The 252,022-nt window shown below is 46.2% G+C and overlaps 1 protein-coding gene across 4 annotated transcripts; it reads left to right on the plus strand.

Annotated features, from left to right (window-relative positions):
• The first annotated feature begins 22,414 nt into the window (after nucleotides 1–22,414).
• On the plus strand, nucleotides 22,415–221,080 carry luzp1 (leucine zipper protein 1). Of its 4 annotated transcripts, none has more exons than XR_011883569.1 (6): nucleotides 22,415–22,604; nucleotides 89,617–89,664; nucleotides 166,362–169,539; nucleotides 193,964–194,185; nucleotides 212,606–213,119; nucleotides 213,266–221,080. XR_011883569.1 is itself a non-coding variant. In XM_072246820.1 (5 exons), the coding sequence occupies exons 3-5, from the start codon at nucleotides 166,603–166,605 to the stop codon at nucleotides 212,642–212,644; spliced, it is 3,198 nt and encodes a 1,065-aa protein (XP_072102921.1). In that variant the 5' UTR covers nucleotides 22,415–22,604; nucleotides 89,617–89,664; nucleotides 166,362–166,602; the 3' UTR covers nucleotides 212,645–221,080. The 4 variants fall into 4 exon arrangements, 2 of the variants coding, with proteins under 2 accessions (XP_072102921.1, XP_072102922.1); XR_011883570.1 differs by having other exon boundaries at nucleotides 212,606–213,025; XM_072246820.1 differs by having other exon boundaries at nucleotides 212,606–221,080.
• The last annotated feature ends 30,942 nt before the right edge of the window (nucleotides 221,081–252,022 follow it).

Genomic DNA, 252,022 nt, shown 5'->3' on the forward strand with positions numbered 1-252,022 from the left:
TGGACAGCTAACATTAACTGAGGGATCTATGGACCCCAGGTTGGGAAACCCTGCTCTAGAGACTGTTGTGCGTGAAAATCCCAGAGATCAGGAGCTTCTGAGATACTCAAACCACCCCATCTGGCACCAACAATCACTCCACAGTCAGAGTCACTTAAATCACATTTCTTCCCCATTATGATGTTAGGCCTGAACAACAACTGAACCTCTTGACCATGTCTGTATGCTTTTAGGCATTGAGTTGCTTCCGCATGATTGGCTGGTTAGATATTTGCATTAACGAGCAGGTACGCGGTTGTACCTAATAAAGTGGCCACTGAGTATATATGCTACATCAGTTACCTGTCAGCCAGCTGCTCACCCTGTCATACAGAGTAATACTTGGCATCAGGCGGCCAAGTATGTGTCTGTTTAATAGGGTGAGTGACAGGCTGAGATTTAATTGGGTTTATGAATACAGGCTAGACGTTTGAGGGCCAAGGCTCCATACCTGGACAATTTAACAGCCCTCCCTGCCCTGACAACTCTAGCCCAACATGAGTGAGGCCTCCGTCGGTCAGGGTCGACCATGGATATTGTATCCTAGTTGTCTAGATACGCAAGTCAGGGCAGTACGATATGGAGAGCAAGCTGTTGCCCAGGTAGCAAGCTCCCCCTCTCCACGCATCTGATGAGCCTAAAGGAACAGCAGGGACTGATACAGTTTGGTACCAGTTGTGTTGCAGGAGTTTCCAGTAAGTTTTGAACTCAACATAGGACTGCCTTAGGGACTCCAGCTCTGGACTTTTCCCTCGGGGTTCACTCCCGAAGCCTTCTCCATGAGTAGGTGTAGCCGCAAGGCAGCAGAGGTCTGAGATCAGAGTTTTCCTTCTCCTAAGTGAGCTGCCAACCAGGCTGGTGAGCCCCATCTGCCCAAAGCGACTGGGTTTAAGGTGCCAGTAACCCACCTTTGCCTTCTTTCCTGTCAGGAGAAACAGTTCCGTCGGACTTAGTAGCTAAGCCACACATGAAGGTTAGGAGCTGGACTTGGTTGTCAGAGGAGATCTGAGACTCTTGGCTTTGGGAGCATTAAATAGGTGGTGGGAGCTTGTCCCCATTACCACCCCCAGCTAAAACAAACTTAAGGAACGTTACTTACTGTCCGTTACGCCGCTGGTATATAGGGCAGCAATGAATGTCTTCCATCTCTGATGGTGTTCCGGGCTTCCTCTATCATGTCAGTAGTTTCCTCATTGTTTTCACTCCTGTCAGTCATGCAAGTCCTGGGTGGAGACTCAGGAATACCGTTGCACTCAGATGGGAGGAGAAGATGGCGGCGCGCCTGCGTGTGCGCAGCCCTCTGGTGAAAAATGATATCGTATCTGTTAAATAGGGGCTGTGGACAATTCTGATTTGATGGAGAATGGACGTGAAAGCACAGAGGAACACCTGGAGAAATTTCTGAAACGCCCGTTTACTGCTGTTGTTACTGCGCGGTTGGGAATCTTTCGGAGGGTAGGCCTCAAAATCCCCAGCCTTGCCTGCCTTTGGCGACTGAGAAGGGGGTCGAATCATTCAGACAGAGATGGCGCTCAGTACTCGGTGTCGAAGAGCTGATCAGAGCTCGAAGTTTTCAGATGACTCAGAGTCGGATTGTGGTCGGGCATGGCAGGGAAAGTTTTTCTTCCTTCTCCCGTCTGCGTGAGATGTGGGACATTTGAGAAACTTTGAACTTTACTGTGCTCACGAACTTCTTCATCACGTTATGGTATTGTTACACTGTTGTAACTATATGTTATAATTATGTGGTTTTATGAGTTTTTTTAGTCTTGGTTTGTCCTGTGTTTTGTGATATCACACCGGAGGAAATAATGTATCATTTCTTAATGCATGCATTACTAAATGACAATAAAAGAGGACTACATGTCTTCATAACCGTATCATATATATATAGAAGGATCCTTCATTGCTGTTCCCATAATAACTTTGTTTTACTAGTTTGGGTTGTTAGTCCCAAGCTGAACCCCTAAACCTCAAGGACCACCCGGTGGACCACATTCAATCTGGCCTCTACCCTTTGACCTGTTCGGCAAGGGTGACCCTACCAAGAGCCAAAGCACAAAGACCTGACTCCAGCCAACATAGCTCTCCAGGTCATTGAGGCACACAAGCCTTCAAACCCTACAACAAGGTTGTGGTCCTCTTGTAGGATTAAGCTCAGCGCAAGTTGGGACTTTCAGCAGAAGAAGTGATAACAGAGGGGAAAACAGATGGTAAGGGATTAAGTAAATGGGTCTTTAGGTAAGAAAATTAATGAACCCATTATACTGACCAAAATTAATATATCTGGCAGAAGTGATGGGATTAGACTGCACAATCTGTTATATGTTAAATTTGTGCGGCCTCGTGACAGACTTTTAAAAAAATACACGATGACCTTCAATGGATTTTCCATTTTCCTCTGACTTTAAGTAGTGAATAAACTTATCAACCTGGAGAAATACATACAATACGTGAGCTTTTCTTGTCAAGTACCACCTTAAAGTGTTGTTTCAAAGGATTTAAAGTCCATCTATTATCAAAGTATGCATGCAGTATACAACCCTGAGATTCATCTTCTCCATAGACAGCCATGGGACCTGTTCAGAGGAAAAAAATATCAACCTTCTCCACACGTAAAAAAAAAACAAATCATGCAAATGGCAACAAAAACGAGTGAGAAACACAGAATATAAGGCACAAAATCAAAAGGCATATTTCTATTCAGCTCGGAGTTCATTATCTTCAGACTGCCCCAGCTAGCAAGAAACACATCGTACGTGAATTAGATCACAAACCACCTTGCTCCAGCACCATCCTCCGACAGCGTCGAGGAGAGAGAGGTCACTCGAACGCAAGGACCTTCCCTCGGGAGCTTTGAGGGAGAAGAAACCATTAAGCGCAGACGCCTTCCTCTGGTAGCAGCGAGCGAGAGGCTGGTAGACGGCGCTGCACTCACCCTCCACACCCGCCTCGATGATTTAAATCTTCCTCGGCACTTTAATCTGCGAGATCAAAGAGATATGGAGTCGACCGTGGGTTTGCGCTCCATCTCCAGGCCGCACGCTTTGCTCCCGGCCTCGTGGTGACCCTCTCGGAGGCAGCGAAGCGCCAGATCGCCCGATCGGCCCAAAAACACTCCACCATAACGTAGATCACAGACTCCAACAATAGCAGAAGCACATCTGAAATAAAAAGGAGTGAAAGGAGTGGGTTTGTGACCTGCTTTGAGAATGTCACCCTTGGTAGTGTTATTCACTGGCGCTGTCTTCTTCCGAGGTTGAAGTACTAGTCACAGAACAGGAACAGGCCCTTCAGCCTGTGACGTCTCTACCGACCGTGATGCAAGTTGCAGGAGCCATGTATTTGTTTTCCATCTTCTTTGTATTCTGTGTTTATTATGGTAACTAATTACGTGGGTGGGAGCGTGGTAAAAGTGTTGGGTTTGGTTACCTATCTGTACTTTGTTCTCAACAGTTTTGTTTAGTACTGGGGGCTGACAGATGTCGTATCTTTTGTTTATCCCCCAATTACGCTTAATTTCACTTGAGTTTCATCGGTTCAAGGTTGTATGTTTTCTAATTGCTAATAAAGGGCCGAATACATAGCTTCGACTTTTGTAAAAGTCATCACTGGAGCTGAGGGCGCATCGTACAAGTATAACAAACCCGTGGGGGTCGTCAGCAGTGGCAATTGGTTAGGCTAGAATTGGCCGCTATACCAATCCAAACCAATCCCATCAGCCTGTGGGTTCTACATTCCTCCAATCCCCACCTGTCCACATATCGTTGCAAATAACACTTATCTGTGCGTTCCTTTGTCTGCACTGTTGTTGAAAGCTTGATCAAAGTCTTTTCTTTAACTCCTTTCTTTAAACGGGATACCCACGGACAATGGACAGAATAACTTCGGATTTATTGTCACTGATACAGTCACGAAATTCGTTGAGCAGACCAGCAATGGTGATGTTATGATTAGGTTGTCACCAGCACCATTATGGACGTCATCATTATGTGCCATGTTGTATGACTCATCATTATGTGCTGTTTGGTATGAAGAAGGCGATCGCGGTCTTTATGACCATGATAGTGCTTGGCAAATTTTTCTACAGAATCGGTTTGCCGTTGGCTTCTTCTGGGCAGTGTCTATACAAGGTGGGTGACCCCCAGCCATTATCAATACACTTCAGGAAGATTGTCTGCCTGGCATCAGTGCTCACAGAACCAGGACACGTGATATACACCAGCTGCTCATATGACCATCCACCACCTGCTTCCATGGCTTCACTTGACTCTGATCGGGGGGCTAAGGAGGTGCTACACCTCGCCCAAGGGTGACCTACACGCTAGCGGCGGGAAGGAGCACCTTACACCTCCCTTGGTAGAGACGGTTCTCCGCCCCACCACCAGTATGATGATGTACTGGGCTATTATCCGGAAGCCAAGATCATTGATTCATAAACATGAGTCAAGTTCCTACCACAAGAGAAGGGGAATTTAAATTTGAGGCTATTAAGTAAGCCTGGAATTTTTTTTTTCTTCAGACAAAAGTGATAACAATAATGGTGGGTGTTGAGGCAACTGAATTGTTATTAAAATCAAAATGGTTCCTCATATACTTCAGGAACGAGAATCTATAATCCATAACTTAACTATCCTAAATGTATGTATTTCGACAAAAAATTTACTTTAAAATTTGAAGGGCAATTCAGGAAAGAGGAAGAACATGGACTTCATTCCCTGGAATGCAGAAGAATGAGAGGAGATCTTATAGGTCAGGGGTTTCCCACCTTTTTTCTGCCATGGAGCCTTACTGTGGACCTCAGGTTGGGAACCCCTGTAATAGAGGTATAAAAAATTATCAGTATAGACAGGGTGAATGCAAAGAGGCTCTTTTTCTCCTTAGGTCGGGTGAGATTACAATAGAGGTCTTAGGTTTAGGGTGAAAGGTGAAGTACTTAAGATGGATCCGCGGGGAAACTTCTCCACTCAGAGGGTGGTGAGATTGTGGAACGAGCTGCCAGCAGAAGTGGTAAATGTGGGTCAATTGTCACAATTAAAAGGAGTTTGCTGAGGTACGTGGACGGGAGGGGTTTGTTAGGATACGGTCTGGGTGCAGGTGGATGGGGCTAAGCAGAGGCTCAGGTCAGCATGGACTAGATGGGCCAAAGGGCCTGTTTCTGTGCTGTAGTACTCTATGATACTAACTATTAAATGGGTTAGCGTAGTAAATGAGGTATTATTAAAGGAAGTCCTCCAAAGGATTTGGAGGCCTGTGTGCCTCAGTGACCCGGAGAGCCATGTTGCTGGAGTCAGGGCCTTATGCTTTGGTGGGGTCACCCATGCCGAACAGGTCAAAGGGTAGAGGCCAGACTGAGAGTGGCCCACACCTCCTTCAGGATTTGGGGGGCGTTCAGAGCTCAGGGCTTACTGACTGGTCAAAAAAAATTGTTATGGAAACAGCAATAAAGATGGAGGACCTTCATCACTGCTCTAAGCACCAGCGGCGTAATGAGAAGTAAGCATCGGAGGATGTAGCATTTTTGAAATTGGACCAGACAACAGGTCTATTTTAAATATATCCCAGGCTGTAAATCAAGACATGAAATTGCAAGGACTTTGACCTATCACTTGTCAATCCTCCCTCCCCTTAGGAGTGATGATGGAGGATTCGAGAGTTGTAAATATTATTTTATTTATTATTTATTGGGATACGGCACAGAACAGGCCCTCCTAGCCCCTTGAGCCGTGTCACCTGGCAACCCTGATTTAATCCTTGCCTAATCCTTGCCTCGGCTTGAAAGGTTGCAGGAAGAAGGCAGGAGAATGGGGTTGAGCGGGAAAATAAAGCAGCCAGGATGGAATGGCAGAGTAGACTTGATGGGCTGAATGGCCTAATTCTGCTCCTATATCTTTTGGTCTGAAAGGATTTAATCCAGAGAAGTGTAAGATTAGACATTTGAGGATTGCAACAAAGCAAGAGAAAACACAACAAATGTGTGGATATTAGGTGCTCCGAGGAATGGAGTAGTAGTCAGGTTGTTAAAGACTACAGAACAAGTGGAAAAGATGGTTGCAAAACCATCTTGAATTGCTGAAGGACAAAAAAAAACAGCAGGGAAGCTATAGAAGAATTACATATGGTTATGTCAATGGTTCAATTTAATGTCAGAGAATGTAAACAATATACAACCTGAAATTCTTACTCTTCACAGACATCCACACGACAGACAAAACCCCAAAGAGTGAATGAAAGAAAAATATTAGAACCCCAAAGCCACCCTCCCCCTCCCACGCACAATCAGCAGCAAAACTATCAATACTCCCCCCTCCCCACCACCACCCACCATGCAAGCCCACAGAGACCATGATCGAGAGTCCATCAAAAATACCGTCTAACCCAAAACTCTGACGTCTCAAAAGGCTCTCTCTCTCTCTCTCTCTCTCTCACTAACAAGAAAAGAGAGATATCACGCAGACATCCCACCTCTCCCAGAAGTTCCAGGAGTCTCCCGCATATTAATAGCGGCTCCCTGATGCCCGCAAATTATATACAATATCCCGGAAATCATTTTTTTGAGAGCGAACGCAAGAGAGAGAGCAATAGAGCTAGCCAGTGCGAGAGCGAGAGCAAGAGAGCGCGCGCACGAGAGAGAGAGCAAGAGAGAGAGCACGCCATGGCAGAGTGTTCCAAAAAAAGAAAATATAAAATGTACGTCACCCCAGACTACCCTAAAGTGTACCCCTGCCTAATAGGGGTCAAGAATAATGACAGTGTTGCTCGCTGCACTGTTTGCAACAGTGACTTTTCTATTGCCCATGGTGGGTTAAGACTAAAAGACATGTTGAGGTGAGTTTAACAGGTGTCATTCGTTCATCAGCATAGCTAATGTTATTTAAACTAGCTGGCTAGCTGCTAAGGAGCTACTCTATTGCAGACATCCCACCTCTCCTGGAAGTTCCGGGAGTCTCCCGCAAATTGATGGTGCTACCTCCCTAAAATGAGTTTTTGCAGGGTGGGATGTCTGTATCACGGAAAGAGGGCAGACCAACAGCTCGTTGTTTCAATGTTACAATCTGCGGTGCTGCTTATCCGAGTTCCCCTGACTCGAGAATCAGCAAACTGTCTCTTGGAAGAGAGAGGAAGACAGAGAGTGCAGAAGTCTCTGATAACCGCAACCATTGTCTCAATATTTTGACCTCCCACGATGCTTCAGTTGGCCACATTGGCAAGGATTCGGGTTGTCTTCAGGGCCGCACCCAGAAGGCGCACGTCTTCTCAGCCTTCTGAGATGTTTGATGTTGAGATGTTTGCCGAGCTTGGCAATTAGCTTGCAGGCGTTTCATCGCCAGTTGAGGTGACATCCTCAGTGCACGGTTGTTAGTGTTTCTCTCTGGGAGTGCTCACGCTTTTATAGCCGCCCTCATTCGTTCGCCTCGGTCCTGATTGGCTACCCCTTCAGTTGACCTTTGAATTCTATTGGCTCAAATTTCTTTGGCCGTTAGTGGCTAAGCACATCGCTACGCAAGCTCTCGTGGAGAAAATACTGTTGCTCTGGCGTGGAAACGTCACGACAGGTGGAGGTCTCCCAGTGTCGAGCCTCTTTGAGCGTTGCTCGCCCGAAAGTAGTTTAGGATAGGGAGATGTGTCTGAACAACGATGAATATACTGCATTAATCCAGTGAAAATGATCCTGGATTGATCTGTGCAGCCTTAATCCTGCGTGCAAACCAATTTGTTTTGAAATGAAAGCACGCTGCCTCTTCATCCTATTGAATGGGAGAGATTTGGAATCCGAGGTTTTGGAATGCTCTCTGTTGACAGCCATGAGGAATTTATCTGCACACAGTATTACTGTTTAGACTGATTGTCCATGCTGACAGTTTAAGAACTTGGTATGGAGCTCATTGATTGATGGGCCTACCCGTGAGCATGCCCACTCGATTATGGCATTTTGAAAGAAATGTTTGCATTTCTAAAGCAAATTTGATGTCCCTTTCAGAATATCCTGAAGTATCTCGCATGAAATGGGATGCTTTTGAAACGTGGTCACTGTTGTAATGGAGAAAACACAGCGGGCGATTTGAACACACTGAGTGTCACAAACAATGGGGTCACAACGACCAGTGTAATGACGAGTGGGGGATAATCGTTGCCGGTGATAACTCTGTGTTTTTCTAATCTATCATTCCCCACTGTAGTTGGGGAGTTGCTTAACATCACATCCGAAAGACAAGCACCTTTTCCTAGTACAGCACAGAAATGGGCCATTACAATATTGTGCTGAACCAGCTAAAATACAAATCAAAAACACCCAAACACTAATCCCTCCTACCTACACCATGTCCACATCCCTCCATCTTCCTTCTATCAATGTGCCTATCTAAACATCTGTTAAAACTCTCAAATGTTACTTGTCTCTACTGCCATACCAGGTAGTGCATTCCAAGTACCCACCCTCTTTGAGTAACCTACTCTTTGAGTAACCCTCACACACCCCCTTGATCCTACCCCTCTCACCTTCAATGGATGCCCTCTGGTTTCTGGGAAACAGATACTCTCTGTCTACTCTATCTATGCCTCTCATGATCTTATAAGCTTCTATCACATCTCCCCTCAGCCTCCGGTGCTCCAGAGGAAACAACCCAAGTTAATCCAGCCTCTTGTGATAGCACATGTCCTCTAAACCAGGTAAACCCCTTCCAGTAAGCCCAGGTCATTGTGCTGAAGTGTCAGGTATGGGACCTGGTTCCATGATCTTCTGACTCAGAGATAGAATCATAGAGTCACAGAAAAGTTCAGCACAGAAACCGGCCCTTCGGCCCATCTAGTCCATGCCACAAACAATTAATCTACCTACTCCCATCGACCTGCACCCTTCATACCCCTACCATCCAAGTGCCTATACAAACTTCTCATAAACGTTGAAACCATGCTCTCATGCACTACTTGTGCTGGCAGCTTGTTCCACACGCTCACCACCCTCTGAGTGAAGACATTTCTCCTCAAGTTCCCTTTAAACTCTTCACTGCTCACCCTTCACCCATGACCTCTGGTTGTAGTCCGACCCAACCTCAGTGAAAAAAGCCTACACGCATTTACTTGATCTGTACTCCTCATAATTTTGTATAGCTCTATCAAATCTCCTCTCGATCTCCCATGTTCCAAGGAAAAAATCCTAACCTATTCGATCTTTCCATATAACCCAGCTCTTGCGTACCCAGCAGCATCGCTGTGAAGTTTCTCTATACCCTTTCAACCTCATTTACATCTTTCCTGTATGTAGGCGACCAAAACTGCACACACCAACTCATTAACATCTTATACAGCTTCAACATAACATTACCTTTCCTGTACTCACAACTTTGATTTCTGAAGGCCAATGTGCCAAAAGCTTTCTTTACAACCCTATCTACCTGTGACGCCATTTTCAATGAATTATGCACCTGTATTCCCTGATCCCTTTGTTCTACCACACTCCTCAGTGCCCTAGTGTTAGGGTTGGTCCTGCCAAAGTGCAACGAGTCTCACTTGCCTGCGTTAAATTCCATCTATTGTCATTTTTCAGCCCATTTTTCCAACTGGTCCAGATCCCACTCCAAGCCAGGATACATGAGAGAGCCCTGAACCAAACCATGATTAACACTCTGTTCTCTAATCAGTAATGATATCTTCTTACACCAATCGCAACAAAAACAACCCTCAATTCCCTCGCACTGTTGAATTGGAAGATATCCCGGACATTTCACCAAAGTATTAACAAACAAAACCGACTAGGCTTGATGGAAGAGGTCAGTTTTAAGCAGGGCCTGAAGGGAGGACTGAGAGGCCAAGAGGCTTTGAGTGGGGAATTCATTGGTTGAATATACAGCTGTTGATGGTGAATGCTTTTCTGAGGCATTGCGCCTTGAAGATGTCCTGGATACTACGGAGGCGAGTGCCCATGATGGAACTGACTAAGTTTACAAATCTCTGCAGCTTACTTTGATCCTGTGCAGTAGCTTCTGCATACCAGATGGTGATGCAGCCAGTTAGAATGCTCTTCACGGTACATCGGTAGAAGTTTGTGAGTGCTTTTGGTGACGTACCAAAACTCCTCAAACTCCTAACGATAAATAGCCACTGGTTTGCCTTCTTTATAGTTACATCAATATATTGGACCCAGGTTAGATGCTCAGAGATACTGACACCCAGGAACATGAAATTGCTCACTCTCTCCACTTCTGGTCTCTCTTCCCGTTAAGTGTTTATTTCTAAGCAGGAAGGGGTGTAGAAAAGATTCACAATGATTCAAAGATTCGATTGAAGATTCAAAACTTTATTGTCATTCTAACCATACATCAGCTCTGCAGGGCAGAATGAGACAGCGTATCTCAGGAGCAGTGCAATCATAACCTAACAAATGCAACACTAAATAATAAACATAACAATAAGTAGTAAAATACAACAGCCACAAGTTAGTTAAAATCAGTTATAAGTGTCCAGTGCAAGTTAAAAGTGTCCAAAGCAGAGTCAGGTAGAGCAGCTATTTAGCAGTCTGACTGTCTGTGGGAGGAAGCTGTTTAGTAGCCTTGTGGTTTTAGTTTTGATGCTCCTGTAACGTTTGCCTGATGGCAGAAGAACAAACAGTTCATGGAGAGGGTGTGAGGGGTCTTTAGTGATGTACCGTGTCTTCTGGAGGCATCAACTCTGAAAGAGGTCTTGGACAGGAGTTAGGGAGACCCCAATAACCTTCTCTGCTCCCCTAACCACCCTCTGCAAGGCTTTTTTGTCGACAGCACTGCAGCTGGAGTACCAGGTTGTGATGCAAAAGGTCAGCACACTCTCAACCACGCCTCTGTAGAATGTAGTTAAGATGTTAGTGGGGAGTGATGCTTGTTTAAGCTTCCTCAGAAAGTGCAATCTCTGCTGGGCCCGTTTCACAATCCCAGTGGTGTTCCTGGACCAGGTGAGATTGTCCGAGATCTGCACCCCAAGGAGCTTGATGTTTTCCACTCTCTCCACTATGTCGCCTATACCGATCACTATCTGGTATGGGAGTAGCTAAGCATCAGGCTGGAAGCCCCTGGAAAGAACTGTGAGAACAGTTGAGAGAATCATAGGGTCTGCCTATTATCCATCAGGGACATTAATCAGGAGCACTGCATACTTTATACTTTATACTTTATTGTTGCCAAACAATTGATACTAGAACGTACAATCATCACAGCGATATTTGATTCTGCGCTTCCCGCTCCCTGGATTACAAATCAATAGTAAATATTAAAAATTTAAATTATAAATCATAAATAGAAAATAGAAAAGGGAAAGTAAAGTAGTGCAAAAAAACCGAGATGCAGGTCTGAATATTTGGAGGGTAGGGCCCAGATCCGGGTCAGGATCCGTTCAGCAGTCTTATCACAGTTGGAAAGAAGCTGTTCCCAAATCTGGCCATACGAGTCTTCAAGCTCCTGAGCCTTCTCCCAGAGGGAGGAGGGATGAAAAGTGTGTTGGCTGGGTGGGTCGTGTCCTTGATTATCCTGGCAGCACTGCTCCGACAGCGTGTGGTGTAAAGTGAGTCCAAGGGCGGAAGATTGGTTTGTGTGATGTGCTGCGCCGTGTTCACGATCTTCTGCAGCTTCTTCTGGTCTTGGACAGGGCAACTTCCATACCAGGTTGTGATGCTCCCCAGAAGAATGCTTTCTACGGTGCATCTATAAAAATTAGTGAGGGTTTTAGGGGACAGGCCAAATTTCTTTAGCTTCCTCAGGAAGTAATGGCGCTGGTGGACCTTCTTGGCAGTGAATTCTGCTTGGTTGAACCAAGTCAGGTCACTTATGATATTGACCCCAAGGAATTTAAAGCTTTTGACCTGCTCCACTTGCGCACCACCGATGTAAATGGGGTCGTGTGGTCCGCTATTCCTTCTGAAGTCAACAACCAATTCCTTCGTCTTGCTGACGTTGAGGGATAGGTTATTGTCTTCGCACTATGCCACCAGATTCTTAATTTCCTCTCTGTACTCAAACTCATCATTACCCGAGATACGGCCTACAATTGCGGTGTCATCAGCAAACTTATATATTGAGTTCGATGGAAACTTGGCTACACAATCATGGGTGTACAGTGAGTACAGCAGGGGGCCCTTAGTATTATCAAGGATCCCACCCATCCACCCAGCATCGTCTTTGGCTGTCAGGAGACTCTGATGCGTAAAGACAAGAACAAAGGTCGGGTAACAGCTTCTACCCTCAGGCTGTTAGGGTTCTGATCTCCCTGTCGCATCGCATTCAAAGTGTTCTGTACCTTACAATATTTAATCTATGCTCTTTAGTCTGTTTATTTATGTGTAATCCATCTGTAGATTTTATCCTTACTTTCATAAGTTATTGTGTATTATATGTGTGATATGTAGTATTACACCCTGGTCTGGAAAAATGTTGCAACACACACAAAATGGTGGAAGAACTCAGCAGGTCAGGCAGCGTCCATGGAAAAAAGTCCAGTCGACACTTTGGGCCGAGACCCCTCGGCAGGGCATTTGGGCAGGAGTCCTGCCGAAGGGTCCGAGCCCGAAAGCTCGGCTGTTCACTCTTTTCCACGGATGCTGCCTGGCCTGCTGAGTTCCTCCAGCATTTTGTGCGTGTTACTCGGATCTCCGGCATCTGCAGATTTTCTCCTGTTTGTGGCCAGAGAGGTGTTGTCTTGTTTGACAGCATACATGTAAATGTCAAGAAACTTGACGTGACCGGAGGGCTTGGGTTAGAACAAGTTTGGACAGGCTGCAACGTTTTTCTGTGGAGCAAATGAGGGTGAGGGATGAGCTCAGTAACATTACGAAGGCCACAGGTGAGGTAGAGAGCCCATGTTTTTCTCAAGGCATATACGTCTAAAACGAGGTTTAAAGTCAGAGGGAAATGATTTAAAGGGGAACTGAGAGGATGGTAGGCACATGGAACAAGCTGCCAGAGGAGGTAGCAGAGGTAGGTACTTTTATAATGACCAAACAACATTTGGACAGCTTCAAGATTAAGATGGGATTGAAATGACACAGGCCAAAGCAGGCAAATGGTATCGATTTCAGTGGGCACCTTGGTCAGCAGGGATGCGTTGGGCTGAAGGATATAGGAGTAGTGTTAGGCCATTAGGCCAATCAAGCTTCTTCAATCACCTCATCATGGCTGATCCATTTCTCTCTCAACTCCATTCACTCGCCTTCTCTCCGTAACCTTTCACGCCCTGACAAATCAAGAAGCTATCAACCTCTTCCTTGCTCGATGATCCTATGAACCTGCCACTTCTAATGGGAGGCCCTTCATCCAAAGCAACCCCTTGAACTTAAAAACATTAGAAATAGGAGCAGGAGTCAGCCATCTGGCCCATCGAGTCTGCTCCAGCATTCAATAAGACCATGGCTGATCTGACCATGGACTCATCTCCATCCACCTACCTTTCCCCCATAACCCTTAATTCCTCTACTATGCAAAATTCTATCCAACCTTGTCTTAAATATATTTACTGAGGTAGCCTCCACTGCTTCCTTGGGCAGAGAATTCCACAGATTCACCAGTCTCTGGGAAAAGCAGTTCCTCCTCATCTCCGTCCTAAATCTATTCCCCCAAATCTTGAGGATATGTTCCCTAGTTCTAGTCTTGCCTATCAGTGGATACAACTTTCCTGCCTCCATCTTATCCATCCCTTTCATAATTTTATATGTTTCTGAAAGATCTCCTCTCATTCTTCAGAATTCCAGCCACTGCAGTCCGAGGCAACTCAGTCTCTCCTCATAGCCTAACCCTCTCATCTCTGGAATCAACCTAGTGAACCTCCTCTACTCCTCTGTAACTGAGATATAGAAGTTATAGAGTCATAGAAAAGTACAGCACAAAAACAGGCCCTTTGGCCCATCTTGTCCGTGCCCAGCCAGTTAAACTCCTATTGACCATACTCCTCCATACCCCTCCCATCCATGTACCTCTTCAAACTTCTCTTAAACATTGAAATTGAGCTCGCGTGCACCACTTGTGCTGGCCCCTCATTCCACACTCTCACCACCCTCTGAGTGAAGGTCCCCCCCATGTTCCCCTTAAACTTTCAGCCTTAACCCAACTTCTCTGCCATTCAGTAAGAAATTGAGCTAATCACGTAGGTGTCTCTGTCGCTCTTTCTGCCTGGCACTGGAAGCTAAGGTTCGAACCCTTGGAGACAACCAATCTTGAATATATTCAGTGATTTAGTATCCACAAAGAATTCCAAAGATGCACGGCTCTCTGAGGGAATAAATTCTTTTAATTTTTTTCATTGGGCTTCTTTTTATTCTGACACAATGATACTTAGTTCTGGTTCCTATCACCAGGGGAAACATCATCATAACATCCACTCTCTGAAACCCCTGCAGAGTCTAGTGCCACCCCTTATTTGGCTAATTCCAGACAGCATGGTCGCCCTTTCCTCATAAAACGATCACTTCAACCTGGGAAGCAGTGCTGGGAGCTGAACTGATGGGCAAGCTCAGAGTCACAGCAACAAAGATCAACGTTACTGGTAAACCTCCTACAGTACACCAGGGATTACGTTTTATTGGCTGCAAAGTGCTTGGGAACATCCTAAAAAGGATGGAATAGGTGCTATAGAAAGATAAGTCTTTCTATATAAGGGAGTTAGTGATGTGTAAGGAAGTAAAATATGAGGTTGTGATCACTTGAGTTGAGTGTGATCTCCTATTGGTGGTAAAAAGAAGCGGTCCCAATACTGATATACATACATATATTTGTGTGTGTGTGTATCAGATAGTTAAATTAAATAAGTTGTGCAAAAATAGAAATAGTGCAAACACAGAAAAAGAAGGAGGTAGTGTTCGTGGGTTCAACGTCAATTCAGAAATCAGATGACAGAGGGGAAGAAGCAGTTCCGGAATCGTTGAATGTGTGCCTTCAGGCTTCTGTACCTCCTTCCTGACGGTGGTAGTGAGAACACCCCCTTTAAGAAAGGAGGAAGGCAGCAGAAAGGAAATTATAGACCGGTTAGCCTGACCTCAGTGGTTGGGAAGATGTTGGAGTCAATTGTTAAAGATGAGGTTGTGGAGTACTTGGTGACAAAGGACAAGACAGGACAAAGTCAGCATGGTTTCCTTAAGGGGCAATCTTGCCTGACGAACCTGTTGGAATTCTCTGAGGAGATTACAAGTAGATAGATAAAGGAGATGCAGTGGATATTGTATATTTGACTTTCAGAAGGCTTTTGACAAGGTGCATCACGTGAGGCTGCTACCAAGTTAAGAGCCCATGGCATCACAGAAAGTTAATGGCATGGTTAGAGCATTGGCTGATTGGTAGGAGGCAGCGAGTGAGAATAAAAAGATCCTTTTCTGGTTGGTTGCCAGTGACTAGTGGTGTTCCACAGGGGTCAGTGTTGGGACTGCTTCTTTTTATGCTATATATCAATAGCTTAGGTGATGGAATAGGTGTCTTTGTTCTCAAGTTTGCAGATGATATGGTGGAGGGGCAGGTAGTGTTAAGGAAACAGGAAGGATGCAGAAAGACTTAGACAGATTAGGGAATGGGCAAGAAAGTGGCAAATGAAATACAATGTTGGAAAATGCATGGTCATACACTTGGGTAGAAGAAATAAATGTGCAATTTTCTAAACGGGGAGAAAATCCAAAAATATGAGATGCAAAGGGACTTGGGAGTCCCTGTGCAGAACACCCTAAAGGTTAACTTGCAGATTGAGTTGGTGGTGAGGAAAGCAAATGCAATGTTAGCATTCATTTCAAGAGGTTTAGAATACAAGAGCAGGGATGTGATGCTGAGGCTTTATTAGGCACTGGTGAGGCCTCACCTTGAGTATTGTGAACAATTTTGGCTCCTTATCTAAGAAAAGATGTGCTGGCATTGGAGAGGGTTCAGAGGAAGTTCACAAGGATGATTCTGGGATTGTAAGTGTTATCATACGGGGAATGTTTGATAGCTCTGGGTCTGTACTCACTGGAATTTAGAAGGACGAGGGGGGATCTCATTGAAACCTTTCGAATGTTGAAAGGCCTAGACAGAGTAGATGTGGAAAGAATGTTTCCCATGGTGAGGGAGTCTAGGACAAGAGAGCGCAGCCTCAAGATAGAGGAGCGTTCCTTTAAAACAGGGATGCGGAGAAATTTCTTTAGCCAAAGGGTGGTGAATTTGTGGAATTTATTACTACAGGTAGCTGTGGAAGCCAGGTTTTTGGGTGTATTTAAGGCAGAGCTTGAAAGTTTCTCGATTGGACACAGCATCAAAAGCTACGGGGAGAAGGCTGGGGAGTGAGGATGAGGAAGGAAAAAAATGGACCAGCCATACTTAAATGGTGGAGCAGACTCGATGGGCCAAATAGCCTAATTCTACTCTTATGTTTTATGGTCTTATGGTCTAACAAGTGATGACCTGGGTGACAGGTTTCTAATGATGGATGCTGCCTTTTTGAGGCATCGCTTCTTGAAGATGTCCTGGATACCATGGAGGTTAATGCCTTTGGTGGAGCTGACTAAGTTTGCAACTCTCTGCAGCTTACTTCGATCCTGTGCAGTAGCCGCCCCCTCCATACCAGACGGTGATGCAGCCGGTTAGAATGCTCTCCACGGTACATCTGTAGAAATTTTCGAGAGTTTTTGGAGACATGTCAAATCTTCTCAAGCTCCTAATGAAGTAGAGCTGCTGTTGTGTCTTCTTTGTAAGTGCATCTTAAATGGACATCTTGTAGTATAGAGATAAAGTCATAATCTCACAAGCTATCTCATCGAGGCCCTTGGTTGTTTTTGTCTAAATGCAATGTACTTTCTCTGTAACTGTAACACCGTATTTTATTTCTGCTTTTTCCCCTTTGTGCTACTTCAATGTGCTTGTGTTTTGAAATATATCTGTATGGATGATTCACTGTATCTCAGTACATTTGACAGTCACTGTTCCCTCTGAGCTGCACAGGTGTGCGACCACGCAGTAATTGAAATGCTCCCACGCACATAGCCTTTGTTGCCACGCAGCTGAAATTCTCTGTTAATATAATTTTGAAATCTATGTTAATATAATCGTGAAATACTCTGTAATTAATTGTGTTAATGAATATAATCCATAAATTTTCTAAATAATACATGTACCACAACCTTTACTTTGCAACATTTTAGAGCTTCAACATAATTAATTTGTCAGTGTTTCAAGTTACATTCCTGTTACAAATTGTAACAGTGCACACAGAATGGAAGTCAGTAGACCATTGTTAAAAACTGCTGGCCCTCTAACTGCCGATGCTGTCCAGTCAAAACGTTTTAAGGTGGAAAAACATTTAAAGTGCCATGCAGTTTTCAGGCCGTGTTAGAATTTTCTGCTCAGAGCAATGGTTAGTCTGCTCAGCTGTAAAAAAAAATTAGTGGGAATATTGATAATAAAACAATTACTGATTTTCACCATTCCTTTGCATCTTCCCATCTGTGATCCCAAACAATCAGTACTCATTAAAGGGCAAGGTCTCCATTTTAAATAATGCAGAGCCTAATGTGTGTCTTCTTCTTCTTGGTCACTTATGTATCTTTATACCCATTTCTTTGGCGAATAGCCTCACCTCAGATCTCAGAACCTTTCTCCCATCTCCAGAATTCCCAATCCACCTCGACCCCTCTTTCTGGCCTCTTACCTACTCTGGATCCACGTTTCCCTTTCCACAGATGGCTTACAATGTGTTCCCTGCATTTTCTGTTTTTATTTCCATTTTCCAAAACCCGCAATTTGGTTTTTATCCTAGCAGAGATTGCTGATTGGGTGGCACGATAGCGTAGCAGTTTGCATAATGCTTTGCAGGGCAGGTGACCCGGGTTCAATTCCCGCCGCTGCCTGTAAGGAGTTTGTATGTTCTCCTCATGATTGCATAGGTTTCCTCCGGGTGCTACGGTTTCCTCCCACAGCCCAAAGATGTACCAGTTGGTAGGTTATTTGATTATTGTAAATAGTCCTGTGATTATTAAATTGGTGAGTTGATGTGCGGCATGGCTTGAAGGGCTGTAAGGGTCTAGTCCATGCTGTATCTCAATACATAAATAAATAAATAAATAAAATCCATCTAAAGTATAAAAATGATCCCGAGCTGGATTGTTAGTCTTTCACATGGGCGGGGATGCTCACTGGAGCAAGACCTGCACAAAAGGGTTGGATCTGGTTTGCAAGTCCATGGGGAACTCATTAAATCCACCAAATATTGGAAGGCCTAGATAGAGTGGACGTGGAGAAGATGTTTCCATTAAACACACACAAAACATGCTGGTGAGCGCAGCAGGTCAGGCAGCATCTATAGGAAGAGGTACAGTCGACGTTTCGGGCCGGGACCCTTCGTCAGGATTAACTGAAAGAAGAGATAGTAAGAGATTTGAAAGTGGGGGAGGGAGGGGGAGATCTGAAATGATAGGAGAAGACAGGAGGGGGAGGGATGGAGCCAAGAGCTGGAGAAGGGAAACGATCATGGGACAGGAAGCCTGGGGAGAAAGAGAAGGGGGGAGGGGAGCCCGGAGGGTGGAAAGCAGGCAAGGAGTTATAGTAAGAGCGACAGAGGAGAAAAAAGAGAGAGAAAAAATGGGGAGGAAAATAAAAAAATATATAAAATAAATAAATAAGGGTTTGGGTATAAAGGGGAGGAGGGGCATTAATGGAAGTTAGAGAAGTCAATGTTCATGCCATCAGGTTGGAGGCTACCCAGACGGAATGTAAGGTGTTGTTCCTCCAACCTGAGTGTGTCCCTCTGTCCCTCTCACTATAACTCCTTGCCTGGTCTCCACCCTCCGGGCTCCCCTCCCCCCTTCTCTTTTTCCTCAGGCTTCCCATCCCATGATCCACTCCCTTCTCCAGCTCTTAGATCCACCCCTCCCCTCCTGTCTTCTCCTATCATTTTGGATCTCCCCCTCCCACTTTCAAATCTCTTACTATCTCTTCTTTCAGTTAGTCCTGACGAAGGGTCCCGGCCCAAAACGTCGACTGTACCTCTTCCTATAGATGCTGCCTGGCCTGCTGTGTTCACCAGCACTGTTTGTGTGTGTGTTTCTTGAATTTCCAGTATCTGCAGATTTCCTCGTGTCTGCGTTTTTAAGATGTCTCCATTAGTGGGAGATCTAGGGCCAGAGGGCACAGCCTCAGAGTAGAAAGATGACCCTATAGAACCAAGACAAGGAGAAATTTCTCTAGCCAGAGGGTGTTGAATCTGTGGAATTCATTGCCAACAGATGACTGTGGTGGTCAAGTCATTGAGTATATATAAAGCGGATGTGATAGGTTCTTGATTAGTTAGGGTGTCAAAGTTTACGGAGAGAAGGCAGGAGAATGGGGTTGAGAGGAAAAATAAATCAGCCATGATCAAATGTTGAAGGGTCTTGGGCTGAAACATTTTCTGTTTATTCCTTTCCATCAATGCTGCCTGATCTGCTGAGTTCCTCCAGCGTTTTGTGTGCATCACACAGAATATAATGTTGCAGCTACAGAGAAGGTGAAGCAGAGCTACATAAAGAAGGTGTGAGGGTCACAACAGGACAGATTGAGAGATCAAGAGTTTATCTTTATGGACAATTAATTTGATAATACCATAATGGGCACGGAGAAAGTGAATAGCCACAGTCTTTTCCAATGGAAGGAAAATCCAAAACTAGAAGCTGAGGCTGCAGAACTAACATTTAGAAGACATTTGGGCAGGTACTTGGGCAGGAAAGGTTCAGATCAAGGGTTCTCAAACCAGGGTACACGGACCCCTTGCTTAATGGTATTGACCCCTGGCATAGAAAAGGCTGGGAACCCCTGGTTTAGAGTGATTTGGGCCAAATGGTGGCACATGAGACCATCCGAGGTGAGTATGGATGAGTTGGGCCAAAGAGCTTGTTTCTGTGCTGTAGACTCTCGAGGGCACTGGTTCATTCATCCCTCCCTACTAATCTCCCTCCTGGATGTCCCTATAGAACCAACAGGAAGAGGTATTTCTCCAGCCAGAAGGTATTGAATCTGTGGAATTCAGATGACTGTGGTGGTCAAGTCATTGGGTATACATAAAGCAGGATGTGATAGGTTCTTGATTAACTAGGGTGTCAAAAGTTGACAAGCAACTTAAGTCCCACAACCTGCCCATTTACCTCCACCCTCACCTCTATTCAGGGCCCTGAGCAGTCCTTCCAGGTGAGGCAATCAGCAAATCTGTAGGGGTCATCCAGTGCAAGGTTCCCAATCTGGGGTCCATCGACCCCATGCTTAATAACCTTGGTTCTTGGTAGAAAAGAGGTTGGGTGCCCCTGGTCTAGTGCACCTGGTGCTCCCGATGCGGTTTCCTCCACATTGCTGAAACCCAACGGAGAATGGGGAAACTGCTTTGTTGAGCACCTCTGCTCCACCTGCCAAAAGCGGAATTTCCCAGTGGCCAACCATTTTAATTCCTATTCCTATTCCGACATGTTAGTTCATGGCCCCCTCTTTGGCCACAATGAGACCACTCTCAGGGTGGAGGAGCAACACCTCATCTTCCATCTATGTAGCCTCCAACCTAGTTGAATGTACATCGATTTCTCCTTCCGGTAAAAAACTCCCCCCCCCTTCTATTCCCTACTTTGGCTTCTTAGTTCTTCTCTTCACCTGCCTATCACCTCCTTCTTTCCTTCCTCCTATGGTCCACTCTCCTCTCCTTCCAGATTTCATCTTCTCCAGCCCTTTACCTTCCCCACCCACCTGGCTTCACCTATCACCTTCCAGCTAGCCACCTTCCCCTCTCTCCCACCATATTTCTAAAATTCTGGCATCTTGCCCCTTCCTTTCCAGACCCGAAGAAGGGTCTCGGCCCAAAACTTTGATTGTTCATTCATTTCCATAGATGCTACCTGACCTGCTGAGTTCCTCCAGCATTTGGTATATGTTCCAATGATTGAAAGTGAAAGGGGAAACTTTTTAAGGTGACGTGAGCGATTTTTTTCCTCCCACATTGGGTGGTGCGTATATGGAACAAGCTGCCAGAGGCAGGTACAATTGCCACATTTGAACAGGTACATGGTGCGTGTTTATGGATATGTGGACTAAACGGGACCCACAACACCCAGTCCATGCCTTGTCTCATTGCTGCCATCATGATGGATGTACAGGAGCCCGTGAAGACATATCATCAACCAAATCAGGAACAGTTTCTTCCCTTCTGCCATCCAATTTCTGAGTGGACATTGAACCCATAAACACTAGCTCGCTACTTTTTTTTTTAAATTCTGTTTTCTTTCCACTACTTAGTGAACTATTCACACTTCTCTCTATTACTATGTATTGCGTTGTAATGAACAAATGCCGGTGACATTAAACCCAATTCTGAAATGGGATTAGCTGAATTGGGCAATTTGGCTAGTATGGATGCGTTGGGCCGAGCGGGCTGATTTTTATGCGGTGTTCTATGACTCCAGTTGCCTAAATCAGCGCTGGGACTGAATTCTACAGCATCGAGGAGGAGGAGGAGAAAGTTGGGAAGCCGGTTGACACCAAGACGCTCTCGGAATGGGACCTCAGTGCTGACATTTTGTTCTAACGCTAACATTTCTACGCAGTCTGTCGGACGTGCCCGCAACACTGGCGTGCTCATTCTTTAATGCAGGTCTGCAGAGGCCGACTCAAAGTAGCTAGCGCTGAAAGGTCTGTATCCTGGCAGCGAGGCGCCTTGATCGGCCGGGGGTTGGGGGGGGGGCGGTTGTTGAGGATTTACGGCCGCTGCGTGTGATTCCTGTAGGATTAGGCAAATTCCTACGGCCGCAAGTATCTCTTTAAGTAACCCCACCCCGCCTTCCGCTGAGAAATTCTGCTGATTCCCGGGAAACGGGCGGATGACGGGGGGGGGGGCATTAACATCCACTGGGGCTAACCCGGCCTAAATCATCAGAACTAGCCGGCAGAGTTTAAGCGTCCGCCCTAACTACTTGCCGGAGCGTTAACTCAAAGCAGAGTGAGACATTTCAACGCAACGTGTAAAAAGTGACCGCAAAAAAAAATACTCTTCGCTCTGACTTCATGGAAGTAAAAAACTGGAGCAAACTCGGGAGCCCCCGCGGCTTTTATGCGGGGACCGGGAATGAATGAGATTTTCTCTTCCCTACAAGGGGGAGGGGGAGAAGCTGGGATCTACACTTAAAAGTGTTCGCGGGACAATGGCGTGAGAACTCCTTAAAACTGGGACTTGGGAATTGTTCCGCCCTCTTCCCCCCCCCCTCACCCCGACTGCTTCCTGCAGTAATTCCTGAAACCTGAACGTTGTTTCAATCCTCGTTCTGTCTGCTGAAAAGGACCTGCCCCAACCTCGAGGCCACTCACTGAAGCAAAATCCGAATTGCCTGCTCCATACATGGGCATGGGCTGACGTCAGCACCTCGGGAGGCCGGCGCTTCGCACGCATTCACCTTTCATTGTTGCAAGGCGCATTCTTTTCCAATGTTGGACGGGGGAGTGTGATGGGCGAATCCACCCCCCACACACACACTTCTTTTTACGAGCAGGGGAGGGAAGAATTGGACTCGGGGGGGGCTGACGAGCACACTACTCAAGGGAGTTTAAGGCGGCGGGACCCGCTCTGAGACTTGTTTGCAGCTTGAGAAGGTAGGAGAAGCGGCGACTTCACCGGTGCTGGAAGTTAGGAGCTCTGTGTGTTTGTGTGTGTTCCCGGCCAAAGGTACAAGAAGAACAGGTGGGGGCAGACGGAGGGAAGGGAAGTGCGGAAGCCAAGGGGAAGGGGGGGGGGAGGAGAGTGAAAAGGAGATCTGGGGTAGGGGCTGAAAACGGGGGGGGGCAGAGGCAGCTAGCTGCCCCTCTCAGGTGTCTCGGCACTTGTTGAGGAATGGTGTCTGCCACCGGTGCAGGGGTTAAAGAGCCGGCGGCCCTCCTTTTTTTCAATCTTCAGGTTCCCGGGCAAGGGATTACACCGGGGAAAAGTCTTCAGAGCAAACTCGTTCTAAAGGATTGTAACGATAGAAGAGGTCTCCCAAGGGCTGGGTAAGGATCACGACAGACTCCACCCCCCCCCCACCAAACACTCCCTCTGTCTGCCCCGGGGGGTTGTGGATGAGTGTGTTTCGAATTTGGATCTCAGTTATGTGTTCACCTTAGCCGAGAGTGCTTTCACTGGGCCCCGTTGCATCGTCGCTGTGCGCGCTGCCGCTGCGGAGAAACCGGCAGAGTCACTCCGCCTTGGGGCTCGCTTCCCGTTCCCGTGCGACCGGGGGCGGGTAAAGTCCGCATTCTGGGTGGGAGCAGCGGCGTGAGAGTGCGAGGGCTATCTCATTCCTGTGGCTGCATCGTCTGGTGTGTGTGTGTGGGAGGGGGGGGGGAGAAAGAAAGAGTAGAAACTGATCTCATTAAGTCGCATGTTTACATAACTTTAAAATATCTGGCGTTCTGCATCATTGGGTATCTTTCAATTTTACCCGTCTTGCAGATCCACTTGGTATTAAATATATTGGGCAAGGGTTTACGGGCTGACCCTGGCTCCGTTTGTGACTGGCTCTAGATCAACGCGGGTTGACAGCGTTGTGACAGTATTAAATCCTGCCTGTCCTTCGTTATGGACAGCACAGGTTCCCTTCACTAAGTGCCACCACAGTGGGGGAGATTTGCCTACCTACCTTCCGCCGTTACTTGCCAGGAACAATAAAGGTGCCGTTTTACTGACTGGTGGGTGCAGTATTCTGCAGTGAAGTGTCTCCCCGGCCCCGTTTCACAGCAGAGCTGCCGCGGTATTAATGGTGCATTGGCACAGAGTGAACAGGTAATGCAGCATTTTCCGCACCACGCATGGGTTCGGGATCAAAACTCCCGCTGAAACCTTCTCTTCCCCCCCCCCACACACACACAAAAAAACCAGCAACGTGACTTGTTTCTGGAAGACCAACTTGCCCCCGCTGTGCAGTGTCACTGAACTCATCAAGGAGTCAACACTGACAGGCAACGGGGAAGTGTTTCCTGCATCTAGACAGCTAAGAGGCTGCCAATCTGATTCATCAGCAATGGAGTACTGCCTGCGTGTACTGTCTTGTATTAGCTACCTGTATATCCTGTTCATTACGACAAAGGAATGAATTCGCCCCACAGCCTGACCTCTGACCCGAACAGCATTTACCACTAAAGCCCGCTCCAAACAATGGCCCCTTTATCGTGTGGCCTTGCGTTGAATGGCGGGCTCTGACCCTCCTGCCTTCACCAGGATCCACGTATAGCCGTTCTGTGCTTTTTCACTAGTGACGCAGAAATGCCAGCTGCTGAACTGTAGGCAGCATCGCTGCCAGACTTGACCGTACTTGTGCTAGGTGTGCACAAACATGCCCCTTTACGTAACCGCCGCGCACAGACAGGAGGAGGGTGAAAACTTTTATTTTCTTTCTTCCTCAAGCTATGACATCAGCAAAGACCTCTGGACCTCTCTACTAGAGTATAACACACTACAGCACAAAACCAGGCTCTTCAGCCCTTCCTAGTTCGTTCCAAATAACGCTGGACATCCAAATTATTGTAGAAGTGTTGCTTACTCAGAATTTTTTTTGTTTCACTTAGACGCTGAAAGATGAACACAACTATAATTTCAGACTCAAACAACAGGAATTCTGCAGATGCTGGAAATTCAAGCAACACACATCAAAGTTGCTGGTGAACGCAGCAGGCCAGGCAGCATCTGTAGGAAGAGGTGCAGTCGACGTTTCAGGAAGGGTCTCGGCCTGAAACGTCGACTGCACCTCTTCCTACAGATGCTGCCTGGCCTGCTGCGTTCACCAGCAACTTTGATGTGTGTTGCTATAATTTCAGACTACTTGTCTCATATGGGACTTTGAAGAAACAAGATATTAACTTTTATTGAATATAATGCATAATGGTGCTGGCACTTTGCAATATTTCAACTGAGCTAAAAACGTTTTGTTGATAATTTTCATTTGCACTCGGTGTCTGAGCTTTCTCACTTAAGTGTCCAACAGCAATCAGCCAATATTGAAGGATTCCAGTTGCCCTGATGCTGTTTCTCCACGACCGTGACGTCTTGGTGAAGCCTTTCACTACTGACAGTGCCAAGATTTGCAGGGAAGTCTAAATGGGAACGCAGAAAATGAATCTTTAGTGACGTGTTGCACTTCATGATTTTGAATGCTTGAAGCACATTGACAACCAGCTGTACATAGTTTGGTGCTCTGCAGTTGCCAAGAAAATTTTCAACAACATCCTTGAATGCCTTCCATGTGATTTTCTCTGGTCCTACTAGAAGTGCATCATTGGTGATCTGTTTGATTTGTGGACAAGCAAAAAATGCCTTCCTTAATCATGGCATCAGTTATTCTGACTTGAATTATGAATTGAAACAACAAATATAGGGGATTTTTTTTTTAAATGGTGCGTGGTAGGGAAATTTAATGGTGATTTTCATGACCAGCAGCCCAGAATCTTTTAAGGTACACCCAAAAGTATTCAAGAAGCAAAATCTTTGCTGTCTAGTGCTATTAATCTGTCTAGTCCTATCGACTCACACCTGGACCATGCCTGTCCATACCCCTCCCATCCATGTACTTGCCCAAACTTATAAATGTTGCAAACAAACTCACATCCACTACTTTGGCTGGTAGCTCGTTCCATACTCTCCACCCTCTGAATGAAGTTCCCCTTAAACACTTCACCTTTTACCCTTAACCTATGACCTCCAGTTCAAGCCTGACCCAAACTGAATTCAAAAGGCATGCTTGCATTTAACCTCATAATTTTGTATATCTTCCCTCATTCTCATATGGTTAAGGGAATAAACATAGAACATAGAAATTTACAGCACATTACAGGCCCTTTGGCCCACAATGTTGTACTGACCATGTAACCTACTCTAGAAACTGCCTAGAATTTCCCTAGCACATAGCCCTCTATTTTTCTAAGCTCCGGTTCTAACCTTTTCAGCCTTTCCTTGTAACTAAGTTCCTCGTCCCAGCAATGTCCTTGTAAATTTTCTCTGTACTCTTTCTATCCTGTTCATAGCTTTCCTACAGGTAGGTGATCAGAACTGTACACAATACTCCAAATGTGGCCTCCCCACGTCAGCATAAAATCCCAATCATGACCTTTGCAAATGAGTTGATTTTTGGTTTGTTGATCTGGCAGAGGTTACATGAACTATTTTCTTGTAGAGCAAAGCATTCCTGGCACTTTCTACCGCAGCTGAACAAGTTGCATACCTGAATCTCTGTAACCGTGTTAAGCACCAGGAATATACCAGTTGGGGGCAAGGCAAGTTATCTAAAATTGATCAGTGAACTATGTTAAATCTGCAAAACACAAAACGTCGGAGGAGCTCAGCGAGTCAGGTAGCGTCTATGGGCAGTGGCTGTTTTGGATTGAGTCCCTTCTTGCATTCCTCCAGAGTTTTTTTTTGCTTTATATTTCAATACCTACAGTGTCCTATGTCACTATGTCGGGTATGAACTTGGACACAGTAGTGGATCAGGGCAGAGTGAATGTACCGATGACTTCCTTGGTATTAAGAGGCAATTAATGAAGCTTATCAAGATAGATGCAGGTTGATACTTCTCTGCCTGGATGCCTAGTGCCTGGTTTCACCACTGATTCTGCAGGAGCATAAAGGCCCAAGATTATAGGAATAGAATTGGGCCATTTGGCCCATCATAGCTGATCAATTATCCCTCTCAACCCCATTCTCCTGCCTTCTCTCCGAAAGAAGCTGCAGAGAGTAGCGGGACCCAATACATCATGGGCAGCAAACCTGCCCACCGTAGATACTATCTATGTGAGGTACTATCTCAATGAAGGCAACATCCATTATCAAAGATCTCCACTATCTGGCCCAAGCCATCTTGCAGCTATCATCAGTCAGATGGTACTGAAGTCCCACACCACCGGGTTCAAGAACAGATACTTCCCTTCGACCATTCTGTTCTTGCATAAACTGGCACAACCCTAGTCACCACATCAGTATAGCAACATTATGGCCAATTATCTCCCAATTTGTACTGCAATGGACTTTGCTTTAATGTTTATTTCTTGTAAAATTTAGATTGTGAACACACGCAGTCCTCTTTTATTGTCATTTAGTAATGCATGCATTAAGAAATGATACAATATTTCCTCCGGTGTGATATCACAAAACACAGGACAGACCAAGACTGAAAAAACTAACAAAACCACATAATTATAACATATAGTTACAACAGTGCAACAATACCATAACTTGATGAAGAACAGTCCATGAGCACAGTAAAAAGTTCAAAGTCTCTCAAATGTCCCACATCTCAGGAAGAAAACTCTCCCTGCCGTGCCCGACCACAGTCCGACTCTGAGTCGTCTGAAAACTTCGAGCCCCCGACACCGAGTACCGAGCACCATCTCTATCCGAGCGATTTGACCTCAGCCTCGGTCACCAACAGCAGGCAAAGCCGGGGATTTTGGGGCCTACCTTCCGGAGATTCTCCATCGTGCAGTAACAACAGCAGCGAATGGGCGTTTCAGAAATTTCCCCAGATGTTCCTCTGTGCTTTCACGTCTGTCTCCAAATCAGAATTGTCCACGGCCCCTATTTAACGGATACAATGTGAGCACTCCCTCACTGAGGAGGTTCAAGGCAGGCCAATGGATTTTTTTTCAAGGTAGAGAGCAAAGTCAGATTAGTGCATGGAAATAGCACCAAGGTAGAAGACCAGCAATGATATTGGATGGTGGAGAAGGGGTACTGAGCTGGCTGCTTATATTCCTTTAGAACTTTACTGGTACTTTGCATTTGGCATTTGCAGAAATTGTCTTAATGGTAACAGAAAGTAAGTTTTTCTGTAGCAATTCGAATCCTCTTGAAAACAGCTCAGTGTGCAACAAACTAAAATATCATTTTGTCTAAAGGGAAACCAGCTGCTGAAAGAGCACTTTCTTATTTAGCTCTTTATGCTCCTATTTCCTTGCCAGCTGCAAATCTCCTAAAAATTTAAGCGTCCAGCATCATTGCTTTGAATTTCACACACTCAACATTTTAGGAACAGCTTCTTTCCCTCCACTATCAGATTTCTGAACGGTCCGTAAACACTATTTTGCTCTCCTTCTGCACTACTTAATTAATTAAAATATATATCATTGTAATTTATAGTATATTTTATGCTTTGCTCGGCTGCCACAAAACAAATTTCACAATGTATGTCAGTGATAAAAAAACCCAATTCCAAAATTATGCAGTCTCGCTTTAATACTAAAATAGCCAAGGCATCCCAAAATTCAAAGTAAATTTGTTATCAAGCCGTGTGTATGTCATCATACATTACCCTGAGATGCATTTTCTTGCAGGCATTCACTGTAGAGCAAAGAAATACAAAAGAATGAGTGAAAAATACAAAGATTGACAACCAGCATGCAAAAGAAGGCAAGCTATACCAATACAAAAAAATCAATAATAATAAATAAATAATACTGAGAATGTGTTGTTGAGCCCTTGAAAATGAGTTCCTAGGTTGTGGAATCAGTTTAGTGTGAGGTGAGTGAGATTATACATGCTGCTTACCAATGTATATAATCGATTCTAAAACTTGACTCTGAGGAGTTATCAGGTTACCTGGTGATCTGAGAAGAGATTATTAAGGATAATCTTTAAAGCACAGCAGCAGAGACAGAATGCCTGAGTTTAGACCTCCTGAAGGCACGACCGAAAATAATGGAGTGATTTTAGTTTGGTTGGATGTGTAAGGTTTCTGGTCTGGAAGAGCAGAGAGATAGTTGGTAGACAGAAGGGGTTAACAGATAAGGGAGGGTACTGAGGGTGTTTAAAATTGAGTTTTTGGACCAGGAGCCTATGTGAATCAGCAAGCACAGGTTAAGGGGCTTGCAGGACTTGGGACTGAGAGAGCCAGTGCGTTTGATCTCTAGCCGTTGGCAAGCAGCCCCAGCAGGACAGTTGGAATAGGATCAGTGGGTTGTCCCATTCAGCAACTTTCCGCACGGGTCTTTGCCATTCTCGTCTCCTGAATATGCAAGTTGATTTTCCACAGGAACAGATGAGCCTTCTTATGTAACCGTTCTCTTATTTACAAACGGTTTTGCACATTTTGGGCAGGGGAGAGGGTCATAACTGGCATCACAGTCTAATCCTGGCTTTGCCTGACTCTGTAACACGCACTCTACTAAATTATGGTTGGGCTTTGAGACTGGACAATTGTCGCACCAAATCCCAATCAAGAGAAAATCTGCGGATGCTGGAAATCCGAGCAACACGCACAAAATGCTGGAAGAACTCAGCAGGCCAGGCGGCATCTATGGGGGGGGTGGGGGAAGTACAGTTGAAGTTTCAAGCCAAAATGCCAAGTTCCTCCAGCATTTTGTGTGTGTTGCACCTAAGTCCATTGTCTAGCCTGTGATTATCCACCTAGCAGGAGCCAGATATCAAAGAGTAGGAATGGATATTAGACAGATCTTGGACCTTCAATATCTTTGTGGCCAGTGACTCACCAAAAAAGAATAGGAAATATTCAAGGAAACTCATCTCGTAAAACAAAATGAGCTTGGACTGTCATACAGCCCACTTGAGCACTAATGTGCTTTTGATGGAGTTTTCATTGTATCCCTGGCTTGGATGATGGTGTGAATCAAATGCTGTGGGTTCGAGTGACAGTTCAGAGAATTGCTCAGGTTGGAAGGGTAATTGTAAATTGGGGCGTTTTGGATTGAGGGCCTGTTTTTCATTCAGGCTTCCTATTAGGAGAAGCAAAAAGCCAAGGAGCTTGTTTGTCTCTGAGAAGCTGAGGGTGGACCAGTTTCTTGAACCACCACAGTCCTTCTGAGGAAAGTACACCCATGCTGCTGTTGAGCGGGATAAGTTCGAGAACCTGGGCACAGGGACGATAAAGGAACAGCGATGCATTGTCAAGTCGAGGTTATTTTGTGACTGGGAGGGGACCCCCAAGGTGATGGTTTTCAAGGAGCCCGCTGCCCTTGTCCTCTTCAGTGGCGGTGATCATAGGTTTGGGGGGTACCGTCAGAGTAAACTGGATGAGCAGTTGCATTCAGTTTCGCCGATGGCGCTGTCAGTGTGCTGGTGACGAAGAGACTGAATAGTTCAGGCAGTGCGTGGGTACCAGCTCGGAATCTGGATTAATGTCACCGGCATATGTCGTGAAACTTGTTGCTATGCAGCAGTAGTGCATTGTGATATATAATCATTACAGTGAATATATATATCAGGGTGGGTGATCGTATGAGCAGCCGGTGCATAGCACAAGTCCTGGTTATGTGACCACTGATGCCAGGCAGACAATCTCTAAAGAATCCGGTTTAATACCACCAGCATATGTCGTGAAATTTGTCGTCTTTGCAGCAGCAGTATAAAGCAATGCATAATAACAGGGGAAAAATGAGAATTACAATAAATAATTAAGTAGTACAAAGATAGAAATAAAAACAAGTAGTGAGGTAGTGTTGATGGGTTCAATGTCCATTCAGAAATCGGATGACAGAGGGGAAGAAGCTGTTCCTGAATCATTGAGTGTGTGTCTTCAGGCCTCCGTACCTCCTCCCTGACGGTAACAATAAGAACAAGGCATGTCCTGGGTGATGGGGGTCCTTAATGATGGACGCCATCTTTTTGAGGCATTGCTCCTTGAAGATGTCCTGGATATAATGGAGGCTAATTCCTACGATGGAACTGACTGAGTTCACGACTCTCTGCAGCTTACTTCGATCCTGCGCAGTAGCCACCTTTGGATGACGTTGAGATCCCTGAGTGTTGACAGGGAGCCGCTCGTTCAAGGACGTGCTGATTGTTCTGCCACCCTTTCGCCTTGTCAGCAATGGAAAAGCTTTGAGGTGTCAGGCAAATTGGTTTCTTATTGTCAAGTGAGGTATGGTGAAATGCTTTCTCTTTAAGCTTGCCTTCCACACGGGCTATGTCGTCACATCGCTGCTTTGACATAGTACAAAAGAGAAGCAATAACAGAGCGCAGAACAGCGTGTTACGGAGAATGCAGGTCAGGCAATCAATAAGGTGCAAGGCTGAAATGCAGTAAATTGTGAGGTCAAGAGTCCATCTTGTACTAGGGAACCATTCAATAGTATGGAAACAGCTGGATAGAGCCTGGTGTTACATGCTTTCAGGCTTTTGTATCTTCTGCCCAATGGATGGTGAAGAGAAGAAAGAACGTCCAGGGTGACTGGGGTCTTTGATAATATTGGCTGCAAGAAGTATAGTCGATGGAGGAAAGGCTGGTTTCCAAGATGTGCTGAGCTGTGTCCACAACATTGTGGGAGCAGCATTAAGTGACTGGGTGTGGTTGATATTTAGGCCCTAGATGTTGAGGGTGATGGGTTGACCTTGAGAAGTGTGTGTGTGTGTGTGTGTGTGTATGTGTGTGAAATTGACTGAATGTGCTTGGTTCTGAGAACAAGCATTCCTTCCATTCAGAGTGGGAGCACGTGTCGGCAGGCACCCACCACTCACAGCATCGGCACTGGGAACACCTAGGAGGGAAAGCGGGCCATCAAGGTCAACCATGATTGACCTGAAGAGTATTGTCTGCCCTCGGTCCCAATCACCCTGGGTGCCGTCTATCGAAAGTCCTAGACAGTGGACATAGTGAGGATGTTCCCTACAGAGGGAGAGGCTGGGTCCAGAGGGCACACCCTCAAAACAGAAGGACGTTCCTTGAGAACAGAGACGAGGAGGAATTTCCTTCACCAGAGGGTGGTGGCGAATCTGTAGAATTCATCGCCACAGACGGCCGTGGAGGCCAAATCATTTAAGGCAGAGGTTGATCGATCCTTGGTGAGGTTGTGGGGAGAAGGCAGGAGAATGGGTTTGAGATGGAAAATAAATTGGTCATGATCAAATGGGCTAGCAGACTCAATGGACCAAATGGCCTAATGCTGCTCCCGTCTTATAATATGCCAGCAGTTCTCTTGGCTGTGTGATGATCTGTCATCTGCAATGGAGGCAGGAAGCCAAACATTCATCGTGGGGCCACATTTGTGCGTTGCCTACCACGGCCAAGCAATTTCAAGGGATCCCAGTACTTCCCTGAACTGCACAGAGCACATAGAACAGTTGTCTCTGGGACCATTGCTTTACAAGGACCCAATAGATTATTTTTATGATGTAAAGTTCCTGGAATTTTACAAGTATTTCGGAAATCGAAGTCTAGTGTTCTATCTGTTTCTCTGCACGGACAAGTTGGGGAGCTCCTTAAATGAGAAGTCTCAACTTAACTTTCTACCCTGGTGAATACAAAATGTTCTCAGGAGAGGTGGCGGAAACTAAATGAAGTCTAGCACCACGGGCAAACGGGACGTCCCTTGTGTTCGTGCTTTCTGATAATACTTTACCATTGAGCCTCTGGTACCTGACAATGTGGCTCACGAGAGCTCTGGGTTTCTGGCAGTAATAAGTTCTAATTTGCCTGTGCAGTCAGGAGGGAGAGAAGAATAGATGCCCTCTGTCTTTCACATGGATGCCTAAGACCTTGCCAAACCTTTCCACCTCCTCTTCTATATTTCCTGACTGCATAGTAGGCTGTTTGGCCCATTGAGTCTATACTGGCTAACAGAGCAGCTCTGTTTCTCCCCCTCCCCTGCCCCACTGATTTTCATTGTAATCTGTTCTCTCCACTTTCCCATCAGCTGTCGGCCACCCGCCCGCATGCCAGGGGGCACTTAACCTAAAGTCTCTGGGAGGAATGTGAGCGAAGCAGGCAGAGGAAGCTCGTGCGGTCACAAGTGGATTGTGAGAATTGAACCCGCGTCTCAGGTCCTCTGAGGACGCGCCTCTGCTAGCTGTGGTAGTGAGCTCTTTCCCTTTGGAGGGAGGTTTTGGCTTGCTTGTGGCCACTTGCTCCACTGGGGTTTAGGGCAGCAATGAAGTTCGTCCAGCTCAAGCGGTGTTCCGGGCTTCCTTCGTCATGTCAGTAGTTTCCTCTCAGTTTTTTGTACAGTCAGTCATGCAAGTCCCGGGTGGAGAATCGGGAACACCGTCGCACTCAGATGTGGAAGGATTCCTCATTGCTGATTCCGTAACTGTTTTACCAGTCAGGGTTGTTAGCCTTGAGCTGAACCCCCTGAACCTGGAGGACCGGTACACCACTGGCCTCTACCCTTTGACCTGTTTGGCACGGGTGACCCTACCAGGAGCCAAAGCACAAAGCCCTGACTCCAGTCAACACAGCTCTCCGGGTCACTGAGGCTCGCAAGCCTCCAAGCCCTGTGAAGAGTTGTGGCCCTTTTGGAGGGGGAGGTTTTAAGGGTCATCTTGATTGGCTCTGTGTATTCATTTGTTGAGGCTCTATGATCTCCCTTTATCTCCAAGAGGTTCTATATAAATGCAGTTTTATGGAGTCGTGTGTATGTGTTGAGACTTCTAATATAAAGTTAATATAAAGTTAATATAATTTAGATTTTAAAAATTTTGTGGGGAAAGCTGCATTTTTAAAAATAATTAATCGCCAGTATTTGCAAAACAACTGAACCTTATCAGTCTTGTTTTTCTGGATACTGAAGGTTCGTGCCATGCCAGACCCAGAGCACATTTGCAAATGTGCTTCAGAAAGATACGGCCGTCACGGCTTCCTCTTGCACTTCCTTTGTTTAGCAGCGAGTTTTCAGGGTGTGGAGAGAGAAACGGGAATGTTTTCACTCTGAGCTGCTCTGCCCGTAAGTGCACTTTTGTGACACTGCCCGTGGTTGGTTGAGCCTCCCGTCCAGAGTGGTGGCTGAGGAAGGTCACGCCCTCTCTCTCTCGTCTCTCACTATTGGTTCAATATTGAAGCCGGCAGCAACCTCCAATCGGCAGTGCTGTCAGAAGGCCGGATCATCTGGGCAGCCATGTTGTTGGGCAACTCCACAATCTTCATGTGGTGTCATGGTATCATTAATACAGTCATCTAAGAAGGCATAATGGGAGAACTGAGAGAAGTTTATATCAAAGGAGGAGACTTCACTGAAGTCTATAAGATTATTGGAGACATAGATAGACAGCCAGTATCCTTATTGCAGGTTTGAACTGTCTAATACTCAGAGGGCGTACATTTGAAGTGGCGGTAAGGCGGTAAGCTCAAAGAGGATGTGAAAGGCAATTTTGTTTTTCCCTGCACTGAATGATGGGTGCCGGGAATGTTCTGCCAGGGGTGGTATTGGAGGCAAATATGACAGCGCCATAGTTCGTTCCTTCGTTATGTGCTGTGGGTAATTATGATCTCATGACCGTGGTTGTTTTTGGTAAATTTTTCTACAGGAGTGGTTTGCCATTGTCTGCTTCTGGGCAGTGCCCTTACAGGATGGGTGACCCCAGCCATTATCAATACTCCTCAGAGGTTGTCTGTCTGGCATCAGTGGTCACATATAACTAGGACTTGTGATATGTACCACCTGCTCCCATGGCTTCACGTGACCCTGATCAGGGGAGAGGGACTAAGCAGATGCTTTACCTTGCACCTCCTTTGGGCTGTTGATGCAAATGACACATTTCACTATGTTTTGATGTACGTATGACAAATAAAGCTAATCGTTAAATCTTTCTGATCTTGTACTGTACAATGTTCTGTAACCTAATTGCATATGCGATGTTAGCATTCATTCTGACATGACTAGAATACAAAAGCAAGGATATAATGTTGAGACTTTATAAAGCACTGGTGAGGCCTCACTTGGAGTATTGTCAGCAGTTTTGGTCCCCTTATCTAAGAAGGGATGTGCTGACATTGAAGAGGGTTCAAAGGTTGATGAAAGTGATTCTGGGATTGAAAGGCTTGACAACTCGCTCTAGGCCTTTACTCACTGGAGTTCAGAAGAATGATGGGGGGATGAAAATCTCTCAAATGTTGAAAGGCGTCTGGAGTGTATGTTTCCTATAGTGTGGGGGAACCTAATTCCAAAGGGTACAGCCTCAGAATAAAGGGACAAACATTTGGAACTGAGATGAAGAGGGATTTCCTTTGCCAGAGGGTGATGAATCTGTGGAATCCGTTGCTACAGGAGGCCTAGTCATTGGGTGAAAATTAAGGCAGAATTTGATAGATTCTTGATTAGTCAGGGCATGAAGGGACATGTGGAGAAGGCAGGAGATTGGGGATGAGAGGGAAATGAATCAGCCATGATGAAATGGCAGAGCAGACTTGATGGGCCAAATGGACTAATTCTTCTATGGTCTTCTGAGGAAGCAGGCATGGTGGGCTGAATGGCCTACTACTGATCCTCATCTGATGAAGATCATATCGGATGGCAATGACTTGTGTAATTACTGGGGTCAGCAGCGCTAACTGCTTTGCAAAGAGTTCAGCTTTAAAATTGGTCAAGAATTGGAATCAGTGACCAATGCCAAACGACGATGTCGTCTTCACTCTTGACAGTGTTCTGTGCTGTATCTCAATAAACAAATTAATTAAATAATGAGGTGACCAGAAGTGAACACAATATTCCAGGTGTGTTCTTCCCAGTTTGTTGGAGGATCCGTAACTTTGAAAAGACTTTTCTCACCACACTGTTTTACAATTGATGCCTGCAACTGCCTGCTAATCAATGTTGACATGATTTGCCAATTACAAGGACACGCCTGCAGTGCTAACACAACCTATTAAAAGGTTTATAGGCAGTGTGGCATGAAAAAGCAAGCCCTGGAAAATAACTTGGTGCCAAGCTAAATCTGTCCCTGGTTACATGCAGCTTCACCCCTTGATCAGTGTTAATTTCGATCAGTAGATCTGTCACAATCCCTCACAGTAAAACTAACCTCTTTTCACTTACTTTGTACATCACCACAACATCCAAACCTTTTCTGTAGCTAACGGGAGAAATTCCTGCGGCTTTCAAAATCAGATATTGTATACGATATACAACCTGAAATTCTTACTCTACATAGACATCCACGAAACAGGAAAAATAAAACCAGAAGAATGAATGACAGAAGAACATTAGACCCCAAGGCCCGCTCTCCCTGCTCCCATGCACAAGCAGTAGCAAAGCATCAATCTACCTGCTTCTCCAGCAAAAGCATCAGCCCCCACCACCCACCATGCCTCAGCAAAGCCCCCAGCGTCCATGATCTTCAGTCGATCAAAAATCGCTGTCCATCCCAATGTTTTGACATCTCGGGCAGGCTGTCGCACTCACTAGCGAGGGGGAGATTGCTCCTGCAGCAGGTGAGAGGGAGACCAGCTCGAAGTTACAATCTGCAATGTTGCTTTTTCAAGTCTCCCACCCCCCGACTCGAGGGCTGCCTTCCGGCGGCAGTGGACACTGCTGTCTCGATATTGTAACCTTCCCGCTTCAGTCGGTGACTCTGGCTGGGAATCCGCGGGGCTGTGATGCTACAGCAAATTGGTGATGGGGAAAGAAGTTTTGGGGAATTGCAGGGAGATTCATTGAAGTAAAGAGTATTGGAATTGTTTTATTATCTCACATGTACCGAGGTACAGTGAAAAGCTTGTCTTGCATACTGTTCATACGGATCACAGTGCATTGAGCTCGAACAAGGTAAAACAATAATAATGCAGAATAAAGTGCAATAGGTATGCATAGAGTGCAATGCAGGTAGTGAATGAAGTGAGGATGATAGCCTGGTAGATTGTGAGGTCATGTGCCTGACCAAGCTTCTACATTGTACAGCAGCTGATAGGAAAGCACTTCAGCGGGTCGTCTCTAGCCCGCAGAAGATCATCGGGACACAGCTCCCAGCCCTGGAGGACACTTACAGTTCTCGCTGCCTAAGGAAAGCTACAAGCATCTGTAAGGACAATACACGCCCATGCAGTCATCTGTTTGAACTTCTTCCATCTGGCAGACGTTATAAGATTTTCTATGCCCGTACTTCCAGACTAGAAAAATAGCTTTTTCCCCAGAGCTATAATTGCTCTGAACCAATTGATCAAGCATCATCCATAAATTTGTTATATTGCTACTTTAATACTGGTTTTATGGTTGCTGGTTATACTGGTTGGTTACTTGATTTTATTTATTGTTTATTTTATTTGTTGTTTTATAGCATTGAGTATGGGAGTTGCAAACTCATTTTTGCTGTATTGGTGCCTGACAAGTTGTACTATGCAATGACAATAAAGATATTTCATTTCACTTCATTTCAAGAAAGTCTGCAGACACTGGAAATCCAGAGCAACACACTCAAAACGCTGGGGGAACTCAGCAGATCGGGCAGCGTCTATAGAAATGATCAAACAGTTGACGTTTTGGGCTAAGATTCTTCTTCAGGACCGGGAAGGAAGGGGGAAGATACCAGAACAAAATGGTTGGGGGGGAAGGGGAAGGAGGCTAGCTCGAAGCTGATAAGTTAAGCCAGCCCTTTATCTTTCCTGCCCACCTGGAATAGTTTACCAAAAAGATTATCTAGCATTCTGGTTATACCCGTATTTAAAGCGTTCTGACCCTGTGGTAGATGCAGGCATATTTTAGCGTGGGGAAGGGTTGGAACAGACTACAGACCTGGAATGATAATGCAATTCAGTGGAGTCCCACCTCAGAATCTGAAAACTTCCCAAATATGGATATCTTCTATCATACTTTCCATTTATAGACTTTCAAAATAAGAACCCACATTTAATCTTTTGGATAAATTTCCTTGTTCTGATGCTCAACAGAAGCCCAGAAGCCTGGTAAACATCTCTGAGGGAGCCAATTATAAAAACAGTGCTGGCAGGGCAAGCGGGCTTTTGGAGGGTTGGTACAGTGGCGTTAAAGTGTTACGCTAATCTAACAGTGGGCTAAGCATGAGTAGGTTCTGAGTTTCACTTGATGTCACAGCAAATACTTCAGAGTGTGTTGACTGATGTACAAGTCAGGAGTACGATGGAATGCTCTCCACTTGGGTCAGCCGATTGCCAACAGCGAGTGCGAAAGAACAGCGTCCAGCTCAAAACTTGGCATTTCACTCACCATGCTTAAACATTTAGTCCTACACTAGATGCTTTCTCTAGTACCCTTGTCCATTGGGCAGAAGATAGAAAAGCCTGAAAGCATGTACCACTTGGCTCAAGGACAGCTTCTATCCCATTGTTGTAAGACTATTAAATGGGTTCTTAGGACAATAACTAGACTCTTGATCTCACAATCTACCTTGCACCTCATTGATTGCACTGGACAACAAAGCTTTTGCTTCTTAAATACTTTGGGGTGTATTTTATAGATTCTGGGCTGCTGATCATGAAAATCAGCAGGAAAGTTCCCTATCATGCACCATATTTTTGAAATGCCTATATTTATTTTAATTCATAGTTCAAGTCAGAATAACTGATGGCAAGATTAAGGAATGCATTTTTGTTGGTCCGCAAATCAAACAGGTCATCAATGACAGGCAATTCAAAGAACTTCTATTGGGACCGGAGAAAATCACATGGAAGGCATTCCAGGATGTTGTTGAAAATCTACTCATCAACTACAGAGCTGGTTCACAACATGCTTCAAGCATACAAAACCATGAAGAACAACATGTCACTAAAGATTCATTTTCTGCATTCCCATTTAGACTTCTTCCCTGCAAATCTTGTCACTGTCAGTGGCGAGCATGGTGAAAGGTTTCACCAGGACATTGCAATCATGGAGAAACGGTATCAGGGCAACCGGAATCCACCAATGCTGGCTGATTATTGTTGGACGCTTAAGCGAGAAGTCTCAGACACTGAGTACAAATGAAAATCATTATCAAAACACTTTTAGCTTAGTTGATCTATTGCAAACCGTCAGCACTGTTATGCAATTACATGCATTCTATTCAATGAAAGTTAATTTCTTATTTCAATAAATTCCTACATGGTACAAGTAGCCTGAAATTATATTTGTGTTCAGCTTCAAGCGGTTTATCTTAAGCACAAAAAAAAACAATTCTGAGGAAGCAGCACTTTCAAAAATTGTTCTTTTTTTGTCCAGTGTTACCTGCACTGTACTTTCGGTGTAGCTGTTACACTTTATTCTGCGTTCAGAATTGTGTTTATTGTGAATGACTTTAGTCGTGAAATTTGTTTTGTGGCAACAGTATAGTGCAGGCAAGTCAAATTATTTAAAGTTACAATATATAAAAAACAAGTAGTGCAAAAAGTGAAAAGTAAGCTAGTGTTCTTGAGTTCATGGACTGTTCAGAAATCTGATGGCGGAGGGGAAGAAACTGTTCTTCAAATGTTGAGCGTCTTCAGGCTCCTGTATCACCTCCCTGATGGTGGTAATGAGAAGAGGGCATGTGCTGGATGGTAACGGTATTAATGATGGATACCACCTTCAAAAGGCATTGCCTCAAAGAGGGTATCTTTGATGTTGGGGAAGTGGGGTTTGGACCCATGATGGAGCTGGCTGAGTCAACAGTGCTCTGAAGACCATGTAATGGTGCTGCCATACCAGGTGGCGATACAACCAGTCAGAATGCTCTAGGTGGTACATCTGTAGAAATTTGCTAGTTATTGTTATTATTTTACCTTGTTCCGCCTCAATGCACTGTGAAATAATTTGATCTGTATGAGTGGAATGTGAGGCTAGCTTTTCAGTAAGTCAGTACATTGTCATCATCATGTGCCGTGTTGTGTGATGTCATCATTTTGCGCCGTGTTATGTGACATAGGCAATCATGGTTCCATGATTGTTCTGGGCAAATTTTTCTTCAGAAGTGGTTTGCCATTGCCTTCTTCAGGGCAGTGCCTTTACAAGACAGGTGACCCCATCCGTTATCAATACCCTTCAGAGATTGCCTGGCATCAGTGGTTGCATAACCAGGATGACCATCCACCACCTGCTCCTTTTGCTCCATGTGATCCTGATCGAGGGGGGCTGAGGAGGTGCTACACCTTGCCCACGGGTGACCTGCAGGCTAGCAGAGGGAAGGAGCACCTTACACCTCCTTTTGGTAGAGACGTATCTCCACCCCACCACGCATCATCTGCTAACACCTCTTCCATTATAAATCTGTCTCCATAACCAGAACTTCCTCCTCAAACAGCTTGTGCTTGTTATGTTCTCCAGTCAGAGGTACAATCTCTCTGAATGACCAATCCCCTGAAAGAGAGATTTAGCATTTCTTCAAAACACAATGAAAAGTCAGTTAAAAATTTGTAGATTGAGTATAGATTTTTATTTGTATTCACCAATCTTTGCCAACAAGGCAATTATTTATTTCTCACCTCTAAATGCCCTTGAGAAAATGGTGGACAGCAGCCATCTTGAATCTTGAACTGTGGTAGATTGTCTGATGGTGGTGAAGCTAATCCCACATAACTCTCAGTCAGTGGGGTTCAGGACTTGAATGAAGTGACAAAGAGGACAATGCATTTTCAGGTCAGGGTGGTACACTACTTGGAAGCAGAGATGGGAGTAGCTGACACAATCAAGTACAAATGGTTTAAAACCAGAAGCTGTAGGAAATTTAAAAAAGACGCTACCATCTTTACCACTTTAGACCCAGAACTGCCCACAGGACCCTCTGTGAAGAGTCATCAGTTCCGATTCACATCCTTATTCATTAACAAGTCTTGTCTCTGCAAAAATTTCAGAATCAGAATCAGGTTTATTGTCACCGGTGTGTGACATGAAATTTGTTAACTTTGTAGCAGCAGTTCAATGCAATACATAATCTAGCAGATAGAAAGAAATAATAAATAAAATAAAACATAATAAATAAACAAGCAAATCAATTACATATATTGAATAGATTTTAAAAAGTGCAAAAGCAGAAACACTGGATTTTTTTTTAAAAGTGAGGTAGTGTCCAAAGCTTCAATGTCCATTTAGGAATCGGATGACAGAGGGGAAGAAGCTGTACCTGAATTGCTGAGTGTGTCCCTTCAGGCTTCTAAACCTCCTACCTGATGGTAAAGGGGCATGCCTTGGGTGCTGGAGGTCCTTAATAATGGACGCTGCCTGTCTGAGACACCGCTCCCTGAAGATGTCGTGGGTACTTTGTAGGCTAGTGCCCAAGATGGAGCTGACTAGATTTACAACCTTCTGCAGCTTCTTTCGGTCCTGTGCAGTAGCCCCTCCATACCAGACCGTGGTGCAACCTGTCAGACTGCTCTCCACGGTACAGCTATAGAAGTTTTTGAGTGTAATTGTTGACATGCCACATCTCTGCAAACTCCTCATAAAGTATAGCTGCTGTCTTGCCTTCTTTATAACTACATCAATACGTTGGGACCAGGTTAGATCCTCAGAGATCTTGACACCCAGGAACTTGAAGCTGCTCACTCTCCCCTCACTTGTCCTCAAACATTAAAATACTTCCAGGTCAGTTAAAAGTGAACGAGATGAACCCTTGATTATAAAGATGAAGTCTTGCGCACTCAAACTACTTCATCTTGGCCCCTTCACCTTATTTATCTCCCCACTCTCGACTTGCTCTGTGACTGCAATGCTATACAGCTGACAGTTACTTACTCCAGTAATGGAATAATTAGATTCAGACACTGATATTTCAGAACATGGTAAGCTCCTGAGGGATGTGGGGCTGGAAAGAATCAATTGAGTTATGAAGTCATAAAATCATAGATGTCCAAAATGTGAAAGGAAGCCATTTATCCCATCAGGTCCATGCAAGCTAATCCTGTTTTTCAGCTCTCATCAAGAGTAGTATCCATCTTGGCCTCATCATCCTTTCAAGCTGTGAATTCCAGATTCTGTGACTCAAATGTCAGCTACATCCTTCTGTTCCTTTCCTCACTGTCTCCATATCTAGCTTCTCCTTCAAAGAGTTGATGCTTCCACCAAAGCCGTACCTCTTTTACTACCACTTTATGATCCTGCTACTATTGGAACCCGTGGTTTACATTCTGGTGGTGTGTTTTTTGGGGCCGAGTGAGCGACCTGGTGCTCTGCTGTCTCTGAGGGAGCTGGGTGAGGTTTGGGGTGGAGCGTGCAGACTGGAGGCCAAGGAGACTGGGAGACCCCATTTCTCGCCGATGGAGCAAGGTTGAAATCAACAAGGAAGAGAATGGAAGGCAAGTGGGGGTTCAGCACCACCTACCCATGTCTGACCAGTCTCCCTGTCTCTCTCCCTCTCTCCCTCTCTCCCTCTCTCCCTCTCTCCCTCTCTCCCTCTCTCCCTCTCTCCCTCTCTCCCTCTCTCCCTCTCTCCCTCTCTCCCTCTCTCCCTCTCTCCCTCTCTCCCTCTCTCCCTCTCTCCCTCTCTCCCTCTCTCCCTCTCTCCCTCTCTCCCTGGACATGGGTGCCTACGTTTGACTGGTCTCTCTCTCTCTCCCTCTGACTTATAAGAAATAGGAGCAGGAGTAGGCCATCTGGCCCATCGATCCTACCCCACCATTCAATAAGATCATGGCTGATCTGGCCATGGAGTCATCTCCACCTACCAGCCTTTCCCCATAACCCTTAATCCCCCCACTATGCAAAAATCTATCCAACCTTGTCTTAAATGTATTTACTGAGGCAGCCTCCACTGCTTCATTGGGCAGAGAATTCCACAGATTCACCACTCTCTGGGAAAAGCAGTTCCTTCTCATCTCCGTCCTAAATCTACTCCCCCGAATCTTGAGTCTATGTCCCCGAGTTCTACTTTTCACTGGATGGTGTCAGGATCTTGGCAAAGTTTGATCCACGCAGTTTGTGGATTGGACTCTGTAGTTCATGTTATGACATGTTTCTGGTTTCTGGTCACTCCTTTTTTTAATTGCTATTTAGTACGATTTTGATTGGGGCGGACCAGCTCTGTGGTCTGTAGTCGACGAGCGACAGCGCTAAAATGAACTGAAATAAACTGAGCCTTCCCAACCTGTTTCAACGACTTTGTAAATTGAATTGACTTTATTTCTTGCATCCTTCACATACATGAGGAGTAGAAATCTTTACGTTACATCACTGTCTAAATGTGCAATGTACAATCATGGTAATTTATAATAAATAAAACAGTCAGTGTAACACAGAAATACACTCAAATCATTGTGAGTTAATCAGTCTGATGGCCTGGTGGAAGAAGCTGTCCCGGAGCCTGTTGGTCCTGGCTTTTATGCTGCAGTACCATTTCCCGGATGGTAGCAGCTGGAATAGATTGTGGTTGGAGGTGATTCGGGTCCTCAATGATCTGCCGGGCTCTTTTTTTTCACACCTGTCCTTGTAAACGTCCTGAATCATGGGAAGTTCACAACTACAGATGCACTGGGCTGTCCGCACCACTCCCTGCAGAATCCTGCGATTAAGGGAGGTACAGCTCACATATCGTGCCAGTCAGGATGCTCTCAATTGTGCCCCTGTAGAAAGTTTTCAGGATTTGGGAGCCCATACTAAACTTGGTTGGATGTTTTATATTCTGTTTTTCACTCGTTTTTTTTTGCCTTTTGTGCAATTTCTTTTTTTTTGGACGTTAGATGTTTGACGTTTTTGTTTGAATGGGTTCCATGGTGTTTCTTTGTTTCTGGTTGTCTGTGGGGAAGATGAATCTCAGGGTTGTGTACTGAATGCAAGCTTTGATAATAAATGTACTTTGAATCTTTGAAACCATGCCTTGTGGTAGTGTGCTCTGTGTTCTCAACAGTCTCGGCAAAAAAATTTTCTTTGGATTTCACTGACCACCCCTCCCCTTCCCTTGTAGTTATGGTTTTACCTGTAGACTTAAATCACATCTCAAGGAGATCTGTCCAAGAGTAAGTTGAGAGACTATTTGAGCACTTCCTCGGGTTGAGGATGTCTTGTTTCCACTGGATTTCTGGGGAAAGAAAAATTCCTGTGGGTGAGTTCTTTTAATGAGTCAACCATAGCACACCAGCTACCGCATGGACTTGACAGAATGGGGTCTTGGCTCAACGTGAAGGAGGTGCAAGACGACAAGAGGTCAGAATCTGCTGCTCAGAGATCGAGACTTACAGGGGCACGCTGTGTACATGCAGGTACGCGGCTCAACCCTGACTAACAGTATCCGTGTCTTTTTTAAACATCTGTCTTTGCAAACAGCTTGATATTTTTTTTTCAGGAAGGGAAACATTGGGGAATGATTTATTAACACAGCCTTTTGTTATTGTGGTCCCTAAGACAGCTTCTACTTAATCGCTCCTGAGAGGAGGGGATTTATTAGGAGAACGTTTTACTCTGATTACAGAATCAGGTTTAATATCACCGGCAGATGTCGTGAAACTTGTTTTAACTTTGCGGCAACAGTACGATGCAATACACGATAATTGAGAGGAAAAGATTGTGAATTGCAGTTTACCAGAGGGCATGCGTTGAAGGTGATAGGGGGTAGGTTCAAAGGAGATGTGAGGGGTAGATGTTTTACTCTGAGTCAAGGAGGCCTGGAATACACTGCCTGGTATGATGGTGGAGGCAAATACATTAGAGGCTTTAAAGAGATGTTTAGATAGACACGTGGATGTGAGGAAGATGGAGGGATATGGACGTGGTGTAGGTAGGAGGGATTAGTGTTTGGGTGTTTTTGATTAGATTTTTTAGCTGGGTTGGCACAATATTGTGGGCCGAATGGCCTGTTCCTGTGCTGTACTGTTCTGTATCTTCTACAGAAAAAGCTGCTTCTGAATCGCTGAGTGTGTGCCTTCAGGCTCCTGTACCTCCTCTCTGATGGTAGCAATGAGAACAAAGCATGACCCAGGTGATGGGGGTCACATGTGAGTTCCAACACTTGCCTTTTTTTCCCTAAAAGATTAAAAACTAATCTTTAAACAATTGTTGCCATGCAGAAAGCACTGGAACTCAGCAGGCGAGGTAGCAACCACACAGGGGAGTGGACAATTGACGCTTTCGGCCAAGTCCATCAGCTGTCCACTTCCGTCCCTGAATGCTGCCTGACCCACTGAGTTCCTCGTACATTTCGTGCGTGCTGCTGCCCCGGTTTTCCAGGATTTGCAGTCTTTCTAGCGCCTGTTAGTTTGTTTAGTGCCTCGATCAGCCCTTGCCAAAACCGGCAGCCTTGAAACATGCATAACTGACAATTAGATTAGGGAAGATCCAGCTGTTTGGCTTTCTAAAGAGGGGAAATTCTCAGCTGCCTTGGTGACTTTGAAAGCAGTCGTTTGAATTGTATATTTATTCTGATCAACACGCCATTGCAGTGACTCACTAGTACGTCTGAATGAATAATGTATGACGTTGCAGTGTCTTTATGGAAATGATGCTCGAACGCAGTGCAGGTCGCTGCAGACGTGGTCGAAACTGTGCTGGTAATGTTTGCTTTTTGCTTAACCCAACCGTGCGCGTGTGAGCGCGTGCCTGCACGAGCACACCTGCCTCTCGACAGGTTTTCATTGAGGGAAGCATGGTGTGAGGTCAGGGTCTAAAGGCCAGTTCAATCGCTTTACGTCACCAGCGATCGCCGACCTGGGTTCGATTCCCGCCGCCGTCTGGAAAACGTTTGTACGTTCTCCCCACGAGCGCGTGTGCTTCTGAGTTCTCCGGTTTCCTCTCGCGTTCCTAAGACGTACGGGTTAGTGAAGGTGAGATGCTATGTTAGCGCTGGAAGCCTGGTGAGGCTTGTAGGCTGCCACCCCCCGTCACTGATTTGATTTGATACGAAAGACACGCTTCACTGTATGTTTCGACATGTATGTGACAGATTAAGCTAATCTTCAGCTAAAATTAATGTACACTGAAGATATTTCTGTAATTATAAGGTAACAAAAACAAATGTTGCTGTTTCAATAACTTCAGAAATGCATTGCTAATCTGATCCTAATGTGACTTAATTTGCACTCGGTAGTAAAAGGCAGGGGGAAGACTTATTTTCTAGCCCCTCTTGGTGTCCCCAGGAGGTATAGAATAGGCATCTGTTAGTCTCGTGAGACCATGGATTTGCACCTTGGAAGGTTTCCAGGGCGCAGGCCTGGGCAAGGTTGTATCGAAGACCGGCAGTTGCCCATGCTGCAAGTCTCCCCTCTCCACGGCACTGATGTTGTCCAAGGGAAGGGCACTAGGGCCGATACAGCTTGGCACCAGTGTCGTCACAGAGCAATGTGTGGTTAAGTGCCTTGCTCAAGGACACAACACGCTGCCTCAGCTGAGGCTCGAACTAGCGACCTTCAGATCGCTAGACCGACGCCTTAACCACTTGGCCACGCTCCAACCTGTAGGTATGTGTATGTACATATATCAGCTGAGTTCTACTGCGGTAAACTTTTCCTTCATGTAGTTCCTGCCATTCATTCTGTCCAGGGTCTCATACAGGGAGGGGTACAACAGCAAATACCTTCTTGGTCGAGTTACAACATTTGAAGTCAGTCCATAGCCACTTCCATTCCATTACGAGCACCCTGGGTGGGCATGATTGTCCCACGATTGTGCGCTGGTGCAATCTGGGGGCTTATGAGGAACTCACCAGTGAAACAAGGACCAAAGATGCAATGTACCATTGGTCAGTGGGCAACAGTTATATCACATACATTCAGTGGCCACTTTACTAGGTACCTAATAAAGTGGCCATTGAGTGTATGTTCATGATCTTCTGCTGCTGTAGCCCACCACTTCAAGGTTTGATGTGTTGTGTGTTTAGAGATGCTCTTCTGCACACCACTGTTGTAACGTGTGGTTATTTGAGTTACTGTCACCATCCTGTCAGCTTGAACCAGTCTGGCCACTCTCCTCTGACCTCTCTCATTAACAAGACATTTTCACCCACAGAACTACTGCTTTTCGCACATTCCTCTGTAATCTCTAGAGACTGTTGTACATGAAAATCCCAGGAGGTCAGCAGATTCTGAGATACTCAGTCCACCCCATCTGGCACCAACAATCATTCCTCAGGTCAAAGTCACTTAGATCACATTTCTTCCCCATTTCTGATGTTTGGTGTGCACAATGAAACCTCTTGACCCTGTCTTCATGCTCCTATGCATTGAGTTGCTGCCACATGATTGGCACCCATTAGTCTCATGAGGCCATGGATTTGTGCCTTGGAAGGTTTCCAGGGCGCAGGCCCAGGCAAGGTTGTATGGAAGACCGGCAGTTGCCCATGCTGCAGGTCTCCCCTCTCCACGCCACTGATGTTGTCCAAGGGGAGGGCACTAGGGCCAATACAGCTTGGCACCGGTGTCGTCGCAGAGCAATGTTTTGGTGTGTGGCCAAGTGGTTAAGGTGTTCGTCTAGTGATCTGAAGGTCGCAAGTTCGAGCCTTGGCTGAGGCACCGTGTTGTGTCCTTGAGCAAGGCACTTAACTTCCATACAACCTTGCCCAGGCCTGTGCCCTGGAAACCTTCCAAGGCTCAAATCCATGATCTCACAAGACTAACGGATGCCTATATACACATGATTGGCTGATTCGATATTTGCATTAACGAGCAGGTGTACTTCACAAAGTGGCCACCGAGTGTACGTCAAATATCGACATAGCTCTCTTCTCAAGAATTTGAGAAATTCTTGAGGCCCGTGATTTCCCAACCAGGCCAACAACTACAGTCCCGCGCTCATTGCCAGTGGTTGCTGTTGGATACAGTGACTTGTATGCCAAGCCACTCGAGTGGACAGTTTGGAATCGACCATCTTGAGCAGGATATAGACAGCACCAGAGTAGGACTTGTTTCCAACAGTGAGAGAGTCTAGAACCAGAGTGCATAGCCTCAATACAAAGACAAGGCAGAAGTTGATTGATTCTTGATTGGTCAGGGCAGGAAGGGATACGGGGAGAAGGCAGGCGATTGGGGTTGAGAGGGAAATGGATCAGCCATGTGAAATGGAGAAGCAGACCCAATGGGCTGAATGGCCTAATTCTGCTCCTATATCTTATGGTGACATCCCTTGAGAGTCATGGAGCCCTAGAGCTCAGAAACTGGCCCTTTGGCCCATCTAGTCTGTGCCGAACTGTTATCCTACCTAGTTCCCACCGACCCGCACCTGGACCATACCCTTCCCATCCACGTGCTTATCCAAACTCCTTATCCAAGCTCCTCTTAAATGTTATCTTTGGAACAGAGACGAGGAGGAATTTCTGTAGCTGGGGCGTGGTGAATCTGTGAAATTCATTGACGCAGATGGCTGTGGAGACCAAGTCATTGGGTATCTTTAAAGTGAAGGTTGATAGATTCTTGATTGGTAAGGGCATTAAAGTTTTATGGCGAGGAGGCAGGAGAATGGGTTTGAGAGGGAAAATAAATCAGGCACGATCAAATGGCAGAGCAGACTTCATAGGCCGAATGGCCTAATTCTGCTCCTATATATTATGGTCAGAGTGTATACAGTGGCCCCTTTAGGGGAGTGGGTAATTGGTTGGGCTTCTGCTGCAATCCAAGAGTTTCTAATTCCAACCCATGTCTTTACCAAAAACACAAATTTCAAAGGTCCTTCCAACCGCCCCTCTGGATTGAGTCCGCTACCATGTCCATCCATCATGGAAAATTGGGCAGGAGGTTCAGGAGCCTGATGTCTCACAGCACCAGATTCAGGAACAGTTATTGCCAATGTTTCCTCTAATTTGTGATTACCAGTGTGCACAAAAATCTTGTGCTGTGCAATTTTGTGCCCAGTGACATTAACGTGTGCACTGAATAATTTCTTCAATAAAAACAGTATAAATAAGCCAGTTCTAAACTCCGCAGACAAATCATCGCAAGCTCCATGTTGTCAGCATTGTCTGCATCAGAAACCAGAAGGGGAATTGTGATTATGCACGATTGTGAAATATACTGAACATGCCAATGAGGTAGAGGGTTTCAACCTTTTGTGCGCAGTTTAAATTCCTTTGTGCGTTAGTAGCATGCGTGAACACCTTATAAGGAACATTGGTTATTACCCTTCAGCCATTAGGTTTGTGAGCCAGCTTGGACAAATTCACTCATCTCAATGCTAAGCTGATTCCACAACCTATGGATTCACTTTCAATGATACTACAACTCATGTTCTCAGTATCAATTAGTTAATTAACTTATTTTTATGTTATCTTTTTTCTTACTTATGCCATTACACCGCTGGCGTTTAGGGCAGCAATGAAGGTCCTCCATCTCTGGCAGTGTTCAGGGCTTCCTTCGTCGTGTCAGTAGCTTCCTCTCAGTTTCCACTACTGTCAGTCATGCAAGTCCCGGGTGGAGACTCAGGAATACCACCACACTCAGATGTAGAGGGATTCTTAATTGCTGCTTCTGTAATAATTTTGTTTGACTAGTCAGGGTTGAAATTGTTAGCCCTGAGAACCTGGAGGTCTGGATGACCACTCTTAGTCTGGCCTCTACCCTTTGACCTGTTTGGCATGGGTGACCCTACCAAGAGCCAAAGCATAAAGCCCTGACTCCAGCCAACATCGCTCTCTAGGTCATTGAGGCACGCAAGCCTCCAAACCCTACAAGGTTGTGGTCCTCTTGGAGGCTTTCTTTTAAATATTATTATTATTAATGTTTAATTGATTCATTTATATTTTATTATATTTGCATAATATGTATTCTTTTGTCCCCTGGTTGTTTGTCAGTCTGTAGTTTTTCACTGATTCTGTTTTATTTCTTTGTTCTACTGTGAATGCCCATAAGAAAATGAATCTCGGGATAATATACAGTGACACGCAGGTTTCTGATAATAAATTTATTTTGAACTTTTCACTGATTGTTGTATGTGCCAAGGTAACCGTACTGCAGCATTAACACCCTGCAGGATTTAAATGAGTTTTGCAGATTACTGTGCGGCTGTGGTTGGATCTGAGCTGGGCAGAGTTGAATAGTTAATTAAGACATCAACCGCAACAGAATTCCTCTTGCTGTTTGAAATCCTGTTTACTGTAGACAGCTCCACATTTTCAGGTTGAACCAGACATTAAAGAGAATACAGAATAAGGAAACCAGGTGGTGAAGGAAGTCCTTCAGAGTAAATAACTGTTTACCTTGCTTGGAGTTGCTTTGAATGCAGGTTGACCAGTTGATGCATTTTGTAGATCTTTTAAGCTTCTGTCAGTGTATATAACATATGACCAAGGAAACTAAAATGTCTGGTATCCACTATCAAAATCAACTTTAATATCGGGGGCTTGTGTTGTAAAATTTGTTGTTATGTAGCATCAGTGTGCTGCACCACATTAAAAAATCTGTAAATTACATTAAGAACCCAATTACATTAATTGGGTGCATTTAAGGCAGAGATAGATAGGTTCTTGATTAGCCAGGGCATCAAAGGGTATGGGGTGAAGGCAGGGGAGTGGGGATGACTGGAAGAATTGGATCAGCCCATGATTGAATGGCGGAGCAGGCTCGATGGGCCGAATGGCCGACTTCCGCTCCTGTATCTTGTGGCCTAACTATTCCTGAATCGTTGAGTGTGTGCCTTCAGGCTCGGGCATGTCCTGGGAGTTGAGGGTCCTTAATGATGGATGCTGCCTTATTGAGGCTTCGCTCCTTGTAGATGTTGGGATACTACGGCGGCTAGTGCCCATGCTAGAGCTAACTGAGTTTAGAACTTTCTGCAGCTTATTTTGATGCTGTGCAGTAGTCATTCCCTTCACCCCGCCATACCAGACATTCCCAGTGACAATAAAAACTATTGCGACATGTACAAAGTCCACAGTAAATTTATTATCAAAGTATATATGTCATGTCACCATATATGTCACCACGTACTACTCTGAGTACTCATGTACTATTCACTTTCCTACAGACATACTCAATAAATCCGTAATAGACTAATAACCATAATAGAATCAATGACCAACTTGGGTGTTCAACCAGTGTGTAAGAGATGGCAGGCTGCAAATACAAAAAAAAAGGAAATAATAATAAATAAGTAAAGAATAAATATCGAGAACATGAGATGAAGAGTCCTTTCTTTCCTCTCCTTTCTATACCTCAGATAAATATTATGTGGAGATTTGTGACAAATATGACTATATGATATATATGTACAGTATCTGAAATACATCTTGTGGACATATTTGTTTGATAATGAACTTCAATAAAAAATAAATTACAAAAAAAAAAGAAAGTGAGTCCTTAGGTTGTCTCTCGAGGATGGGGCAAGTGAAGTTGTCTGTTTTAGTTCAAGAGCCTGATGGTTCAGGGGGGAGTAACTGTTCCTGAACCTGATGGTGTGAGTCCTGAGACTCCAGTAGCTTTAGATTAATAACTATGCTAGTTTTGATTGCTACTTTAATACAACCTGTATTTATCACAACCATTAAATGGAGGTGTAGGGTATTTGTAAAGGTAAAGTTTAGCTTTATTTGTCACATGTACATCAAAACAAACTGGGAGCTGTGTAATTTGTGTCAACGGCCCTCTTACTGCCTGTTACGCCACTGGCGTTTAGGGCAGCAATGAAGGTCCTCCATCTCTGGCAGTGTTTAGGGCCTCCTTCATCACGTCAGTAGATTCTTTTTGGTTTTCACTCCTGTCAGTCATGCAATTCCCAGGCAGAGACTTGGGAATACCATCGCATTCAGATGTAGAAGGATTCTTCATTGCTGTTTCCATAACAATTTTGTCTTACCAGTCAGGGTTGTTGGCCCTGAGCTGAACCTCTGAACCTGGAGGACCAGTGGACCACTCTTAGTCTGACCTCTACCCTTTGACCTGTTTGGCGTGGGTGACCCTACCAAGAGCCAAAGCGTAAAACCCTGACTCCAGCCAACATAGCTCTCCGGGTCATTGAGGCACGCAAGCCCCCAAACAGCGACAAGGCTGTGGTGCTCTTGGAGGTTAATGACCAACATTGTCTGAACGATCTGCTGGGGGCAACCTGCGAGTGTTGCCACACGTCCAGCACCAAAATAGCACGCACGCAACGTACTAACTCTTGCTAAACCTTGCGTCTTTGGACTGTGGGAGGAAACTGGAGCACCCGGAGGAAACCCACGCAGCCACAGGGAGAGCGTACAAACTCCTTACTGGCAGCAGCGGGAATTGAGCCCTGTTTACTGGCGGTGTAAACGACCCCCATGGTCCACGTTGAGCTGCAAAAGAGTTGTGATCATCGAGAGGGGGGAAGAAAGTGGGAGGAGCTCAGCAGCTGAGGCAGCAAAGGGACGATTGAGATTTCAGGAGGAGATCCTGTGTCCAGACTGAGAGTGTATGCTGAGCCAGTATGAAGAGGAGAGGGGTGAGACACATGTGGCTAGCGATAGGTAGATCCAGGTGGGGAGGTGCTGATGGGCAGATGGCACCACATGGGGAAGAGAGGGATGGAGATAGCGACGAAGGCTGAGAGGTGTGGAGCGAAGAGGTATCTTGGATATTTAATTTCTGGTTACGTTTGATTTAGACACTTGAATCTTCAGGATTATTGCAAATGTCTCTCCAGATTATTGTCTATGATTTTCAGCCCAAGTTCAAAAAGTTCAAAGTATATTTATTATCAAAGTATGTACAGAGTACTCAACCCTGACATTCATCGTCCTCACAGGCAGCCACGAAACAAAAACACCACAGAACCCATTCAATGAAAACATCAAACACCCAACGCGCAAAGAAAAACTAATCACGCAAGGAGCAAAAAAAAAGTGAGTGAAAAACACACAGAGTATGAAATATCAAACCACAGAATCATTAAAACAGTCTAGGAATGTTCAAATTTAGTTTGAATGGTCTAGTTGAGTTCAACTTAGGGCTGTGTCATTCGCTGACCTCAGACTTCAGAGCCAGCCCGTCCCAATCAAAATCGCAGAAAATAGCAATAATAAAAAAAAAGGAGCAGATGTCCAGATGAAAGCCGTGGCTTCAGATTTTATCCAGGAGGTAGAGGTGGCCTTAAAAAGGGAACGCAAATGTAGAACCTCAACTTGCTGTGAGACCTCTCTTGGCAGACTCTAAGTAAACGGGCTTCTGAAAATTGGGCCCAGAGGGAAATTTGAGTGTAACACCAGGTTACCATTTTAGAATCAACTTCCAATGAACCTAGTGTTACTGGAATGGGTATTTTTTTAAAAAAATTCTATTTGCATTGTTTATAGATCTAGCTGACTGAATTGGCTGTTGCTTTGGACTGGATCCAACGACTGAACAAGACTTTTGAATCTTTATATTATTATTTTTACAAGGAAATGCTGTGGAGGTTCCATTTGGCTAAAGGGGAAAAAAAAATACTTGAAACCTCAGAGCTCATCTTTAACTTGCAACTGGTCTGCCAAGTCTTTTTTTTTACCAAAAGTAACTTGTCTTGTGCGCAGTGTATCTGCATGTTCGAAGCGTGTTGCATTATCAATGTTATCAGCTTCATGTACTTCGAGGGCTCGCGTTGAACAAAGGGTAATCCTGAATAATTTTGGCTCTGCTCTTCCAGCAGTGCAGATAATATCACCCAGTCACACAACTCAATTACCCTCAGTGCGTGTCAATACATAGATTGTGGATCTGTTGCAAATACCTGAACGTCAGACACAAAACACATTTAATTAGGGCATTCTGTCCAAATGAGGACTAGAATATGAAACATGGAACAACTGCCGAGGCTTGATGAGATATACTTTATACTTTATTGTCGCCAAACAATTGATACTAGAATGTACAATCACCACAGCGATATTTGATTCTGCGCTTCCCGCTCCCTGGAGTACAAATCGATAGTAAATATTAAATATTTAAATTATAAATCATATATAGAAAAATTAGAAAAATAGCAAGTAAGGTAGTACAAAAAAACTGAGATGCAGGTCTGGATATTTGGAGGGTACGGCCCAGATCCGGGTTGACAGCGAGCTATTGGCCTCCCCTCTCTCTGTGATGGGGGCGCTAACCCTTCCCCTCGCTAGGGAGGGGGCCTGTCTGAGATGTCAAAGTGTTGGGGTGGACAGTAGTTTTCGATGGACTCTAGATCACGGTCCCTTTGGGGGCTTTGCTATTGCTTGCATGGTGGGTGATGGGAGATCAGTGCTTTTGCTTGGGCAAGTGGGGAGGGGGGAGGGTTGATGAATTTTGGGGGAGGGGCTATGGGGGTTCTAATGTTTTTCTGTCATTCATTTTTTGAGTTTTTTTTCTCTGTTTCGTGGATGTCTGTGAAGAGTAAGAATTTCAGGTTGTATACTGTATACATTCTCTGATATTAAATTGAACTGTTAAATAGTGTGAGCAATATTGGGCCCGGTATCTAAGGAAAGATGTTCTAGCCATGGAGAGGGTCTGGAGGACATTCACAGGAATTATTGGGAAGGAAAAACATGAGGAGCATTTGAGAGCTCTGGGCCTATACTCGACAGGGTTCGGAAGGTAGGGAATCTCATTGAAGTCTACTTGATTCCATAAGGCCTGGATAGAGTGTTTTCATGTCAAGTCAAGTTTATTGTCATTTAACTACATACTTGTATACTGCCAAACGGGACTAGGTTGTAAAGCACAGTAGTACACATAACACACAATAACTTAGGAAAGTAAGAGTTAAATTTAGAGATGGGTTATGCATAGATAAAGTAGTGTATAAATATTGTAGGGTACAGTACAAATTATCGGATGACACTTTGAATGTGATGCAGCAAAGAGTTCAGAAGCCTAATGGCCTAAGATAAGAAGCTATTTCCTGTTCTGACCATTCTTGTCTTAATCCATCAGTCATCTCCTGCCTGATGGTCGAACATCAGAGAGGATGCTGGATGGACGAGTGGGATCTTCGATAATACTAAGGGCCCTGCGTACGCTCCTGATAAGTGTCCCCGGTGTATGGTAGGGAGACCCCTATGATCCTCTCAGCCGTTCTCCATTAGCGAAAGAGTCTAGGATCAGAGGGTACAGCCTCTGAAGAAGGGATAAACCTTTAGAACAGAGGTGAGGAGGAATTTCTTCAGCCAGAAGGTGGTGAATCTGTGGAAATTATTGCCACAGATGGCTGTGGAGACAGTTATTGAGTGTATTTAACATAAAGTTTGATTTGATTAGATTAGATTATGAGAACACTCAGTCCTCGTTTATTGTCATTTAGAAATGCATGCATGCATTAAGAAATGATACAATGTTCCTCCGGAGTAATATCACAAAAAAAATAGGACAAACCAAAGACAAGACCACATAATTATAACATATAGTTACAGCAGTGCAAAGCAATACCATAAGTTGATAAAGAGCAGACCATGGGAACGGTAAAAAAAAAGTCTCAAAGTTCCAATCGATTCCCGATAGTCCCCGATAGCAGGTGGCAGGAGGGAGAGACTCTCTCTGCCATAAACCTCCAGGCACCGACAACTGTTGATGCATTGGAAGCTCCCGACCACAGCCGACACTGAGTCCGTCCGAAAACTTTGAGCCTCCAACCAGCCCTTCGACACTGAGCACCATCTCTGCCGAACGCTTCAACCCCGCCCCGACCGCCGAGCAGCAAGCAATGCCGAGGATTCGGGGCCTTCTCCCCCCCGGAGATTCCGGATCACACAGTAACAGCGGCAGCGAAAAAGGCATTTCAGAAGTTTCTCCAGATGTTCCTCCATTCTTTCACATCTGGCTCCATCAAATCAGGATTGTGCATGGCACCCTACTTGACAGATTACAGATATCATTCACTGGAGTGGCCGCGCAAGCTGCGTCGCGCCGTCATCTTCTCCTCCTCCTCCATAGGTTCTTGATTGGTAAAGGAGTTGAAAATGTGGGTGAATGGGTTTGGGAAAAATAATCAGCCTTGATTGATCACTGGAGCAGATCAGTTGGTGCGATTCAGCACTCATGATTATTGTGTACTACTGTTGCCACATCAGACAGACACGAGAAGTCAACACGTCCAGAAACCAGACTCGAATTTACATGTTGTTTTTTGATGGCCCACCTGCTTCCTAAGTGTAATAACGTATGAAGGTTTGCTGCCCAGTGACAGACAGCACACTCCCACAACCAGCAACGTGTCAATGACTAGGTAAGCTGTTTGTCGGGTCGATTGAGGGATGAATATTGGTCAGGAGATCAGAATCTATCCCATGCCCCTTTTGGTTGAAGTGCCCCATGTGATGGCAGACACAGTCCATGGAGGAACATCTCATCTGAGAGACAGCAATGATCACTTCCTCGCCGGTGCTCCAGGAGCACATATGTCCTGATACAAGTCAGTATTTTTATCTTTGGGTCCCGAAAGTGAAGGGAGTTTCAGGCAGCACTGGTTTTACATCCTCCTGCTGCCAGATTCATTTGTCATAATTTGTTTTATTGGTGTGTAAGTATCTTGCAGTGGGCCAACGTTTCCCTCCGGGCACCTGGCAATGATTTTCAGATCACCAGTGACCCCCTAGGTAGGCAAGTCGGTGAGTCTGGAGTCAAAGGCCCGGACCATCATCGGCGAATGCTGGGGTCAATATCAAAGATCAAAGGCTAATTGGAAGTTCAGAAATCAAAGACCAATGGCCAAAAGCCTGGGTCCAAGTATCTGAGAGTTCACTGAGAAACTCGGAGGCCCATTGTCTGCAATTCTGCTGTAGTCTTGAACTGGGGTTGGAGGACTAGGAAGAAAGGTCTTGCTTTGGTGTTCACACAGAGTGCGGGCAGAACTCAGCAAGTCAGGCAGCATCTATGGAGCTGAATAAAAAAAGCCGGCATTTCGGGGAACTCCCCCCACCTTTTTATTCTGGTGTCCTCCTCATTCCCCCCTCGGTCCTGATGAAGGGTCTTGACCCGAAACGCAGACTGTTAATTCATTTCCACCGTGCTGCCTGGCCAGCTGAGTTCCTCTGGCGTTTTGTGTGTGTGTGTGTTCCTCTGGATTTCCAGCTTCTCTTGGGCTTTTTATTACCCTTTGTTCTGACGTTGTTGCTTTGTTGTTCGGCTGAACGTAGTGACCATGCTGTGTTAGCAATGGAATCGGTTGTGTTGGTTGTTAACGCAAGTGAGCATTTCACCCTATATTTTGACATACATGATAAATAATTCAATCTGAATCTGATCAGATATTAAGGCACAGATTCCTCCCATGTATGAGTGCTTTACAGCTGGTTGGAGGTGTAGCTTACTATCAAGTGCCCAAGAGTTCTCAATGAATCAAGTCATGAAAGGTGAATGAATACAGTAGTCATAGTCATACTTTATTGATCCCGGGGGAAATTAGTTTTCGTTACAGTTGCTCCATAAATAATAAATAGTAATAGAACCATAAATAGTTAAATAGTAATATGTAAATTATGAAATAAGTCCAGGACCAGCCTATTGGCTCAGGATGTCTGACCCTCCAAGGGAGGAGTTGTAAAATTTGATGGCCACAGGCAGGAATGTCTTCCTATGACGCTCAGTGCTGCATCTCGGAGGAATAGATGTAAATAGTAAATTTAATTATTAAAATACCTGCCTGTCACCATGCACAAACCTGAGATTCATTTCCTGGAGGGATCCTCAGCAAATCTATAGAATAGTAACCATATCAGGATCAATGAAAGATCAACCAGAGTGCAGAAGACAACAAACTGTGCAAATGCAAATATAAGTAAATTGCAATGAATAATAGGAACATGAGATTGTGAGGTAACGAGTCCGTAAAAGTGAGATCGTTGGTTGTGGGAACACTCTAATTGTGGACTTCAGAAGACAAGGGAACACATACCAGTCCTCAAGGAGGGATCAGAAGTGGAAAGAGTGAGCTATTTCACGTTCCTGGGTGTCGATATATCTGAGGACCTATCCTGGACCCATCATATTGATGCAGCTGCAAAGAAGGCACGACAGTGGCTATGTTTCATTTGGAGGTTGAGAAAGTTGAGTCTGGCTCCAAAACAGTTGAAAATTTCCACAAACATACTGCGGAGAGCACTCTAACCGGCTGCGTCACCATCTGGTGTGGGTACTGCACAGGATCGAAAGAAGCTGCAGAGAGTTGTAAACTTAGTCAGCTCCATCATGGGCACTAGCCTCCTTAGTGTCAGGGACATCCTTAAAAAGGCAGCGTCCATGATTGAGGACCCCCATCGCCCAGGTCATGCCTTGTTCTCATTGCTACCATCAGGGAGGAGGGACAGGAGCCTGAAGCCTCAATGATTCAGGAACAGTTTCTTCCCCTCTGCCATCAGATTTCTGAATGGGCAATGAACCCATGAACACTACCTCACTAAATTTTATTTTTATTTCTGCACCACTTATTTAACATATATTTAAGGCAATGCAATTTTTTAACCTCTACTATTTCGCCATGAAATTTGTCGACTTTGCGGCATCAGTACAATATAGTGCATAATAATAGCTCTCTCCCCCTCCACACCAGACAACGAAGCAACCAGTTAGAATGCGCTCCATGGCATAGCTGTAGAAATTTGCGAGGACATGCTGCATTAACAAGTGAAATATGATCGGTTAAACTAGACACAACTGGAATGCCTGATGTTTGCAGTAACAACAAGATGCTCCATTCCTGGCACGGAAACAGCTACAGACTCCTCAGTCTTACTGACAGTTCCATTGTATGCGGCTGTCATCGATTTCCCACACTCCCTGCCAGAAATTGATTGTACTGTTGTCACACCTTGAGGAGGTACGATAAGCATTTTCCGTGTGCCTGAGAAAAGAAGGTGAATTTTAAGAGCGGTGGAACAGTTAGCACAAACAACAGGAATTCTGCAGGTGCTGGAAATTCAAGCAACACACATCAAAGTTGCTGGTGAACGCAGCAGGCCAGGCAGCATCTCTAGGAAGAGGTACAGTCGACGTTCCTGTCTTCTCCTAGAATTTTGGATCTCCCCCTCCCCCTCCCACTTTCAAATCTCTTACTAACTCTTCCTTCAGTTAGTCCTGACGAAGGGTCTCGGCCTGAAATGTCGACTGTACCTCTTCCTAGAGAACGGTTAGCACAGCGCTTTGCAGTACAGGCGACGGGTTCAATTCCCACTGCGACCTGTGAAGAGTTTGCATGTTCTCCCCGTGACCTCTCCAATTTCCTCCCACATTCCAAGGACTTAATGGTTAGTAGGTTAATTGGTCATTGTAAATTGGCCTAATCCATGCTGTATTTCAATAAGTATTGCTTTTTGTCGTGCTGTTCAAGACATGCCAGTATTTAATCTGTCGGGCTCTTGCCTCTGTAACGCTCAGCTATATTGGCTCGTATTTATCTAGGGGAAACCCCGTAAGCCGCCCACCTTGTCTCCTGGTTACGTCGGTTGCTGTACAAATGCCACCTGATTCAGCTTCAAATGTCAATCATCAGCCAGCACACAATGTACGTTTTACCAATTACACTTTACAGATATTACTAAGTCTATGAGGTTAATAGAAGTACAATACAAAAAAGGAATAGAAAAGGCTCCAGACTTACTGAAGTTCAATTTCTTCGTGCACACATTGGAGCTCGGGGACCTCTTCGGGACCATCCGGACCCCTTCGACTCGCAGCTCGGGACCACCCGGACCCCTTCGACTCGCAGCTCGGGACCACCCGGACCCCTTCGACTCGCAGCTCGGGACCACCCGGACCCCTTCGACTCGCAGCTCGGGACCACCCGGACCCCTTCGACTCGCAGCTCGGGACCACCCGGACCCCTTCGACTCGCAGCTCGGGACCACCCGGACCCCTTCGACTCGCAGCTCGGGACCACCCGGACCCCTTCGACTCGCAGCTCGGGACCACCCGGACCCCTTCGACTCGCAGCTCGGGACCACCCGGACCCCTTCGACTCGCAGCTCGGGACCACTCGGAGTGATTAATCAGAGCTTTTCCCGCACGTCCGTCGTCTTCACGGTCTCTCTCTCTCCTCCAACTCCCCACCAAAACCCCATGGTTCCCAGCCGTATGAGACAGCATAATAAAGTAAAGGCATCCGTTAGTCTTGCGAGACCATGGATCTGCGCCCGGAAAGTCTTCACTCTCCAGGGCGCAGGCCTGGGCGAGATTGTACGGAAGACCAGCAGTTGCCCATGCTGCAAGTCTCCCCTCTCCACGACAACGATGTTGTCCAAGGGAAGGGCATACAACCTTCCCTTGCTGTCTTGATATAAGACAGCATATCACCCCAAGAAAGAATAACATGGACACCCATTGGTTCATTTACTCTGTTATCTATATTATAACCCAAGCATAGTGCTAGCTAGAGACTTTATCAGCATTTAACATAACAAAGAAGCCATGTTAATTAACATATGCAGTAACATAAAAGATTAACATAACAAAGAGGCCATTTTGATTAACATGTGCAGTAACATAAAAGAAGAAACCCCTTACACCTCCAAATCGAAGTTCTGGGTGCGAGTGACTCTCCACCCACACAGGTATAAAAATTTTTTTTTTTTGTAAATTGTGCGCCATGGTAACATAGAGATTAGCACAATGCTTTTGCAGCTCAGCGCGTCGAAGTTCAGAGTTCAATTCCACGGGCTGACTGGAAGGAGTTCGTGTGTCGTCCCCTGTGACTGCGTGGGTTTCCTCCGGGTGCTCTGGTTTCCTCCCAGAGTCCAAAGGCGTATCAGTTGGTAGGTTAATCGGTCATTGTAAATTGTCCTGTGATTAGGCTGGGATTAAATAGGTGGGTTGCTGGGTGGTGGGGCTTGTTGTACCAGAAGGTCCTGTTCCATGCTGTATCTCTAAATTAAATAAATAAATATTATCAGAGACTCAATCTTCCGGAGTTTGATGTTTCGGTGTTTGCGAGCTTGGCAATTAGCTCGCAGAGGTTTCATCACCAGTCGAGCTGCCATCCTCGCACAAAGTTCACACAGCCCATCAGCTATTGAGATTTCCTCCCCACGTGGCAAACAACGTCCAATCAGCTGATTGAAAAGTACATGAAGGCCGAGCTTTCAGAGGACACGCCGCCATCAACAGCACAATGATGATGTCTCCTCATGTGGCGATGAAACGTTTGCAAGCAAATTGCCGAGGTCAGAGATCAGCTCAACCCAAACATTACTATAGATTGCAAAATAAATAATTAGTGCAATAATGAGGTAGTGTTCTTGGGCTCATGGCCATAGATTGATTTATTATCCATGCAAGGCAGTAAATGGCCTTGGTTTGATACAGGGCAGCACAGTAGCGTAGTGGTTAGCACAACGCTTTGCAGTGCAGGTGATCCGGGTTCAATTCCCTCTGCTGCCTGTGGGGAGTTTGACCGCGTGGGTTTCCTCCGGGTGCTCTAATTTCCTCCCACAGTCCAAAGATGTACCAGTCGAGAGGTTAATTGGTCACTGTAAATTGTCCTGTGATTAGGCTCGGGTTAAATTGGGGGTCAAGCAACACACATCAAAGTTGCTGGTGAACGCAGCAGGCCAGGCAGCATCTCTAGGAAGAGGTACAGTCGACGTTTCAGGCCGAAACCCTTTGTCAGGACTAACTGAAGGAAGAGCTAGTAAGAGGTTTGAAAGTGGGAGGGGGAGGGGGAGATCCAAAATGATAGGAGAAGACAGGAGGGGGAGGGATGGAGCCAAGAGCTGGACAGGTGATTGGCAAAAGGCATATGAGAGGATCATGACGTTTCATGAGATGATCATACGAGAGGATCAGGATCAGGTTAGTTCTGACGAAGGGTCTTGGCCTGAAACGTCGACTGTACCTCTTCCTAGAAATGCTGCCTGGCCTGCTGCATTCACCAGCAACTTTGATGTGTGTTGCTTGAATTTCCAGCATCTGCAGAATTCCTCGTGTTTGCGTTAAATTGGGGGTCGATGGGTGGCGCAGTTGGAAGGGCCAGGCGGGCCTATTTTGCATTGTACCTAAATAAATAAATCTCATCTTAAAAAAAACACATCCTGTGGAGAGATGTTTTCCCAGGGTGAAAATGGCTAATACAAAGGGAAATCACTTCAAGGTGATTGGAGGAAAGTATCGGGGTTGTCAGAGATGAGTTTTTTTCCCCCACAGAGAGTGGGGAATATGTAAAACCTGCTTCCAGCAGTGGTGGTAGAAGCAGATTGTTAGTCTTTGTGTCCAGTTTTTCGTTAATTCTGTTGTATCTCCTTGTTTTACTGTGAGTGCCCGCAAGAACATGAATCTCAGAGTAGAGTATGGCGACATATAGATACTTTGAACTTTAAGACACATCGGGGGCACTCGAAACTCAAAGATAGGTGCAGGGATGATAATTAAATGGAGGGCTATGTTGGAGGGAAAGGTTAGATTGATCTTAAAGTAGGTTACAAGGACGGCACAACTTTGTGGGCTGAAGGGCCAGTACTGTGCTGTAATGTTCTACATTCTCTGTACTCCTTGGCCTGAAGAAGGGTCTTGGCCTGAAATTTTGGTGGTTTACTCTTTTCCATAGATGATGCCGGACCTGCTGGGTTCTCCCAGCATTTTGTGTGTGTGTGTGTTTCCATGGCCAGGTAAATGCTGACATCCCACTGAATCCTTCTGCTGTGATCGATAGCACAATCAGTGTGCGACCGGGTGAATCAATCTGGTTTCCAATTTATTGAAGGCAGCTCTGCGGGTCACGGAAGGGGCAGTAGCTTGGTTCAGTGCAGTAACGAGCACATTTAACCTCGGTGGTCTATTGATCCATTCGGAGCAGGGAATTTGGATGGGTTGGAGAGTGGAGGGATTAATGAAGTACTCCCGTGCAGCATCCAAGAACTGCCGGGATACCAGCGGCAAACCCTTCCCACAGCTCCTTGAGTGTGCTTTGCAAAGACTTCACACACCGGAAAAACAAAATAACAAACTATGGCTGTGGGTCTGCTCACCATCCAGGGGTTCCGGTAGCACCTGTGGAGGGTAAACCTTCCATTTTGTTACCTATATAATTAACACCGCAGCAATTCCTTACTCGTAAATCAGGACGGCACACAGTGGAGCTCGTCGCGGGGTCAGCGGTGGATAACCTGAGCAGCCCCCTCTTTCTGGGTGTCCATATCTCAGGAGACTGTCTTGCTCCCAAAATGATGCAATGGCGAAGAAGTTCGAGGAGGCTTGGTGTGTCACCACAGACCCTATGGCAGGCTTCCACGGAGAGCATTGTGACTGGGTGTGTCGCAGCCTGGTGTGGAGGCTCCAGCTCACAAGATAGCAAAAAAAAGTTGCAGAGGGTTGAAAACCCAGCCAGCTCCCTCGTACGCACAGGCCTCCCCGCTACTGAGGTTCTTTTCTTACCGTGTTTCTTTTTGTGCTGTACTGGACCTGCAGTAACGATTATTTTGTTCTTTATTCCCTTCTCCTTTACTTGTGTACTGGAAATGACATTAAGTAATTCCTGATGAATCTTGAAGAAGGGTCTCGCCCCAAAACATTGGGTATCTGTTCACTTCCGTAGATGCTGCCTGGCCTGCTGAGATCTTCCTGTGTTTCCTGTGTGTGTGTGTGTGTGTGTGTGTGTGTGTGTGTTGCTTTGAACCTTGAAATGATTTGTCCATCTCCTGCCTGGCTTTAAATCATTACTGACCCTTTTCTCTGCTCCTGAGAAAACACTCAACTGCAATGTGGTTTCCCTTGATCTACTCCCTCTAGAGAGAAACTGCTGAAAGTGTTGAATTTCATTTGCTGTCACCCATCCATTCGGTTTAAATCTTATTTTCCTCCTCTACCTTCCTACCCCGTCTTCCCTAAAAACATAGTCCTTTGCTCAGCCGCGGTGCGGTAGTGTAGCGGCCAGCGCGATGGTTTAGAGTGCCAGTGGACACCGATGGGCGTTCGATTCCTTTTGCTCTCTGTAAGGAGTTTTGTACGTTCCCCCTGTGACCACGTGGGCTTCCTACGGGTGCTGCGGTTTCCTCCCGCGTTTCAAAGCCGTTCGTGTTACGGTTAATAAGTTGTGAGCGTGTGCTAGTTCGATGCCGGAAGCGTGGCGGTACTTGCGGACTGCCCGCCGGCACAGCCTCGGACTGCGTTGGCTGTTCACGCGTGCAACGCGTTTCGCTACAAGTTTCGATCTCTCGGTGTACCTGCGACAAGTAAAGCGACGGCGCCCAGAGACGGTCCACTCCAAGGTGTCCGTCCGTGCTGAGGTGGGGTGTCCTGGGAAGCAGCATGGAATGCTTCACCACCCAACCGGAACGGTGGATACCGTCGGGGGCAATCCAGGAGCGTTGGCAATGGCTTCGAGAGGGAAACATGTGGGGTAGGTGATCAGTTCAATACCTTCGAGGTATTGAACTTGGAACAGCTGGCGATGAGCCCTCGTGTGCCCGTTTCACTATTCAGTGATCCGTTGTTGAACTCCACAGAGTCAAAGATCACTGCAGCCTGAGCCAGGCCCTTCGGCCCATCTACTCAATACCCAGCTATTGTCCTGCCTAGTCCCATTGGACCATAGTCCTAAATACTCCTCCCATCCTTGCACTCATCCAAACTTTTCTAAAGTATTGCAATGGAACCCACATCCACCACATCCACTGGCAGCTCGTTCCACCCTCTAAGTGAAGGAATTCCCCCTGAGGCAACTCTTTTTTTAAAAAAAAAGTCACCCTTAACCTGTGACCTCTAGTTCTAGTCTCACCCAACCTCAGGGGAGATGAGACTGGCCACCCACAGAGCCCGGTTTCACTCTTGTTGACTGAAAACAAACATTGTTCTCTGTGTACAGCAGGCAGCTGTTCCAATACCGCCGTCCCTCCACCTCCTCCTCACTTCCACAATCAGTCCTTGGCCGGTCCTCCAAGGATTCCTCACAGGGCCAACAACGGCGAGGTCGCCTTTCCCCCAATGCTAACTCCATCGTGCAAAGACGTTTCGGTTGCGGTCAAGTTCAAATTAATTTATCACACGCACAGCGAAATATACGGCAAAATGTGTCACTCATGTTAACAATCAGCGCATCTACGGGTCAGAGGTGAACTAATTTTCTTCGCTGAGTATTAGGAATTTGCTGTGGTGTGTTGGTCAGGATGCAACATGTAACAAAAAAATAATATTCAACAATTTTAAAGAATTATATATATAAAAATAAAGTTTGAAGTCAATAAAATGTGCAATTATATATAAATACCAGCACATACAATGTAAACAGCATTATAATGAGTGGTTTAGCGTATTTACAATACAAGACTATTACAGTAATGGGTTAAGTAGAATGGTTGATCAGATTAACTGTCTGTGGGAAGAAATTTTTAAGATGGCATTGTGTTGTTTGTCTTAATAGCCCCATATAACTTTCCAGAAGGGAGCTTTCGGGAAAGGTAGTTTGCTGGGTGAGTAGTGTCCGCAGTATTTTCCCTACCCGCTTCTTTGCCTTGGATGTGCTGGAGGTGCCCGTTCTGATTTCTTAAAAGGTGTCCTGGTTCAAAAGTATCCTGGCAAATGTCTTTTTTTCAAAGTTTAGCCGTCTCTTGCTGACTCAATCAAACCTCACTGGAGCAGGTCTGTGCAAATCTTGCTTTACCAATACTCCCGTACTCATTCCTGGAGACGGTGCTTCAAATTGACTACGTTGTCTGATGTCACTCACCGCAATCAATATCATTCAGGTGACTTATCAAAGATCCCTTTGTCCTTTATTCATTTGAAAAAGTATACAAATAAGTACTTAACTTTTTAAAACACATTTGTTCAAAGTGTTTACTCAGACTAATTTAATTTGGTTGATGCTCCTTTATTCTTGCATGCTCTCATTGCCGTGTGGCCTGCAGTGATCATTGCTGGGAGGGAGAGGAGATGGGAGGGGGTCCCGGTGATCTGTACATATGCAGCGGAAACCGGGAGGGAAGAGGGATTTCAAATATCAAAGTAAATTTATTATCAAAGTGAGCATATTTCAATAAAGTGCACATCCTGATGTATGGGTCAGGAAAGCAGCATCCATCATCAGAGATCCCCACCACCCAGGACAAGCTCTCTTCTCGCTGCCGCCATCAAGAAGGTGGTACAGGAGCCACGGGGCTCTCACCACCAGGTTCAGGGATGGGTACTACCCCTCAAACGTCAGGCTTTTGAACCAAAGGGGATAACTTCACTTGCCCCATCATTGAAATGTTCCCACAACCTATGGGCTCACTTTCAAGGACTCTTCACCTCATGCTCCTGATATTTATTGCTTATTTATTTATTATTATTAATATTAATACATTTTTTTTGTATTTGCACAGTTTGTTGTCTTTTGCACACTGGTTAAACACCCAAGTTGGTGCGGTCTTTCATTGATTCTGTTATGGTTATTCCTCAATAAATCCGTAATAGAGTGTGTCCAGAAGAAGAAGAATCTCAGGGTTGTATGTGGTGACATAGATCAAAGTTGAAAGTAAATCTATTATCAAGGTATATATATGTCACCATCTACAACTCCCGAGATTCACTTTTTTGTAGGAAATTCACAATGGACCAAAGAAATGCAATGGAATCCATGAAAAACTACAAAGACTGATAAACATCCAATGTGCAAAAGATAAACAGTGCAACTACAATAAAAATAATAATAATAACTAAATAATACTGAGAACATGAGTTGTAGAGTCTTTGAAAGTGAGTCCGTAGGTTGTGGAATGAGTTTGGGGTTCAGGTAAGTGAAGTTGCCCATGGCGGTTCAGGAGCCTGATGGTTGACGGGTAATAACTGTTCCTGACCCTGTTGATGGGGCACCTGAGGCTCCTGTACCTCCTTCCCGACGGCAGCAGCGAGAAGAGAGCATGGCCTTGGATGGTGGGGGGTCCTTGAGGAAGGTTGCGTTCTCGTGTCAGCACTCCTCGTAAATGTGCTCAATGACGGGGAGGGCTTCCCCTGTGAACACACCAGTCCTCATAGAGGGGTCAGAAGTGGAGAGAGTAAGCTATTTGAAGTTCCTGGGTGTCAATATTTCTGAGGGTCTAATCTGGACCTAACAGATCGATGCAGCCATAAAGAAGGCAAGGCAGCGGCTAGATTTCATTAGGAGCTTGAGGAGATTTGGTGTGTCAACAAAAACACCAGCAATTGTATGGTCTGACACCAGTAGAGAAGTGGTTATCGGTGAACTCACAGTCCCCTGGGAAGACAACATCGATGAAGCCCATGAGCGCAGGTTAACCGACTATGCAGAATTAAGATCAGAGTGCAGAGACAGAGGGTGGAAGGTCTCATGCTATCCATTCGAAGTAGGCTGCCGTAGGTTTATTGCGTTCACTCTCCAGAAGTGGCTGCGTGATCTTGGCTTCACTAGAAGAGAGATCAAGTCAACCAGCAGGGCTGCAGCTGAGGCAGCAGAGAAAGGATCAGCATGGGTGTGGACCAAGTACGTCCAGAGGGGCAGATAGTTGGACAGTGTATGCATATCTTGCAAACCTTTCCGTAGTTGCATAGACACCTGAAGATCAGACTATCTGTTGGATGGAAGTGACTGATAGAGGCAGATGCCAAGTTTTTAAGCTCACCAGTGAGAGGTGGTGCTTTAGCACTGCTGGCCCACCACCTTGAGGGAGTCTTGATCATAAGCGGGCCGAAACTCCTGAAGACAGGTGGCAGATCAACTGATGATCCCACTGGTGATAGCACAGGACAGTTAACATCTTAGTCCACTTGTATTTTTAATTATAATAATTCAGATGTACCCTGGAAAGATGTCCAGGACATCTTCAAAGAGCGATGCCTCAAAAAGATGGCATCCATCATTAAGGACCCCCATCACCCAGGACATACCCTCTTCTCATTGCTACCATCAGGAAGGAGATACAGGAGCCTGAAGGCGTACAGTCAATGATTCAGGATACGTGGGCACGTGGTCAAGTGGTTAAGGCATTGGACTAGCTACCTGAAGGTCGTGAGTTCGAGCCCCAGCCAAGGGAACGTGTTGTGTCCTTGAGCAAGGCACAGTGCTCTGAGACGACACTGGTGCCAAGCTGTATGGGTCCTAGTGCCCTCTCCTTGGACAACATCGGTGGCGTGGAGAGGGGAGACTTGCAGCATGAGCAACTGCTGGTCTTCCGCACAATCTTGCCCAGGCCTGCACCCTGGAGAGTGAAGACTTTCCAGGCGCAGATCCATGGTCTCGCAAGACTAACGGATGCCTTTAATGATTTCAGGAACAGCTTCTTCCCCTCTGCCAGCCGATTTCTGAATGGACATTGAACCCATGAACACCACCTCACTACTTTTTTCTTGCTCTATTTATTTAACTACTTAATACATTAATTCAGTCATTTTTCTCTACTATTATGTATTAAATTGTACTGCTGCCACAAAGTTAGCAAATTAGCGATATTAAACATGATTGTGATTCTGAAGCACTGGGCTGTGTCCACCACTTTTTGTAGGTGACTGAAGTACCTCCAGACCTGGCTGTAAAAGTGCTTATTCTGGAGAGCTGCAGGCTTGTAAAGGGTGCGGTGAAATCGCCCTGCAGGAGGAGGAATAACTGGTGAATTTGCCTGGTGTAGACCAGAAGGAGAGGAATCTGTTTGCACAAGATTTACAAACAAGATAGAACGTATAATTTTGAGGGTGGTGCCTAGTTAGACATAGACTACAGCACGCCTGACCTTTTAATCTCAAAGTGATCCTTCTTCAAGCAAGCCATCGAGCCGTGCCATAAACTCTGAATGCGCCACAAATTAATGCGATTATAACAGACTCCAGCTCACATCATCCGGCATCCTGTAATCAGGAGTTTATTTCAGATTGCCGCAAGCTCTCAGATTTCCTGTTAGCCACCCCCCACTCCTCCCTGACGCTGGGTAGTTACCGGGGTACAATCTGAAAGTCCTTTGGTATCGCACCGGTCCCTGGCTTTCCGCCCCTTTAGCGGCCGGTTGGCCATGCCGTCCCATCCCACTGCGGTTCTCCTACAGACACGAGGTTGGAGAGGTCCCGTTGCCTGTGGCAGGGGACGCCGGCCGGCCACTCCTTGGCCGTGGGTGGAGAGCAGCCTTCGGGTGCAGTCACCTCCTGGGGCAGCTCGACACACCCGAGCGTCTCCCCTCCCTTTCGTTGCAGGTGAAATCAGGAAGTGAACGGACGATGGAGTTCATGTGTGAGGGCCGCCATGGATGTGGTGCTCCAGCAGGATTGTGCAAGAGCACAGTCTGGTCCAGCTACCCTGTCAGGCACCAGACATAGAACATAGAAATCTACAGCACGTTACAGGCCCTTTGGCCCACAATGTTGTGCCGACCATGTAACCTACTCTAGAAATGGTCTAGAGTTTCCCTATCTCTATTTTTCTAAGCTCCATGTACCTAAGAGTCTCTTAAAACAGTGGTCCCCAACCACCGGGCTGCGGGCCGCGGACCGGTACCGGGCCACAAAGCATGTGCTACCGGGCCGCGAGGAAACGATATGAGTCAGCTGCACCTTTCCTCATTCCCTGTCACGCACTGTTGAACCTGAACATAGGGTTGCCAATGTCCCGTATTTGCCAGGACATCCCGTATATTGGGCTAAATTGATTTGTCTCATATGGGACCGCCCTTGTCCCGTATTTCCCTTGCTAAGGTACAGCGTTCCTATGAAACCTTTCGTGCCGAAATGGCGTGAAGCGAAGAAGCAATTACTATTAATTTATATGGGAAAAATTTTTGAGCATTCCCAGACCCAAAAAGTAACCTAGCAAATAACACATAAAACCTAAAATAACACTAACATATAGTAAAAGCAGGAATGATATAAAGTAGAAATAATGTATGTACAGTATAGTCGGGAAGATTAAGCCAAAACCGATCTGTGGGGAAAAAAAAAATCGGCATGTACACGCATGCGCACACAAGTGCCCACGCAAGGCTTCATGGTCATGGTAGTCTTTCTCGGGGTAAACACAAGTGGCCCGTATTTGACTGCTACTTTTGTCGCTTATTTGGGAGTGAGCAAGTTGGCAACCCTAAATGTAAAAGAGTAAAAGACATGTTGAGGTGAATTTAAACCTACCTGAAACCCCCCCCTGGTCAGCCGATCCACAAGAATATTGTCAATATTAAACCAGTTAAAAGACCCTATTGTATCCGCCTCCACCACTGTCGCTGGCAATGTATTCCACACACCCACCACTCTCTGTGTGAAAAACTTACTTCTGACATCCCCTTGTACTTACTTCTGAGCACCTTAAAACCATGTCCCTTCGTGTTAGCCATTTCAGTCCTGGGAAAAAGCCTCTGGCTATCCACATGATTGACGCCTTTTATCATCTTACACACCTCTATCAGGTCACCTCTCATCCTCCGTCGCTCCAAGGAGAAAAGGCCAAGTTCACTCAGCTTGTTCTCATAAGGCACGCTCTCCAATCCAGGCAACATCCTCGTAAATCTCCTCTGCACCCTCTCTATAGTATCCACATCCTTCCTGTAGTGAGGTGACCAGAACTGAACACAGTACTCCCAAGTGGGGTCTGACCAATGTCTTGTGTAGCAGAGGCCATTTCGTGCTCCAAATCCCTGAGCAGCAAGCTATGCTGTCCCACTTCCCGTGTCCTTTCTTCATTGCTTCCAGCTACTCACCCAGGACCTTTTGAAAGCCCTGATTGGGAGCTTGTCATTAAAGAAAGCCCTTTCTTTAAATTTTTGCCCACCGTCTAAAATTTGAGTCCATGAGACACAGGAGTAGAATTAGACCAGTTGGCCTGCTCCACCATTCAATCATGGCTGATTTATTGTCCCTATCAACCCCATTCTCCTGCCTTTTCCCTATAGCCTCTGACACCCTTACTAATCAAGAGCATGTCGAACTCCACTTTAAATATACTCACTGATCTGGTCTCCAATCATATTCAACAATGAATTCCAAAGATTCACCCCGCCCCCTGGCTAATAAGGACGGCATGGTAGCATAGTGCTTTACAACGCTTTACAGTACCAGCGACCCGGGTTCAAGTCCTGCCATTGCCTGTAAGGAGTTTGTATGTTCTCCCCAAGACCGCGTGGGTTTCCTCTGGGTGCTCCTGGTTCCTCCCACAGTCTAAAGACATACCAGTTGGTAGGTTAATTGGTCATTGTAAATTGCCATTAAAGAAAGACCTTCCCTCCTAATTTTCACGATTTTGAGCCCATAAGATACAGGAGCAGAATTAGGCCAATTGGCCCATCAAGTTTGCTCTGCCATTCGATCATGGCTGATTTGTTATCCCTCTTCTCCTGCCTTCTCCCCGTAACCATTGACACCCTGACCAATCAAGAAAATGTTAGACGCCACCTGGCTTGGCCCCCACAGATTTCACCACCCTCTGGCTGTCCTTCGATTCCGACGACCATAGGAAACCTGTGCAGGAAAGTTTTTAAGGTGCTCGCCGAAGTAGGGGAGTCTTAAAACTCGAGGGCATAGGATTTTGGTTGGGGGGGGAGGTTAATGGGAGTTCTGAGGGGCAACACCTTCACATAGAAGGATGGTGGGTACATGGAACAAGGTACCAGGCAAATGGGTAGAGATGGGGACAATTAAAATGTTGGAAAGACATTTGAACAGAGGAATTGAAAAAGTTTTAAGGGATATGGGCCAATGTAGGCAAGTAGAACTAACTCAGAAAGACATTGGTCAGCATGGAGATGTTGGGCCAATGGGTCCTGTTTAGGTGCAGTTAAACTATGTGACCATACAACTCTGTAACCAGGCCAATTGCTTTGCTATCCTATTATAAGATTAAAGATTGCCTCGATTTTTTATGTGTACATCAAAACATGCAGTGTCTTTTGAGTCAATGACCAACCTAGTCTGAGGATTTGCCGGGAGCTGCAATGCTACAGTGTTTTTACCCAGACTATGGTCCCACACAGCAGCTTCACTCAGTAGGCCTCAGGCCTGGGAACTTGGGCGACTGAACTCTGCAGCTATGGCCCAACGCCTGAAATGGCCGTTCGCAAACTGCTTCTGTAACCGTCTTGAACACTTCTCGAGGTGTATCAGGACTAGTGTCGTCAACCCGCCTCGGGATTCCTTAGCCTCCGCGGCCTGCGGGCGGTGAGGAAGAAACTTCCGCACCTTGTCGCTGTTTTTGTGAAATCGGGAAGCAAGTGTACATGGCAAGATCCCACGATTGCAATTCTGCCTTTCGCCGTGCGGAGCCGACTCAATGAAAGGAGCAGGAAGGAGAATGGCGCTTCCTGGCCGTGAATGTGAATGAATCTGAAGTGCTTTGGACCAAGTGTGAATGAAAGGAATCCGCCCGCTGCTTGGTCTGATTGAAGCGGTATCCAATGTCAGCAGATGGCGGTCGTTTGCAGACAAGACGTGTGTGGCTCTGATTCCATTTGCATGTCCCAGGCAATCTTGTGTGGCAAGCACCACCGTCCAGAGCCACCCCAGCTGAGCAAAAGAAACCTCTTTTCCATAATTGTGGTAATATTTACTTATTTATTGCGACACAGGTGGAGTAGGCCCTTCTGGTCCTCCGACTTAACCCTAGCCTAATCGTGGGGCAATTTGCAATGACCAAGTAACCTAGCAACCATCACGTCTTTGGACTGAGAGAGGAAACCAGAGCACCTAGAGGAAACCGCTTCGCCATGCGTCTGTGCTCCGTCCGCTAAACGAGTGGGATCCCCCAGTGGCCACCCATTTTAATTCCTTCCATTCCCATTCTGATATGAGGCCGCAGGGGTTGGAAGAACAACAGCTTATATTCCACTTGGGTAGCCTCCAACCTGATGTCATGAACATAGATTTCTCAAACTTCCAGTAGTGCCCTCCCCCATTTCCCATCCCCTTTTCCCCCCTCACCTTGTCTCCTTGCCTGCCCAACACCTCCCTCTGGTGCTCCTTCCCCCTATTTCGTTCTTCCATGGCCTCCTGTCTCTTTCATCAATCAACCTCCCAGCTCTTTACTTCATCCTTCCCCCTCCAGGTTCCACCCCTCACCTCAAATTTCTCCCTCCCCTCCCCTCAGCTTTAAAATCTACTCCTTAGCTTTTTCTTCTCTCTCCAGTCCTGCCGAAGGGGTTCGGCCCGAAACATCGACTGTACTCATTTCCTTGATGCTGCCTGGCCCACTGAGTTCCCGCGGCGTTTTGTGTGTGTCGCAGCAAGACCCTTGCTGATTGGATTTGGCGCAGTAGAGCACGTTTTCTTGTCCGTTTCAACAGACGTGCTGCTTTTTTAAAAATTCAATGTTACAACTTGGGCAAGGAAGTGCCTATATTGTGCACAGCAAGATTCCACAAATGACCATTCAATCTTCTGAGTGAGGCGGGGAACATTGTGACTGGCTGCATCCACCTACCGTCTGGTGTAGTGGGGGTTGGGGGGGGGGGGAGGGAGGCTACAGCACAGAATCGAAGTCAGCTGCAGAGAGTTGTAAAAGTAGTCAGCTCCATCATTTGGCCTGCATTGATCAAGATCTCCAGCATCTGCAGAATCTCAGTATTCTTGCTTTTCCCAGTGTTCCTCACTGCGCATCTGCACCCCTCCCTCACTTCATCCACCCGTCTCCTTTGTTGTGAGGGTGGGGTTTTTAGTCACCCCCTTCACTTCCAGAGAAAAATAAGCAGGCTGCTTTCTATTTTCTCTAAACCTGAGATTTTCCATCGCTCTGGGGGGTCAGAGCCGCAATGTTTTTGTATATCTGGCCAACAGCTGCTAAGTAAGTGGGACTCCCACTTAACCCAGTGTTAAAAAACATCCTGTTCAAAGTTCAAAAGTCAAAGGTTCATTTCTACTCTGAGATGCTGCTTCTCTAGATAGCCACGAATCCAAGGGGGAAAAAAAAGAACGTCAACCCCCAAAACCCCCTCCCTCCCACACGAACATTGGCCCCCAAAATACCCCTCTCCCTGCTCAAAAAAAAGGAACAAAAATGCGACAATGAGTCGTCGTCTTTTTCTTGGGCCCTTAGCACTCAGTGGGGCACAGGCGCTCGGTGACCTCCCATCTCCATCGTCCAAAGTCGGCAGTACAGTTGGAGTTCATCAATTTTTCTGCAATCGATTGTACACAGCTTCAGCAGAGCCCTGATGGCCAGCCCTCCCCGTTTCACCTCTCACGGGGACTTTGAGAGGTTGTACAATGAGTAGGAAAGGAAAGGTACATGGCACCCGGAGTTTCTGCGGTTAGCAGACGATTTCCCTCCACGCCTCTCTGACCTAGTGGGGAACCGCGTACGAGGCCAGTTACAGCCGTTGCTATTGCCTTCTGCCGGGTGAGTTTCCAAAGAGATCACCAGCTCGTAACCCAGCACGGATGGAAAGCGTGCAGGGGAGCCGGCTGGATTCGAACTCGGGACCTTTTGTCCCAAAGTCCAGCGCTGATGCCACAACGCTACCAGCCGGGTCGTACAATGAGTACCCTAGGGTAAAACGGGATCTTCTCATCAGCATCGGAAGCCACAGTTCATCCAGTTACCCTGCGCAATGTGTAATGTGAACAGGTATATTTAATTAACAGGCTCTTCAAACCACATATTTAATTACTAGGGATTAAAATATGTAATTATGAATTGATATAAATATTCGTGTTACCTGGGTGAAGTATAAATTCATCCTGGATTCCAGAGAGCTTAATAAATTTTTTTTTAAGTTGTTTTTCCCCACTTTGAAGCATGTCTGGCTTCCCTCCCTCGTTCCTGCTCAGAAGCCTTTCTGAGAGAAGCGGGTCGTGTTGAAAGACATCCAGACTCTGAAGCTGCTTCTGCAAACGCCCCAGATGTGGAGATTGCTAAATCCCAATCGGCCCGGCCTTGAAGAACTGCAAAGCTGTCTGTAGGGCAACTCCCTGTAGTGTAGAGTTAATAACTCTGAGCCTCCTAAACCACACACGTCACACAAAGGCTTTAAAATACCTCATAGATGGAAATCAAGTATAACAGGCGACAAGGGTAATACCAGGTACTCTTCAGAAGGCAGGGATAACACAGACTGAAAATCAAGAAGTACGGATGTTGGAAATCTGAAATAATAACTTAAAATTTCATGTTGCGTTCATCGAGCTTGGAAATTAGCTTGCAGGCATTTCATCATCAGTCGAGTGTTTCTGTCTGGGAGTGCTCACATTTATATAGGCCCCCATTCATTTGCATGCCTCGGTCCTGATTGGCTACCTCTTCAGTTGACCTTTGAACTCTATTGGCTCCTGTTTCTTTGGCTTTTAGGGTTTCAGAGATGGGATCAATTTTGATATGTTTGTTTATGGAGTTATCAGAAGAGAACCACACTTCGTGCCTGCCTCATGTTTGCCTATGCCAGAAGCTCCACTGTGTCCCATTTAAAGTGTAGTCCTTCTTGGACTTCATGTATTGAGATCTGCAATCAAAACTTAAAATGCTAGCTTCAGCAGGCCAGGCAGTATCTGCAGAACAGACATAGAACAGTACAGCACAGGCCTGATGTTGTGCCAAACCTTTAACCCACTAATAAAGAAAAACATTCTCATATGCTTCCTTAACCACCCTGACGACTGGTACTGCCATATTAGGTACAACCTCCTATACCTAAAAAAGTGGTCTCTGAGTATATGTTCATGGTCTTCTGCTGCTGTAGCCCATCCACTTCAAGGTTTGATGTGTTGTGTGTTCAGAGATGCTCTTCTGCACACCACTGTTGTAACGTGTGGTTATTTTTGTGCAGGAGATCAAAGGTTTCTGAGGTACTCAAACCACCCTGCATGGCACCGACAATCATTTCACCATCGAAGGGGTGGCATGGTAGCCTAGTGGTAGCACAACACTTTACAGTACCAGAGGCCTGGGTTCAAGTCCTGTCACTTGCCTGTAAGGAGTTTGGCACGTTCTCCCCATGACCGCGTGGGTTTCCTCCGGGTGCTCCGGTTTCCTCCCACAGTCCAAAGACGTATCGGTCGGTAGGTTAACTGGTCATTGTAAATTATCCCGTGATTAGACTAGGGTTAAATCAGGAGATTACTGGGCAGCATGGGTTGAAAGTCCAGGGGGGGCCTATTCTGCACGGTATCTCAATCAAGTACAGGGTGAAAGAAAAATGGAGGGTTATGTGGAAGGGAAGAGTTAAATTAATTTTGAAATAGATTGCAATGTAATGGGCTAAATGGCTGTACTCTGCTGTACCATTCTGTGTTTTATTATGGTTACAATCCATTCTGAAATTCACAGTAATTTATTATTGAAGTTCATACAGTTTTATGTATGTGCCTCAGACTTTTGCACAGGACTGTATTTGTCAACAGGAGCGGCGAGTGAGTTTGTAAATCTGGTGGGAGCAGAGGATGTTGGGAATGGCGAGGGTGGTGCACCGCAGGAGGGGTGTGGGACAGGTGGCAGAGAAGCACGCCAGCCCTGAGTCAACAGACAAGTTCATTTGATTCCAAGTGAAAGGTATATTGATCATAACAGAATGTCTCTCTGGTGCTTCCCATTCCCCCCCGCCCTTCCCCTTTTCCCACCCATGATTCCCCTCTCCCTGGTCTCCTTCCCATTGTCAGTCCACAACAGAGACCCATATCAGAATCAGGTTTATCATCACTCACGTATGTCAAGAAATTTGTTTTTTTTGTGGTAGCTGACAGTGTAATACATAAAATTACCACAGTACTGTACTTGGGCGCCCTAGCTATATATATGTTTGTGTATGTATATATGTATGTGCATACATGGATATATCTGTATATATGTAATCGCCATAAACAACATTGAGATTTATTTTCTTGTGGGCATTCTCAAAGAACTATTGTCCGCAGCCCAGGCAACATCCAACGGTCACCAGCACCATCTTAATCACCCAAAGGCGTAGAGCGGCTGCCGTGAGCTTCTGAACTTGCTGGCTGTCTCCACCCTTGCTCCATCGTCATCTTGTGTTTGTCTGCCTCCGTTTGCCATCCACCCGCCTCGCTCTCTCAGCTCCGTGCCCCCCCCCCCACAGCCTGGAGCCATTGTTCTATGACTGATCTCTCAGTCCATCAATCACCTCAGATACCTGTCTTGCCACTTCCCTCATGTTGTGCACAATGTAGGATTTAGACCCTGAAATCTTTTTTTTAATTTAATGAGGTACAGCACAGAATTGGCCCTTCTGGGCCCTCCCAGCTGTGCAGCCCAGCAACCCCTGATTTACTTACTTCTCAGCGTTTAGAGCAGGAGTGAAGGTCCTCCATTTCTGTCCAGGAGGATTCTTCTTTTGCTGTTTCCATAACAACTGTTTTTGACCAGTCAGGGTTGTTCACCCTGAGCTGAAACCATCCTCCACCCTGACCCTGGAGGACCAGTGGACCAATCTTAGTCTGACCTCTACCCTTTGACCTGCTTGGCATGGGTGACCCTACCAATAGCCAAAGCTCAAGGCCCTGACTCCAGCCAACATAGCTCTCCCAGTCATTGAGGCACGCAAGCCTCTAAACCCTACGACAAGGTTGTGGTCCTCTCGGAAGAGCCCCCGGCCGATTAAACCCTAGCTTAACCACCAGACTATTTACAATAACCAACTAACCTACTGACCAGTACAGCTTTGGATTGGGGGAGGAAACTGGAGCACCCAGAGGAAAACCCACGCAGTCACGAGGAGAATGTCTCTTACGGGCAGCGGCGGGAATTAAACCCAGGTCACTGGTACTCTAAAGCATTGTGCTGACCTCTACACTACCGTGGAAATGTCAACTTTTCCTTCCCCCACCCCCCCCCCCCCCCCCCCCACACACTCAGTTCGTCCAGCATCTGGTTGTTGTACCGGCTGACCAAAATCATTCAGTAGCCTCTGGCTATCTTCCTCACTGTCAGCACCAACTGCCAGGTCTAAATTCTGGAATGTCCTTACTACTAGCACCTTTCCCAGACAGACTACAGTAGTTAAGGAACTCCCAACCATCACCTTCTTAAGATCTCTAGGGAAAGGCCATAAATACTGCCTTTCTAATGTGGCCCGCATCCTGAAAAGTCAATGAGTGAAAAAATGATAAAAATGTGCCATTCTTATGGTAAGTTACTGTAACTTGTTGCACATTCTACTGGAATGTAATGCACTGTAGCGTAACGATTGGATTAACTCAATAACAGCGTCTGCAACCCTAAGTTTAATTCCTGCTGTTCTTTCCGAGGAGTTTGTACGTTCTCCCCATGTCCGCATGGGTTTCCTCCGGGGTGCTCTAGTTTCCTCCCACAGTTCAAAGACGGCACGACTCTAGGTGTAATTGGGTGGCCCTTCCGGCCTGATACCTTGCTGTATCTGTTGGGTGGCGGGGTGGAGATGCGCCTCCGCCAAAGGAGGTGTGAGGCACTGCTTCCCTCTGCTAGCCTGCGGGTCACCCTTGGGCAAGGTGTAGCACCTGCTCAGCCACCCAATCAGGATCACGTGAAGCAAAGGGAGCAGGTGGTGGATGGTCGTATGAGCAGATGGTGCATATCACAAGTCCTTGTTATGCGACCACTGACGCCACGCAGACAATCTGTGAAGAGTATTGATAATGGTGGGGAGGGGGGGGGCACCCATCTTGTAAAGACACTGCCCAGAAGAAGGCAATGGCAAACCACTTCTGTAGAAAAATTTTCCCAGAACAATCATGGTCAACAGATGGAATACCACAATCACCTGTTATATGATAACGGCACATAATGATGATGTAATACGATGTGGCACATAATGATGACATCATATGACATGGCACAAAATGATGATGGTGGTCTCTAAGTAAATAAAATTAATTAATTAATCATTTATGTAGACTAACTGGTGTGTGTTTTGGCTCCTAATACTGAAGTAAATGACTAAGATCTTACAAGGATCAGGTCACAGCATCTGAGGACTGTCTGTCTAATTGAATCGATCACAGCCCTCTTATCCTCCGTTGAACTAGCCAAATCTAACATCTCGGATATCACCACCTGCTCTTGCACCTGACACCGAGAAGCAAGTGGTCTTCCGGCTAGTAAAAATGTGCTCTGCTTATGCCCGTGGTATGCAGTCTGTCCAGCACCTGCAGGAAGCTCAAGTGATGGATTTGGACATTTTAATTTGCATACTTTTGTTTTCTCTTGACTACTGCGGCCTCCGTTAGCCTCGCTCCTGGAGACAAGTGAGCAGTCTCACCATCCCCTGTGCTTTCCCACCCACGTGGCTCTGAAAGGAAGTCCAAGTGTTGTTAAACACTTGTATAGCTGTTTGCGCATCCCATTTAAAACCTTCTGAGCCTTTCTGAAGAAAATTTCAAAAGTTCAAAGTAAATTTTATTATCAAAGTACATCTGTCACCACATACAGGGCTGAGATTCATTTTCTTGTGGGCGTACTCAACGAATCTATAGAATAGTAACTCTAACAGGATCAGTGAAAGATCAACCAGAGTGCAGAAGACAACAAACTGTCCAAATGTTTGTATAAATGAATAGCAATAAATAACGAGAACATGAGATAAAGAGTCCTTAAAGTGAGATCACTGGTTGTGGGAACATTTCAATGATAGGGCAAGTGAGTGTAGTTATCCCCTTTTATTCAACAGCCTGATGGTTGAGGGGTAGTAACTGTTCCTGAACCTGGTGGTGCAAGTCCTGAGTCTCTTGTACCTTCATCCTGATGACAGCATGGCTTGGGTGTTGAGGATCTCTGATGGGCTCTGCTTTTCTATGGCAATGTCTCATGCTGGTTGGGAGGGCTTTACCTGTGACGTACTGGACCAAATCCACTACCTTTTGTAGGATTTCCATTTCAAAGGACGTGCTGGCATTAGAAAGTGTCAAGTCAAGTCACTTTTTATTGTCATTTTGACCATAACTGCTGGTACAGTACACAGTAAAAACGAGACAATGTTTTTCAGGACCATGGTGCTACATGAACAATACAAAAACTACACTGAACTACATAAAACAACACAAAAACTACACTAGACTACAGACCTACCCAGGTCTGCATAAAGTGCACAAAACAGTGCAGGCATTACAATAAATAATAAACAAGACAATAGGTACAGTAGAGGGCAGTAGGTTGGTGTCAGTCCAGGCTCTGGGTATTGAGGAGTCTGATGGCTTGGAAGAAACTGTTACATAGTCTGGTGGTGAAAGCCCGAATGCTTCGGTGCCTTTTGCCAGATGGCAGGAGGGAGAAGAGTTTGTATGAGGGGTGCATGGTGTCCTTCATAATGCTCTTTGCTTGACGGATGCAGCGTGTGGTGTAAATGTCTGTACTGGCGGGAAGAGAGACCCCCGATGATCTTTTCAGCTGACCTCACTACTATCCAGAGGAGGTTTGAGAAGCTGGATAGCTCAGGAAAGAAGCTTCGGAGATGACGTGTAGACCTGTTGGTGATGGACTTGTAGCGTCTCCCTGATGGAAATTTGGTGAATAGGTGACTACTAGGGTGGGTGGAGTCAACAGTTTCTTTCTCACCTGTTCTATTTATTTATTGAGACAAGGCACAGAATAGGCCTTTCTAGCCTTTCGAGCCGCACTGCCCAGTGACCCCCTGGCTTAACCCAAGCCTAATGAAGGGACGATTCACGATGACCAATTAACCTACCAACGGGTTCGTCTTTGGACTGTGGGAGGAAACCCACGCAGTCGGGGGCGGGGGGGGGGGGAGAACGTACAAACTTGCAGGCGGTGGCGGGAAATGAACCCAGATCACCAGTACTGTGAAACGTGGTGCTAACCACTGCCCCACAGACGCTTTTCTTCGCTCTGGCGATGAACAGGTCTTATAACGTCAGTAGCTGACAGGCAATCATTTTCTCCGTTTTCACTGTAACCTGGATTTGGGCAGGGAGGAGGCGGCGGGAACCAAATCGGTGAGAACTTAAACCTAAACGTTTGTCGCACTCTGTCAGTGAGGGCTGTTTGATGTTCTCCCAGACCGTGCTGTAATTCTGGCAATTTCCGATCAATGAACTAGATAGTTATTTTTAATTTAACAAAGTGCAGCTGTGCTTGCATTTCCCAGTGTCATGTTGTGACAGTTGAGGTTCTAGTTTTCGCCAAATTCTTCAAAGGCACCCTCCGAGAAGCAAATGCTAACTTCACAACAGCTGCTGGGAAACCGCTGATTGTCTGCAATCCAGTCTAAAATGGATTTCTGCTTGTTTACGTTGTAAAATCTGGTGGGCTAGAACTCTAGCCAGTGGTCAGCATACTGCCTCAATGGGTGGGCTTGTCTCGATGCCGGGGAAAGTGGCTTTTCATACAACATGGAAGAGTACAGCAGAGGAACAGGCTGTTTGGTCCACAGTGTTGTGCCAAACCAGCTAAAAAGCAGATCAAAAACACTCAAACACTAATCCCTCCTACCGACACCATGTCCATACCCCTCCATCTTCCTTACATCCATGTGCCTATCCAAACTTCCCTTAAAAACCTCTAATGTATTTGCCTCTACCACCAGACCAGGCAGCACATTCCAGGCATCCACCACTCTCTGGGTGAAAAAACTTACCCCTGGCATCCCCCATAAACCTACCCCCTCTCACTTTCAATGTATGCCCTCCAGTACTAAACCTTTTAACCCTGGGAAGTAGATACTGCCTGTTCACTCTATCTATGCCTCTCATAATCTTAGAAACATAGAAAACCTACAGCACAATACAGGCCCTTCAGCCCACAAAGCTGTGCCGAACATGTACTTATTTTAGAAATGACCACGGGTTACCCATAGCCCTCTATTTTTCTAAGCTCCATGTACTTATCCAGGAGCCTCTTAAAAGACCCTGTTGTATCGGCGAACCTCTTGTAGATCTTGCAAACCTCTACCAGATCTCCCCTCAGCCTCCGACACTGCAGAGAAAACAACCCAAGTTGATCCAGATGATCGCGCAAGCCTTGTAAACCAGGCAGCATCCTGGTGAATCTCATCTGCCCCTTCTACTAGAACTGTACGCAGTACTCCAGATGGTGATCAACCAGAGCTTTATAAAGTTGCAACACAACCTCCTGACTTTTGAAGTCAATGCCTCGACTAATAAAAGCAAGAGCTTTTTTTCACAAGCGGTTTAAACGTCCTTTGACTGTTGTACCTTCTGGGTCACAGCTTCATTCTTTAGTCGCAATTGAGGGTGCGGTGGTGAGCGAGTGAAGATGCTGCTGAGGAGGGACTCTAGGACTTAGAGCATGCGACACGGGTCAACTGCCAGAACATTTTCCACTTGGATGAAAGAAACTTAGAGGTGGCGGTGTCCTTTGCCTTTATAAAACAAAATTAAGATGAGCTTTATTTTGTAGCATACATCAAAACGTGTCGCACGCAGGTCAGGCCGCATCTATGGAAGTTGGCGTTTTGGGCCGACCATCCTTCAGGACTGGAAAGGGAGGGGGAAGACGTCAGAATCAAAAGGTTGTGGGGAGCGGAAGGTGGTGGTTGAAGCCAGATGGGTGGGAAAGGTCGAGGGCTGGAGAGGAAGGAATCTGATAGGAGTGGACTTATAGGAGAAAGGGAAGGAGGAGAGGACTCGGGAGGGAGGGGGGTGATAGGCAGGTGAGAAGAGGTAAGGGGCCTGAGTGGGGAATAGGGGACAGGGAGGGAATACCGGAAGCAGAAATCAATATTGCAGGCCGCCCAGACGGAATATAAGGTGTTTGTGTCAACGACCAGCACAGTCTGAATGTGAGCTGGGGGCAGCCCGCAAGCGTTGTCTTTCTCCCGGCGCCAACAGAGCGTGCCCACGACTTACTAACCCTTAAGGCTGATTTACACTTCTGCATTAACTCGACGCGGTAACCTACGCAAGTGACTTACGCGCATTGTGAGCATTTATACTTGTGCGTTGGTGTGTCTGCGTCGCTCTGCAATTCGCGCACGTCACGCATGTGCACACGCCTGCCTGTGCAAGGCTTTATGGTCATGGTAGTCTTTCAGGGGGTTAACAAGAAGCGAGCGTCTTTTATCAGTAAGAGTGAAATATGTCCTCTATAATTTCGGAGGTCTGTAAAGCTTTATTGAAAGCATTGCAGCCAGAGTTCCTTCCCTGCCCTTCAGTCGCCCAATGGGAAGCTATTGCAGTGTAGGAGGAAATGTGATGCTACCAAGCGGACCAATCACTATTGTTGCGGTCTGCGTTGCCGCGACGCATAGTTACATTTTGGGAGAAGTGCGCGTCAGGCTACGGTGTAGGGATCTGCGTAGTGTTCGCGATGACGCCGTACCTATGGCGTTGAGTTGACGCACAAGTGTAAATCAGCCTTTACTGACCCCTCTGCCTTTGGAGTGTGAGAGGAAACCCACACGGTCACAGGGAGAATGTACAAAGTCCTCACAGGCAGCGGCGGGAATCGAACCTGGATCACTGGCGCTGTAACAAACTGCACTAACTGCTGCACTGCCATGAAGCCCTAAGAGGGTGGGGGTGGTATTAAAGAGTCTGCACTAGAATGTGCAGTGCTTCAGGATCTTAAGTAGTCATTGGCCAAGGCAGGGCTGGCAATGCCTGGTTTGGCCTTGAAGGACAGTTGGTGAAACATTTGTATTCTTTGTATGGGTGCTTTGCACAACACTTCATGGGGCCTTGGCTCCCGGTGGAGCACAGGCCATAGATGACCTCCCGTCTCCATCGCCCAATGTTTATGGTGTGGTTGGAGTTCATCAATGTTTCTACAATCCATTGTATCCACCGTACAGGGGATTGGCCCGTACAGCTTCACCAGAGCCCTACTGGCTAGCCTTGCCCGTATCCACCTCTCAGGGCGGGGACGTAGGGCTGGACTTTGAGAGGCCTTTGCACAACACACCATGACCAAAACTACTTTGCTCTTATTGCAGTTAAGCCCATCTCCCCTACTGGCGCATAGACCACCGACGGCAACCCACCAGATTTCTCGGCCCCAGACAAGTCTTTCAAGCTGTCCCTAGGTAGGGCCCATCGAGGATCCTTCCTCTCCCAGGGATGAGGTCTCCAGAGATTATGTTGGCATTCCTGCAGCTATTTGTATAACGGGATGGGGTTGCTCGCCCCATGCCCGGCCTTCCTCCGTTGGCAGCCGGGCTTCGGAGCATTCCATGGCGGAGTTGTGTTGCTCAGGGTGTGTTATCGGCTGGCTCCAAGCGCCAAGGCAGTTCTCCAGTCCAGGTCTTAAGTGAACAGGGCACTAGGAGAAGAAATTGAAATCATCCGTGTGCAGTTTAGGTCACCCACCTGCAGGAAAGATGTAAGTAAGGTTGATAGGGTACAGAGAAGATTTACAAGGATGTTGCCAGATCTGGAGGTACAAGGAAAGATCGAAAAGGTTAGGACCTTATTCCTTGGAACGTAGAAGATTGAGAGGAGATTTGATAGAGGTATGCCAAATTATGAGGGGCATAAATAGGGTAAATGCAAGCAGGCTGTTTCCACTAGGACTACAAGCAAAGGTCATGGGTTAAAGGTGAAAGGTGAAAAGTTTAAGGGGAGCATGAGGGGAAACTTCTTCACTCAGAGGGTTGTGAGAGTGTGGAGTGAGCTGCCAGCACAAGTGGTGCGTGCGAGCTTGATTTCAATGTTTAAGAGAAGTCTGGATAGGTACGTGGATGGTAGGGGTTTGGAGGGCTCTGGTTCCAGTGCAGGTTGATGGGAGTGGGCAGTTTAAGTGGTTCAGCATGAAGTAGATGGGTTGAAGGGCCTGTTTCTGTGCTGTACTTTACTTCTTTTCCAAATAGATCGCTCTATTAGGAATCCATGATGCACTGAATGGCTTTAGCTTGTTCCATAAAATGCTTTGGTTCTAAATGTTACAACAATTTTCAGTTCAGTACTGCAATGCTAGCTCACCAACTAGTGGTCAGGTTTAGTAAGCCCTTTGCTTCCATCGTATGAAATTCCTCTCGTCCTGGGTCATCTTCCCAAGAATAACGTCAGTCCACTTGGGATCCTCCCTTTTCCTAGGTTTTGGTGAGTGCCAACCCTATTGTATCTTGAGTAGGATGTGATGATATACTTATGGTGCTGACTCACAGTTGTCTGTACCACATGCATTGCAGAAAAAAAATTAACGGGACTTTTAGTTCTGGTGCAGCCCACTTCTGATCACTCCAAGATACCAAGACAATGAATGTGTGACAACTAGTGCAGAACTTGCCTGCAGTTTTTATCGGCTGTGTCACAGATCATTCGGTCTGTACGTGGTAACAAAATGCAGCAATATGGCCACCCAGGTTCTCAAAGTGTAAGCATCCCATTTTGTAGGTGCGGTGCGGAGGATTGTTCTGCTTCTAGGTGTGTTTATCTGTCGGTCAGGGTCGACCACTGGCGTTGCACCCTAGCTGTCTGGATAGGCAACCCAGAGTGGAGAGCAAGCTGTTGCCCACGTAGGAAGCCTCCCCTCTCCACCCATCCGACGGACCCAAAGGAACGGCAGAGACCGATACAGTTTGACACCAGCAGCGTCGCAGGAGTGGCCAGTCAGTGTTGAACTCAACGTAGGAGCGTCTTGTGGCCTCCAACCAGGGTTGACCAGGCCCAGCTTGTGGACCATGATAATGAAACGTGTGTCGTAGGGTGTTTTAGACCTCGTTATTTGGTTTCATTTTGACCATTTGGGGAGTAGGATGTTTTGAGGCCTGTGTATAATGAATACGCTGTAAGCTACTGTGCACATTCATTGCGTTAACTACATTATACCCAGTCGCTTCGCTTAGCCCTGTAAAATAGATATAGTCTCCTCTACAGTCATGAGATTGTATTCTCTATGTGACCATTTGTGGGAGTTAATAGAATTCCCATCTGAATGGTTCTCTTCCATCACCTACTGTAGGGGGGAGCTAACTGCTTTCCCTGCTAAATAATGTTTGTTATTAATGGGACAAGAGCAAGAGGCGGGACTATCCAAGGGCTCATAATACATTTTAGATTTAGTACAGTTACTGTGCAGATGTGTGTGACTTGCCATTAATGTGCCGAGTTACCTGCAACAGGGTCGGGAGGTTGTCGGAGCTCGTCGGAAATGCTTGCATGATCAGTGAGTGTAGTCAGGAGCTACTTATTCAGTCCACGTGTGAGGACCAGTGAGACGTTTGTGCTGACGGTCCTGGACTGCTGCCTTCCCACCGTTTCGGGGGAGCCAAGTTTGATCCCGATCTGGGGTGTTTATGGTGCAGAATTTGTGGGTTCCCCTTTGCATGCGTTTCCCTTGTTACGCTCCTTATCAGGGTGAATGCGTTTCAGGTCCACGGTCAGTTGGTCTCTCCGTTAGTAGGTGACCCTTTGTCCCTTGTTGGTGAGGCTCTGTCAGCACAGTGGTACATTTGAAAAGATGCAACAGCCAAGCATCACTGGCAGAGTGGACTGTACGCTCACTGGCCTCTTTGTTAGGTATCTCTGTATCTAATAAAGTTCCCACTGAGTGTATGACCATGGTCTTCCTTTGCTGTAGCCCAGCCAGTTCAAGGGTCGATGTGTTGGGCGTTCAGAGATGCTCTTCTGCACACCACTGCTGTAATGCGCGATTGTTTGAATTGCCGCCACCTTCCTTTCAGCGCAAACCAGTCTGGCTGTTCTCCTCTGAACCCTCTCATTAACAAGGTCTTTTTCCCCACTGGAGGTTTTTGTTCTTTTGCACCAGTCTCTGTAAATTCTAGAGGCTGTTGTGCGTGAAAATTCTAGCAGTTTCCGAGATGTTAAGACCACCCCATCGGGCACCAATAATTATTCCACGGTCACAGTCGCTTGGGTGACATTTCTTCCCCCTTCTGAAGTTTGGTCTGAACAGCAAATGAGCCTCTTGACCATGCCTGCATGCTTTTATACGTTGAGTTGCTGCCACATGATTGGCTGATCAGATATTTGCATTAATGAGCAGGTGTAGCTAATGAAGTGTTTGCCTTTCCCCCCAATCTGTGTGTGACAGTTGCTCCTCAAGGGGTCGTTCAAGATTCGGACCTGGTGTCAAGGGAACAATTTTCACATTCAAGCCAGGATGGTGTATTTCCCAAGAACCTGATGCCCTTGACCTTGGTGGTAGAGATGGAATGTTTGTTAGGTTCATTTATTTATTTATCACAGAACAGGCTCTTCTGGCCCTTCGAGCCATCACGCCCAATTTGATCCTGGCCCAATTTCAGGACAATTTACAATAACCATTAGCCTACCAACCGGTACGTCTTTGGACTGTTGGAGGAAACCGGAGCACCCGGAGGAAACCCACGCAGCCACAGGGAGAACCTACAAACTTGTTCCAGGCGGCAGATGTTGACGGTACACACCGCAAACCAGGATGCAGGTTGGTGGGTGGAAAAGCTGTGGAAGAACAGACTCCTGCTCTAGTTGGGCTGTCCCTTGGAGCAAATTTTGGGAGTAAAAAATGTTACTCCGGGAAGCTACTGCAATGATGAAGGAAGCCCTGAACACCACCAGAGATGGAGGACCTTCATTGCTGCCCTAAACGCCAGCGACGCAATTGGCACCAATCCATCAGCCCACCAGCAACTGAGCCAGAGAGATAAGAAATCCTTCTGCTAGGATTCTCACATGTCAGCATCTTTCAGTGATGTTCAGTTAGTAGTGAATAACAATTCTTTTTTTAGGTAATATCTGCAGGTCAATAATGTACCAATGTTCGATTTGAATGCAAGTGCAATGTAAACGCTCCCAACAGATTTCTAGCATCGGCTAGACATGCAGACATGCAGAAAGGATGGTTTGTGTGTGCTCTCTCCGTGATTCCCTTGTCCATTCGTCCCTCCCCACTGATCTCTCTCTGGGCATTTTTCCTCGTAAGCCGTCTAAGTGCCCACTCGCCTCCATTCCGGGCCCCAAGCAGTCCTCCCAGGTGAGACAACACTTCGCTCGTGAATCTGCTGGGGTCATCTCCCGCGCCCGGCGCTCCCGATGTGGCCTCCTCGACGTTGGTGAGACCCGCCGCAAATGGTGGGGCCGCTTCATCGAGCACCTCGGCTCCATCCAACAAAAGCGTGGCTTCCCGGTGGCTGACCGCCTTAATTCCGATTCCCATTCCCATTCTGACGTGTCGGTCTGTGACCCCCTCTGGTGCCGAGATGAGGCCACGCTCAGGGTGGGGGAACAACACCTTATATTCTGTCTGGGTAGCCTCCAACCAGATGACATGAATATCGATTTCTCCTCCCGGGTTTTAAAAAAAAAACCCTCCCCTCCCTCTCTTCTGAGAATTTACTGGGAGGGAGCAGCCTGCAAATGTCGCCAGGCGTCCAGCGCTAACATAACGTGCCCACAACTCACTACCTCTGACCCGTATGTATATCTTTGGAATGTGGGAGGAAACTGAGAGACCCACAGGAAACCCACGTGGTCACAACATGCTAACTCTTCATAGGCAGCGACGGTACTGAACTCTGGTCGCTAACGCTGTACTAGCACGGCGGTAACCGTTACGCCACCTCAGTGTGGTTACGGCTGGAATGTTAAGATATTTCCTCCAGCCGTTAGGAGAAAGCTCGAAGGGCTTCACTGGTGATTCATGAAGGACCGTTGTTGTTGTTGTTCCTCACTGCACCTTGTGGCATTTCGGGCGGCGACCTTGCGCATTTTGTCTGTTTTTTTACGAGTTGCTCGCTCGATGCTCAACCCAGCACGGATGGACAGCGTGCAAGGAGCCAGCTGGATTCAAACCTGGGACCGCTCGCCTTGAAATCCAGTGCTGATGCCAGTGCACCAGCAGCCGGTAAATAAGGGGCCATAACCAAGACCAAGGCGACCATTATCCATCCTTGCAGGAAACTGTCAAGAGAAGTAGAAATAAAGGGAAAAGGAAGAAAGTATAAAGACATCTTTAACAGATGTTTTTGAAGAGGTACTGAGATTATTCTAGGGTCAATGGAATAGAATCGTACATTTAGCAAAGCAAACAGAAGGTGATCTCGGGAATTAAAGGGTTAATGTATGAGGAGCGTTTGTTGTCTCTGGGCCTGTTCTCACTGGAGTTTAGAAGAATGAAGTGGTGATCTCATTGAAACCTATTGAACAGTGAAAGGCCAAGGTAGAATGGATGTGGAGTGGATGTTTCCTGTAGTGGAGGAGTCTAGGATCAGGAGCCACAGCTTCAGAATAGAAGGACTTCCCTTTAGAACAGAAGATGAGGAGGAATTTCATTAGCCAGAGTGGTGGTGAATCTGTGGAACTTATTGCCACAGACGGCTGTGGAGGCCAAGTCATGGGTATTTTTAAGGTGGAGGTTGATAGGTTCCTGATTAGTCAGGGTGTGAAAGGTAACGGGGAGAAGCAATGAGATTGGCGGTGAGAGGAATAATAAATCAGCCATGATGGAATGACGGAGCAACCTCGATAGGCTGAATGGCCTAATTCTGCTCCTTTGTCTTATGGAGTCACGTGTTCAGTCAGTTACTGGAGGCTTCTTATCACAGGAATAGGCAGAGATCTTTTAAAATGGGTTTCAACTGAATTTGATGGCGGCACTGGCTGGGAGATTTAATATCCTGCCAATGAGCTATGATCAATTGGCGTAGCTGAACGTGTGATTGGCACAGTGACCCACCTTAACCGATGCCACCAACCAGGCAGCCAGGTATGGGTATGAGGTAAGAGTTTCCGTCAACTGTGTGGCAACAATCTCATTCAGATCTGCCACCACTCGCTGAGTTGGGTGGTGGTGCGAAGGAAATATGGGACAGGTGCCAACCTGGGAGTGCAAGAGAACTTGTCTCTGAACTACAGGGAGGCAAAGGTTAGTGTATTTAAGTGAAACTTGGGAAACGGTGCTCGATTCCACTTGCAGTAAAAATGGTTCTCCCGGCTTTGAAATGACTAATACCAGATGGCATGCATTTAAGGTGAGAGGTATAAGTTCAAAGGAGATGTGCGGGGCAAGTTTCTTTTAATATAGAGTGGAATATGCTTCCAGGGGTGGTAGGGAGGGAAAACATGATAGAAGCATTTATGAGGCTCTGAGATAGGCACATGACTGTTCGAAGTTCAAAGCTCAAAGTAAACTTTGTTATGAAAGTGCATGTATGTCACCCTACACAACCCTGAGGTTCATTTTCCTTTGGTTTAATAGCAAATATCACAGGATCAATGAAAGATCAACCAGTGCAGAAGATGACATAGCGTGAAAATGCAAACATAAATAGGAATGTTCATGAGAGGATGGGGTGATGAGGTGAAGAGTCCTTAAAGTGAGATCATTGGCGGTAGGAACATTTCAATGATGGGGTGAGTGGGTGTAGTTACCCCTTTTGTTCAAAAGCCCGATGGTCGAGGGGTACTAAATGCTCTTGAACCCGGTGGTGTGACTGATGAGGCTTTTTTGCCCCCTTTTACAGAGAAAGCACGACAGCGCCTCTACTTCCTTAAGAATCTGCGGAGATTTGGTAAGTCATCAAAATTCTTGACAAACTTCTACAGATGTGCGGTAGAAAGTGTATTGACTGGTTGTATCACAGAAGCACCAATGTCCTTGAGTGGAAATTTCTAGAAAAGTTGGTGGATGCGGCCCAGTACATCATGGGTAAAGCCCTCCCTACCATTGCTTTCCTACGAAGGGGTTTCATGTTGATGTGCTCAACATCCTGAGAATGGAGGGATATGAATCCTTTGTAGGGCAAAAGGATTAGTTTAGTTAAGTGCTTAATTAGTTTGACACAGCTTCATAAAGTAGTAGAGCAATACAGCATGGAACTATTCCGTGAACCGATCCAAGTGCTTCTCAGATTATACTCGCATCAACCATTTCCTGGGCGAACCCATTCTAGGAACCCACTGTCCTCTATGTAGATAAGTTATCTCTCAGTTCTTTGTCTAATATCTTCCCTCTTGTATTCGTGCCCTCTGGATTTGACCTCCCCAACCCCAGGGGTAAAACTGTGACCATCCATCTTATCCCTACCCCTCATGGTTCTGTAAACTTCCGTGAGGTCATAAATCATTTTCTTGAACTGCGGGAACTAAAGATCCAGCGTGGCCACCCTCTCCCAAAAATTCTAGCCCTCTTGTCCATCCAGTATCCTCATCAATCTCTTTTGTACCCTCTCTGGTTTGTCAATGCCCTGACTCAGGGGGTTCCCAGCCCTTTTATGCCACGGACCAATACCATAAAGCAAGGGGCCTGTAGACGCCAGGTTGGGAACTGCTGCCCTAACTGATGAAGGCCAGTACGCCAGATGTCTTTTTCACCACCCTGTCCACCTGCTGCTTTCAGCAAACTGTGTGCTTACACTCCCAGTCCCTTTGTTTCACAATGCATTTATCAACGTTGAACTGCATTGGCCTCTCCTCTGCCCATTTCTCTGAAATCTCTTTGCAATTCATTGCGACCTGCTTGGCTGTCAACATCTTCATCATCATCGTTATGTGTGCCGTGGGCCATGATTATTTTTGGTGAATATTTCTACAGAAGTGGTTTGCCATTTCCTTCTTCTGGGCAGTGTCTTTACAAGACGGGCGACCCCGGCCATGATCAATACTCTTCTCAGAGGTTGTCTGCCTAGCGTCAGTGGTGGCATAACCAGGGCTTGTGATGTGCACCAGCTGCTCATACGACCATCCACCACCTGCTCCCATGGTCACATCGTGACTCGGATCGGGGTTGCTAAGCAGGTGCTACACCTTGCCCGAGGGTGACCTGCAGGTTAGCGGAGGGAAGGATTGCCTTACACCTCCTTGGGTAGGGACATCAATGAAGCCCTCTAATTAATATCGTGCACTGTACTGTGTTCCTTGTGAAAGGTAGAGTATTTATGAGGTACTAGAAATTGGGATTATTTTTTCCCCGCTGGCTGTATTACAATACTTCCATTTCCATTGAAAGGATGCACTTGTTGGCAATCGCACTGTCGTTTGCTTACCAAGGGACCACTGTTAATACAAGGTCTCGATTGGAACTCTACTGCAGTGTCAGCAACAGGGGTTCAATTCTGCCACGGTCTGTAAGGAGTTTGTACATGACCATAAGATATAGGAGCAGAAGTAGGCCATTTGGCCCATCAAGTCTGCTGTGCCATTCGATCATGGGCTGATCCAATTCTTCCAGTCCTCCCCACTCCCCTGCCTTCACCCCATGCCCTTTGATGCCCTGGCTGATCAAGAATCTATCTATCTCTGCCTTAAATGCACCCAATGACTTGGCCTCCACAGCCGCTCGTGACTTACCACCCTCTGTTGAAAGTAATTTTCTCCGCTTCTCAGTTCTCAATGGACGTCCTTCAATCCTGAAGTCGTGCCCTCTTGTCCTAGACTCCCCTACCATGGGAAGTAACTTTGCCATATCTAATCTGTTCAGGTGTGACCCCTGTGACCATCTGGGTTTTATCCAATGCTCGTTACCTCCCGCATTCCAAATATGTACGGGTTAATTGATTAATTGGTCACAGGGACCCCTAAAGGAAGAATGTCAAGTAACAAGCAGTACCTTCTGAGAAAACTGGCTGTTCCTTTCCACGCCTTGCAGTGCATTGGGCGGTAACCTTGCTGCTACTTTATCATTTTTTTGTTTGTTTTTTTTTAATGAAGCTGAGTTACTAGCTTGACGCCCAGCCCAGCACAGATAGAAAGCGGGCAGGGAAGGAGCCGGCCGGATCCGAATCTGGGACTACTACGGATGCCACTATGCCACCAGGTGGCGAAGCGCTTGGCGGAAACCCAAATGGTCACAGGGAGTATGTACAACTCCTTATAGGCGGTGGTAGAATTGAACCCAGGCTAGAAGCTATCGCGCTGTACCTTGAAATAAAATACAGTCGGCCCTCCTTATCCACGAGGAATTGGTTCCGGGACCCCCTGTGGATACCAAAAAACGCGGATGCTCAAGTCCCTTATTTAACCTGTCTCAGTGCGGTGGACTTTAGGACCCGGCGCAGCTCTGAATCCGTAGTGTTTCTGTTCACGAAAATAATCACGATCACGATTGAAAATAAAATGGAAGTAATAAAGCGATTGGAAAGAGGTGAAACACCCATCGGTCATTGGAAAAGCGTTAGGCTACAGTCGGTCAACGATCGGAACAATTTTAATGATGCATGTGAAAGGCCCTGCCCCGATTAAAGCTACAATTATTACTAAGCAACGCAGTGGTTTAATTATTGAAATACATACATTTCTTAAGTGTTTTATATGCATAGAAAGATAAAATATAAACTGTATACTAAGACAAACGTTTGACTAACTGACACTAAGTAATACCGAATGTACCCGTTCTGACTTCAAATCCAACTTAAAGATGGACTCAGGAACGGAACTCGTTCATAACCCAGGGACTGCCTGTACTTTTAAATCATCTCTAAATTACTTATAATACCCAATACAATGTAAATGCTATGTAAATAGTTGTTATACTGTTGTTTAGGGAATAATGACAAGAAAAAGTGTCTGTGCATGCTCAAACAACGAGTGCTAGAGAGAGAACTTCCGGGTTTTCCTGATCCACGGTTGGTTGAATCCGTGCATGCAGAACCCTCGGATAAGGAGGGCCGACTGTAACTAAATAAAAGATTGTGTAGCTCCTGAAGTGCAAATGGAAACTTTCCAGCACGATTTATGCTTCGGATGCCCATCGAGTGTGGCCACTCACTCTGTAGTGTTTCATTTCGAGCAGGGGGTTCCCAACTTTATTTATAGCACAGACCCTGACCATTAACTGAGGGGTCTGTGGAGCCCAGGTTGGGAACCCCTGGTTTAGAGCGGTGCTAGGGGGTTACTCCATGTTTTCCCAGGACAGGCTGTATTAAGTTATTCCATCCAAACCACAAAGGGTTATGGCCTGGAACTTGCCATTCCTCCTGTCCACTTGCCGATCTGTCCCATCGGTCATTAACCCTAACTGTTAATGTGCAGGTTGAGTCTGTGATGAGGAAGACAAATGCGAGGTGAGCATTAATTTCAAAAGGACCAGAATATGAAAGCATGGATGTAATTTTGAGGCTTTATAAAGCACTGGTGAGGGCCTCACTTGGAGTATTGTGAGCAGTTTCGGGCCTCTTAGAAAGGATGTGCTGACACTGGAGAGAGTTCAAAGGAGATTCACAAAAATGGTTCCAGGATTGAACCACTTGTCATATGACGTGCGTTTGATGGCTCTGGGCCCGTATTCACTTGAATTCAGAAGAATAAGGAGTGACCTCATAGAAACCTATCAAATGTTGAAAGGTCTTGATAGAGTAGATGTGGAGAGGATGTTTCCATGGTGAGGGAGTCTAAGACCAGAGAATACAGCCTCAGAATAAAGAGGTGTCCTTTTAGAGCGGAGATGAGGAGGAATTTCTTTAGCCAGAGAGTGGTGAGTCTGTGGAATTCATTGCCACAGGCAGCTGTGGAAGCCAGGTCTTTATGTATGTTTAAGACAGAGGTTGATAGATTCTTGATTTGGTCAGGGCGTGAAGGGATACAGGGACAAGGCCGGAGATTGGGGCTGAGAGGGAAATGGATCAGCCCTAATGAAATAGTGGAGCAGACTGGATGGGCCAAATGGCCTACTAATTATCTTATAATCTTTACAGTCTTATGTCCTTCCTATCACCCGGATATTCTCTCTCCTCCTCCCTCCCATCGGGCAGACGATACAAAAACCCGAAAACTCACATCACCAAGTTCAAGAGCAGCTCCTATCCCACTGTTATAATTCTATTGATTGTCTTCCTTTACATTAACGGCGAATCCTTGACCCTGCAATCGATCTCACCTTATTGTCTACCTGCACTGTTCTCTCGGTAACTGAAGCTCCACATTCTGTATATTATTAACAGCATTTCCTGTGTACTACCTCAAAGTACTTGTGTTTTGATATTATCTGTATAAATGATTTGCAAAGCAAAGTTTTTTTCCACTGCGTTTGAGTACATGTGACAGTAATAAACCAAAACTGTGCAACCGCACTGTACAAAAGTCTTGGGCACATGAGTATAGCTAGAGTGCCTCGGACTTCTGCACAGCACTGTATTTGTCAACGTGGAGCGGCGAGCGCGTTTGCAAATCTGACGAGAGCACAGGATGTCAGGAATGGCGAGGCGGAGGGGTGCGGGGCAGGTGGCAGAGGAGGTGGGGGAAAAATTCCGGGAAGGAGAAATCGATGTCCGTGCCATCAGGTTGGAAGCTCTGGAATATGAGGTGTTGCTCCTCCATCCTGACAGCGGCCGCATCGGGGCAAGGGAGGAGGCCCTGTCGGAGCAGAGTCAGAATCAGGTTTAAAATCACCAGCATAGGCTGCGACACACATAGAAAATGCTGGTGGAATGCAGCAGGCCAGGCAGCATCTCTAGGAAGAGGTACAGTCGACATTTCGGGCAGAATTCCTTCGTCAGGAATAACTGAAAGAAGAGATAGTAAGAGATTTAAAAGGGGAAGGGGGAGATCTGAGATGATAGGAGAAGACAGGAGGGAGAGGGATGGAGCTAAGAGCTGGACAGTTGATTGGTCCAGCTCTTAGCTCCATCCGTCCCCCTCCTGTCTTCTCCTATCATTTTGTGTCCCTTTTGCCAATCAACTTTCCAGCTCTTGGCTCCATCCCTCCCCCTCCTGTCTTCTCCTATCATTTCGGATCTCCCCCTCCCACTTTCAAATCTCTTACTATCTCTTCTTTCAGTTAGTCCTGACGAAGGGTCTCGGCCCGAAACGTCGACTGTACCTCTTCCTATAGATGCTGTCTGGCCTGCTGCGTTCACCAGCAACTTTTATGTGTTGCTTGAATTTCCAGCACCTGCAGAATTCCTCGTGTTAGCATATGCTGTGAAATCTGTTGACTTTTATGCTTAGCGGTCACTTTATTCGGTACGAGAGTACAACCTGTGCAGTTTCGCGGCCCGTAGCCCATCCACTTTAAGTTTCGACGTGTTGTGCACGCAGGGATGCTCTTCTGCACACCGCTGTCGTAGCATGTGGTCATTTCAGCTACTGTCAGCTTGGCCACTCTCTCATTAACAAGGCAGTTTGACCCACAGAACTGCCACTCACTCGATTCTTGTGTTTCTCGCACCGTTCACAGCCTCGCAGTTGTAGCCATGAGATAAAGCTTTGAACACCCAGACAGAGGTGCGTTATTGAATAACTCTGAGGAGGAATGATGTTTTTTTTCCCACTCGAGTTCAATGGCAAACACTTTCTACGCACAGATAATGTGTACACTCCCTGCACTATTGACTTGCACAGGGACGTTGACGCAGGTGTTACCATGCCGACCTGGGTGAGGTCACCCGCACGCTGGTTGGCTGGAGTTGGATGAGTCATTTGCATGGAGTCAATCAAGTCACTGTGCTCCAGCTTTTGAACGGGGCGGGCAAAGGTCCACTCTCACCTGGGGCTGCAGCCCAGCCTGACGGAAGGAAGGCGGAAGCGCCTTCTGGAAGTCGACAGGAGTGTGGGAAGAGGCGAGGCGAGACACTCTATAGGATAGGCAGCAAGTGAAAGTGTTCCCTTAATCTCAGGAGGGAGTCCTTACAGCTGAGGATTGGACCTCAGTGGAAAGGGAGGGGTCGGATTGGGAGAGGAAGCCCTCAATAAAGATGGTAGTATACCGCCTCGGGGCTGGGGGGGTGGGGGGTCACTCGAGAGGGAGCAGTGCTATTGATGTGTAAGAAGGTAATAGAACAGAACTGAAAGCATTGCCTGCAAGTGTAAAGAACGAAAAGGCTTTATTCTTGAAGGATCTTTAGTGTGAATAAACCTAATTTTGATCATTTTTTTTAAAAAAAAATGTACTTGTAGCTGTAACTAGCACTGACGAAGCACTGTACTGGCCCAGGATGTTGTGACTGTGATTATAGCACCCAAGCTGTGGAGAGTGGCTGTCATCACTGTGTAAGAGTGCCTGCGGTCTCTGTGTGTGTTGAAATAGCAATCCAGTCTTCACTGTCCAAATCCGAATCAGGTTTAATATCACCAGCATACGTTGTGAAACTTGTTGACTTTGCAACAGCAGCACAATGAAATACATAATAATAGAAAAAAAACTGAATTACAGTGTGCACGTGCGTGTGTGTGTGTGTGTATGCACGTGTGTGTGTGTGTATGTGTATGCATATATGCATGTATATGTATGTATATATGTGTGTGTGTGTATGTATATATGCATGTGTGTGTGTATATATGTATGTATATCGTGTGTGCATATGTGTGTAGTGAAAAGATAGATATTAAAAAGTAATGAGTTAGTGTTCATGGATTGAACGTCCATTCAGAATTTAGGTGACAAAGGGGAAGAAGCAGTTCCTACCTCACTTTTTTTAATATACAGTATTTCTGTTTTTACACTTTTTTTAGTCTATTCAATATATGTAATTGATTTACTTTATTTATTATTATTTTTATTTTTTTTTCTCTGCTAGATTATGTATTGCATTGAACTGCTGCTAAGTTAACAAATTTCACGTCACATGCCAGTGATAATAAACCTGATTCTGATTCTGAATCGCTGAGAGTGTGCCTTCAGGCTCCTATACTACCACCTTGATGATAGCAGTGAGAATAAGGCATGTCCTGGGTGATGGGGGTCCATAATGATGGACACTGCCATACAAAACCAAGAAGTGCAACATGTCACTAAAGATTCATTTTCTGCATTCCCATTTAGACTCCTCTGCAAATCTTGGCGCTGTCAGTGACGAGCACGGTGAAAGGTTTCACCAGGACATTGCAGTTAGGGAGAAACGGTATCAGGGGAACTGGAGTCTATCAATGTTGGCTGATTATTGTTGGACACTTAATTGAGAAGCTTCATACACTGAGTACAAATGAAAATCATCAAAACACTTTTTGCTTAGTTGAACTATTGCAAAGCACTGTTATGCAATTAAATGCATTACATTCAATAAAAGTTCATTTCTTCTCCAAATTCCTACATGACTCACGTGGTCTGAAATTATATTTGTGTTCAGCTTCAAACGGTCCATCAGAAACAAAAAAAAATCTGAGGAAGCAACACTTTTGAAAAAAATATTGTTGTCCAGTGTTATCGGATGTGGAAAGGCCAGCAGGGTGCAGGACTCCAGGGTAGAATGGCTTTCATTCTGGCTCTTTCCAGAGGAAGACACAGAGGCTGAATCGTTACCAAGAGCAACGCCAACTGCCTTTGATTTATGAACTTCTGTTTGTAGAGGAAACACGCAGCACACAGGGCTGGGAATATAATCTGCTGTTGGCACCAGTAGAAGGAATCCCCGGCAGCTTGTTGTCATTTCTGCACAGCAGTGCTTGGGATTAAACTCTCTTTAAACAATACTTCCCACCTTCATTCTCCGTGAGCCCACCCTGAAGGCAGAGCTTCCTGCTGGGATGTCCTCTCTTAGAGAGCAAGTGGCCCGAGCTCCAATGTGCCAAATCCAGAAGGTGAAAGTCAGTCGGCTATTTAACGAGAAAGTTGCAGCCTATCATAAGATTGTATGATTCAAATGAGGCAGGTACAATTTAGCTGCGGGTGGTGGGGTGAAGATACGTCTCTACCAAAGGAGGTGTAAGGTGTTCCTTTCCTCCGTGAGTCTGGGCAAGGTGTAGCACGTGCTTAACACCCCCGACCAGGGTCATATGAAGCCGTGGGAGCAGCTGGTGGATGGTCGTACGAGCAACTGGTGCACATCACAAGTCCTGGTTATGTGACCACTGAAGCCAGGCAGACAATCTATGAAGAGTACTGATAATGGCTGGGGTCGCCCATCTTGTAAAGACACTGCCCAGAAGAAGACAATGGCAAACCACTTCTGTAGAAAAATTTGCCAAGGACTCTCATCGGTCATGAGACCATGATCACCTATATCATATGACACAGCGCATAGTGATGATGTCATACAACACAGCACATAATGATGATGTCATATGACACAGGACATAATGATGACAATTTCATAATAACATTTCTGTGGAATTGGGCTCATGAGACAAGGATGTTCTCAATCGTCTTAGACTCTCTGGCTAGAGTAAAGTTTAATTGAAGGATAGCAGGCAAATTATTTAAGACTGAGATGAGAATTTTCCTATTTTTTAATGGCTTATTTTTGTCACATGACAAGAGGCATAGATAGAATGGACAACCAGAAACATCTTAGCAAGTTGGAAATGGCTAATAGGAGGGGGAATAATTTTAAGTTGATTGGAGGAAAGTATGTGGGGGGGGGGATGTAGCGTGGTGCATGGCCAAGTGGTTAGGACGTTGGGCTCATGATCAGAAGGTCGTGGGTTTGAGTTTCGGCCGGGGCAGCGAGTTGTGTTTTTGAGCAAGGCACTTAACCACACACTGCTTCAGTCCACCCGGCTGAGAATGGGTACCGGCAAATGTTGGGGGTTAACCTCGCGATAGACTGGCGTCCTATCCGGGGGGGGGGGGGGGGGGAGTCTCGTACTCTCAGTCGCTTCACGCCACAGAAACTGGCCTGATGGGCCACAAAGGCTCAGGACAGACTTTAACTTTAATGGGGGGGATGTAAAAAGTTACGTCTTTACACAGAGAGAGCAGAGTGTGTGGAATGCCCTGCCGGGGTTGGTGGGTGGAAGCAGACACATGAGAGGCATTAAGAGACTCTTAGATAGACACATGGATACATACAATTGATTAAATTTAGAGTATGTTAAAATAGCACAGCAATGTGGACTGAAGGGCCTGTACTGTGCAGTAATGTTCTCTATGCAGAGATACAGTGAAAAGCTTTCTTTTGGATGCTATCCACACACATTATTTCATTAGATATAGGAGCAGAGTTAGGCCATTTGGCCCATCGTCTGTTCTGCCATTTCATAATGGCTGATTCATTCCCTCTTGATATGTTCTTGATATTTATTGCTTAATTATTTATACTGGCATTTGCGCAGTTTGTTGTCTTTTGCACTCTGGTTAAACGCCCTAGGTGGACGGTCTTTCATTGATGCTGTTATAGTTACTGTTCTGTAGATTTATTGAGTATGCCCACAAGAAAATGAACCTCAGGGTTGGATATGGTGACATAAGACAAAGGAGCAGGACTAGGCCATTCAGCCCATCAAGTCTGCTCCACCATTCCATCATGGCTGATCCCAGATCCCACTCAACTCCACACACCTGCCTTCTTGCCATATCCTTTGATGCCCTGACCGATCAAGAAACGATCAACTATCACCTTAAATATACGCACGGACTTGGCCTCCACCGCAGTCTATGGCAGAGCATTCCCCACAGATTCTCTACTCTCTGGCTAAAAAATTCCTCCTCACCTCTGTTCTAAAAGGTCGCCCCTCCATTTTGAGGCTGTGCCCTCTAGTTCTGGATATTCCCACCATAGGAAACCTCCTCTCCATAGGAAACACATTTGTACTTTGATGATAAAGTTTACTTTGAATTTTGAACTTTAAATAGGCACAGACTCTCACGAGCTGAAGACCCTGATTCTATGCTAAACTTTAAGCTTTCTGTTTAGAGTCTTGTTCAGTCAATGTGTGTGCCATTGTTTATAAAACGGACGGATCACCAAATCTTCCAGCAACAGCGTCCGACACTTTGTTTCTCCCAGCTTCCAAGAAGTTTAATGCTGTTGCCATGGTTCGCTTTGATGTCTTAGAAGAGGCTCATGTCGCACTCTTGGCGAGCAGTCAGTGCTTTGTGGTTTCGAGAGCCACCTCAAAGACTTGAGCAAGCCATATTGAAGAGGGCGGCAGTGATCTTTGAGGTGGATGTTACCCTGGGGGTGTGACTACCCTCAGATCAGAATCAGGCTTATTATCACTGACATAAGTTCTGAGATTTGTTGTTTTGTGGCAGCAGTATAGTGCAGTACATAAAATGCAGAAATAGAGAGGGAATGTTCATGGCTCATGGTCCGTTCAAAAAAATTGATGGCGGAAGGGAAGGAGATGTTCCTAAAACATTGAGTGTGTGTCTTCAGGCTCGCCAATGAGTATAATATTTTATTGGCTGTGAAGTGTTCTGGGGATATTGTAGTAGGAAAGGACAAAGCTATAAATATGTGATTTTCACACGTCATCGTGCTACCAGGTAATCCATGCCTAAGGTAAACACAATGTTAGGCCCTCATTTTGGGCTCCCGTGTCTTCCTTTGAATTAGTTTAATGTTTTGAAGTTACAAAACATAAGAGCCTGCAGACAAGGCCTTGGAGATGCTTCTTCAGTTCCCAACGACTATAGGAGGGTTGACTTTGATCGCCTCAATTCTTACCGTCGCAAATATCCTGTATACTTTCAGCTCGCGGCTCCAGTGGAGCAACATCTGCCTTCCCTCCGAAGCCGGGTGATGCAGGCTCCAGGCTGTGAAACTTTATGGGCTCTCTCTAGTGCAGTGCCGAAGGATGCACTGTGACATTACAGCTTCCAGTACAGAGCTGCTCTGCCTTCCAGTTTCTAAAGTGCTTAATTGACTTTTGAAATGTCAGGAGGTTCTTAATATAAACGCATGGGCTCCTTTGAAATTAGTCGGTGTGTTTAATGCACAGCTCAGCTGTGATTAGAAACATCTCGAGCGTTTCTCACTCTCCATAGCGAGCTTCTAACATCCATTTAAGTAAAGCTTACCTTACCTCTCACAGTATTGAAGCTTTGGCCTCTCCTTTTGCTGGCGATGGTTATGTTGAACATAGAAAGCCACAGCACGGTACAGGCCCTGCGGCCTACGACGTTGTGCCGACCTTTTAACCTACTCCAAGGCCAATCTAACCCTTCACTCCTACATAGCATACATTGTGGGCCGAATGGCCTGCACTGTGCTGTACTATTCTGTGTTCTCTGTTCTAGTACAGCTAGCATCTGCCAAGAGAGAAATGGTTAATGCTGCAGGTGGATGAGGTTTATTCATAACTGTGCCTGCCATTTTATTTACAAATGTTCGGTGAGATCACATTATCACACTGGGAACTTTCTTGTTGGAAGAAATGGCTGCCTTTAGTAGCAAGGAATAGTGAGGCGGCAGATAGTTCTGTTACCTCAGCACCAGAGGCCGGTGTTCAGTCCTTGGCCGCTGTCTCACAGAGTCAGACAGCATTGAACAGATCCTTTGGCTCAATATTGTCCATGCTGACTGTGTTGCTCGGCAACCTAGTCCCATCTGACCATATTTGGCCCATAGCCCTCTAAACCTTTCCTATCTATGCACTTATCTTTTAAATGTTGGCAGTGTGCCTGTCCATCCAAGAGGACCACAACCTTGTAGGGTTTGGAGGTTTGCGTGCCTCAATGACACGGAGAGCTATGTTGGCTGGAGTCAGGGCTTTATGCTTTGACTCTTGGTAGGGTCACCCATGCCAAACAGGTCAAAGGCTAGAGGCCAGACTAAGAGTGGTCCTCTGGACCTCCAGGTCTCGTAGTTCGGTTCAGGGCTGACCACCCCGACTGGTCAGACAAAATCGTTATGGAAACAGTATCGTTTATCCTTCTACATCTGGGTGTGGTGGTATTCCTGAGTCCCCACCCGGGACTTGCATGACTGACAGTAGTGAAAACTGAGAAGAAGCTACCGACACGACGAAGGAAGCCCTGAACTACACCAGAGATGGAGGACATTCATTGCTGCTCTAAACGCCAGCGGCGTGATGGGCAAAGAAAAAATGTGCCTTTCTGGCAGCTCATTCCAAATTCACACCTCCATCTATGTGAAGAAACTGCCCCTGATGTCCCCTTTAAATAGCTTGTCTCTGATCTTAAATCTCGGGCCTCTTGTTTTAACAATCCCTCCCTGGGAAAAGAGGGTGCCTTCACCCTGTCTATGCCCCTCATGGTCTTATACCTCTATCAGCTCACCCCTCGATCTCCTACATTGCAGGGAATTAAAGTTCTAGTTGATGCAACCTCTCCTTGTACCTCAGGTCCCCACAAGTCCAGGCAAAATCATGGTAAATCTTTTCTGCACTCTTTCTCGGTTAATAACACCTTTCCTATAACGGTGACAAAAACTGTATGCAACACCCCCAAATGCGGCTGGTCCAATGTCCTAAATTGTTGTTCCCTTTCATGCCTTGTGGCTGATTGGGTCCATTTTGCTTTTGCCATTTCCGTAGCCATTTTGACTTCTTTTTTCACTAGGTTGAGTTGCTAGCTCAACACTCAACCCAGCACGGACGGAAAGTGTGCAAGGGGTTGGCCGGATTCAAACTCGGGACCATTGGCCTCGAAGCCCAGAGGCGATGCCATTACACAGACGTCCCACCTCTCCCGGAAGTTCCGGGAGTCTCCCACATATTAATAGTGGCTCCCTGATGCCCGCAAATTATATACAATGTCCTGGAAATCAATTCTTTTGAGAGCGAGCAAGAGAGCGCGAGAGTGACCAAGAGAGAGAGAGAGAGAGAGAGAGATAGTGCCAGCGCGACCACGAGAGAGCGAGAGAGAGAGAGAGCGAGAGTGCATGCGAGAGCCATGGCAGAGTGTTCCAAAAAAAGAAAATATAAACCGTACGTCACCCCAGACTACACTAAAGTGTACCCCTGCCTAATAGGGGGTCAAAAATAATGACAGTGTTGCTCGCTGCACTGTTTGCAACAGTGATTTTTCTATTGCCCATAGTGGGTTAAGATTGTAAAAGACATGTTGAGGTGAGTTTAACAGGTGTCATTCGTTCATTAGCGTAGCTAACGTTATTTAAACTAGCTGGCCAGCTGCTAAGGAGCTACTCTATTGCAGACATCCCACCTCTCCCGGAAGTTCCGGGAGTCTCCCGCAACTTGATGGTGCTACCTCCCCGAAATGAGTTTTTGCAGGGTGGGATGTCTGCATTACACCACCGGCTGGCAACATCTTGTATAACTGCAGCGTAACTTCCCAACTCCTGCAGTCAGTGGCTTGACTGGTGAAGCCCAGTGTGCCAAATGCCTTCTTCACCACTCTATCTACCCATGGCACTCTTTTCAGTGAGCTATACACTTGCACTCCTAGGCCTCTGCTGCATAACCCTGCCCAGGCCCCACCATTCAGCGTACAAGGCCTACCCTGGTTTGATCGCCCAGAATGCAATGCTTCACAAAGAGCGCCATCAGTGTGCTCCCAAACTGGAAAACCATGGATTAAAGCTACATTGATGTAACCTGCTGTTACCTCGAATAATTAGTATCTGTAGCAACACACACACACGAAGTGCTGGAGGAACTCAGCGGGTCAGGCAGCATGTACGGAAAAGAGTAAACCGTCAACGGTTCAGGCCGAGACCCTTCATCAGTTAGTATCTATGTTTGCCAAGAAATACTGTAAACCTTTCCCTTGGTGCTTACATTGAGAGAGAATAGGAGAGACTCTCGCTAACTAACTGAAAGCCTTTTGCCAGCCCTGTGAGGATATTTGCGCATTCCCCCCACCTCTAATTGTATGGGTTTGCCCCAGTTCCTGTTTCCTCCCAGGCCCCAAAGGCAAGCCAGTTGGTTAATTAGCCTGATGAAGGATCTCCGCATGAAACATCGACTGTCTATGCCCCTCCCGTAGATGCTGCCTGATTTGCTGAGTTCTCTGAGCATGTGTTGCTCAAGGTCCTCAGCGTCTCTTGAGTTCATGATAAATTAGCCCTATAATTGGCCCATTAATATTGGTAAATATCACAGGACAAGCGGGAGTTCGGCTCTGACCCTAAATGCTACTTACCTACCACACTGAATCATCTGGTTCCCCCCTCTCTGTGTTTTATTTATCAGTCAGGGAACGAAATGGTTACTATATGAGGTGTGTTTGATGGTTCTGGGCCTGTACTCGCCGGAGTTTTAAAGAATGAGGGGTGATCTCATTGAAACCTACTGAATATTTAAAGGCCTAGATAAGGTGGATGTACAGAGGCTGCTTCCAAAAATGGGAGAGTCTAGGAGCAGAGGGTACGGCCTCAAAATAGAAGAATGTCCCTTTAGAACAGAGATGAAGAGCAGGGGCTCCCAAACTGGGGCCCACGGACCCCCTTGCTTAATGATATTGGTCCATGGCATAAAAAATGTTTGGGAACCCCTGGAGGAGAGGAATTTATTTAGCCAGACAGTGGTGAGTCTGTGGAATTCATTGCCACAGATGGCTATGGAGGCCAGGTCATTGGGTATATTTAAAATGGAGGTTGATAGGTAGTTAATTAGTAAGGCTGTCCAAGGTTTCGGGAAAAAACAGGAGAACAGGGTTTAGAGGGAAAATAAATCAGTTATGATCGAGTGGCAGAAAAGCCTCGATGGGCCGAATGGCCTGATATCTTATGGGGGAGAGAGAATAAACTTGCAGCACTGCTGCCAAGTAAGGAGAGTTGGATGGGAAATAAGAGAAAATGGAGCTGGATAGATGGAGTTGGTTTTCTGGGAGCGGCCGTGGACCTAATGGATCAATTGCCTGTCTCCTGTGGCCGTAATAAAGAACTGAAATGTAAACAATAATAAGCTTTCTTAAAAATAAGTGCATGAGAAGGCTTTCCGGTGCCTTATGAGGAATTCATTCACGTCAGAGTGGCGTTGAGTGAAGTGAGGTGTGGCATTTTAATGAGCAGATATTTCACACGGTCCCAATCACTTCCGAGCCATCTAAGCAGTGCCATACTGCTGTTATTTTTCAATCAACCGTTGAACTGGGCGAGGCAGGGCTGTGTTCTCATGATGCCACCATGCAAACGTACCTTTGTGTGAGTTGGCTGCAAAGTGCCCCGAAAGTGAAAATAAAAGTTTTAAAGTGGTGGCCACTTAGTTCTCTGATAAAGAGCATTCGGGAAAACTTTGTACAATTCAAAGGACATTTATTATCAAAGTATGTATACAATATACAACCCTGAGATAAGTCTTCCCCCACAGACAGCCCTGAAACAAAGAAATCCTTGGAACCTGTTCAGAGGAAAACATCAAACCCCTCCCCCTCCCCACGCAAAGTAAAACAAGTTGCACAAATGGCAACAGAAAAAGGACGAGCAAAAAGCGCAGAATACAAAGCACAAAATCAAGAGAGTCCACATTTCAGTCCAGCCCAGTGTTCATTTAACTGCAGGCCGCCCCGATTCAAAAGTTGCCCAAAGTAGCAGCAGGAAAAGGAGTGGCCAGAAGCTACAGACGCGTCATAATGTGAACCACAGTCCCAATCCACAAATCGTGTCGACTGAACTTCGCCCAAGACACGGAAACACGGGGAAATCTGCAGATGCTGGAATTTCAAGCAACGCACATAAAAAATGCTGGTGGTGAACGCAGCAGGCCAGGCAGCGTCGATAGGAAGAGGTACAGTTGACGTTTCGGGCCGAGACCCCTCGTCAGGACACGGAACTCTGGCACCGTCCTTTTTGACACCTGCCCTCAGGAGCAGCGAGTGAGAGGGAGAGAGAGAGACTCTCACATGCAGGCACCTTCCTCTGGCTGCAGCGAGTATCACAAGGAGGATGGATGTTATGTGAAATTAGATTAGATTACTTACGTTATTTAAACAGGCAGCAAGCTAATAGGCCCTTCCAGCCCAACGAGCCCGGGCTGGCCTAGTGACAGCCATGTGAACAATTGACCTACTGACCCGTACATCTTTGGAATGTGGGAGGAGCCCTGCGTGGTCATTGGGAGAATGAACAAACACCTTATGGATCGTGTCAGGAATTGAACCCTGTTTGCTGGTGCTGAAAAGCGTTGCACTACCCCGCTGGCCGCCATGCTACTATTCCGCTTAAAGCAGGGGTTCTCAACCTTTTTTGAGCCATGGACCCCGGGCCGGGAATTTCTGGCTTAAAAGTATAGTTTAGATTAGATTATGAGGACACGCAGTCCTCTTTTATTGTCATTTAGTAATGCATGCATTAAGAAATGATACAATATTCCTCCGGTGTGATATCACAGAAACACAGGACAGACCAAGACTGAAAAACTGACAAAAACCACATAATTATAACATATAGTTACAACAGTGAAATCAATACCGTAACTTGATGAAGAACAGGCCATGAGCAGGGTAAAAAAAAGTTCAAAGTCTCTCGAAAGTCCCACATCTCACGCAGACAGGAGAAGGAAGAAAACTCTCCCTGCCATGCCCGACCACAGTTCGACTCTGAGTCGTCCGAAAACTTCAAGCTTTGACACCGAGCACCGAGCACCATCTCTGCTGAACGCTTTGATCCCAGCCCCGGTTGCCAGCAGCAGGCAAAGCCGGGGATTTTGGGGCCTTCCCTCCGGAGATTCTCGATCGCACAGTAGCAGCGGCAGCGAACCGGGCATTTCAGAAGTTTCTCCAGATGTTCCTCCGTGCTTCTCACAGCTGTCTCCATCAAATCAGAATTGTGCACGGCCCCTATTTAACAAATACGGTATCATTTCACCGGAGAGGCTATGCACGCTGCGTCACACCGCCATCTTCTCCTCCTCCTGCAGCAGATTAATGCATTTGAGTTTACATTTACATTTCAGTAAAAACATGTATTTCGGATATGGAAACACTGTGTGCACTGCTTCCCAGAATCATGGTTAGGTCACATCTGGAGTATTGCACACAGTTCTGGTCACCCCACTATAGGAAGGATGTTGAGGCTTCGGAGAGGGTGCAGAAGAGGTTCACCAGGATGCTGCCTGGTTTAGAGGGCAAGTGCTATCACGAGAGGCTGGACAAACTTGGGTTGTTTTCTCTGAAGCGCCAGGGGAGATCTGATAGAGGTTTACAAGACTTTAAGAGGCATAGATAGAGTGGACAGAGAGTACCTGTTACCCAGAGTTGAAATGCCTAATACCAGAGGGCATGCATTGAAGGTGTGAGAGGGTAGGGTCAAAGGAGGATGTGAGGGGCAAGTTTTTTACTCGAGAGTGGTGGATGCCTGTAATGCGCTGTCTGGTATGGTGTCCAAAGCAAATACATTAGAGGATTTTAAGATACGTTTGGATAGGCACATCAGAAGGAAGGAAGATGGAGGGATCTGTGTTTGGGTGTTTTTAATTTGCTTTCTAGCTGGGTCAGCACCACATTGTGGGCTGAAGGGCCTTTCCCGGTGCTGTATTGTTCTATGTTCTATCCTTCTATGTGCTGCTAAGGTTCGTCATAAAATGGAACATCTAAGTGTTCGCTCATCAGTGGCACATTTGTCTGAGAGGCATGATGGCCCCACCCGATGTCATACCAAGGGAGTGCTGCGTTGTCTGAGGGGACGGCCGGGGGATGAGGTCCTGCTCAGTGGGCCTGCAAATCCCACGACACCATGTGAAGAAAATCTAGGGAATTCGCTCTTGCATCTAGATCACCAACATCTTTGAGCTCTTTTCCGATCTTCTGCGTTGGCCCCTCCGCACCAGACAGTGATGCAACCATTCAGAATGCCCTCCCACCATACATCTGTGAAAACTTGCTGGAGTCTTTGGTGACTCATCAAATCTCATGAAACTCCTAACACAGCTGCTGGCGTGCCTCCTTCATAATTGCATCAATATGTTGGTCCCAAGACATATCTCCAGAGATGCTGATGCTCAGGAACTTGAAGTCGCTCCCCCTTATCCCAGTCAGGCTCATGTGAAGCCATGGGAGCAGGGGGTGGATGGTCCTATGAGCAGCTGGTACAGATCACCAGTCCTGGTTACGTGGCCACTGGCGCCAGGCAGACAATCTCTGCAGAGCAGCGCACACACAAAATTCCGGAGGTGCTCAGCAGATCAGGCAGCATCTGTGGAAGAGAGTAAGCAGTCGAGACCCTTCCTCAGGACTGAGAGGGAAGCGGGGAGATATTGTTCACGGCTGCGGTCACCCATCTTATAAAGACACTGCCCAGAAGAAGACAATGGCAACTCACTTCTATGAAAAAATTTGCCGATAACAATCGTGGTCATGGAAAGACCATGATCATCCACATCATATGATATGGCGCCTAACCAATGAGGCCTTATCGCTGCTGATCCCTCGGTAAGGACACGTAAGTGTTCTCCCAACTTTCCTATCCTGAATTCCACAATCAGTTCCTGATCTAACTGGCACAGGTGCCAAGGTTGTTGTTGCGACACCACTCAACCAAAGCTTGCAATTGTCTTAGAACATAGAAATCTGCAGCACATTACAGGCCCTTTGGCCCACAATGTTGTGCCAATCCTTGTAACCTACTCTAGAAACTGCCTAGAATTTCCCTATCGCATAGCCCTCTATTTTTCTAAGCTCCATGTACCTATCCAAGAGTCTCTTAAAAGACCCTTTTGTATCTGCCTCCACCACTGTCGCTGGCAGTGCGTTCCCACACACCCACCACTCTCTGTGTGAAAAACTTACCTCCAACATCCCCCTTGTACCTACTTCCAAACACCTTAAAACTGTGCCCCCTCGTGTTAGCCATTTCAGCCCTGGGAAAAACGGATGGTGCAATCCGGGGTATATTATGATCGAGGAACGTATTTGCAGATTGGATACTGAACTTTTTACTGTTGGACTTCGGCCACGTTCCACCGTGATACAACACTTGGCGGCACGGGAGGTCGTTCCTGCCTGTGGCCATCGAACGTGCAGCTCCTCCCGTGGAGGGTCAGACACCCTGAGCCAACAGACTGGTCCTGGACTTATTTTCCATCTGGCATAGTTTGCATTTTGTTGTTCGATTGATGGGGTTTTTTGTATTGCTATATTTACGCTCTATTCTTGGTTGGTGCGGCTGTAACGAAACCCAATTTCCCTTGGGATTAATAAAGTATATCTATCTATCTGTCTATCTAAAAAGCATCTGGCTACCCACACCATCAATGTTTCTCATCATCTTATACACCTGTATCAGGTCACCTCTCATCCTCTGTCAGGCCAAGTTCACTCAATCTATTCTCATGAGACACACTCTCCAATCCAGTCTCCGGTGTCCTTTTGAAACAACAAACTACCGGAAGAGAATTATACAAACGCCAGCAGCCCACAGTAATTTTTGCCAAGTGCCCTTGGACCTGAGCTCTTGCTTTTGGCTGGGAAATATTGAGGCTGTGGTAGAACAATGGACCCTACGGGAAATCCTGGCAATTCTGGACAACGTTCCTCACCCTCTACGTGCCACCTTGGCTGAACAGGGGAGCACTTTTAGTAAAAGACTAAGACAACCGTGCTGCTCCAAAGAGCACTATAGGAGGTCATTCTTACCCTCGGCCATTAGGCTCTATAATGAGTCAACCTATAGCTGGGGAAATGATGACCCCCCCACTCCTGTTAGACTGTTTGATGTAACTTCTTTTTATTCTTTCTATTTCTCTTATAATATTTATATCTGCGCACTTGTAATGCTACTGTGACACTGTAATTTCCTTTGGGAATAGACCATAAGACCATAAGACAAAGGAGCAGAAGTAGGCCATTCGGCCCATCGAGTCTGCTCTGCCATTTTATCATGAGCTGATCCATTTTATCCTATTTAGTCCCACTGCCCCGCCTTCTCACCATAACCTTTGATGCCCTGGCTACTCAGATACCTATCAATCTCTGCCTTAAAGACACCCAATGACTTGGCCTCCACTGCTGCCCGTGGCAACAAATTGCATAGATTCACCACCCTCTGACTAAAAAAATTTTTTCGCATTTCTGTTCTGAAAGGGCGCCCTTCAATCCTGAAGTCATGCCCTCTCGTACTAGACTCCCCCATCATGGGAAACAACTTTGCCACATCCACTCTGTCCATGCTTTTTAACATTCGAAATGTTTCTATGAGGTCTCCCCTCATTCTTCTAAACTCCAAGGAATACAGTCCAAGAGCAGACAAACGTTCCTCATATGTTAACCCTCTCATTCCCAGAATCATTCTAGTGAATCTTCTCTGTAAAGTATTTGTCTGTGTTTCCTGCTGCTCAGTCAGCAGTGCACACCAGAAAGCAGCAGATCAAAGCCTTTCCCAGGACTGGATAGCTTACATAGGTGATGTGCCTGGCCTGCGATGTGTCCGGGAACTTATCTGCTTTAATGGTAAGTGGTGTTATTAGGTTTAGTGAAAATGGTATTATTTCAGTAGCTGGGGAAAATGTTTCCTCAACTTCAGCTGTGAAACTTTAGGAAGTTGTTTACAGTGGGCAAGTGTTCAGCACATTCAAACAATATGTACATTTTTAAAACATGCATTTCTGTAGCACCTTTCACACCCTTTTCAGTGTGTTTGCATTGAATGAAGAAGTTTTGCCTTTGAAGCTGCTGGTGGTACAGTACTGTGCAAAAGTCTTTACAATATATATATAGCAAGGGTGGCCAAGACTTTCGCACAGGACTGTATTTGTCAACGTGGAGCCAAGAGCAAGCTTGTAAACCTGGCAGGAGCAAAGGGTGTTGGGAATGGCGAGGGTGGAGAGCCGCAGGAGGGGTGTGGTGTGGGAATGTGGGACAGGTGGCAGAGAAGGAGTGCCAGAGCCGGGTGCAGACACACCCAGCTCTGACACACCAGGCAAGATCATTTGATTCCAAACAATCAGTTTATTGATCGTTACAGAATGTCTCTCTGGTGCTTCCCACTCCCTCCCCTCTCCCTTCCCCTTTTCCCGACCATGATTCCCCTCTCCCTGCCCCCTTCCCCCTTCCCACTCTCAGTCCACAGTAGAGACCCGTATCAGGTTTATCATCACTCATGTATGTCACGAAATTTGTTTTTTTAATTTCCGGCAGCAGTACAATGCGATACATAAAATTACTACAGTACTGTGCAAACGTCCTAGGCACCCTATCAATCTATCTATCTTGCCCGGACAACTGGATGACACTACCATTCTTCAAAATTTTTGCACAAGGTTTTTGTTCACCCATCTCTGAGAAAAACAGGGGGAAAAAATTCTGGTAGACAGAAGTTCTGTGGACAAAGTGCCTTGTTCATGAGAGAGGTCGGGAGAATGGCCAGACTGGTTCAAGCTGATAAGAAAGCAAAATGGAACGGTTGTTGATTTGAGTGTCTCAGAATATGCTGACCTCCTGGGATTGTCACGCACGATGGTGTCTCATTTATAGAGAACAGTGTGAAAAACAGAAAAGGAAAGATCCGGTGAGTGGTGGTTCTGTGGGCAAAAATGCCTTGTTAATGAGACAGGTCAGAGGAGAATGGCCAGACTGGTTCAAGCCGACTGGAAGGTTACAGTAACTCAAACAACCGTATGTTACTGGTGTGCAGAAGAACATCTTGGAATGCACAACACGTTGAACCTTGGAACGGACGGGCTTACAGCAGCAGAAGACCATAGCTGTAAAGTGGTCACTGAGTCCATGGGTCTCGATCGATCCCCACCCTCCACCCATGTTCCACTCCTGATGCTACAGATGTTGTGGTACGTCAGCTTCTTCCTTAAACAAGTCAGGCAGTGAGTTTAACTAATGAAAGGGTATTTTCAGCATCGTATGGCAGAGAGAATTTCAGCCTCTCGGGAAAAGACTCTGATATGAACGTGAGGATGAGTAACTTCTGCACCCGGGGTCATTTCTTCTCTTTTAATCTTCGCCTGCCTCCACCCTGCAAGGTTTTCAACCTCTTAGTAATTCAGCTTGTGGCAAGGCCATTCAGCCCATTAAAGGGGTGTGCACCACTCTTGGCTCTTGTCTTCTAACCTCAGTGTAACCGTCTTCTTTATGCTTCATTGGGTCATCTGGTGTCAGACCAAAGATAAAGCAGATAAGTGTGAGGTGTTGCACTTTGGTAGGACCAGTCCAGGTAGGTCTTATACAGGGGGCTGTAGAGCACTGAGCAGTGCTCTAGAACAAAGGGATCTGCACCTCTACTCCATCGGCCAAAAGCAGAACTTCCGGGTGACCAAGCATTTTAATTCCCATTCCCATTCCAACATGTTGGCCCATGGCCTCCTGTTGTGCCACGGTTAGGCCACCCTCAGAGTGGAGGAGCAACACCTTCTATTGTGTCTGGGTAGCCTCCAACCTGAATATCAAATTCTCTTTCTGGTAAAAAAAAAAGCCCTCCCCATCCCCTCTTCTTCTCTTCCCCACTCTGGCCTTTTACCTCTTCTCACCTGCCCCTGGGTCCCCTCCTCCTTCCCTTTCCCCTATGGCCCACTCTGCTCTCCAATCAGATTCCTTCCTCTCCAGACCCTTTACCTTTCCCACCCACCTGTCCTCACCTATCACGTTCTAGCTATCCTCCTTCCCCCCCCTCACCTTTTTATTCTGACATCTTCCCCTTTCCTTTCCTGTCCTGACGAAGGGCTCCCGGCCCGAAACGTTGACTGTTTATTCCTTTCCACAGATGCTGCCTGACCTGCTGAGTTCCTCCAGCATTTTGGTTGTGTTGCTTTCTATTCAGATGTTTGGGGATGGGGGGTGACTGCTTGCATCTTCCTCGTCCTCTTGTTGTTGTGATTATCAATTCCAAAGGGAATATCCCAGACACGAGTGATCTGGTTTCCTTTTGGCTTTGGTGTTTGCTTCTCATTTTCGAGTTTCTTTAACATCTTCACTCTGGTCATCTCTCCACATCCTTGACTGTTGACCTCGTCTCTGCGTAGTCAGACTCCACGGCGGAGGGACTCCCTAGCCGCTGGGATCCAGACCAACCATGTGTTTTCGCTTTGGCTAACCTTTGAACCTGAGTACACTGGGAAACGGTTAATGCAGAGAGCAAGAGTGTGAAGGTCAATAGAGGTGGCCCAGTAATAACACACACCCTATGGAAGGGGAACAAGGAGAAGCTGGTGGGAAAAGGACTCGGATTAGCTTAATTTGTCACTTGTACATTCAAAGTTCAAAGTACATTTATTATCAAAGTATGTATAAATGATACAACCTTGAGATTCGTCTCCTTGCCGGCAGCTGCAAGACAAGAAACCCAAAAGAATTCAATTTTTAAAAAAAGACCAACACCCAATGCGCAGAGAAAGGAAAAAAAAACTAATTGTGCAAACAATTAAAAGCAAGCGACAGCACTGGGAACGAAAGTGAGTCCATAGACCCGGAGCAGGCCCACAGCCTCAGTTCATCACACGGCAGACCAAAACAACACGGAGCGAGCGGATATTCACTCCGGAGCAGCCGGCGCAGGGCGCAGTCCCAGCCTCTGTGCCGCGGAGAGTGGAGTAAACGTCACTAAGCGAGCAGGGCCAGCCCAACCACAGCGCACTTACAATTCAGATCTTCAAAAAGGCGGCATCCATCGTTAAGGACCCTCACCACCCAGGGCACTCTTCTCCTTGCTACTTTTTAGGAACAGCTTCTTCTCTCCATCATCGGATTTCTGAATGGACGAGGAACCCATGAACACTACCTCACTATCTTTGCCCTACTTATACAGCAGTTCATAAAATTTTTAGTATATTTTAATACTGTACTGTTGACGCAAAGCACTACATTTCATGATGTGGAGGAAGTCCCCTGCGGTTGAATGGTCTCCCTCTTTTCCTCTATGTTGTCAGAGGACGGTGTTGGAGTCCTGGGTCTTGGGCAAGGTTTAATTGATGCGGTTTGTGGATCGGACTCTGTGGTTCACGTTATTATCTGTTTCTGGTTACTCCTTTTACTTGTTGCTATTTTGTGTGATTTTAATCCGGGCAGCCTGCAGATTACGGAACGACACAGCGCTAGATTGAACTGAATATGCCTGCACTCTTGGTGTTTCATACTCTGCGTTTTTCGCTCGTTTTTTTTGCTGCTTGCGTGATTTTTTTTTGCACGTTGATTGGAGGGTGGGGGGGGTTGATGTTTTTCTTCGAATGGGTTCCATGGTGTTTCTTTCTTTCGTGGCTGCCTGCGGGAAGACAGATCTCAGGGTTGTACACTGCATACATAACCCTTTGATATGCCAATGATAATAAGTCTGATTCTAACCCTAACCATACATGTTTGGGATGTGGGAGGAAGCCCATGTGGTCAGGGGAAGAACGTAGAAACCTCGTTCTGGACGGTGGCAGGGATCGAACCACAATCAGTAATCGCCAGCGCTGCAAAACAATTGCGCTATCCGCCACGAAACCGCGCTGCCCCAGCTTCGGTTTTTTGGCTTTAGCTACATTTCCCACAGACTCCCTGTCTGTTGGCTAAGGCCAGTCTAAACATTAACACAGCTACAAGGGGGGGGCGACTGCTGCTGTTCAAAAAGACAAGACATTGCATTCACCGATCTGAAAGGGTGCAGTTTGCTCACTGGTGGACAGTTCACCACACTTCAACCGAAAGAATGAAAGCATTGTGCATTCTCAAAGTCTCCTTCCTCCGCGCATGGGGAGATGTGGGCGGTCCTGATGCGTTACCGATTTTTCTTCTTATTATGCGAGATTAAATCTGGGTTGTTTTTGAAGGAAATGCGATGACAGGCCCGCCACAAAGTGCGACGCCTCACGGTGCGCAGGTTCAGCTGTAGATCCAGCATCGCCCCTCTGTGCGGTGACAAGGCAAAGCAAGGAGGGAGGAAAGGAAATTGAGGGAGACTTTGGTCAGTTGGTAGTGGAATTGGCTATTATTGTCACAGTTGGAGCTTGTCTTGCTTACCGTTTATACAGATCAAATCATTACACGGTGAGCTAGAACACTGAGGGGTCCGCAGACCCCTCGGTTAATGGTAGGGATCCTTGGCGTAAAAAGGATTGGGAGTTCCTGAGGTAAATAAAAGTGTAAAAGCTACCAAAAAGTGCAGTGTAGGCAAATGATAAAGTGCAAGATCGTAACGAGATGGACTGTGAGGCCAGGAGCCCAACTCATTGTACCAGAGATCCGTTCAAGAGTCTGATAACAGCGGGGTAGAAGCTGTCCTTCAGCCTGGTGATGTGTGCTTTTGGGCTTTTGTAGGATTGTTGACCCGCTTCAGGACTCCTCCTTGGTCCTGAAGAAGAGTCTCGGCCTGAAAAGTCGACTGTTTATTCTTTTCCACGGATGCTGTCCAGCCTGCTGAGTTCCTCCAGCATGTTTGTGTGTGTTGCTTTGGATTTCCAGCATCTGCAGACCTTTCTTGTCTTTAGGCTTTTGTGTCTTCTGCCTGATGGGAGAGGCATAATAGACATCCGTTAGTCTCGTGAGACCATGGATTTACGCCTTGGAAGGTTTCCAGGGCGCAGGCCTGGGCAAGGTTGTATGGAAGACCAGCAGTTGCCCATGCTGCAAGTCTCCCTTCTCCATGCCACTGATGTTGTCCAGGGGAAGGGCATTAGAACCCATACAGCTTGGCACTGGTGTCGTCGCAGAGCAATGTGTGGTTAAGTGCCTTGCTCAAGGACACACACGCTGCCTCAGCCAAGGCTCGAACTAGCGACCTTCAAATCACTGGACGAACGCCTTAACCACTTGGCCACACGCCAACACAAGGATGGCGAGGGGGAGAAGAGGGAATGTCCAGGGTAGGCAGAGACTTTGACTATGCTGGCTGCTTTACTGAAGCAGAAAGAAGTATTGACTGAGTCTCCAAAAGAGAGGCTGGTTCCTGTGATGTGTTCTGCTGGATCAGAAGCAGAGGGAGATGGTTATATTTCCCAATTGCTGTACAGACATTAAATGATCTGTACCACCTACAACGTCCTTGACCCTAATAATTTTCACTACAAATAATCCATCTGTCTGGGGTTTTAAAATGATTAATTGACTCTTAACCTCAACAGGCCAGGGGTCACTTACAGCATGTGATCACGCTGGAAGGTCTGCAGAGAAATATAATTAGAACTGGTTTATTACTGCCACATGTACTGAGGTGCTGTTTATACAGATCAAGTCATTACCCAGCAGTACAAGGTAAACCAATAACAGAATGCAGAATAAAGTGTTAACAGCCACAGAGAAAGTGCACTCCGGATAAACACTAAGATGCAAAATCACAATGAGGTTGATTGTGAGATTGCCTGGACTGGGGAATTTATTTATGGGGAGAAATTGTCTAAGCTGAGTTCGTTTTAAGAGCAGAATTAGGCCATTCGGTCCATCAAGTCTGCTTCACCATTCGATTTATGTCTTCATTTATTTTCCCTCTCAACCCCATTCTCCTGCCTTCTCCCTGTAACCTGTGACGTCCTACTAATCAGGAGTGATCAACCTATTGGTTTTAAATATACCCAATAACATGGCCTCCACCATCGTCCGTGGCAATGAATTCCACAGATTCACCACTCTCTGGCTCAAGAAATTCCTCCTCGTCCCTGTTCTAAAGTGCCATCCTTGTATCCTGAGAGTGTCCTCTGGTCGTAGACATGACCACTATTGAAAGCATCTTCTCCATGTCCACTCTATCTAGGTTTCGATGAGATATCGTCTCCCCTCCCCCTAATCTTCTAAACTGCATTGAGCACAGGCCCAGGGCCATCAAACGCTCCTTATACATTAACCCTTTTATTCCCCAGAGCAAAGGAGACTGGGGGTTAACATGATATATAGGAAATGCAGGTGGTGTAGATAGTTAGAATATTATTTCGATATTAGGGGTGTCAAGGGGGGGAACGTCGACTCAGACCATGAGAGGCCTGCGTCAGGCATTTTCATGCCTTAGAAGGCGCAGATTGGAAGTCTGTGTGGGGCGCCACTCCTCGCACAGACACTAGAGCAATGTGTGATTAAGTGCCTTACTCAAGGGCACAAACACGCTGCCACAGCTGAGGCTCGAACTAGCGACCTTGAGGTAACTAGACGAATGCCTTAACCACTTAGCCATGTGCCCAACACAATGTCAAGAGGGCATATGTTTAACTCCTTAATACCCAGAGTCTAGACTGACATCTACATCATTTATTATTATATTGTAATTTGTCCTCTACTGTGCCTATTGTCTTATTTATTATTTATTGTACACTGTTTTGTGCACTTTATGTCACCCTGTGTAGGTCTGTAGTCTAGTGTAGTTTTTGTGTTGTCTTGCATAGTCTAGTGTAGTTTTGTGTTGTTTCATGTAGCACCATGGTCCTGGAGGAATGTTGTTTCGTTTTTACTGTGTACTGTTCCCAACAGCTTATGGTCGAAATGACAATAAAAAGGACTTGACTTGACTTGAACAGCACAGACTCTTTGTCCACAATGTTATGTTGACAATTTAATCTGATATCCATCTAACCCTTCCCTCCCACTTGGCTCTCGATTTTTCTTTCATCCACGTGCCTATCTAATCTCTGACATGGATGATCCCAAGGTCGGTTTGGGAAAGGAGGTGGTTTAGGCCCTGGGGCTGGCGACCACATCCCGTAAAAACCCAGAACTACAGAAACGCCAAAGACGGGAGAGGAAGGATCTTCGCCTGGAAGATGCAAGAAGCTGTGTGGTGAAAGTGGAAGCCACCTTCCATCGGCCCATGAGGGGTGGGGGGGGCATGGCAGCTTAGCAGATAGTGTAACACTATCACAGCGTCAGCAATCTGGGTTCGATTCCCACCTCTGTCTGCAAAGAGTACGTTCTCCCGCATGACCGTGTGGATTTCCTCCAGGTGCTCCGGTTTCCTCCCACATTCCTGCTTGGAATGTGTGTACAGGTTAATTGATCAGACGGGTACTGAAGAGACATTTGTCCAGGCACTTGGAGAGACAAGGCTGAGAGGGATGTAGATCTACTGTGGTCAAATGTAATTAGAGTAGATGGGTAAAAATGTTGGCATCAATACGGTTTGCCATAGGATCTGTTTCTGTGCCATTCACCTTCTTGAAAGCTCTCTGTTACAAAGACTACTCCCCTCTGGAGAAGACAGTACTGTGTAAAAGTCTTAGCAACATATATATAGCTAGGGCACCCCAAGGCATTTGCACAGTACTGTAGTAATTTTATGTATTGCACTGTACTATTGGTGCAGAAAAAAACAAATTTCATGACATATGTGAGTGATGATAAACCTGATTCTGATCTGGGTCTCTATTGTGGACTGAGAGTGGGAAGGGGGCAGGGAGAGGGGAATCATAGTTGGAAAAGGGTAAGGGAGAGGGGAGGGAGCGGGAAGCACCAGGAACACATTCTGTAATGATCAATAAACCAATTGTTTGGAATCAAATGACCTTGCCTGGTGTCTCAGGGCTGGATGTGTCTGCGTCCATGCTGCCCCTCCCCAATGTTCCCACTAACTTGTCATGACCAGTGTGTGCAAAAATCTTGTGCTGTGCAATTTTTTGCCCAGTGACAATAACGTGCCCATTGAATAATTTTTTTTCAATAAAAACAGTGTAAATAATCCCGTTCTAAAATCTGCAGACAAATCATCACAAATGCCACGTTGTCAACCCCGTCCACATCAGAAACTGGAAAAAGAAATGTGATTCTTTGTGTACAACTGTGAAACATACTGAACATGCCAACGAGGTAGAGGGTGACAACCTTGTGCGCGCAGTTCAAATTCCCTTGTGCCCCAGTAGCGAACGATGTGTGCACGCGCACACACACCTTAGAGGCAACATTGCCCCCACCACCCCTGACATTCCTCCTCTGCCACCCCTCCCACAGCACCCCACCCTCACCATTCCCTCGCTATGTTTATGTGAAGACTTTTACACATTACTGTGGGTGCTCTCAATATCACCCAAAATGCTAGGCACCAAGTTGAAAGTCACGTTTGCTTGTTCTGAACTCCACACAGATGTAGTATATTTTTTCTATCCCATCAAATCTTTTAATTAACTTGAATGCACAACCAGGTCACTCGAGGGGTTCTGGCTAAGTTGTTGCAGTCTCTCCTCCACAAAGTTAATCCTTTAACTCCTGAATTAAATGAGATCGATTCTCACTACCCTGCACTGAACCTTCTAATTTAAGAAATGCATTTTAAGACCTTCACGATGTGAATTCAGTGCTGAAAGAGAGCAGTGGCTGGAAATCAGTCTGAGCTGCAGTTAAGTCCGCTCGCCGGCATCCGGGTAGCTATGCAGGTTTGGCAGAAATGCTGGTGCCACTCAAACATCCGACCATCATAATGAATAAAAAACTCTGTTGTCTGACTCTCTACAAAGCTTCTGCCAACGCTAACCCACTGTTAGCAGCAGAGCTGGAGGGCAAGTTCTAAGTTGCCTCAGAAAGTAGCGTTCCATCTGCACGCAAAGCAAATAATTATCCAGGTACCTGTCGGTACAGGCATTGTACCAGTTTTCTGAGAATCTCTGTTCCCTGGTTTTAAGCTCGATTTGCTTCACATCTGAGGAACTACTTGGTTCAAGAATTATTCCAGCAGAACACAGAAATATAGTTTTGTTTCCTGCCATTGCTGGCGAAGAATAATTGTGCAGATTCAACGCGCAGAGTGTTCTACACTTGCTCAGTCTGCAAAAGCAATTAAATTGATTCAAAGTACATTTAATATCAAGGTATGTATTCAGTATACAACCAGCCACAAAACAAAGAAACACCATGGAACCCAGTCAAAGAAAACATCAAACTCCTGAAGACCAAAAAAAAAAGGAACAAATTAAACAAATGACAAAAAAAAAGAGTGAAAAACACAATATAAAACATCTTCATCACATGGCTGTGTGTTTCACTCAGTGCTTGTCAGGATAAATTCAAGTTCAAAGTACATTTATTATTGAAGTATGTATGCAATATTCAACCCTGAGATTTGTCTTCTCCACAGACGGCCATGAAACAATGAAAACCATGGGACCCGTTCAAAGGAAAATATCAAACTCCCCCTCCCCCATGCACAAACAGCAACAAAAAAAAAGTGAAAATTAAAGGGTAAATTGAAAATTTTCCTGACATTTACTAATGGTAGAGCAGCTTTTTGTGTTTTAAGTAGAAAAGGAATCAAGCAGAGATAAGAAAGTTAAGATATAGCGTGAAGGTATTACAGCTTGGGCTTTATGGAATTCAGAGTTCAATCCTGCCGTTGTCTAGGAGGAGTTTATATGTTCTCCCCGTGACTGCGTGGATTTCCTCCGGGTGCATGCCACGGGGAGGCTGAACAGAGACTCCTTACGGAATGGCACCAGAATTGAATTCCGGAACGCCCCGAGCTGCGATAGCGTCACGCTAACCGCGCAGCCCAATCACCGGAGTGTTGCCCAGTGCTTTCGTGTGCGGGTGCCAGCGACCGGGGATCGGGTCCGTCATAACGGAGTGGTGCTCAGTCACTGCAGATGCGCGCAAGGTAAAAGGCTGCGTGGGCGAAGCCCAAAAGAGCAAGCTACTGCTTGGAAATTTACTGTGATCTGAGCTGCGGACAGACGAAACCGAAATTGGCTGACAAGTGGAACAAGACCTGATGCACAGTATTCATGTGTTCAAAACCAATCAATAATGAATATAACACACATCAAAGTTGCTGGTGAACGCAGCAGGCCAGGCAGCATCTCTAGGAAGAGGTACAGTCGACGTTTCAGGCCGAGACCCTTCGTCAGGACTAACTGAAGGAAGAGCTAGTAAGAGATTTGAAACTGGGAGGGGGAGGGGGAGGGATGGGGCCAAGAGCTGGACAGGTGATTGGCAAAGGGGATACGAGAGGATCATGGGACAGGAGGTCCGGGAAGAAAGACAAGGAGGGGGGACCCAGAGGATGGGCAATAGGTATATTCAGAGGGGCAGAGGGAGAAAAAGGAGAGTGAGAGAAAGAATGTGTGCATAAAAATAAGTAACAGATGGGGTATGAGGGGGAGGTGGGGCCTAGCGGAAGTTAGAGAAGTCGATGTTCATGCCATCAGGTTGGAGGCTACCCAGACGGAATATAAGGTATTGTTCCTCCAACCTGAGTGTGGCTTCATCTTTACAGTAGAGTAGGCTGTGGATAGACATGTCAGAATGGGAATGGGATGTGGAATTAAAGTGTGTGGCCACTGGGAGATCCTGCTTTCTCTGGCGGACAGGGCGTAGATGTTCAGCAAAGCGGTCTCCCAGTCTGCGTCGGGTCTCGCCAATATATAAAAGGCCACATCGGGAGCACCGGACGCAGTATATCACCCCAGTCGACTCACAGGTGAAGTGTTGCCTCACCTGGAAGGACTGTTTGGGGCCCTGAATGGTGGTAAGGGAGGAAGTGTAAGGGCATGTGTAGCACTTGTTCCGCTTACACGGATAAGTGCCAGGAGGGAGATCAGTGGGGAGGGATGGGGGGGACGAATGGACAAGGGAGTTGTGTAGGGAGCAATCCCTGCGGAATGCAGAATGCTCGGTCCTCAGTAAGGGCCTCACCTTTGTCCCCCTTCGCCCACACCTCAGCGAGTTCCGTGTTCGCCACGATGCGGAACTTTTCTTCCGCCGTCTCCGTCTCCAAGCCTACTTCTTCGGCAAGGACTCTTCCACCCCCACCGATGACCCCTTCTCCCGTCTTCGACCCTCCTCTTCTTCATGGACACCCCGCTCTGGTCTTCTGCCTGCTCTGGATCTCTTTATCGCTAATTGCCGACGGGACATCAACCGTCTCGACTTCACCTTGTCCCCATTCCAACCTCACTCCTTCCGAACGCTCTGCTCTCCACTCCCTCCGCACTAATCCTAACCTTATTATTAAACCCGCCGATAAGGGGGGTGCTGTTGTAGTCTGGCGTACTGACCTCTACCTTGCCGAGGCACAGCGACAACTCGCGGATACCTCCTCTTATTTACCCCTCGATCGTGACCCCACTAAGGAGCACCAGACCATTGTCTCCCACACCATCACCGACTTTATCCGCTCAGGGGATCTCCCATCCACTGCTACCAACCTTATAGTTCCCACACCCCGCACTTCCCGTTTCTACCTCCTACCCAAGATCCATAAACCTGCCTGTCCTGGCCGAGCTATTGTCTCAGCTTGCTCCTGCCCCACCGAACTCATTTCTGCATACCTCGACACGGTTTTATCACCCCTTGTTCAATCCCTTCCGACCTATGTTCGTGACACTTCTCACGCTCTTAAACTTTTCGATGATTTTAAGTTCCCTGGCCCTCACCGCTTTATTTTCACCATGGATGTCCAGTCCCTATATACTTCCATCCTCCATCAGGAAGGTCCCAAAGCTCTACGCTTCTTTTTGGATTCCAGACCTAATCAGTTCCCCTCTACCACCACTCTGCTCCGTCTAGCGGAGTTAGTCCTTACTCTTAATAATTTCTCCTTTGGCTCCTCCCACTTTCTCCAAACTAAAGGTGTAGCTATGGGCACCCGTATGGGTCCTAGCTATGCCTGCCTTTTTGTTGGGTTTGTGGAACAATCTATGTTCCGTGCCTATTCTGGTATCTGTCCCCCACTTTTCCTTCACTACATCGACGACTGCATTGGCGCTGCTTCCTGCACGCATGCAGAACTCGTTGACTTTATTAACTTTGCCTCCAACTTTCACCCTGCCCTCAAGTTTACCTGGTCCATTTCCGACACCTCCCTCCCCTTTCTAGATCGTTCTGTCTCTGTCTCTGGAGACAGCTTATCCACTGATGTCTACTATAAGCCTACTGACTCTCACAGCTATCTGGACTATTCCTCTTCTCACCCTGTCTCTTGCAAAAACGCCATCCCCTTCTCGCAATTCCTCCATCTCCGCCGCATCTGCTCTCAGGATGAGGCTTTTCATTCTAGGACGAGGGAGATGTCTTCATTTTTTAAAGAAAGGGGCTTCCCTTCCTCCACTATCAACTCTGCTCTTAAACGCATCTCCCTCATTTCACGTACATCTGCTCTCACTCCATCCTCCCGCCACCCCACTAGGAATAGGGTTCCCCTGGTCCTCACCTACCACCCCACCAGCCTCCAGGTCCAACATATTATTCTCCGTAACTTCCGCCACCTCCAACGGGATCCCACCACTAAGCACATCTTTCCCTCCCCCCCCCCTGCATTCCGCAGGGATCGCTCCCTACACAACTCCCTTGTCCATTCGTCCCCCCCATCCCTCCCCACTGATCTCCCTTCTGGCACTTATCCATGTAAGCGGAACAAGTGCTACACATGCCCTTACACTTCCTCCCTTACCACCATTCAGGGCCCCAAACAGTCCTTCCAGGTGAGGCAACACTTCACCTGTGAGTCGACTGGGGTGACATACTGCATCCGGTGCTCCCGATGTGGCCTTTTATATATTGGCGAGACCCGACGCAGACTGGGAGACCGCTTTGCTGAACACCTACGCTCTGTCCGCCAGAGAAAGCAGGATCTCCCAGTGGCCACACACTCTAATTCCACATCCCATTCCCATTCTGACATGTCTATCCACGGTCTCCTCTACTGTAAAGATGAAGCCACACTCAGGTTGGAGGAACAACACCTTATATTCCGTCTGGGTAGCCTCCAACCTGATGGCATGAACATCGACTTCTCTAACTTCCGCTAGGCCCCATCTGTTACTTATCTTTATGCACACATTCTTTCTTTCACTCTCCTTTTTCTCCCTCTGTCCCTCTGAATATACCTCTTGCCCATCCTCTGGGATCCCCCCCCCTTGTCTTTCTTCCCGGACCTCCTGTCCCATGATCCTCTCGTATCCCCTTTTGCCAATCACCTGTCCAGCTCTTGGCTCCATCCCTCCCCTTCCTGTCTTCTCCTATCATTTTGGATCTCCCCCTCCCCCTCCAACTTTCAAATCCCTTACTCACTCTTCCTTCAGTTAGTCCTGACGAAGGGTCTCGGCCTGAAACGTCGACTGTACCTCTTCCTAGAGATGCTGCCTGGCCTGCTGCGTTCACCAGCAACTTTGATGTGTGTTGCTTGAGTTTCCAGCATCTGCAGAATTCCTGTTGTTTGCAATAATGAATGTAAAGCACAGCGATATTTCCACTGTTAACAGTGTCACTGATGTTCCAGTCTCTGAACTGGAGCTCTGCATCCAGCTATACAGTTACCCCAAACCGAGGCACTCTGAGCAGCTGTCATCTTCCAGAGAGGTTGACAGCCACCGGAAAATGGAAGAGAGCGCTGCTGTGTGTTTCAGTGTCGGCCGCCGGGTGTGGCTTGCCACCACTGAGTGCGTCTACAAGGAGCGCTACCCCAGGAAAAGCAGCACCCATCGTCAATGACCTCCAGGGCCTCCACCATCCAGGTCATGCTCCCTTCTCGCTGACGCCATCGGGGAAGGAGATGCAACAAGCCTCAGGTCCCACACTGCCAGGTTCAGGTGCAGTTATGACCCCTCAACCGTCAGGCTCCTGAACCAGCATGGATAATTTCACTCACCTCACCACAGAACTAAGGACTCATTTTCAAGGACTCTATAACTCATGTTCTCAATATTATTTATGACTTTTTTTTGTATTTGCACACAGTTTGTCTTTTGCACACTGGTTGCTTGGCAGCCCTTGTGTGTAGTTTTTCATAGTCATAGTCATACTTTATTGATTCCGGGAGAAACTGGTTTTCGTTACAGTTACACCATAAATAATTAAATAGTAATAAAACCATAAATAGTTAAATAGTAATATGTAAATTAAGCCAGGAAATAAGTCCAGGACCAGCCTATTGGCTCAGGGTGTCTGACCCTCCAAGGGAGGAGTTGTAAAGTTTGATGGCCACAGGCAGGGATGACTTCCTATGATGCTCTGTGTTGGATCTCGGTGGAATGAGTCTCTGGCTGAATGTACTCCTGTGCCCAACCAGTACATTATGTAGTGGATGGGAGACATTGTCCAAGATGGCATGCAACTTGGACAGCATCCTCTTTTCAGACACCACCGTCAGAGAGTCCAGTTCCATCCCCACAACGTCACTGGCCTTAAGAATGAGTTTGTTGTTTCTGTTGGTGTCTGCTACCCTGAGCCTGCTGCCCCAGCACACAACAGCAAACATGATCGCACTGGCCACCAGGGACTCGTAGAACATCCTCAGCATTCATCGATTCCGTTGTATTTCTCTTTTCTACTGTGAGTGCCTGCAAGAAAATGAATCTCAAGGTAGCATACATATGGACACTGACAATAAATTTACTTCGAATCGCACGATTGTGGGATTAATCCTTACTCTAGAAACCATAGTGCAGATTTCCGGTTGTATTGCGTGTTAAGTTGGACTAACATGAGACATAAGAAGGTGCTGCAGAAAGACAAAGCTTTCTTGTGTTACCCGCCCATCCTAATTTTCCTGCTGCTAAAATCGTAATTGTACTTTAAGCTTCCTAGTCCATTTCTATGGATACTCACCGTCAAAAATACCCTCTCCCCCACCCTTCCAACCTGCCCAACACCTCCCCCTATTTCCCCACCTCCTTCCATTAATTTCATGGTCTTCTGTCCTCTCCTATCAGATTCCTCCTTCTTTAGCCCATTGTCTCTTCCCACCTATCACCTCCCAGCTTCTTACTTATCTCTGCACCAATCACCCACTTTACCCCTCACCTGGCTTTACCTAACATTCCTTCGTTAAGTGCCGTGTTGTATGACGCGGGCGATCATGGACTTCCATGACCATGATCGTTCTTGGCAAATTTTTTTTCTACAGAAGTGGTTTGCCATCGCCTTCTTCTGGTCAGTGTCTTTAAGAGACGGGTGACCCCAGCCATTATCAATACTCTGCAGAGGTTGTCTGCCTTGCGCCAGTGGTCGCTTAACCAGAGTTTGTGATATGTACTGGCTGCTCATATGACCATCTGCCACCTGCTCCCTTGACCTCACATGACCCTGATCAGAGTGGGGGGGGGTGCTAAACAGGTGCTACACCTTGCCCAAGGGTGACCTGCAGGCTAGCGGAGGGAAGGAGCGCCTTACACCTCCTTTGGTAGAGACGTATCTCCACCCTGCCCTACAGGGTTCCGCCTAACACCTGTACTCTTTCTCTTCCCTTCCCCTCACCTTTTTTATTGTGGCTCCATCCCTCCTCCTTTCCAGTCCTGATGAAGGGTCTCAACCCAAAAAGTCAATTGCTTATTCCCCTCCACAGGCGCTGCCTGATCTGCTGAGTTCCTCCAGCATTTTGTGCGCGTTTACAAATATCAAACTGGAAGCAACTGGTACTTTTTCATAAACCAAAAAAATACACAGATGATGGAAATTTGAGATGACTATGGAAAATACCCCATGCTCAGCAGGTTGGGGAGGAGAGTGAACAGATCTCTTGTTGTTGGCCATTGAAGGTAAATTTTATTATCAAGGTACATATATGTCACCATATTCAACCCCAAGATTCATTTTCCTGTGGGCGTACTCAGCAAATCTTTAGAATAGTAACTTTAACAGGATCAATGAAAGATCAACCAGAGTGCAGAAGACAACAAACTGTGCAAATGCAAAAGGAAGAAAAAATAATATAAGTAAGTAAGGAATTGATCAGATTACTTTTATTAACTCTCTGTCTCTCTGTACGTACTTGTCGCATTTACTGTTGCGGCCTCCCAGGACAAGCTGGCTCTCGTACCAATGGCATCTGAGGAGATCAGTAGACCAGAGATAAAGAGTAGAGGTATTAGGATGTAAAAAGAGTGCGAGTGACTGCTTTAACATTTGGAGATGAGGGTACATTATTGGGGAATTGGATTCATAGTGTGCTAGAGAATCAAAACCAGGTTTAGTCTAATCACCGGCATATGTCAAGAAATTTGTTGTCTTTGCAGCAGCAGTACAATGCAATACATAATAATAGGAAAAAAACCATGAATTGCGGTAAGTATATATATTAAATAGTAAAATTAAATAAGTAGTGCAAAAATAGAAATAGAAAAGTAGTGAGGTAGTGTTGAGGCATTGATCGTGTGGATAGCCAGAGGATTTTTCCCAGGGTTGAAATGGCTAACACGAGGGGACATAGATTTAAGGTGCTTGGAAGTAGGTACAGAGGGGATGTCAGGGGTAAGTTTTTTTACACAGAGAGTGGTGGGTGTGTGGAACGCACTGCCAGTGACAGTGGTAGAGGTGGATGCAATAAGGTCTTTTAAGAGTCTCTTAGATAGGTACGTGGGGCCTTAGTAAAATAGCAGGCTATGCGGTAGGGTAATTCTAGGCAGTATCTAGAGTAGGTTACATGGTCGGCACAACACTGTGGGCCGAAGGGCCTGTAATGTGCTGTAGATGTCTATGGTCTATGTTTCATGGTTTGAATGTCCATTCAGAAATTGGATGGTAGAAGGGAAGAAGCTGTTCCTGAATCGTTGGGTGTGTGCCTTCAGGCTTCTGTACCTCTTTCTTGATTGTAACAAGAGCAAGGCATGACCTGGGGCATGGGTGTCCTCAGTGATGGATGCCGCCTTTTCTGAGGCCTCAGTCCTTGAAGATGTCCTGGATACTGTAGAGGCTAGAGCCCATGATGGAGCTGTCGGAGTTTACGATTCTCTGCAGCTTATTTCGATCCTACGCAGTTGTCCCCCCCTCCCAATACCAGATGGTAATGCAGTCAGTTAGAACGGTACATACAGCCTGGAAACACCTCTACTGCCCACAGTGTACAAGATTGGCTATCAATTATTATTACACTGATCCCATCTCCCAGCATTTGACCTGTGGCCTTTTATACCATGGAGTGTCAAGTGCTGAACCATCTCCAGTGCAATCCTTCCCAAGGTATGGGGGACTGGAACTGCGCACAATACTCCAGCCACGGTTTAACAAATATTTAATGGCATTGTACTGTAACCTCCCTGTACTGATATTTGGTCTCCTGGCTAATGGAAATGAATATCCCACGTGTATTCATCTCCGTCAATGATTCTTGGACTTGTTCCTGCCACTCACTGTGTATATGCCGGTTCAGGAAGAGTTGGGAGAGGGGGGTAAAAAGAAATTGCCTTGCAGCCACCAGCAGTGGTTTTTAATTCTACCAATTTCCTCGGCGGGGGGGGTTCCATTTGGATTCATCCAACAGGCTGCTCCAGTAACCAGAACCGCTTGGAGTGCACGCTCCACTGCGTTCAATCTGGAATTGGTAACAGGACCCAGAGCTGCGCTCACGAGTGCCTGATGAGTTGGCACTGGGGGACGATATTTCCTGCCTTTGGCTTCTGGCCTTCCAAGAAAGAAAATGTTGTTTGCTTCTGGGAGTGGGATAGGAACTCACACCCCACTTTCAGGACAGTATTCTCCTTTCATTAATCTTTAATCTCTCCCTTTTACCAGAACTAAGCAGGTCCTGACATAAGTCATACCCACGTTTTTTTTTCTTTCTTACCCTCTCTCTCTCACCCCCACACCACTCCCTCGTACCATTCCCCCTCCCTCTTTCGTACCACTACCCCTCCCTCTCCTCCACCATTCCCCCTCCCTCTCTCCCGCACCTCTCTCTCTCTCTCTCTCTGCCTGTCTCTGTGGTAGAAGCCCAAGTCCTGCAGAGGAATCCCTGGCTTCTGGTGTTCCTGTTGAGACTCTGTCCAGTAATCCTGCCTGCGCCACACTTTAATGCGTTACAGCAGTGAAGGTTTGCAGATAGAACTGCTCGTGAAGTCAGCAGCCCTTGGTGAAGGCCAAGGCACACAGTGAAATAACTCCTGGTGCTTGCCCAGTGCTGCATGCTGTTCATCATACTGTGTGTGTGTGTGTGTGTGTGTGTGTGTGTCTGTATACACGGCACGGTAGCATAGCAATAGCACAATGCTTCACAGCACCAGCATTTGTGATCGGGGTTCAATTCCCGCGGTTGCCTGTAAGAAGTTCGTACGTTCTCCCCGTGACTGTGTGAGTTTCCTGTGGGTCCCACAGTCCAAAGGTGTATGGGTTAGGGCTGGTGTTGGTAAGTTGCGGGCAATCACCGCTGGCGTTGGAAGCATGGCGACACCTTGGGGCTGCCCTCTGCACCATCCTCGGACTGTGTTGGTCACTGGCGCAGTGACTTATTGCACGGTACGTTTTGATGTTCCGATGCGCCTGTGGCAAATCGAGATCGTCTTCAGTCTTTATGTCATGAGTGTGTGTAGAGAGAGGGCTGTGGCTTCAGCTTCCATTCTTTTTTTTGGGGTGTGCGTCTGCGTGTCCGTGATGATGGATTTTTCATGGCTTTTACAAGGAAAGAGAGAGACTGTGTGGCGCACCACTCCTCACACAGACATTTTCGTGGTATTTTCCCTTTATTTTTACGAGGTCGAGTTGCGATCTCGACACTCAACCCGGCACGGATGGAAAGCGTACTCGGGAGCGGACCCGACTGGTTTCGAACCCGGGAACCTCCGCTCCCAGGTCCAGCGCCGATGTCGTTGCGCCACCAGCTGGCCCATGGCTTCAGCTTCCATTCCGGGTTTTTGACTGCCGGTCTGGCATGGGACGCCGCAGCTGTCATTAAGTGAGACCTGAACCACGTCCCTGGCAGATCTCTCAACTGGAAGCAAATAATCCGATTACATCACGTCGAAGGAGAAAAGGGAAGTCTTTCTCAGGGTCCTGGCCAGGCAGCAGAGCTGTGCTAGAAGGTGGCTCTTACTGACTGCCTGTTATGCAGCTGACATTTAGGGCAGCAATGAAGGTCCTCCATCTCTGGTGATGTTCAGGCCTTCTTTCATCGTGTCAGCAGCTTCCTCTCAGTTTCCACTACCGTCAGCCATGCAAGTCCCGGGTGGAGACTCAGGAATACCGTCACACTCAGATGTAGAAGGTTTCTTCATTGCTGTTTCCGTAACAGTTTTGTTTTACCAGTGAGGGTTGTTAGCCCTGAGCTGAACCCCCAAACTTGGAGGACCACTGTTGGTCTGGCCTCTACCCTTTGACCTGTTTGGCATGGGTGACCCCAGCAAGCATAAAGCCCGGACTCCAGCCAACGGAGCTCTCCGGGTCATTGAGGCACGCAAGCCTCCAAACCCTACGACAAGGTTGCGGTCCTTGCAATGTATAAATTGGCACACCGTTCCCAACTTTAGTCCACACGGCGACAAAGTGTGAATGATACGCATAGGCTTTTCTTCCCATTCGTATTTATAGCAATTTGCGTTTCCTAATCCCTATTTATGTAAAAGTAGCCAACAGAGGAAATTCCCCAACACCACCCTTCCCCTGGCAAGGTCCTAAACTGTACCAGGACGATTTGGCTCCCAGTATGTTGCTTTACCTGACGTCAGCCAGGGTGGTGATGACAGATGTGGTCCTTCTAATCTCTGTGCTGTCAGTGTTGGACCCTGCTGTTCTTGCAAGTTTGAAGGTCAGGAATGAAATGTTTAAAATTGGTGGTTACAGCTGTTCCAAGGAGAAAGAACTAAGAAATGCAGAATTTACCTCCCCCCTCACCTTCACTCAGGGCCCAAAACTGCCCTTCCAGGTGAGGTCACAGTTCACCTGCGAATCTGCTGGGGCCGCCTGTCATGGCCGGCGCTCCTGAGGCAGCCTCCTCTACGTTGGTGAGACCCGTCGTAAATTGGAGGGAACACTTCATCGAGCACCTTTGCTCCATCCCCCAAAAGCGGATCTTCCTGCTGGCCAAACATTTTAATTCCCATTCCCATTCTGACATGTTGGTCCATGACCTCCTCTTGTGCCAAGATGAGGCCACCAGGGTGGAGGAGCAACACCTTATATTCTGTCTGGGTAGCCTCCAACCTGATGGCTTGAATATCAATTTCTCCTTCCAGTAATTTTTTCCCCTTCCCCTCCTCGCTTCTATTTCCCACACTGACCTCCTACCACTTTTCCTTGCCTGCCTGTCACCTCCCCCGGGTCCCCTCCTCCTTCCTTTCTCCTATGGTCCACTCTCCTCTCCTATCAGATTCCTTCCTCCCCAGCCCTTGACCTTTCCCACCCACCTGGCTCCACCTCTCACCTTCCAGCTATCCTCCTCCCCAACTTTTAACTCTGGCATCTTCCCCCTTCCTCTGCAGTCCTGAAGAAAGTTCTCAGCTTGAAATGTCGACTGTTTATTCATTTCCATGGATGCTACCTGACCTGCTGAGTTCCTCCAGCGCTTTGTGTGTGTTGCTTTAGAGCAAACAAGTCGTCAACTTCGAGAAAAAAAAACTCACTCTGACTAACATTCCAGTGCTAGCAACTAACCCATAAAATAGCCACGTTCAAGAGGCCTGTCAACTGCTGCAGTAAAACAAAGAAACATCCAGAAAAATTCAGAAACAGCTGTACAATTCCTGGAAAATTCTCTCAGCAATTACGCGTATATAGGTGATTATATAAAAATGCAAGCAAACATAGAAAAGTTAAACCACACAAAAAAAGAAACAATTCTATGCCCTAATCCAACAGTAGGAAGGGGTGTGGTGGATTAAAGCACTTGGAAATGCAGTTGACAAGAGCGTGTTCACTGGGACAGGAGAAGAGACGGGCTTTGGACACAGTGTCAGTGCCTAACTTTTGTCACAGGCATTCCACTTGGCTGCTCACTTTGGGAGGGTATTGTAAGTTTGGAGTCTGATGTTCTTGTTGCAGTTTGGCGCGATCTGTTAGTTATTTGGTGCGAGGGGGTGGGCTGGGGGTTTGGGGCCTGATGTTCTTGCCATTTGGTGCAGTCGTGTTTTTTTTTGTGTATGAGGGAGGGTGTTAGAGGTTTGGCGTTCAATGTGATTTGGCTTTTATTTTGCATGGGTTGGGTGGTTGATCTTTTTGTCGTTTGTGAGATTTGTCTTTTTTTTCTGCTGGGATGGGGGTTTATGTTTTTCTTTGAACAACTCCATGGTTTTCTTTGTTTCATGGCTATCTGGAGAAGACAAATCTTGGAGTTGTATACTTCATACACTGATAATAAAGGAACCTTTGAACCTTTTGAGGCAATGGAGGCTAAGGACTCCAGCAAAATCTCACTTCAGTGATTAGATATAGAGCAGATTAATGAGATGAAGTTGCAAGATTTTGGTTGTTGTTTTTTTTTTTGACTACTTAATTTTCCTGTGACAGAGAAGGAAGCTATTTGGCCCATCGAGTCCATGCTGACTCACAGAACAATCCTTTTCCTTTGCTATCTATCATCATTCTTCCCACACACTCATTAATTCCCCATCCTCTCAGATTCTATCACTCTCTGGACATGATGTCCAATTCAAGCCAGACAGTTACTCCGGACAACAAATTTTTTTGTAAACGTTGCTTCCTCAGAAATTTTTCTGTGTTATGATAGCTTGAAGCTGAATACAACTGTAGGAATTTGGAGAAACAAGAAAATAACTTTTATTGAATATAATGTGTTTTAATTGCATAACAGTGCTGACACTTTGCAATAGTTCAAGTAAGCTAAAAAAGTTTTGTTGATGATTTTCATTTGTACTCAGTGTCTGAGGCTTCTTACCTAAGTGTCCAACAATATGCAGCCAGCAATGATGGATTTCAGTTGCCCTGATACCGTTTCTCCATAGCCACAATGTCTTAGTGAAACCTTTCACCACAGACAGTGTCAAGATTTGCAGGAAAGAAATCTAAATAGGAATATAGAAAATGAATCTTTAGTGACATGTTGTACTTCATGGTTTTATATGCTTGAAGCATGTTGTTAACCAGCTGCACATAGTTTGGTGCTCCGTAGTTGCCAACATCCTTGAATACCTTCCATGCAATTTTCTCCAGTCCCACTAGGATTGTCTGTCATTGACCTGTTTGATTTGTGGAAAATAAATGCCTTCCTTAATCTTGGCATCGGTTATTCTGACTTGAATTATGAATTGAGATAGCAAATATGGATGTTTAAAAAGAAGTGGTGCATGATGGGTAAATTTCATGGTGATTTTCATGATCAGCAGCCCAAAATCCATAAAATACACTCAAAAGTATTCAGGGAGCAAAATCTTTGTTGTTTAGTGTAATTTGGAGATACAGTACAGTAACAGGCTTTTACAGCCCAATGAACCCACACCGCCCACTTACGTCCACGTGACCAATTAACGGTCTTTGGAATGTGGGAGGAAATTGGAGCACCACCCGGAGAAAACCCACATAGCCACAGGGAGAAAGTGCAAATTCCAAACAGTTTGCACCCAATGTCAGGATTGAACTGGGGATGCTGGAGGTCTGAAGCTCAACAAGCTGCGATAGGTTTGTCATTTATCTGAAATTCAGACCCCAGATTTATGTCAAGCTTGAAAGGGAGCTGGAAAACTCTGCACAATGTTAGTTGCTGAGACTTGCTGGCTCTGGAGGACCTGCGTTATAAGGAAAGCTTGAAAAAGTTAGGATTTTATTCCTTGGAATGTAGAAGATTAAGGAGAGATTTGGCAGGGGTGTACAAAATTATGAGGGGTGTAGGTAGGGTAAATGCAAGCAGGCTTTTTCCACTGAGGCTGGATGGGACTACAACTAGAGATCATGGGTTAAGGGTGAAAGGTGAAAAGTTTAAGGGGAACACGAGGGGGAAACTTCTTTGCTCAGGGTTGTGAGAGTGGAACGAGCTGCCAGTGCAAGGATTCCATGCAACTCAATTTCAATGTTTAAGAGAAGTTTGGATAGATACGTGGATGGTCGGGGTATGGTCCCGATGTAAATTGATGGGAGTAGGCAGTTTAAATGGTTCGGCATGGACTAGATGGGCTGAAGGGCCTGTTTCTGTGCTGTACTTTTCTATGACTGTATGACTTTAAGTTGTATAAACATCTTTTAGTGCAACAGAACCACAAGGAACATTCCAATCAAGATATTGGCATCAATGTTAGGCATCATCATCATTATGTGCTGTGTCATATGACATCATCATTATGTGCCATGTCCTATGACATCATCATGTGCCATATCCTATGATGTGAGAGATCATGGTCTTCGGCCATGATTGTTCTTGGCAAAAATTTTCTACGGAAGTAGTTTGCCATTGCCACCTTCTGGGCAATGACTTTACCAGACTGGTGACCCCAGCCATTATCAATACTCTTCAGAGATTGTCAGTGGTCATATAAGCAGGACTTGTGATATGCACCAGCTGCTCATACGACCATCCACGAATGCTCCCATGACTTCACGTGATCCTGATCGGGGGCTAAGCAGGTGCCACACCTTGCCCAAGGGTGACCTGCAGCCTAGCAGAGGGGAGGAGCATCTTACATCTCCTTTGGTAGAGACGTATCTCTACCCTGCCGCACAAATATTAGACAGGTAACTAAAATCCAGGGCAAGAGAAGTTTCTAAGGAGCAAATGGAGGAGAGAAAGAGAGAGAGGTGGAGAGATTTGGGGAGGGCATTCCAGAGCCGAAAGCCTGGTAAGGGAACTCTTGTGTTATTATAAACACAAGAGGTTGTGCAGATGCTAGAATCTTGAGCATGGTACATGCATGTTCTTTCTCTCTCTCTCTCTCTCTCTCACACACACACACACTCAGTCTCTCTCTTCTCTCCTCTCTCTCTCTCTCCCCCCACTCTCACTCGGAGGAATTCAGCGAGCCAGGCAGCATCTATGAAAGGGAATAAACATTCTTGATACAGGGTTTGGACGAAAAACGCTTTCTCCCCTGACTTACTGAGTTCCTGTCGTTGAGTGTGTTGCCTGAGATATCAGAACCTGGTCAGTGAGGAATGGGGACATCCTGCATTGTAAGCCATTGACACAAATTGACGTTGAATCTTAAAGGCCCACTGCCAGTGGTAGCGAACCTGGCTAGTGGGAACTGAGCATAGGACAAAAAGGTGCAAGGTCATAATGAGGTAGATTGCGAGGTTGTGTAGATTAGAGAACTTATTTTATTTAGTGAGCTGCACCGCTCAGCAACCCCCGATTTAACCCGAGCCCGATCACCGGACAATTTACAATGACCAATTAACCTACACCTTTGGATTGTGTGAGGAAACCAGAGCAACCATGTGGTCAAACTCCTCACGGGTAGCGTCGGGCATGGAACTGGGGTCGACTGTACTGTAAAGCGTTGTGCCAGCCACTACGCTGATGTGCTGCTGGTAGCATTGTGACTTTAGTTATTGGGAGAGATTGACCCAGCTGGGTTTGTTTTAAGACCATACGACACAGTCGCAGAATTAGGCCATTTGGCCCATCAAGTCTGCTTCTGGATTCCATCAAGGCTGATTTATTATCTCTCTTGCCTTCTCCCGCTAACCTATTGACACCTTGCTAATCAATAACCCCCGCTTTAAATGTACCCAATGACTTGGCCTCCACAGCCGACGGTGGCAATGAATTCCACAGATTCACCGCCTTCTGGCTAAACTGGTGAGTCTGTGGAGGAATGTGAGATTAGTGCCTTTAGGCGCTGAGGAAATTCCTCCTCATCTCCCGTATTCACCTACACATCCTAAACCATCTGACACTAAATATTGTTGAATTTTAAAGCTCCCGGAGCCGGTGATAATGTTGTCGTCATCCATCTGACGTTGAAGCAGCGGTTCTTTTATTTTTTTGGGGGGCGGGGGGTAGAGTGGGGGTCAGATGTTGATGAGACGAGAGCCGCTAACCCAGCTGAGGATTGTTAATGAGATTTTATTGAAGTGTGTGGGGTTTTATTTCGCGGGCGGTTCATCGATCCTGTGTTAATGGAGGGGTTGTGTGTCAGAAGGGCGCGGGACGGCAGGGAAGAAGGCGGAAAGCCGGTCAAACCTGCGCCCTTCGCGGTGTTTGCAAGCGCCCCCGGTCCGCAGGCGACAAAGGGTCTGTCTCCACGGAATCCCGGTGCTATGAACGGCGGCACTCGGGTAAGTGAGAACGATGCCCCAAGAAGCGGGACGCGTTTGATTTGAAACGGCATTAACGCTGCAGGGGGAGGCTGTGAGAGTGAGTGAGTGAGTGTGTTTTAAGTTGCAGCTCTGCACCAAATTGCATGTCGACGCCCGCCGCTGATCTGCGAGGCGACTGAGGAACGGAGAGGTGTGTATTAGCGGACGAACCAGTCCTCGGTCGGAAGTTCGGAACCAGTCTCTTGCCCCCGCACCCATCCCGGAGAGATGCGGGCGTTTGCCTGGCGAGGCGCAGGAAAACCGGGAGCGACTGCGGTCTCCGCAGGACGGGGGGTGACCTTGCGGGTTCCGGGAGGAGATGGAGAGCGGTGCAGCCGAGGGACCGCCTCCAAACACCACATGGCGAGCGGCTGTAATCCTTAATAATTCAGCCGCTGACACGCCGTGTACCTTCACTGCCGTCGAGATTTTAAAATTTAACCCACTGCGCGGAAAGGAACTGGACGGCGCTGGGGCACATCGGCGTCTTGGTGCAGGAGTCGACAGTTCCCTACCTCCCGTGGGCGCTGCTCGGCTTGCCGAGTTCCTTCAACAGATTACTTGTGGGGAAAAAGCAAGAATGTTGGCGGGATTAGGAGAAATAGTTATACTTGGAGTGGCGGGGATGGAAATCGGGATGAATTGCCGTCCTCAGCTGGCACAGATATGAGGTGTCCCGTGGCACAGGCGGAGGCCATATCTTTTTCATTCAAACTCCTGGTTGGAAAAGTGGGGAGGGGGGGTGAATATGATTACAAATGCATGGTTGAATAAGAAGGAAATGCATTCCATACAGGGGGCACGGGTAGCATAGCGGTTGGAACAACAGGTGACAAGGGTTCAATTCCCGCAGCTGCCGGTAAGGAGTTTGTACTTTCTTCCGGTGACAGCCTGGTTCTTCTCCCACAGTCCAAAGACCTACCGGTTGGCGACACACACAAAGTGCTGGAGGATCGCAACAGGCCAGGCAGCATCTGTGGAAAAGAGTAAACAGTCGATGCTTCGGGCCAAAGCCCTTCTGCAGGGCGTACCAGTTGGTAGGTTAATTGGTCATTGTAAATTGTCCGGTGATGAGGCTCAGATTAGATCTGGGGTTGCGGGGCCGCGTGGTTCTAAAGCTACTCCACGCTGTAACTCAATAAATAAAAAAAATATATATAAAAAAGCTTGTGCTGAAAATGGATAATAGATGCTGGAGGAACTCAGCAGCCAGGCAGCATCTGTAGAGAGAAATAAACTGGCCATGTTTAGGGGTGAGACTCTTGGGCAGGACTGGAGGGGAAAAAAAAAGCTGAGGAGTAGATTTATAAGATGGGGGAGGGGAGAGGGAAACACAAGGTGAGAGGTGAAACTGGGAGGGAGAGGAATGAAGTAAAGAGCTGGGAGGTGGATTGGTGAAAGAGATACAGGGCTGGAGAAGGGGGAGTCTGATAGAAGGGAACAGAAGGCCATGGAAGGAAGAAAAGGGGGGGGGAGCACCAGATGGAGGTGATGGGTAGGCAAGGAGATGAGGTGAGAGGGGAATGGGAAATGGTGAAGGAGTTGGGCGGCGCATTACTGGAAGTTTGAGAAATCGATGTTCATGCCATCAGGTTGGAGGCTGATTTGTCACATATACATATAAACGTACAGGTGAAATGTGTCATCCGCCTTAACGGCCAACGCAGACTGAATATATGCCTGAGGGCAGTCTGCGAGTACCACCATGCTTCTGGCACCAATGTAGCATGCCCACAGTTTACTAACCCTAACCCTAATCCATACGCCTTCGGAATGTGGGAGGAAACCAGAGCACCCGGAGGAAATCTGCACAGTCACGGGGAGAGTGTACACACTCCTTACGGACAGCAGTGAGAATTGAACTCTGATCACCTGTGCTGTAAAGTGTTACACTAACTAGTACGCTACTGCACAGCCCCTAATTTGAATGAACAAAACTGGGTGGTAATCTTAAATAGTCTGCCAACACGCACAGCAAATTCCTAATCCATGTAAATGTATCTGGCAAATATAATTGATCCTTCAAGCACGAAGGGACCAAAATGTGTACTGAATGTGTAATATGTAAATTCGTGAACAGTCTATCAACTGCAGAACTGTTTTAGCTGAAGGGTGGGAACATTTCTTGTTTGCTTATCTTCATATACTCAGCAAGTTAAGTAATTACTAACAAGAGAAAATCTGCAGATGCTGGAAATCCAAGCAACGCACACAAAATGCTGGAGGAACTGAGCAGGCCAGGCAGCATCTATGGGGGGTGGGGGGGAACTACAGTCGACGTTTAGGACCGAGACTCTTTGGCAGGACTGTGATGAGAAGTCGATTTAAAAGGTGGGGGAGGGGAGAGACTCTCGGGTAGCCTCCAACCTGATGGCATGACCATCGATTTCTCAAACTTCCAGTAATGCCCCCCCCACCTGTCCTTCCCCATCCCCCATCCCCTTGTCCCTCGTTCACCTTATCTCCTTGCCTGCCCATCACCACCCTCTGGTGCTCCTCCCCCCTTTTCCTTCTTCCACGGCTTTCTGTCCTCTCCTATAGGACTCCCCTTTCTCCAGCCCTGTATCTCTTTCACCAATCAACTTCCCAGCTCTTTACTTCATCCTTCCCCCTCCCAGTTTCACTTCTCGCCTTCTGTTTCTCTCTCCCCTCCCCGACCTTTTAAATCTACTCATCTTTTTTTCTCTCCAGTCCTGCCGAAGGGTCTCAGCCCGAAAGGTCGACTGTTTATTCATTTCCATAGATGCTGCCCGGCCTGCTGAGTTCCTCCAGCATTTTGTGTGTGTTGCAGGTAATTACCAAGGTGTAAACTGGCCAGGAATTTCATGGTACAGTATCACAAGCTGTTTTCTAGATTTCTCCTGTTATAAACACAAGATACTCAGCAGATGCTGGATCTCCAGAGCAACACGCACAGAATGCTGGAGAAACTCAGCAAGTCAGGCAGCTTTTATGGAGGGAAATAAACAGTTAAATGTTTTGGGTATTTTGTATTTGTCTCTCCCATTGCTGTGCCAACTAGGCTTATTAAGTCACAGAAAAGTACAACACAGAAAGAAACTTTTTTGTCTGCCTAGTCTGTACTGAACCATTTTAAAAGCCCAGCCCTGTTGACCTCCTCTCCATCCTCTTCCCATCCATGTATCTATCCAAATTTCCCTGAAATGTTGAAGTTGAAGACTAAGGAGCTGGTGGTAGACCTGAGGAGAGGTAAGGTACCGGCGATCCCTGTTTCCATCCAGGGGGTCAGTGTGGACATGGTGGAGGATTACAAATACCTGGGGATACGAATTGACAATAAACTGGACTGGTCAAAGAACACTGAGGCTGTCTACAAGAAGGGTCAGAGCCGTCTCTATTTCCTGAGGAGACTGAGGTCCTTTAACATCTGCCGGACCATGCTGAGGATGTTTTACGAGTCTGTGGTGGCCAGTGCTATCGTGTTTGCTGTTGTGTGCTGGGGCAGCAGGCTGAGGGTAGCAGACACCAACAGAATCAACAAACTCATTCGTAAGGCCAGTGATGTTGTGGGGATGGTACTGGACTCTCTGACGGTGGTGTCTGAAAAGAGGATGCTGTCCAAGTTGCATGCCATCTTGGACAATGTCTCCCATCCACTACATAATGTACTGGTTGGACACAGGAGTACATTCAGCCAGAGACTCATTCCACCGAGATGCAACACAGAGCATCATAGGAAGTCATTCCTGCCTGTGGCCATCAAACCTTACAACTCCTCCCTTGGAGGGTCAGACACCCTGAGCCAATAGGCTGGTCCTGGACTTATTTCCTGGCATAATTTACATATCACTATTTAACTGTTTATGGTTTTATTACTATTTAATTATTTATGGTGCAACTGTAACGAAAACCAGTTTCCCCCGGGATCAATAAAATATGACTATGACTATGAAATCAGGCTTGCATGCACAATTTGCACTGGCAGCTCATTCTACACTTTCACGGCCCTCTTGAGTGAAGAAGTTTCCCCTCATGTTCCCCTTAAACTTTTCACCTTTCACCCTTAACCCATGACCTCTGGTTGTTGTCCCACCCAACCTCAGTGGAAAGAGCCTGCTTTTGTTTAGCCTGTCTATGCCTCTCATAATTTTGATTTGTCATCATGTGCCATACTCTGCCAGAGCCTCGGCCACCACTTTCTTCCGCCGCGGTCTGTTGGCAGTCAAACCTCTTGCATCTCTGGCAGTGAGGATGGTCCACTTCTTGATGTTGTCAATCCAGGTTGTCCTCTGTCTGCCCCGGGAGCAGCCTCCCTCCACTCTGCCTTCAAGCACAGTGCGTTACAGTGTGTCATCAGTTCTTGAGTTGTGTCCAAAATAGCAAAGCCTCCCCTGGCCAACGGTCGCCAGAAGCATATAATTTTGTATACCGCTATCAAATCTCCCCTCAATTTTCTACATTCCAAGGAATAAAGTCCTAACCCATTCAATCTTTTCTTATAACTCAGGTCTTCCAGTCCCGGCAACATCCTTGTAAATTTTCTCTGTACTCTTCCAAACTTGTTTACATCTTTCCTGTAGGTAGGTGAGCAAAACTGCACACAATACTCCAAGCAACACACATCAAAGTTGCTGGTGAACGCAGCAGGCCAGGCAGCATCTCTAGGAAGAGGTACAGTCGACGTTTCAGGCCGAGACCCTTCGTCAGGACTAACTGAAGGAAGAGTTAGTAAGAGTTGTAAGCGGAACAAGTGCTACACATGCCCTTACACTTCCTCCCTCACCACCATTCAGGGCCCCAGACAGTCCTTCCAGGTGAGGCGACACTTCACCTGTGAATCGGCTGGGGTGATATACTGCGTTTGGTGCTCCCGATGTGACCTTCTATATATATTGGTCTCAGCCCAAAACACTGACTGTTTATTCCTCTCCATAGATGCTGCCTGACTTGCTGAGTTCCTCTAGCGTTTTCTGCGTGTTGCTCAAGATTTCCCACATGTGCAGAATCTCCTGTGTTTTATTTTTCTCAGGTCCTAAATGGCATCACTTCGTGACCATTCTTGTAAACCATTTGACCACATTTGACAAAAGGGCTGCTGCTTGTTTCTTTTATTTTCATTGAATCCGTGTTTGGGTGGCGAGGTGGAGGTGCATATCCACCAAAGGAGGTGTAAGACACTTCCATTCCACTAGCCTGCAGGTCACCCTTGGGCAAGGTGTAGCACCTGCTTAGTCCCCCTAGATCAGGATCACATGTTCTATCACTAGCATTTGTTGTCTTTGTGGCAGCAGTACAATGTAGCACTTAATAATGGTAGAAAAACTGTAAATATATATCGTTAAAATTTTAAAAAGTAGTGAGGTAGGGTTCATGGGATCAATGTCCATTCAAAAATCGAATGACAAAGGGGAAGAAGCTTTTCCTGAATCATTGGGAGTGTGCCTGCAGGCTCCTGTGCCTCCTTCCCGACCGACGGTAACAATGAGAACGAGGCATGACCAGGGTGATGGGAGTCCTTTCTGAGGCATCGCTCCTTGAAGATGTCCTGGATACTACTGAGGCTAGTGCCCATGATGGAGCTGACTAAGTTTATAACTCTTTGCAGTTTATTTCAATCCTGAGCAGTAACACCCCTCCTCCCCCACCCCATACTAGACAATGATGCAACCAGTTAGAATACTCTCCACGGTAGAAATTTTCCAGTGTGTGTGGTGATGTACTAAATCTCCTCAAACTCCAAATGAAATATGATGATGTTGAGGATAACTTCACTTACCCTATCATTGAAATGTTCCCACAGCCATCTCATGTTCTTGCTATTTATTGCTTACGTATTTATTTTATTTTGTTTCAGCATTTATGCAGTTTTTCGTCTTCTGCACTCTGGGTGAACGTCCAAGTTTGGCAGTCATTCATTGATTCAAGTTATCCCCAACATCATCATAATTCATTTGGAGTTTACTTAGAATCATTGACTATTATAGTTACTATTCTATAGATTTGAGTTTGCCCACAAGAAAATGAATCTCTGGGTTGTATCTGGTGACGGATACAGTACGTACGTTGATATTACATTTACTTTGAACTCTGAACTTCCTAAAGGTTTGTCTATTGATGGGTCCTCAGGAGGGTGTAGAGGCCAGTCTGGTATCTACATATTCATAGAAGTAGTAGCTGTGATTAGTGGTTGGGTCTTTTTGATGATCAGTCCCTTCCTTCATAGTTATCATTCATTCTCCACAGTTCTCATGTAGCGCAGCTCCCTCTTGAACAGATTTCCCCCTGGTTTATCTATTGAGAGCGATGCCTTCTCAGGTTTTGGATGCCATGTGGAATTTCTTCAGGCTGATTTTGCTGTTATTCTTGAACCATTTCCTTTGCCCACCGGGGGCTCGCTGGACCTCCCTTCAATTGGGAATAAAGGACCTGTTTGGAGAGTCGTGAGTTAGACTTCCAGATGACACGACCTATCCATCAGAGTTGGTATTGCTCATCGTGGAAACCGTCAGATACACAGCTCCGAAACCTTGCTTCAGCTGGTCCCTTTTAGCGAGAGCAGATTTTAATGTTAAATGTCACACAAGGGTCCAGTGAAGACCAGTGCTTTATTGATGTGGGAAAAATGGAAGCACCTTTAATGGGTACATGAGAGGAAATATTGAAATATAGCAAGGTGCTAAATAAAGTTCAGAGATCCACATCAACTTACTATCAAAGTGCCTATAAGTCATAGTCATACTTTATTGATCCCGGGGGAAATTGGTTTTCGTTACAGTTGCACAATAAATAATTAAATAGTAATAAAAACCAAAAATAATTAAATAGTAATATGTAAATTATGCCAGGAAATAAGTCCAGGACCAGCCTACTGGCTCAGGGTGTCTGACCCTCCAAGGGAGGAGTTGTAAAGTTTGATGGCCACAGGCAGGAATGACTTCCTATGACGTTCTGTGTTGCATCTCAGTGGAATGAGTCTCTGGCTGAATGTACTCCTGTGCTCACCCAGTACATTATGTAGTGGATGGGAGACATTGTCCAAGATGGCATGCAACTTGGACAGCATCCTCTTTTCAGACACCACCGTCAGAGAGTCCAGTTCCATCCCCACAACATCACTGGCCTTAGGATTGAGTTTGTTGATTCTGTTGGTCTCTGCTACCCTCAGCCTGCTGCCCCAGCACACAACAGCAAACATGATCGCACTGGCCACCACAGACTCATAGAACATCCTCAGCATGGTCCGACAGATGTTAAAGGACCTCAGTCTCCTCAGGAAATAGAGACGGCTCTGACCCTTCTTATAGACAGCCTCAGTGTTCTTTGACCAGTCCAGTTTATTGTCAATTCATATCCCCAGGTATTTGTAATCCTCCACCATGTCCGCACTGACCCCCTGGATGGAAATAGGGGTCACCGGTGCCTTAGCTCTCCTCAGGTCTACCACCAGCTCCTTAGTCTTTTTCACATTAAGCTGCAGATAATTCTGCTCACACCATGTGACTAAAGTTCCCTACCGTAGCCCTGTACTCAGCCTCATCTCCCTTGCTGATGCATCCAACTATGGCAGAGTCATCAGAAAACTTCTGAAGATGACAAGACTCTGTGCAGTAGTTGAAGTCCGAGATGTAAATGGTGAAGAGAAAGGGAGACAAGACAGTCCCCTGTGGAGCCCCAGTGCTACTGATCACTCTGTCAGACACAGTGTTGCAAGCACACGTACTGTGGTCTGTGTATATGTCACCGTATACGTATATGGAGGTTCATTTTCTTGCAGGCATTCACGGCCGAACAAGCAATGCAATAGAATCAATGAAAAACTACGTACAAAGAAAGACTGACAAACAACTAGTGTGCAAATTCAAAAAAAAAAATGAATTAGTACTGAGAGCCTGAGTTGTAAAGTCCTTGAAAGTCAGTCCATAGGTTGTGGAATCATTTCGGTGTATAGGTGAGTGAAGCTATCCACACTGGTTCAGGAGCCTGATGGTTGATGGGTAATAACTGTTCCTGAACCTGGTGGTGTGGGACTTAAAGGCTCCTGTTCCTCCTTCCCAACGGCAGCAGCGGGAAGAGAGCATGTCCTGGATGGTGGGAGTTCTTGCTGGGTGCTGCTTTCTTGTGGCAGCACTCGTTGTAGATGTGTTCAGTGGTGGGGAGGAATTGTATCCATCATTTTTTTGTAGGCTTTTCCATTCTGGGGCACTGATATCTCCATACTCGGTTTTCAAATTATAAAGAAAACCATAATACATTAGAAGTTATTGTTTAACGCACAATCAAAACTGTGGGTATAAAGTCCTCTAATTCTGCTTTCTCATTATATCCAGTGAATAGGAATTTATGGGGTTTTAACTCAACTCATCCATCAAACTGTTAATCTAAATTCTATTTTATTCCATCTAACTAGTGTTATTAATAAAAGCAATCAATGTTGATAGTTTTTCTATGATCAGAGGTGGAGAGGGTTAGTAACATTCAATTCCTGGGTGTTAATATTCCAAAGGATCTGTCCTGGACCCAGTGAGGAAAGCACAATAGCACCTCAACCTTAGGAATCAGTGGAGATTTGGCATGACATTGAAAACTTTGACAGATATCTATGGACATGTAGTGGAGAGTGTATTGACTGGCTGCATCACCGCCTGGAATGGAAACATGAATGGCCTTGAATGGAAAATCCTACAGAAGTTAGTAGATTCGGCCTAGTACATATGGGTAAAGTCCTCCCAACCATTGAGAACATCGTCATGAAATGCTGTCATAGGAAAGGTGCTTCCATCGTCAGAGGTCCCCACCACCCGGCCCATGCTCTTTTCTCGCTGCTGCCATCGGGTTGAAGGTAGAAAACCTCAGGACTCGCACCTCCAGGTTCGAGAACACTTACTATCCCTCAACCATCAGGTGCTTGAAAGGGGTTAACTACACTCACTTGCCCATACATTGAGATGTTCCCACAACCAATGATCTACTTTAACAATTCTTGTTACCTCATGTTCTCGTTATTTATGCTTATTTATTCATATTTGCATTTCCACAGTTTGTTGTCTTCTGCACTCTAGTTGATCTTTCATTGATCCTGTTATAGTTACTATTCTATAGATTTACTGGGTATGCCGACAAGAAAATGAACCTCAGGGTGGTATATGGTGACATATATGAGGGGTAATTGATACGTTCGTGGCCTAAGGTAGACGGAGTCAATTTTAGAAAACCGAGCCATTTATTTTTCAACATAGTCCCCTCCTACATGTACACACTTAGTCCAGCGGTCGTGGAGCATACAGATCCCTTCTTTGTAGAAGTGGTCCACAGCGGGGGTGATTGATAAGTTCGTGGCCTAAGGTAGAAGGAGATGAGTTATTAACTTCGAACTTTCTGCATTATCACTCAAAGAGTTGAACTACATGTGCATGTAACAAGAGCGTCTTGGACCTCCAGATGGTCCACAGCAGAGGTGATTGATAAGTTTGTGGCCTAGGGTAGAAGGAGATGAGTTATATGGTTCTGGTTACATGCACATGCAGTTCAACTCTTTGAGTGAAAATGCAGAAATTTTGAAATTAATAACTCACCTCCTTCTACCTTAGGCCACGAACTTATCAATCACCCCTGCTGTGGACCACTTATGGAGGTCCAAGACGCCGACTTCGACAAAGAAGGGATCGGTGTGCTTCATGACCACTGGACTAAGTGTGTAATTGTAGGAAAAATAAATGTGCCCAGATTTTCTAGAATTGACCCCTTCTACCTTAGGCCACGAACTTATCAATCACCCCTCGTGTGTACTTTGACAACAAAATTTACTCTGAACTTTGGAGTTAGGTCCTCCTGCCCACCCAGCTCAGAACTCTCTGCAGGTCTGGGTGATTTGATCATATGCATCCTCGACGCTAGACCAGGTCCCCCTCACCTCACCACCACACAGGTCAACATTCTGACCTGATGCAGGGCCTCGACAAGAAAAGTCTACTTTGCACCTTTTGCCTCTGAAGGTTCTGATTGACCTGCTGGGGTCAACCGGCATTCCCTTTTCATTCTGAACCTCAGCCAAGCCCAGTCCGTTTTCGTTAATACGGTGAGCGTGAGGCTGGGTTTGCGGCAGTGCCTCGATAACTTAAACACGGGAAAATCTGCAGATGCTGGAACTTCGAGCAACACACACACAAAATTGCTGGTGGAACACAGCAGGCCAGGCAGCATCTATAGGAAGAGGTACAGTCGACGTTTCGGACCGAGACTCTTCGTCAGGACTAACTGAAAGAAGAGATGGTAAGAGATTTGAAAGTAGGAGGGGGAGGGATGAAGCTAAGAGCTGGAATGTTGACTGGCAAAAGGGATACAGAACTAGAGAAGGGGGAGGGTCATAGGACAGGAGGCCTAGGGAGGAAGAAGTGGGGAGGGGAGCCCAGAGGAAGATGGAGAGAAGGCATCTCTTACTATCTCTTCTCTCAGTTAGTCCTGACTAAGGGTCTCAGCCCAAAACGCTGACTGTACTTCTTCCTATAGATGCTGCCTGCCTTGCTGCATTCCGCCAGCATTTTGTGTGTGTTCCTCGATAACTTAAAATGCTTTTCACTCTTCTTGGTTGTGCTGTTTTCAAACATGCCCTATCTGTTCTGAATTACCATGCGTTTCCACATGCTGGCTACCTCGGAAATATTGTATTAACCGAATCAGAATCAGAATCCAGTTTAATATCACCAGCATATGTCCTGAAATTTGATGTTTTGAGGCAGCAGTACATTGCAATACATCATGATAGAAAGAATCTATAATTTACAATAAGAAACGTATGTAAAAATTAAATAAGTTGAAAAAATAGAAATAAAAAAGTAGTGAGGTTGTGTTCATTAGTTCAATGCCCATTCAGAAATCAGCTGGCAGAGGGGAAGAAGCTGTTACTGAATCATTGAGTGTGTGCCTTCAGGCTTCTGTACCTCCTCCCTGATGATAGCAATGGGAAGAGGGCATGTCCTGGGTGATGGGGGTCCTTAATGATGGATGTTGCCTTTTGAAGGTGTCCTTGATGCTGTAGAGGCCCGGCCCGTGATGGAGCTGGCTGAATTCGCAACTTTCTGCAGCTTTAATGATCTTGCACAGCAGCCCAGGATGATAGGATCCTGTGATCCTATCGCGTTATACACAGCAGTGTTCTAGTACCTGGTGCAAGCCTTCCCTCCAATATCTAGGTAGCGTAGTGGGCACCTTGGTAACATAGCAGTTTAAGGTGCCAGCGATCAGCAACCAGTGTTCAATTCCCACCGCTGTCTGTAAGAAGTTTGTAAATTCTGCCCATGGCCACATAGGCTTCCTCAGGGTGCTCTGGTTTCCTCCGACTTTACAAAAACATACAGGTTAGGGTCAGTCAGTTGTGGGCATACGGCATTGGCACTATCAGCGCCGTGACTCCTGCGGGCTGCCCCCAGCACATTATGAGATCGAGGTGGTCATTGGCACAAATCAAAGCATTTCGCTGTTTGTTTCGAGGTACATGTGACAAATAAACTAACCTTTCATCGATAGGTAATTTAACGATGCTGCGATGCACCCTTGGATACGCTGGGACGCATCATCAGTGACGTACCCTGGGCTCATCGGGTGTTTTGGGCCTTTCAACGTCAGACACCCTTGCTCAGGCGACCCAGCCAGGGTTGATCAGGCCCCAGCTTGTCTCCTGGCCCACGGGCCACACCTCTTGATCCATGGCCGTCCAGAGGCTTGCTCAGCAAAGCCTCTGTGATGGCTCTGATGACTCCTTGCAGTTCCCTAATGCCAAGGAGAGAGTAGCAAGCAGCTGGCAAGCCTCTGTAGGCTCGCATTGTGCCCTCCACCCCTGTCTTTGGCACTGCTCTACCAGCTCCTGGTATTTGGCTTTCTTACATTCAATCGCCTCCTCAATCCAGTCTTCCCAAGGCGCTGTCAGTTCAAGCACGATCACCTGCTGCAAGGTCTCTGACAGATTGACCACGTCAGGCCTCAGGAAAGATGATGTGGTGCAGTCAGGGAACTTTAATTTCTTGCCAAGATCGACTCTCAGTTGCCAGTCAGAGAGTCACTTTGAAGATCTTTGCTCATCTTATCCCCGCTCCCAATATGTCAGGAGGTGGTCAAACTCTCAAAAAAGAGTTCCTCGTTCAAGTAAATCTTCACAGGTAAGGGCACAGCATTTCTGAAGGAACGTTATTTTCTCACAGTTGTTAACGACACTTTCCTGACGTGTTTATATGTAGCCCACGAGATCTATCAATTACCCAGGCAATGATCGTAGTCCCATGTGGATGTGTGATGTTTTTCTACAGCCTCTATTTTAAAATCTCCTCGATCACACTTTCTCAGGAGTGTTGAAGGAGCTTCACAGTGTTAATTGCTCGTGTTCTAAATGCCGAATAGCTTTGAAGTTTTCTCAGGTGAATGTTTGAAGCCAGTTTGCAGCCTCTCCATTTGTTTTCTATTTTGAGCATGGTGTGCTCGTGAAGCTTGTTGGCGCATTGAATTCTGGTAAAGTCTGTGTGCATGTGTATGCACGCACGCCCGCCACTCATTTAATCTGTGTAAGTGAGATGAGCTTTTCATGTTGTTGAATATACGCATATGTAGCGTAGCGGTTAGCACAACGGTTTACAGTACGGGCGACCCGGGTTCAATTCCCGTCGCTGCCTGCAAGGAGTTTGTACGTTCTCCCCAAGATTGAGTGGGGTTCCTCCGGGTGCTCCAGTTTCCTCCCACAGTCCAAAGATGTGCCAGTTGATAGGTTAATTAGTCATTGTATGGCTCAGAGGGCCACAAGGGCCTATTCCGCTCTGTATTGCAATAAAATTAAAATATTGGTATGTAATAATAATTATCATATATTATTATCAGAATCCAAATCAGATTTAATATCACTGGGATATGATATTAGAATTTATTTAAAAATTACATCCATTCTATAACGTGAGGGAGTAAAAATCTTTGCGTTATGACTGTTGCAATGTACAGACATGTGAATTTATAAATCTAACAGCTTGTACAAAGAAGCTGTCCGTAGCCTGTTGGTCCTGGCTTCAATGCTGCGGTAGCGTTTGCCAGACGGAAGCAGCTGAAACAGTTTACGGTTGGAGTGGCTGGTGTCCCCAATGACCTTCCAGGCCCTCTTTCTGCACCTGCTGCTGTAAATGTCCTCAATGGTTAATATGATTTGTTAACTGTCATGTAATCTGTTAACTTTGTGGCAGTGGTACAAAAAAGATCTAGTGCTTAGTGATGTAGTGTCCATTCAGAAATCTGATGGCAGAGGGTAAGAAGCTCTTCCTGAGTCATTGAGTGTGTGCCTTCAGGCTCCTGTACCTCCTTCCTGATGGTAGCAGTGAGAAGGGGGCATGCCCTGGGTGGAGGGGGTCTTTAATGATAATATAATTCTGTACACACCCACACGCACTCTTGATGCTCGGCCATTGACCCTTTCTTTGTAATTGAGCACTTGAACTAAAATCCCAGCCACGGTGCGTGAATCTGAACTATTTCCTTTGAAAATAAGACGGGATGTTCTGGGAATGGAGAGGAGCAGAGTTCCAGTGGAAATTTTTTGAGCCAACACTGTATAAATGGACATGCTTTAGACACTTACGCATCGTCTGTAACCATCACTGTGGAGCTGGGCTGGTTGCATTTGCCACGTTTGAACCGGACAGAGGGATAATCTGCCCGCCATTCGCGTTCTCTGTGAAAGTGAAATGCACTTTCTGTAATTTAATGTTGTTGAATATAAGTTTGAAAGCATATCAATTACTCTTGGCCACAAACTGCAACTTCAGATGCCAGGTCATAAAGCAAAATTATCTGATGTTGAGACGTTACTGAAATAGGCTATGCAAAGGGTTAAGTAGAAACAGATGTTGCTTTGCACTGTGCTGATGGTTTGAAAGTGATGGATGTCGCAGTCTGGGTCCGCGGATTATTATAAATATATCCATAATGTCAACAGCAAGTCTGAAGTGTCATAAATCGACGATATTTCAGCATTTTGCGTGCTAGAGTAGTCCGTGAATTATGGTTGCAAGTGGCAAATTGTAGTGCACCCATTTAAATCTATGGACGTCAATCAGCCCTGTGGCATTAACACCAAACTCTCTTTGGACCACTTGCATAATTGTTTCCTAAGAATGCCAAGTCAGCAGTGACGTACCGACCTACCTTCTACATAACAAAGACATTGCAGAATACAGTTTGATTGTTGCAGTGTTAGCTGAGCTTGGCGATTAGCTTGCAGGCATTTCATCACCAGTACTCAGCGCGCAGTTGGTTTTCGGCGTTTCTCTCTGGGACTACTCGGGCTTACGTAGGCCCCTGTTCAACTGGAGAAGAGGGATGCTTATGTTAGAATGCTGTTCCTGGACTACAGTTCAGCATTCAGCACCATCATTTCCCCCGGTCTCGAAAAGAAGCCCAGAGATCTCGGCCTGCACCCTGTTTTGCGCAGCTAGATCTTGGACTTCCTGTTGGATTGGCAGCAGGTGGTAAGGATGGCACACCTCACTTCTGCCCCCCTCACCCTCAACACAGGAGACCCCCCCCCCCAGGACTATGTCCTGAGCCCCCTCCTCTACCTTTAGATTAGATTAGTTTAGATTCAACTTTATTGTCATTGTGCCGAGTACAGATACAAAGCCAATGAAATGCAGTTAGCATCTGACCAGAAGTGCAAAAAATAGTACTGTGAATAAAAAGTAAGTGCTACAGCATACAAATATAAAAGTACTGAGACAGTACAATACGGGTGCAATACTGCTTAGCGCTGTGATGTGAGGTTCAGCAGGGTCACAGCCTCAGGGAAGAAGCTCTTCCTGTGCCTGCTGGTGCGGGAGCTATACACCCACGACTGTGTTGCCACGCACAGCTCCAATCTGCTGATCAGATTTACAGATGACATGACATTGATAGGCCTTATTTCCAACAATGATGAGACAGCCTACAGAGGAGAAGTCAATGCCCTGACACAGTGGTGCCAAGAAAACAGCCTCTCCCTCAATGTCGAAAAACCGAAGGAGGTGGTTGTGGACTACAGGAGGAACGGAGACAGGCTAGCCCCTATTGACATCAAGGGGACTGTAGTTGAGAGGACGAGTAGTTTCAAGTTCCTCGGTCTACACATCACTGACAATCTCACCCGGACTGCACATACCAACTGTGTGGTGAAAAAAGCACAACAGAGTCTCTTTCACCTCTGACAACTGAAGAAGTTCGGCGTGAGTCCCCAAAGCCTCGGGCCTTTCTACAGGGGCACCATCAAGAGCATCCTGACTGACTGTGTCACCGCCTGGTATGGGAACTGTACTTCCCTCAATCGCAGGGCACTGCAGAGAGTGGGGCAGACAGCCCAGCGCATCGGTGGATGTGAACTTCCCTCCATTCGGGACATTTACAGCAGCAGGCGTGTAAAAAGGGCCCAGAGGATCATCAGGGACTCCAACTATCTGGCAAACGGTACCGCAGCATTAAGCCCAGGACCAACAAGCTCCAGGACAGCTTCTTTCACCAGACCATCAGATTTATTGAATTGAATGATTTTTATTGTCATAAAACATAGGTACAATGAAACTCTGTTTGGCTTCCTCTCAGGCAATTAAATAAAGCGGTAGATAAAAACAAGACAATAATAGCAAAACAGTATTAAATAGATAAATAGCAGAAAATAAGCTGCAGCAGCACCAGAATATCACAGTAATGCACAAAGTGCCATTAGTGCAAGTATTTGAGCCCTTGTGTGTGCATGTGTGTGCTCACAGTTTCAGTCATTGTTCTGTGGGAGTGCTGTGATGGAGGCCACAGCTCTGGGATAGAAGCTGTTCCTCAGTCTATTTGTCCTGGCTTTTAGCATCCTGAACCTTTTGCTGGACGGCAGCGGGTCAGACAGGGAGTGGCCGGGGTGTGTGGTGTCTCTGGTTATGCTGATTGCTTTCCTCCTGAGTCTGCTGGGAGCTCCATCCTGACATATTCATTACACATTGATCTGGTTGCCTATCTGACTGTACATTGATCTGATTGTACATGTATACAAAACGACAGTGTATACAATCTTAGTGTTTGGGCAGTATCCTCCCACATTTCCCTTCCTTTTTGCTTGTACATAGCGATGGAGACACAATACAAAGAGTTTTACCCCCTCGTGTTTGGAGATGGATGTAAAGCATAAAAAAATTCCAATTCTAGTTCTTCTTTGAGGACTGGCAGCAGTAATGTGGTTAGTCACATTTGACAGTCTGTGGGCCTAGTAGCTGTTAGGAGTCACCATAAAGCTTCTAGATGTTGATCTCACCTAGGAACAAAGCCAAAGAGTCTGTGTACGCAGCCAAGACCAAAGTTTGAGTTGGCACATAAGAGATCAACTCCAGTTATAGTTCACCGCCAGAAGTTCATGTCTGTGATTGCAGTCCAGTAGTGGGAATTTTAAAAGTGATCCTTCAAAGTTCAAAATACATTTCTTATCAAAGTACGTATACATGAAACAACCTTGAGACTCGTCTTCTTACAGGCAGCCACAAAACAACCCATTTTAAAAAAATAGCCGGTCAAACATCTGATGTCCAGAGAGGAAATAAAATCGTGCAAGCAATAAGAGTAAGCAAGTAGCATTTAGAATGAAGGTGAGTCCTCAGACATGAAGCCCAGAGCAGGCCACAGCCTTGGCCTCAGTTCAGGGCAGAGCCGAGTAAACATCGCGGAGAAGCGAGCAGAACCGGTTCGACCCTTGCCTCTAGCGCCGACGCCCAGCCTTTTCAATCCACCTGGCCCGGTGTGTAAGTCATCCAACATCGGGTTGTTCCCTGCACTAGGACCTGGGCCCTGCTCACACTGTGAAAGTGACATTAAGATTGCAGCTTCAGATTTCTGCAGCTCTTTGATCCTAAGCTATTGGTATCTTGAAGTCAAGATTGTTTATTGCTGATCTTCAACACTCGAGCGTAAAGGAGAAGGAAATAATTGGTACTCTGGATCAAGAACACAATAAGCATAAAGAAACACGGTAGCATAATGGTTAGCACAACAGATTACAGCACAGGTAACCTGGGTTCAATTCCCACCGCTGTCTGTAAGGAGTCTGTACGTTCTTGTGACCACGTGGTTTCTTCCTGTTGCTCTGCTTTCTTCCCACAGTCTAAAGAGGTACTGGTTGGTAGGTGAATCGGTCATTGTAAATTGTTCTGTCATTGTGTTCAGATTAAATCGAGCAGCATGGGTCAAAGGACCAGAAGGGCCTATTTCGTGCTGTATCTCAGTAAATAAATGTTTTTTTTAATAAAAAAAAGGCAGTTCCTCAAGAAGGCAGCATCCATCTTCTCTTTGCTACCATCCGGGAAGAAGAAAAGGAGCTGAAGACTCTTTTCCTCATTACTACCATCAGGGAGGAGGAACAGAGGACTGAAGATCCCTCTCCATTTTCAGAAACAGCTTCTTCCACTCCACCATCAGATTTCTGAATAGTCCACCAACCCATGCGCACTATTCATCTTTTGTATTACTTATTATTTTATTTATTTTAAATTATAATAATTGTTTTTAATGTCTCGCACTGGGTTGGCCATAGAGCAAGCTGTTGCCCATGTAGTAAGCTCCCCCTCTCCATGCAACTGATGAAACCAAAGGGGTGGCAGAGACCGATACAGCTTGGCACCAGGAATTGCCAGTCCACATTGTACTCAATGTAGGACAGCCTTATGAACTCCAGCGCCGGATTTTTCCCTTGGGATTTACTCCTGAAGCCTTCCCCATGAGTGGATAGAGCCGCAAGACAGCGGAGGTTTGAGATCAGAGTTTTCCTTATGAGCTGCCAACCATGGCTGACAAGCCCCATCTGACCCAAAGCAGGTGGTGTTAAGGCACCAGTGACCCACCTTTGCCTCTTCTCCTGTCAGTAGAAATGGTTCCGCCAGGATTAGTAGCTAAGCCTCATGTGAAGGCCAGGAGCTGGACTTGGTTGTCAGAGGCTATTGGAGGTGCACACAACTGGGAGCATTTAATAGGTAGTGGGAGCTTGTCCCAATTACCACAAAAAAAAATTCTTGACATATGTCAGTGATAATAAGTCTGATTCTAAAAGGTTTGACCCAAAATATTGGCTATCCATTTTCCTCCAGATGCTGCCTGACCCTCTGAGTTTCTCCAGCAGTTTGCTTTATGTAGAGTTTATTTCCTTTGTTGCTTTCTGCATTGTTTTGTGAAGGAGTAATCTTGGTAACCCAAATCCAATTACAAATGGCTAGTATCGAATAGATCACAGTATTTACTGCTGGTAGATTACACAGGACAATAAATTTTTGGAAGTGCTGCTTCCTCAGAAATTACTTTTGTTAATGATAGACCGCTTGAAGCTGAACACAAATATAATTTCAGACTAAGAATTTGGAGAAGCAGGAGATTAACTTTTATTGAATATAATGCATTTAATTACGTAACACTGCTGACACTTCGCAATAGTTGAACTAAGCCAAAAATGTTTTGTTGATGATTTTGATTTGTACTCTTTGTCTGAGACTTCTCGCTTAAGTGTCCAATGATAATCAGCCAGCATTGATGGATTCCAGTTACCCTGATACTGTTTATCCATGACCACAATGTCCTAGTGAAACCTTTCACCATGCTCGTCACTGACAGCGCCAAGATTTGCAGGGAAGAAGTCTAAACGGGAATGGAAAAAATGAATCTTTAGTGATATGTTGCACTTCATGGTTTTGTATGCTCGAAAAACGTTGTCAATCAGCTGCACGTAGTTTGGTGCTCTGTGGTTGCCAAGAAAATTTTCAAAAGCATCCTTGAATGCCTTCCATGCGATTTTCTCTGGTCTCACTAGAAGTTTCTTGAATTGCCTGTCACTGATGAACTGTTTGATCTGTGGACCAACAAAATGCCTCCCTTAATCTTGGCATCAGTTATTCTGACTTGAATTATGAATTGAAATTATAAATATACCTTTTTTTTAATGGTGCGTGGTAGGGAAATTTCATAGTGATTTTCCTGATCAGTAGTCCAAAGTCCATAAGATACATCCAAAATGATTCGGAAAGTAAAATCTTTGTTGCCCAGTGTTACAAGTGATTTGCAAATGAATGTACAAACCAGACAGTCCTAAGATATTTTAAAAATAAAGGCAAGTATGAAAGGGAAAGTGGCTTTGAAAATTTATTGTTGCCAAGAACTGTTCCTTGTGAACCTGTGCCAGGTACAAAGATAACAACAATGCTTTCTGAGTGTTGTGCAATGGCACAGGAATTTCCTGCCTGTTCCTCTCTCTTCATCTCTCTTGCTGCTTGCTTTGACGTGCAGGTGTCTGTAGCTCCTTCTGAATTTTGCCCTCATTCAATGTCGCTGATATCAAACATTAATCACAACTCGGTGAGTCTGTGTGGCTAATGCTTAAGGTTGCTTCCAAACTTCCTGCAGAGAAATCAGCTGCACCAGGCTCATCTGAAATCCAGTTCCCACAAAGTCTCTCTCCCTAAATTAACAGCATATTAATCAACCATTTTAGTTTTGTTCAAAAAGTTCAAAGTAAGTTTATTATCAAGGTACATATGTCATCATATACAACCCTGAGATTCATTTTCTTGTGGGCATACTCAGCAAATCCATAATAGAATAATAGGCATAATGGAAGACTGCACAAACTTGGGCATTCAACCAGTGTGCAAATACAAAAGAAAGAAAGAATGGTAATAAATAAATAAGCAATAAATATTGAGAGCATGAGATGAAGAGTCCTTGAAGATGAGTCCATAGGTTGTGGGAACATCTCAAGGATGGGGCAAGTGAAGTTGTCCCCTTTGGTTCAAGAGCTTGAGGGGTAGTAACTGCTCCTGAACCTGAGGAGTGAGGTGGTGTGAGGCCTGAGGCTTCTGTACCACCTTCCTGATGGCAGCAGTGAGAAGAGAGCTTGTCTTGGGTGGGGGGGGGGTTCCCCTGATGATAGATGCTGCTTTCTTGCAGCAACACTTCGTGTAGATGTGCTCAATGGTGGGGAAGGTTTTACACATGAAGGACTCGGCCCTATCCACTATTTTTGTAGGATTTCCTATTCAAGGGCATTGGTGTTTCCATACAGGCTGTGATGCAACCAATCAATATAATCTCCACTACACATCTATAGAAGCTCTATAAAACCCTTATTAGATCACACTTTGAAAATTGTGCTCAGTTCTGGTGGTCCCCTCATTATAGGAAGAATGTGGAAACTTTAAAGAAGGTACAGAGGAGATTTATCAGGATGCTACCTCGATTAGAGAGCGTATTTTATGAAGATAGGTTGAGTGAACTTGGACTTTCTCTCTTTGGAGCAAAAAGATGAAATAGAGGTGTACAATGAATAAACTCTTCTTGGCTTCCAGCCTTGTACCCAGCTGGAAGCCCGAGAAGAGTTATTTGGTCATATATGCCGGAAAAGCACTAGATCCTTTTTCACTTACCTCTACGAGGTGTACAAGAGGGGTACTTGATAGAGGTGTACAAGATGATCACAGGCATAGATTGAATGGATAACCAGATACTTTTTTCCAGGCCAGACATGGTTAATATGAAGGAGGCGATTTTTGTGGCAAGCTGGCTGATTCATTGTCGTTATTACTCAGACTTTTTTTTCTATTAAAATTTCCGATTGATAATATGTATTTGGATTTGACTATCCTAGCTGCCGTAATGTGATTTGAACTCGTGTCACTCAGTCAAGGGTTTCCAACCTGGGTTCCATGGACCCCTCGGATAATGATAGGGGTCCGTGGTATAAAAAGGATTGGGATCCCCTGCTGTAGATCAATGGATGTCCATTCAGGCAGTTTAACCATCGTGCTGAAATACTGGATTAAGCATGCAGACACATTCTACTGAAGTATATTGAAATTATTATAGGCATCCGTTAGTCTTGTGAGACCATGGATTTGCGCTTTGGAAGGTTTCCAGGGTGCAGGCCTGGTCAAGGTTGTATGGAAGACCAGCAGTTGCCCATGCTGCAAGTCTCCCCTCTCCACGCCACCAATGTTGTCCAAGGGAAGGGCATTAGGACCCATACAGCTTGGCACCGGTGTCGTCGCAGAGCGATGTGTGATTAAGTGCCTTGCTCAAGGACACACATGCTGCCTCAGCCAAGGCTCGAACTAGCGACCTTCAGATTGCTAGACGAATGCCTTAACCACTTGGCCACGCGCCAATTAGCATCCCCTTAAATCATGCAATTACAGAATGTTGAGCACAGTAGGAGGCCAGGGGGATGTGTCGATGCCAGCTTTCTCCCCTTAACCCCTGGTTCATAGTTCATTGCTCTGCTAAGGTCTCTCCACCACGTGTTTGTCCAGCTGAAGGCCTCCACCACATAACGCAGGTTCCAGATTGCAGCGACATACAGTGTAGAACTGTCCTTCATTTCCCCTTTTAATCCTATTAATTCACTTCCCCTTTGTTTTATGCCATAAGACCCAGGAGCAGAATTAGGCCATTCGTCCATCGAGTGTGGTCTGCCATTCCATCATGACTGACTTATTCTCTCTCAGAACCCTATTCTTCTGTCTTCCTGCGATCCTCAGCACCCTTACTAATCAAGAAACTACAAAATGTACCCAGTGACTTGACTTCCTCAGACATCTGTGGCTATGAACTCCACAGATTCACCAATCTCTGGCTAGAAATTCCTCCTCATCTCTATTCTAAAAGGACATTTTATTCTGAGGCTGTGCCTTCTGTCCTGACACCCCCAATATAGAAATCATCTTCTCCACGAACACTCTATCCAGGCCTTTCAATATCCCTGTGTCCTACTCCTTGACAGCTCCACCAGAGGAAATAGCCTCCATTATCTACCGTGTCCACTGCCCTCCTCAATTTCGACAGTTTGATCAAATCTTGCTTCACCTTTCTCTTTTAACTAAATAGTTCCAGCCACACAGACCCCTTGCTTATTGGTATTGGTCCGTGGTATAAAAAGCATTGGAACTACTGCTTTACAACTATAGTCCTTCATCTCAGAAAGCAGTTGTACACATCTGTCCTCACCCCATCCTCTCGCCACCCCACCAGGGATAGGGTTCTTCTTGTCCTCACTAGCCACCACGTCCAGCACATAATTCATTAACTTCTGCCATCTCCAACGGGATCCCACCATCTTTCTCCCACCCCCCCCCCAACTTTTTGCTGTCCTTACACAACTCCCTTGTACGTTCATCCCTTCCCACTGATCTTACTCCTAGCACTTATCCTTATAAGTGAAGCAAGTGCTACACTTGCCCCTACAACTCCTCCCTCACTACCATTCAGGGCCCTAAACAGTCCTTCCAGGTGAGGCGACACTTCACTTGTGAGTCCACTGGGGTCATCTACTGTGTCCGATGCTCCCAGTGTGGCCTCCTGTATATCGGTGAGACCCGATGTGGATTGGGAGACCACTTCACTGAGCACCTACGCTCCATCCAGCAGAAAAAGCGAAATCGCCCGGTGGCCACTTCCCATTCCGACATGTCAATCCGTGGCCTCCTGTACTGTCGCGATGAGCCACGCTCAGATTGAAGGAGCAACACCTTTATATTCCATCTGGGTAGCCTCCAACCTGATAGCATGAACATCTATTTCTCGATATTCCGGAAATTGCCCCCCCCCCTTCATTCCCCTTCCCATTTCCCCCTCTCACTTTATCTTCTTGCCTGCTCACCACTTCCCTCTGGTGCTCCTCCATGGTCTTCTGTCCTCTCCTATCAGATTCCCCCTTCTCCAGCCCTGTATCTCTTTCACCAATCAACTTCCCAGCTCTTTACTTCACCCCTGCCCCCCATGGTTTCTTCCTCCCCTCCCTCCAAATTCTAACTCTGACTCCTCATACCTTTTTTTCCCAGTCCTGCTGAAAGGTCTCGGCTCGAAACATCAGCTGTACTCTTTTCCATAGATACTGCCTGGCCTGCTGAGTTCCTCCAGAATTTTGTGTGTTTTGCCCGGATTTCCAGCAACTACAGATTTTCTTTCGCTCGTACATCTTGCCTAACTTCTCTTTAACACCTTCACATTCTTCCAATGAGAAGGCACCTGGAGTTGAACACAATGCTCCTGCTAAGGCTACACCATTGTTTTATAAAGGTTCAGCACAACCACCCGGTTTTTAGACTGCTTTCTCACCAGCCCACCACTTCAATAACTTTTGCACCATACTGCAGCTCCTGTATCTTCATTCTGCATTGCTCCCTGCCAAAATGCTCCATGTCACATTTCTTTGTATTCAACTTCATCTGCCACACACCTGCCCAATCCACCTGTCTTATCGTTTTCCCCATAATGCAGCCGAAACTTTAGTTTCAAAATAGGAGCAGGAGTGGGTCACCAGATCTCTTTATTATTCCATATGACCATAAGAGATGAGAGCAGAATTCGGCCATTCGGCCCATTGAGTCTGCTCTGCCATTTGATTTGGCTGATTTATTTTCCCTTGCAATCCCCGAGGGGCAGCACTGTAGAGTAGTGGCTAGCACAACGCTTTACAGTACCAGCAGCCTGAGTTCAAATCCCGCCGCTGCCTGTAAGGAGTTTGTACGTTCCCCCTATGCACGTGTGGGTTTCCTCCCACAGTCCAAAAGCCTACCAGTTGGTCATGGTAAATTGTCCTATGATTGGGCTAGGATTAAGTCAAGGGATTGCTGGACAGCATGGTTCAAAGGGCCAGTTCTGCACTGTATCTCAATAAAAATTTCCTGCCTTCTCCCCGTAACTTTTGACACCCTTTCTAAACGCTACTATGGACCTGACACACGCTATTCAAGTGTTACCAGTGTCAGAGCAAGGAGTCAATAGAGACTGCAGGGTGGAGCAAACAATCACAAATCCTAGGAGATGGAGAAAATGGAGAGCAAAGGCCATTCAGGAAGTGGTGGGTTGCGGACCACAACCCCACCTTAGAGATTTGATTGGGATGGTACTTTACCACAGGAGGAAAGCCAAGCCCAGTTCTGTCAGTTAGTCATAGAAAAGTACAGCACAGGAACAGGCCCTTCAGCCCATCTAGTGCATCCAAACCATTTAAACTGCCCACTCCCATTGGAAGACAGAAAACAAGTACAGAACTCCTGCTAATTAGGAAGCTGGGTGACATCAGATAGCAGGCGCAACATGGACATCAAAAGAAGAATAGGGATGGCAAAAAACACCTTTACGAGAATGAAGACTATACTGACCAACACTAAACTAGGCATGACAACCCGCCTCAGAGCACTGAAATGTTACGTTTATCCAGTTATGTTATGTGGCTCAGAATGTTGGACAATATCTAGTAACATGAGGAAACAAATTGAAGCAGCAGAGATGTGGTTTTTTAGAAGGATGCGAAGAATATCATGGACAAAACGAATATCTAACAAGGATGTCATGAACAGAGCAAGCACAAAATGAGTAATAATGTATGAGATCATGAAAAGGCAACGTAACTTCATTGGACGTGTGATTAGGAAAGAGGAGTTAGAATGCACGGTAATTATGGGAAAGATTGAAGGGAAGAAAGCAAGAGGAAGACAAAGACAAATGATGATGGAGACAGCAGCCAGAGAACTGGAAATGAATACCAATGAATTGATCCACTTGACCCGAAACAGGAGTGTGTGGGCCATGGCAGTCAAAGCTCAAACTGGGCACGGCACCTGATGGTGATGGTGATGATGACTCCCATTGACCTGCACCAGGATCATAGCCCTTCATACGCCTACCATCCATGTCCCTATCCAAACTTCTCTCAAACGTTGAAATCGAGCTCGCGTGCACCACTAGTGCTGGCAGCTTGTTCCACACTCGCACCACCCTGTGAGTGAAGAAGTTTCCCCTCATGTTCCCATTGAACTTTTCACTTTTCACCCTTAAGCCATGACCTGGAAGTGTCGTCCCACCCAACCTCAGTGGAAAAAGCCTGCTTGCATTTACCCTATCTATACCCCTCATTATTTTGTAAACCTCTTTCAAATCTCCTCTCAGTCTTCTGCATTCTGGTTGGCCGGATTTGATATTTAAAATCAATTCCCCCTCCTGGAAGCTTTGGATTTGATCCCAACCCACTGAGATGAAATGGCAGGGAAGGGGACGAGTCTGTTCCATCTCCCATTTTGGGTCTGTTGACCGCTTGGGATGTCCTCCCAGCTGCCAAGATTTCCTGCGTGTGAGTTAAGGCACATACTTGCTGATATAATAGTGCGGTATTTTTAATCTTGAGAAACAGCTGGCGATAGACTGCAAGGCTCTAATTCTGGTACAACTCCTCCCCTCGCCCCTCCCAACCACCTTCCCCAAAATTCACCACCAGAAGTAAGGTCAACTTTGGATCAGTCCAACTGGTTCAATTCCAAGCACGGGATTAAATAGCTTCCGCTCAAAGCCAAAGTTCAAACGTGGCAGCTTTAAATTGTTAATTTCGCACCATGTGTTGACTTTCAGGGCGAGAACAATGTTCGCTGTCACTTTAACCTCAGTAATTACAAGCATGTTCATTACTACTGCACTGGACATTATTCAATGCAAAGTAAGATGGCTGCCTTGAGGACTGCCTCATCTTCCCATTGGTGTTTGTACAGTCTAGTGGGGTGAGAACAGGGTGGTAAATCTGTGGAATTTTTTTTCCCACAGGCAGCTGTGGAGGCTGGGTACAATAAGGCAGAGGTTGATAGGTTCTTGATTAGTCAGGGTGTGAAAGGTTACAGGGAGAAGACAAGAGAATGGGGTTGAGCGGGAAAATGGATCAGACATGATGAAATGGTGGTGCAGACTTGATGGGCTGAATGGCCTAATTCTGCTCCAATGATATATGATCTTATCTATGTGACTTAATTTTGTAGTTGTTCTGTAAGCTGAGGGATAGCTGACATCTTGCACTGAGCTGAGGGGTTTGCCACTGACTGCGGGGCAGAAAGCACTGAGGTTCAAAGTAAATTCTATTATCAAAGTACCTATATGTGACCATATAATACGACCCTGAGATTCATCTTGCTGTGGGCATACTCAGTAAATCTGTAGAATACTAACTATAACAGGATCAATGAAAGATCAACCAGAGTGCAGAAGAGAACAATCTGTGCAAATACAAATATAAATAAATCACAATAAATAACGAGAACGTGAAATAAAAGAGTCCTTAAAGTGAGATCATTGGTTGTGGGAACTTCTCGATGGATAGGTAAGTGAGTGTAGTTATCGCCTATTGTTCAAGGTCCTGATGGTTGAGGGGTAGTAACTGCTCTTAACCTCTGCCTTAAATATACCCAATGGCTTGCGTGCAGCTGGGGTTCATTTCTCTCTGAAGCAGCATTTCATCCAGGGGGAAACTGGCTCACAGATGATCAATCAGCTACCAGAGCTCGGCGTTCGAATCTACTTTTCTAGAGATTCCTGTCCTATCCTTTGACAGCCAGGGCATCAGGACGACCAGCAACAATTGGATCCTGTAAACTAGAAAATTCAGGTTCCAATACAGATTTATTTCTCACAAGTAATTGACACAGACAGATAGTTGAGTTGTTTGCGTTAACAGCAGACTCAAAGTTCAAAATACATTTAATATCGAAGTATGTATACATTATTCAACCTTGAGATTCATCTCCTTACTGGCAGCCACCAAACAAAGAAACCCCAAAAGAACCCATTTGAAAGAAAAGACCATCAACACCCAATATGCAGAGAGGGAGAGAGAGGGAAAAAAATCACAAATGGTGCAAACAGTAAAGGTAAGCAAATAGCTTCAGAAGTGGAGTTTTACCAAAGACACCAAGCCAGACATCACTGCAGCTGCAGCAGGCCATAGCCGCAGTTCATCCCGAAGCCAAGTAAACATTGCAAGATCACAGGCGCGAAGCCGGGTGTCACTGCAGCCAGCACTGCAGTTCAGTGTGGAGCCGCGGATCAGCAAACAGATCTGGCCTTCGCCTCTGGTCCCGATGCCCTGGCCTGGCGTTTAAATCGTCCAAACATCAGGTTGTTCCTCAGGACTGGTCCCCACCACCAGACTCGGCCCATACCCGACCCCTCCGATTCAGCCTGGCATAAAGAGTTATGCTTCTGATTATTCAATGATTGGCTGGGTGCCTACGGAGGAGACAGATGTGTTACGGGCGACCTGGTAGCGTAGTAGTAAGCGCAGTGCTTTACGGCATCAGCAATCTCCAATCAGGGTTCAATACCTGCTGTGGTCTGTAAGGAGTTTGTACGTTTTCTATAAGACTGTGGGGGGAGGGGGGTTCCTTCCACGTTATTTCCGAAGGACGATGAATTAGGGCTGGTAAGCTGTTAGCACTGGAATTGTGGTGATATTTGCGGGCTGCCCCCAGCATATCTGCAGACTGTGTTGGTTGTTGACACAAAAGACACATTTCACTCTACATGTGGCAAAGAAAGCTAGTTGTTAAGCACTTTAAGCAACACACACAAATGGTGGAATGCAGCAGACCAGACAGCATCCATAGGAAGGAACACAATCGACGTTTCGGGTGTGTTGCTTGAATTTCCTGCATTTGCAGATTTCCTCGTGTTTGCGTGTTAGGCACTTTAATCTGCTTTGAATTACGGACATTATTTGAATTCTGACTATGCTGGAACTGAAAGCAGATCCGTGACTGCGCCATATCAGAATCAGCACTGTGTCTTCTTTGACGTGAGGTTTGTTGTTTCGTGACAGTATGATTTATAACTTGCAGAATAAATAAATAGTGCAAAAATAAAAGAAGTAATGATAGAGTGTTTGCAGGTGGTGGGGTGGGGATACGCCTGTACCTGAGGAGGTGTAAGGTGCTCCTTCCCTCAGCTGGCCTGCAGGTCACCCTTGGGCAAGGTGTAGCACCTGTTTAGCCCCCCCCCGATCAGGGTCACGTGAAGCCATGGGAGAAGGTGGTGGATGGTCGTATGAGCAGCTGATGCACATCACAAGTCCTCCACCTCCCGCCCAGAGAACAAATTACAGAAAAATAATAGGTGGAGGAAAATAGGAAATAGGAGTGGTACTAATGGGATGTTTCTGAGATGGGCGTGAACAATATCCTACAAAAATATTAAATATAAGTATATTGGCTGACAGACTTGAGTGGAGCACCAACACAGAGGCTGTGTACAAGAAGGGCCAGAGCTGCCTCTACTTCCTAAGGAGACTGAGGTCCTTTGGAGTCTGCAGGCCTCTCCTTCACGTGTTCCACCAGTCTGTTGTCACCAGAAAAATCTTCTATGCGGTGGCGTGCTGGAGCAATGACATCAACACGGGTGATGCTAACAGGCTCAATAAACCGATTAGAAAGGCTGGTTCAGTTATAGGCGTCAGAATGGACACACTGGAGGCTGTGGTAGAACAAAGGACCCTACAGAAAATCCTGGCAATTCTGGACAATGGTTCTCACCCTCTGCATGCCACCTTGGCTGAACAGAGGAGCACTTTTAGTAATAGACTAAGACAACTGCTCCGCTCCAAAGAGTGCTATATGAGGTCACTCTTACCCTTGGCCATTAGGCTCTATAAAGAGTCAACCTATAGCCGGGGAAGTGATGACCCTCTCCCATTAGACTGTTTGAAGTAACTTATTTTTTTATTCTTTCTAATTCTCTTATAATATTTATAGGTCTGTGCACTTGTAATCTACTGTGACACTTTGGCATCAATATCTCTCTATTGTTAAGCAGGAGTCTGTAGTGCTGTACAGAAATTCCTAAGATGGTACAAGGACTTGGTGATCTGGAAAGGATAGAATCATGGAAAAGCACAGCACAGAAACAGTCCATTCATTCCATCTAGTCTGTGCTAACCCATTAGACTGCCTACTCCCAGCGATTTTTGCATTGGGACCATTGACCTCCATACCCCTCCCATCCATGTACCTATCCAAACTCTCTTAAACGTTGAAATGGAGCTTGCATGGACCACTCACACTGGCTGCTCGTTCCCCACTCTCACGACCCTCTGAGTGAAGGAGTTTTCAGTTCTGGGGGAAACCGGTGACGTAAAATATAAGAAGGTTGTGGCATAAGCGTGCAGCAAGGATAACAATGGAGTACTGTAATTGGATTAAATATTTAACTGAGACACGTTGGCCTCTACACACGTTTGGCAACTTACTGTGGGGGTGACGAACCATGCCCTCCAAGACAAATAAGAAAAAAAACGCACACGCACACGCACACGCACACTTGAAAGCCCGTGTAAAAGGTGAGTTCCTCCCACGTGTAGGAGGCCCAGCAGATTCAATCGGCCGCGCACGTACGCGCCACATCCCCACAATTGATCCGATAAGGTTCAGAAGTCAAAACTAGATCCAAAGGAAATGTAGAAAAGGGGGTCCAGCAGGACAATTGTTTTTGTGTGTGTGTGTGTGTGTGTGTGGCGGGGTGGGGGCAGTGCATGTAATTTTCTGTCTCAGTGGGAGTTGAAGATCCACATCCCCTTGCTTAATGGTATTGGTCCATGGTATAAAAGAAGTTTGGGAACCCCTGAACACAAACACAGATAAGGATACGCCGTGGAAAGCAATAGAGAGTATCCTTCTAGGGTCCATGCGGGGTGGAAGCGTGGATGCCAGTATATATCTATTGGGCTGAATGGCCTCCCTCTATGCTGTAGATACAGTATAATACCGAATTCCAATCATACTGATGTGCATCACAATGAACTTTAATAATTCTTGAGCTTTTATTGTATGTTTTTTTTTCCAATAAGTAACACAATTTTGTCAGGTAACATAAACCTCATTTAAGGAAAATATGCTGCAGGTTTTGATTGTTACACGTAGTTGAATACAGGAAATATATTCATCTACAAAGATATTTTCGAACCCAGCATCCTTTACTCTTTCATTCCAGATCAGGCTTTAGAACATAGTCATAGAAAAGTACAGCACAGAAACAGGCCCTTTGGCCCATCTTAGTCCACGCCAAACCATTTAGATTATGAGGACACACAGTCCTCTTTTATTGTCATTTACTAATGCATGCATTAAATGATACAATATTCCATTTAAACTGCCTACTCCCATTGATCTGCACCCGGACCATAGCCGTCCATACCCCTACCATCCACGTACCCACCCAAACGTCTCTTAAACGTTGAAAACATTGACATGATGACTTTACCTGGGAGTTCTCAGGATCCATGATTGTAAATTTGCTGGAAATGGTATAGACTGTTTATTGAAAACAGAACAGTACAGCACAGGAATTGGCCCTTGGGCCCACGATGTTGTGCCAAAATAAACTAGCAATTAAACCCTAACTAAAGTAATCCCCTACACAATGTCCATATTCCTCCATATGCCTGTCTAAGAGTCAGTTAAACACCTCCATCATATTTGTCCCCACTTCCACCTGTGGCAGCATGTTCCAGGTACCAGCCACTCGGTATAAAACAAAACCTGCCTCGTGAACCTCCTTTGAATTTTCTTGCTCTCTCCATAGATCAGTTGTTCCCAACCTGTGGTCCACGAACCCCTCGCTTAATGGTATTGGTCCATGGCATGTAAAAGGTTGGATGATACCAACCTTTAGACTGTATCATCTAGTATTAGGCATTTCAGCCTTGGGAGAAAGAAACTGTCTGCTCTGTCTGTGTCTCTCATAACCTTATAAACCTCTATCACAGGGGTTCCCAACCTGAGGTTCACGGACCTCTTGCTTAATGGTATTGGTCTATGGCAGAAAAAAAAGGGCTGGGTAGCCCTGCTCTATCAGGTCTCACTTTGGCCTCCACTGCTCCAGAAACAAAAACAACCCAAGTTTGCCCAGTCCCACCTTGAGTACATGCCTTCTAATTCAGGCAGCATCCTGGTAAACCTTCTGCACTCCCTCCAAAGCCTCCATAACTGGGAGTGACCAGAACCGAATGCACTCTGGATGTGGCATTAGCCAGTGACTTATAAAGTTGCAACATAACTTCCTGGAGGAAATTGGTAAAAGTTTGTCTTTCTCAGGACTATGTTAAGAAAAGTTGCTCCTGACCCAAGTAAAATCCAATTAACAAAAACTCTTTGCAATGCCTTGACAAGAATTCTGAAGTATCTTTTTTTCTCTTTACAGGTTAAAATGCTTTTGATGCTACAAGAAGCTTTTCAGACTCAAAGGCAAAAAAGGTTTGGAACAAGACAAGTGAAAATTGTGCTGGCGCCATTTTCAACACTTGAGATATAAAGCCCAGTCAGAAGAGGCAACCGATAAATGCCCAAAGAAGGGGGGAAAGGCTTTCGGACAGAGAGAGAAGTTATTTTGCAACCTAGCTAATCCCTCCCCAATCTGAACTTGGCCTTTTAAAGGGAGAGTAATGACTGACATGATGAACCTCAAGGAGACGTCAACTCGCCAGCTGAGGCTTAAGCTGGCCAGCTTGGCGCGGCGGGTGGATGAACTGGAGGAAGCCACCCGAAGCCTCCATCGGATGGAGGATGAGATTATGGACCTGCAGGACAAGGTCATTCAGGGCGAGGGCAGCAACTCCAGCCTCCTGTCCGAGGTGGACGTCCTGCGCAAGCGCGTCCTCGCCATCGAGGGGAAGGACGAGGAGGTGCGGAAGGCCGAGGACATGTGCAGGAACCTGAAGGAGAAGCTGGAGGCGGAGGTCAAGCTGAGCAAGGACCTCAAAGAGGAGATTGAGAAGCTGCAGGACAGGATGGCAGAGCTGGAAAAGCTGGAGGAGGCATTTAACAGGAGCAAATCGGACTGCACTCAGCTGGGCCTGAGCCTGAACGAGGAGAAAAACCTGACCAGGAAGCTGACATCCGAGCTGGAGCTGCTCCGCGGCAGGGTGAAGGAGCTGGAGTCCTCGGAGAACCGACTCGACAAAACAGAAAAATCCATAATCGAGGAGCTGGAGAAGTTAAAATCTCTAACGGTCATCTTGGCCGAGGAGAGGAAGAGCATGAATGAAACGCTGCAAGAGAACGAGCAAGTTATACAGGACCTGACAATGAAATTGGAAATGAATAACAGATTAAACATGGTGGATCAAAGCAAGAACTCCTCGAACCTCCGGGCAAACGTCAGTGAGAAGACATACGGTTATACAGGGGACCGAGGTGATCTCAGGATAGAGGAGAAAATGACCTCTGGCCTCCCTTCCAAAGGAACCTTAGGAAAGGGGGGGTTGGACGCTCTGACTATAACACACAATGTTGAGCTCAGAAACAAGGAGACTCAGGGAGGCCAAGAAGACAACAAAGTTAAGGAACTCACTCAAGAGATAGAAAGGTTGAAGAAGCGCCTCACCTTCCTCGAGGTGGTGGAGGAGGACCTGAAGAAGACAGAGGCTAAGCACAATGAGCTGCAGGAGAAGTACCTGAACGAGCAGTCGCTTGCCAAGCTGCTGGGCAGCCAGATCGAGGAGATGAAGCAGCAGATGTCGAGGGAGAAAGCCCCGAGGAACGGCGAGACCCCACAGCAGGAGGTGCGCGTCAGGTCCCGGCAGGACAAACCAAAGTACAGGGGCGTCGCAGCGGAGCCACAGGTCCCGAAAGAGAAACCTCAGGAGGTTTCATCACAGCCAAGGTCCCAGAGGGAGAAACCGAGGAACCGAGACTTGTTACTGGAGGACAGCAGCACAGTAAAGAGCTACAGACGTCCTCTCAGTCCCAGTACTGGTAGACGCTTTCAGCGGTCGTCTTCGAACCCAAGGGTCACGCCTGGTGAGAAGAAAACCGAGGAGAAGGCTTCTGCACCCTGCTCCGAACAGAAGGATCAGGAGCTGCACTCAGAGAAAGTCAGGAAGATGAGGGAGCCTCCGTCTGTGCTGAGTCGCTATCCTCCCGCGGCCAACGAGTCCAACGTGAAGAGACCCTGGGGCGCTCAGAGTAAGCAGAGCGTAAATGGACCCAAGAGCAAACTGAATAGAGATGACGGGGAGCTGGAGCACTCTTCCCTTTCAGACAGACAGAGAAAAACGCCAAGTTATTCAGAAGTTTCCGAGAATGAGAAATCGGCGTGTCAGAATGATGTTAACGGCTCGGGTGAAGAGCTGTTATCCACAAGTGCTCCCCCTGCCCTTCAGAATGGAATGATGGCCCCCTACAGGAATCACTCGGCCTCCCCGCTTTCCCTCAGCGAAGCCAAGAACTCCTTCGTGGTTGAGTTTGAGGTGCCCCTGGCCACCGATCACGAATCCGCGCCGGCAAAGCCGGCGGAGAAGCCGCCGTCCGACCCGGGGGCCGTGCCAGGAGGCTCGCCGACGACGACGAGGCCCCGGCGGTCGAAGTACCTGCATTCCTCAAGGTCCCAGGACCTGGGGCTGGAGTACACCGCCGTGAAGTGTTGCCCGGTGGAAGACCCCCTGAGGTACAAGCGCATTGAAGCGGCCGCAGTGGAAGACGCTGCCGCGAGCCAGAGGGCGGGCCCAGAGCTGAAGAGGGTGTGCAGCCCTCGCGAAGGCCTGAGGTCCAAAGCTATCATTAAGCCGGCTATCATCGCCATCGACAAGAAGGAAGTGATGATGGCAGGGGGGGAGGCGGGTGCAGGAGAGCAGCGGCTCTCTCCCAGAGCGGTGCCAAATAAAGTAACCAGCAGCATTATGATACTTCCGTCGGAGCTGTCGTCTCAGAGGGGTAGCAGTGCCGCGGTGCCAAAGGAGAAACATACCTGCACTAGCAACATCACCATCGGCGCCGGTGACGTGTCCATTCAGAGGAGTAACATCAGCATCCCGTACGAGATATCCATCTGCCGGAGCGATATCACAATGAAGCACTTGGAGTCGGACAGCAGCGAAGAGGACGAGACAGAGTCCGTGTCCGGGCTGTCTGTCAGCAGCGGGGTCACGGTGAGGTCCTCCGAGACGGCAGACGACGATGGCGTCTGCAACAGCGTCGCCTCCTACCGGTCGAGGAGGAGCCGGCTGGAGATGAGGAACGCCGCCGCTGCGGACCCAGCGGAAAGGAGCACCTGGAGGAGCGGCCGCGCGGAGTCCCTGGGCGAGCCCGCCAGGCAGGAGGGGGACCTGGGCCTGGACTACTCCCGGCTGGCCTCCCGCAGGGCCAGCCACCAGGGCAGCACGGGCGAGGCGACCGAGCGCCGCGGCAGCGGGGCTGCGTCCGAGGGGCTGGCCGCGAGGCCGAGCAATGGCTCGCATGCTTCGGACACCGCGGAGTCCCGGAGGTGCATCACGACAGATCCCAGCCGGAGTTACGTCAGCGTGACAGAAACAGTTACCCGAAGGAAGCAGACCATTTCAGTGGCGTCCAAGGTGGCCGACTGGAACAACAGCTGTTCTCAGGTAAGTCCACTTCACAATGCCGTGCTTTTATAACAAGATGTTGGGTGATACCTCTCCACTCTCATAAGAACGTAAGAAATAGGAGCAGGAGTAGGCCATCTGACCCAGTGAGCCTGCTCTGCCATTCAGGAAGATCATGGCTGATCTGCCCTTTTCCCCAAAACCCTTAATTCCCTTACTATGCAGAAATCTATCCAACCTTATCTTAAATATACTTACTGAGTAGCCTCCACTGCTTCATTGTGCAGAGAATTCCACAGGTTCACTACTCTTTGGGGAAAAGCAGTTCCTCTTCATCTCTGTCCTAAATCTACTCCCCCGAATCTTGAGGCTATGCCCCCTAGTTCTAGTCTCACCTACCAGTGGAAACAACTTTCCTGCCTCTATCTTGTCCATCCCTTTCATAATTTTATATGTTTCTATAAGATCTCCTTTCATCCTTCTGAATTCCAGCGAGTACAGTCCCAGGTGACTCAATCTCTCCTCATAGTCTAACCCCCTCATCTCTGGAATCAACCTGGTGAACCTCCTCCACACCACCTTCAAGGCCAGTATATCCTTCCTCAAGTATATAAGGAGACAGAGAAACATAGAAAACCTACAGCACAATACAGGCCCTTCAGCCCACAAAGCTGTGCTGAACATGACCTAGGGTTACCAATAGCCCTCTGTTTTTCTGAGCTCCATGTACCTGTCCAGGAGTCTCTTAAGACCTAGGGTTACCAATAGCCCTCTGTTTTTCTGAGCTCCATGTACCTGTCCAGGAGTCTCTTAAAAGACCCTGTTGTATCATAGGAATTGCTGTCTATGTGTCTTTCTTATCAACTTGTCCCTCCCCACTAATCTCCCTCATGGCACTTATCCCTGGTAGCATGACCTGCCCATACACCTCCTCCCTCACCTCCATTCAGGTGAGGCAACAGTACACCTGTGAGGCGATGGGGTCGTCCATTGTGTCCACTGCTTCCAGTGAGATCCAACACAGATTGGGAAGCCTCTTTATCGAGGACTTTTGCTCTGTCTGCCACAAAACACAGGATCTCCCATTTCAATTCTACTTCCCTTCTGTTCCATTCTAACACCGGAACTGGGAGATGACCTCCTGTACTCCCACAGTGAGGCCAAGCTCAAGTTGGAGCAGCAGCGTCTCATATTCCCCCTGGGTAGCCTCCAACCCCGATGGCACGAGCATCGATTCCTCTCACTTGAGATCATCAAAAGTGCCGCGGCTTCGCGGCGGGGCGTCGAAGTTCAATTCTGACGTTATCTGTAAGGAGGCTGTATATCCTCCCCGTGGAAAGTGTGGATTTTCTCTGGGTCCTCCCACAGTCCAAAGACGTACCGGTTTCGTAGGTTATATCGGTCATTGTAAATTGTCCTGTGATTAGGCTCGGGTTAAATTGGGGGTCTCTGGGCGGTGAGGCTCGAAGGGCCTGTTCTATGCTTTCCTCTTAATAAAAGTAAATAAAAATCTTAAAAAATGAAACAATATATCTCCCCCTTTCCCTCCTTGTCCATTCCCCATTCTGGTTAACCTCCCTGTGTCATAGACAGAGATAGTTTTCTGTGGCAGGTACGTCTAAACGACAGGTATAAGGGGAGACGGAGGATGTTTAAAGGGGATTTGAGGAGTAACTTTTTCATACATAGAGTAGTTGGTATCTGGTATAGGAGAAGGTGCCGAAGACAGAAACAATGACAATTCTTACAAGGCATCTGGACATATACCTGGGTGAGCAGGGCACGGACAGGAGACAGAATTAATCGCGGGGGGGGGGGGGGGATTATTTGAAGGCCAAGTTACAAGTTTAATTGCCATACAGCTAAATGAAGCAGCACTCCCTCCGCTTGTCTATAAGGAGTTTTCCCGTTCTCTCCACGAACGCGTGGGTTTCCTCCGGGGGCTCTGGTTTCCTCCCACAGTCCAAAGACCGGTTGGGCAGGTTAATTGTTCAAACCAGAGCAACACAACACAACATCATCGTGAAAATGGTTCCGTTGGGTGTCTCTCACGGTTTAGTACCGGGGGTGGGAAGGCGGATGGGATTAGATGGGTTAAGAAACAGTTATGAGACCCCCTCCTCCCACAATGTGACACTAACAGCTCTCACAGGGTTGTTCTCCAGATGCAAAGCAAAGGTTCATTTAACAAAAGAAAACATACATTCAGTGGCCACTTTATTAGAGACCTCCTATACCTAATAAAGTGGCCACTGTTCATGGTCTTCTGCTGCTGTAGCCCATCCATTTCAAGTTTCGACGTGTTGCGCATTCAGGGATGCTCTTCTGCACGTTGCTGCTGTGACGTGTGGTTACTTGAGTTACTGTCGCCTTCCTGTCAACTTGAACCTGTCTGGCCATTCTCCTCCAACCTCTCTCATTAACGAGGCATTTTCGCCCACAGAACTGCCACTCACTGGGTGTTTATTGTTTTTCACACCATTCTCTGTAAGCTAAATACTGTTGTGAGTGAAAATTCCAGGAGATCAGCAGTTCCTGAGATACTTAAACCAGCCCGTCTGGCACTGACAATCAATCCACGGTCAAAGTCACTTAGATTACATTTCTTCCCCATTGTGATGTTTGGTCTGAACAGCAACTGAACCTCTTGACCTTGTCTGCATGCTCTCATGCATTGAGTTGCTGCCACATGATTGGCTACTTAGATATTTGCATTAGCCTAATAAAGTGGCCAAGGCGTCTACTTAGGAGATTAACGTACATCATTCTTCACTGTTCAAAATCGAACCTGGTGCATCCCGGAAAAACATTTCACAAATTTCTCAAGCAATTTGTGGAACTATGTCTACTGGATGAAACTCAGCAATTAGTGAAGGGGATGGGGGGGAAAGAAGTAAATATGGAATTTTAATTATTCCAGCAGTGCCAAGATCAATATTATTCTTAATATTATCATTCATCAGGGTCTGGCTCACTCTGAGAGAAAAAAAACAAATTCTCTCATCAGGCCCTTCCCACAGGACATATTGTAGCAGAAATGTTTCCACATTCATACGGACAAGGTGCAGCTCTGGCTCACCTCTGCCACAACCTGGTACCTTGCCAGGCTTCCCGTCTCCAACAGCCGGACATTCCCTCCAACCCTCCGCTGATCCTTTTCCGTTCCTTTTCCATTTCGTTGTGCGAAGGGGTTGATGTTCTATTCTGTTAGTTTTTTCTGTGTGGGGTTGTTTTGACGGTCAATATTCTTATTCTGTCTTGTGTGAGGGGTGCGGCGGTTTGGGGGCTGACGATTGGGATGCCGTTTTTTTTGTGCGGGGAGGGGGTGGGCTTGATGTTTCTCTCCTGAACAACTTTCATGTTCTTTCTTGGTTTCGTGGTTATCTGGAGAAGACGGATTTCAGAATTGTACATGGATACATGCTTTGAAAATAAATGAACCCCTTTAAAAGTCCTGACGAAGGGTTTCGGCCTGAAACGTCGACTGCACCTCTTCCTACAGATGCTGCCTGGCCTGCTGCGTTCACCAGCAACTTTGATGTGTGTTGCTTGAACCCCTTTAAAAGTTTTTCAACCTTTGATTCAACCATCTTCCCCCAACATCCACCAAACTTCCTGGTGCTAAACTTTGATAGGCACCTGACGTAATCATTGATGCTGAGAGGTTGTTCATTTGCAAAGAACAAATCGCAAAGGGAGCCCATCATTTAAAAAAAAAATTGAGGCACTTTGAAGTGTCTTCTCCAAGGGGGTTAGTGAATACTTGGAATTTTCCGCTCCAGAGGGTGGAGTAAGCCCTTGTGTGATGAAAAAGACATAAATCCATTGGCACTTGCAGAGATACCATTGAATCTGTGAACTGAGGTTTGAAACAGTCTGCTCAGGACAAAACTGTTGCCCTTTACTCCCTCGTGAACTCTTGTTCCCTGGTCCTGCTTCCCTCCTGAGTTCTCACAGTCCTGCCCTCGACTCTGACCTGGATATTTATCTACACTTGGGATACGGTATGTCTCCAAAGGAAGTGTAAGGCGCTCCTTGCCTCTGCTAGCTCGCAGATCACCCTTGGGCGAGGTGTAACACCTGCTTAGCCCCCTCCCTCCCCCCCCCACCCATCAGGGTCATGGGAGCGGGTGGTGGATGGTTGTATGAGCAGTTGATGCATATCACAGCTCCTGGTTGTGCGACCACTGGTGCCAGGTAGACAATCTCTGAAGAGTATTGATAATGGCTGGGGTAGGGGGTGGATGGTCACCTGTCTTCTAAAGACCCTGCCCAGAAGAAGGCACACAGCCAAATCACTTCTGTAGAAAAACTTGCCAAGAACAGATCACCCACGTCATATGACACAGTACATAACGAACGAGCAATTTATCCACACAGGCCGCCAAATTTTTCTAAAAAGCTGCAGATGCCAGAAATCTGAAATAAAAACAGACAATGCTAGAAGCACTCAACAAGTCAGGCAGCATCTTTGGAGAGAGTAACAGATCAAAGACCCTTTCAAGTTTTGACAAAGAGTCCTTGATCTGAAATATTAACTTTCTTTCTCTCTCCACAGATCCAGCTGGTGTAAAAATTCTCTTTTCACTAAGCTCATCTTCTAACTCCTCACACAACCCTCCCCATAACGCAACCCCATCTGCTGCTGAAGTCCCCATCCATGTTTTTTCCTCAGGACATGACTGTTCCAGTGGTCTTACAGAAGTGTCCCATCTCCTTTGACCAAAGCTCCAACCTGCCTTGAATTTGTTAACGGCACATTAGATTAGATTAGATTAGATTGGATTCAACTTTATTGTCATTGTGCCGAGTACAGATACAAAGCCAATGAAATGCATTTAGCATCTGACCAGAAATGCAAAGAATAGTGTTATTTACAAAATAACTGCGAATAATAAAAGTGCTACAGCACACAAATATAAAAGTACTGAGACAGTACAATACGGATGCAATACTGCTTAGTGCTGTGATGTGAGGTTCAGCAGTGTCACAGCCTCAGGGAAGAAGCTCTTCCTGTGCCTGCTGGTGCAGGAGCAGAGGCTCCTGTAGCGCCTACCGGATGGGGGGAAGAGTAAAAGGTCCATGGTTAGGGTGAGATGCATCCTCGATAATGCTTCTCGCCCTGCCCAGGCAACGTTTATGGTAGATGTTCTCAATGGTGGGCAATTCGGTGCCGATAATCCACTGGGCAGTTTTCACCACACGCTGGAGGGCTTTGCGGTCCGATATGGGACAATTGCCATACCACACAGAGATGCAGTTGGTGAGTATGCTCTGAGTGGTACAGTGGTAAAAGTCCGTCAGTATCCTGGGACAGAGGTGAGCTTTCTTCATGCTCCGCAGGAAATAAAGGCACTGTTGCACCTTTTTGATCAGGATGGAGGAGTTCAGGGACCAGGTGAGATCCTTGGAAATGTGGACACCAAGGAATTTGAAGCTTGATACACGCTCCACTACAGTTCCGTTGATGTAGATGGGGACTTGAGTGTGGTTCCTGGCATGCCTGAAGTCCACAATGATCTCCTTGATCTTCTGGGTGTTAAGGGCCAGATTGTTGTCTCGTCTCAGCGAAGTATCGCAAGAAAACGTGAACAGGAGTGGGGCATTTGGCCCCTCAAGCCTGCCCCACCATTCAATATGATCATGACTTCAATGTGCCAGTCACCCAAAGGCTTCAGTTCCTTGGTCATTCAAATCTTCATCTATTTCATGTCTCCATCACTCTCTAGAGCAGAGAACTCCAAATATTCACGACCATCTGAGAGGACATTTCCACTCACTTTTTTAAGTACAGGCTCTTTATTTTGTCATTGTGTCCCCTTGTTTGAGTCTCTCTCACTAATGAAAGCTTACCAACATCTCCACTGTCAAGCCCCCATGGGATCCAATATGTTTGAATAAACTATGAAGAAGCAACACGCAAAGATCGGGCAGCATCCATAGAAATGAATAAACAGTCGCTGTTTCGGGCTGAGACCCTTCATCAGGATTGGAAAGGAAGGGGGAAGAATAAAAAGTGGGAGGAAGGTGGATAGCGAGAAGGTGATCAGTGAACAACACGCACAAAATGCTGGAGGAACTCAGCAGGCCAGGCAGCATCTGTAGAAAAGAGTACAGTCGATGTTTCGGGCAGGACTGATGGGTCTTGGCCAGAAACGTCAACTGTTTACTCTTTTCCATAAATGCTACCTGACCTGCTGGGTTGCTCCAGTATTTTGTGTGTGTTGCTCAGAAGCCAGCATCTGCAGATTTTTCTCTTGTAGGTGATCGGTGAAGCCAGGTGGGTTGGAAAGATAAAGGTCTTGAGAAGAAGGAATCTGACGGAAGAGAGTGGGGAATAGAAGAAGAGGACAGGGAAAGAGATTTTTTTTTCAGCAAAAGGAGAAATCGATATTCATGCCATCAGGTAGGAGACTACCTAGACAGATATAAGGTGTTTCTCCTCACCCTGAGAGTGGTCTCATCTTGGCACAAGAGGAGACCATGTCAGAATGGGAATGGGAGTCGGAATTAAAATGTTTGGCCACCAAGAAATTCCGCTTTTGGCGGATGGAGTAGAGGCGCTCAATGAAGCAGCCTCCAGTTCGCGGTGGGCCTCACCAATGTAGAGAAGGCTCCAGTTAACGACAGGTTTCACCAATGTAGAGGAGACGGCATTAGGGGCACTGGATGGCCCCAGCAGGTGAAGTGTTGCCTCACCTGGAAGGACTGTTTGGGGCCCTGAATGGAGGTGAGGGAGGAGATAAACTACGAAGAATACAGACTCAACATGTCTAACCTATCATGATAAGGACAATATCTCATCCCTGCATTGTAGCGAAGTGGTTAATGGGACACCATTACAGCGCCAGCTGTAAGATTGGCGTTCAATTTCGGCCACTGTCTGTAAGGAGTGAATACGTTCTCCACCGTCACTGCGTGGGTTTTCTCTAGGTGCACCAGTTTCATCTGGCGTTCCAAAGATATACTGTCAGGATTAGTTTAGTATGTTGTGGGCATGCTATGTCGGCCTCTCCCCCCTTGGGAAAAAGTCTCTGGCTGTTACTTCGACCTTTACCTCTTATAATTCTTGTATATCTCTATCAAGTCACCTCTCAATCTCTTTCGTTCCAAAGAGAAAAGCCTTAGCTCGCTCAACCTTTCCTCATGAGACATGCTCTCCAATCCAGGCAGCATCCTGGTAAATCTCCTCTGCACTCTCTCTAAAGCTTCCACATTCGTCCTAGAATGAGGCAACCAGAACTGAACATAATACTCCAAGTGCGGTTGAAACCAGAGTTTTATAGAGCATATACCAGACATTACCTCGTGGCTCTTGAACTCAGTCATGGACTATTGAAGGCCAACATACTGTACCACCCAATCAATGTCTATGGCCATGGACATCCTTCATGTCCTGGGATGTTAGCCATAGGCTTCAGAAGAAATCTGACTACATAAATGAGTTGGGATATGTATGTCTATTCTTCTGACAGCAGGTGGGCCGTCCCACCGCTGGCAGCCATTAGATCCTTGCTTGTGATCCAAACAAAATCATAGATTTCAGTGCATTCCAGTCCTGAAGGACACGCTCCAAAGCTAACTGAGCAAATCAAGGAGTCTCCAGACCATGTCAGGCATATCGGAATCTTCATCGTTTCCAGTCTTCCGGTTTCTCGCAGGCCAAAATGGCCTCTTGTTATCATTAGACTCTGAAGAAGGGACAGTCCTTTCACCAGAAAAAACATGTGAAAGAAATTTTTTTTTTAAATGTCCAGAGATAATGTCAACAGCAATGTTTAGCAGCCTTTTCAATTTGCTTCCCTTTCTTTTATGGAAGGCAAAATACACCCAGTGGCCACTTTATTAGGTAAACCCGTACAACTGCTCATTAATGCAAATATCTAATCAGTCAATCACGTGGCAGCAACTCAATGCATAAGAGCATGCAGACAAGGTCAAGAGGTTCACTTGTTGTTTAGTCCAACCATCAGAATGTGGAAGAAATGTGATCTATGTGACTTTGACCGTGGAATGGTTGTTGATGCCAGAAGGGGTGGGTTGAGTATCTCAGGATCTCCAGGAATTTTCATGCATTACAGTCTCCGGAGTTTACAGAGAATAGTGCAAAGAACAAACAAAAAAAAAAAAAAATCCAGTGAGTGGTGGTTCTGTGGGCAAAAATGCCCCATTAATGAGGGAGGTCAGAGGAGAATGGCCAGACTGGGTCAAGCTGACTGGAAGGTGAAAGTAACTCAAATAACCACGTGGTGTGCAGAAGAACATCTCTGAATGCACAGTACATCAAACCTTGAAGGAGATGGGCTACAGCTGAAGAAGACCACATACTTACAGGAGATACCTAATAAAGTAACCATTGAGTGTAATTCAATGGGATATGACATGATGGTTTCATGTTCAAACAATGTGTAGTAACAGCACGTCAAAAAAAAGCAATCCGCTATACATCTGCTTGACAAAACCTGCCCAGTCTATTTGTTCACAAAGATGTCACAGCCAGGCAGAATCTGACCCAGGAGCATCCTTCGGAAAGCACATGATAATAATATTGTTTGTACCTGTTGAGATCTAGACAAACAAAAGTTCTGCAGCTCAGTTAGTAAAGAAAGGTTGATCCCAAACCATTGGACATGTGTGAGTTTGATAGCATGGTGAGTTATCCATGCTGCAAGTTGATTAAGATCATAAGAATTCGGCCATTCGGTCCATCATGGCTGACTTACTCCCCCTCTCAATCCCATTCTCATACCTTCTTGCCGTAACTTCTGACACCCTTACTAATCAACGTATCAACCTCTGCTTGGAGGTTGCAACAGTGATGTGCAGAAGAGGACCTCTGAACGTACAACACTTCGAACCTTGAAGTGGATGGGCTACAGCAGCCAAAGACTACGAACATAAATTCAGTCACCACTTTATTAAGTACAAGAGCTGTCCAATAAAATGGCCACTGAGTGTATGTTACAGGATTCTGCAAAGTAGACAAAATAAATATCATTATGTGTCGTGTTGTATAATGTAGGCAATTATCCTCTTTGACCGTGATTGTTCTTGGGAAAATTTTTCTACAGAAGTGGTTTGCTATTGTCTTCTTCTGGGCAGTGTCTTTACAAGACAGATGACCCCTGTTTAGCCATTATCGATACCCTTCAGAAATTGTCTGCCTGGTGTCAGTGGGTGCATAACCAGGACGTGGTGTGCACCAGCTTCTCATACAACCGTCCACCACCTTCTCCCATGACTTCATGTGACACTGATCAGTGGAGGTGGGAGAAGCAGGTACTCCACCTTGTCCAAGGGTGACCTGCAGGCTAGCAGAGGGAAGGAGCGCCTTACACCTCATTTGGTAGAGACGTATCTGCACCCCAGTACCCAATTTCACAGTAGTCCAACAATTGGTTGAACCATCATCTCAAGACAGCTTGTAAGTTTTGTAGAATCGTCTCCTTCCTTGCACTGATCTGCTGCCTTCATCTTTGCCCCCCCACCCACCCAACGTGGCCTTTACTTACAGTTTGCCACTCTTCAGACCACACAGAACGTCTGACCATAAAGGGAGCACGCCTAGAAACAAAATAATTGAGACAAAATCCTTCCTCCACCCCTGTACTCCAGCCAAAATCCCTGGCGATGGAAAATGCACATTCTTAAAACTCGGAGCTTTGCGAAAATGCATAAAACCGGTAAATGGATCCGACCTGCTCCCTCCCGCTGTTTCTTTCCCGCAGAGACAGAGAGGCACAAACCAGAGGAATCATTACAACTCTGCCACATCATTGTGCACTTTGACCTAGTAAACAAACAGTCTAATTAAGGGGAGTTTTTATGTGAGTTTGGATTCTTCTGCTCTTTATTGGTTCCCTGGTGCTGCTGTGTGGACAGTTTGCACCGTGTAAAGGTCATCTGAGTTCCTTCTGTCCATTTAAGCGGGCAAAAAGACAGGTAGGCTGTGCCATACATACAAATCACCTACCTGATATTCCTGGGTGCATAGATTAAAGTTCAGGGTAAATTTTATTGTCAAAGTACATGTTTGTAACCATTTTCAACCCTGAGATCTATTTTCTTGAGTGACATACTCAATAAATCTATTGAATGATAACCATAATAGAATCAGTGAAAGTCCTCCCAACTTGGACGTTCAACCAGAGTGCACAAGACCAACAATGTGTGCAAATACAAAGAAAAGAAATAATAATAATAAATAAGTAAGCAACTAATATCGAGAACATGAGGTGAAGATTCCTTGAAAGTGAGTCCATGGGTTGTGGGAACATTTCAATGATGGGGTAAGTGAAGTTATTCCCTTTTGTTCAAGAGCTTGATGGCTGAGGGATAGTAACTGTTTCTGAACCTAGTGGTGGAAGTCCGGAGGCTCCTGTACCTTCTTCCTGAAGGCAGCAGTGAGAAGAGAGCATGGCCTGAGTGGTGGGGGTCCCTGCTTTCCTGTGATGATGTTTTGTGTGGATGTGCTCATTCATGGGGAGGGTTTTATTTTGTGATGGACTGGGCCGTATCCACTAGCTTTTGTAGGAATTTCCATTCAAGGGCATTGGTGTTTCTATACCAGGCTGTGATGCAGCCAGTCAATATACTCTCCACCACACATCTATAGAAGTTTGTTATAGAAGATTAGAATAGAACCAGAAATAGATTATGTACCTCGAGCCCCTTTGTCCATTTAGACCTCTTATCTTTCTATATCTAAAGTTATTTGACTAGGTAAGTAGGGTTGTGAAGAGTATAAAGTCCACCATGGGGTAAAGCCCTCCCCACCATTGAGCACATCAAAATGGAGCATTATCACTGGGAGGAAGCATTCATTTTCAGGGACCCCCACCACCCAGGTCATGCTCTCTTCTCACTTCTGCCATCAACAAGAGGGTACAGGAGCCTCAGGGCTCACACCACCAGGTTCAGGAACAGTTATTATCCCTCAACCATCAGGCTGTTGAACCAAACTTCACTCAACTTCACTTGCCCCATCATTGAAATGATCTCACAACCTATGGAGTCAGTTTTAAGGACCCTTCATCTCAAGTTCTCAATATTTATTTCTTAGTTTATTATTTTTTTTTTCTTTTTGTATTTGCACGATTTATTGTCTTTTGCAAACTGGTTGTCCACCCTGTTGGTGTGATTGATTCTATTATGGTTATTGGATTTAATGAGTTTGCCTGCAAGAAAATGAATCTCAGGGTTTGGATATGGTGATAATAAATTTAATTTGAAAGAAATAATTATTACTTTGGATCTGATGCAGCACAAAAATAGAATAAGATAAAGAACACAATAATTTTTAAAAATACAATAAATATAAATACATAAGATAGCTTATATACATTGACTGATTGTGTGTCCATAAAGTGACACTAGGCATAAAAGTGTCTGTAAGTCACGTGGCTGACAGGAAGTGATAAAGTTGTGGTGGTATGGTTGTAGAGGGCTGGGTTAATGGATGGAGGTGTTGATCAGTCTTGCTGCTTGCGGAAAGTAACTTTTTTTGAGTCTGGTGGTCCTGGTGTGGATGCTATGCAGCCTCCTCCCTGATGGGAGTGGGACAAACAGTCCATGAGCAGGCTGGATGGGATCTTTCATGATGTAACTGGCCCGTTTCCAGCACCTTTCTGTATATACTATATGTCCTTGTTGGCGGGTAGGTTGGTGCCAGTGATGCATTGGGCAGTTTTGACCACCCGTTGTAGACCAGTCCTGCCTGCCGCAGTGAAGTTTCTGTACCGTGCAGTGATGCAACTTGTTAGGATGCTCTGTACTGTAGAATGACATGAGTATGATGTGCATACCAGCTCTTTACAGCCTCTTCGGAAAGTAGACGTGTTTCGCAGGATAACTCCTTATCTCTCAAATCAATCCAGACAGTCCAGCCTATGTTGCCTCCAACAATTACATTTTTTAGAGCAGTAAACCAAACCAGCACATGGCACTTCCAGTGTGTTCAAAGAAATTTGATTACTAAAGTACCTACGTATATATCAAAGCAGCATCTATCATCAAAGTTCCTCATCAGCCAGACCATGCTCTTTTCTCTCTGCTTCCATCAGATGCAAGGTATAAGAGCCTCAGATCTTGCACACCAGGTTCAGGAACAGTTACTACCCCTCAACGAACAGGTTCTTGAACAAAGGGGGTAACTACACTCACTTGCCCATCCGCTGAGATGTTCCCACAACCAATGATCTCACTTTAAGGACTCTTTATCTTGTTATTTCCTGTTCTCGTTATTTATTGTTATTTATTTATATTTGTATTTGCACAGTTTGATGTCTCCTGCACTCTGGTTGATCTTTCATTGATCCTGTTATAGTTACTATTCTATAGATTTGCAGAGTATGCCCGCAGGAAAATGAATCTGAGGTTTGTATGTGTTGACGTTTATGTAAAAAAGAAAGAATATTTACTTTGAACTTTGAATGTTACCATATACTACCTTGGGATTAATTTTCTTGTGGGCATTTACAGGACAAAAATAAAATAGAATTCATGAAACACTATACATAAACAGGCATAAACAACCAAGACCATAAGATGTAGGAGCAGAATTAGGCCAATGGGCCCATCGATTCGGCTCCATCATTTCATCATGGTTGATCTCAGCCCCAATCTCCTACCTTCTCCCTGGATCCCTTCATGCCCCAACTAGTCAAGAATCTAGCAACCTCTGCCTTATGTATACCTAGTGACTTGGCCTCCACAGCTGCCAATGTTCAAATAAAGAGAAACTGGGCAAATGAAAAGCAATAATAGTGAGAACAGGTTGCTTAAAGTCCTTACAGTGAGTTGTCAGGTCGTAGAATCCGTTCAGAGTTGAGGTGGGTGAAGTTTTCCACGTCGGTTCAGGATCCTGATGATTGTAGGGTAATAACTATTCCTGAGCATGGCAGTGTGGGACCTAAGGCTCCCGTACCTTCTGCCCAATGGTAGTAGCGAGAAGAGGCATGTTCTGGATGGTGGGGGATTGGGGAGAGTATTTGATGATGGATGCTGCTTTCTTATGGCAGCGCTTCTTGTAAATGTGCTCAGTGGTGAGGAGGGCTTTGCCTGTGATGGACTGGGCTGCATCCATCCCTTTCTGTAGTTTTGTTCCATCCCTGGGCATTGGTGTTCCCCTACCAAGCTGTGATGCAACCCATGAGCCGTGTGGTCCCATAAGTGCCCCGAACAATCCCAGCAAATCCTTCGCTTTTCTGCTCCAAAGCCCTTTCAAAAAGGTTAATGCACAGTTAGCCTTCTGAACTTCTATTGTCCCTGGTGGGTTACTTGGTATCTCATCAACCAGCATGGCCAGACCTCCAAAACCTCAACCTTTGTAATTCCTCTGACCACTTAAAAATGCTACCTTTCTGTTATTTCTCCAAAGAATCCAGGAAATTTTAAATTGTCATTGGATGAGATGGAGATTAGCTTTGTTTGTCACATGTACATTGAAACATCAAGACATGCAGTGAAAAGCTTTGTTTTTGTGTCAGATCAAATCGGCAAGAATTGTGCTGGGCAGCCCACAGGTATCGCCACGCTTCCGTCTCCAGCACAGCGTGCCCACAGTTACTAACCCTAAGCTGTAGGGCTTTGGAACATGGGGGGACACTGCTGCACCCAGGGGAAACCCACGTGGTCATGGGAGAATGTACAGATTCTTTACAGTGGCGGGAATTGAACCCTGAACGCTGATCACTGGCACTGTAAAGCGATCGTTAAGTAACAACCTTGCCGCCCTAAATCTGCTGTTTCCACAGCCACCATTTGTAAAGCCCTGTAATATGTGGAGTGGCAAGGTTCTAGTTCTCCTCATTCCTGCAGCGCTCTCTCCTTCATGATATTATTTACTTATTGAGATACAGCGCGGAATTGTTCCTTCCATCCTCTCGAGCCGCGCCACCCAGCAATCCCCCAATTTAATCCGAGCCTAATCATGGGACAATTTACAATGACCTACTAACCTACAAATCGGCAGTTTTAGACCGTGGGAGGAAAGTGGAGCAACTGGAAGAAACCTACGCGGTCACAGGGAGAACGTACAAATCCTTACAGGCATTGGCGGGAATTGAACCCCGGTCTCCTGTACTTTAAACCGTTGTGCTGACCACTACGCTACCCTACTAACTGGCATAAAATTCCACATTATTAAAAAGCCCTTTGATTCCTCTGCTAATTCTCATACATTTATTGTGCTCTGGAGTCAAGGTAGATAAAACAATCTCCTTTATTACCATTTTTTTTTGTTCTTTAATTAATAATGTTCCTGTCATTGTGTTTCTGGGACCCATAGTTATTTTACCACTTCCTTCCTTTTTACAAGGTTGTAGACGCCCCTAAAACCATTTATTCATTGTGAGAGTCAGTCAGTAAGTGTCGTCTAATCTCTCCACCAGTTTTTACTTCCAGTCATTTGTTGCTCCATCCTAAAACCCTTAAATCCTCAGGCTTACTAATCTTCTTGGCGTTATTATAAACCTCTTTAAATGTAGCACTGCCTTTAACCTTTTTTTACTAATCTACAGATGGATAATATTCCTTGTGGGAATTTTACGTGCATTTGTTAAAAAAGTTAAGATAATTGTCAAACTACTGACAAGCTCTTAAATCTAATTTTCCAATCTGCCTTAAGGTTCTGCATGGTAGCGCGGGGTTAGCACAACGGTTTAGAGTACAGGCGACCCGGGTTCAATGCCCACCGCTGCCCGCCAGGCGTGGGTTTCCTCCAGGTGCTCTGGTTTCCTCCCACAGTCCAAACGCGTGCCGGTTAGTAGGTTAATTGGGCATTGTAAACTGTCCTGTGATTAGACTGGGGTGAAATCGAGGGATTGTTTGGCAGCGGGGATTGCAGGACCAGAAGGGCCTGTGTCTCAATAATATTTAAAAATATACAAATAAATAGCTTAGTTTTTAAAGCAACTGGCAAAACTCCAACCACTACAGCTGAGCAGTTTGGAACGCTTTGACCAGTTTGCACTAAAAATGGACTTTATCTTTTGTTGTCAGTGTGTTTTCTTGTGAACTAAATATAATATATATTTATGTTTTTCTTGTAAATGCTGCTTATATGATGCCCTGTGCCTGTGATGCTGCACCTGCACATACTTGCAATTTTGCATATAACAATAAACTTAACTATGACTTTTTACTTTTAATGAATGCACTCTATAACTATTTAAGTTCAGGGGTCTGGTTTCTGATGGATTGTGTCCCTTTCGAGCGTAAGCAAACTTCTTTTCCATCTTGATCACTTTTCCCTGAAAGTATTACTTGCCAGATATGCGGGTGACACTGTGTTAATTGCAAGTACGGAGGAAGAATTACAAAACTTGATGTAACTGTTGAAAAAAGTGCAAAAATGGGTCTATCTATCAATTGCAAAAAGACAGAATGTATGGTGATATCCAAAAAGAAGGAGAATCCTATCTAAATGGGGAAGACATAAAACAATTACAGATTAATTTTGCTATTTAGGAAGCTGGGTGACATCAGATGGCAGGTGCGATATCAGCCAGTGTCGATGGCAAGTGTGAAGGTGGGCTCTTGGTATCTCGTGGCGTGGTAACTCCCTCCTCCAGCAGTAGCCCACAGAACTTGCCCCAAGGGCCCCCTACGTAACCATACACCTAATCCCGAGCCTTGCCAGATCATTCAGCGCAGTCCTTAAGTGGCTTCGCACCGTGAAACAGCAGCAGCAAGTAAATGAAATAAGAGGTTGCCTTGTCAATTTCCAAAGCAAATCCGTTAACTGGCTTCTCGCTCCAAACCAGCAGCGGCAAGTATGAAAAAAGAGGTTACCTTATCAGTTTCCAAAGCAAATTCATTGTGGCTTCACGCTGTGAACCAGCAGTCCATGGAATGTCCTTGGTAAACTTGTCCATTTCTCTGTGTGCATTCCATATTTATAAACTTTTCCTCAAATTTCTTGGGGAATGAATTTTTAATCTGTAGTATATCTCAAATTTTGCTAATTTGCTAACACAAAATGTTGGACTGTGGGAGCTGAAGGATGAACCACAGCGGACCAAAGAGTTTTCCCTGCAGGTGAAGGGGCATATGGTGGTGAGGACAGTGCAAATCTGTGATGGAATATAATTAGATTGAACAAAAACCCAGCAAATGGTGTTCAAGGATGTAGTTTTGAAGCTTCATACAACACTGGGGAAGCATCACTTGGAGTATTGTGAACAGTTTTGGGCCCCTTATCTAAGAAAGGATGTGCTGACGTTGGAGAAGGTTCAAAGGAGATGTAAGAAAATGATTCCTTGGTTGAAAGGCTTGTGATATGAGGAGTGTTTGATGGCTCTGGGCCTGCACTCACTGGAATTCAGAAGAATGAGGGATGACCTCATTGAAGCCTGTCAAATGTTGAAAGGCCTCGATGGAGTGGATGTGGAGAGGATATTTCCTGTGGTGGGGAATCTAAATCCAGAGGACACAGCCTCAGAATAGAGGGGCGTCCTTTTAGAACGGTGAGGAGGAAGTTCTTTAGCCAGTGAGTGGCGAATCTGTGGAATTCATTGTCACAGGCGACTGTGGAGGCCAAGCCACTGGGTATATTTAAGACAGGGTTTGATAGATCTGTGATTAGTGAGGGGTTACGGGGAGAAGGCAGGAGAGTGGGACTGAGAGAGAAATTAGATCAGCCGTGATGAATTGGCAGAGCAGACTCGATGGGCCAGATGGCCTAAATCTGCTCCTGTATTTTGTGGTCTTTATGGTGTTTAAGGTAGGAAAGTGTGAGATCATTCACTTTGGTCAGGGGAATCAAAAGGCACATTGTTATCTAAATGCAGAGTGATGGCAAGTGAGGGAAGTGTTAGAACATAGAACAGTGCAGCACAGACTCAGACCTTTCAGCACACAGTACAGTGCTGTGAACCAGTTAAATTAGCAATCAAATAGCCAACTAAACTTAATCCCTTCTGCACACACAATGTCCACATCTTTCCATTCTCCCTCACATTCATGTGTCTGTTAAGTTTTGTTGTTCCTGCTTGTGTTCTCCTGCTGAACGTCGTGGACAGGCTGTGTTGGCACAATGGAATGTTTGGGCAGCATGGTAGCATGGTGGTTGGCACAACGCTTTACAGTACCGATGACCCGGGTTCAGTTCCCGCTGCTGCCTGTAAGGAGTTTGTACGTTCTCCACGTGACCACGTGGTTTTTCTCCAGGTGCTCCCGTTTCCTCCCTCATCCAAAATCGTACCATTTTATTAGGTTAACTGGTCATTGTAACTTGTCCCGTAATTAGGCTAGGGTTAAATCAGGAGATCGCTGGGCAGTGTGGCTCGAAGGGCTGGAAGGGTCTATTCCACACTGTATCACAATAAATAAATACAAGATAAATCTCGTAGAAGTCCCTAATGTACTTATCTACCCCCTACTACCATTCTACGCACCCACCACATCTTGCAACTCCTTTGAACTCGCCCCTCTCGCCTTATTGCATGCACCACCTGGTTGGCACAGGTTTTCAGAGCCCTACAGGTTGAGGCCTGTTTCCCCACCATTACCCACCGAACTTTTACTTCTTCTCACCTGCCTATTCTCTCTGTGTTCCCACCTCCTCCCCTTTCTTGTACGGTCCACTCTCCTCCCCTTTCAGATTCCTTCCTCTCCAGCCCTTGACCTTTCCCACCCACCTGGCTTCACCTATCACCTTCCAGCTTTCCCCTCCCCCCCCCCCACCTCTTTATTCTGGCATCTTTCCCCTTCCTTCTCAGCCCTGATGAAAGGTCTGAGCCTGAAACGTCAGCTGTTTATTAATTTCCGTAGATGCTGCCTGACCTGCTGAGTTCTTCCAGTATTTTATGTTGTTGCTGCCTCAAAGCTTTTAGAAACATAGAAAACCTACAGCACAATACAGGCCCTTCGACCCACAAAGCTGTGCTGAACATGTCCTTACCTGAGAAATTACCAAGGGTTACCCTTAGACCTCTATTTTTCTGAGCTCTATATACCTGTCCAGCAGTCTCTTAAAAGACCCTATTGTATCCGCCTCCACCACCGTCACCGGCAACCCATTCCACACTCTCACCACTCTCTGCATTAAAAAAAAACTTACCCCTGACATTTCCTCTGTACCTACTTCCAAGCACCTTAAAACTGTGCCCTCTCGTGCTAGCCATTTCCGCCCTGGGGAAAAGCCTCTGACTATCCACATGATCAATGCCTCTTATTATCTTGTACACCTTTTGTTTTCTTTCATTGCACCACTTACCTAATTTAACTTCTGAAAAATACACATATACTTACTGCAATTTGCTATTTTTATTATATATTGTAATGTACTGCTGCATAACAATAAATTTCATGACATATGCTGGTGATATTAATTGTATGCTGATTCTGCCCTCTGATATTCAGCATTTCAACCCTAGGAAACAGAAGCAGATTATGTTCCATATCGTGTGCCACAAGTAATCATAGTCCCATGACCAGGCTCGTTATTGGAAGCGCTTTGTCATTGCTGTCTTCTGGGCAGTGTCTTTACAAGATGGATGACCCCAGCCATTATCAATACTCTACTCTTCAGAGATTGTCTGCCTGGCGTCAGTGGTCGCATAACCAGGACTTGTGATATGCACCATCTGCTCATACGACCATCCACCACCTGCTCCCATGACTTCACATGACCCTGATCGGGGGGCTAAGCTGGTGCTACACCTTGCCCAAGGGTGACCTGCAGGCTAGCGGAGGGGAGGCACGCCTAACACCTTGTTTGGCAGGAGGGTATCTCTACTCCACCACCCAACCACTTTATCTGTGCCCCTCCTAATCTTATGAGCCTCTATGAGAGATGACAAGCGAGTGAAGGGTTCTGGTGCATGATTCACACAATGTTAGCAGGCAGGTCTAACAAGTATTTAAAGCAGCATCCAGGATTTGGCTCTTGTTGTGGAGAGGTGAGAAAGAACAAAAGGGTAGTTTTGTTGTCTTTGTACAGGGTGTTGACGAGCTGATGCCTGCAATACTGTGCACAGTTTCCACCCCTCTGCCTAAAGAAGAACATGGTAGCATTGGAGGCCGTCCAAAGGTGATTCACCAGGCAAATTCCAGGCACAAGAGTGTTGTCCTAACTAGAGGCTTGGTGGCTGTATACCTTGGAGTACTGAAGAATGAGGGGTGGTCTTATTCAAACACATGAGATCCTGGGGGGGTGGTTGACGGGGAGATGTTGACAGTGGGAAAATCTTAACAAGGGGACCGAAGTACAAGATCGGGGATAACCATAAACATATAATTACAGCACGGAAACAGGCCATCTCAGCCCTTCTAGTCCATGCCGAACTCTTACTCTCACCTAGTCCCACCGACCTGCACTCAGCCCATAACCCTCCATTCCTTTCCTGTCCATATATCTATCCAATTTAACTTTTAACGACAACATCGAACCTGCCTCAACCACTTCTGCTGGAAGCTGGTTCCACACAGCTACCACTCTCTGAGTAAAGAAGTTCCCCCTCATGTTACCCCTAAACTTTTGCCCTTTAACTCTCAACTCATGATGGATGGATGGCCATTTAAAACTCAGATGCACAGCAATTTCTCTCAGATTGCGACGAATCGCTGGAATTCTCTGCTGCAGCGGGTGAAGGAGACCAGGTCAACGGCTGTATTTAAGGTGGAGGTAAATAAACAATTGAATGACTGAGGAGTTGGGGCGAGCGTAGATCAGCCGCGATCTGATGGAGTGGTGGGACAGGCTTGTGAGTGGCCAAATGGCCTACTCCTGCTATTTTCTTGGGTTCTTGCATTGCAAGCAATCGGCGGTTTCGAAAGGGATTTCAAAACCCTGCAGATTTTTTTCCTCCGCAGATGTTGCTTGACCTGCTCGGTTTCCTCCTGCAGGTTGCTCGTTGCTCCAAGTACATCCTGAAGCCCACTAGCAACCCTCGCTATCCCTCGCTCCCTTGTCAAAAACTGACTCACCTTGTGCCAGCGCACTGGAAGACCGACACCTTGCCCCACCCGCTGATGACCAAAGGAGTCTCCTGACTCCAGTCCGTCCATTAGATACGATCTTGCCTTAAGCTGCTGGAGTTGGGAAGATGAAAACATTGATCTTATCCTCCTGCGTACATTAGGGACCCCCATCACCCAGGTCACGCCTTGTTCTCCTTGCTACTGTCAAGATGGAGGCACGCACTCAACGAACCAGGAACAGCTTCTTCCCCTCTGCCATCCGATTTCTGAATGGACGTTGAACCCATGAACACTACCTCACTATTTTGTTTTCTATTTTTGCACCACTTATTTAATTTAACTAATATATATTACTGTAATTCAGTGTTTTTCCTCTATTATTAAGTATTGCATTGTACTGCTGCTGCAAAGTTAACAAATTTCACAACATAGGCAGGTGATATTAAACCTGATTCTGATCAGTACAGAACACGCCTTTCAGCCAATGATGTTGTGCTGACTTCCATTGTATTCCAAGATCAACCTAATGCTTCCTGTCCACGTAGCCCTCAATTTTTCTGTCATCCACGTGATTTCTGTCATTTTCTGTCATCTAGGAGTTTCTTAAAGGTCCAGAAAGCGTCTGTCTCTACCATCTTCCCTGACAACACACTCCTCACACCAACCACTCTCTTTGTAAATAAGAAAAACTTAACTCTGACATCCTCTCCTATACTCCACCCCCCCACCACCCCACTCCCGTAAGCCATCTTAAGATTATGCCTCCTCCACAGTTAGGAAGTTTGGCTAGTTACTGCTGCCTTCAAACCTCGCTGCATTGAATCTCAATGCCCTAACCAATGTCTTGCATAGACATACTTTATTAATCCCGGGGGAAATTGGTTTTCATTACAGTTGCTCCATAAATAATAAATAGTAATAAAACCATAAAGAGTTAAAAAGTAATATGTAAATTATGCCAGTAAATTATGAAATAAGTCCAGGACCAGCCTATTGGCTCAGGAAGTCTGACCCTCCAAGAGAGGAGTTGTAAAGTTTGATGGCCACAGGCAGGAATGACTTCCTATGACGCTCAGTGCTGCATCTCGGTGGAATGAGTCTCTGGCTGAATGTACTCCTGTGCCCAGCCAGTACATTATGTAGTGGATGAGAGACATTGACCAAGATGGCATGCAATTTAGACAGCATCCCCTTTTCAGACACCACCGTCAGAGGGTCCAGTTCCATCCCCACAACATCACTGGCCTTACGAATGAGTTTGTTGATTCTGTTGGTGTCCGCCACCCTCAGCCTGCTGCCCCAGCACACAACAGCAAACGTGATCGCCTGGCCACCACAGACTCATAGAACATCTTCAGCATCGTCCAGCAGATGTTAAAGGACCTCAGTCTCCTCAGGAAATAGAGACGTCTCTGACCCTTCTTGTAGACAGCTTCAGTGTTCTTTGACCAGTCCAGTTTATTGTCAATTTGTATCCCCAGGTATTTGTAATCCTCCACCATGTCCACACTGACCTCCTGGATGGAAACAGGGGTCACCGATACCTTAGCTCTCCTCAGGTCTACCACCAGCTCCTTAGTCTTTTTCACATTAAGCTGCAGATAATTCCAAGCTTCTGAAAATATAAGCTGAAGATTAATGAAGTACAGGCTGGGTCATGTTGTCTTGCCAAACTGCAGGAGAGATCTGTACCTGAAATCTGTACAGGAATCCTTTTACATTCCAGAATATGACATAGTTATTGTGAAGAATGTTATGCATTCATGCTTACAGACTCAGGCACTTAAGAACTGGAGAGAAGCATTTAAGTTTGTTTTGAAGTGGGTTCTGTTCGTGATTAAACTTGGTTCTCGTGCAATGTATTTCTGCAGTCCTCTGGCATTCAATATGTCCAGAAGCAAGAAATGGAGCCATCCCTTCCGATGATTTTACAGGGGCCGAGAGTGCTCAGAAATGGCAGGCGGAGCTCGACCCAGAAAGATGTGGAGTGATTCACTTTGGAAGGTTAAGCTTGAAGGCAGAATACAGGGTTAATGGCAGGATCTTAGTGTGGAGGAGTAGAGGGATCTTTGAGCATATCTACATGAAACGCTGTCGTAGGAAAGCAGCATCCATCATCAGAGATCCCCACCACCCAGGCCATGCTCTGTTCTCGCTGCTGCCATCAGGCTCTTCAACAAAAGGGGTAAATTACACTCACTTGCCCCATCATTGAAATGTTCTTACAGCCAATGATCTCACTCTAAGGACTCTTTATGTCATGTTCTTGCTATTTATTTATATTTGCATTTGCACAGTTTGTTGTCTTCTGCACTCTGGTTGATCTTTCATTGATCCTGTTATAGTTACTCTTCTTTGGATTTGCTGAGTATGCCCACAAGAAAATGGATCTCAGGGCTGTATCTGGTGACACACATGTACATTGATAATAAAATTTACTTTGATCTTGAGGTTCAAGCCCTTAGATTCCCCCAAAGTTGAAGTGCAAGTTGAGAAAGTCCATGGTGTGTCGGCCTTCATTATTTGAGGGACTGAGTTCAAGAGCCCTGAGGTTATGTTGCAGCTCTGTAGAACTCTGGTTAGACCACACATGGAAAGTTGTGCTCAGTCTGTTCAACTCCTTATAGGAAAGATGTGGAAACTTTAGAGAGGGTGCAGAGGAGACTTGCCGGAATGCTGCCTCGATTAGAGAGCATGTCTTATGTGCGTAGGTTGAGCAATTAAGGGCTTTTCTCTTTGAAACGAAGGAGGATTAGAGGTGACTTAAAAGAGGTGTGTAGTTATATATCACTTCATATCTTTCTGGATCGAGCTCCGTCTGCCGTTTCTGAGCACTCCCGGCCCTTGTAAAATCATCGGCAGGGATGGCTTCAGTTCTTGCTTCTGGACATATTGAATGCCAGAGGACTGCAGAAATACATTGCACGAGAACCAAGTTTAATCACGAACAGAACCCACTTCCTAGATATAGTTGACAGCTAGTGCCTTTTCCCAGGGTGGAAATAGCTATTACAAGGGAGCATAATTTTGAAGGTGACTGGAGGAAAGTATAGAGGGGATGTCAGAGGTAGGTTTTCTTATGTAAAGAGAGGTGGATGCGTGGAATGCACTACCAGGGGTGGTGGTAGAGCTATATGTATTAGAGATGTTGGAATCGGTTGTTTTTTATACTATAAGATATTAGTTGAATTAATGCTAAGACTAAAATCGTAGCTCTTTAACTGACGTAATTTGTATTTTTAGCAAACTTGCGCATTTTTCAAAGTATGTGGTGGTCCATCTCCACTCACTGATGGAAGACAGCACAGCAGTAACATATACTTTTTCATTTTTAATTGTCTAAATATCAGCACATCATACATGTGTTACAATAGTTTTAATTATGCAGCCTTTTGATTGCATCCTGTTATCTAAGGCATTTGCTGTTATCTTGAGTGCAAAGGGTGATAGATTTTTCAAAGTCGCCATCTTTTCATTGGATCTCTTCAACCTCTGCTTTGCCTCTCAGCTCCGCTCTTAGTTTCACATGCTCTGTATCTTTGTTTAAACTTTAAAACAAACGATCGTGAAGAGTCAAAGTTTCCTGCGCATTCCTGAATTCCTGGAGGAACCCAGGGATCAAAAATTACTGAGATCTAATGGGGAGATTTAAGAGGCTCTTAGATAGGCACGTTAATGAAAGAGAAATGGAGGACGATGTGGGAAGGAAGGCTCAGATTGATTTCAGAGTAGGTTAAGATGTCGACACAACATTCCCACTATTCAGGACATTTACAAAGACAGGTGTGTAAAAAGGGTCTGAAGGATCATTGGAGATACAAGTTACCCCAACCACAAACTGTTCCAGCTGCTAGCATCCAGCAAATGGTACCGCAGCATAAAAGCCAGGACCAACAGGCTCCGGGACAGCTTCCTCCACCAGACCATCAGACTGATTAATTCATGTTGACGCAACTATATTTCTGTGTTGTATTGACTATCCAGTTGTACACATTATAGGCATCCGTTAGTCTCATGAGACCATGGATTTGCACCTTGGAAGGTTTCCAGGGTGCAGGCCTGGGCAAGGTTGTATGGAAGGCCGGCAGTTGCCCATGCTGCAAGTCTCCCCTCTCCACGACACTGATGTTGTCCAAGGGAAGGGCTTTAGGACCCGTACAGCTTGGCACCAGAGCAATGTGTGATTAAGTGCCTTGCTCAAGGACACACACGCTGCCTCAGCCAAGGCTCGAACTAGCGGCCTTCAGATCACTAGATGAATGCCTTAACCATTTGGCCATGCACCAACACCAGTTGTACACAATGTTGATTATAAATTATTATAATTGCACATTGCACATTTGAACGGAGACGTAACGTAAAGATTTTTACTCCATGTATATGAAGGATGTAAGTAATAAAGACAATTCAATTTGATTCGTGAGCCAAACGAGCTGTACTGTGCTATGCTGTTCTATGTTCCAAGGGGGTACCATCCCTCCCTGATAAGCTTCTAAGCTGTCATCAGAAGGCTCATACTAACCGCACTCTCTCTATTCAGTCAGTACAGGACAGCTCAGACCTCCTCTCCGCACTCAACTCCAGCGTGATGTCCAAGAGAAAGGAAGCCGCAAAGCAGATCCTGTCGGATATCGTCACGGAGAGGGCGCCGAGGACCGAGGCCGCGGGCAAGAGGCAATCAGTGAAACTTGAATTGAGGAGGAATGCCGAGAGCAGCCCTACCCAGCAGGGTGGGGCCAGGACAGAAGAGCGGACCACTGTCGTACGTATCCTTGGTGGATCATGAGCTCTGGGGAGAGCAAGGGAATGGGAAACTGCATAGTTGTGATGACTGTTGGAATGATGCTCAAAGTACATAGCACAAGGTCCAACTTACAGCAACTGTTAAGACAATGTATTTCATTGGCATGATCAGTTGACTATGGGGAGGACTTGAGTATTAATGTCTTGATAGAAATATACAAAATTATCAGGGGTATAGATAGGTAAATGCGTGCAGGCTCTTTACCCTGAGACCATAAGATATAGGAGCAGAATTAGGCCATTTGGCCCATCGAGTCTGCTCCACCATTTCATCATAGCTGATCCACTTTTTCTCTCAGCCCCAATCTCTTCATATCCTGACCGAATCAAGAATCTATCAACCTCTGTCTTAAATATACATAAAGACTTGGCCTCCACAGCTGTCTGTGGCAATGAATTCTTCAAATTCACCACTCTCTGGTTGAAGAAATTTCTCCTCATCTCCATTTTTAAAGAGAGCCCCACTATTCTGAGGCTGTGTCTTATGGTCCAAGACCCTCTCACCATTGGAAGCATCCTCTCCAAATCAACTCTATCTAGACCTTTCACCGTTCGATAGATTTCAATTAGGTCATCCCTCATTCTTCTGAATTCTGAAGCAAAGAGTGGGAATAAACGGGACCTTTTCAGAATGGCAGGCAGTGACTAGTGGGGTACCGCAAGGCTCAGTGCTGGGACCCCAGTTGTTTACAATATATATATTAATGACTTGGATGAGGGAATTAAATGCAGCATCTCCAAGTTTGCGGATGACACGAAGCTGGGCAGCAGTGTTAGCTGTGAGGAGGATGCTAAGAGGATGCAGAGTGACTTGGATAGGTTGGGTGAGTGGGCAAATTCATGGCAGATGCAACTTAATGTGGATAAATGTGAAGTTATCCACTTAGGTGGCAAAAATAGGAAAACAGATTATTACCTGAATGGTGGCCGATTAGGAAAAGGGGAGGTGCAACGAGACCTGGGTGTCATTATACACCAGTCATTGAAAGTGGGCATGCAGGTACAGCAGGCGGTGAAAAAGGCAAATGGTATGCTGGCATTTATAGCGAGAGGATTCGAGTACAGGAGCAGGGAGGTACTACTGCAGTTGTACAAGGCCTTGGTGAGACCACACCTGGAGGATTGTGTGCAGTTTTGGTCCCCTAATCTGAGGAAAGACATTCTTGCCATAGAGGGAGTACAAAGAAGGTTCACCAGATTGATTCCTGGGATGGCAGGACTTTCATATGAAAAAAGACTGGATGAACTGGGCTTGTACTCGTTGGAATTTAGAAGATTGAGGGGGGATCTGATTGAAACGTATAAGATCCTAAAGGGATTGGACAGGCTAGATGCAGGAAGATTGTTCCCGATGTTGGGGAAGTCCAGAACGAGGGGTCACAGTTTGAGGATAAAGGGGAAGCCTTTTAGGACCGAGATTAGGAAAAACTTCTTCACACAGAGAGTGGTGAATCTGTGGAATTCTCTGCCACAGGAAACAGTTGAGGCCAGTTCATTGGCTATATTTAAGAGGGAGTTAGATATGGCCCTTGTGGCTACGGGGATCAGGGGGTATGGAGGGAGGGCTGGTGCAGGGTTCTGAGTTGGATGATCAGCCATGATCATAATAAATGGCGGTACAGGCTCAAAGGGCCGAATGGCCTACTCCTGCCCCTATTTTCTATGTTTCTATGAATACAGACCCAAAGCCAAAGAAAATACTCTTCATATGACGAGGTGTTCAATCCTGGAATCATTTTCACGAACCCCCTTTGAACTCTCCCCAGTGTCAGCACAGGTTGGGTGAAACTAGAGCTAGAGTTCATGGGTTAAGGGTGAACGGTAAAATATTTGAGGGGGAAACTTCTTTACTCAGAGGGCACAAGCTGACAGCGGAAGTGATGGATTGCAACATCTAAGAGAAATTTCATTAAGTGCACGGATGAGAGGGGTATGGACGGTAGGTGGAAGGAACAGTTCAGCATGCACCAGATGGGCAAAAGGGGCTGTTTCTGTGCTTCAATGCTCTATGATATATAGAGTGCCTATAAAAGGTATTCACCCCCGCCCCCTTCCAGAAGTTTTCATGTTTTATTGTTTTACAACATTGAATCACAGTGGATTTAATCTGGCTTTTTTTTTTGGCACTGATCAACAGAAAAAGACTCTGTCAAAGTGAAAGCAGACCTCTACAAAGAGATCTAAATTAATTGCAAATATAAAACACAAAATAATTGATTGCATAAGCATTCATCCCCCGCCCCTAATATGACACACCAAATCGTCACTGGTGTAGCCAATTGGTTTTAGAAGTCACATTCTTCGTTAAATGTGTGCAGTCAAGGTGTTTCAATTGATTGTAGTAAAAATACACCTGTATCTGGAAGGTCCAACTGCTGGCGAGTTAGTATCCTGGCAAAAGCTCCACCATGAAGACAAAAGAACACTCCAAACAGGAGATAGATATAAGAAAATTTCCAGGTCACTGAATATCCCTTGGAGTACAGTTAAGTCAAGCATCAAGAAATGTATGGCACAGCAGTAAATCTGCCTGGAGCTGGCCGTCCTCAAAAACGGAGTGACTGTGCAAGAAGGGGACTAGTGAGGGAGGCCACCAAGAGACCTATGACAACTCTGGAGGAGCTACGATCTTCAGTGGCTGAGATGGGCGGGACTGTGCATACGACTGTTGCCCGAATGCTTCATGGGAGAGTGGCAAAGGGAAGACCACTGTTGGAAATAAAACACTCATGAAACCTAGGCTAGTTTGCCAGAAGGCAAGTAGGAGACTCTGAAGTCCGCTGAAAGAAGGTCCTATGCTCTGATGAAACCAAAATTGAGCTTTTTGGCCATCAGACTAAACATTATGTTTGGCATAAGCCTAACACCACACATCGTCAAAAACACAACCATCCCTACCGTGAAGCATGGTGGTAGCTGCACCGTGCTGTGGGGATGCTTCATTGCAGAAGACCCTGGAAGGCTTGTGAAGGTAGAGGGTAAAATGAATGCAGCAAAATACAGGGAAATCCTGGAGGAAAACCTGATGCAGTCTGCGAGATAACTGCAAATTGGGAGAAGATTTGTTTTCCAGCAAGACAATGACCCCAAGCATAAAGCCAAAGTTACACAGGAATGGCTTAAAAACAACAAAATTATTGCCCTGGAGTGGCCAAGTCAGAACCTCAATCCAATTGAGAATTTGTGGCTGGACTTGAAAAGGGTTGTTCACTCACAGTCCCCATACAGTCTGACAGAGCTTGAACAATCTTGTAATGAAGAATGGGGAAAAATTGCAGTGTCCAGATGTGCAAAGCTGATAGAGACGTATCTACACAGACTCGAGGCTCTAATTGCTGCAAAAGGTGCATACTATATACTGACTTGAATGGGGCAAATATTTATGCAATCAATTATTTTGTTTTGTATTTCTAATTAATTTAGATCACTTTGTTAGAGATCTGTTTTCATTTTGACTCAAGAATTGTTGAGCTGTTGATCCGTTGATCAGTGTCCAAAGAAAAACTCAAATTAAATCCACTGTGATTCAATAAATCATGAAGACTTTTAAGGCAGGTGAATACTTTTTAGAGGCAGTGTACTTGTTAGTGTAAGAAAAAATCCCCAAACGTCTACCTAGAATGGCATGCCTGTGATACGAGCAGAGATTGAGTAAACAAGCCTTTGTTCTGCAAAATTTAGCAGAAAGGGTAATGATCTCATTATAATGTCCAGAATTCTTCACGGGTGCCACAGGGTAGTTACAGGGAAAATGCCTTGGCTGGCGAGTTTAGAACAAGGAGTCGTAGGTTCAAAACACGGTTAGGAGATGCAAGATTCAACGAATAACTCAAAGAAGTTGTTAATCTTGGAAGATCCTACGCTGGAGGTATAGTCACCGAATCCACTAAAATCTGAGATCAGTAAGGTTTTTGAAGATTGGAGGAAATAAGGGACTTGGTCCATAAGACATAGAAGCAGAATTTGGCCACTCAGCCCATCAAGTCTGTTCTGCCATTTGATGGTGGTTGATTTATTTTCCCACTCAACCCCATTCTCCTGCCTTCTCCCTGTAACCTTTGATACTCTTACTAATCAAGAACCTATCAACCGTCACTTTAAATACACCCAATGACTGAGGGCGGTGAATCGGTGGAATTCATTGCGGCAGATGGCTGTGGGTGCCCTGCTCCAGTTTCTGATGTTCGTAGGCATTCACTTACTGTTTGTGGGCTCAGTGGCAATGCCAAACTACGAGGTTTACAGGCAGTGGCGGGAGCGCTGTGCTGACCACTACCATGCCGCCCTTAAACACTGACCTTCAATTACAGAGCCAATTCTACTTAGCACTTCAGCTTGAAGCAGAGAGATGCACACAAAATGCTGGAGGAACTTAGCAAGTTAAGTGGCATTTCTGAAGGGACTTTCAGTTAGGAAATTCATTATTGAAGCATTGCATGTCCATCATAACACCTTAAGATATTGGAGCAGAATTTGACTCATCGAGTCTGCTCCACTATTTCATCATGGCTGATCCAATTTTCCTCTCAGCCCCAACCTCCTGCCTTCTCCCTGTATCCCTCCATGCCCTGACCAATCAAGAATCTATCAACCTGTGCCTTAAGTATACCCAGTGACTTGGCCTCCACAGCCGTCTGTGGCAAAAAATTCCAACGATTCTCCACTCTCTGGCTGAAGATATTCCTCCTCATCTCTCATGTTCTAAGTGGACATCCCTCTATTCTGAGGCTGTATCATCTGGTCTTAGACTTCCCCACAATAACAAACATCCTCTCCACATCCACTCCATCGAGGCCATCTGGTAGTGCTGCTGCTTCCCCCCCACTCCAGTGGCCCAGGGTCCATCCTGTCATGCACTGCTGTCTGTGTGGAGTTCGCACGTTCTCCCTGTGGCTGCATGGGTCTCCTCTGGGCTGTGGGTGCTCTTATTTCCACCTACATCTTGAGAACGGGTGTGTTGGTGGGTTAACTGGCCACTGTAAGTTGCTCCCCTCGTGTAGGTGGACGGTCGAAGAATTAATTGGAGTTGATGGCGTTGCAAGTAATAGAGTACAGAACCGAGTCCTTTGGCCCACCTTGTCCATGCAGATCTGATAATCTGCCACCTCTCATTGGCCTGCAACTGGACCATAGGTCTGCATTCCCTATCCAATCCTTTTACCTATCCAAACTTTCCTTTAATGTTGCAATCAAACCTGCATTCACCACTTCCCACTGACAGCTTGTTCCACACTCTCACCACCCTCTCAGGGAAGGCGTTTTCCCTCAGGTTCCACTTAAGTGTTTCACCTTTCCCCCTTAACCCATTACTTCTAGTTGTTGTCCCACCCAACCTCTGTGGGAATAGCCTGTTTGCATTTACCCTGTCTGTTTGTTCATTTGTTATGTGTCATTTCATATGACGTGAGTGACCGTGGTATTTCCATGATTACTCTTGGCAAACTTTTCTACAGAAATGGTTTGCCACTGCCGCCTTCTGGTCAGTGTCTTTACAAGACGGGTGACCGCAGCCAGTATCAATACTCTTCAGAGATTGTCTGCCTGGCATCAGTGGTCGCACAATCAGGACTTGTGATATACACCAGCTGCTCATACAACCATCCACCAGCTGCTCCCATGGCTTTTCATGTCCCTGGTCGGGGGTGGTGGGGGTGCTACACCTTGCCCAAGGGTGACCTGCAGGCTAGCAGAGGGAAAGAGCACCTTACACCTTCTTTGGTAGAGACATATCTCCATCCCACCACCCATATCTTATCTAAATCCCTCATAGTTTTATATACCTACATCAAATCTCCCCTCATTCTGCTGCACTCCAGGGGGGAAAAAAGTCTTATACTATTCAACCTTTCCCCAAGCCTCAGATCCTCAAGTCCCAGTAGCATCCTTGTAATTTCCTCTGTACTCTTTCAATCTTATTTACATCTTTCCTGCAGGTAGATGACCAGAACTAAACACAATTCTCCAAATTTGGCCTTACCAATCAATGTTTTATAGAACTTCAACATAACATCCCATCTCCTGTACTCAATGCTTTGATTTATGAAGGCCAATGTGCCTAAAGATCTCTTTGTGATCCTATCTACTGGTGATGCCACTTACAAAGAATTCTGGATCTGTATTCCCAGATCCCTTTGTTCTACCGCACTAGGGATAGTATGCAGGGAAAATAAGTGAGTGAATGGGATTGATAGGATAGACGTAATGGGCCAAATGGTCTTCTTCGTTGTCATAAAAAAAGGTGGGAAGTATGAAGAGGCAGGTGCCGTGGGCCAGTGAATGCACAGCAAGATTCCACAAACAACCTCCTGGTTAGAACCTGCTGCTGCTCTTCGCTCGAATATTCTAGTTGGGGAGTTGAACAGATACGTAAGAGGGTGGATGGTAGCTTCGGTTTTCATTCAAAGAGTGGAACTTCAGACAGTAGGGTCATAGTCATACAACACAGAATGAGGACCTTCAGCCTGTCTCGTCCTTGCCCACCGAGATTCCCACTGAAGCTAGTCCCATATTCCTCTAGACCAGGGGTTCCCAACCTTTTATATGCCATGGAACTCCTACCATTAACCAGGGGTCCGTGGACTCCCAAGTTGGGAATCCCTGTTCATGTACCTGTCCATGTGCTTTCTAAATGTTGTCAATCGACCTGCCTCAACCCCTTCTGGCAGCTCGTTCCATATATGCCTCCTCCCTCACCTCCATCCAGGGCCCCAAACAGTCCTCCCAGGTGAGGCAACACTCCACGTGGGAATCTGCTGGGGTCGCCTATCATGTCCGGTGCCCCCGATGCGGCCTCTAGATCGGTGAGACACATCGTAAATTGGAGGACCACCTCATCGAGCATCTCCGCACCATCCGCCATAAGCGGGACTTCCCAGCGGCCGGGCTTTTTAATTCCCATCTCATTTCCGTTCCGAAGTGTCGATCCACGGCCTCCTTTTGTGCCAAGATGAGGCCATCCTCAGGGTGGAGGAGCAACACCTTATGTTCCGTCTGGGTAGCCTCCAACCTGATGGCATGGATGTCAAATTCTCCTTCTGGTGAACAAATTTACCCCCCTCCAGCCCCACCACTTCCTCTTTTCCTCTCTCTGACCTTTTACTCTTTCTCACCTCCCCCAGGCTCCCCTCTTCCTTCCCTTTCTCCAATGGTCCACTCTCCCCTCCTATCAAATTCTTTCTTCTCCAGCCCTTGACCTTTCCCACCCAATTGCCTTCACCTTTCATCGTCCAGCTAGCCTCCTTCCCCTCCCCCTTACCTTTTTATTTTGGCATCTCAGGCTTCCCTTTTCAAGGGTCTCAGCCGAAATGTCGACTGTTTATTAATTTCCATAGATGCTGCCTGACCTGCTGAGCTCTCCCAGCATTTTGTGTGTTTGTGTTGCTTTGGACTTACTGCATCTGCAGACCTTCTCATGTTTCATTCCATATACCGACCAATCTTTGGGTGAAAATGCTGCCCCTCAATTGTCTACTAAATCTCTCCCCTTTCACCTTAAATCTATGCCCTCTAGTTCCGGATTCCCAGGAAAAAGATGACGCACATTCCCCTATCTACATCCTTCATAATTTTATACACGTCCATAAAATCTCCTTCAGTCTCTTATACTCCAATGAAAAAGTCCCAACTCCTTCAACCTCTCTCTATAATGTAGTTCTGCAACTATTAAAAAGGCATCAGTTAGTCTTGCGAGACCATGGATCTGCACCTGAAAAGTCTTCACTCTCCAGGGCGCAGGCCTGGGCAAGGTTGTATGGAAGACCGGCAGTTGCCCATGCTGCAAGTCTCCCCTCTCCACGACACCAGTGAAGGCGAAGGGCATTAGGACCCATACAGCTTGGCACCAGTGTCGCCGCAGAGCAATGTGTGATTAAGTGCCTTGCTCAAGGACACAACACGTTCTCTCGGCTGGGACTCGAACTCACGACCTTCAGATCGCTAGTCGAATGCCTTAACCACTTGGCCACGTGCCCACACAGTTCCTGCAACAATCCTTGAAAATCTCCACTGCCCTCTTTCCAGACCGGTGTCAAATTTCCTTCAGCAAGGCAGCCAAAACTGAATGCAATATTCGAAATGCAACCTCACCAATTACTTGTACAACTGCAATATAACGTCCCAACTTCTATACCTAATGCCTTGGCTGATGATGGCCAGAATGCCAAAAGCATCCTTCACCAAAGTTCAATGTAAATGTTATTATCAAAGTACATATATGTCTCCCTGCACAACCTTGAGATTCATTTTCGTGATTATTTATTTATTTATTTATTTATTTATTGAGCTACAGAACTGAATTGGCCTAACAAGCCACACCACCCAGCAATCCCCCAATTTAATCCCAGCCTAATCACAGGACAATTTACAATGACCAATTAACCTGCCAACCGGTACGTTTTTGGGCTGTGGGTGGAAATCAGAGCACCCGGAGGAAACTCCTTACATTCAGCAGTGAGAATTGAACCCGGGTCACCTGTACTGTTTAAAAGCGCAAACACGAGGAATTCTGCAGATGCTGGAATTTCAAGCAACACACATCAAAGTTGCTGGTGAACGCAGCAGGCCAGGCAGCATCTCTAGGAAGAGGTACAGTCGACGTTTCGGGCCGAGACCCTTCATCAGGACTAACTGAAAGAAGAGCTAGTAAGAGATTTGAAAGTGGGAGGGGGAGAGGGAGATCCCAAATGATAGGAGAAGACAGGAGGGGGAGGGGTGGAGCCAAGAGCTGGACAGTTGATTGGCAAAGGGGATATGAGAGGATCATGGGACACGAGGCCCAGGGAGAAAGAAAAGGGGGAGGGACTTTCAAATCTCTTACTTAGCTCTTCTTTCAGTTAGTCCTGACGAAGAGTCTCGGCCCGAAACGTCGACTGTACCTCTTCCTAGAGATGCTGCCTGGCCTGCTGCGTTCACCAGCAACTTTTATGTGTGTCACCTGTACTGTAAGGTATTGTGCTAACCACTACACTACCATACTGTACCATACTCAACAAATCTATTGAATGATAACTCTCACAGAATCAATGAAAGACCACCCAACTAGGGCGATCAACCAGAGTGCAAAAGAAAACAAACTGCAAATACAAAAATAAGTAGATAGATAGATAAATAAATAAGCAAGCAACAAATATCAAGAACATGAGATGAACAGTCCTTGAAAGTAAGTCCATTGGTTGTGGGAGCCTTTCAGTGATGGGGCGAGTGAAGTTGTCCACTTTGTTTCAAGAGCCTGATGGTTGAGGGTAGTAACTGACTTCCCTGTCCACCTGCAATATCGCCTCCTGGGAATCATGTACTTGTACTCTTAGGTGCCTCAATTATACATTTCCCAGGGCCCGATCATTTTCTGTAAAAGCCCTACCCTCGTTTGTCCTCCCAAAGTGCAACACCTGGCCCTTATCTGGATCAAACTCCACCTGGCATTCCTCGGCCCACCACCATACAACACTATCACATTTCTGTGGTTGCCAGGGACAGTCTCAAGCTTGCCTGGTATTTCTGTGGCTTTCACGGGGAGGTTAAATAGCATTCATTCCAATCAGTTCTGCTCTGTAAAGGCTTTAGCAAGACAATTCACCTCTTTAACACCCTATGATCCTGTGATTTATTTCCTAGATTGTTTACAGCTGTGCTCTGGGTATCAACCTTTAAGTAATAGAACAGGAGTCGCTGATCTGGCATCCATGGATCCCTTGCTTAGTGGTATTACTTACTTACTGACCGTTATGCCACTGGCATTTTGAGCAGCAATGAACATACTCCATCTCTGGCAGTGCTCAGGGCTTCCTCCATCTTGTCAGTTTTCATTACTCTCAGTCTCCCGGGTGGAGACTCAGGAATATCGCCGCACTCAGCTGTAGAAGGATTCTTTATTGCTGTTTCTGTAACAATTTTGTTTGGCCGGTCAGGGTTGTCAGCCCTGAGCTAAACCCCTGAACCTGGAGGTCCAGTTGACCACTCTTGGTCTGACCTCTACCCTTTGACCTGTTTGGCATGGATGACCCTACCAAGAGCCAAAGAGAGAAACTTGGGTTGTTTTCTCTGGAGTGGCACGGGCGGAAAGGAGATCCGATAGAGGTTTATAAGATTATGAGAGACACAGATAGTATCTGTTTCCCAGGGTTGAAATATCTAACACCAGAGGGCATGCATTGAAGGTGAAAGGGGGATGTGAGGGGTAAGTTCTTTACTCAGAGGCTGATGGATGCCTGGAATGTGCTGCCTGGTGTGGTAGTAGAGGCAAATATATTAGAGGTTTTTAAGAGACATTTGGATAGGCACATGGATGTGAGGAAGCTGGAGGGCTATGGCGTAGGTAGGAGGGATTTGCGTTTGGGTATTTTTGATTTGCTTTTAGCTGATTCAGCACAATATTGTGCCCCAAATGGCCTGTTCCTGTGTGGTACTGTTCTATGTTCTATAAGGCCCTGATTCCAGCCAGCATAGTTCTCTGGGTCATTGAGGGACGCAAGCCCTGAAACCCAGCAACAAGGTTGTGGTCCTCTTAGAGGTTAATGGTTTTGGTCCATGGCACAAAAAAGGCTCCGGATAATCCTGGAGAATTGGCATTCTTCCTCTCCTATGAGGGCACGGTCACGTTGTTGGAACAGAAGTATGGTGGTGATTAGTAATGAAAGCCATTAACAACAGTACAGGTAAATGCTAAACAGGGCCTAGTCAGAAAAGGCTTAACAGCAAACGAAGGGGGTTAAATGTGATTATCTACAATATAAGACATATAAACAAGCTACATATAAGACATATAAACAAGAGTACAGGAAGATATTGGAGGTTTAGAAATATGCTTACAATTACTCAAATCCCTTGATCATGTTTCTGCCATGCAACATGCACTTCTCTGTTATTTTCTATTTAACCGCAAAATGCTCTGTATTGAAACAGTTGCCCAGCAACAGACATGGCCACTTAATACATTGGAGCTCTCCGTGTATAACGGTTCAGGTACAGAGCACTGCGTGTGACTGGAAATCCTCACGAATGCTATTTGAGGAATGTGTGCTATGCGTTACCGGGTGCAGTGGATGCACAATTGGTCACATCTGTGCAAAGCCTCTCTTTCCATCATGCCTGCCCTGATACTCTTTTTTTTGTTAAAAACCACACCTTGGAAGTGTTTTATCAAGCTGTGTATAATCGAACACATGATGAGCGATTAACCATTGAGCCGTGTTCTGAATCTAGCTGAAAAGTTAGAACAAAATACAAGAGGGATTGATTTTTTTTCAGCAGGAGTTTTGCAGATAGAGCGCGACAGAACAGAAAAAGGCTCTTCAGCCCATCTAATCTATGCCAAACCATTTAAACTACCTAGTCCTCCTGCACCCAGACCATAGTCCTCCACATGCCTCCCAGCCATACACTTAACCAATCTGTCTTTATTAATTTATTGAGATGCACTGTGGAATAGGCCCTTACGGCCCTTTGAGCCACGTTGCCCCATAATTGCTGATTTAACCGTAGCCTAATCATGAGACAATTTACAATGACCAATTAACCTGCCAACTGGTGCGTCTTCAGAACTGTGGGAGGAAACCGGAGTACCCGGAGGAAACCCACGCGGTCACGGGGAGAACGTGCAAACTCCTTACAGGCAGCAGCGGGAATTGAACCTGGGTCGCTGGTGCTGTGAAGCTTCGTGCTGACCACTATGCTACTGTGCCTCCCTGAAGTGTTGAAATTGGACCCCCGTCCACCATTTCCAGTAGCAGCTCTTTCACATTCTCACCGCACTCTTGAGTGGATAAGCTTCCCCTCACATTCCCCTTAAACGTTTCACCGTTCACCCTTAACCTATGACCTCCAGTTCTAGTCTCACCCCAACCTCAGTGAGAAAAGCCTGTGTGTATTTTACCCCACCTATAGCCCTCATAGTTTTGTTTACCTCTATCAATCTTCCCTCAGTCTCCTACGCTCCTTTTGGTGAGGCAATGCCATCAGACAGATGGGAGGGACTGTGAAGGGTTTTGAACGGCTTTTAACACTTCATCTGACATTATCGGGTGGGGGGGATCTCCCAGAGGCGGAGAAAGGCATCTTCGACCCCCAGCAGTGGAAGCAATACAGCCCAGGATAGTTAGTGGTCAGATCGCACAGGGATGGGTGAACTCTCCAAAATATGTTGAGCCTCACGGCTGGTGCTCTGACCTATTGGTGGCTGAGAAATTTCTTCCCTGATGAAATTTATTTTTCACACATATATCGAAACATGCAGTGAACTGCACGCTTTGTATTTACAATGCAGTGTGAATTGGGGACCAGATAGCAGCAAGATTTTAGGCCAATCATTTACTACTGAGTTAAACAGAAATTTCCTCTTGCAGATGGAGGTGATCTGTGGAACTCTGAGCCCTGGGGGGTTGTGGAGGCTCGACGTTAGGACTGTTTAAAGACCAAGTAGATATGTTTTTGAAAGTTTGGGGGACTGAAAGCTGTGGGGAACTGGCCCAGACAAGGAGCTGAGTTTTGCAGCTGATCAGCCATGAGTATAATTGATGGTGGGACAGGTTTGAGGGGCCGAGTGGCCTTCTGCTCCTATTTTCTTATGTTCCCATTACAAATGTGCCTTCTAAGCTTGGGGCTGCATTGGGAGCACCCTACCTTCTGAGTCAGAAGGCTGTGGTTTCAAATCCCACGCCTGAGACTCACAAATGAGAGCTGAGGCTGATGTGGTACCAAATTAATGAGCCCTTCTCAGGCATCCTCTGGGGAAGGAGAAGAAAGGCTCTAACACTTTGGGTCGAAGACTTTATCTGCTGCCTCGCATCTGACCAGACCTGTGAATGTGATGGATCCAGCTATGTTGGTCGGTCACACACACACACACACACACACACACACACACACACACACACACACACACACACACACACACACGCACGCACTCTCTCTCACACTCTGTCTCCCCCCTCTCCCTCACCCTCACCCCCCTCTCCCCCCTCTCCCCCTCTCCCCTTCTCCCCTCTCCCCCCTCATCTGCTGTTGCAGAGGAAGGTATATTTGTGACCATCTCTCTCTCTCTCCCCCTCTCCCTCCCTCCCTCTCTCCCTCTGCACCCGGAGGAGGGTGTCTCTGTGTGACAGTCTCTCTCTCCCTCTCTCTGCTGCTTCTGGAGAAAGATTTCTGTGTGATGGTCTCTTTATCTCTCTCGTCCACTGCACCTGGAGGAAGGTGTCTGTGTGTATGATGGTCTGTGTGTGTCTGTCTGTCTCTTCCCCTCTCCCCTCTCCCCTCTCCCCTCTCCCCTCTCCCCTCTCCCCTCTCCCCTCTCCCCTCTCCCCTCTCCCCTCTCCCCTCTCCCCTCTCCCCTCTCCCCTCTCCCCTCTCCCCTCTCCCCTCTCCCCTCTCCCCTCTCCCCTCTCCCCTCTCCCCTCTCCCCTCTCCCCTTCTCTCTCTCTATCCCTCTCTTTGCTGAACCCAGAGGAAGGTGTCTGTCTCTGTGTGACGGTCTCTCTCTATCCCTCTCTCTGCTGAACCCAGAGGAAGGTGTTTGTTTTTGTGTGACGGTCTCTTTCTATCCCTCTCTCTGCTGAACCCGGAGGAAGGTGTCTGTCTCTGTGTGACAGTCTCTCTCCATCCCTCTCTCCGCTGCTGGCGGAGGAAGGTCTCTGTACTCGAATGGTCTCTCACCCTCTCGCTTGATGTTGTCAGAGGATGGTGCCGGTGATCTGGGTCTGGGGCGAGGTTTAATTGACACGGTTTGTGGATTGGGCTCTGTGGTTCATGTTATGATGTGTTTCTGGTTTCTGCTCGCTCCTTTTTTTGTTGCTATTTTGACCAGGGCGGCCTGCAGATAACGAACGACACAGCACTAGGTTGAACTGAATATGCCTGGACGTTATCGAAGACTTTTGTGGGTTTGGTGTTTTACATTCTGTCTTTTTCGCTCATTTTTTCTTGTTGCCATTTGCACAATCTGCTTTGTGCACTGGGGGGAGGGGGCATGTTTTTCTTAGAACGGGTTCCGTAGTTTTCTTTGTTTCATGGCTGTCTGTGGGGAAGTCAAGTCTCAGGGTTGTACACTGCATACATACTTCGATAATAAATCTACCTTGAATCTTTGACACGTGCTGGCTTCCCCAGCACATCCCTGGGGTGTGTCGGTGCGTTTAAGACAGAGGTTGATTGGTTCTTGATTTAAGTTTATGGGAAGAAAGCAAGGGCATGGAGTTTAAAAAAAAAGATCAGTCACTATTAGCTAGCAGAGCAGTTTCGATGGGCCAAATGGCCAAATCCTGCTCCTATGTCTTGTGGTCTATCTTTTTGTTTGATTGTTGAAACAATGACCTCATCTGCTTCTTTAAACTATTCCAAGGAAGATGAGGGTAATTATTCCAAAGATCCTGCCCAATATTTATCCCTCAATAAACATCAGGGGGAGAGAGCTGATCTCATTGTTATCACTACTGTTTGTGAGGGCTTTCTGTGCACACATGAGCTGACAAATTTCCCACATCCAACAGTGACTAAGCTTCACGAGTTTGCAAACACAGTGCTGGGGCGGCAGCAAACACCAGATGTGTATAATTTCTGTTGGAACAGAAGGGATAAACTAAATCATTATGAAGGCTGGTTTGTAAACAGTTGCAGAAAGGAGAAGCTATTTCAGCTGGGGCAACTCCACTCTTAAAACGTACGACAGTGTAGCACAGTACAGGCCCTCTCGGCCGCAATGCTGTGCTAACCCTTTAACCGACACTCTCAGAATCAGAGTCAGGTTTACTATCACTGGCACGTGACATGAAATTTGTTAACTTAGCAGCAGCAGTTCAATACAATACATAATGTAAAAGAAAAAAAGCAGAATAAAATAATAAGTAAATAAATTATAGTATACATATATTTTGAATAGATTAAAAATCATGCAAAAACCAGAAATAATATATATCAAAAAAAGAGGTAGTGTTCGTGGGTTCAATGTCTATTTAGGAATCGGATGGCAGAGGGGAGGAAGCTGTTCCTGAATCGCTGAGTGTGTGCTTTCAGGCTTCTGTACCTCCTACCTGCTGATAACAGTGAGAAAAGGGCATGCCCTGGGTGCTGGAGGTCCTTAATAATTGATGCTGCCTTTCTGAGACACTGCTCCCTGAAGATGTCCTGGGTGCTTTGTAGGCTAGTGCCCGAGATGAAGCCGACTAGATTTACAACCTTCTGCAGCTTCTTTCAGTCCTGTGCAGTAGCCGCCCCCCCCCCCACCCCGCATACCAGACAGCGATGCAGCCTGTCAGAATGCTCTCCACAGTACGTCTATAGAAGTTTTTGAGTGTACTCGTTGACATACCAAATCTCTTCAAACTCCTAATGAAGTATAGCCGCTGTCTTGCCTGCTTTATAACTGCATTGATATGTTGGGACCAGGTTAGATCCTCAGGGATTTTGACACCCAGGAACTTGAAGCCCCTCACTCTCTCCACTTCTGCTCCCTCTATGAAGATTGGTATGTGTTCTTTCGTCTTACCCTTCCGGAAGGGTCTCACACATATCCTTTCATTATTCCTTCATGTGCCTGTCTTCAGAGTCTACAGTGTATCTCATCTACCTCTAACCCTGGGAACATATTTCATGCGCCTACAACTCTGTGTAGGGGAAAAAAAACTTGCAGCTCCCCATACTTTCTTCCAATCACCGTATAATTTTAAGACCATGAGACCATAAGATATTGGAGCAGAATTGGGACACTTGGCCCATGAAGTCTTGGCTTCCACAGCCACCCGTGGCAACAAATTCCACAGATTCACCACTCTCCAGTTAAAAAATTTATGCCCTCTCATATTAGTTATTCTTGCCCAGGGAAAAGTCTCTGGCTGTCCACTCTATCTATGCCTCTTGTCATCTGTACACCTTTATCAAGTCACTTCTCACCCTCCTTCACTCCAAAGAGAAAGCTTTACCTTGCTCAACCTTTCCTCGTCAGACATGCTGTCTAATCCAGGCAACATCCTGGCACATATCCTCTGCACCCTCTCTAAAGCTTCCACGTCCTCCCTATAATGAGGAGACCAGAACTGAACACAATAACCAAGCTGCAACGTTACCTCGAGGCTCTTGAACTCAGATCCATGACTAATGAAGGCTAACACACACCATAAACGTAAACGCGAGGAAATCTGCAGATGCTGAAAATTCAAGCAACACACATCAAAGTTGCTGGTGAATGCAGCAGGCCAGGCAGCATCTTTAGGAAGAGGTACAGTCGACGTTTTGGGCCGAGACCCTTTGTCAGCACACCATAAATTTTTTTTTACCCTGTGTGGTTACTTTGAAGGATCTATATGGACGTGAACCCCAAGATCCCTCTGTTCCTCCACACTGCCAAGAATCCTGCCATTAACCTCAGATTCTGCCTACAAAATTGACCTTCCAAAATGACTTAATGCAGTTTTTTTTTGGGTTGAACTCCATCTGCCACTTCTCAGCCCAGCTCTGCAAGGGTCAGTATCCCGTTGCAACCTCCAACAACCCTCCGCACTATCCACAACTCCACCAACCTTCATGTCATCTGCAAAGTTACTAACCCATCCTTCCACATCCTCAGCTACGGTACTGTGCAAAAGTCTTAAGCACGTATGTCTGGCTAGGGTGCCTAAGACTTTTGCACAGTATTGCATTTGGCAACGTGGAGCGGAGAGCAAGTTTATAAATATGGCGGGAGCAGAGGATGCTGGGAATCGTGAGGGTGAAGCGCATGAGAGGGGTGAAGGACAGGTGGCAGGGAAGGAGGGTCAGGGGCTGGGGTTGGGGCACGGGTGCAGACACACCCAGTCCTGAGACACCAGGCAAGGTCGCTTGATTCCAAACAATCAGTTTATTGATCATTACAGAATGTCTGTGGTGCTTCCCACTCCCATCTCCTTTCCCCAACCAGGATTCCCCTCTCCCTTGCCCCCTTCCCACTCTCAGTCCACGATAGAGACCCAAATCAGAATCAGGTTTACCATCACTGACATATGTCATGAAATTTTTTTTGGCAGCAACAGCAGTACAGTGTAATACACAAAATCACTACAATACCCCAGCTATATATATGTGCCTAGGACATTCGCACAGTACTGTAAGTCATTTAGAAAAATTACAAGAGCAGGGGTCCCAGAAAATTCAAAAATCTGAGGTGCAAAGTGATTTGGGAGTCCTCCTGCAGAATTCATTAAAGTTTCATTTGCAGGTTGAGTTAGTGGTGAGGATGGCAAATGCAATGTTGACTTTCATTTTGTGGGGATTAGAATATAAAAGCAAAGACGTAATGTTGAGGCTTTATAAGGCACTGGTGAGGCCCCACTTGGAGTATTGTGAGCAGTTTTGGGCCCCTGATCTCAGGAAGGATATGCTGCCGTTGGAGAGGGTTCAAAGGAGGTTCAGGAAAATTATTCTGAGATTGGAATGTTTATCATGTGAGGAGTGTTTGATGGCTCTGGGCTGTACTCACTGGAATTCAGAAGAATGAGGGGGGTTTCATTGAAACCCGTTGAATAGTGAAAGGCTTCGATAGAGTTGATGTGGAAAGGATGTTTCTTATGGTGGGGGAGTCTAAAACCCAAGGATAGCCTCAGAATAGGGCGACGTCCATTTAGGATGGAGAAGAGGAAGAATTTTTTTTAGTCAGAGAGTGGTGAATCTGTGGCATTCATTGCCACAGGCAGCTATGGAGGCCAAGTCATTGGGTATATTTAAGGCAGAGTTTGATAGGTTTTTGATTAGTCAGAGCATGCAGTGATATGGAGAAGGAAGGAGATTGGGGCTGAGAGAGAAATGGATCAGCCATGATGAAAGTGGAGCAGACGATGGGCCAAATGACGTAATTCTGCTCCTGTCTTTTATGGTTATAAAATACCCGGTAATTAATTGCTTTGTTGAATATAAGCCATAATTTATCCAAATAATAAATGTACCACAACCTATGCTTTCAAACATTTTAGAGCTCCAACATATTTATATTGTTAATGTTTCAAGCTACAACACCATAACAAATTGTAACAATAAACACAGAATGGAAGTCGGTAGCTTATTGTTAATAAACCGCCAGCCTGCTGAATGCCGACACCGTCTAGTCAAAACATTTTACTTTTTCCATTCTGCCTATTAGTTGTTTTGACTGCCTGATATTGTTTGCTTTGTTCTGGTTTGTGTTTACTTGATGTGAAAAATTCTATATTCTGACTTTTAGTATCTAATAATAATTTTTTAATTTAAAAAAATGTTAGAACAAAGTAAAAATTACCCAAAAAAAGCATTTAAAATGCCGCGTGACTTTCAGGTCTTGTAAAAGTTTCCTGCTCAGGTCAATGGTTGGTCCGCAGTGGTGCAAAAAAATTGGAAGGAATGTTGATTATATCTTGCATACTAACGCTGATTCCTTTTGACTTTTCAGGGTATCCTCTCCCAGATAAGGATGACCTCGAGACGGTGAAGCTTATGCTATCGATTTTCAAAATCGCACTGCAGTTTTTTTATTATGTCGATAAGGCACTGCACAAGCTTCTGCAGTATAGGGTTCATTTTCATCCTGTATACTCGGTGAACTAAAGTAATCATATTACACCTATATTTTTCTAGAGACGATCAAGTTCAGAAGAAATTCTTAACAGCTGCTCGCAGTAGACAGGGAAAACAATTGCAATTATTCAACTCAGGGGAAGGAGAGGTGCCCCCCACTTCTGCTGGCGCAGAATGAGCCAAAGACAGAGACTGTGATAAATTCACCGTGCCTTTGTGCAGAAGGACACTTCAATCTGTGCCATTCGTTCTGGGAGAGGGGAAAAATCAGGAAATCCAGATAGTTGCAATAGAGGCAAGTTCAAAGCTAGTGCAGTTATTATTAGTTACTTCCCTAAATGAAAGCTGTACAAATCTGCAAATCTTATTTGAACGTCTGAAGAACCTCAGTAAGTATAAAGTCTCCAGTGTATATCAGTGTTCTGGATAAGCAGCCAGTGTGTGTATATAATTGTTCTTTGTACTTGGTGAAAGTTTGCTTTTAACAGAGACAAAAAAAAAAGATTTTAAAAATAAGTTTTTTTTTTTAAAAAAGAAAAAGGACCAGGAGTGACTCGGTAAATGAGAATTTGCAAGAGAACCCCAGTCGCCAGTTTGTTGCACGTATGCCGCGGGAGGAAGTTGGAACGGCTTCTGGCAAGAATCCTGAAGCTATCAGGGATTCAGGCACTCCACGTTGTTCATAGCACCTGAAGTATTTCTGTTCCTTCTCATTCCTGAGGGTATTATTGCTTCTGCTTTCGTGTGCTGTTCTTACAGTGAGCTGATTCAATACAGAGCCGTGCCGCTTTGCGTCTGAAGGTAACCATTTGTCATCTAACTTTCTCCTTTCTGGTCATTCCTTAGCTTAGCTGCATTAAGTTCAGTGCTGATTTCCAGTATTGTACGTTGTTACATGTGCCCCACTCCTGTGCAGGAGATGGGAAAGATAGGGCATCACATAATAAGGCTGAACCTCACTTAGACCTCGTTCACCACTGAACAGCCTGAAATCGCAGTGCGATTTGCTGAGGAAAAAGAAGCAGTGAATATCAGGGAGTACAGATAGAGCACCAAATGGCAAATACTTCAGGCATCTGTTAAATCCACTGTAGCACTTGTGTAACGCATGCAAAATGCTGGCGGAACTCAGCAGGTCAGGCAGAATCCTCCCCCACCCATCCCCCCCTACTGCGGCACAGGCGACCAACAACAGCTCGCCAGAGTCCTCTGTACTGGCCGGTCTCTCAAGTTGTCACCAACTGTAGCCCATCTTCCTGGGGTTATTTTTTTTTTCTTCCTCTCCCAGGGATGAGGTCTTTGGAGCTTCTGTTGGTGTTTCTGTGGCTCTGTGTTTTCCTGGGATGGGGTCGCTGGTCCCTTGCCCAACGCTCCTCCTTTCGCGGCCGGGCTTGGAACCATGCATGGTGGAGTTCGGGCAAGAGGTCTCAGCCCAAAATGACGAATGTTTATTCCCCTCCCCTTCCGAGTTCCTCCAGCATTTTGTGCATGTTGCCCTGGATTTTCCAGCATCTGCGGAGTCTCATGTTTATGATTTGTAGCACTTGTGTCTTCCTCTGTCATCACTGACCAGAAAACCCCAGTGTTACATCTCCTTCTCACGTCCCCAATGCAAGTTCCTCCACTGGCTGGGAGGAGGCATGGTCTAGGCAAGGACCAGCACTGGATGAGCACTGTGCTTTCAGCTTCCCCTTCATAAAGCACACCGAAACAAGCCGCTGGTGTAAACATGGCATCCGTTTAACCCCAGCGACCTGAGCTTCTCACTTCAGTGTTACAAGTAACGAGGCGAAGAGGTGTACTTCCAAGCAACTATGCTGCTAATCTCTGCCCCCGACCTCCCATATAACAATTACAGCACGGAAACAGGCCATCTCGGCCCTTCTAGTCCATGCCGAACTCTTACTCTCACCTAGTCCCACCGACCCGCACTCAGCCCATAACCCTCCATTCCTTTCCTGTCCATATATCTATCCAATTTAATTTTAAATGACAACATCGTACCTGTCTCAACCACTTCTGCTGGAAGCTCGTTCCACACAGCCACCACTCTCTGAGTAAAGAAGTTCCCCCTCATGTTACCCCTAAACTTTTGCCCTTTAACTCTCAACTCATGTCCTCTTGTTTGAATCTTCCCTACTCTCAATGGAAAAAGCCTATCCACGTCAACTCTATCAATCCCCCTCATAATTTTAAACACCTCTATCAAGTCCCCCCTCAAACTTCTACACTCCAAAGAATAAAGACCCAACTTGTTCAACCTTTCTCTAACTTAGGAGATGAAACCCAGGTAATATTCTAGTAAATCTTCTCTGTACTCTCTCTATTTTGTTGACATCTTTCCTATAATTAGGTGACCAAAACTGTACACAATACTCCAAATTTGGCCTCACCAATGCCTTGTACAATTTAAACATTATGTCCCAATACAACTCTGAGTTTGTTGAAGGCTTCAGTCCACCACTTTATGCAACTCATCCAAAATCCGCACCCCAGGTTTGGATTTGAACGGGGGAGCGAGTTGGTCACGGTGGCTGCAGAACCAGGCTGTTCGGACATACCTGAAGTAGGCCAGACTTCCCTTAGCCCGGGGGTCCCCAACCTGGGGTCCATAGACCCCTGAGTTAATGGTAGGGGTCCATGCCATTAAAAAAAGGTTGGGTATCCCTGCCTTTGCAGATCATCCATCAATGGTTCAATTTAATATCAGAGAATGTATACAGTGTACAACCTGAAATTCTTACTCTTCGCAGACATCCACGGAACAGAAAACAACCCCAAAAGAATGAATGACCCACAGCCCCCTGCTTCAGCAACAGCATCAGCCCCCCCCATCCACCCACCATGCAAGCCCCCAGAAACCATGATTTAGAGTCTATTTAAAAACTACTGTCCATCCCAACACTTCTCCAGCTCAACAGGCCCTCTCTGTCACTAACGCGGGGGAGAGAGGTGTCGATCCTGCCACACACATGAACACATTGCTCAGCTCTGATTTCTTCTTGTTTCTCGGCCACTTGCACTGAAAGGACAGAAGGTGAAAAGTTATTTCGTTTTTGAAAACTTCCAGTGTAAAGTTGACCCGGTTTAAGATTTGACCTTCCAATCACCTTTCTTACTTGAGCAGTGATTATCCATGATTAGTTAACCAAGGAGTTCTTCCCTTTCTTGATAAAGCATTGAATGAGAGCCCCCAAAAATGTAATTATTTGATTTATAAAATGTACCTTAAATTTGACTGCACCCTTTCCAGAGAGAATTAAATGGGTTAGGATGGGATTGGTGTAAAAAAAAGTGTTCGGCTTGCAGAGAATTGATGGGCTGAAGGACCTGTCCCCATGTTGTATTGCTCGATGACTCTCCATTAGGTTGACCATATTGAAGATTTTTTTTTTAAGCAGCTTTCTGCTACATTTGGCATTTGACACGTGGCAGCTGGCTGCCTTGCGGGAAATGAGGAATGAACTAGGGGGTGGGGAAAGGAGAAAGAAAATCCTGCTGGTTTCCAGTTCCACCTGGGGAGCACGACCTCTAATGGAAAGCATGTAATTCTAAAGCCCACATTCCTGAATACCCTCCCTGTCGTCAGCTAACTGAAAGATTTGCCAGTACGACCACCACTGATACCAGATTCGTGCCTAATATCTCCAGAACAGTACACAAATTGTGCTTGGAAAGTCACAGAGCACTAAGCACAGAAACAGACCCTTCGACCAATCTGGCACTGTAGTCCCACTGACTCGCACCTGGGCCAGAGTCCTCCATACCCCTCCCGTCCACGTACATAAATGAAACCGCATCCACCACTTCTGCTAGCTGCTCATTCCTCACTTGCACCATCCTATGAGTGCAGCGGTTCCCCTTAAGTCATCTTTCACCCATAACCTGAGGCCTCTAGTTGTAGTCCCTTTCGACTTCGGTGGCGTGGTGGCCAGCAGTACCAGTGACGCAGGTTCAATTCCTGCCGCTGCCTGTAAGGAGTTTGTACATCCTCCCCGTGACCACGTGGGTTTCCTCCCACAATACAAAGACTTACCGGTCGGTGGGTTAATTGGTCATTGTAAATTGTTCTGGGATTAGACTAGAGTTAAATTGACGGCAGCTAGGAGGTGTGGCTTGAAGGGCACTCTATCACATTAAATATATAAAACACACAGGTGAATTCAGTGGAGCAGAGGCCTTCGATGACCTCCCATCTCCGTCATCCAAAGTCAACAGCAAGGTTGGAGTTCAATGCTTCTGCAATCCAGTGGCCTCTACCGCTTCACCAGAGCCCTGCTGGGTGGCCCTACCCATTTCCACCTCTCACAACGGGGTTGCAGGGTTGGACTTCAAGAGGCAGGCGGCACATATGGAGGGGAATAAACAGTCGATGTTTCTGGACTCAGGCCCTTCGTCTGATCTGGAGAGGAAGGCCGGAGATGTCAGAATAAGAAACGCAGAAAACCTACAGCACAATACAGGCCCCTTGGCCCACAAAGTTGTGCCGAACATGTCCCTACCTTAGAAATTACTAGACTTCCCCATAGCCCTCTATTTTTCGAAGCTCCATATACCTATCTAAAAGTCTCTTAAAAGACCCTGTCACATCTGCCTCCACCACCATTGCCGGCAGCCCATTCCAAGGTGAGGTGTGGGGAGTACAAGCTGTCGGGGGAGAGGTGAAACCAGGTGAGGGAAGGGCATTGGATGGGGGGGGGGGGTGGCAGAGCTGAAGTAAGAAGCTGGGACCCGATAGGTAGAAGAGGTGAAGAGCTAGGTGTCCATACAGTCTTTCAGGTTCAGCCCCCCGTAAAGAAGCCATCTTAGTCACTCATACACAACTCATTATCCCAGCTCACTCCCCCACCTTCGAGTCATCCCTTGCAATATTTTCCTTCTGATTTTGTTAACATGAAATTACAGCCGTGCTCCAGTGTCGTTTTAGAGAAGGAGGATCAAATCTGTAAGTATATCCTGCAATAACAGACATAATAGCTGCCTTGAGCAATGGTTCCAACCCACTCTCTGCTGGATCCACTAGATAGGTCTGTTTAACACAATAATGCTCATTATGATTAAAACCCACATAAAAATTCATCGGAAATAGAAAAAATGAAAACTACAGTGCAGAAACAGGCCCTTTGGCCCATCTCATCCATGCCAAACCATCTAAACTACCTACGCCCATTGACCTGTACCCAGACCATAGCCCACCCCAACCATCTATGTATCTATCCAAACTTCCTTGAACATTGAAATTGAAATCGCATCCACCACTTGCATTGGATTGCCAAACTCTGAGTGAAGAAACTTCCCCTCAGGTTCCCTTTGAATGCCTCACCTTTCATCCTGACACCACCAAGTGCCTTGCAGTTTTTGCACATTAAGAACAGCCAACGTTTTCCTCGTGATAGCTTTTATCGCTGGGAGGCGTGAGTGCACAATGTTCTGTGCACCGCAGCTCACCTATAATCCTGAGGTGGAGGAGCTCAGCAAGTCGGGCACCATCTACGGAGAGAAATAAACAGTCGATGTTTTAGCCCCAGAGCCGAGGTCCTGATAAAGTGTCTCGGGCTGAAACCTACCTATCTGCTGCCTGTTACACTGCTGGCATTCAGGGTAGTAATGAAGGTCGTCCATCTCTGGCAGTGTTCAGGGCTTCCTTCATCGTGTCAGTAGCTCGGTTTTCACTGCTGTCACGCAAGTCTTGGGTGGAGGTTCAGGAATACCGTCGAACTCAGATGTAGAAGGATACTTCATTGCTGTTTCCGTAACAATTGTGTTTGACCAGTCAGGGTTGTTGGCCCTGAGCTGAACCCCTGAACCTGGAGGACTGGTGTACCACTCTTAGTCTGGCCTCTACCCTTTGACCTGTTTGGCATGGGTGACCCTACCAAGAGCCAAAGCACAAAGCCCTGACTCCAGCCAACATAGCTCTCTGAGTCATTGAGGCACGCAAGCCTCCAAACCCTACAACAAGTTTGCCATCCACCTGGAGGGCAGCCCCAAACAATCACTATTTACTTCCTGCCACAGATGCTGCCTGACCTGAAGAATTCTTCCACGATTTTATGTGCATCACCAAGAATCTTCTACGCTTTCAACTTTCACCACAGAGAAGTGCCAAAGCCTCAGGGTTTAGAAAGGGCAATTCAACGGGGAACAGTGTAGGCTGAGGTATTTACAGGACCTCTCAAACTTCACCCCTTCACTGACGATTGGAAGCTAGAAAGTGCCCCAGAACACCAGAGGGGCGGGGGTTAAAACTTCATCCAGAAGGTCTGGGTTAAATCTGTACTTCATGATCTTCATTATCTGTGCCTAACAAGACTATATTTGCCAAGCTCATATACCCCTTTACATTTTGAATACGAACTTGCTTTCCCGTTAGATCGTAGCTTTAGAAAGAGACACGCTCCCTTTAGAGCCTTTTGCCTTCCTGTTTTTGTTCCGATAGGACTTGAGGATTTTTGATGGGGTTTTTGCAGGATAACTAGAAGTGGATGGGAGGCACTGGAAATGAACCACACAGCTCTCCTATACAAATGAGGAGAAACTCGTCTTTGCTGAGAGGGTATGAGTGTGCCAGCTCTTTGTCGCTCTCTCCAACCAATATCCAATTCGGTCAAAGTCAACTGAATGTCAGGAGCGGATTGCAGTCACTGGCTGACACTCTTGCCCCTGTATGTCCCTGCTGAGCAAGTTTTGAGCTTCTCCCTTAAGTCATTTGCTTTTTCAGCAATCCACTTGCTTGGACACTCTCACCAGTTCAACCCACTCTTGAGTTTCTGCTCTTTGCGAAAGCTTCAAGATCCCTCAAACATTCTTCCAGGTGGCTAAACATTTTAATTCCCATTCCGTGGTGTCGATCCATGGCCTCCTCCTGTGTTAAGATGAGGCCGCCCTCGGGCTGGAGGAGCAACACCCTATATTCTGTCTGGGTAGCCTCCAACCTGACAGCATGGGTATCGATTTCTCCTTCTGGTGAATAAACCCCTCTTCCCTTCCTCTATTTCCCACTTTGATCTTTTACCTCCTCACCTGCCTGTTACTTCCCCCTACTCCTCCTCCTTCCCCTATGGTCCACTCTCCTCTCCTATCAGCTTCTTCCTTCTCCAGCCCTTGACCTTTCCCACCCACCTGTCTTCACCTGTCACCCCCCTCCTCCCACCTTTTAATTCCAGCATCTTCCCCCTGCCTTCTCAGCCCAATATGTCGACTGGCTACTCTTTGCCATAGACGCTGCCTGACCTGCTGAGTTCCTCCAGTGTCTGGTATGCCTTGTCTGTATCATAGCCCGCTCCTCCAGACCTCAGTGACTCGAGGCCCTCCAGTCTGCTCTCTCAGCAGACGATCACATCTTCCTAACTTCCCTCCTCGACTTAGAATCGATGTCGCTGGTGGCCTCGGTGTATTTGAATTCAGCTACGTTGAATGGAATTCTCTGATGAGATCTACTCAGCGCTTGCAGTAAAGGGGCCAAAGAATCTGTGCTGGAGATGACTCTGGAGGCGTGCAGAATCCTCAGGGTTGGCATTCGGCTCTGCCCCACTGTGCCCACACTGATGCAGTACTCTGCTAGTGTGATAACTCCGAGCCTGAGTGTAAAGACTTTGTGGAAGGCGCGATTCAGGTGCGTTTCTCGCACTTCGGGCGGCCCCGGCAGTACTGCCAAAGCCAAGTTCGCTCCTGTAGAACAAAACTTGCACAGCGCTCGTTCCCGTGAACCACATTTACAGAGTCATTATAAAATGTACCATTATATATCAAAACAATATTTTAAGAGGAAATAACGATAGAATTACTGCCTTAATTCACATAGGTCAGATATTGCACTGCTCACACTTCTTGCCTGCCTCCATCATCATTTTAGTTCAAGAATTAGTAAGTCTCGTTAAACGGATTTATCCGCTCCACGGCAAATAACGGGCAGATGCGGTGTAATTCCAGAGCAAACTAGGACTGGTACTGCAACAACGTTCACTCTCAGCAAAGCTGCAGCCTGTTAATTGCCTAGACGCACACAGCCACTGATTGGCTTGATGTAAAGGATTTTTTAAAGCAGCGGTTTTAATAGATTTTAAAAAATGCAAGTGTAACAAAAAGATATGTAACAAAGTAGTTTCAAGAACATTATTTATTTGGTAAAATGCATTCTAAGGTATTTTAAATAGCTTGCAATATCAAACTGCACCGGTCTATTCTGCAAAACTGCAAGGGTGAGCTTCAGTCAGAAGGTAGAAAGCCGCTTATCGGTTGTGTTCAACGCATGTTTATCTGATTTTCCCCTTCTGTGGAGATTTCTGCATGTATTGCTCCTGAATTTAAACTGTCCGCTGAACAATTAAAATATATATATTAATCATAAGGTGCAGTGTGTGTTACTTTACGGTTCAATAACTAGCGAGGCAATGGTGAGCCTAGCGTATGGCCGGTGGTGGAGGAACGTGATGGGGAATATAATGTGGGGCGTGTGACGGGAGGGAGGAAGGGTGTGTATAATGCAGGAATATGTTGGCATGTGGGAGTATATTGGGAAAGAATGATTTTATTTCAGAATCAGAATCAAGTTTAATATCACCGGCATATTTCATGAAATTTGTTAACTTAGCAGCAGCAGCAGTAAAATGCAATGCATAATATAGGAAAAAAAATCTGTGAATTACAGTAAATATATGTATATATAATCGTTAAATAAGTAGTACAAAAATAGAAATTAAAAAGTAGTGAGGTAGTGTCCATGGGTTCAATGTCCATTCAGAAATCGGATGGCGGAGGGGAAGAAGCTGTTCCTGAATCACTGAGTGCGTGCCTTCAGACTCCTATACCTCCTACATGATGGTAACAATGAGAAGAGGGCATGTCCTGGGTGGTGGGGATCCCTAATATTGGAATTTTAGAAGCACCGCTCCTTGGAGATGTCCTGGATACAACGGAAGCCAGTACCAATGATGGAGCTGATTAATTTTACAACTTTCCGCAGCGTAATTTGATTCTGTGCGGTTGTCCTCCACCCCATACCGGATAGTGTATTGCAGCCACGTAGAATGCTCTCCGCTGTCCATCTGTAGAAATTTTACAGTGTTTTAGCTGACTTCAAATGAAATATAGGCGCTGACGTGCCCTCTTTACGGCTCCCTCGATCTGTTGGGATCCTCAGAGATCTCGACACCCAGGAACTTGAAATTGCTCACTCTCTCCAGTTCTGATCCCTCTACGAGGAGTGGTTTGTGTTCCCTCGTCTTACCCTTCCTGAAGTCCGCAATCAGCTCTTTGGTCTTACTGACGCTGAGTGCCAGGTTATTGCTGCGACACCGCTCGGCTTTATTTACTTAGTTATACCCCAGCAACCTCACAACCCCAGTGGCGTAATGGCAGTAAGTTAGTAACATCTTACACAACCTCATCATAACATCCCAACTCCTGTACCCATCCAGATTGGAACAACTACTGAGCTTCAGAGCCGGCTACTTCCTTGAAATTCACTGCTGTCCGTTGTGCATTAAATACTTTCGTAATGTTTGAGTATATATATTGGTTGATTAAGTATTTCTGTTTGGTTAAATAATTAATTACGGGTTATATGGAGAAAAATGTGTGTGGCCTACGTCATCACACTACCACGTGATACGTGCGCGCCTCGCTCAAACTAAAAGACGAAGTTACGCCCGTATTTTTGGACTCTCGGGAGTTCCTATGAATTAACAATAAATTGAAGAGATACAAAACGTACCGCTGGCGATGAAGTATTTTTTTTAATGAACCCGACCCGGCTACCGACCTGTTAGCGTGCAGCGTGGCATTCGAAATAAAATAAAACGCAGCGTCCAGCTAAAAACAAAAAAAGCAGTGTTCTTCGGCAGGGAAAACCAGATAACAATTACAGCACGGAAACAGGCCATCTCGGCCCTTCTAGTCCGTGCCGAACTCTTACTCTCACCTTGTCCCACCGACCTGCACTCAGCCCATAACCCTCCATTCCTTTCCTCTCCATATACCTATCCAATTTAACTTTAAATGACAACATCGAACCTGCATCAATCACAAGACATGAGGGAGTGTTAAAAAAAGAGGTGTAAACAGAAGGGTTCAGGGTTCAAAAAGAGTGAGTACTTGGTGGTAATGGTCAATTCAGCTATGGCTGGCTACTTCAGAAAGATTGACGAGTTTTATTCCACGAGGGGTGGTGACTGCCATAAGTCTCATGAAGATCACCTTCTACTGTTCGTGGGGGTGAATCCTGTATTTGTTGTGTTTGTTACTAGGCCCTAATATTGTATCTGCTGTGGAATTCTTACTGACGCCCAGTGTTCAATAATGTAACCCCGATGGCTGAGGGGGACTCTCAGTTCACCTATCATTTGGGAACCATGGAGATGGGTCCAAGAGGGAGTGACAAGGGAGTGCTTGGGCTGAATGGGTAGTCAGAAGGAATACTGGGATCTACTCAGACCTTGAGGTCAAACATTAACACCAAGCATGTTGAATGTGTACGTTGACTACAGTGCCAAAAGGACTCTGGCCAACCGTGATATCCACTCAGTGGCCACTTTATTAGGAACGCCTGCTGGATGGTGCAAATATCTAATCAGCCAATCACGCGGCAGCAACTCGAGGCATAAAAGCATGCAGGCATGGTCAAGAGGCTCGGCTGTTGTTCAGACCAAACATCAGAATGGGGAAGAAACGTAACTATTAACGTGGAATGATTGTTGGTGCCAGAGGGGGTGATTTGAGTATCTCAGAAAGTGGCAATTTCCTGGAGTTTTTACACACAACGGTTACTAGAGCTTACAGAGAATGGTGCAAAAAAAAAACAAATTTCATGACATGTGAGTGATGATGATAAACCTGGTGCTGATATGGACTGGTGGAAAGGGGGCAGGGAGAGGGGAATTGTGGTTGGGAAAAGGGGAAAGGAGAGGGGAGGGAGTGGGAAGCACCAGAGAGACATTCTGTAAAGATCAATAAACCAGTTGTGTGGAATCAAATGACCTTGTATGGTGTCTCAGGGCTGGGTGTGTCTACAACTCCACCACCCACTGCCCCAGCACTCCTTCTCTGCCACCTGTCCCACACCCCTTCTGCAACACTCCACCCTCACCAGTCCCAACGTCCTTTGCTCCTGCCAAATTTATAAGCTCGTTCTCTGCTCCACGTTGACAAATATGCTACTAGAAACATAGAAAATCTACAGCACAATACAGGCCCTTTGGCCCACAAAGCTGTGCTGAACATGTTCTTACCTTAGAACTACCTAGATTTACCCATAGCCCTCTATTTTTCTCTGCTCCATGTACCTATCCAGGAGTCTCTTAAAAGACTCTATCATATCTGCCTCCACCACCGTCGCCGGCAGCCCATTCCATGCACTCACCACTCTCTGAGTAAAAAACCTACCTCTGACATCTCCTCTATACCTACTTCCAAGCATCTTAAAACTATGCCCTGTCATGCTAGCCATTTCAGCCCTGGGAAAAAGCCTCTGACTATCCACTCGATCAATGCCTCTCATTATCTTGTACACCTCTATCAGGTCATCTCTCATCCTCCTTGCTCCAAGGAGAAAAGGCCAAGTTCACTCAACCTACTCCCCAATCCAGGCAACATCTTTGTAAATCTCCTCTGCACCCTTTCTATGGTTTCCACATCCTTTCTGTAGTGAGGCGACCAGAACTGAGCACAGTACTCCAAGTGGGGTCTGACCAGGATCCTATATAGCTGCAACATTACCTCTCAGCTCTTAAACTCCAATCCCACAGTTGGTGAAGGCCAATGCACAGAGTCAACATGCGTAGCAGCTTTGAGTGTCCTATGGACTCGGACCCCAAGATCCCTCTGATCCTCCACACTGCCAAGAGTCTTACCATAAATACTATATTCTGCCATCATATTTGAGCTACCAAAATGAACCACCTCACACTTATCTGGGTTGAACTCCACCTACCACTTCTCAGCCCAGTTTTTCATCCTACCGATGTCCCGCTGTAACCTCTGACAGCCCTCCACACTACCTACAAGACCCCCAACCTCTGTGTTATCAGCAAATTTACTAACCCATCCCTTCACTTCCTCATCCAGGTCATTTATGAAAATCACAAAGAGTAGGGGTCTCAGAACAGATCCCTGAGGCACACCACTGGTCACCGACCTCAGAATATGACCCACCTACAACCACTCTTTGCCTTTTGTGGGCAAACCAGTTGGATCCCCTTGGATTCCATGCCTCCTTACTTTCTCAATAAGCCTTCCATGGGGTACCTTATCAAATGCCTTGCTGAAATCCATATACAAAACATCTACTGCTCTACCTTCAGCAACGTGTTTAGTCACATCCTCAAAAAATTCAATCAGGCTCGTAAGGCACGACCTGCCTTTGACAAAGCCATGCAGACTATTCCTAATCATATTATGCCTCTCCAAATGTTCATAAATCCTGCCTCTCAGGATCTTCTCCATCAACTTACCAACCACTGAAATAACACTTACTGGTCTATAATTTCCTGGGCTATCTCTACTCCCTTTCTTGAATAAGGGAACAACATCCGCAACCCTCCAATTCTACAGAACCTCTCCGTCCTCATTGATGATGCAAAGATCATCACCAGAGGCTCAGCAATCTCCTCCCTCGCTTCCCACAGTCTCCTGGGGTACATCCCATCCAGTCCTGGTGACTTATCTGACTTGATGCTTTCCAAAAGCTCCAGCACATCCTCTTCCTTAATATCTACATGCTCAAGCTTTTCAGTCCACTGCAAGTCATTCCTACTATCGCCAAGATCCTTTTCTGCAGTGAATACTGAAGCAAGGTATTCATTAAGTACCTCTGCTATCTCCTCCAGTTCCATACACACTTTTCCACTGACACAATTGATTGGTCCTATTCTCTCATGTCTTATCCTCTTGCTCTTCACATACTTGTAAAATGCCTTGGGGTTTTCCTTGATCCTGTCCGCCATGGCCCCTTCTGGCTCTCCTAATTTCATTCTTAAACTCCTTTCTGCTAGCCTTATAATCTTCTAGATCTTGATCATTACCTAGTTTTTTGAACCTTTCTTAAGCTCTTCTTTTCTTCTTGACTAGATTTACGACAGCCTTTGTACACCACAGTTCCTGTTCCCTACCACCCTTTCCCTGTCTCAATGAAACATACCTATGCAGAACCACATGCAAATATACCCTGCACATTTCTTCCATGAGAACATCTGTTTCCAATTTATGCTTCCAAGTTCCTGCCTGATGGCTTCATATTTCCCCTTACTCCAATTAAACTTTTCCCTAACTTCTCTGTTCCTATACTATGGTAAAGGAGATTGAATTGTGATCACTATCTCCAAAATGCTCCCCCACTGAGAGACCTGACACCTGACCAGGTTCATTTCCCAATACCAGATCAAGTACAGCCTCTTCTCTTGTAGGCTTATCTACATATTGTGTCAGGAAACCTTTCTGAACATGTCTAACAAACTCCACCCCATCTAAACCCCTCACTCTAGGGAGATGCCAATCAATATTTGGGAAATTAAGATCTCTCACCACAACTACCCTGTTATTATTACACCTTTGCAGAATCTGTCTCCCTATCTGCTCCTCCATGTCCCTGTTACTATTGGGTGCTCTATAAAAAACACCCAGTAGAGTTATTGACCCCCTTCCTATTCCCAACTTCCACCCACAGAGACTCCATAGACAATCCCTCCATGACTTCCTCCTTTTCTGCAGCCGTGACACTATCTCTGATCAACAGTGCCATGCCCCCACCTCTTTTGCCTCCCTCCCTGTCCCTTCTGAAACATCGAAAGCGTGGCACTTGAAGTAGCCATTCCTGCCCCTGAACCATCCAAGTCTCTGTAATGGCCAGAACATCATAGCTCCAAGTGCTGATCCACGCTCTAAGCTCATCCGCTCTGTTCATAATACTCCTTGCATTAAAATAGACGCATCTCAAACGTCTGAGTACGTCCCTTCCTTATCACCTGCCTTTTGCACTGTCTCCAAGCTTTTTCTATTTGTGAGCCAACCTCCCTTTCCTCCGTTACTTCAGTTCGGTTCTCACACCCCAGTAATTCTAGTTTAAACTCTCCCCAATAGCCTTAGCAAACCTCCCCGCCAGGATACTGGTCCCCCTCAGATTCAGGTGCAACCTGTCCTTTTTGTACAGGTCTCACCTGCCCCAAAAGAGGTCCCAATGATCCAGAAATCTGAATCCCTGCTCCCTGCTCCAATCCCTCAGCCACGCATTTATCCTCCACCTCACTCTATTCCTATACTCACTGTCACATGGCACAGGCAGTAATCCCAAGATGACTACCTTTGTGGTCCTGCTTCTCTACTTCCTTCCTAACTCCCTGTAGTCTGCTTTCAGGGCCTCCTCCCTTTTCCTGTCTATGTCGTTGGTACCAATATGTACCACGACCTCTGGCTGTTCTCCTTCCCACTTCAAATATCATCGACACGATCAGAAACATCCCGGCCTTAGGCATCCTGGTTATATTTATGTGTCTTAAGACTTTTGCATAGTACTATAGATCAGAAGCACATGATTAGGTACAGAGGCCACTGAAAATATATTTTGTTCTACAGGAAATGGAATTATCCAGCAGCCTAATTCAAGCAATGGGAACTGCACAATTAACTGAGATTTAGTATTGTATTACTAAACACAGATTTAGAGGGGAGAGAAGGGGAAGATGGCGACGTGATGTAGCGCGCGTGGCCGCTCCGAAATGATATCGTATTTGTTAAGTACAATCCTGATTTGATGGAGACGGATGTGAGAAGCACAGAGGAACACTTGGAGAAACTTCTGAAATGCCTGCTTCGCTGCCGCTGCTATTGCGCGATTGAGAATCTCCGGAGACGAAGGCCCCGAACCCTCCGCTTTGCCTATTGCCTGTTGCCGGGCCGGGGTCGAAGCACTCGGCGGAGGTGGTGCTCGGTGCTCGGTGTCAGAGGGCTGGTCGGAGGCTCGAAGTTTTCGCGCAGACTCAAAGTCGGACTGTGGTCGGGTGCTTCCAGGATGCTGCATCGGCAAGTTTGCAGCGTTGGAAGCTCATGGCAGGAAGAGTTTCTCCCTTCTACCATCTGCGTGAGATGATGGGACTTACGAGAGATTTTGAGACTTTTTTTACCGTGCCCATGGTCTGTTCTTTATCAAATTATGGTATTGCTTTGCATTGTTGTAAATATATGTCATAATTATGTGTTTTTTTGTCAGTTTTTTAGTCTTGGTTTGTCTTGTGTTTCTGTGATATCACACTGGAGGAACATTGTATCATTTCTTAATGCATGCATTACTAAATGACAATAAAAGAGGACTACGTGTCCTCATAATTTAATCTATTAAATTCAATTATGTAGTGTTTGGTAATATCGAAGCTCGAATTAAAACCACGAAGTTATTTATTGAGATCCAATGTGGGAATAGGCCCTCTCAGCCCTTTGAACCACGCCGCCCAGCAATCCCCTGACTTAATCCTAGCCTAATCACAGGACAATTTACAATGACCAATTAAACCACCAACCGGCACGTCTTTGGACTGTGGGAGGAAACCCATGCGGTCACGGGGAGAAGATACAAACTCCTTCCCGGCAGCGATGGGAATTGAACCCTCGGTCGCTGCTACTGTAAAGCGTTGTGCTAACCACTATGCCACCGTCCCACCCCTTGCCATGTACTCAGAAACATTTTTTAAGCATAAAATTCTGTTGCCTTGTAACCATCCCATTCAATAGTTCTGCCAGAGACGTGACATTATTTTCACCACATTCTTACAGTCTATAATTCCAGGCCTTAAGCTATTTGCAGGCGTTATTCCTTTAATAACCTATTATTTTTAAATCACTACCTAGTTATCTTAGTGGCCAGAACACCAGTAACCTCAAACAGAACTCAGCAGGAACAGGCGTGGGCTTGCACAATGTTGGATCAAGTTAGATTTTCAAACTTCACCACACTTAATCTGTGCTTTAACAATAAACATTTCATGCAGACATTTGTAATTCAATTCCTAATGCACTCCCAGATTAAGATGTCTAGTCATTACACTAAATAAATAAGCCAGACGCAAAGTGGTATCTTAAGGTATTTATAATATTTGCTTTCAACAAAGCAAGGCACGCTATTTTCTCAAGTTTAAAAGTTCATACCATACTTTTGTTTTGAGCACGTAAGCATGGCAGGTCAACAGAACATAGGTAGGTTTCCTCCTATCTCACAAACAAGAGAAAACCTACAAATACTGGAAATCCAAGCAACAGACACACACAATGCTGGAGGAACTCCGCAGGCCAGGCAGCATCTGCGGAAAAAAGAGTACAGTGGACGTTTCGGGCCGAGACCCTTCAACAGGACTGGAGGGAAATAAAAGACGAGGGGTCAGAGTAAAAGGGTGGGGGCAGGGGAGGGAGAAGCACGAGGTGATAGGTGAAACTGGGAAGGAGACGGGGAGGGGATGAAGTAGGGAGCTGGGAAGTTGATTGATGGAAGGGATACAGGGCTGGAGAAGGGTGGGAGGGGATCTGACGGGAGAGGACAGAAGGCCATGGAAGAAAGAAAAGGGGGGAGGAGCACCAGAGGGAGGCAAAGGGGAGGAATGGAGATAAGGTGAAGAGGGAGATGGGAAGGAGGAATAGAGAGGGGAAAGTGGTTTCACCAATCACTTTGTCTTTCTCCCTCCTCTCCCCCCACTCTTTTACTCTGACTCCTCTTCCTTTTCCTCCTTTCCTACTAGCTCCCTTTAAGATTGGACTCATAAGCTACTTGAGAGCCCATAAGTAGATCAACAGAATGAAGACCGTCATCCTCGACCTCGAGGGATAGCCGCGATGACTAGCTCCCTAATTAGTCACAGACTAGAGTAAATTAAAAAAAAACACAAGACATTCTGGAAATCCAGAGCAACGTGCACAATTGCTAGAAGGTGGCGCGGTAGCATAGCGGTTAGCACAACGCTTTACAGTACCAGCGACCCGGGTTCAATTCCTGCCGCTGCCTGTAAGGAGTTTGTACGTTTCTCCCCGTGACCGTGTGGGTTTCCTCCCACAGTCTGAAGACCTACCACTTGGGAGGTTAATTGGTCATTGTAAATTGTCCTCTGATTAGGCTAGAATTAAATTGGGAGATTGTCGGCCGGCACAGCTCAAAGGGTGGGGAGGGCCTACCCTGCACTGTATCGCAGTAATAAATCGTTTTTTACTCAGGAGGTCAGGCAGTCAAAGTTTCAGGCTGAGAACGTTATCAAGACTGGAAAGGAAACAAAAAGGAGCCGGAATAAGGTTGTTAGGGGAGGGGAGGAGAGGGGTATAAATTGGCAGGTGACAGGAGAGGAATGAAATGGCACAGGAAGTGACTTACTGCCACATTAAAGGAATGAACCAGAAACAACCATATTGGGACTCTGTCTGATCAAACCAGTGGTGGCTGTCTATCGTGTCTGTCGATGACAGGAAACCTGTGCGGGAGAGTTTTTTAAGTAGGAAAGTCATTGCACTGGGGCAGTTCAACTCTCTGGACCGCAGACGTCCGGGTCCAGTGCTACGAACAAGTGACACAAACTGGGGTCTTCCTTGGTTGCAGTGGATGACCGTGAGTCTTCTGTGCCTTGTCACGCCCTTCAGTCTCCACAGAGCGTCGCAGAACCACCTTCCCGGCCATTGGATCTCACTGTAGATTTCATCCACCCAGTCTGCTGGAGCTGACAATCAGAGCAAAATCACCTTGTTAAAATGATTACCAAAGCAACAAGTGAAATTCTAAAGATACTTAACCTATTTACTATAAACAGTATATGTATACATTGCCTACACTTGAAGCAGTCATGACACTAATACACTGTTTTAAATTTAAAAATCAGTGATGAATTAGTAATTCTCAAAGTCCAACCCTATCTCCCCGTCGTGAGAGGTGGAAGTGGGTAAGGCCGGCCAACAGGCCCCTGGTGAAGCCTGTATGGGCCAATCCCCGGTGAAGTGGATTGCAGAAGTGTCGATGAACTCCAACCATACCATTGACTTTGGACGATGGTGATGGGAGGTCATCAATGGCCTAAGCTCAACTGTGAGCCGAAGGCCCAAAAAGATTTCCCTCAGTAATGAACGGTACCAGAATTCCCGAACGCCAACCGTGTCATCAGCTTTGGACAATGGAGACAGGTCATCAATAGCCTAAGCTCCAGTGGAAGATAAGGACCCAAGAAGAAGACGAAGAAATAGTTTGGAAAACCTTCAAGATGGCGCCAGAACGTGTAGCGACACTCGTGGGCTGCCCTCAGCGCGTCTCTGAGTGTGGTTAGAGATTAGCTTTATTTGTCGCATGTACATTGAAGCATACAGCGAGACGCGTCATGTCTGTCAAATCCAATTAGAAAGCTTTGTGCTGGACAGCCCATAACGGTGCCACGCTTCCAGTGCCAACATAGCGTGCCCACAACTCACTAACACGTACGGCTTCGGAACGTGGGAGGAAACCAGAGCCCCCGGAGGAAACCTGCGCGGTCATGGGGAGAACGTACAAACTCCTTACGGACAGCGGTGGGAATCGAACCCCAACTTACTGCTGGCTAATAACCGCCATGTTACTGTGCGCATTGGTTGTTAACAGAAACAATGCATTTCACTATCTGTTTTGATGTCCCTGTGATAAGTAAAGTTGAATCTAAATTAGTATATTTCTTTTATTTAGTTATCAGGTCATAGGCATCTCTGGCCATAACACCATAAGACACAGGAGCAGAATTAGGCCATTCGGTCCGTCAAGTCTGCTCTGCCATTTGATCATGGCTGATTTATTTTCATGCCGAATTGCCCTTGAGAAGATGGTTGTCAGGCAGCTTCTTGAATATGTGGGGCCTACCTAATATTTAAGAGGCTGAAGGTTGTGTGAAGATGTTGGGGCTTCTTCCAGCAGCTCCTGATGTAGCTTCAATCCGAACCTTCGAGAGATCCTCCCACCACCACAGATGCTGCCCGACCCGCTGAGTTGCTGGAGCAGAACGTCTGTTGCTGACTCCTTATCTAGCCTTCTCCAGTCGGTGGAATTTCCAAGCTAAAGAGCTCAGCCAGGATCAGGGGTGAGAATTGGTTTATCCACACGAGGCCAAGGGAGGTAGTAGATGTAGTGAATTCTGCCCGAAGTTGGCAAAGATTCTGCTCTGGGTCTCCTGCTCTTCGTGATTTTCATAAATGACTGGAATGAGGAAGTGGGGAATGGGTTAGTAAGTTTGCAGATGACATGAAAGTTGGTGGAGTTGTGGACAATGTTGTCGTAGGTTTCCACGGGACATTGATCGGATGCAGAGCTGGGCTGGGAAGTGGAAGTTGGAATTCAATTCGGAACAGTGTGAAGTCGCTGGGCAGCGTGGTCTAGGCCCAGGGCCTTTTTGCAATAGCGGTTCCTGCGTCCCAATGCAAGGGTGCGATCCACTGTTTAGACAGTTTAAACGCCGGCCCAGATCAGAGGCGAGAGACGATTTCGCTCTCTCTCTCTCCCATGATGTTCACTCATCTTTCCACGGCACCAGAGCCTTTCGCTACAGTGTTCTCGGATCCTAAAGCAAGGTATGATTCATTGTTTGGGCAAATTAAATGCCGCCCCAGATAGCCTGGAAAGGATAACTGGGACGGTAACAGGATTGGAGGTGAGAACCGATTTTGCTCATTCTCTGCAATGGTAACTCCTCTCTCTGTGGCGCTGTGGCTGGGAAGACTGTCCCGGCCGCTGTGGTCCATTCCTGTTACTATGATGAACTGATACCGAGGCTTTGGGCCTACGCTGGGCTGTTCAGGGGTTTGGACCTGAGGATTCAATCTGGTTCGGAATATTGTCCCTAACTTCTATTGTTTGCATGATTTGTCTTTTTTTTCCCCTTTCTCTCGCGCAGCGGGTGTTGGTTTTTATTTTTTTTTAATTGGTTCTTTTGGGTTTCTTGTTTTGTGGCTACCAGTAAGCAAACAAATCTCAAGGTTGTAGAATTTATACATTCTTTGAGAATAAATGTACTTCTGAAACTTTGAAACTTGAAACTTTGATTCACTCCACAACGTCACATTTGAAGTCAGGATACAGGGTTAATGGCAGGTTTCTTAACCCCGAGGGTGCAGGAGTTAGATAAGCGGGTGACTGTCAGGGAAGGGATGGGAAGAGCTCAGACAGTAGAGAGCACCCCTGTGGCCATCCCCCTCAGTAATCATTATCCCATTTCGGATGCTGTTGAGAGAGGGTTGACCTGACAGAGGACGACCACGACGATTGGGTCTCTGGCACTGAGCCTGGTTCTGTGGTGAGGAAAGGAGAGAAGATGAGGAATACGGTAGTCATGGGGGATTCCATAGTGAAGGGAACAGACAGGCTGTCCATTTAGAACAGAGATGCAGAGAAATTACTTTAGTCAGAAGGTGGTAAATCTGTGGAATTTGTTGCCACAAGCGGCTGTGGAGGCCAAGTCATTGGGTGTATTTAAGGCAGAGATAGATAAGTTCTTGATTTGCCAGGGCATCAAAGGGTATGGGGGGAAGGCAGGGGAGTGGGGATGACTGGAAGAATTAGATCAGCCCATGATTGAATGGTGGAGCAGATTTGATGGGCTGAATGGCCTACTTCTGCTCATATATCTTATGGTCTTATGGTCTTAACTGTAAAGGAACAGAGGGTTCGTAGAGTTCATATCTGTGGAGAAGGTTAAAAGGTTGACACAATATCCTGGATTGTACTGTTTTATGTTCAATATTCTAAGTCAAAGTTTAATTTTATTGTGAAATCCCGTCTCTTCTCACATTTTATCTGGTATAGTAACCATGTCAAACTTTTACCAATTTCCTAAATAAGCAGAATTAGGACATTTGGCCCATCAAGTCTGCTCTGCCATTTCATCATGGCTGATCCATTTTTCCCCTCAGTTCCAATCTTCTGCCTTCTCCTCGTATCCCTTCACACCCTGACTAATCAAGAATCTGTCAACCTCTGCCCTTAATACGTCCAGTGACTTGGCCTCCACAGCTACATGTGGCAACAAATTCCACAGATTCACCACTCCCTAGCTAAAGAAATTCCTCCTCTTCTCTGTTCTAAACGGACGTCCCTCTATTCTGAGGCTGTGTACTCCTGGCCTAGGCTCCCTCACCATAGGAAGCATCCTCTCTCTGTCGAGGACTTGCAACGTTCGATAGGCTTCAATGAGATTCCCCCCATTCTTCTGAATTCCAATGAGTAGAGGCCCAGAGCTACCAAACCCTCCTACTATGGTAAGCCTTCATCTCCAATATCAGCACATCCTTTCTCAGATAAGGAGTGCAAAACTGCTCACAATACTCCAAGTGAGTCCTCACTAGTGCCTTATAAAGCCTCAACATTGCATCCTTGCTTTTATATTCTAGTCCTCTCGAAATGAATGCTAACATTGTATTTGCCTTCCTCACCACTGACTCAACCTGCAAATTAACCATTAGGGAATTCGTTAAGGCAGAGGAATTTTACATGAGGACTCCCAAGTCTCTTTGCGCCTCAGCTTTTTGAACTTTTTTCTCCATTTAGAAAATAGCCTACACTTTTATTTCTTCTACCAAAGTGCATGACCATAGGCATCTGTTAGTCTCATGAGACCATGGATTTGCGCCTTGGAAGGTTTCCAGGGCACAGGCCTGGGCAAGGTTGCATGGAAGACCAGCAGTTGCCCATGCTGCAAGTCTTCCCTCTCCATGCCACTAATGTTGTCCAAGGGAAGGGCATTAGGACCCATACAGCTTGGCACCAGTGTCGTCGCAGAGCAATGTGTGGTTAAGTGCCTTGCTCAAGGACACAACACGCTGCCTCAGCCAAGGCTCGAACTAGCGACCTTCAAATCACTAGACGAACACCTTAACCACTTGGCCACGTGCCAACACAACAAAAAAAAGTCTATGACCATACACTTCCAGACACTGTATTCCATCTGCCACTTTTTTGCCCGTTCTTCTAATCCACCAAAGTCGTTCTGCAGCCTCTCTGTTTCCTCACCCTCCACCTACAATGTCTTCATATCTTCCACAAACTTAACCACAAAGCCATCACTTCCACCATCCAAATCATTGACATTTTAACCCAAGTAGTTCAATGTCAGACTGCACTCTTCTCATAAGTGTTTACCGCGGCCCCGCCCGATGCACCCCCACCCCTTACTCCTTCTGCTGCCAGGTTCCCAGCCGCTGACGTGATCAGTAAGCCTTTCCTTCGTGAATGGCGATGTCAAACAGCTCACCGCACTACTCCCAACTCCTCGACCCCAGTATTTGCACAAACGCGGCTTTAAGTTGCTCTAGCCAAGAAATGACCCACGTGCTCCCCGCCCTTCCTTGAGACCCTTTAAAAGTTGTCAGTCACCTCATTAAGCCCCTTTCTCCCCTCCCTCGCCCGCACCCTGTTTGCAGATCCCGTTCGGAGGTCTGTTTGGGGGCAGGACAGGAGCACGGAAGTCAGTGTGACGCTGTTGTAGCGCCAGTGACCCAGGTTCACTTCCTGCCCTTGTCTGTTTTGCACGTTCTCCACCATGACTGCCTGGGTTTCCTGCACCCCACCCTCCCACGTGCTCTGGTTTCCTCCCACATTCCAAAGGCAGAACAGGTTAGTGGGTTAATTGGTCACAGGGGTGAAATTAGGCAGCGCAGCCTCACTGGGCCAGAAGGGCTGCATCTCAAAACAAATCTCTAAATCAAAGAAAATACTATTGAGTACAAAGAAGGTTCACCAGATTGATTCCTGGGATGGCAGGACTTTCATATGATGAAAGACTGGATCGACTAGGCTTATATTCGTTGGAATTTAGAAGATTGAGGGGGGATCTTATTGAAATGTATAAAATCCTAAAGGGATTGGACAGGCTAGATGCAAGAAGATTGTTCCCGATGTTGGGGAAGTCCAGAATGAGGGGTCACAGTTTGAGGATAAAGGGGAAGCCTTTTAGGACCGAGATTAGGAAAAACTTCTTCACACAGAGAGTGGTGAATCTGTGGAATTCTCTGCCACAGGAAACAGTTGAGGCCAGTTCATTGGCTATATTTAAGTGGGAGTTAGATATGGCCCTTGTGGCTAAAGGGATCAGGGGATATGGAGGGAAGGCTGGTACAGGGTTCTGAGTTGGATGATCAGCCACGATCATACTGAATGGCGGTGCAGGCTCGAAGGGCTGAATGGCCTACTCCTGCACCTATTTTCTATGTTTCTATGTTGAACACTGGCGATGTTTGTGAGTGAACAACATGTTGTTTTGCTTTCATGAGAATGAGATCGTGCGCACGAACCCTACAAAACCCGGTCCAAAGAACTCCCAAACTTTACTTGTAACTATATTGTGAGATACAGGAGCAGAGACACGCCACTCAGCCATTGAGTCTGCCATGTCTGATTTCTCTTCAACCCCATTCACCAATCTTCTCCCCGTAACCTTTAACCTCCTTTACCAGTCAAGAACCTATCAACCTCTTCTTTAAATGCACCCAATGATTTGGCTCCACAGCCCTCTCTGGCAACAAATACCACAGATTCATCATCTGAAGACATTTCTCCCCATCTCAGTTTTAAAGGGACACCCCTCTCTCTGAGGCTGTGTCTGCTGATCCCAGATTCTCCTACTAAAGGAAACAACCTCTCTCGCCTGCCAATTCTGTAAACAAACATCGGCTAAATGGACGCCATCCCTAACAGCCAAAGAAACGCGAGCCAGTAGAATTCAAAGGTCAGCTGAAGGGTTAGCCAATCAGGACCGAGGCAAGTGAATTGGGGGGGGGGGTGGTATATAAACGTGAGCACTCCCAGAGAGAGACACCAACAACTGTGCACTGAAAATGTCATCTGCAAGCTATTTGCCGAGCTCGGCGAACAGTGAAGCATCAAACACCCTCTCTACCGCCACCTTGTACCTGTCTCCTACTCCAGGTTTCCCTGATGTTCACCGTAGGTTCTGGGCTAATCCCAGACAGGCTCCCCTGTCTCCCCTGGTCCCTCATCATCAGGCAAAAGGGTAGGGCATTGGGGAGCTGCTTGAAAATGAAGGGACCCCATTTATCCCAATGCCAACTCCAACCATTCACAATTTTATTCTTCATGAAGAATAAATGGAAGGCTTTTCGCCCCTCTGCCTGTGATGTTGCTACAAGTACTGCTTTCGTTGCACCACTCCGAACATATGGTCATTTGTTGTCAACGACTTTGACAATACAATCGGAATCAAGCTTCATATCACTGGCAAAACACACACAGAAAACGCTGGAGGAACTCAGCAGGCCAGGCAGCATCTGTGGAAAAGAGTCAGCTGTCGACATGGCCACCCATTTCAATTCCACTTCCCATTCCCATTCCGACAAGTCATTCCACGGCCTCCTCTACCGCCACGATGAGGCCACACTCAGGCTGGAGGAGCAACACCTTATATTCCATCTGGGTAGCCTCCAACCTGATGGCATGAACATCGATTCTTAGAACTTCCCGTAATGTTCCCCTCCCCCACCCCCCCATCGTTCCCCATTCCCATTTCCCTCTCTCACCTTATCGCCTTACCTGTCCATCACCTCTCTCTAGTGGTTTGCCCCCTTCCCTTTCTTCCATGGTCCTCTGTCCTCTCCTATCAAATGGGTCATTTCAATGGGTCTTCTTTGTTTCGTGGCCGTCTGTGGAGAAGACAAATCTCAGGGCTGAATACTGCATATATACTTTGATAATAAATGTACTTTGAACTTGATTTTATCCTGACAAACACTGAGCTGAAACGCACAGCCATGCGATGAATCAATGTGGTGAACAACATCAAGTTAAAATAATTTAGTGGCTGCCTCCATCTACAGTTCTGACTAAGGAATTCCAGACGGGTAGAGGGACAGAACAGCCATCTGGTTCGTGTACACAAAACCACATTGAAAACCAAAGTAGAAACGAAGCAATTGGGGAGGAGGGCAGGGGTCACATCAAAAGCGAATGGGTTCATATATTAGATTGAAACGATCTCTGTTTATGAGAAGGAGATATGAGCCAAGTCTGGGATTTGTTAGGACGCCGACCTATTCTGGGGCTGGCCAGCAGGGGCAGACATGGTTCCCTGAGGGTTTTTTCAGAACTGATTGGACTGCTGTGTTACTGATCGTTGTCTGCACATGTTCCCAATTAATATCTGTCTATTTAAAACCTACTTCCCATACCTTACTTTGCTCAGTCTTAAAAGTGCGATCTTGTAAGTAGCAAGAGCCTCCTGGTGTTTATTCTATTCTATTTTATTTTATCTTTTCTGTGTTTCTTTTAAATGTCTGCTTACTGCCTCCCATTTCTGGATTTTCTTTGTGCATCAAGATCTTGGATTATTGAATTTGTGTTTGGATTACTGCATTCTTGAGTTGCACTGGTTGCCTGGTTTTGCCTTTGCCTGTTGTTTCTTTTGCCCATCTTGGCTAAAGTGCCATCCCCTTCTCTCAATTCCTGTCTCTGCCGCATCTGCCCTCAGGATGAGGCTTTTCATTCCAGATCCAATGAGATGTCCTCCAGAGAAGCTGCCTAGCCTGCTGAGTATATCTAGGATTCTCCTTTTAGCCATGATCCTTTTCTCGCTCCTGCCATCAGGAAGAAGGTACAGGAGCCTCGGGACTCACACCACCAGGTTCAGCAACGGATATTATCCCTCAGCTAAGAGGCTCTTTAAACCGAAGGGAATAACTTCACTCGCCCTATCCTTGAGGTACCTGCACCTTCTACCAGATGGCAGCAGAGAGAAAAGATCGTGCCTGGGTGGTGAAGATCTCTGATGATGGGTGCTCTTTTCCTACTGCAACGTTTCGTGTAGATGCGCTCAACGTTTGGGAGGGCTTTACCGGTAATGTATTGTGTAATGAACCAGAGGTGATTGGAGAGATTGAGGTGAAGGAACCCTTAGGAGGCAGTGATCATAACATGATTAAGTTCACTGTGAAATTTGAAAAAGAGAAGCTGAAATCTGATGTGTCGGTATTTCAGTGGAGTAAAGGAAATTACAGTGGCATGAGAGAGGAGTCAGTAGGGGTGAGCCTGTCTCCATTCCTCCTGTAATCCACAACCAGCTCCTCTGTTTTTGTGACATTGAGGGAGAGGTTGTTTTCTTGACTCCACTGTGTCAGAGAGATGACTTCTTCCCTGTAGACCACCTCGTTATTGCTTGAGATTATTTCTTACTGTCTGTAAATAAATCATCAATATACCTTTTCGAAGCCAGCGCATTTCCTGTCTCGCTTGCCAGACGCGTGAACCTGATTCAGCATTACAAGGGGTAATAACTGCTCCTGCACCTGGTGGTGTGAGTCCTGAGGCTCCTGTACCTCCTTCCTGACGACAGCAGCGAGAAGAGAGCATGACCTGGGTGGTGGGGGTCCCTGATGATGGCTGCTGCTTTCCTGCGACAACACTTCATTGTCTTTCTACTTGTTAAATTTACACTTACAGAACATATATTTATTTACAAAATAAAAAAGACAATTCTAAGGATCATACTCTTAAGGGCTTCCTAGTCAAAGGAGGGTTCCTTTAACAATTTCAGGGAGAAGAGACAAACAGCTGGAAGAGGGCATGTCTTCATAACCTTCCCTCTTCATGAGACAAATAAAGCTAATCCCTAAATCTTTTCTATTCACACAGATATTAAGAGGCTCTGCTGTGGAGATCACCAGCCCGGGCGTGACATCGCTATGGGAAGTTGTGGAGTGAAATGATACTTCCGAAGGAGACTGCCACTTGAACTTTGGTGCAGCACTTCAATGAGGTAGAAAGACAAACTTTGCCAAAAGCAGCTGGGTCATTCAGAGCTCTGGCATCAGCAACACCCCGCTACACAGTGGGTCAGCAACAAAAAATCTTTCTTGGCACCGATCAATTATAGAATGGAACTAAAGAGCATAATTTCACTGAACAACAAATTTTTTTCAAAAGGGTTGCTTCCTCAGAATTTGTTTGTGCTTTTCATAGACTGCTTGAAGCTAAATGCAAATATAATTTCAGACTACTTGTATCACATAGGAATTTGGAGAAACAAGAAATTAACTTTTATTGACTACAGAAAAGTGCTGGCACTTTGCAATCGTTCAACCAAGCAAAAAATGTTTCGTTGATGATTTTCATCTGAAGTTTTTTGCTTGAGTGTCCAGCAATTTTCAATCAATCAAAATGGCAGTTTATCACACAGTGTACCACAGTTTCAATTATGCAGCTCTTCTGTTCTTGATTTGACTTTCCTTCCTTTGGCAGCCAGGGTTGCTGATATCCGTTCACTTTATACAGGCAAATATTCCATTGTGATATACAGAGACACACAGCACAGAAACAGGCCCAACTCATCCGAGATTCCCATCTAAGACAGTCCCATTTGCCAATGTTTAACCCATCTCCCTCTAACCAGAGTGCTAGCGCAGTGGTGAGCACAGCGGTTTACAGTACAGACGACCTGGGTTCAATTCCCGCCGCTGCCTGTCAGGGGTTTGTACGTTCTCCCCATGACTGCATGGGTTTCCTCCGGGTGCTCCGGTTTCCTCCCACAGTCCGAAGACGTACCGGTTGAGAAGTTAATTGGTCAATGTAAATTCTCCCGTAATTATGTTTGGGTTAAACTGGGGGATTGCTGGGCAGTGCGACTCGAAGGTCAGAAGGGCCTATTCCACACAGTCTCCCAATAATAAATGAAAATAGCGTGAATTAGGCCCTTCTGGCCTATAAACCTTTTCCTCTCCACGTACCTGTCCAAGTGCCTTATAACTGTTGTTATTGTGTCTCCTCCGGCAGCTCAGTCCATATACGTACCGCCCTTTGTGTGAAGTTACTCTCCACCACCCCTGGGTCCTTTTTAATTCTTTTCCCTCTCACTTTAAACCTCTGTCCTCTACTTACTGATTCCATTGCCCCGAGGAGAATGAGTTTCATGGGTCTAAGCCCTGGAATTACCTACTGGTGAGGCGGGGTGAGTAGAGGTGACGCAGAATTGAGGCGCCAGGGCCCTGGCCTTTGACCGATTTAAGCCTCTGGCTAAATCAAGGGGGCAAGGCCCAAGCCTGAGAGCAAGTAACAGCCCGAGGTTTGGCCAATTTAAGCACTGGACCGGATTGGAAAGGTCAGAGGAGAGGAACAGGCCAGCTTTCAAGCTCGCTGCCCCGTGTGGTTTACTCGTCTCTGCGCTGATCTGAGGCTGAGGCCTACAACTAACAGGCTCCTGAATCGGCCGCAGTGATGACCTGTGGACTCACTCCTGCGAGCGTCAGTTCTGAATATCATTTGCTCATTTTTACTGTTTGCACGATTTGTTTTCTTTTCTGCACATTGGGTATTTGACAGTCTTTTTTACTGGGTTCTGTTGGGTTTCTTTCTTTTGTGGCTCCCTGTAAGGAGACGGATTTCAGAGTTGTATATTCTATGCATACGACAGTTTGCGGGTTTTGTTTGTTTTTTCCTGTGCCGGGGGAGGGGAGTAAATGCCTTTTCTTTCAACAACTCCCATGGTCTTTCGGTACTTCATGGCTATCTGGAGAAGACAAATATCAGAGTTGTTGGTGCACATTTTGACAATAAAATGAACCTTTGAACATACTTTCACAATAAACGCATTTTGAACTTTGGAGGGAAAGGTTCACCAAGCAGATTGACAAGGGTTCAGAACCTCCTCATGGGTCGCTGGAGGTGATCACGATATGCTGACCTCCATCAAAGCCACCATCTCAGCTAAGCCTCCATCTCATAGTCAAACATTCTGGTTCAGTGATCACTGAAGAAGATTTACGAGCAGCAGCCATGGCAGAGACCAGTTACAATGACTCCTAGGGTGAGATATTTGACACAGGGAGTCTGAGTTTTTATGGTTTGTATCTTTGCTTTATAGAAAATAGCAGAAGTGAATAATAACTCCCTAAATCATGAAACGTGTGGTTCTAATACCCCATTTACAGAACTTAGCCTATAATAAACTTGAATACAACTTAGGAGGCAAGATCTCAAATCAAACCCTCTAGAGACCGAAGGACTAGCTGAGCAAGACGAAAGCTCAACTCCCATTATTGCGGAAACGAGAGCGTTCCCTGGAGTTTTAGCCGGTGAAACGGTGATTTGAAGAACGTTTTTTAGATACTCAGGGTAATTTTCTGCTGCTGCGGAGTCGAAGACCGGGCATCGGGGTGGCACGGTGGCGCAGTGGTTAGCGTAACGTTTTTATGGTAGAGGCAACGCAGGTCCATTTCATGCCCCTGCCTGTAAGCAGTTTGGATGTTCTCCCAGTGACCATGTGGGTTTCGTCCGACAGTCCAAAGACCTACTGGCTGGTCGGTTAATTGGTCATTGTAAATTGTCCCATGATTAGGCTGGGATTAAATTCGGGGATTGATGGGTGGTGTAGCTTGAAGGGCCGGCAGGGCCTGTTCCACACTGTATATCAATAATAAAAAAAACATAGTCTCAAAGAAAGAGCTCGGCTTTGTAACAAACTGAGTGAATGCAGAGGGTGATAGAATCAGGTTTAATATCACCAGCAGATGTTGTGAAATTTGTCATTTTGCGACAGCAGTACAATGCAATACATAAGGCATCCGTTAGTCTTGCGAGACCATGGATCTGCGCCTGGAAAGTCTTCACTCTCCAGGGCGCAGGCCTGGGCAAGGTTGTATGGAAGACCAGCAGTTGCCCATGCTGCAAGTCTCCCTTCTCCACGCCACCGATGTTGTCCAAGGGAAGGGCATTAGGACCCATACAGCTTGGCACCGGTGTCATCGCAGAGCAATGTGTGATTAAGTGTCTTGCTCAAGGACACAACACATTGCCTCGGCTGGGGCTCGAACTCACAACATTCAGGTAGCTAGTCCAATGCCTTAACCACTTGGCCACGTGCTCACACAATGCAATACATAATAATAGAGAAAAAACTGTGAACTACAGTAAGTAAATGTATATTAAATAGTTAAGTAGTGCAAAAATAGAAATTTAAAAATAGTAGTGAGGTAGCATTCATAAGCTGAATGTCCATTCAGAAATTAGATAGCAGAGGATAAGAAGCTGTTCCTGAATTGTTGAGTGTGAGGCTTTAGGCTCCTGAACCACCTCCCCGCTGGTAGCGATGAGAAGGGGGCATGTCCTGGGTGATGAGGGCCCTTAATGATGGATGCTGCCTTTCTGAGGTATTGCTCCTTGAAGATGTCCTGGATCGTACGGAGGCCAGTGCCCATGATGGTGCTGACTGAGTTTACAACACCCGACAGCTTATTTTGATCCTGCTGAGTAGTGCCCCATCCTCATACCAGGCAGTGATGCAGTCAGTTAGAGTGCTCTCCACGGTACATCTCTTTTGTTCCAGGGACACCTCTCTTTCCCTTATTAGGAAGAAAGAGAGAGCCTGTGGTATGTCAAATACTGGGTGAATGAGTAGTCTTTGGGGTACTGCAAATCTATCTTTATTGATGCTTTGCTGCATGCTTGAGTGCTCGGTGGAGGGCACTGATGCTTTTTTTTTGCTGGTGGGGGTGGGAGGGTCATTGCTTCACTGTTGCTTATGTGTGGGAGGGGGAGCTGGGGGGGCTTTGGCATTCTCACATTTAACTGTCATTCATTCTTTGGGGCACTCCTCTGTTTTTACAGTTGTTTGCGAAGAAGAATTTCAGGATGCATATTGTAAACGTTTCTCTGACATTAACTGTACCTATTGACCTATAAAAAATATTGTTTTCAATGGCCATTAATGCTCATTCATAATTTTACATGAGTTTAATAGATTTCAGTTAACCAAGAACATTAAGGAATAAGGGGAAAGAATTGATCCAGAGAACTGGGTCACCAATCTGATATGATCTTATTGAATGGTAAAATGCACAAAAAACCTCCTTTGCTCCTACGATCAATGCATGGAATCTCTTCTCTGATAGGATACCGTTGGTAAAAACATCAGTTAAGAATCTCATGCAAGGAATGGATATGGGAAGATCAACAGACAAAATGCTGGAGGAATTCAGCAGGTCAGGAAGCATCTTTTGCTTAATGGTATTGGTCCATGGCATAAAAAAAAAGTTGGGAACCCCTGATCTAAAAGATTCGGTGTTTCGAGCTGAGACCCTACATCAGGGTCCTTCATCCAGGCCTGGTGAAGGGTCTCAGCTTGAAACATTGGCTCTTTATTCCTCTCCACGGATGCTGCCTGACCTGGTGAGTTCCTCCCGCATTTTGTGGATTTCCTGCAACTGCAGAATCTGTTTTATAGATGGGTGTGGGTAGTTTTGGATGGAGCTGAAATTGTCATCCTAACTGGACTTATGACATTATTGTGTCACTTCAGATCTCTACTAAAGTGACTCGTTCATTATGTGCCCTGTCATATAACACAAGCGATCATGATCTTTCCATGATTGTGACTGCTTTTGGCAACTTTTCCCACAGAAGTGGTTTGCCATTGCCTTCTTCTGGGCAGCATCTGTGGAGGGAAATGGACAGTCATGTTTCAAGTCAAAATGCTTAATCATTTAGTTCGTTGAAATGCATTCCATTAGTAACAAGTTGCCCTTTGAAATTACTTGGTAAGCTATTCAGGTCCAGGTTAATAACTGCAGGTCACGCCTCATCCAATAAATGAGTATCACTTTTTTAAAAAATTAGATTAGATTAGATTATGAGGACATGCAGTCCTCTTTTATTGTCATTTAGTAATGTATGCATTAAGAAATGATACAATGTTCCTCCAGAATGATATCACAGATATCGTGATATCGTGAATCTTCCGAAGGGAAGGCCTCAAAATCCCCGGCTTTGCCTGCTGCTGGCGACTGAGACTGAGGTCGAATCGTTCAGATAGAGATGGCGCTCAGTACTCGGTGTCGCAGGGCTGATCGGAGGCTCGAAGTTTTCGGACGACTCAGAGTCGGACTGCGGTCGGGCATGGCAGGGAGAGTTTTCTTCGTCCTCCCGTCTGCGTGAGATGTGGGACTTTCGAGAGACTTTAAACTCTTTTACTGTGCCATGGACTGTTCTTCATCAAGTTATGGTATTGTTGCACTGTTGTAACTATATGTTATAATTATGTGGTTTTGTTAGTTTTTTCAGTCTTGGTTTGTCCTGTGCTTTGTGATATCACACCGGAGGAATATTGTATCATTTCTTAATGCATGCATTACTAAATGACAATAAAAGAGGACTGCGTGTCCTCATAATCTAATCTAATCTAATGAGTGAAGAATGACCCGAGGTTTGCCAGTTTAAGCGCCAAGTCAGGTTGAAAAGGTTACGGGGGCAGGAGACAAGAGAGGGGCTGGTTCAGTTTGTGCTCCACGATGTTTAATTGTCTCTGTGCTGAACTGGGGCAGTGGCCTGCAACTAGCAGGCTCCTGAATGGGCTGCAGTGATGACTGGTTTCATGGCTGTAAACTCACTTTGGTGAATGTTATTTGTTTACTTTTGTTGTTTGCATGATTGTGTGTGGGAGGTGGGTAGGGAGCGTTGGGGTTCGAACGTTTTTCTCTGTCATTCATTCTTTGGAATTTTTCTTCTGTTTCGTGGATGTCTGTGGAGAGAAAGAATTTCAGTGTGTGTGATTTGGATTTAAGTGAGGGAGAGTTGCGCAGTGTCAGCCTCTCTCTCTCTTCCCAATTCCCATCTGGATCCAGTGGCAAGACAGAGTCTAGACGGCTGGAGATGGGACTAGGCGCAGTGGATGACCAGGACGTCTTCTGTGTCTTGTCCTGCTCTACACGTTCCACGACGCTTGCAGAGACCGCCTTCTTGACCGTTGGACCTTCCATTGGTCTCGTCCGCTCAGCCGCCGGAGTCTGTCTTCACGTGCTGGGATAGACAACTCCCTATCTCACCGAGGGTTTGAGACCCGTCGACTATCCTCACCTGGTTTAGCCGGCTTGTCGAAGCCGTTGCCCGGGGTGTGGCCGCTGTCACATGCAAACAGCTACGGGGAGCCACAGGTGAGAGCTGAGTGCCAGGTGGGGACCAAAGGTGGACTAACCGCCTTGAAAACGATGCAACATGTTCCCCCACCAGAGGTGCTACTCCTCCCTGACACCCCATACACCCCTGTGAATGACAAAGTTCTTTTTTATTCACCTACAGGAATTTTCAGCTGAGCCAGCATTTATCGCCCATCCCTAGTTGCCCTCGAGAAAAGGGTGATGAGTTGCTTTCTTGAAGCACTGCAGTCCCTGAGGTGTGGGTTCACCCACGGTGCTGTTGGGGAGGGAATTCCATGATTTTGACCCAGAGACAATGAAGGAACGGTGATATGTTTCCAAGTCAGGATGGTAAGTAACGTGAAGGAGGACTTCCAAGTGGTGGTGTTCCCGGGTATCTGCTGTTCTCACCCTTCTAGATGGTGGAGGTTGTTGGTCTGGAAGGTGCTGCCTTAGGGACTTTGGTGTGCTGTTGTAGTGCATCTTGTGGATAGTACACACTGCCGCAACTGTCCGTCGATGGTGGGGGGATTGGATGCTTGTGGAAGGGGTACCAATCAAGTGGGCTGCCTTGTACTGGATGGTGTCAAGATTCTTGAGTGTTGATGGAGCTGCACTCATCCAGGCGAGTGGCGAGTATTGCATTACACTCCTGACCCGAGCCTTGTAGATGGAGGACAGGCTTTGGGGAGTCAGGAGGTGAGTCACACGCTGCAGGGTTCCTAGCCTTTGACCTGCTCTGGTAGCCACTGTGTTTATATGGCTAGATCGGTTCAGTTTCCTGTCAATGGTAACCCCTAAGATGCTGATAGTAGGGGATTCAGTGATGGTGATGCAACTGAATATCAAGGGACAATGGTTAGAGCCTCTCTTGTTGGAGATGGTCATTGCTGGCTTGAATGTTTTTTGCCACTCGTCATCCCAAGCCTGGATATCGTCCAGGTAGGTCGTGCTGCATTTGGGAATGAACTGCCTCGCTATCTGAGGAGTTAGGAATGGTGCAGAACATTGAGCAGTCAGCTGCGAACATCTCCACTTCTGACCTTATGACGGATGGAAGGTCATTGATGAAGCAGCTGAAGATGTTTGGTCCTAGGACACTTCCCTGAGGAACTCCTGCAGTGATGTCCTGAGGATGAGATGATTTCCCTCCGACCACCACAACCATGTTCCTTTGTGTCAGGTATGATTCCAACCAAGAGAGAGTTTTCCCCCCAGTTCCCATTGACTCTATTTTAGCTAGGGCACCTCGATGCCATACTCAGTCAAATGCTGCCTTGGTGTCGAGGGCTACCACTCTCAACTCCCCTCCGGTATTTAGCTTTTTGATCCATATTCGGACCAAGGAGGTGATGAGGTCAGCAGATGAGTTTTCCCTCATGTTCCCCTTAAACTTTTCACCTTAATCCATGACCTCTGGTTGTAGTCACACTCAATCTCAATGGAAAAAAAATCTGCTTGCATTTACCATATCTATACCCCTCATAATTCTGTATACCTGTCAAATATCCTCTCGATCTTCTACGTTTCGAGGAATGAAGTCCTATTCAGTCTTTTCTTATAACTCAGAGCCTCCAGACCCGGCAACATCCTTAGAAATTCTCTCTGTACTCGTTGAACCTTATTTGCATCATTCCCGTAGGTAGGTGAGCAAAGCTCCTGTACCTCCTTCCGAATGGTAGCAACAAGAGAGAGAACATGGCCTGGATGGAAGAGGTCCATGTGCTCTCAGGATGAGGCTTTTCATTTCAGAACTAAAGAGATGTCCTCCTCCTATAAAAGGGTTTTCCTTCCTCCACCATGAATACTGCCCTCACCTGCATCTCTTCCATTTTGCACACGTCTGCCCTCATCTCATTCTCCTGCCACCCCACCAGGGATAGTGTTCCTCTAGTCCTCACCTACCACCCCACTAGCCTCTGCGTCCAGCACAATTCTCTGTAACTTTCTGCCATGTCCAACAGGATCCCGCCACCAAGCACACCTTTCCTTCCCCCACACTTTCTGCTTTCTGCAGGGATCGCTCCCTACACGATTCCCTTGTCCATTTGTCCCTCCCCACTGACCTCTCTCCTGGCGCTTATCCTTGCAAAGGGAACAAGTGCTACACCTGCCCCTACACCTCCTCCCTCACTACCATTCAGGGCCCCAAACAGTCCTTCCAGGTGCGATGACCCTTCACCTGTGAGTCTGTTGGGGCCATCTACTGTATCTGGTGCTGCCGGTGTGGCCCCCTATATATTGATGAGAACCAACGTAGGCTGGGAGACCGCTTTGCCAGGCACCTACGTTGCATCTGCCAGAAAAAGCAGGATTTCCCGGTGGCCACCCATTTCAATTCTACTCCCCCATCCCTATTCCCACACGTCAGTACATGGTCTCCTCTCCCGCTGCAATAAGCCCCATTCAGGTTGGATGAGCAACAGCTGATATTCCATTTAGGTGGCTTCCAATCTGATGGCACGAACATCAATTTCTCGAACTTCTGATCATTGCGCCCCCTTCTCCTTCACCGTTCCCATTTCCCTCTCTCATCTTAACCCTTTACCTGCCCATCACCTCCCTCTGCTTCCCCTTTCCTTTCCTCCATGGTCTTCTGTCCTCTCCTATCAGATTCCCCCTTCTCCAACCCTTTATTTCTTTCACCAAACAATGCCCCAAGCTCTTTACTTCACCCCCTCCCCAACTCTCAGTTTCACCTATCACCAACCACTTTGTACTTCTTCCTCCCCTCCCCCCCACCTTCTGTTTTTCCCCAATCCCGACGAAGGGGTTTTGGCCCAAAACATCGACTGTTTACTCTTTCCCATGGGAGATGTCTGACATGCTGGGTGTTTCCAGCATTTTGTTGTGTGTTGCAGAGATACAAATGAGCCAGTTGTTGAAAAGATGATTGTTAAACCCTTTTGACCTTCAGCACAAATAGGAGTTTCGATTTACAGTCCAAAGTGTGATTAGAGCAAGTGGTTTCATTTAAAGAAAAATATTTAATCAATTATTTACCCATTTGTTAATGGAACTTCACAGATGTGTAATAACACTTTACAATGCAAGTTTAACATCACAAATATGATACAAGTTCAATCAAAGTTCAAAGGAAATTTATCATCAAAGTACATACACGTCATCGTATACAACCCTGGGATTTGTTCTTGCGGGCACACATGGTAAATTCATGAAACACAATAGAATCAATGAATGACGGCACCCAACAGGATGGACAAACAACCAACCAACCGTGCAAAAGCCATCAAACTATGCAAACGCAAAAGAGAAAACAATAACAATAATAAGTAAACAATAAATATCAAGAACATGAAATGAAGTCCTTAAAAATGCGTTCATAGATTGTGCGAACAGTTTGCTGATGAAGTCTGATGGAGACTGAAGCTGACTGAAGTCATCCACTGTGGTTCAAGATTCTGATGGTTGAGGGGTAATAACTGTTCCTGAATCTGGTGGTGTAGATCCTAAGGCTCCAGTACCATCTTTCTGATGGTGGGGGTCCCGGATGATGGATGCTACTCTCCCGTGACAACGCTCCGTGTAGATGAGTTCAATGGTGGGGAGAGCTTTACCTGTGATGGACTGGGCCATATCCACTCCTTTTTGTAGGATTTTCTGTTCGAGGGCATGATTGTCTTCTTTCAAATCTTTTTATTGTTATATTATACAAAAGAAATAACATGAGTATATTGAAGTAACAACACTTACAATGTCTCAAAAAAGACATTATCTTAAGGACTGAAAAAAATTTTGTGATAACAAAAAAAACCTACTAAGCAGAAAAAGTGAGAAAAAAGAACCCATTAGGTGTACAGCCCCGGAGTCATCCGTCATACAAAAAGCTTCTAAAAATAAACGTCAAACCGCCAGCAAGAAAAGAAAATATACTAAAAAAATTTACAATTAGGTCGTGGAAAAAATCTATCAATTCGCTCAAATGATAATAACGAGCAAATAAGCCCCATCTTTTCTCAAAATCAAACATAGGTTCAAAGGTTCGACTTCTAATTTTCTCCACACTAAGACGCAGCATCACTTGAGAGAACCTTTGTGACTAAGTGGGAGCTGATGTGTCCTTCCACTTCAACAAAATGGCCCTCCGAGCTATCAATGTAGGGCATTGTTGTTTCCATACTGGGCTGTGATTCAACCAGTCAATAAACTCTCCATCACACACCTATAAACGTTTGTCAAAGTTTTGAGTGTCATGCCAAATCTTTACTAACTTCCAAGGAAGTAAAGGCCCTGCCATGCTTTCTTCAGAATTACACTTACATGCTGGGCTCTGGCGAGATTCTCTGAAATGATAACACAGAGGAGTTTAAAGTTGCTGACCCTCTCCACCTCTGATTCCCTGATTGGCTCATGGGCCTCCGGTTTCCTTATCCTGATGTCAATAATCAGCACTTGGTCCTGCTGACATTGAGCGAGAGATTGTTGTTGTGGCACCACTCAAACAGATTTTCAATCTCTCTGCTTTGTGCTGATTCGTCACCACCTTTGATTTGGCCAACAACAGTGGTTTGTCAGCAAACTTAAATATGGCATTGGAGCTGTGCTTAGCCTCACAGTGTAAACTGAGTAGAGGAGGGGTTAAGTACACAGCCTTGTGGTGGACCTGTGCTGATGGAGATTGTGGAGGAGATGTTGCCAATGCAAACTGACTGGAGTCAGCAAGTGAGGAAATCAAGAATCCAATTGCACAAGGAGATATCCAGGCCAAGGTTTGAAGGTTATTGATTTGTGTTCAATGCCAAGCCAAAGTCAATAAAGAGCAATCGGTTGGATATATCTTTGTTGTCCAGATGTTCCAGGGTTGAGTGAAGTGCCACTCAATGAAATGGCATCTGCTGTGGATCTGTTGTGATGGTAGGCGAATTGGTGTGGATTCAAGTCACTTCTCAAGCTAGAGTTGATATGTTTCATCACCAACCTCTCAAAGTACTTCATCACAGAGGATGTATGTGCTACAAGGTGTTAAGTCATTGAGGCAGGTTATCACGTTTATCTTAGGCATTGGTATAACTGAAGCCTGCTTGAAACAGGAGGGTACCTCCGACTGCTGAAGCGAGAGGTTAAAGATATCGTTGAACACTCTAGCCTGTTCATCAGCACAGATCTTTAGTGCTCGGTCAGGTACCGCATCTGGATCAGATTCTTCCTCAGGGTTCACCCTTCTGAAGGATGCTCTCACCTTGGGCTCAAGGACTGAAACCATCCTCAGGGACAATGGGAACTTGTGAAGGTTCCTCCATGCTTTGAAGGTCACAGTGAGCATGGAGGCATTGAGCTTATTTGGGAGCGAAGCCTTGTTCTCTCCCATGTCACTTGGTTTCACTTTGTAAGAGGCAATAGCACTATAGAACAGTGGGCGTTCCTAATCATAGTATAATGGCGGTCTAGTGTGTTGGGACCCCTGGTGCTGCAGGTTGTATGCTGATAATAACTGGGCAGAGGTGTCTTCAAACAAGTGTGATTGAAGTCCCTGATTTGAAATAAAGTGAGGTGGGCAGACTTGTTTGGTTATGGCAGCTTTCATTACATAAACTGCAGTCAGGATCATAGTCATAGAAAATGACAGCACGGAAACATGTCCTTCAGCCCATCGAGTCCATGCTAAACAAATTAACTACCTAGTCCCATCATCCTGCACCAGGACCATAGACCTCTATACCCCTCCCATCCATGTACCTAGCCCAATACCTCCTAAATGTTGAAATTAAATCCAGGAGAACTCTCTAAGTAAGTAGAATTGTCAGCACTTATCCATTAGATGTTCCGGGTTCGGTTAGGGGGGGGAGGCGGAGGTGGAAGAACAAGAGTGCAATAAGAACGCAGCATCCGAGAACCACAGGGAGTTTATCATGAAACATGTACCCCCACTTTTTGCCCTTTCCAAATCAACAGCTCAGACCTTCCTGTGTATCTAGAAGCCCTCTGGTCTGATCAATGAATCTGGTGTGTTCGGAGTGAACCGTGTTTCCATGAAACACAGAACGTAACAATTCCCCATTTCCCTCTGATACAGCAATCGATTCCCTTAGGTCCTCAGATTTGTCCTCCAGCAACTGTATATTTGCTAACAAGATGCTAGGTAGAGGAACTTTCACCAGCGCCATCTAAGTAATCATGCAGAAATACGGTACTTAAGGAATCCATATTCTTGCTGTGTTAACCTATACAATAGGATGAAATTTGACAGCCTCCAGCTCATCACAAAGGTCCAAATCAGCAGTGGCATTGCTGTGATCAGCTATTACATGCGACTTTCTATTAATGATCCATATCTATGCAATTGCGCTGAGTGCACAGTTCTGGTAACTTTGATATCATATATGCAATTACTCTTCAGTCACATTTTTAAAAACACTTTAAATGAATTTAATATACAGTATATTTTGTAACTACTGCGCAA

This window comes from Mobula birostris, chromosome 29, assembly GCF_030028105.1.
Source record: "Mobula birostris isolate sMobBir1 chromosome 29, sMobBir1.hap1, whole genome shotgun sequence".
Lineage (NCBI taxonomy): Eukaryota > Metazoa > Chordata > Chondrichthyes > Myliobatiformes > Myliobatidae > Mobula > Mobula birostris.

Bases quoted from the DNA above. Each gene is read 5' to 3' on its own strand.
- luzp1 (XM_072246820.1), top strand. From the start codon at position 166,603: ATGACTGACATGATGAACCTCAAGGAGACGTCAACTCGCCAGCTGAGG. The intron at 169,540-193,963 runs GTAAGTCCACTT...CTCTCTATTCAG, and splicing joins GGAACAACAGCTGTTCTCAG to TCAGTACAGGACAGCTCAGA. The intron at 194,186-212,605 runs GTACGTATCCTT...TTGACTTTTCAG, and splicing joins CAGAAGAGCGGACCACTGTC to GGTATCCTCTCCCAGATAAG.